The sequence below is a fragment of the Budorcas taxicolor genome, chromosome 14 (assembly GCF_023091745.1).
Source record: "Budorcas taxicolor isolate Tak-1 chromosome 14, Takin1.1, whole genome shotgun sequence".
In the NCBI taxonomy this organism is placed as follows: Eukaryota; Metazoa; Chordata; class Mammalia; order Artiodactyla; family Bovidae; genus Budorcas; species Budorcas taxicolor.
Genome location: NC_068923.1, coordinates 86,073,989 through 86,279,746, shown reverse-complemented (window position 1 = coordinate 86,279,746; position 205,758 = coordinate 86,073,989). Strand labels below are relative to the sequence as shown.

Genomic DNA, 205,758 nt, shown 5'->3' with positions numbered 1-205,758 from the left:
TGCAATGAACATAGGGGGCATATGTCTTTTCAAATCAATGTTTTTATATTCTTCAGATAAATATACAGAAGTAGAATAGCTGGATCATGTAATAGTTCTATTTTTAATTAAAACATTTTTTATTGAAGTATAATTGATTTCTAATATTGTTAATTTCAGTTCAGTTCAGTCACTCAGTCATGTCTGACTCTTTGTGACCCCATGGACTACAGCACGCCAGGCCTCCCTGTCCATCACCAACTCCTGGAGTTTACTCAAACTCATGTCCTTTGAGTTGGTGATGCTATCCAACCATCTCATCCTCTGTCATCCCCTTCTGCTCCTGCCTTTAATCTTTCCCAGCACCAGGGTCTTTTCAAATGAGTCAGTTCTTCACATCAGGTGGCCAAAATATGGGAATTTCAGCTTCAGCATCAGTCCTTCCAATGAATATTCAGGACTGATTTCCTTTAGGATGGGCTGGTTGGATCTCCTTGCAATCCGAGGGACTCTCAAGAGTGTTTGAGCATCTCCTGTGGAGGTATGGGTTGGCAGTGGACTGCCACAGGGACAGGGGCTCTGGTTGCAGCAGACTTAGCTGTGGCATAAGCCCTTTTGGAGGAGGTCGCCATTAACTCCACCATAGAGCTGCCAGAACTTACAGAGGAGGGAAATAGACTCTTGGAGGGTACAAACAGAACCTTGTGTGCACCAGGACCCGGAGAAAGGAGCAGTGACCCCACAAGAGACTGACCCAGACTTGCCTGGGAGTGTCCAGGAGACTCTGGTGGAGGCGTGGGTTGGAGGTGGCCTGCTGCAGGGTTGGGGGCACTGAGTGTAGCAGTGCATGCATGGGATCCTTTGAAGGAGGTCGCCATTATCTTCATCACCTCCATCATAGTTTGGCCCCAGGTAAATAACAGGGAGGGAACACAGCTCCACCCATCAACAGAAAATTAAAGATTTACTGAGCATGGCCCCACCGATCAGAACAAGACCCAGTTTCCACCACGGTCAGTCTCTCCCATCAGGAAGATTCCATAAGCCTCTTATCCTTATCCATCAGAGGGCAGACAGCCTGAAAAACACAATCTGATCACATGGATCACAGCCTTGAAATGAAACTATGAGGCATGCTGTGTAAGGCCACCCAAGATGGACAGGTCATGGTGGAGAGTTCTGACAAAATGCGGTCCACTGGAGAAGTGAATGGCAAACTACTTCAGTATTATTGCCTTGAGAACCCCATGAACAGTATGAAAAGCTAAAAAGATAGGACACTGAAAGATGAACTCCCCGGGTGAGTAGGTGCCCAATATGCTACTGGAGATCAATGGAGAAATAACTCCAGAAAGAATGAAGAGACGGAGCCAAAACAAAAACAACACCCAGCTGTGGATGTGACTGGTGATGGAAGTAAAGTCTGATGCTGTAAAGAGCAATATTACATAGGAACCTGGAATGTCAGGTCCATGAATCAAGGTAAATTGGAAGTGGTCAAACAGGAGATGGCAAGAGTGAATGTGAACATTTTAGGAATCAGCAAACTAAAATAGGCTGGAATGGGTGAATTTAACTAAGATGACCATTGTATCTACTACTGTGGTCAGAATCCCTTAGAAGAAATGGAGTAGCCATCATAGTCAGGAGTTGAAATGCAGTACTTGAATGCAATCTCAAAAACAACAGAATGATCTCTGTTCATTTCCAAGGCAAGCCATTCAGTATCATAGTCTATGCCCTGACCAGTAATGCTGAAAAAGCTGAAGTTGAACGGTTCTATGAAGACCTATAAGACCTTCTAGAACTAGCACCTAAAAAAAGGTGTCCTTTTCATTGTTAGTTTCAGGTGTACAGTAAAGTGAATCTATTATACAAATACATATATCTACTCTTTTTTAGGTTCTTTCCCCCTTAAGCCATTACAGAGTACTGAGTAGAGTTTCTTGTGTTATACAGTAGGCCCTTGTTAGTTATGTTTTATGCATATGCCATTCACAGCAACATGAATGGACCTAGAGAGTCTCATACTGAGTGAAGTAAGTCAGGCAGAGAAAGACAAATATCACATGATATCACTTATACGTGGAAACTAAAAAAAGGCTACATGTGAACTTTTAAACACATACATATTCTTAAAAACTAAAATAGACTTACAAATGTAGAAAATAAACTTATGATTATGGGGTGTAAAGGGTGGGGGGAGCAGATAAATTGGAAGATTGGATCAACACATACATATTTTTAATTTTTTGAGGAACCTCCATACTGTTTTCTGGAGAAGGAAATGGCAGCCCACTCCAGTATTCTTGCCTGGAAAATCCCATGGACAGAGGAGCCTGGTGGGCTACAGTCCATGGGGTTGCAAAGAGTCAGACACGACTGAGTGACTTCGCTTCACTTCATACTATTTTCCACAGAGGCTGCACCAATTTACTTACCCACCAACAGTGTGTGAGGGCTCCCTTTTCTCCACATCCTTACCAGTGATTATTGTTTTTGGCCTTTTTGGTAGTATCCATTCTAATGGGTAGGAGGTGATATCTCATGGTTTTGATTTCCCTAATAATTAGTGATGTCAGACATCTTTTCATATGCCTGTTGGTCTTCTGTATGTCTTCCTTGGAAAAATGTCTATTCAGATCCTCTGCCCATTTTTGAATCAGGCTTTTTGTTGTTGAGTTTTATGAGTTCTTTACATATTTTGGATGTAAATGCCTTATTTGATACTTGATTTGCAAATATCTTCTCCTGTTGGAGGTTGTCTTTTCTTGGTGTTGATGGTTTCCTTTGCCGTGCATAAACATTCTAGATTGATGTGGTGGTGGTGGTTTAGTTGCTAAGTCGTGTCCAACTCTTGCGACTTCATGGACTGTAACCTGCCAGGCTCCTCTGTCCAAGGGATTCTCCAGGCAAGAATACTGGAAATTTATTTTCGTTTTTGTTTCCTTTCCCTGAAGAGACGTATCTAGAAATATATTGCTAAGACCAGTGTCAGAGTGTAATGTCTGTGTTTTTTCGAGGAGTTTTATGGTTTTAGGTTTTACATTCAATTCTTTAAAGCTGAGTTTTGTGTATGATGTGGTTTATTTTCGTTCTTTTGTATGTGGCTGTTCAGTATTCCCAGTACCATTTATTGAAGAGACTATCCTTTCTCCATTGTATGTTTTTTGCTCCTTTGTTGTAAATTAACTGTCCATATATGTGTGGATTTATTTCTGAGCTCTCAATTCTGTTTCATTGATCTGTGTATATTTTTCTTTCAATACCATGATATTTTGATTACTTTAGCTTTGAAGTACAGTATGAAATCAGGAGAGTGATACCACCATCTTCTTTTTCTTAAGGATACTAAAGTCCTCTTGACTAAGGTAAAACCTTCATTCCACTTAAAAATGAGTAGAAGCTGAAAACCCAGTCTTGGTTACTCCTAACATCACTTTGTTCTTGCTTTTAAAGCTTATCAATTTTTTTTTTTCCACAAGAAAACCATGGGAAGTAGTGCTGGGATGAGAATTTGACTCCTTTTCTCTGTGGGACAACAGAAAAGTAGGGGGGAAAGTTATGAAAATGTGTAGTACAGTTTGCATAGATGAGTAGCTTTTGGAAGTGTGGTTCTGTCCAGCAGCATCCACATCACTTGAAAACTTGTTGGAAGTGCAAATTATCTGTCCTCACCCTGAACAGCTGAAACCAGGAGAGTATAGTATAACAGTCTGTGATTGAAAGCTCCTCCAGGTGATTTTGATGCACACGCTTATATGAGACCCCAGGGACAGACTAAGATAAATTTGCTGTGGGTTCAGAAAAGCAAGAAATTTAATTATAATTTATTTTTAAACACCACTATTCATGTGACTAATTGGTGGTGGTTCTTATGGAAAGCTGAGTGATTTTTCATCTTACGTATGTTTTATTACCGTGTTACCTTCCTAACTAGGCCTTTTTTAGTTCACTTCAGGACATGGTCCTTCATGCAGCAGGGTTGCCTCTGGCATACCTGAGAAGCTAAATAAATGGAGCTTAACTGAGAGGCTCTCAGTTCGGAAGAATGCAAGAGTCAAGCCCCACTGAGACAGAGTTGCGTCGAGGAAAATTTCTAAAGGCTCCATTAACCAAGAATGCATTTTAAACAAACAAACAAAAAAGGTACAAATGAAAGTCATAGGAGCTCACTTAAAAATGAGTCGCAGGAATAAAATGTGTATGTTTGCCGAGGGAAAACTACTGAGAAAATTGATTTTGATTAGGGAAATACCTTATGCAACCTATGTTATTGAAAAGCATGTTTGTTTACCATTTTAATCTCATGACTTCAGCTACAATTTATGTACCAACCTTGGTTTTGGAGAGAAAATTGTATTCACTCATTTATCTATGTGTTCACTTATGCAACAAGCATTTCAGGTATTCTTGAAGCTCAGGGGACATGGAGACTGTTGACTGTCTACCTCCACATTTTTTACCCCCCGCGCCCCCCTTCCCCACCCCCGCTTATCTCTCAAGTTACTGAGACTTGGTTTCTGCCATATTATTCCAAAAATGGCCTTTCAGAGGTCATCAGTGACTTCCTACCGATCCAGCCGCATCCTCAAACCTGCTGTTCTGTAGGTTTGGTCTTGACTGAGCATCTTCTGCCTCTTGGAACTTTATGCCTTAGGATCATTATTTTCCTGATGGCCTCTTGCCCATAGCTTTAACTGGATTGTCTTCTGTATCTTCACGCAAGACCAGCGGTTCTATGAGGAGATTTCTCTTAGTCCCATTTTATTGTTTCTTAGCACTTCTTCACCTGAAGGAACTCACCATTCCCACCAGTTTCATTTAGCTTCACTTACCGTAGCTAGGGGCGTAGCTGCTAAATCTCTTTCTTCATTTTTAACCCAGGTTTCCAAGCTCCACTATCTAAAATAGAAGTGATTCTATTCTTCACAAATTATCTATTCATGTATTAAGCAAATATTTATTGAGGGGCTCCTGTCTACCAGGCACTGTTTTCTGTCTACCAGGTACTGTTTTCTGTTCTAGGAATATAGCAGTGAGCAAAACTGGCAAGTCTCTGATTTTAGAAAGCTTATATTCTGATGGGGTTGGGGAGGCAAACAATAAAAGCCAGACAAATAATATGGTGATATGTACTTTGAAGAGAAATAAAATAGGATTCAAGAGATAGAGAAATCATGAGAATACTTTTTTTTTTTAAAACATTTGACTGCACTGGGTGTTCACCGTGGTGTGTGGACTGTTCCTTGCATCACTTGGCCTTTCTCTGGGGGCTACACATGGGCTTAGCTGCCCTGCCACATGTTGGATCTTAGTTCCCCTACCAGGGGTCAAACCTGCCTCCCCTACATTGGAGGGTAGATTCTTAACCACTGAACCACCTGGAAAGTCCCCAAGGATATATTTTATAGAGAGTAATCTGGGTCTGATAGGGTACTATTTGATCAAAAATCTGAAACGAGGGAATGAATTCTGTGGGTATAATGAATAGGAATCAGTTGAGTCTTTGAAAGGCAAAAAGTGCAGGAAGAATGCTAGAAAGCACCAAATAACTAAATGTGTACTAAAGAGAAAGCATGACTCTGAGCTCAGGAGACTTAGTTTTGCTGGATGCATGATCATGCATGATCACAGGAAGGATACATCTGAGGAAGGATGCATCTGCTTCTGCCCTGTGTTAGAACCATTCAATTGAACGAGAAATTTAATGTTACTCCACATATATATGGGTGTCCATTGGCATATGTATGCAATGCGGGAGACCTGGGTTCGATCCCTGGGTTGGGAAGATCCCCTGGAGAAGGGAAAGGCTACCCACTCCAGTATTCTGGCCTGGAGAATTCCATGGACTGTTAGTCCCTCAGGGTCACAAAGCGTCGGACACGACTGAGAGACTTTCACTTTCATTGGCATATGAGATTGTGGTCTCTTCTTGCCAATCTGTAATCCTTCTGAAATTCTAACATTATGTTAGAATCTGAAACACTGCAAAATATGTTCATTTTCTAACAATTACAACAAACTTTTATTTACTCAGAAGAAGTTGAAGCAACTGAAGCATTAACTTTTTGTGAGTTATTTGGAGTTAGTATTTCTCTGTCTCTTTTGTGGGTCCTCTCTGGAATTTTTTGGTTCACTCACACTTGCCTCAGAAAGACATAGCTGAGTAAAAAAGAGAAACTCAAGTCTCTTTTACTGTTATAAATTTGTTATTGTCTGTGTTGTGGGAAGGTAGATTCAAATAGAAAGATGTATATTTTAGGATCATTAATAAATTCTGTTTGTCACCAGTTACTAATTCCATGACACAATGAGCAGAGAGGAATTCCTTTAAAATTAAGTGGATCAGTCTCCCCACCTCAGTCTCTGCTTTCTCTCGTCCCCCGTCTGATGGCTCTTCTCTCAGATGTGCCTGCTCAGTCCCCTCAGCCTCTGGGAGGTGCCTCCCTGGCCACCATATTTCAGGTTGTGAGTTTCACCCCCAGCACCTACTCCACCCCTTCCCTCTGACTGCTTCTCCCATTCCTTCTATTTCACTCTGTAATCTGCCTACTAATTTTATTTATTGCCCATCTCCCTCTACTATAATGTAGGCTCCATGAGAGGAAACAAGGCTTTTTTCCCCCTAACGTTTTATTATAAAAATTCTTAAGCATATAGATAATTTGGAAGAATTTTACAGTGAATACCCATAAGTCCATCATCTAGAGTCTACAGTTAACATTTTACTCTATCTGCTTTATTACATCCCTCTAGTCGGCCACTGATCCAACTTATTTTTTAAATTTATTTTTGAAGTTGCAGACATCAGTGGTTTCCCTTCTAATATTTCAGTGTGCATGTCACTAATTAGAGTTCAATATTTGTTTCTCTCTTTCTTCTGAGGTAACTTTGATATTTACATTTTTTAAAACAAATTAATTAATTTATTTTAATTGGAGGATAATTACTTTACAATGGGCTTCCCTGGTGACAAGGCTGGTAAAGAATCCTCCTGCAGTGTGGGAGACCTGGGTTTGATCCCTGGGTTGGGAAAATTCCCTGGAGAAGGCATAGGCTACCCACTCCAGTATTCTGGCCTAGAGAATTCCATGGACTGTATAGTCCATGGTGTCGCAAAGAGTCAGACACAGCTGAGTGACTTTCACTTTACTTTACAATATCGTGATGGTTTTTACCATAAATCAACACGAATCGGCTACAGCTATACATGTGTCCCCTCCATCCTGAACCCCCCTCCCACATCCCTCCCACCCCATATCTCTGGGTTGTCCACCACTCTTTGGGTGCCCTGCTTCCTGCATTGAACTTGCACTGGTCATCCGTTTTACATATGGTGATATATATGTTTCAATGCTTTTCTCTTAAATTATCCCACCATCAGCTTTCCCCACTGAGTCCAAAGTCTGTTCTTTACATCTGTGCCTCCTTTGCTGCTGTGCTGGTAGGATCATTGGTACTGTCTTTCTTGATTCCATATATATATGCCTTGATACACAGGGTGTGTCTTTCTGACTTCCTTCACTCTGTATAATAGGATCCAGGTTCATCCATCTCATGAGAACTGACTCAAATGTGTTCCTTCTTATAGCTTAGTAATATTCCATTGTGTATATGTACCAGAACTTCCTTATTCATTCATCTGCTGATGGACATCTAAGTTGCTTCCATGTCCTAGCTATTGTAAATAGTGCTGCAGTGAGCATTGGAGTACATGTGTCTCTTTCAATTCTGGTTTCCTTGGGGTGTATTCCCAGCGATGAGATTGCTGGGTTTACATGCACAAATTTATATGACTTCAGCAAAGATAACATTTATAAGCCCTCATCAAGATAATGGAGCATTACCATCATTCCAGAAAATCTTCTCATGTCCCTTCCCTGTAGTTTTGCTAGATTTTACAGAACACCCAGTTAAATTTGAATTTCAGTGAAGCAATGGATAACTATTTAGTATAATAATGTCTCAAATGTTCCATAGGATATACTTATGCAAAAAAATTCTTTGCAGTTTATCTGAAATTCAAATTTAACTAGAAATCCTGTATTCTATCTGGCAGCTCTACTTTGTAGTAAATTCTTGCCTCATCTCCCAGAGGAAGTTACTATTCTGATGTTTTTCTACCATAGATTTTGCCCATTTCAGAACTTCATATAAAAGGAATTGCACTATATATATTCTTTTCTGTAAGGCATTTTTTCACTCAGCATAACAGTTTTGAGATTCATCCATAGTGTTTATGTGCATCATGAATTTGTTCCTTTTTATTATTGACTACTGTTCCATAATATAAATATACTACTTTTTATTAATTTATTCTTCACCTTGGATTTTTATCCAGTTTCTTTCTATCATGAATAAGCTGCTACGAGCCAACAATGGCTCCCAATTAAGTTCTTGACAAAGTCCCAACTCTTTGACATGGCTCATTCTGTGATTTTCTTACCTCCCCACTGATCTCACCACACACCTCTCTTTTCTTAAGCTCACCACTCTCCGATCATACTCCCTTCAGTGTCCTGACGCTTTTATGCTGCTTCTCCCTTTGGCCTTTACATGCAGTTCCTTCCATCTGCATCATGGACTCAATGGCTTTGAGTTTGAGCAAACTCTGGGAGATGGTGAAGGACAGGGATAGCTGTCTATGAGTTTGGCATGGTAGGATTGTACCTAAGCTGTCTCCCTCTGGTATCAGGTGGAGAAGGGACAACTGGAGGAGAAAGAAATCTTAAAAAGGACATATTTTTGCTCTTGTTTGGGACTGATTATAGGGGCTCTGACTTGTGCTTTCTAATAAATTATCCATGTGGCTATATTTTCACTCATTCTTATCAGGAGAAAAAGAGAGCATCATAATTCTCACCAGTCTAGGAACATTGTGAAATAATGTCAGTCATGAGATATTTATGAAAACTTTAGAATGGAGAAGAGTCTGGGGAAGAAAGAACTGTGAAAGGTCTGGGAGCCACAGAAATATTTTGATAACAGAGAGTCATTGGGGATTTAAAATACGTATGTAAAAAAGTTTGGTTCTTTAAAAGGAATAATTCCTGATGGACGTTTGAAATGTGTGTGTATGTATTTCTAAGACACTCAGGACGTATTTCTAGCAGTCACTGATTAATAACTCTTGAGTCATATCTGAGTCAATATATTACCAGTTTTAATGTCATTTTTACTTAATTTAATTATCTGTTGGCCACTAGGCCATGGAATTCTGGCTTGGGACGTCTATAATAGTCTCATATAAGAAACAGATTAAGTAGAATCAGAATAAAATCTCCCCCAAAGGCTATTTGGGATTCTTAATTTCTCTTGACATCTTTGGAAGTGAGCAAAAGCTGCATTATTCATTACTTCTTAAAAATTTTACTCACATAAATAACCTTAAGAACTATAAATCTCTTATCTCAAGAGGCTTTCAGGACAGAAGCTATAAAATATAACTGGAGTAGACACTGGTCCAGCTAATTCAGAAACAAAATTTGTAATTGAATATTTATATCTCAATTTGAATTCCAGGAAAATAAGATCTTTTCTTTTCCAAAAGAAAATCATAGATCCTCTTGACTGCATGAGAAAGAAAACAGAAACTTCTAACCTGAATAGAAGGAACATCATTTGAAGCTGGTAATTGAGTAAATCTCAAGATGCATATTTTCAGTTCTCCCCTCTCCCTCCTTCCCTTCTGCTGGGATTTTCCGGGAATAGTAGAGTTAGGAGAAGCTGTGAGAAGTTTGAAAACTATGAGTAATTTTATAATTAAAGCAGTTGCAATTTGTTTCTTTGACAGCATATGTTAGACCACCGGGTGCAGGTAGGTAAAAGCAGCAGATAGCCGAGACCCTTTCGGGAGTAGTGTGTGCATCATTTTAATGCAAAGTGAGACTAATTCGATATGCTATATTGTGGAAAATATTAAATACCATCAGAAGTCATCACTGACATAATGAAGTCTCTGTAGATACAAGCCCTGGCAACCTTTATCCAGGTGTTCTTAATTGTTTGTTACTGACTTGACAGAGGACAGAGGATGAGATGGTTGGATGGCATAACTGACTCAATGGACATGAGTTAGTGTAAACTCAGGGAGATAGTGAAGGACAGGAAAGCCTGGTGTGCTGCAAGTCACCGGGTCTCAAAGATTCAGACACGATTTAGCGACTGAACAGCTGACTTGACAACCACTAGGTGACACTGTTGCTTCACAAGTTAGTGCAGCAGGCTCCAGGAACTGCTCCAGAGGAAGTACTGCTGCTTATGTTAGCCTGAAAGTGAACTGATACCGACCATCAACATAATTACAAGCAGATCTGACAGTACCATCTATTACATGTAATGTACATGTGCTTATAATAAAACTACTGCTGCTGCTGCTGCTGCTAGTCACCACCAGACCAATGTCTAGTATATGTCAATTCTGTGATGACCTTTGTGCCTTGTAGTTTAACTTAATCCTTCTGTTAATCATGCTTGTGGGAGATTACAAATCTAAGAAGTGGCAGAATCAGGTACCCTGGCCCCTTTATTGACAGATGTGGCCACTAGTCACATAGCAAGCTAGGATGTGACATCTCCAATGGTATGTGTTCCCAATCAAGTTGCCTATATCAAAATAAGAGGGCCACCTGACCTGCCTCTTGAGAAATCTGTATGCAGGTCTGGAAGCAACAGTTAGAACTGGACATGGAACAACAGACTGGTTCCAAATAGGAAAAGGAGTACGTCAAGGCTGTATATTGTCACCCTGCTTATTTAACTTACATGCAGAGTACATCATGAGAAACGCTGGGCTTGAAGAAGCACAAGCTGGAATCAAGATTGCTGGGAGAAATATCAATAACCTCAGATATGCAGATGACACCACCCTTATGGCAGAAAGTGAAGAGGAACTCAAAAGCCTCTTGATGAGATTGAAAGAGGAGAGTGACAAAGTTGGCTCAAAGCTCAGCATTCAGAGAATGAAGATCATGGCATCTGGTCCCATCACTTCATGGCAAATAGATGGGGAAACAGTGTCAGACTTTATTTTTTGGGCTCCAAAATCACTGCAGATGGTGACTGCAGCCATGAAATTAAAAGACTCTTAATCCTTGGAAGAAAAGTTATGACCAACCTATATAGCATATTCAAAAGCAAAGACATTACTTTGCTGACTAAGGTCCATCTAGTCAAGGCTATGGTTTTTCCAGTGGTCATGTATGGATGTGAGAGTTGGACTGTGAAGAAAGCTGAGCACCAAAGAATTGATGTTTTTGAACTGTGGTGTTGGAGAAGACTCTTGAGAGTCCCTTGGACTGCAAGGAGATCCAACCAGTCCATTGTGAAGGAGATCAGCCCTGGGATTTCTTTGGAAGGAATAATGCTGAAGCTGAAACTCCAATACTTTGGCCACCTCATGCGAAGAGTTGACTCATTGGAAAAGACTTTGATGCTGGGAGGGACTGGGGGCAGGAGGAGAAGGGGACGACCGAGGATGAGATGGCTGGATGGCATCACTGACTCGATGGACGTGAGTCTGAGTGAACTCTGGGAGTTGGTGATGGACAGGGAGGCCTGGCGTGCTGCGATTCATGGGGTCGCAAAGAGTCGGACACGACTGAGCGACTGAACTGAACTGAAGGAAAAACAGTGAAGTGGGTTAACATAAACAATTTCCTTTCCACTACTTTTTAAAAGATATTCTTGGAAACTCATATTTGTGGAAAAATTCTATTTGATATACCTACTAATGTTTTCATTCACAGCGGATAACTTTAACTTAGGATTGCTAGATAAAACATGATTCCTATATAAATTTGTTTCAGATAAATATTAGTAACTTCTTAGCATAAGTATGACCCATGCAAAAATCTGTATCTCTGGTAAACAATAAATATATTTATTTTTTGTATAAGTATGTTCCAAATATTGAATGGGGAATATCTATATTAAATAAAAATTATTTCTTATTTATATGAAATGCTAATTTACCTAGGTCTCCTATATTTTAATGTGCTAAATCTGTCAACATTACCTTACTTTTCTTTCAGTTAATTTGGGACAGTTTAACAAAGCTCAGTCAATTTTCTGTCTCTGTCTTTTGGACTCTCTTTCTTCTCTATCTACCCCTGTGTTCCTGAGGAATGCATTTGTCCTTTTAAGGAACATCCTGTGATCTGACTCTTAAATGCTTCTGCTTTTTGCCAGACATGCTCGAAGAGAATGGAGGTTAGATTTGAAAGTGCCTATACAGAAAGTGCTGCATCAGGTACAGAAAGTGCTGCATCAGGTTCAGAAACTGCTTTGTTGCTTTCACTGTACTCACTATTTTTTGCATTATCTGCTTAAGTTCCTGATTAGAGTGTGGGAAAGAGCATACATAACCTGCCTTATTCCTAACCTCAGAGATCAATTCCAGAAGGAAGTTTAGACCTTGAATTTTTAAATCTATTGTTCTTAGTTTTACAATCATAATTACGTTAAGTCTCCTAAAGTGTCATGCTCCCTCATTCATGGGACCTCCCTGTGAGTGAGTAATCCGTGAGATGTATCAGAAAACATTCTGATCATATATGTAGTTTTTAAAGTAACCAATTTAAACAATGGCTTCAAATAATAAAGTCTGTTCACTGGACTGGAGACTTTGGGAGTATAAATTTAATTTAATTCCATGGAGTTTTTCTTTTAAGTACAGGTTAATAGGCTGCCCCCCAAAAGTAATCTTTCTGTACAGACAGGTAAAAGAATTGAGAAGTATAAAAACTATGTGCATATTCATCACTGCTTACTTCACACTAGTTTTAAGATTCTATGTATTTTTTATAGATTAACATGAGATCCCCAGTTTTTATAGATTAGAATGGTTTTATAGATTAGAATGAGACCCCCAGTCAATTTATTCAAAGCAATTTATAGATGAAAATATTTTTCCTGGTTGACATAAAGAATTGCCTTAGATTAAAGACAACCAGAGCAATAATGGCAAATTTACATTGCCACCAAGCCATGGTGATATTACTAAGAGATCTATGCAAACTTTCTTTCTGAGCATGGATGCACTGCTTCAGAATTATTCTTAACTCCTCATTTCAATAATGCAATTGAATTAATTCATCTTTATTGACCCAGAGTATGGATGACCTTTTAGTTAATCATCTTTAGAATGTAGAGGATATAAATACCAGAAGATTAAAAAAAAGGCAAGAGTTTAAGCATTTAGAACCAACTTGAGGACATGGCAATGTTTAGACTCTGAAAAGGAAAAGTGAAGTTGGCATTTTTGTTGCTTTTGTTCAGTCGCTAAATTGTCTCCAGCTCTTTGTGACCCCATTGACTGTAGCACACCAGGCTCCTCTGTGCTCCACTATCTCCTGGAGTTTGCTCAAATTCATTCCGTTGAGTCAGTGATGCCCTCCAACCATCTTATCCTCTGCTGCTGTCTTCTCCTTTTGCATTCAGTCTTTCATAGCATCAGGGTCTTGTCCAGTGAGTCGGCTCTTTGTATCAGGTGGCCAAAGTATTGGAGCTTCAGCTTCAGCATCAGTGCTTCTAATGAATATTCAGGGTTGATATCTTTTAGGATTGACTAGTTTGATCTCCTTGAAGTCCAAGGACTCTCAAGAATCTTCTCCAGCACCATGATTCAAAAGCATCAATTATAGTGTTCAGCTTTCTTTTCTTTCTTTCTCACATCTGAACATAACTACTGGAAAAACCATAACTTTGACTATATGAAGCCTTGTTGACAAAGTGATGTCTCTGCTTTTTAATACTCTCTTTAGGTTTGTCATAGCTTTCCTCCAAGGAGCAAGCATCTCTAAATTTCATGATTGCAGTCACCATCTACAGTGATTTTGGAGCCCAAGGAAGTGAAATCTGTCATTGCTTCCACTTTTCCCTCTTCTATTTGCCAGAGATTTGGCATGCAGATGTTCAAACTAAGCAGAGATATGTGACCATTTTTTTGAGGATAAATAATGTTGTCCAATTTAGAATTTTGAGTTCAAGCAAGGCAGATAGAAGTATTGGGTTGGCCAAAAGATTCTTTCATTTTTTTCCTGTAAGATGGCTCTAGTAGCATTTAGTTGTCTTTAACTTCATTTGAAACAATTTTGTTAGATTGTATTGTAACAGCTGTCATATCAGCATGTATTTTTTAAAAAACAACTAAAATAGGTGAATTTTTCTATAGCCATTTTAATATTGAAGATGGAAGAAAAAAGCAACATTTTAGCATATTATGCTTATCATTTCAAGAAAGGTAAATGTGCAACTGAAACACACACAAATTCTGTGCAGTGTATGGAGGTGTGACTGGTCAAACATGTCAAAAGAGGTTTGTGAAATTTCGTGCTGAAGGTACCTTGCTGGACGATGCTCCATGGTAGACAAGTTAGTTAGGTCAGGTTGACAGTGATCAAATGGAGACATTAATTGGAACAGTCAATGTTATACCTTGCAAGATATAGTCAGCACACTCAAATTATTCAAATCAAGTATTGAAAATCATTTGCACCAGCTTGGTTTTGTTAATCATTTTGATGTTTGGGTTCATCATAAATTAAGCAAAAAAAAAAAAAAAGATCATATTTCCACATGAGATTCTCTACTTAAACATAATGAAAACATTATGTTTTTAAGAACAAATTGTGACAGGTGATAGAAAGTGGATAATGTACAATAATGCAAGTGAGATAAGCCAACACCAGCCTCACCAAAGGCCAGTCTTCATCCAAAGATGGTATTGTGTATATGGTGGTATTGGAAAGGAGTCCCCTATTATAAATTCCTTCTGGAAAGCTGAATGATTAATTTCAACAAATACTGCTCGCAATTAGACCAACTGAAAGCAGTGCTTGATGAAAAGTGTCTGGAATCAGTCAACAGAAAACTCATAATCCTCCATCAGGATAATGCAAGACTGCATGTTTCTTTGATGACCAGGCAAAAACTGTTACAGCTTGTCTGGGAAGTTCTGATTCATCTGCTGTATTCACCAACCATTGCACCTTCAAATACTCATTTATTTTGGTCTTTACAAAATTCTTAACAGAAAAAATTTCAGTTCCCTGAAAGACTGGAGAAAGCACCTGAAACAGTTCTTTGCTCAAAAGAAAAAGTTTTGGAATGATGGAATTATGAAGTTGCCTGAAAAAACAGCAGAAGCTAGTGGAACAAATCAGTGAATATGGTGTCAATAAAGTTTTTGGTGAAAATAAATAATGTGTCATTTATTTTTACTTTAAATAAGTGAAAAAAAATTGGCCTTTTTGGCCAATCCAATAGATTTGGCTTGTTATTCAATTTGGAATCTAAGTAGGCTAATTTGCAAAAAATATAAACTGAGTAAAATTGTCCATTCCAGGAGAAGAAAGCATTCCATACTAACTGAGTAGTGATTGGAAGTAAGACACTATTGAAATACATTATTCAAGTACTCCCAGCAACTAATGAAAGAAATGTATAGGAATTAAAAACTAACATTTATCAGTGCCTCTCCTATATGCCAGATATTGTCCTTGGTACTCTACTTATCAAAATCCTCCCTTGAAAGACCTTGAAAAGTTGGCATCAAATTTTAGCTTTGCTTGCCAACATGCTGGTTGATTATCTGGTTTCACAATACAGTGTTTCAAATGTTTCTTCTTTTCATGTTCTCCTTTTGACATAAAAAATAATGTTCGTTGGGGCTTAATTTGTCTGCTCTAGTATGTGTGTGTGTGTGTGTGTGTGTGTGTGTGTGTGTGTGTGTGTATACATATATAACTGCCAAATATATAGTGATTATGTTACAAAATATCTTTGTAATCTATGTGCAATATAGATCATGCAACTTTTCACATAAATTTTAGTTACACCACTAGTTAATTGGGAGAATGAGAATTCTGGTACTATTCCCCATGTGCTACTTCTTGAAGTGAAAGTAATTCTTTATGGAAGGCCTAAAATGTACCTCAAGGTTTTGAATTTTCAATAAACTAAAATTATTTGAGTATTTGTCTACAGTTCAGTCACTCAGTCGTGTCCAACTCTTTGTGATCCCATGGACTGTAGCACTCCAGGCCTCCCTGTCCATCACCAACTCCTGGAGTTTACTCAAACTCATGTCCATTGAGTCAGTGATACCATCCAACCATCTCATCCTCTGTCGTCCCCTTCTCCTCCTGCCTTCAATCTTTCCCAGCATCAGGGTCTTTTCTAATGAGACAGCTCTTTGCATCAGGTGACCAAAGTATTGGAGTTTCAGCTTCAACATTTGTCTACATCTTCCATTAAATGAAAATTTTTTTTTTATTTGTTTGACTGTGATATCTGAGTTATACTTAACTACCCAATTTGACTTCCTAAGGACAAATAAGCTTGAGTATTGCGAATTTATGAATATTATGTGCATTATAGTAATAAGACATTAGTTGTAGCAGCCCATATTTGAATTATGTTGTCAAATATTGAATGTAAACAAGAAAAAAAAAAAAACTGACTCAAAAGAAAAATGTTTCATGGCTTCAATGTCCCAGGATATTCTAAGTGTAAGTGCTCTTAATTTCCATTGGGAAGTCAATTGGTCCAGAAAAGTGGGCATCATTTAAGTACTGTGGAAGTCAACATGTAACGTATTGAAGAACGTCCCAGTAAAACCACTCAAAAAATCAGTTTCTTGTACATCTGGACTAGCATGAGATGTTAGCCCAAAAAAGCCCCATTGAAGCATTATTAGTAAGATGTATGTCCCAATGTTATCTTAAGAAAAAAATCCACAAAACTGGAAGAACCAAAGTATCTACTCCTAGGAAAATGATTGTGTAAACCTTGGTACACCTTTATGAGGGAATATTGTGCAGTCATTAAAAACTTGTGTTCTCTAAGAGTTTTTCATGATATAGCAAAGGGTTATAATACTCAGTGAAATTTTTAAAAGTGTTATGTGTACAGCATTGTCTCAGCTATGTAAAGAAAAATGTTTCATAGGAAAAAAAATGGAACAAACTACAAGCAGAACTTTAATCAACAGTGTGATCGTGAAACTTTCTTTTTAACATCACCATTCTATACTTAACAAAACTTTCTATTTTATAATAGAAATTTGATTATGTAATTATCAGAAAAATTAAATCTATTGAAAAAAATTAATGGGTTCTTAATTCTTATCAAAGTACAAGTGTTCTGCTTTTACCCTATTGATCCTTGACACAAAAGTATACGAAACAATGGAATTTGACCATGGGAAATAGAAGCAATGGAATAAGCCGAGATCTGAGTTTTACTTTTTGGTATTTTAATACACATGTATATATGAGAGCATTTAAAAAATTTTTCAGTTGTGTAAGTTTACTCATATTTCATGTACACAGTAATTATCTTGGATAAAAAACACTTCTTGTTGCAAGTAATTGAGACGCTAAGATTAATTAATTATCAGTCCTAAACCTTAGACTAGGACTATTTCATGCATAAAAACCTGTGACTGTTTCTCAGGAATGCTATAAAAATGATTTCCACACAGTTTGAATCCTCTTCATTAGGAGTCACTCCTAGGTACTATGTCAACTTTAAGACTTAAGAGTTAATGAGGTAACACTAAAATATCCTCGCTAGCATTGAATTTCCACTAAAAGTGATTGCATAAATCACACACTGACAGTGTTGGGGAAACTTACTTTTTGGGGTGATCGCTTTGCAGCAATATAGACTATATGGAGTATTTTAGACATTTTTCTTCTGAGTAACACAACAAATCCAGAGTTTGTTTTTTCCCCTGTTATCATGGATGATACCTTCTAGATGAGGGCTCTGAACCCAGAGTAATGAAGTTATTCAGTTCAGTTCAGTCGTTCAGTCGTGTCTGACTCTTTGCGACCCCATGAATCACAGCACGCCAGGCCTCCCTGTCCATCACCAACTCCCGGAGTTCACTCAAACTCATGTCCATCGAGTCAGTGATGCCATCCAGCCATCTCATCCTCTGTTATCCCCTTCTCCTCCTGCCCCCAACCCCTCCCAGCATCAAAGTCTTTTCCAATGAGTCAACTCTTTGCATGAGGTGGCCAAAGTATTGGAGTTTCAGCTTTAGCATTAGTCCTTCCAATGAACACCCAGGACTGATCTCCTTTAGAACGGACTGGTTGGACCTCCTTGCAGTCCAAGGGACTCTCAAGAATCTTCTCCAACACCACAATTCAAAAGCATCCATTTGTTGGTGCTCAGCTTTCTTCACAGTCCAACTGTCACATCCATACATGACCACTGGAAAAACCATAGCCTTGACTAGACGGACCTTTGTTGGCAAAGTAATGTCTTTGCTATAATATGCTATCTGGTGCTACTAATTTGCTTCAGTCATGTCCAACTCTGTGCGACCCCATAGATGGCAGCCCACCAGGCTCCCCCGTCCCTGGGATTCTCCAGGCAAGAACACTGGAGTGGGTTGCCATTTCCTTCTCCATTGCATGAAAGTGAAAGTGAAAGTGAAGTCGTTCAGTCGTGCCCGACTCTTAGCAACACCATACACAGCAGCCCCCAGGCCCCTCCATCCATGGGATTTTCCAGGCAAGAGTACTGGAGTGGGTTGCCATTGCCTTCTCCAAATATGCTATCTAGGTTGGTCATAACTTCCCTTCCAAGGAGTAAGCATCTTTTAATTTCATGGCTGAAATCACCATCTGCAGTGATTTTGGAGCCCCCTGCCCCAAAATGAATTCTGACGCTGTTTCTACTCTTTCCCCATCTATTTCCCATGAAGTAATGGGACCAGATGCCATGATCTTCGTTTTCTGAATGTTGAGCTTTAAGCCAACTTTTTCGCTCTCCTCTTTCAATTTTATCCAGAGTCTTTTTAGTTCCTCTTCACTCTCTGCCAAAAGGGTGGTGTCATCTGCATATCTGAGGTTATTGATATTCACCCGGCAGTCTTGATTCCAGCTTGTGTTTCTTCCAGCCCAGGATTTCTCATGATGTACTCTGCATAGAAGTTAAATAAGCAGGGTAACAATGTACAGCCTTGGCGAACTCCTTTTCCTATTTGGAACCAGTCTGTTGTCCCATGTCTAGTTCTAACTGTTGCTTCCTGAACTGCATACTGGTTTCTGAAGAGGCAGGTCAGGTGGTCTGGTATTCCCATCTCTTTCAGAATTTTCCTCAGTTTATTGTGATCCACACAGTCAAAGGCTTTGGCATAGTCATTAAAGCAGAAATAGATGTTTTTCTGGAACTCTCTTGCTATTTCGACTATCCAGCGGATGTTGGCAATTTGATCTGTGGTTCCTCTGCCTTTTCTAAAACCAGCTTGAACATCTGGAGGTTCACAGTTCATGTATTGCTGAAGCCTGGCTTGGAGAATTTTGAGCATTACTTTACTAGCATGTGAGATGAGTGCAATTGTGCAGTAGTTTGATCATTCTTTGGCATTGCCTTTCTTTGGGATTGGAATGAAAACTGACCTTTTCTAGTCCTGTGGCCACTGCTAAGTTTTCCAAATTTTCTGGCATATTGAGTACAGCACTTTCACAGCACCATCTTTCAGGATTTGAAATAGCTCAACTGGAATTCCATCACCTCCACTAGCTTTGTTATGGTTATGCTTTCTAAGGCCCACTTGACTACACATTCCAGGATGTCTGGCTCTAGGTGAGTGATCACACAGTCATGATTATCTGGGTTGTGAAGATCTCTTTTATATAGTTCTTCTGTATATTCTTGCCACCTCTTCTGCTTCTGTTAGGTCCTTACCATTTCTGTCCTTTATTAAGCCCATCTTTGCATGAAACGTTCCCTTGGTATCTTGAATATTCAGTTCAGTTCAGTCACTCAGTCGTGTCCAACTCTTTGCAACCCCATGAATTGCAGCATGCCAGGCCTCCCTGTCCATCACCAACTCCTGGAGTTCATTCAAACTCATGTCCATCGAGTCAGTGATGCCATCCAGCCATCTCATCCTCTGTTGTCCCCTTCTCCTCCTGCTCCCAATCCCTCTCAGCATCAGAGTCTTTTCCAGTGAGTCAACTCTTCGCATGAGGTGGCCAAAGTACTGGAGTTTCAGCTTTAGCATCATTCCTTCCAAAGAAATCCCAGGACTGATCTCCTCTAGAATGGACTGGTTGGATCTTGAAGTCCAAGGGACTCTCAAGAGTCTTCTCCAACACCACAGTTCAAAAGCTTTGTTGGCACTCAACTTTCTTCACAGTCCAATTCTCACATCCATACATGACCACTGGAAAAACCATAGCCTTGACTAGACAGACCTTTGTTGGCAAATTAATGTCTCTACTTTTGAATATGCTATCTAGGTTGGTCATAACTTTCCTTCCAAGGAGTAAGCATCTTTTAATTTCATGGCTACATTCACCATCTGCAGTGATTTTGAGCCCCCCAAAATAAAGTCTGACTCTGTTTCCATTGTTTCTCCATCTATTTCCCTTGAAGTGATTGGACTAGATGCCTGGACTAGATGCCATGATCTTCGTTTTCTGAATGTTGAGCTTTAAGCCAACTTTTTCACTCTCACTTTAACTTTCATCAAGAGGCTTTTTAGTTCCTCTTTACTTTCTGCCATAAGGGTGGTGTCATCTGCATGTCTGAGGTTATTGATATTTGTCCTGGCAATCTTGATTCCAGCTTGTGCTTCTTCCAGCCCAGCGTTTCTCATGATATATTCTGCATAGAAGTTAAATAAGCAGAGTAACAATATATAGCCTTGACGTACTCCTTTTCCTATTTGGAAGCAGTCTGTTGTTCCACAGATGTACTTTTCATTATAGGGGACTGGAATACAAAAGTAGGAAGTCAAGAAACACCTGGCTGCTGCTGCTGCTGCTGAGTTGCTTCAGTCGTGTCCGACTCTGTGCGACTCCATAGACGGCAGCCCACCAGGCTCCCCTGTCCCTGGGATTCTCCAGGCAAGAACACTGGAGTGGGTTGTCATTTCCTTCTCAAGAGTAACAAGCAAATTTGGCCTTGGAATACAGAATGAAGCAGGGCAAAGGCTAATAGAGTTTTGCCAAGAGAACGTACTGGTCATAGCAAACACCCTCTTCCAACAACACAAGAGAAGACTACACATGGACATTACCAGATGGTCAACACGAAAATCAGATTATATTCTTTGCTGCCAAGATGGAGAAGCTCTATACAGTCAGCAAAAACAAGAGCAGGAGCTGACTGTGGCTCAGATCATGAACTCCTTATTGCCAAATTCACACTTAAATTGAAGAAAGTAGGGAAAACCGCTAGACCATTCTGGTATCTCGAATCTTAGGGGGATGCAGACATGCAGTCCAAACACCTTCTGTCCTGCCTCCCTCTCTTTGCTCCCTGACCATTCCATCCTTTTTCTTTGAAATGCCTTGGATCTTGTAAATATACATTTGAAAGTAGAAGTGATTTTTTCACTTCACTAGAACTATCTCCCTTTGACCCCTATTATGAGTCAAAATAAGTCACGGAATAATGGCAGAAGGAAAAACATGTTAAAGAAACATACTGGAAAGTGTTATTTAATTCAAAGACAACAAAGTAAGTTACATGAGCAATCAGCACTGAAAGAATAGAATTTTGTTCACTCTATTATACTGGTTGTCCTGTCATGAGTAAAACATGAAATGCACTGTTTAGGACTGTAATTGACATATTTGTGCAGCACATTTAAATGTCTCAGTATTTCTAAAACAGCACCATCAAAAATCAGAGCTTTTTAGGGATAGCACTAAATGAATTAGTCCTGAACAGCTGTGCATGTCACAGGAATTAGGATAGAGACTGAAGAGTGGACATTTTAAATGGCAGATGTTGGCTCAGTAATTAAGAATAATGTTCTAACAATTAGATTGTCTGAAAATCAGAATAAGTTATTTTTCTAAACTTGTCAGTTACAGTCATAAGAAGAAATAAAACATAGGTTGGATTCAGGGCTGTGTCAACCTGTAAGACATTTTGGGTAAGTTGGGAGAAAGGTACCCTATCGAGTTCATGACTTAGTATTTGCTCCCTTTGCACTGATGTATCCCCATGCCAGCTACAGGACAGCAGCACATGGGTTAGTTTCAGCTGCTACTTACCGACTCAGGTGGGAACCTTTTGCAATGTCCTCTTATTAGAAATGCTATAGATCAACTTTCTAAAGTAGACTTGAATTTGGAGTTAATGCCCTCTGAGATTTATGTCTGCATTTCTGGGTGTAACCTGAATATAAATCACTGCTTTAGGTGTCCTATTCTCCACATAGGCCACATTCAAAGAGCATAATGTTACAATCAAAAGTAATATGAGAAGAATTTCAGTTTAATAAAGTGAAAGTGAATTGGCTCAGTTGTATCTGACTCTTTGCAACACCATGGACTGTAGCCTACTAGGCTCCTACATCCATGGGATTTTCCAGGCAAGAAGACTGGAGTGGGTGGCCGTTTCCTTCTCCTCTGTTTAATAAGTGACTCTCAAAAACTATTAAATAAATATGATGCAGTTTATAGTGTACAATGTTTCTTGAAATGTTTTTCTTCAAAATTTTATTCCTTCATACTGGCTTTAGATCCCTTATTTTTCATAATTACTCTGGAAAGATAGAATTTTCCTTATAATTGTGAAAGAATAGGGAAAATTTGGGCAAGTAAAGACAAAATCTCTCCTTATTTTTCCCACTACTAACTCTCTCTTTCTGTCTGTACCTATTTTCTTGATTCCTTAATAGCACAACCTGGAAACTAGATTGAGATACATTAAATGATTCTTTGGTAATTTCGGGAGTAGGGACATGCATGTGTTAATAATTCCTGAGTAGATCCTATGTCTACAGAACCTTCCATTAGATCCTGAGAAAAGAGGCAAAGCAAGTTATGTGAATAATATCTACACTCAAGTAATTTACAATCTGATGAGCCAAACTGGATAAAATCACATACAATAAATTTCAAGCAAGAAAACAATGGACAGTGAAAATGACTACAGCTGTAGACCTATGAATAGCCCAAAAGTTACCTAGATCTTTGGTATATAGGAAGAAAGGAACTGTAGGGAAGCCAGGGAAATTTTCATTAAAAAGTTACATACTGAGTAAGTGTTCAGACAGGGAAAAAACTAGGAACATGGAACTAGGGAAATCTGAATAAAACCAAAGAGTTGGTGTGCAGCAGATAGCATACTAATCTGCTAGAATACAGGGAGGATGGAAGTGATTTTTCTCAGTGGGAATGCAACTCTCCATTCTGAGTTCCTGGAACACTTACTGTCTGACTTGATTGTTAATTTATTCTGTTCTGCCTTTTGCATTAAATAATCCTTAGAAAATAGACAATATCTTCCCCTCCCCCATCCTTCTATTGCATTTCGCACTATCTAGCAAAATGTGATTGATCAGTAAACACGTGCTAATTTAAATAGAGTCGACAAGTAGCTGGTAGAGGAGGGGTAGAGAGTGGAGAAAGGATCACATGTTTAGGCTAATGGGTTTGAGTGTAATATTAGAAATTACTGGAAGTTCAAACATGTCAGAGATGCGATCGAAATATTCTATGAAGGAGGGTTTTTTGTTGATTTACATGGAGATAATAAGTTCATCTTTTTGTTTGTAAAGCTGTTGCCTGAACATTGGGGAAAGAGATGTCTCATATGGATGATATGTAGTACTGAATTTTAAGCTAATTTTAGCCATTGAAATTTTTGAATAAATATGTTCAGTTTTGAATTCTATGGGCTAGGTAAAGTGCTCTGAGTGTCTCATGGGTGTGCATAAATTTCTTCAAAAAAGTTTTTTTTGAGTTGCTGATTATAGTCAATCCTACACTTGATAGCATTCTTTAGAGTGAGATTTTTGGCATGTTTTAAATAATGTCTAAGCACATGGAGTTGGAAGAAAACCTGGAGTTTAAAAAATATTTTTAGGAAAGATCTACTCTAACTTTAGGAGGTTTTTCATTTTTTTTTTTTTTTTAATTGAGAGACTTCAGAACTATTTTATCAAACATTATTTTCCCTTCTGGTCTTTAGAATGAAAGTGAAAGTGGTAGTCATTTAGTCATGTCCGACTTTATGCAGTCCCATGGATTGTCTCCTTTACTGATGGAGTTCTTCAGGCAAGAATACTGGAGTGGGTTGCCATTTCCTTCTCCAGAGGATCTGCCTGACCCAGGGATCAAACCCAGGTCTCCTGCATTACAGGCAGGTTCTTGACTGTCTGAGCCACCAGGGAAGCCTTCCTGGTCTTTGGATATTTTAGAGCAATTGTTGGCATTAATATGCTTAGATGTTTCTATATAGATTAATCTTCAGTTCCAAAAATTTTGTTCATACGAATTCTTTGTTACTAGCATTTAACACAAAGTTTTTTGTAACATGATTGAAATTGCACAAATCATAGGCGTTGACTGATTATTTCAGTATTTAAGCTTTCAATTACTTTTTTCATTTTCTTAACTTGGGTTTGAATTTTTGACCTAAATATATTTTGAGAAAAGAATCATTAGTATTAATTTTGATTATAAAAGTAGTAATACTCAGTTTATATATAGCTTCTGAATTTCTTCATTATGTAATGGGTGAAGTACATAAAACAAAGTTAGATTGCTGTTTGGGAAGAAAAAGCAACATAACATCTCTATTAAAGGTGAACTTATCTGATGAATCTACCTCTCACACTAAAAGAATAGGGCTAAAATACTATGAGTCTCTGGTGAGACTCTAAATCTAATGAAATGTTCATAAATGTAACATATGCAAACAGTTGGAAAAATACAAAGTAAATTCTATTCTGTATATATGAATAAACTGTACATATCTTGCTATATATTTAGGATTCATTGCATTTAAAAGAAAAGTATTTTTGCACAGATAGAAAGCCAGTGATGTCATTTGTGGAAGACGGAGAGAGAAAAGTAATGCTCAAAATTCTCCAAGCCAGGCTTCAGCAATACGTGAACCGTGAACTTTCAGATGTTCAAGCTTGTTTTAGAAAAAGCAGAGGAACCAGAGATCAAAATGCTAACATCTGCTGGATCATCAAAAAAGCAAGAGAGTTCCAGAAAAACATCTATTTCTGCTTTATTGACTATGCCAAAGCCTTTGACTGTGTGGACCACAAGAAACTGGAAAATTCTGAAAGAGATGGGAATACCAGACCACCTGACCTGCCTCTTGAGAAACCAGGCCAGGAAGCAACAGTTAGAACTGGACATGGAGCAACAGACTGGTTCAAATAGGAAAAGGAGTACGCCAAGACTGTATATTGTCAGCCTGCTTATTTAACTTCTATGCAGAGTATATCATGAGAAACTCTGGGCTGGAAGAAGCACAAGCTGGAATCAAGATTGCCGGGGGAAACATCAATAACCTCAGAAATGCAGATGACACCACGCTTATGGCAGAAAGTAAAAAAGAACTAAAGAGCCTCTTGATGAAAAGTGAGCTTAAAGCTCAACATTCAGAAAACGAAGATCATGGCATCCGGTCCCATCACTTCATGGAAAATAGATGGGGAAACAGTGGCTGACTTTATTTTGGGGGGCCTCCAAAATCACTGCAGATGGTGATTGTAGCCATGAAATTAAAAGATGCTTACTCCTTGGAAGGAAAGTTATGACCAACCTAGACAGCATCTTACAAAGCAGAGACATTACTTTGCCAACAAAGGTCTGTCTAGTCAAGGCTATGGTTTTTCCAGTGGTCATGTATGGATGTGAGAGTTGGACTGTGAAGAAAGCTGAGCACCTAAGAATTGATGCCTTTGAACTGTGGTCTTGGAGAAGACTCTTGAGAGTCCCTTGAACTGCAAGGAGATCCAACCAGTCCATTCTAAAGGAGATCAGTCCTGGGTGTTCATTGGTAGGACTGATGTTGAAGCTGAAACTCCAATACTTTAGCCACCTGATGCAAAGAGCTGACTCATTTGAAAAGACCCTGATGCTGGGAAAGATTGGACATGAGTTTGGGTAAACTCCGGGAGTTGGTGATGGACAGGGAGGCCTGGCGTGCTGTGGTCCCTGGGGTTGCATAGAGTCGGACACGACTGAGTGACTGAACTGAACTGAATTGAGAGAGTAGTTCTTCACCTTAACTTAAAAACAATGGGAAAAATTATAGCCAGAGACACTGGAAGAATCCAAGGTATCCAAGTAGCAATATATTGTTATTTTAAAGACTTCCAGACAGACAGATCTCTACTCTGGACAAATAGGCATTAAGAGGGCTGCAGCAAACTATGTACATGCTAATCTTGGCTTCACATTTTTTGTTAATGTATTAGCTTTCTGGTTTAATTCGAATGGCAGTCTTCATAAATGGAGGCCCTTTCTTCTTGGGGCTGGACCTTATAATTATAAAATAAAGGTCTTTGACAGCCTGACTCTTCCATTATAAAATATAACATCCTTTCTGAAACAGAGGAACCCCCCAAAAGTCATGTGAAAAGAGGACCGAATCAAAAAAATGTTGGAAACTCTTCAAACAATATTATGAACCATATGTTATTCCTTAGAAATTTCAGTTAGGATAGTGCTAAGTGTGAGAATTACATGACTTGGAAAAATAGAGAAAACTGAGTGAACAATTCAGAGACAAGGAAGAAATGTTTCCACAAATAATTGTTCAATGTAAGCTTATTTTCTTAGCCCATGAAATGAAATTTCTGTTTTTTTATGAGAACTGGCTATTTTGTTACCAGACTGGGCAGTGGCTGTCTGAATGTTTCTGTATGAATGAAAATCTCCTCTCCCAGGGGAAAAAAAAAAAAAAGATTAGAGCATTTAACAAAGCCTCTTAGGCTTCTGATTCAGAAATGGCAGTCATTTGATATACTGAAAATACCCACTTCCCAAAGAAGTAAATCTAGATTCTCTGACTACATCTTGCATAACAAAACCTCTCTGGTTTTATGATTTTGCATAGCTTGTCGGGAGAAGGCAGGAATAGCTGAATGCTTCCTGGTTTCTTTAGCATAACCCAGCCCACTTGCAACACATGCCCAGAACTACCTCATTAGCCACTGGGATATAAGCCAAAACATAAGACTACAGTCAGTATAAGGGGAATTACTGGCAAGAGAGCTCTACACCAACTTAATACTGAATCCACTACTTTTCCAAGATCAGAAAATAGTACACTAACAGGTACCACTTCTCATCTCATTCAGACAAAAATTCATGGTTTTAATCTGCATCTTTTGTCTAGAATAATTAGCTATACCATAATAAAACATGCAGCCTGGCTGCATATATATATATATATATATATATATATATATGTATATGTGTATATATATATATATGTATGTATGTATGCTCTTGTTAATCTCTCTTATTATTTCCTGGATAGCTTTGACATTGTAAACCACAGAAGATTTGGAGCCTAGCTTTGAAGGGAGGTGTTCTACAACAATTTTTTTCTTGTTTAAAGTTTAATCTACAAGAGGTAATCTGAAAATGACGGGGGCAAAGAGAAAAAAGAAAAGCATGCCCTGGAGCAAGATGCGTATGCCCCGTTGTGAAGACTTTAAACAGTGGTGCAGACGGCGGCTGCCTATTTTGGAGTGGGCGACACATTACAGTCTGAAAGAAAGCTTGCTTCCGGACACTGTTTCTGGGATGATGCTGGCAGTTCAACAGGTGGCACAAGGTAATGTCCTGCATTTGATTTTCATTTTATACAGAGTAGATATCACTTTGCTTTCTTGGAAGAGTATCGTGACCTAGGGTCTACTAACAAAATTGACTTTAATGAACTTTTGGAGAATAAACACATTGAATATCTGTGGAAACTTTTCTGTTTTCTTACTTGTCTTTTGCTTTCTTTTTGTTGTTTTTGAGAGAGATTAAGCATCAAACTAATTTTTAATGGCATTAAATATTTGCAATTAAAATTCATACTATAGGAGTAAAAGATCTGTAATTGTGGGACAATGAGTTTTTATAGTTTGACTTTATTGATATAGTTTTCTACTTAGGCTGAATCAAGCTAAAAAGTATCACCTGGCGTGAACATATCATTTGTAAACCTAATTAGCAGCATACAATGACCTGTTGTAACCTTGAGGGTTGCTATAAGCAAGGAATAGAGCTTTCTGTACATAAAGGAGGCTCTTGGCCAAGATCATTATTTGCAAAGAGAATCCTGTCCTTAGAGCTTACATTTTACTGTGCATGTCAATTTAATTCTGTATCACATTATGTACTGTTTATTTCTCAATTATAAATTTAAACTGATGAGAAGTCTGATTTTCACTGTCCCAAAGCTGTTTATAAATGATATTCTAGATTTAGGTAAATGTTTCTCTGGGTAAAAACTATTAGGTAATTGGTGTGCCTACGGTGTATGAGCCTGTGTGGTTGTATGTGTGTGTGTGTGTGTGTGTGTGTGTCTGTATGTTGTGTTTTCCTTAAAGATATATTCATTGTATTTTTAAAAACTAGTTCAGGTAATAGCTTCCTACCTGTTTTCCTTAAAAGATATATTCATTGTATTTTTAAAAACTAGTTCAGGTAATAGCTTTCTACCTTAAAGATATAGTCGTTGTATTTTTAAAAGCTAGTTCAGGTAATAGCTTCCTACCTGTAGCAAGAAAAATCTCAAGATTTTTCAGCCTTGAGAATTTGTAAAATGTTCCTTGGCACAGACTCTTTAGATTTATATATTTTTTGCAGTTTTACTACCTCCTGGCTTGAACTATTTTTCATACCGTTAAATTATATGCACTTTTCTAATTCTGTAGCTGGAACAAACTGGTTGGTCTGTTTGTGTTTTTACTATGATTAGGAACATCTGCTCTGGTGGCTTGAAGATCTATAGTACTATCATACTTCCTGGGGTTCCATTTCCCCGAATAGTCTCATATTTTTAATGACCAGTTTGCTAAAAGCAAAGCACAGTAGTCTTTCATAAAAATGCAAAGTAAATAACAGATTAGGCCATTTTTTAGGATTATTTTTGTTCAATTTTAAATTCAAAGTGAGACACTACCATAGACTTTGAAACTAAGATGATGAATTTACAAGAGCTTTTTCACCAGGTAGTTTCAGTATATTTTATGAATTTATTTTCTTTCATTTATTATAAAGTAAAAGAGAAATATATATTTTTAAAAAATTGGTGTTTTCATCTTTCTGAAATATGAGGTTAGAAAATTGGGGGATATGATAAAGATACCTGTGATATATTATTAGTATTATCATTTATCTGTTTTTGGTAGTTGACTGTATGACTTTTCTTTGGTATGGAAATTGAGGTGTTTTGTTTAATGAGTCATGTATTTTACTGGTTATGAAGAAATATGTTGGCCAGCCCCCAGGTGATGAGACGCACAAAGCTTACTCAGCTCTTGTGTCTTGGAAATTATGGATCTGGCTCTTGATTCTCCCAGAAGACTCCCAGTGATTGGGCAAGGAAGGCTACACTGCTAGAAAGAACTTAAAGGTTTTTGTTGGCGTATGGAAAGACTAATTCTGGACAGGGAGTTGGTGATGGACAGCGAGGCCTGGCGGGCTGCAGTCCGTGGGGTCACTAAGAGTCGACACGACTGAGCGACTGAACTGAACTGAATTCTTCCAAAAGTACTTATTCTTTAAAAACAATTCTCAAACTTTCTCATGATTACCCATGATGGGTAAATATCATAAGCTAGTATTTGTTGTAAGGGGCCTTGTGCTAAATCCCTTATGTGCAATATCTTCCCCTCTCCCAACAAAATCCTAAGTGACAGTGGTCCTCCATATCCCACTTGAGAATGTGGAAACTTAGACAAGTAAATAATTTTCTCTGGACCTTATACTTGATAAGTGGTAGAGTCAGGACTTGATTCCAATGGTAACACTCAACATTTTATGCTTTATACTCTACACTGCCAAAATAAGTAGACTTTTTCATAATTCCAGTCTTAGTAACAGAAGACATTTCTTGGGAAAGGTGCAAATGTCCTTCCCTGCAAATTACCTTTGTGTTTGGGCTTCCTAGGTGGCGCTAGTGGTAAAGGCCTAAGAGACGCAGTTTCGATCCTTGGGTTGGAAAGATCCCCTGGAGGAGGGCACAGCAAACCATTCCATTATTCTGGCCAAGAGAATCCCATGGATAGAGGAGCCTACTTGTTTTTTTTTTTTTAATTCTTTGTAATTCTTCTTTCTCAAGATATGCAATTAAAATTAAGATTAATGGAAACTAAAATTTGAGTCTTTTCTATATGTCAACTATCAAGGAGCCATTTTAAATTACTTTATTAAAGATTTCCCAACTGTTAAATATAGATGCTTGTTAGTCATCATAATAACTGATTCCTGTGTGGTATTTTCTGTGTTGACTATACTCTCTCTAAACTCATTTCTCCTCTTGGGCTTTAGACGTTGCTCTTCTGTTCACCTTCTGCTGCCTCTCTGGCCTTCTCTTGTTATGAGCTTTTGCAGATTTGGCCTTGTTGTTCAGTCACTCAGTCATGTCCGACTCTTTGTAACCCCAGGAACTGCAGCACGTCAGGCTTCCCCGTCCTTCACTGTCTCCCGGGGTTTGCTCAAACTCACGTCATTGTCAGTGATGCCATCCAACCATCTCATGTGTTGCCGTGTCTCGTCTTGCCCTCAGTCTTTCCCAGCACGGCTCCTACTCTATCTACCCATTCAGCACTAGTGTCCTGGAGATTCAAACCCTGGGCCTTCTCTGAAAATGCCTCAGGCTATCTCATCTGTGTAAGAGGCTCTAGCCATCATCACTGTACTTTCTTCTCAACCAGAGATCCATATATTCAACTAGACGAACCTAGAATTGCCTGAAAGCATTACAAATGCAACACTAGTCTGCTGGAAGAAACAAACTGAATGAAACCACCATCCTTACCAGAATTATAATAATAAATAATAATAGCTAATTTTTAGACACAAAAGAACACTTGACATATATACAAAACTGAGGCTCACAGAGGATAACTAAGTTGATTAAAGTTACACAGTAAGTGAGTTAGAAGTGACAGGACTTTAACCCAGGTAGGCTGGCTCCAGGGACTGTGTGCTCCCCTTTCCACCAGGCTTTGTGCTGGACTGCCTCTTATATAGTCTCAAGTCACTCTCAGCTCCTCCTCTTTCGCTACTAAACCCACCAGGGTGCAACCACCCATCAGGTCCTGGTGTTTCTGTTTCCTAAATATCTTTCCAACCAAGCAGTCTCACTTCATGTCCCTTGCTACTGCTCTGGACCCCTAAATGACTGAAATAATCATCTTGTGAGTCTTCATTGTCTGTCTCCTCATGTAGGCCATCCCATGCTATGTCTAACCATCTGTTCAGTTCTATGTTTAGAATTCTTCCATGGCCCTCTGTTTCCACTGGGATAAAGCCCAATTCTTTAGAATAATCTGTTAGATCATTAAGAATCTGGGCCCCTTAATACAAAGGTCTACTCAAAGAGATCTTTCCTCTGAGAATCCCTGCCAGTCTTCTGGAAAGATGTATCTCCTACTTCCTTTGTACTTTTTACATATCTCTATAACAGATTGTATTGTATTCTTTTGGTACAATTCTTTATGCACTGGTGGGTAAGCTTTGGAAGGAATGTTTTAATCTTTATACTCTCACTGGTTTATATATTACCTGGCGCATAGGCACAGGTAATATATAAATGTTTCTTGGAATCATGAAGCAGTTTGCCTCCTAGAGACTTTTATTGGGGTTTCTTGGAATCATGAAGCAGTTTGCCTCCTAGAGACTTTTATTATTTTATGGTATCTTGCTGCCACTCTGGGAAGGGAAATTTAAATTTATTTTTATATTTTAAAAATAAACGTAATAAAGATACTGATAGTAAAAGATACATTAAAATATGAATAATTAATTTCTTCCAATTCTCCTCACTTTCCTGAATTTATAAACTTGTAGCCCCCCAGACAAATATGATAAAAGGTTTACCTGCATTCCCTTTGTCCCCGTGTTTAATTTTTTCTCGAGCCAACATTAACCCATCTAGATGAAAATCTAGAAGTCCGGCTTCTCTTGCCAAAGGGAAATAGATGGCCACGAGGGTCTTATGTTTCCGTGTGGGGAACATCTTTTGGCTCCCTCTGTAGACAGGGCATGCACTTTATATTCTGCCACAGTCCCCATCATTCACACTTCCGCTGCCACCCTTTCTCCTGGTTTCCTGCTAAGTGTGAATTTGTTTCCTCTGACAAGGCACTTTCTAACATGTTTTGTTGAAATGCCCTGAACTCCCTCTTGAAGAAAATCTTTAAGAGGGGGCTTCCAAGTGGCAATGTTGGTGATGGACAGGGAGGCCTGGTGTGCTGCAGTCCATAGGATCGCAAAGAGTTGGACACGACTGAGCGACTGAAATGACTGACTCCAAGGTGGCGCTAGCAGCAAAGAACTGGCCTGCCAACGCAGGAGATGTAAGAGACGCAGGTTCAGTCCCTGGGTCGGGAAGATCCCCTCGAGGGGGGCAACATACTCCAGTATTCATGCCTGGAATACAGTCCATAGGGTCGCAAAGAGTTGGACATGACTGAAGCAACTTAGTGGCGTGCGCGCGCACGCACGCTTGTGCACACACACACAGACACACACACACACACACATACAAAAGATTAGGTCCTTGAATCAACAGGAACTTCAGGTCTCTGAACCTGCATCAATATATTTTAATATACTTTATTTCTTTATAATTCTATAATTTTCTATAATTCTGTTTTCTTTTACTTATTTTAAGAAAGTATTCTGGGAAGGAGTTTATAGACTATAGAAGATTGCTAAAGGGGTCCCCAAAATATTTCCTCCCCAAGGTAAAAACATAAATGTAGATGTGCTTATTTTAATGAAAAAAAGAAAAGGAACTTTAGGTCATTCTTTCACCATGTTCAAATATTTCTTAGAAATGATTTGTGTATTTTTTTAATGTTAAAAACATTTGGGAGCACTCATCACTAACATCAGGTGAAAACCATTATAGCTGGCATGTACCAAAATGTTCTTTAATTGACATCTCACTGCAGAATGTAGTTTGAGGATCAACAAACGAATGTCATTAATTTAAACATGTCACCGACATGGTTGGCAAGTTAAGCAGTATAAAACTCCTAAAGTGTAAATACTTGAGTTCACATTCTGCCCTGGATGACCACTTGAGGGAAGATTTTTTTTTTTCAATCTGAAAACTCAAGCATTGAGACAGGGTGGAGAGCTAAAATGCATGACTTACCATAAAAGTACCTAATACACTGAGGAGGAATATGAGAATGTTTTGACTTGCATTCCATGGGATCACCTAGAATTTTTGTTGCCAAATCATGAAAATTTTATGCTGCTATAGGGCTGTCTGATATTCAAACCACAGTGTTCCAGGCCACAGACAAAGGATGGACGTTCCTTATAATAATGTAGAACTTGCGGCATTACTGGTACCAAAATATGTGGAAGCTGATCTTCTTTGTACTCCTGAGGGCAGCTTAGCGACATGTGGATCAGTAAGTGGAATTCCTGGAAGCATTCGCTATGAAAATTAAAGGCTTGTCTGAGAATTTTCCCTGCATGGTTTCAGCCTTGAGGCTTAAGAGATGTAGCATTAGCTACATATCTCTAACCTAACCCTCTTAATCATTATAAACATGTGGATTATAATTTAGAGAAATTATAATGATTTGTTATATTTATTGAATGGTAGCTATTCTCTTCTCTAAGAACAATGGCAGCCAAATATTGCTAAATAAATCTAAAGTATACTTGCCCTGGGGCTTCCCTTGTGGCTCAGCTGGTAAGGAATCCGCCTGCAATGCAGGAGACCTGGGTTGGGAAGATTACCTGGAGAAGGGAAAGGCTACCCACTCCAGTATTCTGGCCTGGACAGTTCCATGAACTGTATAGTCTGTGGGGTTGCAAAGAGTTGGACATGACTGAGCGACTTTCACTCACTCACTCATACTTTCCCTGACCTCCATAAAAATGTACCCAGGAGCAAGGAACGCTGCTGGTTTTTCACTTCTCCATTTTCTCTCATCCCATGATGCATGCTCTCGCCCAAAGCTCTGGGCTTCATCCAGCATTTCTAATTTTCTTTCTTTCTTAAATGTAAATTAATGGTGATTTGTGTGTTAAAAGGTTACTTTTATATTTCTGCAGTTAGAATAATACTCCCTGTAATATTTAGACCAGTTCACATGGAAGAACCAAGACTTTCCATTTTAGAGTGTTGAAAACTTGGGAAGGTTTGCAACAAAATAGATTGGCAGTGGTTGTGAAGATAAGGTATGTGGCCTATATAATAGTACACTTCCATTTTTGCCAGCCAGGATCCATCCCTGCTTTTAGTAATTTTTGTAATTAATTACTTTTAGTAATAATACAAGAATTGCTGTTAGTAATTCTTGGATTTGTTTTAAGGAACAACCCCCGTGCCCCTTCCATTTTTGGTATACGTGGTTTAAGTGAGGTTCTAATTTTTGCTCTAGGCTGATAAGTGAAATAAGTATCCCTCGACCAGGATTCTCAGCTTTGGGGACCCCACTGGAGCCATCTTGGTGACTAAAAGAACACTGGTGCCTGAGTCTCATCTCAAACAATTAAATGAGATTTCCCAGGAGCAATTCCCACACATGGACAATGTGTGTTTCTTCTTTTTTCAATTGTCCCAGATTATAATGTGCAACAGTGTTGACAGCTGCATCCAGATAGTTATTAGTCCAGGTGAAGCCTTGGGGCTCATGTTGATAATGAGCACTATTCCGTACACCAGGTCAGTTACTGGTTCAGTCATGGCGTTTTCTCCTCTAGGCACAAGGAGGGTTTACTATACCACAAACCAGTCATTTCTTACTTTGAAATAGTGATGCGATCCCTGTTGCCTGAGAGTGGTCCAGTCATTCTGGATCTTGGGACATGTGCAGAACCTTTGAGGAAAAAAAGGAAAAGGCATCTTCCTTTGTGCTGGGACTACTAACAGTAAGGATGACATTCCTCTACATCTTCCCTCGGCTTCGAAAGCCTGGAAATGAAGCCGACACAGCAAGGGGGACAGTAGAGAGAAACCGAGTCCTGATGATAGCTAGTACACTTCTGGCTTTTCACTTGCGCATGCAAACACTTTTTTGTTGTAAATTAGGTTTAAGTTGGGTTACTTCCAGTCGCCTTAACTACGCATTTGAGTGTCATTCCGATTTAAATTTTACACAAATTGTCTCCAATTTTCTAAATCCATCAAGATATATATATATATATATATATATATATATATATATATACATACTTTATTTATTTATTTATTTTTACTTTATTTTACTTTACAATACTGTATTGGTTTTGCCATACACTGACATGAATCCACCACGGGTGTATACAAGCTCCCAATCCTGAATCCCCCTCCCACCTCCCACCCCATATCATCTCTCTGGATCATACTTTATATTCATATTCATTTTCATGAGAAGAGGAGATTGAGGTTCAGAACCTTGGGTACTCAGTACTGCTAAGAGAGACTGAAATATAAATCTACCAGGCTCCACCCCACATCCCTCGCTGTCTTCTGTTCTCCAGTTTGCCTTGAGTACAGCAGACATAACCTGAGCGGGACTAGGAATGACACTGAGAAACACACTGCACGTCAGCCCCTGAGGCTGCCCCATCTGTGATGACATGTCAGCTTCCTTGATAAAATAAAACCCTGAGATTCTGGTTGAGAGGGGAGAGGAGTGTGCCAGGGGGAAGAAGTACCTACACCAGAGCGCCTGTTCATTCCCTTGAGAGCCGCTCATGCCCCCGCTAGACTAGCTTAGGGTGAGGGACAGAGGAGAGACGTGCTTTAATACTGGCCTGTGAATTCAACAAACAATAAATAGCTTTTACCATGTGGCAGAGGTGGCTCACCCCTTCACAGATCACAGCCTTGTTGTAGTGAAGGGGCTTGCACAACTCAATGAAACCATGAGCTGTGCCAGGCAGGGCCACGCCAAATGGATGGGACACAGTGAAGAATTTTGACAAAACATGGTTCACTGGGGTGGAGAAGGAAATGGCCACCCACTCCAGCATTCTTGCCTGGAGAATCCCATGGATGGTATAAAAAGGCAAAAAGATGTGACGCTAGCTGAGTCCCCCACGTTGGAAGGTGTCCAGTATGCTGCTGGGGAAGAACAGAGGGCAATTACCAAGAGCTCTAGTAAGAATGAAGTGGCTGTCTCATTTTAAACTTGATTTTTTTCCCCCTTTATTTAAATCTAATTATCTAACAGCAGATATTCGTGAATGGAAATAACAGGCCAAAGTTGAGTGGTGCCTGCACCCTTTCTGTGGGCGTGGGCTTTGCAATTTGTCATAATCCCCAATATCCCTTATGCTTTTACATTAATTCTGCTTCACTGCTGTTATTCATCCTCTTCAGGTCTAGAGTAGGAAGTTCTCAAACTCAACTCAAAGACACTTTGATTGTCCAAACCCATCAAGGCATTCAGAAAAACAAGATATTTTATATAAAAGGCAAACTATAAATACCCAACTTTTCTTTTTTACACAGGCATGAACTTCTGAAAAGGTTTTTCAAGTTACCTGGATCTCACTCATATTGTTTTCATCCTATGTTCTGGCCGCACTGAATGGATCTTAGTGTTCTAAAGGGTCATGCTTGTTTTGCCTCAGGACATTTGCACGTACTGCTTCCTCCTAAATGGATAATTTTTCTCCCCCGACCCTGTTTATCTGAGTATATTTTCGCATACTTAAGCTGGGTTAGGTTAGTAGTTCTCAACCTTGCTTGCATATTTTAATCTCTTTTGGCACTTGAAAAAATACCCGTGCCTCAACCCTATTCCAGTTAAACAAAAATCTCTGAGAATTTAGGGCAAATCATTTAATTTGTACCTCAGCTTCCTCAAGTGATGATAAAAATAAAGTAAAATGAACAGCTAGGGTTGAGAACTATGGATTTTCAGAAAGTACTTGATAGATACCTCTATTTTGCTTTCCCACTTATCCAGTTCACTAACACTATCACATTTGTTTTTGATTTATATTTGACTTTTCTTCTAGGCTATTAGTTCTTTGAAGGTATAGACTGTTTATAGTCTAGGTTGACCAACCGTTCTGGTTTTAGAGATAAATGTCCTGAGTCCTAAGAAATCCTTTCAGTTCCTATCAATGTATTTGGCACATAGTAGGTACTCAAATGTTTCTTGATGGTAAAAAAATCATAACTCAAATGATAGGATACGGCTTACCTGTGCCCACTCTTTTGGGGGATACTCTTCTCCATAGACACTTTTAATCTCTTACAGTTTCTAATATTTAAGCTCATAGATCTACTGATCATGAAGCTTTTTGACCATGATAATTCTTTACTTTCACTCTTGTGAAATCTCATCTGTACAATATGTTACAGGATGAACCTATTGCCTTAACCTGTCTAGTGTTTAGAACCGATGATCTTTAACAGTACTTGTTTGTGAACCAAGAGAATGTATGTCTATAGGAATTTTGTTTTCATACAGCTATATTTCTTGGATAGATGCAAATTTACCCTGGGAGATCCACTCTTAATATCACTTAACCCTGAGCCTATTGATGCAGTGAACCAGACAGCTGATCACATTGTGGTTTATTAATAACTGTGCTAAGACCACCATAAACAGTTGCCAGAGGGAAATAACTTCTATCATTACCCACACAATTTGTGTTTGATTGTTTTATATGTAATTCTTGGGAGATCCTACTACTACCTAATTATTTTGTTTTTAAGAATACTAATGTGTCTTCTAGGGTTCTTTATTCATTTCTGTTTTTAAAAAGTACTTGAAAAAATACAGGCTTTTGCTATGTTTTTGGAAAGAGAGAACAAAAAGGCAACAACCTAGCCCACAAGGGCCTTATTTTTCCCTGTCTCAAATTTGTACAAAAATATATGAGAATATGATCTTGTTATTTCAACCTTGAGGATATTCTGGTGTGGGAATGTAAGGGTGGGAACATTTTCTTAATGAAAATTTGCAAAATATTCCTTTCAGCCACTTTCTGAGTAGCTTGTATAAATCCAGGGAGCTGCCAAATAATATTGTTTTTATTTGGAAAAATGAAGAATGTACAATCCTATCTAATAAGAATGACATGAAATTAATATCTGGTGATAAAAATTGGGTGAACATAGAGAAAAAAGTGACAGTCTTAAAAAAACACTGGCAAGACTTGAATAGCTAAAGATACCTGGTATTATAAGATTATAAGATACCACTTCAGCATTCTTGCCTTGAGAAGGCCATGAACTGTATGAAAAGACAAAAAGATATGTATGACACTGAAAGATGAACAACCACCTCCCACCCCCCAACTCCCACCAGCTTAGTAGGTGTCCAGTATACTACTGGAGAAGAGCAGAGAAATAGTTTCAGAAGTAATGAAGAGGCTGAGCCAAAGCAGAAATGACACCCAGTTGTGGATGTGTCTGGTGGTGAAAGCAAAGTCAGATGCTGCAAAGGACAATATTGCATAGGAAGTTGGAAACTTAGGTCCATGAATCAAGGTAAATTGGTAGTGGTCAAACAGGAGATGCCAAGAGAGAACATCAACATTTTAGGAATCAGTGAACTAAAATGAATGGGAATGGGTGAATTTAAATCAGATGACCATAAAAAATTAAAAAAAAAAATCAGATGACCATCATATCTACTACTATGGGCATGAATCTCTTAGAAGAAATGGAGTAGCTTTCATATTCGCAAAAGAGTCTGAAATTGAGTACTTTGGTGCAATCTCTAAAACAACAGATGATCTCGGTTCACTTCCAAGGCAAACCCCAATATCGTAGTAGCCAAGTCTATACCCCAACCACTAATGCCAAAGAACCTAATGTTGAGTGGTTTTATGATATGACATACAAGACCTTCAGGAACTAACACCAAAAAAAAAAAAAAAAAAGATGTAATTTTCATCATAGGGAACTGGAATACAAAAGTAGGAAGTCAAGAAATACCTGGAGTAACAGGCAAATTTGGCCTTCGAGTACAAAATGAAGCAGGGCAAAGGCTAACTGAATTTTGCCAAGAGAATGCACTGGTCATAGCAAATATTTCCCTCTTCCAGCAACCCAAGAGACGACTGCATACAAGAACATCACCAGACAGTCAATACAGAAAACAGATTAATTATATTCTTCGCAGCTGAAGATGGACACTCTATATAGTCAGCAAAAACAAGATTGAAAGCTAACTGTAGCTCACATCATGAACTCTGTGTTGCAAAATTCATACTTAAATTGAAGAAAGTAGGAAAAACTGACCTAAACAAAATTCCTTATAATTATATAGAGGAAGGGACAAATTGATGCAAGGGATTACATCTGACAGAGTGCCTGAAGAACTATGGATTGAGGTTTGTACAGGAGGCAGTGATCAAAACCATCCCCAAGAAAAAGAAATGCAAAAAGGCAAAATGGTTGTCTCAGGAGGCCTGAGAGTAGCTGAGAAGAGAATAAAAGTGAAAGGCAAAAGAGAAAAGGAAAGATATACCCAACTTAATGCACAGTTCCAGAGAATGGCCAGGAGACATAAGAAAGCCTTCCTCAGTGATCGATGCAAAGAAATAGAGTAAAACAATAGAATGGGAAAGACTAGAGATCTCAAGAAAATTAGAGATACCGAGGAAACACTTCATGCAAAGATGCACAAACAAGGACAGCAGCAGTGTGGACTTAACAGAAACAGAAGATATTAATAAGAGGTAGCAAGAATACACAGAAGAACTGAACAAAAAAAGGTCTTAAAGATCTGGATAACCATGATGGTGTGGTCACTCACCTAGAGCCAGACATCCTGGTGTGTGAAGTGTGGGCCTTAGGAAGCATTACTACAAATAAAGCTAGTGGAGGTGTTAGAATTGCAGCTGAGCTATTTCAGTTCCTAAAAGATGATGCTGTTAAAGTGCTGCACTCAATATGCCAGCAAATTTGGAAAACTCATTGGTGGCTATGGTACTAGAAAAGGTCAGTTTTCATTCCAATCCTGAAGAAAGGCAATGCTAAGAATGGTAAACTACTGTACTACTGTACTCAGTTCAGATGCCAGCAAAGTAATGCTCAAAATTCTTCAAGCTAGGCTTCAGCACTACGTGAACTGAGAAATTCCAGATGTACAAGCTGGATTTAGAAAAGGCAGAGGAACCAGAGATCAAATTGCCAACCTCTGTTGGATCATAGAAAAAGCAAGAGAGTTCCAGAAAAACATCATTTTCATTGACTACACTGATGTCTTTGTGTGGATCACAACAAACAGTGAAAAATTCGTAAAGAGATGGGAATACCAGACCACCTTACCTGTCTCCTGAGAAACCTGTATGCAGGTCAAAAAGCAGTCAGACACGGAACAATGAACTGATTCGAAACTGTGAAAGGAGTAGGTCAAAGGTTATTTAACTCATATGTCACCCTGCTTATTAAACTTGTATGCAGAATATACCATGAAAAATGCTGGGCTGGATGAAGCACAAGCTGGAATCAACATTGCCAGGAGAAATATAAACAACCTCAGATATGCAGATGACACCACCCCTATGGAGGAAAATGAAGAAGAGCTAAAGAGCCTCTTGAGGAAAGTGAAAGTGAAAAGGTTAGCTTAAAACTCAACATTTAGAAAACTAAGATATCGGTATCCAGTCCCATCACCTCATGGTAAATAGATGGAGAAACAATGCAAACAGTGATAGACTATTTTCTTGGCCTTCAAAATCACTGCAGATGGTGACTGCAGTCATGAAATTAAAAAGATGCTTGCTCCTTGGAAGTAAAGCTGTGATAAACTTATTAGCATATTAAAAAGCAGAGATATCACTTCGCTGACAAAAGTTGGTTTAATCAAAGCTATGGTTTTCCCGTAGTATGTACGGATGTGAGAGTTAGACTGTAAAGAAGGTTGAGCACTGAAGAATCAATTGTTTTGAACTGTGGTGCTGGAGAAGACTCTTGAGAGTCCTGTGGACTGCCAGGAGATCAAATGAATCAATCCTGAAGGAAGTCAATCCTGAATATTCATTGAAAGGACTGATGCTGAAGCTGACCTGATGTGCAGAGCCAACTCATTGGGAAAGATCCTGATTTGGGGAAAGATTGAGGGCAGTAGGAGAAAGAAGCAACCGAGGATGAGATGATTGGATGGCATCATTGACTCAATGGACATGAGTTTGAACAAACTCTGGGAGACAGTGAAGGATAGGGAAACCTTGCTTTCCTCTATGGCATTGCAAGGAGTCGGACACGTGAGTGACTGAACAGCAACATGCTATTATATGAAACAGAATTTTAAGAAATCAAATCCTACTAATCACTGTTTCTCTGGAGAGGATCTCAGGGGAGCTCTATACACAGGTTACATTTAGGGAATACATCTCACTTTATTAGCTGAATTATTGTTTAAAACATAGATCTAGTCAGGTTGGAGTGGGGCGCAACAATTTAGGCCTGAGATTGAAGAGCTATTAGTATTTCTTTTTTTCTCAGAAAGCTGAGATTTGAACGTGCTTATGGAAAGAAAGAGACATATCACAGTTAGTCTTGAGGCAGGTCCTGGTCTTTTATTATCATATCAGTAGCAAAATGGTTCAGTTCAGTTCAGTCACTCAGTCGTGTCCAGCTCCTTCTGACCCCATGGACTGCAGCATGCCAGGCTTCCTTGTCCATCACCAACTCCTAGAGCTTGCTCAAACTCATGTCCATCAAGCTAGTGATGCCATCCAACCATCTCATCCTCTGTCATCCCCTTCTCCTCCCATCTTTCCCAGCGCCACGGTCTTTTCCAGTGAGTCAGTTTTTCACATCAGGTGGGCAACGTATTAGGGTTTCAGCTTCAGCATCAGTTCTTCCAATGAATATTCAGGACTGATTTCCTTTAGGATGGACTTGTTGGATCTCCTTGCAGTCCAAGGGACTCACAAGAGTCTTCTCCAACACTGCAGTTCAAAAGCATCAATTCTTCAGCGCTCATTTTTCTTTATGGTCCAACTCTCACATCCTTATATGACTACTGGAAAAACCATAGCCTTGACTAGACGGATGTTTGTTGGCAAAGTAATGTCTCTGCTTTTGAATATGCTATCTAGGTTCGTCTCAGCTTTTCTTCCAAGGAGCAAAATAGTAGAAGAACAAAAATACACATATGGGTGGACATGGCCTTTCCCATCATGAAATGCATCTCGTTCGGAGTGTCCTACTTTGACCCTCCAATCTGCAGCCCTCCTCTTGGGTAGAGGAAGTGGGAGGTGGTGGAGAGGAATCTGAGGACCTGTGCTTTGCCACTTGATCTGAGGTGGTGGCATTGTCACTATCCTAGACAGAGGTGGATGGAATCCAGATATTTGAGAAGGTGGAATTGAGGTCAGATGCAGGGAGGTTAGCAGAAGCATACAAACTCACAAAGCCTGTGAGTATAAAGTTTAGTACGTGGGTGTCAACCAGTGGGGACCAGGACCCGAAAGGTCAAACTGGAGAAAGTGTCAGAAGCTCAGTCAAAGTGTAAGAACAACTCAGGATTAGTACCTGGTTCCAAGATTCTGGGTAAAAAAGATCTAGATTGCATAGTCTTTTCTAATTCCTACCAGCATATGCTGCTGCTGCTGCTGCTAAGTCGCTTCAGTCGTGTCTGACTCTGTGCAACCCCATAGACAGCAGCCCACCAGGCTCCACCATCCCTGGGATTCTCCAGGCAAGAACACTGGAGTGGGTTGCCACTTCCTTCTCCAATGCATGAAAGTGAAAAGTGAAAGGGAAGTCACTCAGTCGTGTCCGACTCCTAGCGACCCCATGGACTGCAGCCTACCAGGCTCCTCCATCCATGGGATTTTCCAGGCAAGAGTACTGGAGTGGGGTGCCATTGCCTTTTCAGACCAGCATATGAGCAGGCCTCAAATTTCAGTAGGTGGGACTGAGCCCACAGGAGTCAGTGAGAAGGTGCAGCTACCTATGAAGAGATATGAAAGGGCAGGAGACATTAGCTAGCAGTCAGTATAAAGTTGGAAGGAAAGTTCTTATCCTTTCCTGATCTCTGGCCTAATGAGTGGTTTAGAGGGGTGTTATAGAAACGTGGTCCTCAAAAAAAAAAAAAAAAAAAAAAAAACCACTAAAATATACCTTGAGGCCATTCCTGTTCAACTGTACTTGGATAGAGTATTCAAAGGGAAACGGTATCAGGACCTCTGAGAAGCCTTGATGTCCCCAGTCACACTCAGCCCTGTGATCAGTACCTCCTAAAAAATTAGCATTCAACACCTTTGAGCTGGTGCTGGTTTCTGCAATGAACTGCTCACTAACTTCATTTCCTGACCTCTTTGTTATCTTCTGAACCATTTAACCTTGCTTGTGCCTTCATTCACCTAATAATCAAGGCCTTTCTTTGCTTTGTTCCTTTGTTTTTCTTCTCATAGCCTTCATAGCTTTGGATAAGTGTATCATTTTATTCCTGGGCCTGTTCCTGTGTTTATCAGGACTCCGTGAAAGAGATCCTAGTACTTTGCTTGACACACTCAGTTCAGTTCAGTTCAGTCACTCAGTCGTGTCTGACTCTTTGCAAACCCATGAATCACAGCACGCCAGGCCTCCCTGTCCATCACCATCTCCCAGAGTTCACTCAAATTCATGTCCATCGAGTTGGTGATGCCATCCAGCCATCTCATCCTCTGTCATCCCCTTTTCCTCCTGCCCCCAATCCCTCCCAGCATCAGAGTCTTTTTCCAATGAGTCAACTCTTCGCATGAGATGACCAAAGTATTGGAGTTTCAGCTTTAGCATCATTCCTTCCAAAGTACACCCAGGGCTGGTCTCCTTTAGAATGGACTGGTTGGATCTCCTTGCAGTCCAAGGGACTCTCAAGAGTCTTCTCAAACACCACAGATCAAAAGCATCAATTCTTTAGCTCTCAGCTTTCTCCACAGTCCAACTCTCACATCCATACATGACCATGTTTGACACACTAGCTTATTTATAAATGGAATTGATTGTTATTCAGTTCAGTTCAGTTCAGTCGCTCAGTTGTGTCTGACTCTTTGGAACCCCATGAATTGCAGCACGCCAGGCCTCCCTGTTCATCACCAACTCCCGGAGTTCCCTCAAACTCACGTCCATCGAGTCAGTGATGCCATCCAGCCATCTCATCCTCTGTCATCCCCTTCTCCTCTGCCCCCAGTCCATCCCAGCATCAGAGTCTTTTCCAATGAGTCAACTATTCTTATTAGTTGCCTTAATAATATATCTCACAATATAATTGGAAATCTGGACAAAAAAGCAGGTTTTTAGAATAATTTTGATACGTCATATGAATGAAGAATGTACAAAGTACAGCAATAGCGCAGATAACATTATCATCTCTTCCTAGAGTGGCGATGAGATTCCAAGTCAAGAGGAAATTGTACTTTAACTGAATCTTGAAGGGTAATACGAGTTTTCCAGGTAGCTCACAGATGCAGGGCACTGTAGAAAGAAGAAAAATATGCAGTGATAAGAAGAATAAAAGAGTGTAGTTTGTTTAAATACTTGTCAATAATCCCACTTGGTAGGAGTTGTAGCTGGAGAGGTTAGCAGAGTCCAGATCATAAAAGTCTTATTGAATAACATGGAGAAGTGTTAAGGCTTATTTTCCATGAGGACATTAGTGGATCTTGAAGGATGACAGGGGGTGACAAAAGTTTGTATTATAAAAAAATTACTCTGGCATCAGCTTATATTATACACTTGACAGAGGCAAGAGACTAGTTAGGAAAGACTAAGTAGGAGAAATCTTGTTCTGTGGTTGGAACAGAGAAAGGCAGGAGTAGCAGCAGTGGGAGAGAAAGAATCCACCAGCTTTAAATGGAATAGCTAAGGTGATCAATGTACTCAGGGATGTGAGGGTGAAAAAGAAAAACCATGTTTTTGATAACTTCTACATTTCTGAATCGGGTGACTAGATGGGTGATAGCGTGATTTTCTGAGATAGGGGTTATGTAAACAGGGAATCAGCTACATTTTGTGTTTGTATTTAATGCATACTGTTTTGTTGTGGTGGTGGAATTTATGGTGGATGGGATCAAAATAAATAATTAATAAGCAATTTTCATTTTGGGATTGTTATGTGAGTGTCCGGGGGATCTCTAGTTGATATACCTCTGGATCTAGAGTTTAGGATAATATTATTAAGATATTTGAATTAACCATGATTATCCCATCCAATCCTACAACATCGATCTTGCGTGGATGGTCCTCTAGAATAAACAGAGGAATCAGAATGGAAGAAACTTTACGAAACAGTGATATTTAAGTGGATGAGAAGCTAGCAAAGGGGAATGTGGTCCATGAATATCATGGTGCTCTGGGAGTCAATGGGTAAGAGCTTTAAGAAAGATATAGTTGACAGGATAAATTATATCAATGAAACACAGAGCCTCCAGGACAAAAGGAATAATATTTAGAAGCCAAAAAAATGTGACAGTCAACAAAAGAGCCCTAGAAAATATTCTTAATGACAAAATCAATTTTATCAGAACAAAGTCCCTCACAGCTCTTTAGGAACATGGGCAACCTGTGGAAAAATCTTGTAAAAATTCTGTCCATGTTTTAACCCACATAAATTGTAATCCTCCAATAAAAGTTTCTATGATCATATCTCTCACAGTTTCTTTATTTTTAAAGTTTGACTACACTGATTGTTCTAGAAACTGAACATAAGTTGTTTAATGTTGGATAATGTTTGTTTCAGGCAAGGACCTTACAGTTCATATTTCATATTCCTTTAATTCTCTCATGGAATTTAATAAGTGGATTTGGTTTCATAGTAGAGCTTTATGAGGCTTCCCTGGCGGCTCAGGTGGTAAAGAATCTGTCTGCAATGCAGGAGACCTGGGTTCAGTCTCGGGTTTGGGAAGATCCCCTAGAGAAGGGAATGGCTACCCACTCAAATTTTCTTGCCTGGAGAATTCCATGGACAGAGGAGCCTGGTGAGCTACAGTCCATGGGATCACAAAGAGTCAGATACGACTGAATGACTAACAATTTCACTTTCCAGTATTCTTGCCTGGAAAATTCCATGGTCAGAGGAGCCTGCCAGGCTGCAGGCTATGGGTTGCAAAGTGTAGGATATGACTGAGCACACACACACACACACACACACTTCATGTATGAAGCACATCACACTGATTTTTACATGCTCAGTGTATATCTTGTTTAGTACTGCACCTCTATTTGCATGTGCCTCTTCCAAGACCAGCTGTCTTCACGTGATCATATATTTTTGTAAAATTTCCAAAGATATTTTAACAGAAATTAATTAGACCACTATCTTTTCCCAACTCACCTTCCCTTGAGTCATGGCTGCAGGTATGTATATTTTTAAATTACGAATGTATGATAACCCATTTACAGGATACCTGGAGAATACAGAACAAAGTTGCATATTGTTCATATATATACACATATATAAATGTGATTTCCCTGGTGGCTCAGGGAAAGAGCCACCATTCTTTCCTTGGTAAAGAATGTGTCTGCAATGCCAGAGACCCAGGCTTGATCCCTGAGGCGGGAAGATCCCCTGGAAAAGGGAATGGCAACCCACTCCAGTATTCTTGCCTGGGAAATCCCATGGACAGAGGAGACTGGCAGGCTACATACAGTCCATTAGGTTGACATAATTGGGCGACTGACACTCACTTCACTATATATTACAATTATTTTTTAAGTAGATAAGATTTTTAGTTGGCGTTTAAATATCAGACTCTCAAAAATTAACAGAATGAATAGATAGAAAAGTAGAAGGATATAGCAGACCTGAAAAGCACTATGGACCAATTCAACATAATTAAGATTTATACAGTTTTCACACAACAGCAGGATACAAGTTCCATTCAAGTTCCCATACACTATAAACAGGAGACAGTGGAACATATCCAGGGATGTAAAAATGTAAAACAACATGCAAAATTTCATGGCCTAAAGGTATTGAAATCATACAGAGTCTGTTCTCTTATCACTGTGGAATTATATTGGCAAACGATATCAAAAAAGATTTGAAATAAGAGACATATTTTCAAGTGCCATGTGATACTTACCAAGAGAGATCTTTGACATACTTATTGAAAGCCTCAATAAAGTTAAAAGATTGAAAAAGTACAGAAGGTGATTGCAGAGTAGAAAGCATTTAAATGAGAACTTAATATCAAAATGAGAAATTAACATAGCAGATACTTAAAATCCCCATATATTTGGAAATCAAGTGTCCACTTTTAAATGATGGATATATCTAAGAAGCCGTAACAAGGAAAATTAGAAAACATTTGTAATGGAATAAAAATGAAAAGAGAATTTATCAGAATTTATTGCATGCAGCTGAAGCTGCTCAATGCAAATAAATATAAGGTGGCATCTTGAATAAGGTATAAAAACATAATGGCTACTAGTATAAAATTTTGTGAAATTTGAAAAAAATCAGTACTTTAGTTAATAATATTGTATCATATATAAATTTTTTTTTTTACAGCATGGTATTCCTTCATATTCTCAGAATTGGGTTAGAAGTTTCAAGACTCATCAAATATTTTTTTTTCAAAAATTGCCAAAATAATAAGGTTTCTAGACTTCTAGCAGTCATACTAGATATCAGAATAAATGGAATTATATGAAAGTTTTGAGTGACCATAAATTAGAAATCTAGCATTGTATTCATACTTAGTCAAACAAGTAAAACCAAAATGTCATACATTTTTTAGCTAAGCAAAAATTCATGTTTTCTAAAATATATATATTATACATCTATATATATGCTGCTGCTGCTGCTGCTAAGTCGCTTCAGTCGTGTCCGACTCGGTGTGACCCCATAGACGGCAATCCACCAGGCTCCCCCGTCCCTGGGATTCTCCAGGCAAGAACACTGGAGTGTATATAAAAGCTTTTCTACTACACATGATAAAGGCTTTAGAAAGAACAACAACAGAAAAGAGAGAGACAGATTGGAAAACATAAACTGAATGAAATGCGAGCACTGAATATGAAACATAAAAGCGGGAACAAACTGGATAAAAGGAAACGGTCATCATCTAGCCCAGCTGTTTTTGAACTTGGCTGCTCATCGGAATCGTGTCAGCTGCAGATATTTTTGTGGTCTGGTCAAGAGTAAGTTGCCACAAAAAATTAACTTGATGAAGATCAAATAAAGTTCATTGTAAGGCTCTGTATAAAGGACATTGTCATGAAACTGGTTAATTCTCAATATTTAAGCTTTTGCATACAAAAACTTGAAATATTTTGCAATTTTATATGTATCAGCAATTCTAATAGAGCTTTTCTCAGTTTTTAACTTGTTATAAACCTAAAATACAACGTTATAATCTATTAATAGAGAAATAAATTTAAATATGCTTTAGTCTGACTCCTCAGAAATAGGAGCTTGAGACAGAGGGATTACGTGCTGCTTTATGGTTCGGGAGCGCACGCGCGGAGGGCAAGACGTCAGGTACCAGGAGCGGGGCAGGCTGGTTACATGTCTGGCGGCCCCTAAGAGGGGTAAATGGCTCTATGGTTGGAGCCTCCTCCTCATGACTGCTGTAATGCGCACAATGTTTTCACAGTTGCTTGCCCTACCAATGCCAGGAGGTGTTTGTTATTGGGATGGGGAAATATTTAGCCTTACAGTGCTAACCTGGCTTAGAGATATGAACCTTTGCACCCCCTTTCTCAACAACAAGATTGCTGCCTCTCGCCATACCTGTGTGAAATTCTAGAGCAGCGTCTGCTGCTGACTCTTCTATAACCACTTTTTTTTTGTTTTCACAAGACTTTTAGGAATACATTGTTAGCAAACAAGCGATGCAAGTAGGGTTTTTTGTTTTTTTGAGCTTTTATTTATTTTTTTAAATTTAAATTTATTCATTTTAATTGGAGGCTGATTACTTTACAATATTGTATTGGTTTTGCCATACATCAACATGAATCCAAAGAGACACAGATGTATAGAACAGTCTTTTGGACTCTGCAAGTAGGTTTCTAAAAATTAAGAAAGGACTAGTAATTGGTAGATTTTTCATACATTTTAATCATAACTGAACTATCCTGTACTGCTTGAAAAAAAATTTGATGTAGAGCTAGAGTTTATTTTAAGGAAATTAACTTTAAATTAGTAAAAGTTAGGCAGTAAAAAAAGTACTGATCTGGGAACCAGAGTACCAGGCTCCATAGTGTGAATAATTAACTGGCCTAACATTCAGGTAATCTAGATTATAATGCTACCTCCTTCCTCAAATCTTTTTGTAGCTTGTCAAGTCCACTATGTCCAATCAAATGGCTATCATTATATTGTACAAATTTGAATGGGTTATCAGAACCCAGCTGAACTAGCTGTTTAATGCCAAGGAACAGCCACAAACAAGATTGCTTTAATCAGTTTATACTTGCGCATACTTTGGTCACATTTAAATGGCTAGTGTTAATTTAGACATGTCTAGGAAAATTTTTTGTGTGCCTGTAACAATCAAACTAGGCAGGCAGTAGTATCTAAGGAGAATAAAAAGGAACAGTTTTGAATTACTCCTTACTTATTCTTTGAATACATAAAGTTGATTTTTTTTTCATTTTAAGAAATTATACCTGAATATATAGGCTGGGGTCCAGTAATGAGACATGCAAGGAGTCACACTCTGGTCGATACACAATCTTAGGCTAGTCAGCTAGTCAGTCAGCCAGGCAACTTTGAATGTGTGTGTCCCTTGTGACCCAGTATCAGTCACCTTTCATGTCTGGCTTCTTATCTGTCCACGGTATTGCTCCTGCTTCCGTGAGTCTCACAGATGGTACCGTGTGAATAGAATGAACATGTGAAAATGATCCTTTAAGTGTGTGTGGAGATGTTTTGCTGTGATGCTATCACTTTTACCAGGAAGACACTCTGAGCTAATGTCTTCTTGTAGACTTCTTGTAGCCAGGGTAAAATGTAGTAGGCCAAAAAGAATGGTTTTAGAATTGAAATGTAAACATGAGCTAATGAGTAAATTTTCTGATATTTGGACAATGTTGCTAGTCTCTCCCTGAACAAGTAGAATAAATAAATTGTGGTTCCTTTCATCATTAATAAACCAATATGCTTCTGCTTTGTAATGGACTGTATCTTGAGGTTAAAGATGGTCCTGTTTCCCCTACGTTTACAGGGCTGGCCTTTGCGGTTCTGTCATCCGTGCACCCGGTGTTTGGCTTGTATGGGTCTCTGTTTCCCGCCATCATTTACGCCATATTTGGAATGGGGCGTCATGTTGCCACAGGTAATAATTTCTGCCTATTCTTATGCTTCCCATGTTACTAATGAAAAGGACTCAGAGTGACCATTTGTTAATGATAACATTTCCAACACAATTCTCACTTTACTATTGAAAATATTAGGGCAAATATTATCAACAAATAATATCAGTAATGTGGATGTGAGAGCTGGACTATAAAGAAAGCTGAGCGCCGAAGAATTGATGCTTTTGAACTGTGGTGTTGGAGAAGACTCTTGAGAGTCCCTTGGACTGCAAGGAGATCCAACCAGTCCATCCTAAAGGAAATCAGTCCTGAATATTCATTAGAAGGACTGATGCTGAAGCTGAAACTGCAGTACTTTGGCCACCTGATGTGAAGAGCTGACTCATTAGAAAAGACCCTGATGTTGGGAAAGATTGAGGGCGGGAGCAGTGGACGACAGAGGATGAGATGGTTGGATGGCATCATGGACTCGATGGACATGAGTTTGAGTAAGCTCCGGCAGTTCGTGATGAACAGGGAGGCCTGGCGTGCTGCAGTCCATGGGGTTGCAAAGAGCTGGACATGCCTGAGCGACTGGACTGAACTGAATATCAGTAAATATTAGGATAAGATATTTAACTTTTTGTGTCCAATACATACTGTGACTTACTGCTATGTTCTTATGTAACCAAGGTTATTGCTAAAGATTCCATTCATTTTTAAGTTGTAAGAGAAGGGCAATGTTCTCAATTTACTGCTACTGCTACTGCTAAGTCACTTCAGTCGTGTCCGACTCTGTGTGACCCCGTAGAGGGCAGCCCACCAGGCTCCCCCGTCTCTGGGATTCTCCAGGCAAGAACACTGGAGTGGGTTGCCATTTCCTTCTCCAATGCATGAAAGTGAAAAGTGAAAGGGAGGTTGCTCAATCGTATCTGACTCTTAGCGACCCCATGGACTGCAGCCTACCAGGCTCCTTCGTCCATGGGATTTTCCAGGTAAGAGTACTGGAGTGGGGTGCCACAATGAAATGAAAATAAGCACACTGAGGAAAAGAAAAGACTGTATAAAACTTAGTCACTCAAATGTTAAAAATTATTTTCCACACATTTATATTGGAGTAGGGCTTCCCTGTTGGCACGGTGGATAAGAATCCACCTGCCAATGTAGAGGACATGGGTTCAATCCCTGTTCTGGGAAGATTCCACATGCACCGCGACCCCTGAGCCCGCACTCTAGAGCCGTGAGCCACAACTCCTGAAGTCTGCGAGCCTGCAGCCTCCCCAGCAAGAGAGAAGCCACTGCAGTGAGAAGCTCGCGCACGGCAATGAAGAGTAGCCCCCACTTGCCACAACTAGAGAGTTCCTGCACAAAGCAATGAAGACCCAGTGCAGCAAAAAAAAAAAAAAGGATTATACAATCTTTTAGGTTTCTTCTAAGCTAGACTCTACATGCACTCTCATTAGTATACCTCTCCTGCCTAACATTGCATTATCAAATAAAATGTGAATCACAAGTAATCTGATAATAGAGTAGGCTGGTTAAAAACAAAGATTTGGAAGTTAGACAGATCTGGGTGTGTGTCACATTTGTTCTTTGCTATCTGCATGACCTTGGGCAAAGTTTTAAAGATCTATTTACTGCTTTCTTGATAATAAAATGCCAAAAAAAAAAATCATGATTGTAGTGAGCATTAGATGAGATAATTGATGGGCAACTATCTAGTTTGTTACTTGCTACATAAAAATTAATAAAAGCTGTAATCATTACAGAAAAGTCGCTTAGTTGTGTCCGACTCTTTGCGACCCCATGGACAGTAGCTTACCAGGCTCCTTCATCCATGGTATTTTCCAGGCAAGAGTACTGGAGTGGGTTGCTGTTTCCTTCTCCAATGCATGAAAGTGAAAAGTGAAAGTGAAGTGGCTCAGTCCTGTCCACCTCTTTGCGACCCCATGGACTGTATCCATGTAATTCTCCAGGCCAGAATACTGGAGTGGGTAGCCTTTCCCTTCTCCAGGAGATCTTCCCAACTCAGGAATCAAACTGGGGTCCCCTGCACTGCAGGCAGATTCTTTACCAACTGAGCTATGAGGGAAGCCCAGATTATAAGTGAGATATGGCTAAATCTGAAGCCCAAGCTTTTCCTCTTTTCAACCAGCTGCTCAAGGATGCAGTTTCCTTTTGTGCTGATATAAAGGGGAAAAAGCACAATAATGATTTAGAAGTTCTTGAAGCCTATTGTATTCAAATTTTCCCGCTCTCTAATTTCCTAACAATTTTCATTCTTCAAAACAGTTAACTATGTCACTAGCACAAAAAAGTAGATTCTTATAGAGCTGACCTTGAAGCATTGCCTCTGTTAAACAAAGGATACATGAACATGGTAAAAAAAATTTCCCAATAGACCATAATTACTTTACGAAGTCTAAAATACTTAACTTGATATACGTAAGTATGAGTTTATATAAACCACTTTATTTCCTAAGGAATCATTATAGACATTTTACCGGTGGCATTGCTGTGAAACTGCCATTTATATAACATTTTGTATTTAACAGATATTGTTAACAGCTAACAGTTAACAAATATTATTAACAGGAATCTTGTAGTCTACTAGGTTAATAATATACATTTCAAAATACATATAATTTACAGACTTGCCTGTAGACACCATGCAACACAATAAATGCTTAAGGCATTTTATTTCTTCATCTGTATCAATACTTCTCCAAAGGACAGAGTCAGCTGGACCTTCTCATTTCTCTGTTTATCCTAAGAGATTTAGAATTCTTTCGAATAATATTAAAAGGTTAACACTGTGTATCTATTTATACTCAAGAAATATACTGATTACTTTTTCTTTCCTATGATCTTAAATTTAGGAACCAAGTGAATCTCACCTAAATTTCCTAAAAATATTTAGTATACAGAACATATTTTTCTTTTAAATAATTTTGTTGTACTTTAGTAAGGAAGTGTGTGAAGCTTCCTACTTCCATTCTACTATTAAAAGACTGATGTTGCTTTCATAAAGAACAATCACTTTATCTGGGATTTTAACTCCAATTCAGGTAGTCAGAATGCAATAATGAGTTAGGAAATTCAATAATAAATTATGCTTAAGGTATGTTTAAAAGCAAATAACTTAAAAGCCAGACTATAAAGATACCAAATGTACTTTTTTTTAATAATGTGATTTTTTTCTTATTTTAATTTAAAATACATATATATATATTTTCTTTTTTAATATAAATTTATTTATATTTTTTAAAGGTTAAATCATTGATTGCTTCTTGTGACTTGCAAAAAAAATGTCTTACAATAAAGAAGAAAAGAACAGAAACTTGGGTATCAATCCAGTGGAAGCAAAATTGTTCAAGATAACCCTTAAGTGACAATTTGTAAGATCTAATTATCTTCTAAAATTAGAGAAAAATATTTTTAAGAGAATAATCTGTTCAGCAACTTAGAGAAAAGATCAGGGAGATCGTCGAGGGTAGTCTTTAGAAGAAAAGTAAGCAAATATTTATTTACCAAATGGGGTAGGACTTGTGATAGATGATTTTTACATATGAACTCTCACTGAATCTCTACGCAAATTTTAACTAGATATTTATCATCATTTTACCACTAAGGAAGCTGAGTGAGGTTCGATAAGTTGACCAGGAATTTGAACTTAGGTTTGTCCAATCCTGAGGCCCTGCTACCCACGGTACTCTAAAATGACTAGCTGGGTTTAGTGGTTGTGGCTCAGGTGGTAAAGATTTTGCCTGCCATGTGGTAGACCTGGGTTGGATCCCTGGATTGGGAAGATGCCCACGAGAACGGAATGGCTACCCACTCCAGTATTCTTGCCTGGAGAGTTCCATGGACAGAGGAGCCTGGCAGGCTACAGTCCGTGGGATCACAGAGAGTTGGACATGATTGAACGAGTAACACTTTCACTCACTTTCAAAGTTACCACTTGTAGGCTTCAAGCCTAGACAGGGTGAAAAGTTGACAAAGTGAGGGAAGGAGCAGAGGAGAAGTGGGGAGGAGATCAAGACGAAGCCAGACCAATAAGAGAGAGAAGGTCAAATGTCATTCACAGCACCCTCATATAGTCACCACAGCCTCAACATCCTTGACTATCTGTCATCAGCTGTCTCAGAAACAGCAAAGCAACAGCCTTTGAAAAGAGGCAGTACTTCCATAACCATGTTGGCACAGTGTACCCCGTACCCTTTTCTGGGAATCTTTCTCTCTAGAGACACATCTTGGGATGTGACTTTTTAGATGGCCTTTTCCTCTTACCATTCAAGTCCTTCTTCTCTTCTTCCAGATCCTCGGAAAGGTAGGCCTAAACTTAAAAATTAACCCTAGATTGTCTTTGTTCTCAGTTCTCTAGTCGCTGTTCTAGTGGCCTTCATACAAATCATTTTACGCTATGTCCTAGCCTTAAATGCCAAAAGACACACTTCTTTACTCTCAGGACTATCAAACTTTGAGGAATTTTATTGTAACATATTTGGAAAAAATGTCTTATCAAGAACAGATTCTATGGCAGATATTCTTTATTTGGTATTGCCTATCCTTGATGACAGAACCTTGTCTCTAATCATTAGATATATTTGTTCTTTGATGTGTTCTTAATTTAATAATTTATGATGAGAACAGTGATCATGGAAGTTGATAGTTATTGATGATTTATTGAGAATGACTTAGCTTCCTGAGAGAACTATATTCAGTTTTCTTCCATTTTTATGTACCATCAACTCAATGGAGCAGTTAATATTGAATAATAGAGCATTTTGGTTTTAATCTCATTATGAATTATTTTTTAGGTGCCATATGTTGTGATATGTGGCATATATATAAATGTGTGTGTGTGTGTGTGTGTGTGTGTGTGTGTGTGTGTGTGTGTGTGTATAGTTTTTTAGTTCCTAAGTCATGTCCAACTCTTCTGACTCCATGGACTGTAGCCCACCAGGTTCCTCTGTCCATGGGATTTTTCAGGCAAGAGTACTGGAATGCACTGCCATTTCCTTCTCCAGGTGATTACATGATTTCTTTTAAGTCTCATGACAACCCCATTGTGTGAGGAATGCTTTCTATGTTTAGATAAAGAGACTGAGATTCAGTGTGCTGGGATTTAAGGTGAGGTGTATTGGAGGCTACCATCATCATACTATTCTGAATCACAGCACATACTGCCTTCTCCTGTGAAACCAAGGGATTGCTTGTGTTGGGTTTTTACTGAGACCTTGTCTCTGTTTGAATTGGCTCTCTTGCTCTATGAGGCTGCATGCCATTTGTTGAGATGTCTACACCTTATGATGTAGACTCTTTTCTACAAAGTGTCAGTTATGATCTGGGGCAAACTAAGGTCTTTAGGTAGTGAGCTGGAATGTTTGCACAATGCTGCAATTTGTTTCTTTAATCCCAAATTGCTGCACCCTCTCTGTGGGAACTGGCATCCGCCTGCTGGTGTGGCTGCATTCTCAGACATGCTGTGCCAAGATAAGAGCATCAGAGCTCTTGGCAGAAAGAGAGGAACACGGTGAAAATGACCCTGCATTTCTGTGAGGCCAGGACAATTCTTGGGAAATACCTTTGAATCATATCTAGGCGTGGTAGACAGGAATGGTATATTTAACCATTTCATGGGCCACAGCATGTTGTTGTTTCTGTGCCCTGAATAGAAAGATTCAGCCTGGCCTGGAAGGTTTGTGATGGAGCTATGTTGAATATGGGATTTGAGCCAAACAAGGAAAGACAAGAGTAGATTGTCTAAGTAGATTGGAGGAGCAAGCATTTCGGCAGTGAGTCTCAGATTCAGCAAAGGGTCCCGTTTTCCATATGAGCTTATTGAGGTGTTTATCATCTCTTTCATATTCTTCTCAAACACTAGACTATAGGCATTATTACCCTCATTAAAAAAAAAAAAAAGCAGAGACATTACTTTGCCAACAACGATCCATATAGTCAAAGCTATGGGTTTTCCAGTAGTCATGTGTGGATGTGAGAGTTGGACCACTGAGAAGGCTGAGTGCCGAAGAATAGATGCTTTTGAACTGTGGTGTTGGAGAAGAGTCTTGAGAGTCCTTTCTACTGTAAGGAGATCAAACCAGCCCATCCTAAAGGAAATCAACCCTGAAGTACTGATGCTGAAGCTGAAGCTCCACTGCTTTGGCCACCTGATGCAAAGAGCCAACTCATTAGAAAAGACCCTGATGCTGGGAAAGATTGAAGGCAGGAGCAGAAGGGGACGACAGAGGATGAGATGGTTGGATGGCATCACTGACTCAATGGACATGAGTTTGAGTAAACTCTGGGAGATGGTGAAGGACAGTGCAGCCTGGCGTGCTGCAGTCCATGGGGTCACAAAGAGTTGGACACGACTGAGCAACTGAACAAGAGCCACAGCAACACCCTCACTTTATGGATGAGGCGATTTAGACTCAGAGTAATGTACTTTGTGTTGCAATAGCGATAAATGGAGGAGCTGAATTCAAGTCCATACCAAGTCCATGAAAGTGAAAGTGAAGCCACTCAGTCGTGTCCACTCTTTGCGACCCCATGGACTGTAGCCTACCAGGCTCCTCCCTCCATGGGATTTTCCAGGCAAGTGTACTGGAGTGGGTTGCCATTTCCTTCTCCAGGGGATCTTCCCGACCCGGGGATCAAACCTGGGTCTCCCGCATTCCAGGCAGACGCTTTAACCTCTGAGCCACTAGTATCTTTATCCCTGTCCTGCATTCTCTATATAGATCTTCAGAGAGGCGGGAAAACATATGGCCTTAGGAGGGAATAGCAAGTAGATGGTGTGGCTGTATGTGCAAGAAATAAGTGTATATAAAGGTGAGTTTCTGTTTATTCCATAGAGTGAAGGGTAGAGTAGTGGGGATGTAGAGGAGGGTCCTTCTAATAGATCTGGTTTGGTTTTATAAGATAGATTCACCTTTAATGGTGGAATACAATAATGTTTATTCAGTCTGATACTAACAGAGGATTCCCTTCCCCATTTTAGGCACTTTTGCCTTGACATCCTTAATATCAGCTAATGCAGTGGAACGACTTGTCCCTCTGAGCAGTCAGAACCTCACCACACGCAGTAACACAAGTGTACTGGGATTATCTGACTTTGAGATGCAAAGGATCAGTGTTGCTGCAGCTGTTTCCTTTCTTGGCGGTGTGATTCAGGTAAGTATACCGAAATTTGTGAGTAAAGAAAGGGAGAGAGTGGCCAAGAAAAGGAAATTGGTGCTTTATTAAATTAAACTTTTCTTCTCAATTGAATTTTTCTGCCAGTTTTATTGAGATAATTGGCCACAACACTGTATAAACTTAAGGTGTACAGCATAATTATTTGATATACATACATCATGAAATTTAAGTTTAATGAACATCCATCTCCCTGGTAGCTCAGTTGGTAAAGAATTCACCTGCAATGTGGGAGACTTGGGTTCAATCCCTGGGTTGGGAAGATACCCTGGAGAAGGGAAAGGCTACCCACTCCAGTATTCTGGCCTGGATAATTCCATGGATTGTATAATCCCTGGGGTCGCAAAGAGTCAGACAAGACTGAATGACTTTCACCTTCACTTACAGCAATGATGTGTTAATTTCAAAGTAAGGTAGAACCATTTAAAATGTCAATATCAGTTAGTATTTTTGCTGGGGAAACAAGCACTCAGTAAAAATTATGGCAGTTTAAAAACCGAAACAATTTTTCTCTTTTCTCTGTAGCTTTTATTGTCCTCTATAATAGGCACTTTGCCTTTTTTCCTTTTTCCAAGAACTTAAAGTGGTCTGGGATTACCTTTGGAAAATTTCCCAAGCTTTACTTTTCTGAAGCAACCACTGAACAAGATTTCTGCCCCAGAGGACATGGGAATATACAGCTCCTTTGACAGTTACACAAGCATGGGATGACATGGCTGGGGGTATTTAGTGACATAGCCTTTTATTATTGTACTAGTACATTCTGGAAACACATAGTCTTAAGTCTTACAGGATGATAAGAACAACTGCAGACCCAAATAAGAGATTCTCCACTTACTTTTGATTTTGTACTAGACATTTTTTTGCGTCTTTTAAATAAAGGGATCATGAGTATAGAAAGGATTTAAGATGTTAACTAGTTTAACCTGCCTATTCAACAGATCATTCTTAACTCCTTCCAGAAAAATCAACTTTATTCTATTATAATGCTGGGGGAGGACAATCTTAAGTTCCTTTTAATGATGTTTCACTGTTTCATAACCATTACAGACAAGAAGCCATTACTGTATAAATCTTTCCAGCTATGCTTCCACCTAGTAAAGCAAAGATGCAATTCACTTAATAAAATTAAAATAAAAAAATAGAATTAAAATCCTTAAAATTATAAATTCAAAATTCCTCACATTAAAAATAGTAATTATATTTATTACCCTACTATGTGCTAAGCTCTGTTTTAAGCTTACTGCATGTATTCATGTATTCAACCTCTGTCAGTATTTTATGAAATAAATATTCTTCTTCCCATTTTACTGATGAAGATACTGAAAAGTAAAGCAACTTATTTAGAATCTCGTAATTAGGAATTGGTAGGGTAGGAGTTGAATTCAAAAATACAGTTTCTTAAGTGCTATGCTGCAGAGCTTTTTAAACTAATACAGTGAAAGGAAGCAAGGAAACTCAGCTCACCTTTTCAAGCCAAACACCACGCTAGTGTCTCCCACACTTTATCTCCTTGACAGTAGCAGCAGCCATGTTTTAGGCATGATTTGTCTGGTGGGGCAATGTCCTTGGTTATATAACTGTGTGTCTGCTGTTCTTGAGACCTCCGGGTCTTTCTCATACCGCTTATATGGCACCACTTGTACTGCTTTCAAGGCTCAGCTCAAAGATAATCATCTCAGAGAAATATTCATTGACATCTCTGGACTTCCTCTAAAAGACTTTGGATGTGACTTACATGTTAGGACTTCCAAATCTACCAGAAAATATTTTCCGGGTATTTGCCTCTCTATCTGGACTTAGTCTCTAGAACTGTTGAACTCCAAAAGAGCTCTATAAGAGCTGGTACAGAATAAATGTGAGTTGAATCACTTGGATAAGAATAAAGTCAACAAAATGTTTGTCGCATTATCGTGTCAAATAAGCAAAATTAAATTGAGATTTTATTTTTGTGTCTTCTAATTTATCACTTTCTCTCTCCACCTCCCCCACCAGAAGATAAGGAATGGGTATATATCTGTTTAAATTGTAACAGAATTCTTAATGAAAAAGGAGTAAAAAAAAATGTATTGTAATTTTTTAGTTTGGTTGTCGATTTTGTCGGATCCATCTAGCTAAAAAGTGAAGGCTTTTTCAGTGAAATCTCCCACCTCTTCTCACAACTATTCCCCAGCCAATGCCTGAAGAAAAATAAAAATACAGCCACTCCTACAACTCCCCCACTCCTCCGAGTCTTTTAATAATATCATGCTCCAGTCATCCCATTTTAAAACTTAGTTGTTTTCTTTAGCTAGGGCAGAATTCCATTCCTATAGAGTGCACACATAGTCACTAAGTTGTGTCTGGCTGTTTGGACTGTAGCCCGCCAGGCTCCTCTATCCGTGGGATATTTCAGGCAAGAACACTGGAATGGGTTGCCGCTTCCTACTCTAGCGACTATGCCCGATTCAAGGATGCAGCCTGCATCTCCTGCACTGCAGGCAGATTCTTTAACCGCTGAGCCATCGGGGAAGCCCAGTGGAAGGGCAGAATGGAAGGCCGAAGAGCCAAACTGTTGTGCATCCCTTGCAGTTCTGATCCTCACTGCCTCTTACGTTAGAGGCTATTTTCTTTTCTACAAAAGTCTAAGAACTGAAAAGATTATGGTGCTGTCTTCAACCATGCATTTCCAAATAAAAATAATTCTTAAGCACTGAATTTCTAATCTCAGTTCAGTTCAGTTGCTCAGTCATGTCCGACTCTTTGCAGCCCCATGAATTGCAGCACGCCAGGCCTCCCTGTCCATCACCATCTCCCGGAGTTCACTCAGACTCACGTCCGTCGAGTTGGTGATGCCTTCCAGCCATCTTATCCTCTGTCGTCCTCTTCTCCTCCTGCCCCCAATCCCTCCCAGCATCAGAGTCTTTTCCAATGAGTCAACTCTTCGCATGATGTGGCCAAAGTATTGGAGTTTCAGCTTCAGCATTATTCCTTCCAAAGAAATCCCAGGGCTGATCTCCTTAAGAATGGACTGGTTAGATCTCCTTGTAGTCCAAGGGACTCTCAAGAGTCTTCTCCAACACCACAGTTCAAAAGCATCAATTTTTGGTGCTCAGATTTCTTCACAGTCCAACTCTCACATCCATACATGACCACTGGAAAAACCACAGCCTTGACTAGATGGACCTTTGTGGGCAAAGTAATGTCTCTGCTTTTGAATATGCTATCTAGGTTGGTCATAACTTTTCTTCCAAGGAGTAAGCATCTTTTAGTTTCATGGCTGCAATCACCACCTGCAGTGATTTTGGAGCCCCAAAAAATAAAGTCTGAAACTGTTTCCACTGTTTCCCCATCTATTTCCCATGAAGTGAATTTCTAATCTATTCTGTAATAAAAAATAAAATATGAATTGTGCTGGTTTCCTAAACATAAGTTTACCTACTGAATGATCCACTATTTTTCTCAGATCTGTTATCCATTCCTGCTATGTCCAATGTAGGTGTTTTTGTCTCTTTTACTCTTGCTACTCCTCTCAGGAGGAGAAGGGGGTGACTGAGGACAGGATGGTTGGATGGCACCATTGACTCAGTGGCTATGAGTTTGGGCAAACTCCAGGAGATAGTGAAGGACAGCAAAGCCTGGCATGCTGCAGTCCATGAGGTCACAAAGAATCAGACATGACCAAGTGCCTAAACAAGAACAACAAAACTGCTCTTATACTAACCTTTTAAACAGCCAGTTGTTTCACATAATATCATCAGACTGACACTACCAAAGCACAGCTTGATTTCTGAGCCAGTGCACAAGGTTGTTGTCATTGCTCAGTTCTTCCAGTGAGTATTCAGGGATGATTTCCCTTAGGAAAGCGTGCAGCACACTTGTTTGCAAAATTAGGTGTTTAATAAAAATATGGAAGAGTGATGTCACTCACACTTGGAAAACTCTTATTTTCACTACATTTTGTTGTTATTGTTCAGTCACTCAGTCATGTCCGACTCGTTGCAACCCCATGGACTGCAGCATGCCACGCTTCCCTGTCCTTCATTACCTACCAGAGTTTGCTCAAACATATCTCCATTGAGTCAGTGATGCCGTCCAACCATCTCATCCTCTGTTTCCCCCTTCTCCTCCTGCCTTCAGTCTTTCCCAGCATCAGGGAAAGCATCACTGTTTTTAAAGTGCTTTATACTCTGACTTCAAAATGGCTTGCTTTAATGTTATTACCACCTTTCGGCTAGTTGTGCTTCTGCTCAACTAACAATGCTGTGTCTTCCATACATAATCTATGCTATCCTGCTTTATATGTGAATTCATCCCTCTTTCTGGAATGCTCTCTAATAGCCTCTTTCTTCTTGGATTCCTAAAAGGTCAAGATATAATTATATTCCTGTCTAGCAGTATTGCATTCTCCTTCTGAAAAACTAGGGGCACAGTTTCTATTCCTCTCTTTTATCTGTGTGCAGGTTTGTCTTGGTGTGGGTATCTGCACAGATCATGTCCCTGAAACCCAGCTGCCTGGAGCTTCTCCTAGAGTCCCTGTTTTCCCCTGTCCCTAAGTATGTGGAACTTGGGAACTCGTATTGAACAAGGCATGCATGTTGGAGAAATGCAGATTTACTTGAGGTTTCTGTGAGAGAGATAGAGGAGGTTTTTTCCTCTTTTTCTTTTTTTAACAAATTTCTTGAATTAGAATTTTTTTTAAGTTGCAAAGATAGTACACAGCTGCCACGTATCCTACCGACCCACAATTTCCCCTATTATTGATATCTACATTAGTCACAACTAATGTATCAGATTATATACACTGCTTTTAAGTTAAGTTCATATATTGTAATCAGATATCCTTAGATTTTACCTGATGTTGTTTTCCGTTCCAGAATCCCAGCTGGTATACCACTTTACATTTAGTTGTCTTGTCTCCTGGTAGGGTCCTCTTAGCTGTTAAAATGTCTGAGACTTTTCTTGTTTGTGATCATCTTGACAGTTTTGAGGACTATTGGTCAATAGTCTCTAGAATGTCCCTTAACTGGGACAATTTGTCTGATGTTTTTCTCATGATTAAATTGGGGTTGTAGGTTTTGGAGAGGAAGATGAGAAAGAGAGAGTGATATTCTCATCACATCTTATTAAGAGTACAGACTCAACTTAACTTACCACTCTTAATGTTAACCTGGATCACCAGGCTGGACTAGTGTTAGTTTGTCGGATTTCTTCAAATTACTCTATTTTCCACTTTTCCAAACTGCAGTTTTTGGAAAGAAGTCCATATGCACAGCTTACTCTTAAAATATGGGAGTTATGTTAAAGAAAAGTTAAGATAAAGAGTGGGGAATATCTACATAAATTACTAGAATTCTTCTGAACAGGAGTTTTCCAACTCTCTCATTTTAAAATGTAATCAATCATTTATACCAGTATGGACTCAGGGTTATTTATTTTATCCTTTGGGTTATAGTTCAATACTGCTTTATTTATGTTGTTATTCACATTGTGCTGGCTTTGAGCATTGGGAGCTTTTTTCAGTTGGCTTTTACATCCTTCCTTGATATGCTCTCATGTATTTATTTATTTGTTAGTTATTTTTGGAGCTCTTTTTTACTTTCTGACACTACAAGATGATCCATGCTCATAGTATATATTTCCTACCCTAGTCATAGAATCAGTCATTTTTCAAAGGAGATCTGATTTCTTTTATTGGAGAATGTTATTAGAAATTAAGATTTATGTGCTAGGTGTGCTCTTTGCCACAGAGGTGTTGTTACTTCTAAGCTGACACAAGCAAGGAAATACATATGTATCAGCCAATAGGCTTCCTTGGTGGCTCAGATGGCAAAGAATCTGCCTGTAATTCAGGAGACCTGGGCTCAATCCCTGGGTCAGAAAGATCCCCTGGAGAAGGGAATGGCTACCCACTGCTGTATTCTTGCCTGAAGAATTCCATGGATAGAGGAGCCTGGGGGGCTACAATCCATAGGGTTATAAAGACTCAGACATGACTGAATGACTAACACTTTCACTTCATGTCAACCTATGGATGTAAACATATCTCTCTAATTTCTAAATATATCCATCTATATCTGTGTTAAACATGATTTCCTACTGTCTGCAATTCTTATCCCTTCCATACTGATCATTCTAACCTTCTCCCCTTGCTTGCTCTAGATTTCTTCAATAGTGAGAAATCTTGCTCACACCATCTACTATCCATTTACTTCATTTTTCAGTCCCAGTGTATACTTATAGTGGTTTCAGAATTATTAACCTCTACACCTATCGGAATTAACTTTATCTACTCAAGGACAGCATCTTTATTACCTTTGGTTTTACATACTTTGGGCTTCCCTGGTGGCTCAGCTGGTGAAGAATCCGCCTGCAATGTGGGAGACCTGGCTTCGCTCCCTGGGTTGAGAATATCCCCTAGAGAAGGGAACAGCTACCCACTCCAGTATTCTGGCCTGGAGAATTCCAGGGACTGTATAGTCTATGGGGTCACTAAGAGTCAGACACAACTGAGTGAATTTTACTTTCACTTTACATATTTCATTCATTTTCAGAGTTATTCATGTGAGCACATTTTTTGCATCCCTTTCAGTGAGGATTTTTCATACCTTTCAGTTCAGTTCAGTTCAGTCTCTCAGTCATGTCTGACTCTTTGCAACCCCATGAATCGCAGCACGCCAGGCCTCCCTGTCCATTACCAACTCCTGGAGTCCACTCAGACTCATGTCCATCAAGTCAGTGATGCCATCCAGCCATCTCATCCTCGGTCGTCCCCTTCTCCTCCTGCCCACAATCCCTCCCAGCATCAGAGTCTTTTCCAATGAGTCAACTCTTCACATGAGGTGGCCAAGTACTGGAGCTTCAGCTTTAGCATCATTCCTTCCAAAGAAATCCCAGAGCTGATCTCCTTCAGAATGGACTGGTTGGATCTCCTTGCAGTTCAAGGGACTCTCAAGAGTCTTCTCCAACACAACAGTTCAAAGGCATCAATTCTTCGGCCCTCAGCCTTCTTCACAGTCCAAGTCTCACATCCATACATGACCACAGGAAAAACCATAGCCTTGACTAGATGGACCTTAGTTGGCAAAGTAATATCTCTGCTTTTTTTTTTTTTAGCCTCACAGGATTTTAATATTTATTTTCTTTTTAAAAAATTAATTGATTTTAATTGGAGGCTAATTACTTTACAATATTGTAGTGGTTTGTCCCATACATTGACATGAATCAGCCATGGGTGTACATGTGTTCCCCATCCTGAACCCCTCTCCCACCCCTCCCCATCCCATCCCTCTGGGTCATCCCAGTGCACCAGCCCCGAGCACCCTGTCTCATGCATCAAACCTGGACTGGCGATCCATTTCACATATGAGAATATGCATGTTTCATTTTCTGAATTATTTATTCTATAACCATTCTAGTCATTGCCCAAATGTTAAGTTCATATACTTTCAGGTTTCAATAAATAAACAAAATATCACAGAGGACATTTAAAATATTTTATGGTTTTATCATGGGAAGAATGTGGAGAGAAGGATTCCACAATGCCAACCAAACACTGTAGGATGTGAAATATTTTTAAAGCATATAGGATAGGAAATTATTAAAGAAAGAAAGTGAAGTCACTCAGTTGTGTCCAACTCCTTGCTACCCCATGAACTGCAGCCCACCAGGTTCCTCTGTCCATGGGATTCTCCAGGCAAGAATACTGGAGTGGGTTGCCATTTCCTTCTCCAGGAAATTAGTAAACAAGTATATAAAAATTTAGTAGAAAATAGAAAGGATTAAAGCTATTAATGTAAATTAATATGTGAAGGTCAAGTCAGGACCACCCCTGAATATCACTCACAGAAATTTCTGCATCCCTTATGCAACAGTTCCTGGTGGCACATAATTCCAAAGAAAGAAAAGATGAGAAAAGAAAGAAAAGAAAGAAAAAATTTACTTATTCAAAAAAAAAAAAAAAAGGAAATGTCTCTGCTTTTGAATATGCTGCCTAGGTTGGTCATAACTTTTCTTCCAAGGAGTAAGCGTCTTTTAATTTCATGGCTGCAGTCACCATCTGCAGTGATTTTGGAGACCAAAAAAATAAAGTCTGACACTGTTTCCACTGTTTCCCCATCTATTTCCTATGAAGTGATGGAACCGGATGCCATGATCTTCGTTTCTGTATGTTGAGCTTTAAGCCAACTTTTTCGCTCTCCTCTTTCACTTTCAAGAGCCTTTTTAGTTCCTCTTCACTTTCTGCCATAAGGGTGGTGTCATCTGCATATCTGAGGTTATTGATATTTCTCCCGGCAATCTTGATTCCAGCTTGTGTTTCTTCCAGTTCAGCGTTTCTCATGAGGTACTCTGCATATAAGTTAAATAAGCAGGGTGACAATATACAGTCTTGATGTACTCCTTTTCTTATTTGGAACCAGTCTGTTGTTCCATGTCCAGTTCTAACTGTTGCTTCATGACCTGCATACAGATTTCTCAAGAGGCAGGTCAGGTGGTCTGGTATTCCCATCTCTCTCAGAATTTTCCACAGTTGATTGTGATCCACACAGTCAAAGGCTTTGGCATAGTCAGTAAAGCAGAAATAGATGTTTTTCTGGAACTCTTTTGCTTTTTCCATGATCCAGCGGATGTTGGTAATTTGATCTCTGGTTCCTCTGCCTTGTCTAAAACCAGCTTGAACATCAGGGAGTTCATGGTTCACATATTGCTGAAGCCTGGCTTGGAGAATTTTGAGCATTACTTTACTAGCATGTGAGATGAATGCAATTGTGCGGTAGTTTGAGCATTCTTTGGCATTGCCTTTCTTTGGAATTGGAATGAAAAAAGTCTGTATATTGTATGAGTCCATTTAAATGCTACTTAGAAAAGGCAAACGTAAAAAGATAGTAAATGCAGCTTTGTTTGTCAGATTCTTTTTCACATTCTGCAATCTACCCTGGGACCTCCCAACCTCCAAAAATTTTCTAAAAATTTCATACACATTAAGATTCATGGATTTTGATAAATGCTTACTTTCATGTGGAACCTCCCCTGTTGGCTCAGAGGTTAAAGCATCTGCCTGCAATGCGGGAGACCTGGGTTCGATCCCTGGGTCGGGAAGATCCCCTGGAGTAGGAAATGGCAACCCACTCCAGTATTCTTGCCTGGAGAATCCCATGGGCGGAGAAGCCTGGTGGGCTACAGTTCAGGGAGTCGCAAAGAGTCGGACATGACTGAGCAACTTAACTAACTTAACTACTATCCTGTATCTACCATTACAGTACTGTACAGAGTAGTTTCACCATTCTAAAACATTCCCTGTGTTTCACCGAGGACATTCTCCAAGCCCCCGGAAACTACTGATCCGCTTACTGTCTCTTTAGTTTTGTCTTTTCTAGAATGTCGTATAATGGAATCATGCAATATGTAGCTTTTCTAGACCATCTTCGTTCACTTACAGTATTAAGATTCATTATTCATTCAAGTCATTGCATGACTTGATAGGCCATTTCTTTTTATTACTGAATAGTATGGAGGAGGGCTTTATCTTCTGAATTCCACAGCACATAAGTTCACACAACACAACTTCATAGTTATCCTTTTGACATTGTTTCTCTAGTTCTCTGGCCACACGGGTTTTTTTCCTGCCGTGTCCCTGTGGAGCACTCAGTTGTTCTCCTGTTGTTTCGTTGCTAAGTCACGTCGAACTCTTTTGTGGGCTCATGAACCGTAGCCCTCTCATTTCTTTCTGTCCATGGGATTTCCCAGGTGAGAATACTGGAGTGGGTTGCCATTTCCTTCTGCAGGGGATCTTCCTAACCCAGGGATTAAACCCATGTCTCCTGCAATGGATTCAGGAAGGTTCTTTACCACTGAACCACAGGGAAAGCCAACTGATGTATTATCAGGAGCAATTTAGCTCTCTTCCCCAAGTCTGCGTGCAATGCTCAGTAGAGAACAAAGGGCTTTTCGAGTTCTAGCTCCCACTCAGCTTCTTGGTCTCTACCTTCCTAGTGACAGCTACACTGCAGTTTTTACACTCCTGGTTAACAATACCTACTCCTAACATCAACACTTTGCCTCACTTTATAAGGTCTGTCAAAGTATGAACTGTATCTTTATCTCTGTATTCTGCAACAATATTGTGTCTTGCCCCAGTATAAATATGCATTGCACAAACAAATAAATGATTTGGTATAATATAATTTTACAGACTGCAAACCGATAAAACCTGAAATGCAGGCAGTATTCCATCCACTTGGTCAGTGTAGTTGTTTGCTATGCACTCTTTTCTTTTTTCACTACTTGAAGGCCTCTTGCAAAAAATGGTTTGAGATCTGAGATACATTCAATTTATATAGAACACATGGTGTTTATAAGAGCATTACCAAATAGTATCATTCTAGTGAATCTTGGTAATGTGTGTCAGAGGTTTTCACCATTAGCCCAGAATATCAACATTAGTACAAACAGCTGAAATATATTGTATGAAATTAATTTTCTCATAAACTGTTGTATGGGCAAATTTTGAGAGTTGGCTAGCCAGATTATAATTATTATCATCCCTATTATTAGTAAAAGGAGTTGATATGGCTGTTTATTGTCATTAACTTAGGTTAATTAACTTAGGTTAATGTTTTTTGACATTGGCATAAAATTTAAGTATTAGGCCTCCAAGCAATCCTCATTTTATATACTTAAGTTCCAGGATAATCTCGGAAACTACAGTTCCATCTGTGGATACCTCTTACAAAGCCTGTGTGTTATCGGTTCTTGCTGCTTCAACTTGTGTCCCTCAGCCTCTGTATACTAGAGCCCTAATTTAGATGTTAATACACTGTTGAAATATGGGTGGTGAGGAAAGAGATGTTCTTAAGTTTCTCCTTCTTCTTTTCCTTTTCCTATCCCTCTTTTTTCTTCTTAAAATGTCTGCCCTTGTGTTGGGTTACGGAGAATGTTGTCATCCAGAAGAAATTTAGTTACAGAATCCAGAATTCAGAATTTCTCTTTAGTTAAATCTCACATGTTTGCAATCATCCTTCACATACACAGTGTTTTGTATCAGAAAGGAGGTCTTAAGGGGCTTGGTGAACTTTTAAGAGCCAAGAAAACTCCATTTTAGGAATTTATCCTTTACTGGGAAGGTTTTTTCTAAAGCATAAACACGTGTACAAGAAGAGTATTACAAAAATACATGTGGTCTTTGGATAAGTTTTACAGGAGATTACTGCAAACTTTTTGGTTTATATTGTGAGGTAGGTGCATATATTTTCAAGATCTGAAATGGCTGAGCTCTTTATGTTTTCAACTTTTCCTAGATCTTTCTATTTGTAGCAATCTGGTTGTGGAAATGACAACGAAGTTTTTACTAGAAGATAGTGCTTAGCTGGAAGTGGTTGGTGTATCACTTCAGGTTAGGTGACCTTTGTTTCTCAGTCATGAGAAAATACTAACCCCTCTTAGTAGGTGCTGGGTAGGAAACAAATAAAAACCAGAATGTAAAATGGTGATGATATATACACGTCCTCTCAAAGGTGTTTGCTTCTCAAAACAAATGAAAATAAGGTTTCTTCGCATACAGATAAGAACTTTCTGACATTCCACATATGTGTAAAGGCAAGCAGGTTTCCAATTTCAAAGATTTGGATCACTTGTATGCTGCATTTCAGTGAAATGAAAACTCAACTCTCAATAATATTTTATTTTTTCTGAATTTTACCTCAATAATATTCTAGTTTCATCCTCATGGCCTGTAAGAATTAGTGTCATAATGTGCAGCTAACTAATAGAAAGATACATGGAAAAAACTGGTTCCATATTTCTCTTAACTGTGTTTGTAGGATCAAAATCAAAAGACTATGAATCAGTGTGTTCCACTTGTACCTACACCATTGATTGATTGGATATTTCCCTTGAGACATTTCTATTTGACAAACTGACACAATTTCTGGAAAAAAAAATGTTGGTAATAGAAGCTGTTGCTCTGGTTTCATTTTTTGGTGAAAGAATTGCCTGATTTCTATGTTGGCAACCTGTACTGTTTTCTTTATTACATAGTGAATAAAAGGGGGTTGCAAAAATGCAAGCAATTCAAATACATTTCTTTCTGCACTGATAAATTCTTTCATGCTCTCTCGAGTTGGAAAATACGGTGTGGCTTTTTTACATTTCCAAATTTAGTGGCTAGTTTTCCATGCTATGTAAATATATATGGCACCTTATGACATTCCAGGTACAATACACATGTTGCATATTTTATGGGTTTCAAAACTCTTTCATATGTTATTTTACATTCTCAACAATTCTGAAAAATCAATAGAGCAAACATCATTCTCATTTTTCATAGACGATGAAATGAAGCTTAGAAAATTTTAACAGATATTCTATAGGCAGAAAACTAGGATATGGTAAAGTTAGAAATCAAGTTTTCAGATTTGAGCCCAGAAAACTCCATCCTAAATACAAGTTTAGAGTATTATTGTTTTTGGTCAAGGGGCATTGTGATGTGAAGGAAATGATATATTTTGCAGTGTATGCTCTGGGAGTATTTAGCACTTTATACTTCTCATTTTTATTACTATGTCATCTTGATAGAAGGAAATTTCATTGCTATTCTTTTCCTTGATTTCTTTAATACTTAATCTTATTTTCCAACAAGAATTTTAAGACCTGACCTAAATATTATAGTTAACACATTAAGAAGATATATCAGCATAACCCACATTGTATTCCCTTTTTCAATGTGAATACTCATGAATATAATTTAATATTACTTTCAAAATGGCAAATTTCTATGACAGTTTACATGGATATAGTGGATGTAGTCAGAGAGTGGGCCATCTCCTCAGAGTTCTTTTTCTTCTCTGATCATTGCAGTGTTAACAGTGAGAAAAGAGATTTGATTTTTGCTGTCATCTTTTGCTCAGTAGAACTCAATGCACAGGCTTCTGCTTAGATGAGATGATTTTGTCTGGTCATGAAACAGTTTTGCAATGGAGCATAATGTTATGAGCAGAAAAGAAAAGTTTATCGAAAATCACTTTCCTATTGATTCCTGGGTTTCTTAAGGAATATGCCTTAAACCTATCTTTGTCTTTTCCTCTTCTTCATAAACACTGATGTCTTCTTATTAATATTGGCCCTTTATAGCTACTTAACAGAGTATCTCATCAAAACAGTATGTTTCCATTTCTTAGTACCTGGCAGAAACTCAAGAAATGGACTTTTCTCCTCAATGCTTTTGAAATTTTAAGCCTATTGGGTATAAAGTCATGAATTATGTCCTTTGGACTTAAAAAAAATTATAGATAATGCAAGTTTTATTTTTTGCCCACAGACTCCCATATATTAACTGATTTGAACATATTTCCTTTCTTGTAACATGCATTACAAGGAAAATAGGGAAAAAAAATCAATGTTTAAAAAATAACTGTGTTAACTTTAATCAAAAGACTTGTAATTGTACCCCAAAACATTTGGAAAGTCTTGGGACCTACTAATGTTCTAAAGAAAACCAATCTGTTGAATGAATGAAATTTAAAGAGCACATTTCACATCATTTCTCTGTGTCTGTGTGTTGAAAATGAAAATGTGTCAGATATGAAACCCTCTAGGAAGCCTGGGAAGTTTCACCTTTCTTTGTCCTCTTAGGTGGCCATGTTTGTGCTCCAACTGGGTAGTGCCACATTCCTGATTACAGAGCCTGTGGTCAGTGCAATGACAACTGGGGCTGCCACCCATGTCGTGACTTCACAAGCTAAGTATCTCTTGGGAATGAAAATGCCATATATATCTGGACCACTTGGATTCTTTTATGTGAGTTTTCCCATGTATCTTTGTTCATATGTATATTTGGGCATGTGTGTTTCACGTAGTAAAATTTGGTTAATTATGATGCTGAGATTTTTTTCAATTTTAAAGCAACTTGGGTTTAAATAAAATCTTTTAGGATATTTAAATGTGACCGAGGGCATAAAACCAGTTTATGAGTGAAACCTACTAATTAGGGAGCAATTCTTTGTAACACAATTAAACAGTACAATTTGGGAACATGGTCGAAAAAATATAGCTTGATTTTTTTTTGTTGCTAACTGTTAATGGAAGCCATGTATCAGGCTTGTGACCCAGTGTAACAACAGTACACCCTACCACATTCTTTCAGTATAGTGAACACAGGTATAGATCATATCAGTTCAGTTCAGTCACTCAGTCCTTTCCCCCTTTTTGCGATCCCATGGACTGCAGCATCCCAGGCCTCCCTGTCCATCACCAACTCCCAGAGCTTGATCAAACTCATGTCCATCCAGTCAGTGATGCCGTCCAGCCATCTCATCCCCTGGGATCCCCTTCTCCTCCCGCCCTCAATCTTTCCCAGCATCAGGGTCTTTTCTAATGAGTCAATTCTTCACATCAGGTGGCCAAAGTATTAGAGTTTCAGCTTCAGCATCAGTCCTTCCAATGAATATTCAAGACTGATTTTCTCCAGGATGGACTGGTTGGATCTCCGTGCAGTCCAAGAGACTCTCAAGGGTCTTCTTCAACACCACAGTTCAAAAGCATCAATTCTTTGGCACTCAGCTTTCTTTCTAGTCCAACTCTCACATCCATACATGACTACTGGAAAAACCATAGCTTTGACTAGAGGACCTTTGTTGGCAAAGTAATGTCTCTGCTTTTTAATATGCTGTCCAGGTTGGTCATAGCTTTCCTTCCAAGAGCAGCATCTTTTAATTTCATGGCTGCAGTCACCATCTGGAGTGATTCTAGAGCCCTCCAAAATAAAGTCTGTTACTGTTTCCATTGTTTCCCATCAATTTGCCAAGAAGTGATGGAACTGGTTACCATGATCTTAGTTTTTTGAATGTTGAATTTTCAGCCAACTTTTTCACTCTCTTCTTTCACTTTCATTAAGAGGCTTTTCAGTTCCTCTTCACTTTCTACCATAAGGGTAGTGTCATCTCCTTATCTGAGGTTACTGATATTTCTCCTGGCAATCTTGATTCCAACTTGTGCTCCATCCAGCCTGGCATTTTACATGATGTATTCTGCATAGAAGTTAAATAAGCAGGGTGACAATATGCAGCCTTGATGTACTCCTTTCCTGATTTGGAACCAGTCTGTTTTTCCATGTTCCATTCTAAATGTTGTTTCTTGACCTGCATGCAGATTTCTCAGGAGGCAGGTAAGTGGTCTGGTATTCCCACCTCTTTAAGAATTTTCCACGGTTTGTTGTTACCCTCACAGTCAAAGGCTTTAGTGTAGTCAATGAAGCAGAAGTAGATGTTTTTCTGGAATTCTCTTGCATTTTCTATGATCCAATGGATATTGGGAATTTGATCCCTGGCTCTTCTACTTTTTCTAAATCCAGCCTTGAACATCTGGAATTTCTCAGTTTACATACTGTTGAAGTCTTGCTTGGACAAAAGAGTCTGAAATGCAGTACTTGGGTGCAATCTTAAAAACGACTGATCTCTGTTCGTTCCCAAGGCAAACTATTCAATATCACAATAATCCAAGCCTATGCCCCAACCATTAATGCTGAAGAAGCTGAAGTTGAACGGTTCTATGAAAACCTACAAGACTTTCCAGAACTAACACCCAAAAAGCATGTCTTTTTCATTACAGGGGACTGGAATAGAAAATAGGAAGTCAAGGGATACCTGGAGTCACAGGCAAACTTGGCCTTCGAGTACAAAATGAAGCAAGGCAAAGGCTAACAGAGTTTTGCCAAGAGAACACATTGCTCATAGCAAATACCCTCTTCCAACAACACAAGAGAAGGCTCTACACATGGACATCACCGATGGTCAATACCGAAATCAGATTGATTATATTCTTTTGCAGCCAAAAATGGAGACGTTCTATACAGTCAGCAAAAACAAGACCGGGAGCTGACTATGGCTCAGATCATGAACTCCTTATTGCCAAATTCAGACTTGAGTTGAAGAAAGTAGGGGAAACCACTAGACCATTTTCAGGTATGACCTAAATAAAATCCCTTACGATTATACAGTGGAAGTGACAAATAGATTCAAGGGATTAGACCTGATAGATTGCTTGAAGAACTATGGATGAAGATTCGTAATGTACAGTAGGCGGTGATCAAAACCATCTCCAAGAAAAAGAAATGCAAAAAGGCAAAATGTTTGTCTGAGGAGGACTTAGAAATAGCTGAGAAAAGAAGACTATTGAAAGGCAAAGGAGAAAAGGAAAGATACATCCATCTGAATGCAGAGTACCAAACAATAGCAAGGAGGTATAAGAAAGCCTTCCTGGGTAATCAATGCAAAGAAATAGAAGGAAACAATACAATGGGAAAGACTAAAGATCTCTTCAAGAAAATTAGAACATTTCATGCAAAAAGGAGCACAATAAAAGACAGACATGGTATGGACCTAACAGAAGCAGAAGATATTAAGAAAAGGTGGCAAGAGTACACAGAAGAACTACATAAAAAAGATCTTAATGACCCAGATCAAATCAGAGGCCTGGTCAAAACCAGGGGTTGGAGCCTGAATAGCAGACAACCGGTTATTAAAAGTCACTTGAACTTGAGAGAGGAACATGTTTCCAGTTTCAACATATCATCCTAATAATTCTCCATTGTTTCTGGTCTCTTTCTAAAGCTATGCTAAAATCTGTGACTACTCAGGAAGTCATATCCTATTGGAATTTTACAAGGAAATCAGTGTCTTGTTAACGAAGTTGAGTGCAACCAGGCTTCATTTTATTTAATTTTGTATTGTAGAGAAAGAGAAGTATCTTTCCTTCTACCTTTGAGGAGCTGAGGCCCCTGTAGCAGAAGACAAATTAACAAAGAAAAACAAACAGATTTATTAGCATGTGTACTACCTTAGCATCTCAGTGTTAAAGAAGCCATCCGTCAATGCAGGAGATACGGGTTTGATCCCTGGGTGGGGAAGATCCTCTGGAGAAGGAAATGGCACCCCACTCCCAGTATTCTTGGCTGGAGAATCCCATGGACAGAAGAGCCTGGTAGGCCACGGTTCACGGGGTCGCAAGAGTCAGAATTGACTGAGCAGCTAAACACACAGACACACAAACACGTTTCATACGTACATGGGAGAAACTCTGGGATTAGTAACTTGTATTGCTTCCCATCCTGCTCATAGCGCCAACTGCCCTGCTGTTTACACTGTCCACACAGTTCCTGAACCCAGGGTGGGCAAGGTGCGCGCTAAGAAGCTGGCAGGAAATGCAAGGAGCCGCAGCAACTAGAGACAGGTTTATTCTCTTCTGGAGGGCATAGCACCCATTCTATTCAGTTCAGTGGCTCAGTTGTGTCCGACTCTTTGCCACCCCATGAATTGCAGCATGCCAGGCCTCCCTGTCCATCACCAACTCCTGGAGTTCACTCAGACTCATGTCCATCGAGTCCGTGATGCCATCCAGCCGTCTCATCCTTTGTCATCCGTCCCCTCTTCCTCCTGCCCCCAGTCCCTCCCAGCATCAGGGTCTTTTCCACTGAGTCAACTCTTCGCATGAGGTGGCCAAAGTATTGGAGTTTAAGCTTTAGCATCATTCCTTCCAAAGAACACCCAGGACTGATCTCTTGCAGCGGACGTAACACAAGATGACACCCACAACCTTTCTCCTGGCTGACGCAGCAGTCTAGCAGCATTCGCATGCATTCTCTCCTCTGATGCAGCGGACACAGCCGTGAGGCAGCCGCAGTCCCTGCCACTTCTGGGTGGGGCTTGTTGGTCCCTGCAGCAGGGCGGGAGAGCTGGTGACACATGTGCAGGGCTGTACCTTCTCAGCGGTACTTCAGTTCAGTTCAGTTCAGTTCAGTCGCTGAGTCGTGTCCGACTCTTTGTGACCCCATGAACTGCAGCACGCCAGGCTTCCCTGTCCATCACCAACTCCTGGAGTTCACTCAGACTCATGTCCATTGAGTCCGTGATGCCATCCAGCCATCTCATCCTCTGTCGTCCCCCTCTCCTCCTGCCTCTAATCCCTCCCAGCATCAGAGTCTTTTCCAATGAGTCAGCTCTTCCCATGAGGTGGCCAAGTACTGGAGCTTCAGCTTAGTATCATCCCTTCCAAGGAAATCCCAGGGCTGGTCTCCTTCAGAATGGACTGGTTGGATCTCCTTGCAGTCCAAGAGACTCTCAAGAGTCTTCTCCATCACCACAGTTCAAAAACATCAATTCTTCGGTGCTCAGCTTTCTTCACAGTCCAACTCTCACATCCATACATGACCACTGGAAAAACCATAGCCTTGGCTAGACAGACCTTAGTCTGCAAAGTAATGTCTCTGCTTTTGAATATGCTATCTCGGTTGGTCATAACTTTTCTTCCAAGGAGTAAGCGTCTTTTAATTTCATGGCTGCAATCACCATCTACAATGATTTTGGAGCCCCCCAAAATAAAGTCTGACACTGTTTCCACTGTTTCCCCATCTATTTCCCATGAAGTGATGGGACCAGATGCCATGATCTTCATTTTTTGAATGTTGAGCTTTAAGCCAACTTTTTCACTCTCCTCTTTCACTTTCATCAAGAGGCTTTTTAGTTCCTCTTCACTTTCTGCCATAAGAGTGGTGTCATCTGCATATCTGAGGTTATTGATATTTCTCCCAGCAATCTTGAGTCCAGCTTGTGCTGCTTCCAGTCCAGCATTTCTCATGATGTACTCTGCATAGAAGTTAAATAAGCAAGTCACCACCAAACGTGGGTTGAGAGAGCCTGACCGCCATCTTGGCTAATTTGCTCTTTCCCTACATAACTCATAAGAAGTGGCTAGGAGGTGGGCTTAAATGACGTAATTCCAAGCTCCAGATAAAACAAAAGCAGACCAAAGCAGCTGTGCATTATCGAGTGACTGGCTAAGCTACAACTTTTGGTGACAGCAGGTCTGTGCCAGCAGTAGCCCATCAGCACTAGATTTCCTTGACCTCCTGGCTGCGAACAGCATGCTTATCTGTGCATGAAGTACAGGTAAAGAAATACATGCTGGTTACAAACTGGTCACCTCAGTCATGACCACGTTGCACAAATAGTCATTCCTCTCTTCACTAGTTGTGTTGAAAGAATCTGGATAGCCTGATATGAGAACATTTGACCTTTCAGCTTGTTTCTCTGGTGGCAATGCATATAAAATGCTACCTTGAAGTGTTTTGTGTATGATTTTTTTTTTTTTTTTACTTCTTGGAAGGTAAACTGCCAACTACATTTTCGTTACTTAGTAGATCAGACGTTGTAATGTGACTTTTAGGGGTGGGGGTCTTTTGTAAGTTCTTATACTGAAATGGAATCAGATTTAGACACATTTTTAGATGGCTGACTAAATTTGCATCACTCAGTTGGAAGAAGTTGCTAAGCTTTGTGAAGATGGAAAACAGAAAAGTCGCTCTTGCTTTTCAAAGTCACATATCCCCATACTATTAAATATCTAGGTTGGAATGATGCTTTGGTTCTTTGCCAAGGTTTCAAAAGTAATGTTGATATTGCAATGTCAAAAATTATTGCAATCTGAGCATTACATTAAGAAATAAATTTTGTATCTTGTATAGGTTACACTGGGACATTTGGAAGGCTGAAAAAGAATCTGATGGTGATAATGTAAACATTACCTTGCCATAGATCATTTAGGTGGGATGTAAAAGAGGAGAGGTGACTGAACTCAGCCCACAGGTATAGAACAGAGGACAAAATAGAGACCTTGATCATCAGATAAGAGAACCTAGAGGAGAGTCATTTCACACATTTTTGGATTTTTCCTTCTAGGTTCTGATAACTGTTATATCATTTACTAAAATTACTCAGGCTGGCGAAGGATAAAGAATCTACTAATGATAGTCGTTGGAACACAAATTAATATCTAGAGTATTTGAGACTCTTAGACAATGAGCCAGTTACCACCCCTTAGTCTTAGCTGGAACACTCAGATTTCCTGAAGGAATTCAGACTTGGCCGATCAAAACGTGCATTGATTAATTCTAGGAAGGACAGTGCTTCTGGGCCATCTTTGGTCACTGCGTATCGGGTATCTTCCATCTGCCGCTGCAGTGGCGTCTATAGTGCTCTCCTCCTGGCGGCTGCCTGGTTACGCGCGGCTGTGCGCTGTGCGCTGTGCTCACCCACCCAGTCCTGTCTGACCCTTTGTGACGCCACCAGGCTCCTCTGTTTACGAGATTCTCCAGGCCAGAGTACTGGAAAGGGTTGCCCTGCCCTCCTGCAGGGGGTCTTCCTGACCCAGGGATCGGATCTGCATCTCTCAGGTCTCCTGCATTGGCAGGCAGATTCTTGACCACTAGCGCCCCCTGGGAAGCCCCTATGTCCTAATAATAGAATCTAATTCTCTAGTCTGAAAAGCGAAAATCTCTGTCTCTTTGGTTATATCCCTAGTGAGTAATCTGAGATCATATGTTAATGTTACGCGCTCGGTTCTGCCCTCTCAGATTATTGGACAAGCTTCCAATAATTTTTTGTTTTGAATTGTAGTTGATTTACAGTGTTTCCGGTGGGATTCCTTTTCAGATTCTTTTCCACTAAGGTTATACAAGGTATTAAATATAATTCCCTGTGCTATACAGTTGGGCTTCTCAGGTGGCTCAGCAGTAGAGAATCTGCCTGCCAATGCAGGAGACACCTGAGATGGGAGTCTGATCCTTGGGCTGGGAAGGTCCCCTAGAGAAGGAAATGGCAACCTTCTCCAGTATTCTTGCCCGGAAAGTCCCACGGACAGAGGAGCCTGGCAGGCCAGTCAATGGGGTTGCAAAGGGATGGACACAAATGAGCAACTGAGCCTACCATACAATAGGTCCTTGTTTGTATATTTTATTTGTAGCAGTTTGTGTCTGTTAATTCCAGATTCCTCATTTATCCCTTACCCTTACCCTCTTTCCATTTTGGAAGCCACAAGTTTGCTTTCTGTGTTGGTGAGTCTGGTTTCTGTTTTGAAATATGTTCATTTGTATTATTACTTTATTTGTGGATTCCACAAGTAAGTGATATCATATGATATTTGTCTTTTTCTTTTCGTCTTGAGGGTAGACATAGCCCGATATTTCGCCCTGTGCTACATCTGAAATGCAGGGCTCATGCTGCGAGCTCCAGTTAGGCTCAGGTGTTTAGGCAATTCTTTCTCTTCTAGCTGAAAACTGTTAACCAGCTTCCTCATGTGAGGGATTCTCCCAGAAGTGTTAAATCCTTTTAACATTTTCCACTGGTCCTTTGAGTAGCTCTCCCAGCATTTTTGGGGTCTGCATATTCAAAGGGAGGTTCTCGAATACTGTCATGACCTTATTTCTTTAAAAAAGTGAATAGAATTAGGTCTAAACCATCATTTATCCTAATTCCCTTTACATATAATATTTTATTTTCCATATGTTATTCAAATTTTACCTTTAAATTCATATACTTCTAATAAAACTTTCTTTTAATGTTATATCTGTTTCATAGTGATTTTAATATATTCCTCTTCAGTTATATGTTGGGTAAAACTTAGTTTTTTTCTCTAAGTGAACTTTTAGCCCTGATGATTTTATTAGGGCCCATGCAATCAGGTAGACATTAATTGATCTGTGTTTTTTCCTTTAGAAAGAGGCAATATAACTAGAACTTTAGAATCAGAGCAGCCCTAAGTCAGATCATGGCTCTACTCTTGACTAAATGACCTTGTAACTTTGACTTCCAGTTGTCTACTTTATGAGTTGGTGATAATAATATCAATTGGGATTCATTCCCAAAAGAAACTGCCTGAAATATGGTCAGTTCAGTTCAGTTCAGTCGCTCAGTCATGTCTGACTCTTTGCCACCACGTGAATCGCAGCACGCCAGACCTCCCTGTCCATCACCAACTCCCGGAGTTTACTCAGACTCATGTCCATCGAGTCCGTGATGCCATCCAGCCATCTCATCCTCTGTCGTCCCCTTCTCCTGCCCCCAATCCTTCCCAGCATCAAAGTCTTTTCCAGTGAGTCAGCTCTTCGCATGAGGTGGCCAAAGTACTGGAGTTTCAGCTTTAGCATCATTCCTCCCAAAGAAATCCCAGGGCTGATCTCCTTCAGAATGGACTGGTTGGATCTCCTTGCAGTCCAAGGGACTCTCAAGAGTCTTCTCCAACACCACAGTTCAAAAGCATCAATTCTTTGGCCCTCAGCCTTCTTCACAGTCCAACTCTCACATCCATACATGACCACTGGAAAAACCATAGCCTTGACTAGACGGACCTTAGTTGGCAAAGTAATGTCTCTGCTTTTGAATATGCTATCTAGGTTGGTCATAACTTTTCTTCCAAGGAGTAAGCATCTTTTAATTTCATGGCTGCAGTCACCATCTGCAGTGATTTTGGAGCCCCCAAAAATAAAGTCTGACACCATTTCCACTGTTTCCCCATCTATTTCCCAAGAAGTGATGGGACTGGATGCCATGATCTTCGTTTTCTGAATGTTGAGCTTTAAGCCAACTTTTTCACTCTCCTCTTTCACTTTCATCAAGAGGCTTTTTAGCTCCTCTTCACTTTCTGCCATAAGGGTGGTGTCATCTGCCTATCTGAGGTTATTGATATTTCTCCCGGCAATCTTGATTCCAGCTTTGTGTTTCTTCCAGTCCAGCGTTTCTCATGATGTACTCTGCATAGAAGTTAAATAAGCAGGGTGACAATATACAGCCTTGATGTACTCCTTTTCCTATTTGGAACCAGTCTGTTGTTCCATGTCCAGTTCTAACTGTTGCTTCCTGACCTGCATACAGATTTCTCAAGAGGCAGGTCAGGTGGTCTGGTATTCCCATCCCTTTCAGAATTTTCCACAGTTTATTGTGATCCACACAGTCAAAGGCTTTGGCATAGTCAATAAAGCAGAAATAGATGTTTTTCTGAACTCTCTTGCTTTTTCCATGATCCAGCAGATGTTGGCAATTTGATCTCTGGTTCCTCTGCCTTGTCTAAAACCAGCTTGAACATCAGGAAGTTCACAGTTCACATATTGCTGAAGCCTGGCTTGGAGAATTTTGAGCATTACTAGCATGTGAGATGAATGCAATTGTGCAGTCGTTTGAGCATTCTTTCGCATTGCTTTTCTTTGGAAGGTATACATTTAATGGAAGTGATTATCTTTTTACTGCTGCTGCTGCTGCTAAGTTGCTTCAGTCGTGTCCGACTCTGTGCAACCCCAGAGACGGCAGCCCACCAGGCTCCCCTGTCCCCGGGATTCTCCAGGCAAGAACACTGGAGTGTGTTGCCATTTCTAGTAGTAAATAGTTAAATATAACAAATTAGAGGGTTTTTAAAAGTGCTATGTAAATAATAGATACTAATCCTTTTCCTCTCTAGAAGACTGTTAATCAGATAAAACAAATCTAAACAATATAACAAAATTATGTATTTTTTGCAACTAACAAATAAAGATGATTCCAAAATTTATAAAACTCATAAAAGTACCTGCTATTAATGAGGCTAGTCAGCTGGAGTGGAGAAGGCAATGGCAACCCACTTCAGTACTCTTGCCTGGAAAATCCCATGGACGGAGGAGCCTGGTAGGCTGCAGTCCATGGGCTCTCTAAGAGTCGGGCATGACTGAGCAACTTCACTTTCACTTTTCACTTTCATGGATTGGAGAAGGAAATGGCAACCCACTCCAGTGTTCTTGCCTGGAGAATCCCAGCGATAGAGGAGCCTAGCGGGCTGCCGTCTATGGGGTCGCACAAAGTCGGACACGACTGAAGCGACCTTAGCAGCGGCAGCAGCAGCATTCAGCTGGAGTAAAGGAATGCTGTGTTTTTTAGTTTATTTTAAAATATTTCCATCTTTTCAGCTCAATTCCCCTGAGCAGTTATAAATCCCTTTAATAAATTATGAACAATTCTGCAGTATATTTAAAAATAATCAGAAGCAATATTATTGTAAGAGTCACTTCTGTCTTGGGACTGTGGCTCACCGGTTAAATTTATTCCTGTGTTCTCAAAAATGTTTTTCTCTATTTTGTTATATTTGTAATTTTACTTTTTAGACCTCACGTGTATATGAAATAATATATAATATAGTATTCCTCTTTGTCTGACTTACGTCACTTAACATAATACCCTCCAAATCCATCCATGTTGTTGCAAATAGCAACATTTCATTCTTTTTTATGGCCGAATAAGTATCCATATCTTGGCTATTGCAAATAATGTTGCTGTGAACGTTCTGGTACATGTGACTTCTGGAATTAGCATTTTCATTTTTGAGGGATTAATACCCAGGAGTGAACTTACTGGATCATATGATGGTTCTATTTTTAGTTTTTTTGAGAAGACATCATACTATTTTCCATAGGAGCTGTACCAATTTACATTTCCACTAACGGTGTACTAGGGTTACGTTTTGAGAGATTAAAAAATGAAACTTTGAAGTTTTATACTCATTAGAAGTCAAAATTCTCTAATTGATAAAACCAAAATCTAAAGAAAAAGTCTAACTATGTGACTTTTTGAAGCCCAAACACATCTGGAGAAGGCAATAAGAGAGGAAGAAGATTGGTCAAAGCCAAATAAAATTTTTTATCAAATTTAAAATTTCTGATTGATAGTTGGTCCCACAAGAGGGAAAAGTTTAATGATTCTTTTCAATTAAAATTGATTTTTATATTGAGAACTAATGTACCTTTTTATTAGAAGGTTGTTTTCCCCAAAAGGCACAATAAAAGTTACAAAAATTCTTAGCTCATATTAGCACTTGTGGATTTCTTTGAAGTGGTGCCAAGTGTCTCAGCCTGTAGCAGCCTATGATAAATTTGGCAAAGCTGTTTTCATTTGCGACTTTGTATGAGTATCCTTCAATATAATTATGTACAGTTCTGTTCATTAAACCCAAAGCACAAGTCAAGCTTGGCAGTATATTCAACTAACTTATGGGGAAATTTGTATTTCCTTTCTTAAAATTCAGGTTTTCAGAACCAGAAAGCAATTTCATTCCCATTCCCATCCATGAAGTGCAAGCAAAGCATTTTTCTAGTTTTGATATCCCTGAAGGCTATGAAGCAGGAACCAAGAATGTTAACAAAATAGGACAAAAACATCAGAAGGGAATCAGAACCAATGAAATATTTTCTTTTATAGAGAATGAAATCACAATCAAGTATGTACAAATAAGAGTCATATGTGGAAAACAAATCTACTTTGAAGACACAGGCCCCCTGAGATTTCTGAATCAAGAACACACTTTGGTGGTTTATGGAAACACACATTTTCTCCACAGTTATTGTGACATTTCTATTGTGACTTTTGAGAACATTCAGTTCACCCTGAAAAATGGACAGAATAAATTGAAGAGGAGAGAAAAGGAATATTCACCTGCAGCTTGAATTCAGTGACACAGGGGATAGAAAATGTTGCAGGTTTAATTTGGATATGAGACAATTATATGGAAATTAGTAACAAAGATTACCTTAAAATTCTAAATCTTATAAGGCAGGTATTTTAGCAACTCAATTATCTTGGACTAAGCTCTCCATCCTGCACAGTTCACTGAAGAAATACATCACCATAAAATGTAGTTGTTTAACTGGTTCAAATTAAACTTAGTTTTCTAAAGAAGGGATGGCTGGATGCCGCTTGGACCTTGGCGTGCTTGGCTGTGAGTTTGGGCCAAGTGAGTTTTGTGCTCCCGTGTTGTCTCTAGTTGATTAACATACCATACTTCCTCTACATCATATTTTGTTTGGAGATTTACTGTATCCCTTACAGCAGTAGTTTCCTGGGATAAATTCCCAATGTGAGATGCAGTTAGTGATCAGAAATTTGCATATAAAGTGATGTAAAGAATAATAGAATGTTGTAATTTTTTCTTCCTTTTGGAGTTATGTTTGTATTCATGAAAACACAGACTGGGGTTGAGCTTTAAACTTAATATCAGTCTTGTTTTCCTATTAATGTGTGCTACTTTGGGAAGTTGAGGGATTAGGGGAGCTTGATTTTAACAACAACTATTCTAAGTTATTTAATGATATAATGATATGTACACAAAGTTTATAGGTGACATTACATTCTTAAGAACAAAGAGAACTTGTACCAACATCAATTTTAGAATTATTATAGATGGCTTTAATGGTCCCTGAGTGGGAATCTAGATTTGTTTAGAGGTAGATTTAAAATATAATCAAGTTAGAAGCAAGTTGGGGTAGAGAGAGGGTATTCCTGGGAAATTGTGGCTCATGTTTAAAGACTCCAAGGATGTGAAAGCTACTTTAAAAAACAAAAACCAAGGCTGGCAGCAGACTTCAGTCTCCTCACCTGCAAAGTGGGAGAATCAGACCAAATATGAAGCTTCAAAACCAGAAATACTCAACAGAATAATCCACACATGGATGGGGATAGATTAGCATGCATCCTTGATTCAAGAATTGCTATAACAGATTTATTCAACAGATGTTGATTGACTACTTCATAGGCGATGAGGATGCAGCTGAGAAGTGACACCCCTTTTCCCACAGCTGCTGCTGCTGCTGCTAAGTCGCTTCAGTTGTGTCTGACTCTGTGCGACCCCATAGATGGCAGCCCGCTAGGCTCCTCTGTCCCTGGGATTCTCCAGGCAAGAGTCCCGAGGTGGGTTGCTATAGCCTTCTCCACCTTTCCCATGGAGTTTTATTGAAATGCTGAGAGGGAGGATGTGAAATAGGATAGGAGGAGACAAATTGTTGAACAAGATAATCTCAGATAGTGTTAATGAAGCAAACCAGGCAGTGTAATTGAAGCAGATAATGTGATAAAGAAGTAATTATGCTCACTTTGTATTAATTGGGAAAGTAAACGAATCACTACATGTAAGATGGCTAGTCTCGCACCTGGAAATGTTAGTTCTCCAACTCTTCTCGAAAGTGCTGAAATTTAAAGAATTTCACCCATTTTTTCCCACCCCAGTCTACCCTCAAACCATATGTTTGTGGTAAATGAAAGTAAAAGTCACTCAGTTATGTCCAACTCTTTACAACTCCATGGACTATACAGTCCATGAAATTCTCCAGGCCAGAAAACTGGAGTGGGTAGCCTTTCCCTTCTCCAGGGGATTTTCCTGACCCAGAAATTTAACTGGGATCTCCCGCATTGCAGGCGGATTCTTCACCTACTGAGCTATCAGGGAAACCCATGTTTGTCATAGGGTTAATATAAAAATGTCTTTCAGTTTGAGGTGGTGAAAAGGAATTAGAGTGATTGCACTGTATGGACACAAGTATACTTTCACCAAATGTGTATATGTTAAAAAAAAAAAAAGTCATGGTTCCCACTTCTCACAGTTTTTGCATTCAGGTAGGAAGGCTTTGTTTCTTTTCTTTGATGTGATCCTGCTGCTGAAGAGCTTGTTTGCTGAGAAGCAGCCAGGTGCCATTGAATACCACTAACCAGGATCAAAGATTCCACGTTCCATGATAGTCTCTCTTTCAAAATGTGGCATCTCCTTTCCACACATCCTATGGGGAAAAGGAAAGTATGGAAAAGTTGTTTCCTGAATTGAAAGAAGAGAGTAGTGTGTGAGGCATTGGTAAAATGGTCAATGTGTTGGTCAGGTGTTCAGAGAACCTGTGTTACGGTCTTGACTCTCACTCACAAGTCAACTCACCTGGGATAGGTAAGTTACAGATTGTTGCAACCTTGGCTTCTCCATCTGTAGAAATTCTTAAAGATGTGGGAATACCAGACCACCTTACCTGCCTCCTGAGAAACTGTATGCAGGTCAAGAAGCAACATTTAGAAGCAGACAGGAACAATGGGCTGGTACAAGATCAGGAAAGGAGTACATCTAAGCTATATATTCTTACCCTGCTTATTCAGCTTATATGCAGAGTATATCAGGCAAAATGCTGGGGTGTATGAAGCTCAAGCTGTAATCAAGATTGCTGGGAGAAATACCAATCACTTTAGATGTCTAGATGATACCACCCTAATGGCAGAAAGCAAAAAGGAACTAAAGAGCCTCCTGATGAAGGTGAAACAGGACAGCGAAAAAGCTGGCTCAAAACTCAACATTCCAAAAAATGAAGATCATGGCATCTGGTCCCATCATTTCATGGCAAATAGATAGGGAAACAGTGAAAACAGTGGCAGACTTTTTGTTCTTGGGCTACAAAATCACTGTGATGATGACTGCAGTCATAAAATTAAAAGATGCTTGCTCCTTGGAAGAAAAGCCTTGACCAATCTGGACAGCATATTCAAAAGCAGACACATCACTTTGCCAACAAAGGTCCATATAATGAAAGCAATGGTTTTTCCAGTAGTCATGTATGGATGTGAGAGTTGGACTATAAAGAGAGCTGAGTGCTGAAGAACTGATGCTTTTGAATTGTGGTGCTGGAGAAGACTCTTGAGATTCCCTTGGACAGCAAGGAGATCAAACCAGTCAATCCTAAAGGAAATCAACCCTGAATACTCATTGGAAGAACTGATGCTGAAGGTGAAGTTCCAATACTTTGGCCACCTGATGCGAAGAGCCTCTGTTTTGGAAAAGACCCCGATTCTGGGAAAGATTGAAGGCGGGAGGAGAAGGGGATGACAGAGGATGAGATGGTTGGATGGCATTACCGCTTCAATGGACATGAGCTTGTGCAAACTCCAGGAGACAGTGAGGGATGGGGAAACCTGGTGTGCTGCAGTCCATGGGGTTGCAAAGAGTTGGACACGACTGACCGACAGAACAACAAGAATGAGTTACACTCAACTGGTTGATTTCTAAGGTCCTTCTAGCTCTGGCAAATGTCTTCTAAATACTGCCTTTGTTAGGCACTATATAGCTGAAATCCTTACCAGAGCTCTTTGCCACACTTATTTGTCTGTGGTAGATATTTAGTCAGTTGTCTGTCTCTCTTAATGGTACAAAATTGTTGCTTAAAGAAATTACCGATTTACTCGTTTATGGCTGTGCTGGGTCTTCCTCGCTTTGCATGGGCTCTCTCTAGCTGCAAGCGGGGCTACTTCTCGATCTTGGAGTGCTCCGACTTCTCATTGCAGTGGCTTCTCTTGTTGCGGAGCACAGGCTCCAGGCATGGGGCCTCGGTAGTTCTGGCACATGGCCCCAGCTGCTCCACAGCCTGCGGAATCCTCCTGGACTAAGGATGAAATCTGTGTCCTCTGTACTGGCATGTGGATTCTTGTCCACGGCACCACCAGGGAAGTCCCTCTTAATGGTAGTCATTGTTTAGTCACTATTACTGAAAGCTTTCTGTTTCATTTCATTTTTTGTTTAAAATACTTTTATCTTGGTTAACTTGAAGAGAAAGGAATTTATTAGGGCATAGGGAAGTGAAAGTGAAAGTCGCTCAGTCGTATCCGACTCTTTGCGACCCCAGGGACTGTCCATGGAATTCTCCAGGGCAGCATACCGGAGTGAGTACGTAGCGTAGCCTTTCTCTTCTTCAGGGGATCTTCTTAACCCAGGGATAGAACCCAGGTCTCCTGCATTGCGGGTTTATTCTTTACCAGCTGAGCCACAAGGGAAGCCCAAGAATACTGGAGTGCATAGCCTATCCCTTCGCCAGCGAATCTTCCCGACCCAAGAATTGAAGCGGGGTCTCCCGCGTTGCAGGCGGATTCTTTACCTACTGAGCTATCAGGGAAGCCATAAAGGGAATTCCAAAGACAAATACTGTGAGTCCCTTTGTCTTCTGTATTGCTAGGGCTGCCGTGACAAACTGGGTGACTTAAAAAATAGAAATGTATGTTCTCCAATTCTGAAGGCTAGAAGTGAAAGGTCCGGGTGTCTTAGGACTAGTTTGCTCTGAGGCCTCTTTTTCACTTGTGTATAAGTATCCTCCTGCCTGTTCGCATGGAAGGACCTCTGTGCATGTGCACTCCTGGTGTCTCTCTCTCTGTCTTCATCTCTTCTTTTTATAAAGACACTGGTCAGATTGGATAGGGGCCCACCCTAAAGGGATCATTTTAACTTAATTACCTTTTTAAAGGCCCATCTGGTTGGATGGCATCACCAACCCAATGGGCATGACTTTGAGCAAGCTCCAAGAGATAGAGAAGAACAGGGAGGCCTGGCATATGCAGTCCATGGGGTCACGAAGAGTTGGACATGACTTAGGAAGTGAACAACAAGTGGTCATAGTGAGAAAAGAGGAATATGAGTTCTTTCTCTCCGTGTTATTATGCTTATTCAGGGTAAAAGCTATTCCTATTTACATTTGTTACTATTACCATATTAAGTGAAAGCTTTTATTAATTCAGAATATTTATAGAGTGCCTGATATCTGCCAGATACTATTTTAGGACCTGAGACTCCATCATTGAAAAAAAAAAGTATTAAGAATGGCAAAATCAGATAAAAACACATTATAAAGTAATGTATATGTATAAATGTGTTTGTGTGTGTAAATGTCTGTTAAGTGCTTCAGAAAAATCTTCTTGCTAAAGAAAATAATGAAAAGTAGTATATATATATATATATATATATATATATATATACGATTGATAGGCTATTTCATTCTTTGAAATATCTCAAAATTGATTTGTTTATGTGTACCAATGTATTTTTTATTTCATGCCAAATTATATTAAATGGACAATTTAAAGAATTACTAGTTTTATAGTCTCAAAGTGAGCTTAACTCATATTTTACAAAACAGATTGGCTTGGTTCTGATGAAATAGTTTACTTATTTATCCATACATACATGAACTATCTTTGCTTCTCTGAGGTCTCAGTTCAGTTCAGTTCAGTCGCTCAGTCGTGTCCGACTCTTTGTGACCCCATGAACCATAGCGTGCCAGGCCTCCCTGTTCAAAACCAACTCCCAGAGCCTACCCAAACCCATGTCCATTGAGTCAGTGATGCCATGCAACCATCTCATCCTCTGTTGTCCCCTTCTCCTCCTGCCCTCAATCTTTCCCAGCATCAGGGTCTTTTCAAATGAGTCAGCTCTTCGCATCAGGTGGCCAAGGTATTGGACTTTCAGCTTTGACCTCAGTCCTTCCAATGAACACCCAGGACTGATTTCCTTCAGGATGGACTGGTTAGATCTCCTTGCAGTCCAAGGGACTCTCAAAAGTCTTCTCCAACACCACAGTTCAAAAGCATCAATTCTTCAGTGTTCTGCTTTCTTTATAGTCCAGCTCTCACATCCATACATGACTACTGGAAAAACCATAGCTTTGACTAGACAGGCCTTTGTCAGCAAAGTAATGTCTCTGCTTTTTAATATGCTGTCTAGGTTGGTCATAGCTTTTCTTCCAAAGAGCGAGTGTCTCTAGGCAAGAATAAAGCAGATTCTTTACTGCTGAGCCACCAGGGAAGCCCTTAACAGAGCCTATAGTTATTTGAGAGCCCTTATTTGCTCTTAATAGTGAATCTGCATATAGCTAATGAGTTTTAGATCTCTGCCCATTAAAGTGACTGAGAAGGAGCTGGAAGTGTTGTTCTGTCCTTATGTAGGAAGGAATACTGAGTTTGGTGGACGAACCAAGGGAAAAGCAATTCTGTACATGCAAATGAATCATAGCCTTATCTGTATCAGCCCTGACTGATATACCCTTCTACGCCCCACTGTTTCACTCCTCTCCCTTTCAGCTATTTTTTTGCAAGACATCACAGAGTTCAGCTGGGGCCAGGTTTTAATTTTGGTATATTGTGAATGACCCTGAAATTTGTTTGTATTTTTCCTCATTACTGTAGATCTATGCATATATCTTTAAGAACATCAAGTCTGTGCGACTGGAAGCACTGCTCTTATCCTTGCTAAGCATTGTGGTACTTGTACTGGTTAAAGAGCTGAATGAACAGTTTAAGAGGAAAATTAAAATTATTCTTCCTGTTGACTTAGTTTTGGTAAGTACAAAATGAACGTTTAACTTTCTTCTCTGCAATGCTTGTGACTGCTGTGGATAATGTGCAAAGGCACACCTTATTGTCCATAGTAACCCACAATTAGTCCTGTCTCTCATTAAAACAGGACTAATTTGTCTACACATTCATGTAAAGACAGGAAATATTTTGAGTCAATAATTTAAAAGAGGCACACATGTTTCTAATGTTTGCAGAATTTCTCTATGCTTGTATATTTTCAGATAAATAAGAGAACATATAGCCTAAAATTTTAAATATAGAGACATTTTTAAGGATGGGACTCAAAAAATCTCTGGCATGATTCTCCATAAAGCAATAAAAAGTGAAACCACATCTTTTTGATATGGCATCTATATGCTGCATAAAATGTGATCAATCAACAAATGTCCATTAATGGTTGATAGATTTATTATATTTACTGACCTAGTTTTTCTTTGTTGAAAGGATATTCTCATAATTTTCAGTGGCCAAGGCTGATTCTCTAAGATATTTTTGTTGCTGTACTTGGCAAAGTAACAAATTGTACTTTACTCCTAAGGCTTATGAAATTAAAAAAAAAAATTTGAAACTTTAAGAGCCTCTAATGGGAACTCTTTTTAAAAAAATTATATTTATTTATTTTGCTTGATTGATGATTGCTGTACAATAAGGGTTTGACTTCTGCATACATCAACATGAATCAGCCATAGGTATACATATGTCCTCTCCCTCTTTAAACTCCCTCCCACCTCCCACTCTTTCCCACCCCTCTAGGTTGTTACAGAGGTCTGGTTTGACTTTCTGAGGGGAACTCTTAACTAAACAAAGCATTACATTGAAAATGAAATGTTAAGCAAACCAGTCTTCTAATTTACTTATTATTAATTGGCTTTAATTTCTTTTTATTGGTGATAAGTAGTGTCTAAATAATTTCACCCATTGAAATATCACTTCATACTATTGAAATAGTGTAGGCTTTATTTATATGTATATAAACCTGAGTTCAGTTGCTCAGTTGTGTCCAACTCAGCGACCCCATGGTCGCTGCGACCCCTGCAGCACACCAGGCCTCCCTGTCTATCACCAACTCCTGGTGTTTACTCAAACTCATGTCCATCAAGTTGGTGATGTCAACCAACCATCTCATCTTCTGTCGTCCCCTTCTCCTCCCACCTTCAATCTTTCCCAGCATCGGGGTCTTTTCTAATGAGTCAGTTCTTCGCATCAGGTAGCCAAAGTATTGGAGTTTTAGCTTCAACATCAGTCCTTCCAATGAATATTCAGGACTGATTTCCTTTAGGATGGACTGGTTGGATCTCCTTGCAGTCCAAGGGACTCTCAAGAGTCTTCTCCAACACCACAGTTCAAAACCATCAATTCTTCGGTGCTCAGCTTTCTTTATAGTCCAACTTTCACACCCTTACATGACTACTGGAAAAACCATAGCTTTGACTAGATGGACCTTTGTTGACAAAGTAGTGTCTTTGCTTTTTGATTTGCTCTCTAGGTTGGTCATAACTTTCCTTCCAAGGAGTAGTTCAGTTCAGTTCAGTTGCTCAGTCATGTCCAACTCTTTGCCACCACATGAATTGCAGCACTCCAGGCCTCCCTGTCCATCACCAACTCCCGGAGTTCACTCAAACTCACGTCCATCGAGTTGGTGATGCCATCCAACCATCTCGTCCTTGGTCGTCCCCTTCTCCTCCTGCCCCCAATCCCTCCCAGCATCAGAGTCTTTTCCAATAAGTCAACTCTTCGCATCAGGTGGCCAAACTATCGGAGTTTCAGCTTTAGCATCATTGCTTCCAAAGAACATCCAGGACTGACCTCCTTCAGAATGGACTGGTTCGATCTCCTTGCAGTCCAAGGGACTCTCAAGAGCCTTCTCCAGCAACACAGTTCAAAAGCATGAATTCTTCAGCACTCAGCTTTCTTCACAGTCCGACTCTCACATCCATACATGACTACTGGAAAAACCATAGCCTTGACTAGACTGACCTTTGTTGTCAAAGTAATGTCTCTGCTTTTGAATATGCTATCTAGGTTGGTCATAACTTTCCTTCCTAAGTGTCTTTTAATTTCATGGCTGCAGTCACCATCTGCAGTGATTTTGGAGCCCCCCAAAATAAAGACTGACACTGTTTCCACTGTTTCCCCATCTATTTCCCATGAAGTGATGGGACCGGATGCCATGATCTTCATTTTCTGAATGTTGAGCTTTAAGCCAACTTTTTCACTCTCCTCTTTCACTTTTATCAAGAGGCTCTTTAGTTCTTCTTCACTTTCTGCCATAAGGGTGGTGTCATCTGCATATATGAGGTTATTGATATTTCTCCCGGCAATCTTGATTCCAGCTTGTACTTCCTCCAGCCCAGCATTTCTCATGATGTACTCTGCATAGAAGTTAAATAGTCAGGGTGACAATATACAGCCTTACATACTCCTTTTCCTATTTGGAACCAGTCTGTTGTTCCATGTCCTGTTCTAACTGTTCCTTCCTGACCTGCATATAGTTTCTCAAGAGTCAAGTCAGTTGGTCTGGTGTTCCCATCTCTTTCAGAATTTTCCACAATTTGTTGTGATCCACACAGTCAAAGGCTTTGACATAGTCAATAAAGCAGAAGTAGATGTTTTTCTGGAACTCCCTTGCTTTTTGATGATCCAGTGTATGTTGGCAGTTTGATTTCTGGTTCCTCTGCCTTTTCTAAATCCAGCTTGAACATCTGGAAGTTCACAGTTCATGTATTGTTGAAGCCTGGCTTGAATAATTTTGAGCATTACTTTGCTAGCATGTGAGTGCAGCACTTTCACAGCATCATCTCACCTACAATGAGATTCATGAGTATACACATGGATACTTTTGCCCCAGCACCCAAACTCTGAACATATCTCCACTTTTCACCCACACAACTGTCCCTTGGCCTTTCCTTGGACCATGCTGAAAGGGGAGACCTGGAGAAGGTATCTGGAAGTCGACTTTGGCAGGAAATTATAGATTCCTGGGAATTCAGTGTATGATCCAGAAATATGAGCCTAGGTTTGAGTTAGGTACCTCCCCTTGTCCCCACAAAACTCCCATTTTACGAGAAGAGTTACAGTTGGAAGATTTCAGATTAGAACCTTCTAAAGCACTATCTGAAAGACAAAGTTAGTGACTTAAGTTACTTAATTTTAATATTGGCTATATGTATTGAACACCATGCATTCTTCCATTTTCAATAAGGATTCAGCATCTTGCGGCTACGGTATATTTTCTTTTATAGCTCACAGTATTTTCTGATGATATAAATATTTCATGAAAATTATTAGCAATTAAAATGTATTAAATGTAGAAATTTTTGAATACATTAATACTTCTGATTCCAACCTAATAGCCTGAATTTTTTACTACTATTGTATTTAGATAGTACAATTATGTCATAGTATTTATAAAGTTTGAAACTATTACCTGTTTGAGTTTTATTGCCTTTAAAAAAATTCTCAAGTCTCCTTTGTTTTTTAAGTCTATTTAATGTTTTAAGAAATATTATAAAGTCAGTTAAATATCATCATAGAGAAGAGAAATATATAGTAAATATCCCTACAAAGTAATATTATTGGACATTGTTAGATATTCCTTGTTTTGCTAGTGTGATTTTTTTATACCTTTTTTCTGACCATGTATATGGTAAATTTATACTTTTGGTAATTAGTGTGTTTCTTTTTAACAAAAAAGCATAGTATAGAAAAGATTAAACAGATATCAAACTGATAGATAACCCTGTGAAATAACCAGTACCTATTAAATAATCAAAAGAATGAAGAGAATGTGAAAATGGATGGAAAACATTAAGGTAATATGACTGGTGAAAACAAGTCCTGAACAGAATTCTGAACATACACTTTAAAGGGGACTGTGGATACTTGCAGAGAATACAAGGCCTTGCTTGCCGTATGTCATACAATAGAAGGTCAGGCTCCTGAAACTCCAGGGAGGTAATTCAAAAAATATTGGGTTCAACACATTATTAACTAGCATATTTTTCTTCAAGAAATAGCAAAAGCTCAAAATTAAAGATTATTCAAGGAGACTGTAAACCATCAATTACTAACCTACATTAGGAATATTGATGCAGCGTCTTAAACTCTTTTGTGACTACTCCAGTGAAAGGAAAATGTTCTGAGTTAAAACATTCTTTCGTATCATGAGAGACAAATATTTAGGTTGGATTGTGGTATCTGTGAGCATGCACACACACACACACACACACACACACACACACACACACACACACATTCGTATATTCTGTATTCTGCACCCCTTCAAAATCAGACATAATTGGGTTGCTATAACTGGAAAGGATATGATAAAAGTTGTATTATTGTAACGCCATTTAATTTTTGAGACTGCAGATTAAGTGCTCTTAAATCTCAGAGGGATTTTTTTAGTTACATATTTTCTTAGTTTTTAAAAATCTGTGCAAATACTATATTACTGTTGATAATCGTGAAGCACATGAGTGATGTTTGCTTTTGAAAATAGTTTTAAGATGTTTGTGAGACAGGAATAATTTTATTTTTCTCTTTTTCAAATGGAACCACGCAGATGATTGCTACATCTTTGACTTGCTATTGTACCAATATGGAAAACACATACGGATTGGAAGTAGTTGGTCATATTCCAAAAGGGTAATGTAGTCTTTTTTCTTTTTCTCTTTCCTTTTGTTTGTTTGTTGATGGAGGAAGCAAATGGGGAGTAGGTGGGTATGAATTTTATTTCTTTCAAAGGCTATATGTGGTACAAAATTCTAGTTAATTTCTATTTTACAGTGATAGAAGCAGTTCACAATAAAGAAAAATAGCTTCTTAAAGTATATATCTATTATTTGAGAAGTTGATAACTATTTTTTACAGTATTGCTTTAAGTAAAAGATTTGGAGATTATTAATACACATCATTTGAAAAAGAAAGCAGAACATTGAATTTCCAAATTAGAGTCATGCTCTAGTCTTCCCTCTTCTACTCACACATTCCTATGACTATTTTTATTTCACTTAAAATATAATAAAAATACATAAGCATCATCTTAACTAGCAAACATATAGACATGAATGGTATGCACTGGTGAAAGAGAGAGTGGAAATAGAAATGAGAGCATGTTTCCCACCTGTCTTAAAGCCTTCCTTTGGACACGAAGAGAAGATTAACAAAAGGAAGATGTGTTCACCCTGAAAGCACAAAATATTTTTCCAAATATATCCTGAAAGGAAGCAACATCATCTTAGGGGAGAAAGAGGATGTCTTATGAATTATTCTCTTTTAATGGGCTGTGCTATACACCAATATTTATAGATTTGGGGCAAAATTAGAGTTGTTGGCTTCTCTGTATTTTTATCTTCCAGACATAGGCCAATAGTGATTATTGGAATCATCTTGTGTTTTCTGAAGGGTTCTCTAGTTTACCTTCAAATTCAGTTTATTATTTTTTTATTCCTATAGGTTAATTTATCATTATTAATAATTAGGCAAGCTTGATTTTCATGAAACAAAATTTCTTATAGTTTGAAACACTTTTATGTATATGTCTTAGGGCTTGTAATGGTACGAATCAGTTTGACATAGGGTTAAACTTGAGGGAGTGGGCAAAAAATACCATGCCTCTCCTTCATCTAGTCTAGTTATCCTTTATTTTGAGGGACTTTTACAAACTCATCTTCTTAAAGAATCATAGAAAAAGCATGGCATTGATAAGAGATGGAGCTGTGGTGGAATCCCAGCTCTACCATCACTTTGTGATTAAGATACATTTTTTAGAATGTTTTCTTCTCTATACATTACACTCATGGTACTTGATCTGGGGATTGTGGGGAGAATTTAATAAAACTGCTACTGTGAAAGTGCTGAACATTCAGTTTACATGCTCAGTATTACATCAACGTAAATTATTTCCCCCTTTTCTTCTATTGTTGCCCCAGAGGGATTTTTCTTTAAAGACAGAAGGTAAGTGTCACATAGCATCATCAGGGATAAATAAACAATGATACTTTGGCTCAAGTGGTTTTCAAAAAAAAAAAAAAAGACAATGACTGGGTATTAGTTGGAAGAAATATTTTAAACAGTTGTTTAAAACTGAGAAATAGAAGTTGCACAAGCCTCTTAGCCTCATCCACAGGAGGGCAGACAGAAGAAGTAGGAAGAACTACAATCTCGCCAACTTCAAGAACAAAAACCACAACCACAGAAAGTTAATCAAAATGAAAAGCCAGAGGATTATGTTCCAGGTGAAGGAACAAGATAAAATCAAACTAAAAGAACAACTAAATGAAGTGGAGAGGGCAAGCTTCAGAAAAAAGAGCTCAGAATGATAGTGAAGATGATCCAAGGTCCTGGGAAAAGAATGGAGAAGATGCAAGAAATGTTTACCAAAGGCCTAGAGGAGCTAAAGGACAAAGAAATGGAGATGAACAATCCACTAGAAGGAATCAAGAGCAGGATAACTGAGGAAGAAGAATGGGTAACTGACCTGGAAGACAAAATGGTGGAAATCATTGCAGCAAAGCAGAATATAGAAGAAAAGAATGAAAAGAAATGAAGACAGCCTAAGAGACTTCTGAGACAACATTAAATGCACCAGCATTCACATTATAGGGGTGCCAGAAGATGAAGAGACTGAGAAAGCACCTGAGAAAATATTTGAAGAGATGAGAGTTGAAAACTTCCCTAACGTGGGAAAAGAAATAATCACCCAAACCCTTGAAGTGCAGAGAGTCCTAGTTAGGATAAACCCAAGGAAGAATACACTGAGACACATAGCAATCAAACTGACAACAATTTGAGATGAACAAAATGTTAAAAGCAACAAGGGAAGCATGACACATACCCTTGTATGTTTTATGTATTATCAGCTGATTCCTCAACCAAAATTCTACAAGTCAGAAAGGGATGGCACAATGTATTTAAGGTGATGAAAGGGAAAAACGTACAACCAAGAATACTCTAACCAGCATGACTTTGCTCAGATTTGATGGAGAAATCAAAAGTTTTACAGACAAACAAAAATTAAGAGAATTCACTAGCACCAAATAGGTGCCCAATATGCTACTGGAGATCAGTGGAGAAATAACTCCAGAAAGAATGAAGGGATGAAGCCAAAGCAAAAACAATACCCAGCTGTGGATGTGACTGGGGATGGAAACAAGGTCCGATGCTGTAAAGAGCAATATTGCATAGGAACCTGGAATGTCAGGTCCAGGAATCAGGGCAAATTGGAAGTGGTCAAACAAGAGATGGCAAGGGTGAACATCGACATTCTAGGAATCAGCGAACTAAAATGGACTTGAATGGGTGAATTTAACTCAGATGACCATTACGTCTACTACTGCAAGCAGGAATCCCTCAGAAGAAATGGAGTAGCCGTCATGGTCAACAAAAGAGGCTGAAACGCAGTACTTGGATGCAATCTCAAAAACAACAGAATGATCTCTGTTCATCTCCAAGGCAAACCATTCAATATCACAGTTATCCAAGTCTATGCCCCAAGAAGTAACACTGAAGAAACTGAAGTTGAACGGTTTTATGAAGACCTACAAGACCTTTTAGAACTAACACCCCCAAAAGATGTCCTTTTCATTATAGGGGACTGGACTGCAAAAGTAGGAAGTCAAGAAACACCTGGAGTAACAGGCAAATTAGGCCTTGGAATGCGGAATGAAACAGGGCAAACACTAATAGAGTTTTGCCGAGAAAATGCACTGGTCATAGCAAACACCTTCTTCCAACAACACAAGAGAAGACTCTACACATGGACATCACCAGATGGTCAACACCAATATCAGATTGATTATATTCTTTGCAGCCAAAGATGAGGAAGCTCTATACAGTCAACAAAAACCAGACCAGGAGCTGACTGTGGCTCAGATCATGAACTCCTTATTACCAAATTCAGACTCAAATTGAAGAAAGTAGGGAAAACCGCTAGACCATTCAGGTATGACCTAAATCAAATCCCTTATGATTATACAGTGGAAGTGAGAAATAGATTTAAGGGCCTAGATCTGATAGATAGAGTGCCTGATGAACTATGAAATGAGGTTCGTGATATTGTACAGGAGACAGGGATGAAGACCATCCCCATGGAAAAGAAATGCAAAAAAGCAAAATGGCTGTCTGGGGAGGCCTTACAAATAGCTGTGAAAAGAAGAGAGGTGAAAAGCAAAGGAGAAAAGGAAAGATATAAACATCTGAATGCAGAGTTCCAAAGAATAGCAAGAAGAGATAAGAAAGCCTTCTTCAGCAATCAATGCAAAGAAATAGAGGGAAAGAACAGAATGGGAAAGACTAGAGATCTTTTTAAGAAAATGAGAGATACCAAGGGAACATTTCATGCAAAGATGGGCTCGATAAAGGACAGAAATGGTCTGGAGCTAACAGAAGCAGAAGATAATAAGAAGAGGTGGCAAGAATACACGAAGAACTGTACAAAAAAGCTCTTCACTACCCAGATAATCATGATGGTGTAATCACTAATCTAGAGCCAGACATCCTGGAATGTGAAGTCAAGTGGGCCTTGGAAAGCATCATTATGAACAAAGCTAGTGGAGGTGATAGAATTCCAGTTGAGCTATTTCAAATCCTGAAAGATGATGCTGTGAAAGTGCTGCACTCAATATGCCAGCAAATTTGGAAAACTCAGCAGTGGCCACAGGACTGGAAAAGGTCCGTTTTCATTCCAATCCCAAAGAAAGGCAATGCCAAAGAATGCTTAAACTATCGCACTATTGCACTCATCTCACATGCTAGTAAAGTAATGCTCAAAATTCTCCAAGCCAGGCTTCAGCAATATGTGAACTGTGAACTTCCTGATGTTCAAGCTGGTTTTAGAAAAGGCAGAGGAACCAGAGATCAAATTGCCAACATCTGCTGAATCATGGAAAAAGCAAGAGAGTTCCAGAAAAGCATCTATTTCTGCTTTATTGACTATGCTAAAGCCTTTGACTGTGTGGATCACAATAAACTGTGGAAAATTCTGAGAGAGATGGGAATATCAGGCCACCTGACCTGCCTCTTGAGAAACCTGTATGCAGGTCAGGAAACAGCAGTTAGAACTGGAGATGGAACAGCAGACTGGTTCCAAATAGCAAAAGGAGAACGTCAAGACTGTATATTGTCACCCTGCTTATTTAACATATGCAGAGTACATCATGAGAAACACTGGGCTGGAAGAAACACAAGCTGGAATCAAGATTGCTGGGAGAAATATCAATAACCTCAGATATGCAGATGACACCACCCTTGTGGCAGAAAGTGAAGAGGAGCTAAAAAGCCTCTTAATGAAAGTGAAAGTGGAGAGTGAAAAAGTTGGCTTAAAGCTCAACATTCAGAAAATGAAGATCATGGCATCCGGTCCCATCACTTCATGGGAAATAGATGGGGAAACAGTGGAAACAGTGTCAGACTTTATTTTTTTGGTCTCCAAAATCACTGCAGATGGTGACTGCAGCCATGAAATTAAAAGATGCTTACTCCTTGGAAGAAAAGTTATGACCAACCTAGATAGTATATTCAAAAGTAGACATTACTTTGCTGACTGAGGTCCATCTAGTCAAGGCTATGGTTTTCCAGTGGTCATGTATGCATGTGAGAGTTCGACTGTGAATAAGGCTGAGCACCACAGAATTGGTGCTTTTGAACTGTGGTGTTGGAGAAGACTCTTGAGAGTCCCTTGGACTGCAAGGAGATCCAACCAGTCCATTGTGAAGGAGATCAGCCCTGGGATTTCTTTGGAAGGAATGATGCTAAAGCTGAAACTCTAGTACTTTGGCCACTTCATGCTAAGTGTTGACTCATTGGAAAAGACTCTGATGCTGGGAGGGATTGGGGGCAGGAAGAGAAGGGGACAACAGAGGATGATTTGCTGGATGGCATCATGGACTCGATGGATGTGAGTCTGAGTGAACTCCAGGAGATGGTGATGGACAGGGAGGCCTGGCGTGCTGCTATTCATGGGGTCACAAAGAGTCGGACATGACTGAGCGACTGAACTGAACTGAACTGAAAGGAACTTCTCTAGGCACAAACTTAAGAGAAGGAAAAGACCTTCAAATATAAACCCTAAACAATTAAGAAAATGGTAATAAGATCATACATATTGATACTTATCTTAAATGTAAATAGATGCACCAACCAAATACAGTGGATTTGCTGGGTGGATTAAAAAAAGACCCATAAGTATGCTGTTTATAGAAGACCCACTGCAGATCTAGGGACACTAACAGACTGAGAGTAAAGGAATGGGAGAATGTATTCTCTGCAAGTGGAAATCGTAGTAAAACTGAAACAGCAATACTCATATCAGAAAAAATAGGCTTCAAAGCAAAGGCTGTTGTAAGAGACGAGGAGGACACTACATCATGATCAATAATTCAGTCCAAGAAAAAGATAAAACAATTATCAATATATATGCACCCAACACAGGGGCACCTCAAAACAGAACCCATTTGCAGAGCAGCAGTGAAGATGCAGACATAGAGAAAAGATTTGTGGACTCAGTGGGGGAAGGAGAGGGTGGGACAAACAGAATAGTATGTAAATCTATACATTACCAATGTAAAATGGAGAGCAAGTGGGAATTTGCTGTGTGACAACGGGGAGCTCAACGAAGTGCTCTGTGACAAGCCAGAGGGGTGGGATGGGGTGGAAGATGGGACGGGGGGCTCAGGAGGGAGGGGACATGTGTATACCTGTGGCTGACTCATGTTGATGTACGGCAGAAACCAACACAGTATTGTAATGCAATTGTCCTCCAATTAAAAAAAAAATATTAAAAAAACCACAAACATGGCAGCTAAACAATATGCTACTAAGTAACCAATGGATCACTGAAGAAAACGGAAGTTAAACCTTCCAAAACCTATGGGATGCTGCAAAAGCAGTTCTAAGAAAGAAGTTTAGAGCAATATACTCCTACCACTTTTACCTCAAGAAACAAGGGAAAAAACCTAACCTTACACTTAAAACAACTAGAGAAAAAACAAATAAAACCTGAAGTTAAGTAGAAGGAAATAAATCATAAAGATCAGAGCAGAAATTAATGAAATAGAGACAGAGAAAATAATTGCAACGATTGATGAAGTTAAGAGATGGTTCTTTGAAAAGCAAAAGTAATAAACTTTTAGCCAGACTCATCCAGAAAAAAAAAAGAGAGAGAAGACTCAAATCAATAAAATTAGTAGTGAGAAAAGTTACAACTGACTCTACAGAAATACAAAGGATCATAAAAGACTACTATGAGCGATTGTATGCTAATAAAATGGATGACCTTGAAGAAATGGACATATTATTAGAAAGATACAGTCTCCCAAAACTGAATCAGGAAGAATCAGAAAATATGGCAGACCAATCACAAACGCTGAAATTGCAACTGTGAATAAAAAACTCCCACCAAACAAAAATCCAGGCCCTGATGGCATCACAGTCAAATTCTATCAAACATTTAGAGAAGAGCTAATACCTATCCTTCTGAAACTGTTTCAAAAAATTGCAGAGGAAGGAACATTTCCAAACTCATTTTATGAGGCCACCATCACCCTGATACCAAAACCAGAAAAAGATACCATGAAAAAAGAAAATTACAGGCCAATATCACTGATGACCATAGATACAAAAATTCTCAACAAAATACTAGCAATCTGAATCCCACAATACATTAAAAAGATCATACATATTGATCAAATGAGCTTCATACCAGGGATGCAAGTATTTTTCAAGATCTACATATCAGTCAATGTGATAAACCACATCAATAAATGAAGAATAAAAAACACATGATCATCTCAATTAATACATAAAAGGTTTTGATAAAATTCAGCACCCATTTTTGCTAAAATGTCTCCAGAAAGTGAGCACAGAGAGAATACACTTCAACATAATAAAAAGCCATAAGACAAGCCTACAGCTAACATCATAGTCAGCGTGAAAATCTGAAAGTATTTCCTCAAAGATCAGGAAGAAGACAAGAATTCCATTCTTATCACTTATCAAACACAGTTTGGAAGTCCAATCCACGGTAATCAGAGAAGAAAACGAATACAAGGAATCCAAATGGGGAAAGAAGTAAAACAGTCGTTGCTTGCAGATGACATGATGCTATACACAGAAGATCTTAAAGATGCTACCAGAGAGCTACTAGAAATCATCAATGAATTTGGTAGATTTGCAGGTTGCAAAGCTAATAGAGACATCACTTTGCCAACAAAAGTTCGTATAGTCAAAGCTATGGTTTTTCCAGTAGGCATGTACGGATGTGAGAGTTGGACCATAGAGAAGGCTGAGCACTGAAGAATAAATGCTTTTGAACCATGGTGTTGGAGAAGACTCTTGAGAGTCCTGTTAACTGCAAGGAGATCCAACCAGTCCATCCTAAAGGAAATCAGTCCTGAATATTCATTGGAAGGACTGATGTTGAAGCTGAAACTCCAATACTTTGGCCACCTGATGCGAAGAACTGACTCATTTGAAAAGACCCTGATGTTGGGAGAGATTGAAGGTGGGAGAGAAGGGGATGACAGAGGATGAGATGGTTGGATGGCATCACCAACTCAATGGACATGAATTTGAGCAAACTCTGGGGGATAGTGAGGGACAGGGAAGCCGGCTGCACTGCAGTCCATGGGGTCGTAAAGAGTCAGATATGACTGAGCAACTGAACAACAACAACAAAGATTTGCAAGTTACAAAATTAATACACAGAAATCACTTGCATTTCTGTACATTAACAATGAAATATTAGTAAGAGATATTCAAGAAACAATTCCATTTATTATCACACCAAAAAGAATAAAATACCTAGGAATAAGATTATTTGAAGAGACAAAAGACCTATACTCAGAAAACTACAAGATGTTGATGAAAGAAATCAAAGACACAAAGAGATGGAAAGATATAACATGTGTGTAGATTAGAAGAATCAATATTGGCAAAATTACCATACTACCCAAGGCAATCTACAGATTCAGTGCACTCCCTATCAAATCACCAGTGGCATTTTTCATAGAATTAGAACAAAAAATCTTAAAATTTGTATGGAGGCACAATAGACCCAGAATGGCCAAAGCAATCTTGAAAAAGAAAGAGCTCTAAGAACCATGTGCCCTGATTTCAGATTATACTACAAATCAAAACAGGATGGGACTAGAACAAAAATAGAAACATAGAATAATGGAACAGGATTGAAAGTGCAGAAATGAACTCACACACTTCTGGTTAATTAATCTATGACAAAGGAGGCAAGACAACATAATGTTGGAAAGATGGTCTCTTCAACAAAAGGTGCTGGGAAAATTGGACAGCGACATGTAAAAAATGAAATTTGTGTGCTGTGTGTTTAGTTGCTTAGTTATGTCCAAACCTTTGCTACCCCATGGACTGTATTCCGCCAGGCTCCTCTGTCCATGGGGATTCTCCAGGCAAGAATACTGGAGTGGGTTCACGTGCCCTTTTCCAGAGATCCAACCTAGAGATCTAACCCAGGTCTCCCACAGTGCAGGCAGATTCTTTACCATCAGAGCCACCAGGGAAGCTCAAGAATACTGGAGTCCTTCTCCGGGGGATCTTCTTGATCCAGGAATCAACCCAGGGTTTCTTGTTTGGCAGGTGGATTCTTTACTAGCTGAGCTATCAGGGAAGTCCTGGAGCGGGTTGCCATGCCCTCCTCCAGGGGATCTTCTCAACCCAGGGACTGAACCTAGGTCTCCCACATAGCAGGTGAATTCTTTACCTTCTGAGCCACCAGCAAAGCCCACATGTTAAAAAGTGAAATTAGATCATTCTTTGACATCATACAGAAAAATAAGCTCAAAATGGTTTAAAGATCTAAATATGACAATGAACACGATAACACTCCCAGAGGAAAACATAGGCAGAGCACTCTGATGTAAATCACAGCAATATCTTTCTTAATCTGTCTCCCAGAATATGAAAATGAAAACAAAAATATGCAAATAGAATGTACTTAAACTCAAAACTTTTGCATAGCAAAGGAAACAATAAAGAAAAGACATACTGGGGAAAAATATTTGCTAAGAATGTGACTGACAAGGAGTTAGTTTCCAAAACTTACCAACAGCTCATGATACTTAACAGCATTAAAATAAATAATCCAGTTTAAAAATGGGCAGAAGACCTAAATAGACATTTCTCAAAAGAAGATATACCGATGACCAAGAAGCACATAACAAGATGTTCAACATCACTAATTACTAGACAAAAGCAATTCAAAACCTCAGTGAGGTATCATCTCACACCAGCCAGAATTTGTTGTTCAGTCACTCTGTCACGTCTAACTCTTTGTGACCCCATGGACTGCAGCATGCCAGGCTTCCCCTGATCATTTTCCAGCCAGAATGGCTATCATCAAACCACAATGGTCATTCACAAACAGTAAGTGCTGGAGAGGGTGTGGAGAGAAGGGAGCCCTCCTACATTGTTGGTGTGAATGTAAAGTGGTACTGCTACTATATAGCACAGTATGGAGGGTTCTTAAAAACCTAAAAACAGAGCTAACATATGACCCTGCAGTCCCACTCGGGATATATCTGGAGCAAAATATAATCTGAAAGGGTACATGCACCCTGTGTTCATTGCACCACTGTATACACTAGCCAAGAAATGGAAGCAAACTAAATGTCTGTTGACAGTAATGGATAATTGTACGTGTAGACAATGAAATATTACTCAGCCATTGAAAGGAATGAAATAATGTCATGTGCAGCAACATGGATGGACCTAGAGATTGTCATAGTGAATAAAGTAAGTCAGATAGAGAAGGAGAAATATTGTATGATATCCTTTATATGTGGAACCTAAAAAAAAATGATGCAAATGTACTTACAGAGCAGAAAGAGACTCGCAAACTTAAAGAACAAACTTATGGTTGTTGGGGAAAAGGATTGGGGAAGGGGTAGTTAAGGAGTTTGGGATGGGCATGTACACCCTGCTATATTTAACGTGGGTAACCAGCGAAGACCTTCCATAGCACATGGAACTCTGCTCAATATTAGTGGCAGCCGGGATGGGAGGGGAGTTTGGGAAAGAGTGGATACATATGTATGCATGGCTGAGTCCTTTTGCTTCTCACCTGAAATTATCACAACTGTTGTTAGTCTGCTACACTGCAATAAAAAAATAACAAAAAGTAAAATTGAGAAACAATGTTAGCTCTTATGTTGTCCCATGTTTTGCAACAGAGGGTAGATGGAGCCCATATAGATATTTTTCATAACATATGGTACATAGAGTCACAAAATAAAATTCAACTAAGTACACTTAGAGGTCTATTGGGTTTCTTCAGTAATTCCTTAATTGAGCAGCAGCCCATCTACCAAATCAAAAGGCTCTCTGAAGAGCTAAACAAGATAAAAGGCGTTATAGTCAGGAGGACAGGAAAAGGGAGTTTTTAGCAGAGTGGATTGTTTCAGGTAAGTTCACCTTCCTGTGGGGTATGGAAGGGCACATTACCTCACTGGTGTTGACCAGGTAATTCCAGGCTGACTGACTCAGGTTATATTCCTGGAATAAGGTAAAACTTCACTTAAGTTAGGTATTAATTCTTGATTTGCTTACATAGGGCTTAGCACAAATGACTCCACAGTGGGCCTGTTGTCTCTTTTTTTAACAGTCATTAAGTGCACCATGAAAGAGTCAAGTTAAAAACATAATTAACTCAATGGCAAACTTAAGGATTAGCTCAAAGAATCATAACTCACAGTAAACCAGTGTTTGCATACAGTACTGTGGTATTCAAGGCAGGAAATACAGTTTCTAGTGCCAGCCACATAAATGTTTCAGAAGATTCAATAAAAGAATGTTCTGGGTTTGCTTTTGTTCTGATGCAGGAAATTTTTGTTGAGTCAAGGTTTCTGTGCTATAACTTAAATTTCCTGGAAGTAAATGAAAGTTAAATGTGTGGTGCTCTCTATGGTGTTCTTTGTGATTTTGCTTTTCTCCAAAAAATGTAGAGAATAAAAGGCTTCTAAGGGCAAGGCTGCTTGGTTTTCTCAGGGGTATTTCATGTATTTTGTGTCAACTTCAGAGTCATTACCATAGTTGAATTCGCTGCAAGTTGTTAAAGAAATTACATATAAGTTGATGAGTTCGATATGGTCTTTCTTTCACAGGATTCCTCCACCTCGAGCTCCCCCAATGAACATCCTCTCTGCGGTCATCACTGAAGCCTTTGGAGTGGCACTTGTCGGCTATGTGGCCTCACTGGCTCTTGCGCAAGGATCTGCCAAAAAATTCAGATATTCAGTTGATGACAATCAGGTGTAGTATGTCCCAGTCCCTCTCCACACCTCTCCATAGCTACTGTGTCATTTTGACGTGTACTCCCATATGCTGAAAATGTTGAACTTATGAAAAATACAGCTCTCCTAAGTGTATAACAAGAATGGATAGCACAAACCAAAACAAAAATCTGTAAATCATTGATAGAAAGGTGAAAATCTGAGCTTTGTGGGTTGGTTATAGTAAACTTTTGTTTTTAAATAGAGGGATATCTTGATGTTCCTTTTGTTTTTAGGAAAAAATCTAAATATATTTATGATTGCATGCCAACTTTTAAAAAAAATTCGGATTTCAAAGTACAAAGAACACTATTACTCTTCTTAGTGAAAAACTAAAGGATGAAAGGGTTTCTCAGCATACAAAGGATGCAGATTTTATTGAGAATGTTTCTGAATCTACTTCTGCTAGTGTTTTGTCCCAAAGCCCATGGCCCTACATTCCTACACAGGTCTGCAGACATAGCTGTGCAGGAGTGGTTAGAAGGGCAAAGTACCTCTGTCTAAATCTCACTCTGAAATGGTTGCTATGCCCCAGTTTTGTCATCTGTACAAAAAGCAGATTTATTCATTCAACAGATATGTATTGAACCCTACTATATGGCAGACACCAGTCTAGGAACAAGGGATAGAATGGTGCATAACACAGGCCGTCTCTTTCTTCATCTCAGAATCTCCCAGTGGCTTCCCATAGTACTTAGATTAAAAGCCTATTGCCAAGGCTTACAAGGCCCTACCTGACCTTGCTACCATCCCTTTTCCTCTATGATCTCATATTTTTTTTTGTAGCCTGTTCTAGCCTCACTTTCTTCCTTGTTTTTTTTCTTGAGTTTACTAGCTGTGTTGTTAGCTCAGGATGTCTGTACTTGCTGTTCCCTTTTCCAGAAATTCTATACCCTCAAGTAGCTGCATTCCTCCTTTATTTATATATTTCCTTCTTAGAGTGGCCTTGCTTGGTAAGCTAAATCCCAGTCTCCAGAACTTTCCACTCTTTGTTTTACTTTCTGTATTCATCTTGTTTATTGGTAGCATACCTCCACTAGAACACCAGTCTGTGAGGGCAGGGATTTTTATCTGTGTTCCTGGCAACAGCAGAAGCAGAAAAGTATTAGGAAGCTTCTGCAGGAATCCAGGTGACATCTGATAACTTGGCCCAGGATGTAGCAATGATGGAGCTGGGAAGTGGACAGATTGTGAATTGGATGTGGACACCATTTGGGCAAAGGGGAAGTCAAGACTCTGTCTGAAGCTTTTGGCCCAAACAAATAGAGCTTGAGGTGGGGAAGGGTGTGGGAGGACCAGAGAGGGAGTATGTAGAGCAATAGCCTGATTAATTAAGCTTGGGATACCTGTTAACCATTCAAATGAAAATGCTGAGTAATAGCTTGCCTATACCAGTCTGAAGTTTAAAAGAGTGGTCTAGGCTTGGAGATATAAATATGGCAGCTGTCAACATGTTTTGGGGTAGCTCAGAATAGAGAAAGAAGTGATCCGATATTTGTGATTGTTTGTATGAGAAGGGACCACAGAGGAGGCTGAGAAGCGGTGGGCAGGGAGGTCGGAGGAAACCGGGAGGGTGAGAGGCTCAGGAGGGACCAGGAAGTAGGCTTGAAGGCGGAGAATGTGAGCGATCGTGTCAAATGCCACCTTTACTGCCTGGGGAGGTAGGAATTAACCATCGAATTTTGCACTCTGGAGGTCATAGGTGGAGTGGTGGGAACAAAACCCTTTATTGTAGTAACTTGAAACCTGAGTAAGTGGCAGCAGATACAGTAAATACCTTGTGCTTCCCTATAAAGTTGTTATTGTTACAGGATTGAATGAATAAAGGGCTCAGAACAGTTTCTGGCTCATTGTAAGCACTCAGTAAATGTTAGCTATTTTTAGAATGATGGTTAAATTACAACTAGTGGAGAGAACAGAAATAGAGTACAAAAGATGTCTCATTCTATGGCAAGCTTTATCTGTGGCCTCTAAAATTTGGGCTTCTCAGGTGGCACAGTGGTAAGAATCCACCTGTCAATGCAGGAGACGCTAGCGATGCAGGTTCCATCCCTGGATCAGGAAGATCGCATCGAGTAGGAAACGGCAACCCACTCCAGTATTCTTGCCTCAATAAACAGACTCCTCCATGGACAGAGGAGTCTGGCCGGCTATAGTCCATGGTGTCGCAAAGAGTTGGGCATGACTGAGCACATCTCACACACACATACACACCCACACCCACACCCACACACACGCTTTAAGTGGATTGTGATTAGGAAATGATACATTTCCCTGCTATCATTCCTGTAGGAATTCCTGGCTCATGGCCTCAGCAACGTGATCGCTTCGTTCTTCTTCTGTATTCCAAGTGCGGCTGCCATGGGAAGAACTGCTGGCCTCTACAGCACAGGAGCAAAGACACAGGTAACTTTATTCTTCAGCAGGCGCAGGACTGAGAGAGGGCAATGAGCGTCTCTCTACATTCCCGAGACTATTGCTATTTCTTGTCTCTTAAAACTAGCATCAAGGCAGTTTATCTGTTCCCTTTCTTAGGAACGATCCTTGAGAAGCTGAAGGATTCAATGAGCAGACAAAAGGAAAAAAGTCCTGTACTAGGGGCAGTTTTCTTGTTGTCAATCGTTGAGCGAAAGCTCCCTCTAGTGGTGCCTCTGATTTTACTTTTTGCTAATCTAACCCGTCAGTTTGAAATGTTAAAATGTTAGTTCGTTTCCTTTAAATAGAATGAAAGCCATTGTATGCAACATCAGTCCCTGATACTGAAATTCCCGTCTATAGAGATGTACAAGTATGTGAATAAATAATACAATGTCTATCCACATTTTGGCTTAATGAAACAATTGTGTGTTTTAGGAACTCAAATCAGTTTGACATTTTAGAGCCTCCTGTACACTAGTTAGTATGCTCGATACTAGTAAGATATCAACGGTGGTAATTAAGATGATACTGTGATGGTGAGGATGGTGGTGGTGTTGGTGGAAGCATATATTGAGTTATATACCAAGCATTGCATGTCATGCTTTTTTTTTTTTTTAATAAATGAACTCATTTAATATTTTAGGAAACTCTATGAAGGAGGCATAATTATTATCCTAGATTTCCACACGAAAACATTGAGGAAAAGAGGGTTAAACTAACTTACCCAGGTCACGGAGCTAGGAAGTGGCAGAGCTGAGATTTGAATCCAGATAGATTTACTCCAAATCTTGTATTTTTAACCACTGTTCTATACAAGGAAATTCATGTGTGTGTTTGTTTAATACATTAACATGAACAGCTAACCATTGTTAAAACAGTTCGTGCATATTTTATTTTATTTTTAGGACTTCTAAATTTTATTATTTGGTTGTGATGGGTCTTTGTTGCTGCACATAGGCTTTCTCTAGTTGCAGTCGGTGGGGGGCGCTCTTTTTCGCCCTGCATGAGCTCCGCACTGCAGCGGCTTCTCTTGTTGCAGAGCGCACGCTATAGACATGCGCTTCAGGAGTTGCAGCACGTGGGCTCAGTATGGCACACGGCTTTGTTACTCTGCGGCATGTAGGATCTTCTTGGACCAGAGATCCAACTGGTGTCTCTTGCACTGCAAGTGAACCTTTACCTACTGAGCAACAAATCCATTATTTAGTAGCCTACTTTATATTAAGTCCTTTTGGGGGTGTTGTAGAAGAGTAAATTTGAAAAGTGTATAGTTCTTGACCTTGGGAGAAAGTGGCAAGAGGAAGACGGGTAAATGAACATTAAAATGTAGTATACAAGTAATAAAATTATTGATGAATGTACCATGGTGCAGGGGGGAAGCAGTAACAAATTCTGAATCTATAATAGTGTGACATATTATTGCCACAACTCATCAGCAAGGATGTGTAATTCTCATTCACCATTGTTTTACATGACAATTTGATTTTTAGGCAGCTCGTGATTTAAAGCATAAGTTCATAAGGTGCATTGGCACAAACATTTTTGCAAACTCTCAAATATTTGTAATCTAAATTTGAATGTTTAATATATAGTGTACTCACATATCAATCCTTACTCTGAAGACTTACATCTATAAAATTCTAAGATTCTATAGTGATTTCCACCTCGTTTCTTACAAGGATGAATGTGTGAGATTTCCTTTCATCAGTTCTGCATGATATTCTCTTTGTTAGACTTCAGAAGAAATAAAAGGCGCCCAAAATACTAATTCAGAGAAGCAAAGCTCAGCAGCACTGTATTTTTGTGCTGTTTTGCTTGTTGAGATTGTCCCTAATCTGCTCAACTAGTCCCATTAAACTGCACAAGGAAGTAATCTGATTTAATGTGCATACCCCAATTGAGGATGTTTTCCCATGGTAGTCATTTTGGCATTACAACTATTAAGTTTACGTGGGGATAACAGACATGATTTGAAGAAGGCACTGGGACAGCCAAGTCTTAAAAGTTTTGTTTTAAATAGGCTATTTGTGAAACCAGCTTTCCATGTGACAAGACTTCATAAAGTGAGCCCTTAAAAATATCTCTCTTTCTCTTGTACATACTAGACTTATACCCAGTAAGTTAATCTAGAAGAATGAAAATCTTTCAACTTTCAGGCTAATAATAGCCAATCATTTTACCAATCGACTCTTTCTCATTCAGAAACACTATGAGTATTTCTGTAGAAAGATAGCTTTTATTTTTTTTTTTTAATTCTCATCCTCATCTGTACAATTAGAGACATTTTATTACATTCTAAAATAAATCATATATCACAGCTTATCCACAACAAACAACTCACCAGCCATCTGCATCCAGTTCCCACTACCCACCTGCTCTACTAGGTGTTTCCATTTTAGTCGGTTTATCTGTCTCTTTTCTTTCCCTCTGCTCTCCTGCTGTTCCTGTTTCTTCCCTGACACCTGTCCTGCCCACTCTGTAAACTGTTCCCCTCGAGATGCTTGGTCTCTGCACCCTCTCTGACGGTCCTCCATCTGTGCTTCTGCTTCTTTCTTGCCCCTCGCTGCTCCCTCTCTGCCCTCCAGTTACACCCCTTCTCTCCCTCTTCCACTCCCCTTCTCCCCCCACCCCCCTGCTCTGACACCCCAGGTGGTGATGCAACCTTCCTGCTCTTGCTTCTTCTTGTGGTCACACTTGATCCTCCTTCTCTCCCAGCGCCATGGTGCTCTGCAGCCCAAGTATCCAGCTCTTTCATCCTCTCACCCCACTCTGTGTGAAGTGCCTCTCCTTTGGTGCCCCTGCCCCACCGCTGATCCAAGGCCCCTCTATGTTACTCTCTGTCAGCTACAAACTGGCACTTGCCATCTACCTACATGCTAGTAGTCATGTTTGAATGTGAGAGCTGGACCATTAAGAAGATTGAGCACCGAAGAATTGATGCTTTTGTACTGTGGTCCTGGAGAAGGCTCTTGAGAGTCCCTTGGACTGCAAGGAGATCACACCAGTCAATCCTAAAGGAAGTCAACCAAGAATATTCACTGGAAGGACAGATGCTGAAGATGAAGTTCCAATACTTTGGCCACCTGATGGCAAGAGCCAACTCAGCAAAGACTCTGATGCAGCAGAAAATGAGAATGTTGCATACCATCACCGACTCAATGAGTATGAGTTTGAGCAAACTTCGGGAGACAGTGGAGGACAGAAGAGCCTAGTATGCTGCCACATATGATCAAACAGGACTTAGCAACTAAACAATAATAATCTACCTGTCTACCTCTATAAGGGTTAATTCATACGCTGCTGCAGCTGCTGACCTTCAATACCTCCTGAAAGGAGTTCACAGTGGAGAGCAGAAATGAGGCATCTGTGATTGGGGGAGAAACTGACAGATGAGGTCTTCAGATAGGTATTTTCAGGAGCCAATGTTATAAGCCCAATTCTTGTATTTCCCCATATCTAGAAAAGCACTAAAGTCCTCCATGGTGATGACTGTTCCTTGTGATTAGCAAAGCATCACAAAAGTAGTAGAAAACTTCTGGAAAAAAATACGTGCTTGATTGCATGTAATCCCCCTTCACCAAACTCTGTATACTGACCTTTCCCCTTGCCTCTTTGCAGCAGCTTCTCAGAGCGATGTGAAGTGCTGTTTCCTGGACTGCAGTCCTCATTTTGCCCCAAACAAAACTTTACCTGCAAACCTCACATTGTGCATTTTTTTTTAAACTTGACATCTCCCATCCCTGGAGATCCAACTTTAAAAAAAATCTACATCTTTATTCACCTGCTATTTTCAATGCTTAATCTTTCATTTCACTCTGTATACAAGTCCCTCAGCCACAGTCTCTATCCCCATGGATTCTCCCTCATCCTCTCCTCATTCTCAGTTTTTCTCTCAGTTGCTCATCATCTGCTTCTCCTGAGCCCTCTGATCCACGTATTTACAGTGCTGAGTAAGACATCTGCCTGGGGGTGGAAGGGCCAAGTGCTGAGATGTCAGGTATCTAGTCACTCCAAAGCTCCCGAGGTTTGAGTGACGGAGGAGGCGCAGCAGGAATTTACACGGAAAGCTGACGCTTAACCCGCGGCGGTTCAACGTTCACTCCGCGCTCCGCGCTTCCATTTCCGTAACCCAGAAAGATAGCTTTTAAAATGCAGATATGGCCTTGTTCCTTCCTCCCAGAGCCCATAAGAGGTATTAGTTTTCTGACCTTTCAGCTACCCAAACTGTGTACTTCCCCCCGCAGCCTCATCCTGGACTGTTCGCCTCGCTCTCAGCTCTCTAGTCACCGCACCTCCTTCTTCGTGACTCTGGTGTCTTCCTTTTATCCCTTTTATCTCTGTGGCTGCTTCCTCTTCCCTTCTAAGTTAACTCCTCCCATTCATCAGATTGCACCAAGACTTCTGGGCCAGCTGTGTTCTTTTCTTCAGAGACCTTGGCTCTATTGGACTTTCCATGTTTATCAGTGTAATTATGCGATTGAACTCTGCCTTCTGCTCTTAACTTCAGCTCCTAGAGAGTCCCTGTCTGCTTTTGTTCTCCATATCGTCAGTGTCCAGCCCAAGACTTAGCACACAGTAGGTGTTCACTAAGTGTGGAAAGAATGAATGAAAAATGGAAGTATTGGATGATTATAAAACTAGTCAATTTTGCTGATTTAAGAAGGGACAGATCAAGTCAGGCAAGAGCTTTTATTCTCACTTAATATTTGAAGTACAATTGAAATCAGGAAAAATGCTTTCATTTGAAATCAGGCTTAGGATCATAGACTTTGGAGAAGCACTATTGAATAGTGTCAACTTCAAAACATGAACAACAGGAGAGAGCTGTGAGTTCAGTTTTATTTGGGGAAAAATGAGGACTGCAGCCCAAAAGCCAGCACCTCAGACAGCTCTTGAGAAACTACTCCGAAGAGGCAGAGGGAAGGTCAGTGTACACCTGATTTTGGTGAAGGGGGGAATACATGCCATCAAGCATCTATTTTTTCCAGATGGTTTCTGCTAGTCTCATGAGGCTTTCTGCTATGCACAAGAAAGTCACCACCATGAAGGATTTTAGTGCTTTTCTAGTTGTGAGAAGATATAAGAATTGGGCTCATAAAATCAGCTCCTGAAAATATCTAACTATCCGAAGACCGTCCTGCCAATTTTTTAGCACAGAGAGCCTCATTTCTGCTCTCCACCCTGAACTGTCTTCAGGGAATGTTCTAAATCAGCAGCTGCCATAACTCATGATTTCCTCCCTGTAGAGGCAGATGGCAAGTGCCAATTTGCAGTGGACCATAGAAACACAATAGCTATATAGGTAATTGAAATTTTCAGGTAGTTCTGTTTTAAAAAGTAGAAGGAAACTGGTAAAATTAGTTTTAATACTATATTTTAATTTACTTAATGAAGTAAAAGTATTATTTCAACAAATAACTTATGTGAAAACTATTAATGATGTATTTTATATTCTTTTTTTAAAATTAAGATTTCAAAATCTGGTGTGTATCTTACATTTACAGCATCTCCTATACCCACCAGCTACATTTCAAATGCTCATGGGTCACACGTGGCTATATGAGACAGCACATTTGGAACCATTTTATATACAAATGAGTTGATTATCAAGCCTTTCAATACTTTAGAAAATCAAATAAAAACGTTTGAATTGAAACAACAAAAGATACTAATACTAATCGTTGAATACCAAGTGCCATAGTCAAAGGCCCAAAGACATTTCTGTCCTCCACATGTCAGAACGTTTTTATTGTGATTTCCTTTAGATGTGGCATGCAGAACATGGCTATTTAAGAATAAGAAAGTCTTGGTGCTGCCTAGATATATAGCACAAATAAGTGTGGTGGGTCTCTCTTCTTTCCTTGCCTTTAAAGAATGTTAATTAGGGGAGAAAGCACTGTAGCCCTCCCCACCCTTATTGCCCTGTATTATTATTATTATTATTTTTTTGCTTCCAACAAAGCAGACACAGTGTTCTTCGGGCAGTTTGAGAGGCACAGTCAAGCCATGAAGGGTGAGAGGCAGCGCCTGTTGCAGGCAGAGCTCAGCCACAGCTGAAAATGAGGGCTGGCATGGTTTCTGTGGCACTGAGATTGCCCCTGGGTCCTAATTTGCCAAACTATATTCCTTTATTCTTTCAGAATTTGTCTTATTGCTTCCAACTTCGTTTAAATCCTACTTAATCTAGCCTCAGTTACCAGGTGTCCTTTTTCTGTTTCACCACTTTCTGAACTCTTATTGCCATTCCGCCGCTTTCCAGAAAGCTGTGCAGACTGTGAGTGCTAGACATTCTTTGCATTCTTTGAAAACTACTTAGGAAGGAAATGACTAGCATGTTCTTCTCCCTCCAGCCGTGTCTACAGGTATAGGTAGGTTGTGGACTTAAAAAATATTCACAACCTAAAAGTTTAGAATTATGTTTTATCCAGTGGGAATTCTTAAGACTTCAGGCATCTCAAGTAACCCTGATACAACTGCTCTGAGGAGGCAAGGGGAGGAGCCAGGTTAAAGGGGAGGCAGTCTGAACGTCAAAAGATTGTTGTTAATTAAAGGAAGACAGATATCTCAAGGTAAGGAATTCGGCTGTTTTCTATGTAAGGGAAGATGCTAGAGTCCTGGCTCATTGAAATCATTCTTTTCACGTGCGTCTCCGCTCTCTGGGGCCGGCGGCCCGGGTTTCTCACAGCCCGGGCTTCCTTGAGGCTCACCATTAGGGTGTGATTGCGGTCTGCTGGCTGCCAGGTTGCAGTAGTTCTCTTTCCTAAGTGCCCTTAGGGCCGGAAGCTCACAGGGGAGGACTGCAATCACCGATGACTGTGACAATCCTTGTGCACTGATATGGCAAGAAATACTCCATTTTTCAGTCCCTCCCCTTGGTCAGGAATTTGACCAATATTTGGGAGATATTTCATGACCAATTTTTGTTCCACAGTGCTGGGAAGCTGATCCCAGATTAGGTGAAAATTCTTGATATACAACTCAAGGTATTAACTTCTGGATTAAGCCTACTGATAGATAATAATAAAAGACTCTCTGTATGGTCTATCTTCTAACCTATTATGATCCAGGAGATATTTCCCTTGTTGCCTTTTCCATAGCTAGAATCACACTATTACAGTTATTGATTGCATACAGAACTATATGTCTGATCAATTGTTTCAAGTTGCCCAGTCACCTACATTTGTTGGAGGCTTGGTTACACACTGTAAGAGACAACAGTCTTATAAAATAGACAGATATAAGTAATGTAGCTAATAACACTGACAAAGGCATAGTGTAGCAGAGACACAATGCACAAAAAATTTGGAAATAAGCAGCAAGTTAAAACAATGATTAGTATAACTAGTTGCAGTCTAGTTCCAGTAAACCATCAACTCTGAAGGAGAACCAGCTACAGAAGCCAAATTCTGACAGGATAATGTAGAGAGTAAAAGATAAATGTTTTATCTTTGCTTACAAAGACATATTTTATCAGCTTGTTTTAGATCATGACATAAGAGAAAAAGGTTTACCAGAAAACAGATTCGAGGAAGTATGTTTTAAAATCAAAGTTATAGATCATATTTATCAATTTATTTAGTCCCATGTAATTGATTCCTCCTGTGCTTGTGCAGCCACCACTCCTCGGGTTGCTCCTCCCGCCACCGGACCTGGCCTCGGGCGTGGGTGGCTCCTCCCAGCTGCCGCCCCTGGCCTCGGGGTGACTCCTCAGGGTCACCGCCCCTGGCCTCGGACGTGGGGTGTCTCCTCCCAGCCGCCACTGACCCGGACATGGGGTAGCTCCTCCCAGCCGCCGCCGCTGACCTCGGACACAGAGTAGCTCCTCTTGGCCTTTCCTGCACCTTCGCAGCCTGGCACTCTAGGCTGCTGCCCCTGACCTCGGACACGGGGTAGCTCCTCCTGGCCGCCACTGACCTTGGACACGGGGTAGCTATCCCACGTTGAAGGTCAGGAACAGCGGCGGTAAGGAGATACCCCTCGTCCAAGGTAAGGAGCAGCAGCTGTGCTTTGCTGGAGCAGCCGTGAAGAGATACCCCACGCCCAAGGTAAGAGATACCCAAGTAAGTTGGTAGGTGTTGCAAGAGAGCACCAGAGGGCAGACACACTGAAACCATAATCACAGAAAACTAGTCAATCTAATCACACTAGGACCACAACCTTGTCTAACTCAATGAAGCCAAGCCATGCCTGCAGGGCAACCCAAGATGGGCAGGTCATGGTGGAGAGGTCTGACAGAATGTGGTCCGCTGGAGAAGGGAATGGCAAGCCACTTCAGAATTCTTGCCTTGAGAACCCCATGAACAGTAGGAAAAGGCAAAATGATAGGATACCAAAAGAGGAACTCCCCAGGTCATTAGGTGCTCAATATGCTACTGGAGATCAGTGGAGAAATAACTCCAGAAAGAATGAAGGATGGAGCCAAAGCAAAAACAATACCCAGTTGTGGATGTGACTGGAAATAGAAGCAAGATCCGATGCTGTAAATAGCAATATTGCATAGGAACCTGGAATGTCAGGTCCATGACTCAAGGCAAATTGGAAGTGGTCAAACAAGAGATGGCAAGGGTGAACATCGACATTCTAGGAATCAGCGAACTAAAATGGACTGGAATGGGTGAATTTAACTCGGATGACCATTATATCTACTACTGCGGGCAGGAATCCCTCAGAAGAAATGAAGTAGCCATCATGGTCAACAAAAGAGTCCAAAATGCAGTACTTGGATGCAATCTCAAAAACGACAGAAAGATCTCTGCTCGTCTCCAAGGCGAACCACTCAGTATCACAGTTATCCAAGTCTATTCCCCAACCAGTATCGCTGAAGAAACTGAACGGTTTTATGAAGACCTTTTAGAACTAACACCCAAAAAAGATGTCCTTTTCATTATAGGGGACTGGAATGAAAAAGTAGGAAGTCAAGAAACACCTGGAGTAACAGGCAAATTTGGCCTTGGAATGCGGAATGAAGCAGGGCAAAGACTAATAGAGTTTTGCCAAGAAAATGCACTGGTCATAGCAAACACGCTCTTCCAACAACACAAGACAAGACTCTACACATGGACATCACCAGACGGTCAACACCGAAGCCAGATTGATTATATTCTTTACAGCCAAAGATGGAGAAGCGCTATACAGTCAACAAAAACAAGACCAGGAGCTGACTGTGGCTCAGATCATGAACTCCTTATTACCAAATTCAGACTCAAATTGAAGAAAGTAGGGAAAACCGCTAGACCATTCAGGTATGACCTAAATCAAATCCCTTATGATTATACAGTGGAAGTGAGAAATAGATGTAAGGGCCTAGATCTGATAGATAGAGTGCCTGATGAACTATGGACTGAGGTTCATGACGTTATACAGGAGACAGGGATGAAGACCATCCCCATGGAAAAGAAATGCAAAAAAGCAAAATGGCTGTCTGGGGAGGCCTTACAAATAGCTGTGAAAAGAAGAGAGGCAAAAAGCAAAGGAGAAAAGCAAAGATAAGCATCTGAATGAAGAGCAAGAAGAGATAAGAAAGCCTTCTTCAGCAATCAATGCAAAGAAATAGAGGAAAACAACAGAATGGGAAAGACTAGAGATCTCTTCAAGAAAATTAGAGACACTAAGGGAACATTTCATGCAAAGATGGGCTCGATAAAGGGCAGAAATGGTCTGGACCTAACAGAAGCAGAAGATATTAAGAAGAGGTGGCAAGAATACACGAAGAACTGTACAAAAAAGATCTTCACGGCCCAGATAATCAAGATGATGTGATCACTCATCTAGAGCCAGACATCTTGGAATGTGAAGTCAAGTGGGCCTTAGAAAGCATCACTACGAACAAAGCTAGTGGAAGTGATGGGATTCCAGTGGAGCTATTTCAAATCCTGAAAGATGATGCTGTGAAAGTGCTGCACTCAATATGCCAGCAAATTTGGAAAACTCCGCAGTGGCAACAGGACTGGAAAAGGTCCGTTTTCATTCCAATTCCAAAGAAAGGCAATGTAAAAGAATGCTCAAACTACCGCACAATTGCACTCATCTCACACACTAGTCAAGTAATGCTCAAAATTCTCCAAGCCAGGCTTCAGCAATACGTGAACCGTGAACTCCCTGATGTTCAAGCTGGTTTTAGAAAAGGCAGAGGAACCAGAGATCAAATTGCCAACATCCGCTGGATTATGGAAAAAGCAAGAGAGTTCCAGAAAAACATCTATTTCTGCTTTATTGACTATGCCAAAGCCTTTGACTGTGTGGATCACAATCAACTGTGGAAAATTCTGAGAGAGATGGGAATACCAGACCACCTGACCTGCCTCTTGAGAAACCTATATGCAGGTCAGGAAGCAACAGTTAGAACTGGACATGGAACAACAGACTGGTTCCAAATAGGAAAAGGAGTACGTCAAGGCTGTATATTGTCACCCTGCTTATTTAACTACTATGCAGAGTACATCATGAGAAACACTGGACTGGAGGAAACACAAGCTGGAATCAAGATTCCCGGGAGAAATATCAATAACCTCAGATAGGCAGATGACACCACCCTTATGGCAGAAAGTGAAGAGGAGCTAAAAAGCCTCGTGATGAAAGTGAAAGAGGAGAGCGAAAAAGTTGGCTTAAAGCTCAACATTCAGAAAACGAAGATCATGGCATCCGATCCCCTCACTTCATGGGAAATAGATGGGGAAACAGTGGAAACAGTGTCAGACTTTATTTATGGGGGCTCCAAAATCACTGCAGATGGTGACTACAGCTATGAAATTAAAAGATGCTTACTCCTTGGAAGAAAAGTTATGACCAACCTAGATAGTATATTCAAAAGCAGGAACATTACTGTGCCGACTAAGGTCTATCTAGTCAAGGCTATGGTTTTTCCTGTGGTCATGTATGGATGTGAGAGTTGGACTGTGAAGAAGGCTGAGCGCCGAAGAACTGATGCTTTTGAACTGTGGTGTTGGAGAAGACTCTTGAGAGTCCCTTGGACTGCAAGGAGATCCAACCAGTCCATTCTGAAGGAGATCAGCTCTGGGATCTTTGGAAGGAATGATGCTGAAGCTGATACTGCAATACTTTGGCCACCTCATGAGAAGAGTTGACTCATTGGAAAAGAGTCTGATGCTGGGAGGGATTGAGGGCAGGAGGAGAAGGGGATGACAGAGGATGAGATGGCTGGATGGCATCACCAACTCGATTGATGTGAGTCTGAGTGAACTCCGGGAGTTGGTGATGGACAGGGAGACCTGGCATGCTGCGATTCATGGGGTCGCAAAGAGTCGGACACGGCTGAGCGGCTGAACTGAACCGAACCGAATTTATTCCTGTTGGTCTGCATGAAGTAATCAGGTCTTCCATTAGAGTTCATCATTTGTTACCCAGTTCAGTGTCATTGTCTAAAGGCTATCAGAAACTTACATTTGTTTAAAAGGTTCTTTTTATGAGTCTTCTTGAAAAATGTTTATTTTGTAAAAGCAGTGTAAACTTATGATTGTCTATCAAGGATATAACTTAAAACATCATGGGTAAAGACTTGAGTACAGTGTAATTAGCAGGAAACTTGAATATTTCTGTAACACATAACATTTTAGGATAATAATTAGAATTATCAGTGATAACATTTTATCAGAACATATTGGCTGTTAGGGTGTCTGTATAAGTTCTGATTCCCTGGTGGCTCAGACAGTAAAGAGTCTACCTGCAACATGGAAGACCTGAGTTCGACCTTGGGTTGGGAAGATCCCCTGGAAAAGCAAATGGCAATCCACTCCAGTATTCTTCCCTGGAAAAATCCCATGGACAGAGAAGCCTGGTGGACTACAGTTCATAGTGTTGCAAACAGTCAGACACGATTGAGTGACTTCACTTTCTATAAATTCTAGAATATCTATATTAATGGTATTTATTCTTGCAATATAGCCTCAAGTTTATTTTCAATTATTTGACTGTATATCTGAATTAAAAATGCCAAATAAACTTAGTTTAACATTCCTCTCTGAGATATCTCATAGATGTTTCTTCAGAGTGTCCCAGAGTTATCTGGAGATTAAAAGTGCTTTAGTTGGATTTTGATATTTGGGAAGTGTGTTAGAAATACCAAAATTATTTAAAAACACAGCAGGATCATAGGTCACTGAAACAATAACTATTTATTTAACCAAAGTCACAAAAATAATTAAAAGAAAATAAATATAGATCACTTAAGGGTACAGAAACTGATAGAATCTGTTATCCCAAAGGAGCACTTTTAATAGAAAGAGAAATCAACTTCCAGTATGCATTGGCTTACTTAACAAACCCACTTAGTTAACTTCAATCTAAATTTAGTTAATCCTGACTATGTCTAAAACTTCTTCCTTCTCAGGCTTCCTTTCCACACTCTGTGATCATTTTCTGCATCCAGCCTGTCTCTCACTTTCTATCCAAATAAAATCAGCTAGCTCTTTATCTTTCTTTTTCGTCAATAAAATGTCCGATGCTGTAGAGAGCAATATTGCATAGGAACCTAGAATGTCAGGTCCGTGAATCAAGGCAAATTGGAAGTGGTCAAACAGGAGATGGCAAGAGTGAACGTCGACATTCTAGGAATCAGCAAACTAAAATGGACTGGAATGGGTGAATTTAACTCAGATGACCATTATATCTGCTACTGTGGGCAGGAATCCCTCAGAAGAAATGGAGTAGCCATCATGGTCAACAAAAGAGTCCGAAATGCAATACTTGGATGCAGTCTCAAAAATGACAGAATGATCTCTGTTCGTTTCCAAGACAAACTATTCAATATCACGGTAATCCAAGCCTATGCCCCAACCGGTAATGCTGAAGAAACTGAAGTTGAACGGTTCTATGAAGACCTACAAGACCTTCTAGAACTAACACCCAGAAAAGATGTCCTTTTCATTATAGGGGACTGGAATGCAAAAGTAGGAAGTCAAGAAACACCTGGAGTAACAGACGAATTTGTCCTCGGAGTACAGAATGAAACAGGGCAAAGGCTCATAGAATTTTGCCAAGAGAACGCACTGGTCATAGCAAACACCCTCTTCCAACAACACAAGAGAAGACTCGACACATGGACATCACCAGACGGTCAACACCGAAATCAGATTGATTATATTCTTCGCAGCCAAAGATGGAGAAGCTGTATACAGTCAGCAAAAACAAGACTTGGAGCTGACTGTGGCTCAGATTATGAAGTCCTTACTGCCAAATTCAGACTTAAAGAAAGTAGGGGAAACCACTAGATCATTCAGGTATGACCTGAATGAAATCACTTACAATAATAGAATGGAAGTGAGAAATAAAGTTAAGGGATTAGGTCTGATAGACAGAATGCCTGAAGAACTATGATTAGAGATTTGTGATGTTGTACAGGAGGCCGTGATCAAGACCATCCCCAGGAAAAGAAATGCAAAAAGGCGAAATGGATGTCTGAGGAGGCCTTACAAATAGCTGAGAAAAGAAGAGAAGTGAAAAGCAAAGGAGAAAAGGAAAGATATATACGTTGAAGGCAGAATTCCAAAGAATAGCAAGGAGAGATAAGAAGGCCTTCCTCAGTGATCAACGCAAAGAAATAGAGGAAAACAATAGAATGGGAAAGACTAGAGGTCTCTTCAAGAAAATTAGAGATACCAAGGGAACATTTCATGCAAAAATGAGCTCAATAAAGGACAGAAATGGTATGGACCTAACAGGAGCAGAAGATATTAAGAAAATGTGGCAGGGATACACAGAAACACTCTACAAAAAAGATCTTCATGACCCAGATAATCATGATGGTGTGACCACTCACCTAGAGCCAGACATCCTGGAGTGCAAAGTCAAGTGGGCCTTAGGAAGCATCACTACGAACAAAGCTAGTGCAGGTGATGGAATTCCAGTTGAGCTATTTCAAAGCATAAAGATGATGCTATGAATATGCACTCAATATGCCAGCAAATTTGGAAAACTCAGCAGTGGCCACAGGGCTAGAAAAGGTCCGTTTTCATTCCAATTCCAAAGAAAGGCAATGCCAAAGAATGCTCAAACTACCGCACAATTGCACTTACGTCACATGGTAGTCAAGTAATGCTCAAAATTCTCCAAGCCAGGCTTCAATAGTTCGTTAACCATGAACTTAAAGAAGTTCAAACTGGATTTAGAAAAGGCAGAGGAACCAGAAATCAAATTGCCGTCATCTGCTGGATCATCGAAAAAGCAAGAGTTCTAGAAAAACATCTACTTCTTTTTTGACTACGCCTAAGCCTTTGACTGTGTTGATCACAACTAACTGTGAAAAATTCTGACAGAGATGGGAATACCAGACCACCTGACCTGCCTCCTGAGAAATCTGTTTTCAGATCAGGAAGTAACAGTTAGACTTGGACATGGAACAACAGACTGGTTCCAAATCGGGAAAGGAGTATATCAAGGCTGCATATTGTCAACCTCCTTGCTTAACTTATATACAGAGTACATCATGAGAAACGCTGGGCTGGATTAAGCAGAAGCTGGAATCAAGATTGCCGGGAGAAATATCAATAACCTCAGATAGGCAGATGACACCACCCTTATGGCAGAAAGTGAAGAACTAAAGAGCCTCTTGATGAAAGTGAAAGAGGAGAGTGAAGAAGTTGGCTTAAAGCTCAACATTCAGAAAATGAAGATCATGGCATCTGGTCCCATCACTTCATGGTAAATAGATGGGGAAACAATGTAAACAGTGAGACTTTAGTGTTTGGGGTTCCAGAATCACTGCAGATGGTGACTGCAGCCATGAAATTAAAAGACACTTACTCCTTGGAACAAAAGCTATGACCAACCTAGATAGTATATTCAAAAGCAGAGACATTACTTTGACGACTAAGGTCCATAGTCAAGGCTATGGTTTTTCCAGTAGTCACGTATGGATATGAGAGTTGGGCTATAAAGAAAGCTGAGTGCCGAAGAACTGATGCTTTTGAACTGTGGTGCTGGAAAAGACTCTTGAGAGTCCTTTGGACTGCATGGAGATCCAACCAGTCCATCCTAAAGGAAATCAGTCCTGAATATTCACTGGATTTGATGCTGAAGCTGAAACTCCAATACTTTGGCCACCTGATGTGAAGAGCTGACTCATTTCAAAAGACCCTGATGCTGGGAAAGATTGAGGACAGGAGGAGAAGGGGACGACAGAAGATGAGATGGTTGGATGGCATCACTGACCCAGTGGACATGAGTTTGGGTAAACTCCGGGAGTTGGTGATGGACAGGAAAGCCTGGTGTGCTGCGGTTCATGGGGTTGCAAAGAATCAGACCCGACTGAGCAACTGAACTGAACTGAACTGAACTGAATGCTGTAGAGGAGTTCCACTAAATATGGAAGGAGCTTGTATCAGTTTTTTTCTGTTAGTTTTATGATTTTGTTTCATCCATGCTCTTACATGTGTCAATACTCTATTCTCTTTATTATTGAAAGTGAAAAGTGAAAGTGAATTCGCTTAGTCGTGTCCGACTCTTTTCGACCCGGTGGACTGTAGCCCATCAGGTTCCTCCATCCATGGGATTTTCCAGGCAAGAATACTGGAGTGGGTTGCCATTTCCTTCTCTAGGGGAATCTTCCTGACCCCGGGATCAAACCCAGGTCTCCTGCATTGTGGGCAGACGCTTTAACCTCTGAGCCACCAGGGAAGCCCCTTTATTACTGAGTAGTATTCTATTGTAGTGATGTACCAGAATTTATCTATTCACCAATTGGTAAACAATTTAATTCTTATAGTTTTGGTGTTTATGAATAAAGCTGCTATAAATATTTACATGTACTTTGATAGGCATATGTTTTCATTTCTCTTAGGTAGTTTTAGGTCAGACATTACTTCATGAGAAACTGCCAAACGTTTTTTGGAAGTGGCTGCACCATATCTTAAGTCCCACTAGCAGTGTCTGAGAACTCAAGTTGCTCTGAGACCTTACTATTGATTATTTGTCTATATATTTATTTTAACCACTCCAATATGCTTTTATTTCCTTTGATTCCTCCATAATTATATTTCAGGTATCTTTTTGGTCCTGTGAAAGCCTCTTTTCTCTTGGTAGGCTGACAGTTTGGCTAAATGTTTCTATTAAGACATGAACATTTGTTTATGTGAAACTGGTTCTCCATCAAGTGGAGCTTAGTTAGAAGTGAGCTGTTTTGAATTGCCTTTTGTCAACATACTGAGTTGGTTAAAACACAATACTAATGATTTTTTAAGATTAATAAAATTGTTTATTTCACTGTAGAGACTGCTTCCATAATCCCATATAACTTTTTCACAGTAATGAAGGACTCCTAAGAAGAGCACAAAGGCTTCTGTGGAAACTTGTCATCAGCCCAGAAAACTTCTAAAGCTGTGTGTATTCAGTTATTACCCACATAAGTAAGAAATGAGAAGGGAGGTCAGGCTGAACAACAGTAGTCTTAAGTACAATTGAAGTGTCATTTTCACCATTAAACAAACAACAAAAATTGTGGTGTGTGATAATAGTTGATGGTGTCCTATTTCTTTGTGTAGAATTGCTTTTCTCTCATTGCTGACTTCATTTGATTGTAATGGTTTGTCAGCTGTCACATTTGGGTTCCTTCAACTACAAAATATAGGTAACAACAGTCTATATAATTTAACGATCACGTGCCAGCATTTTGTTTCTTCTTATCAGGAAGAACTAAGAATGATCTTTTCCCCCCTATAACTTTGGAATAACAAAAAAATTCAAGGATTTCTTTTTCTGCCTGTCTTGTATTTTACAGGTGGCTTGTCTAATATCTTGCCTTTTTGTCCTGATAGTCATCTATACAATAGGGCCTTTGCTTTACTGGCTGCCCATGGTAAGTAATACTTTTAATTGTTTAATTTTAAAATTTAACATTAATGAGAATCATTCCATTTTAAACATTTCTTTGAAGAACAACCTCAATAATCCTAAATATGAAAAGTTATGTGACATAAGTAATGGTTGTATAGAGGAGAGGTAGAAAGAACCCAACTGATGGGTAAAGTATGGGAGGGTACTATGGCTGTTTTCATTTAATTAGATTTATTCTGTATTCAGTTGGAAGGTAGAACTAAGCAATCTCTGTTATAAGAAATAGACTTTGGAAGAATTTTATAAAATTTAGACTCTGAGAAAATGCGTGCTGGGCAAGAGAGTAGGGAACAAAATATTTCTTGCCACCCTTGATACATCTTTATACAAAGTGACTCAGAACATTAGTACGGGTATCTGCCTTGCTTTTCACAAACCTGGGACACTACAGCAAGATACTGGTCTTCAGGGATCCAGAGACAGTTCTTGTTCTAATTCTTCATTCATGTACTAAGAATAAATCATTTTCATGAGAGGATCTTCCAATAATCAAGTTTATTTCTCAAGAGACTTATAAATGTATTCTGATGCAACCAGATAATTTATACTGATGATTAAAGAAATACATGGTATACTGAATGTTTGCAATAAATTGCAAACAAATGGCAATGAATAATTATTATAAAGTTAAGAGAACATTCAGTCTTATCACATTCACCCTTATAATTCACTACTTTTCTTTTTATTTCTTCCTTTTTTTTAAGAATGGAATAAAATTTACCCTGTGACTTTTCTAGAATTGATATTATGCTCTTAAAGTACAATAATAGGTTAGTTCTAAACAAAATGAATATTACTTTAGTCTTCTAAATGATAACTTTTCTCTAGTAAGTATTTAAAAATCAAAGACATAAAATACCTTGATTCTTTTAAATTTAGATTAAAATGTTTATCTTACATCTTCATCAGCTTATTTTTTATTTGTAGTGTGTTCTTGCAAGTATTATTGTTGTGGGACTGAAGGGAATGCTAATACAGTTTCGAGATTTAAAAAGATATTGGAATGTGGATAAAATTGACTGGGTAAGTAGAAGTTTGACCTAAAATTACTCTCTTGGCTTAAACACATGTTACAAAATAAGCTTTAATAGTTTCATTTGCAGAAGATAGTTTTAGCCATTTGAGGCTTACATTTTACAAATAGTTTTTACTTATTTACAAACTATAATTTTTTTCAAATTCTTAAGACATGAAAATTTAAAATGTCCTCATAAGAACAGAAATGGAATTGTATCAAGTTTTGATTGATGTGCTATTTAAGAACTTTAAAAAAAATATTATCACTTGAATGGTTTGTGAATTCCCAATTTCCATTATGAATTGATTATAGAAGTTAAGATCATCAAGAAACAGCTTATAGAAATATGACTATATATAACATATATGAGAAGCCAGCATTAATTTCTAAGAAACAGATGCTTCATTGACATAGGATAAACATATTAATAGTGACCATGTGCTCAGTCTCTTAGTCATGTCCAAGTCTTTACAGTCCCATGGACTGTAGCTCCCTAGGCGCTTCTGTTCATGGGATTTCCCAGACAAGAATACTAGAGTGGGTTGCCATTTCCTTCTCCAAATGGTGACCATATTCATTCTAAATACTTTGTTTGAAAAAATGATTTGTTTTTTAAATGAGTTACATTGAGAATAATAATATTATGTTAATAGTATATTACTAGGAACAGACTTCTCTCACAGCTCAGGTGGTAAAGAAGCTGCCTGTGATGTGAGAGACCAGAATTTGATCCCTGGGTTAGGAAGATCCCCTAGAGAAGGGAATGGCAACCCACTCCAGTATTCTGGCCTGGAGAATTCCATGGACAGAGGAATCTGGTGGGCTACAGTCCATGGGGCTGCAAAGAGTCAGACACGACTGAGTGGCTAACAACATAATAGAAAGGAACAGATTAAATTATACTATAAAATATGGATTCTACTAGCATCAGTTTTTATTATGCTTGTTCTAGAGAAATGCGTCTATGTGAGAACATTCGGTATTTTCTCCCTCCCACAAATGGGTGAGCTATTTCATGAGTAGACTCTGCTTAGCTCTATCACGGCATTTATCATATTGAAATGCAACTGTCTGTGTACTCCTCCTTCAAGTTCTTTACTCGGAGAGACGTTGGAGGATTATTTATGCTGGTGCCTAATTTAATAATGCTCCTCTTAAATCTCAATATTACTGAGCTTCTACCAAGGTACAATACTAGGTGTTATGTGGAAGTGCAGAGATGAATAAAGAAGTACTTATCCTCTTCAGACACTAATATCTGTGCAGCATGCAGACACAGACACAGTAACTGTCATGTGAGGCACGATACAACATAACAGAAGCAAAAGTCAGAACTTGGTACTGGAGAGAAGTAGAAGCTAAAAGGTTAATTTGGACTGGGTTAATACAGAAGAGTTACAGCACAGCTGAAATGGGAACTGAGACTTGAAGCAATAGTATTTTTTAGGCCGTCCAAGAGGCCAAAATTAACCAGGCTGGTGAAGGAACATGACTTCTTTAAGGTGATCACGTGGAAATAGAAAAACTGAGAAGATGCAAAGTTATGTAACAAGTTATTGATAATCCCATGATAAAGGTATTTATAAGAAACTCATTAATCACATAAAGGGGAGGACATTATCATCATGGAAGGGGAGAGATGTCAAGGAAGTGTCAGAGGATGAGATGGCATCACTAACTCAAACTAACATGAGTTTGAGTAAACTCAGGGAGATATTGAAGGACAGGGAAACTTGGCGTACTGCCATCCATGGGGTTGCAGAGTTGGACATGACTTAGCAAATGAAAAACTATATATATGTATACATATATATATGTATATATGCAATGTAATATCATTCAGCTATAAAAAGGAACAAAACTGAGTCATTTGTAGAGATATGGATTGACCTAGAAACTGTCATAAGAAGTGAAATATGTAGAAAGAGAAAACCAAATATCTTAGAATAATGTATGTATGTGGAATGTAGGAAAATGGTGCCGATCAACCTACCTTCAGGGCAGGAACAGAGATGCAGATGCGGAGACTGGACATGTGGACACAGTGGGGCAGACGGTGGGGTAGGTTGGGTCATGAGACTGACATAGATGCCCTACTGTGTGTAAGGTAGAAGGCCGATGGGAACCTGCTGTGCAGTGCAGGGTGCCCAGCTCAGGGCACTGTGGTGATCTGGATGGGTGAGATCCAAGAGGGTGGGGATATATGTAAAAGTTCAGTTCAGTTCAATTTAGTTGCTCAGTTGTGTCTGACTCTTCGTGATCTCATGGACAGCAGCATGCCAGGCCTCCCTCCATCACCAACTCGCAGAGCTTAGTCAAACTGATATCCATTGAGTCAGTGACGCCATCCAACCATCTCATCCTCTGTCGTCCCCTTCTCCTCCTGCCTTCAATCTTTCCCAGCATCAGGGTCTTTTCCAGTGAGTCAGTTCTTCCTATCAGGTGGCCAAAGTATTGGAGTTTCAGCTTCAGCATCAGTCCTTCCAATGCATATTCAGGACAGATTTCCTTTAGGATGGGCTGGTTGGATTTCCTTGCAGTCCAAGGGACTTTCAAGAGTCTTGTCCAACACCATAGTTCAAAAGCATCAATTCTTCAGCACTCAGCTTTCTTTATAGTCCAACTCTCACATCCATATGTGAGAAAAAACCAAAGCTTTGACTAGACATGTATTGGCAAAATAATGTATACTTACAGGCTGATTCACTTTGTGGTACAGCAGAAACTAACACAACGTTGTAAACGAACTATACCCTAATAAATAAAAAAGAGAGCCTTAGGCATCATTAGTAGTAAGCTACCGTAATTCTTTTTATAGCAATCCTAGAAAAGAGAATGCTATTGAAAATGACCAAAAATATTCACAGTTTTATTTGTAATATTATTATATTAAATGAGAAAATAATGGAAAATTATGGCATGCTTTTGAACCAAACACATAAACCAACAATTTACAGATTTTAACTAGATTTAAATAGAGGATTGACTTAGCGGTGGGCAGCATCTCTGTATAAAGACTGCACTTTTTCACTTTGCCTTTCCATTAACCTCTGCCTCAGGGAGTCTGGTGGAGTGTGGCTTTGTTTCTGTGTTTCTGGACTTTGTGTGTATGTGTGAACATATATTTTTATTTCTCTCAGGTAATAACCCAGTAGTGAAATGGGTCAGTTATATGGTGTGTGTATATATGTATGTGTGTGTGTGTGTGTGTGTGTGTATATATATATATGTATGTATATATGTGTATATATATATGTATATATGTATGTATATATATGTGTGTATATATGTATATATATATATATATATATACAGGGAGATATATATCTCCCTGTAGCTCAAATGGTAAAGAATCTGCCTACAATGCAGGAGACCGGGGTTTGATCCCTGGGTCTGGAAGATCTGCTGGAGAAGGGAATGGCGATCCCCTCCAGTATTCTTGCCTGGAGAATCCCATGGACATAGAAGCCTGGCGGCCTATAGTCCATGGAGTTGCAAAGAGCTGGACATGACTGAGTGACTAACACACACACACACATATATAATTTAATTTATAAAAATATATAAAATTTATTTTTCATTGTAGAATAATTGCTTTAGAATGCTGTTTCTTTCTGCCATACAACAATGTGTATCAGCTATAAGGATGCGTATGTCCCCTCTTTCTTGAACCTTCTTCCCACTTTCCAACCCATGCCACCACCCCTGGTTGTCACAGGGCACAAGTATGAGCTTCCTGTGTTATACAGCAACTTCCCACTAGGTATCTATTTTGCATATATTAATGTATATTAATGTTTCAATGCTACTCTCTCAGTTCATCCCATCCTCTCCTTCACCCTCTTTGTCCACAAGTCTCTTCTCTTTGTCAGCATCTGTATTCATGCCCTGCAAATAAGTTAATAATTTATAGTTTTCTCAGATCCCATGTATATGCATTAACATATGATATTTGTTTCTTTCTTTCTGACTTACTTCACTCTGTTTAATATGCTGTAGGTTCATCCACCTCACTAGAGCTGACTCAGAATTGCTCCTTTTTATGGTTAAGTAATATTCCATTGTCTGCAACTTCTTTATCTGTTTATCTGTTGATGGACAGGTTGTTTCCATGTCCTTGCTGTTGTAAATTCCACTGCAATATCTACTGGGGTACATGAGCCATTTTGAATTATGGTTTTCTCAGGGCATATGCCCAGTAGTGGAATATCTGGGTCTTATAGTATTTTTATTCCTAGTTTGTAAAGAAATCTTCATAATGTTCTCCATAGTGGCCGTACCAATTTACTTTCCCACTAACAATGAAAGAAGTTTGCCTTTTTTCCACATCCTCTCCAACATTTATTTTTTGTGGATTTTTTTATGATGGCATTTCTGACTAGTGTAAGGTAATACCTCATTATACTTTTGATTTGCATTTCTCTAATAATGAGTGATGTTAAGCATTTTTTTTCCTGTGTTTGCTGGCTAGCTGTATGTGTTTTTCAGAGAAATGTCTGTTTAGGTCTTCTGCCCATTTTTAGATTGGGTTGTTTGTTTTTCTGATATTGAGCTTGCTTCATGAGCTGCTTATATGTTTTGGAGATTAATCCTTTGTCAGCTATTTCATTTCCAACTATTTTCTCCCATTCTGAGGATTGTCTTTTCATCTTGTTTATGATTTCCTTTGCTGTGCAAAGCCTTTTTTTTTTTAAGTTAAATTAGTCCTATTTGTTTATGTTTCATTTTTGTTTTCATTACTTTAGGAAGTGGTTCAAAGAGGATCTTGCTGTGATTTATGTTGAAGAGTGTTCTGCCTATGTTTCCTCTAAGAGTTGTATAGATTTTTGGTCTTACAGTTAGGTCTTTAATGCATTTTGAGTTTATTTTTGTGTATGGTATTAGGAAGTATTCCAATTTCATTTTTTTTACATGTACTTACACTTGTCCAGTATTCCCAGCATGGCTTCTGGAAGAGGCTATCATTTCTCCATTGGTCTATATTTCTGTTTTTGTGTCAATATCATGCTCTTTTATCTATTTATTTTTTATGACAATGCAGGGGACTTTATTAGGAAGGGATGCCTGAGTGGAGAGCAGTAGGGTAAAGGAATCCAGGAGAACTGCTCTGCCACGTGGCTCACAGTCTTAGGTTTTATGGTGACAGTATTACTTTCCAGGTTGTCTTTGGCCAATCATTCTGACTCCTTCCTGGTGTTTCCTGGTGGCACACGCATTGCTCAGCCAAGATGTATGCCAGCAAGAAGGATTCTGAGAGGTAGTCGGACATGTGAGTACCATATTGTCTTGATCACTACAGCTGTAGCGTATAGTCTAATGTCAGTAAAATTGATTCCTCCAGCTCCATTGTTCTTCCTCAAGATTGCTTTGGCTATTTGGAGTCTTTCTATGTTTCCATCAGTTCAGTTCAGTTCATTTCAGTCGCTCAGTCGTGTCCGACTTTGCGACCCCATGAATCACAGCATGCCAGGCCTCCCTGTCTATTACCAACTCCTGGAGTTCACTTAAACTCACGTCCATCGAGTCAGTGATGCCACCAGCCATCTCATCCTCTGTCGTCCCCTTCTCCTCCTGCCCCCAATCCCTCCCAGCATCAGAGTCTTTTCCAATGAGTCAACTTTTCATATGAGATGGCCAAAGTACTGGAGTTTCAGCTTTAGCATCATTCCTTCCAAAGAACACCCAAGAGTGATCTCCTTCAGAATGGACTGGTTGGATCTCCTTGCAGTCCAAGGGACTCTCAAGATTCTTCTCCAACACCACAGTTCAAAAGCATCAATTCTTCAGTGCTCAGCTTTCTTAAATTGTAAATTTTATTGTTCTAGTGCTGTGGAAAATGTCAGTGTTAATTTGATAGAGTTTGCTTTGAATCTAAATTACTTTGGTTAGTATAGTCATTTTCACAATATTCATTCTCCCAGTCTAAGAATATCTCTCCATCTGTTTGTGTCATCTCTGATTTTTTTCACCAGTGTCTTCATTTTCTGCATACGGGTCTTTTGTCTCATTTGATAGGTATATTCCTGGGTCTTTTATTTTATTTTATGTGTTGCAATAGAGAATGGAATTTGATTCCTTAATTTTTCTTTCTGATTTATCATTGTTCATATATAGGGATGCAAGGGATTTCTGTGTATTGATTTTGTATCCTGTGACTTTATTAAATTCATTGATAACTTCTAGTAATTTTCTGATAGTGTCTTTAGGGTTTACTGTGTATAGTACCATGTCATCTGTAAACAGTGAGAGTTTTACTTCTTTTTTCATCTAGATTCCTTTTATTTCTTTTTCTTCTCTGATTGCCATGGCTAGGACTTCCAAAGCTATATTGAAAAATAATGGTAACAATGGGCACTCTTGACTTGTTCCTGATCTTAGAGAAAATGCTTTCAGCTTTTCACCATTGAGAATAATATTTGCTGTGGGTTTCTCATATATGGCCTTTATTAGGTTGACATAGGTTCCATCTCTGCCCATTTTCTGAAAAATTGTTATCACAAATGGGTGCTGAATATTGTAAAAAGCTTCTTCTGCATCTATCAAGAATATCATATGATTCTTATCTTTCAATTTGTTAATATGGTGTGTAACATTGATTAATTTGCATATATTGAAGTATCCATAGGATTAAACCCAAATTAATCATGGTGCATGATGTTTTTAATGTGTTGTTAGATTCTGTTTGCTGGAATTTTGTTCAGAAATTTTTAATCTGTGTTCACCTTTGATATTGACCTGTAATTTTCCTTTTTTGTGATGTCTTTTCCAGTTTTGGCATCAGGGTAATGGTGGCTTTCTAGAATGAGTTCATTAGTGTTCCTTCCTCTGCAATTTTATGGGAAGAATTTAAGAAGGAACAGCATTAACTCTTCTCTAAACGTTTGATAGAATTCACCTGTGAAGCCATGTAGCCCTGGGTTTTGTATTTTGGGAGATGTCTTTTTTTTATCACAATTTCGATTTCCATGCTTGAGATTGATCTGTTCATATTTCTGTTTATTCCTTGTTCAGTCTTAGAGGTTGTGATTTTCCAAGAATTTGTCCATATTTTTCCAGGTTGTCCATTTTATTGGCATAGAGTTACTTGTAGTAGTCTCTTATGATCCTTTGTATTTCTGCATTAGTTTGTTTCAATCTCTCATTTTTCATTTCTAATTTTGTTCATTTGAGTCTTCCTTCTTTTTATCTTGATGAGTCTGTCTAATGGGTTATGGATTTTGTTTTTCTTCTCAAAGAACCAGTTTTCAGTTTTATTGATCTTTGGCATTTTTTCTTTCATTTCTTTTTTATTTATTTCTGTTCTCATCTCTATGATTTATTTACTTCTACTTACTTTCTATGTGTTTTTTTGTTTGTTTTTTGTTGTTTTCCCAGTTGCATTAGTTTGTCTATTTGATATTTTTTCCTATTCTTGAGATAGGATTGCATCGCTATATACTTCCCTCTTAGAACTTCCCAATAGGTTTTGGGTCATCGTGTTTTCAGTGTCATTTGTCTATAGGTATTTAAGAAATCTTTTTAGTAACCTTTTGGCTATTAAGAAGTGTATTGTTTAAATCTCCATGTGTTTGTATTTTTTTACAGTTTTTTTCCTATTATTAATAGCAACTGTTATAGCATTTTGGTCAGAGAAGATACCTGTTACAATTTCAATTTTCTTAAATTTAGTAAAGTTTGATATGTGACCCAAGATGTGACCTATCCTGAGAGTGTTCCATGTGCAGTTGAGAGGAAAGTGTATTCTGCTTTGGATGGAATGCTCTGAAGATATCCATTAGGTTCATCTGATCTAATGTGTAATTTGCAGCTTGTGTTTCCTTATTAACTTTCTGCCCGGATGATCTGTCAGTTCAGTTCAGTTCAGTTGAGTTGCTTAGTCGTGTCCGGCTCTTTGCAACCCCATGAATCACAGCATGCCAGGCCTCCCTGTCCATCACCATCTTCCGGAGTTCACTCAGACTCACGTCCATTGAGTCAGTGATGCCATCCAGCCATCTAATCCTCTGTCGTCACCTTCTTCTCCTGCCCCCAATCCCTCCCAGCATCAGAGTCTTTTCCAATGAGTCAACTCTTTGCATGAGGTGGCCAAAGTACTGGAGCTTCAGCTTTAGCATCATTCCTTCCAAAGAAATCCCAGGGTTGATCTCCATTGGTGGAAAAGTCCCCTATTATTATTGTTACTATTGATTTCCCTTTTATGTCTGTTAATGTTTGCCTATGTATTGAGGTGCTCCTATGTTGGGTGTGTGAATATTTACAATTGTTCTATTTTCTTCTTGGATTGATAGCTTGATTATTATGTATCGTCCTTCCTTACCTCTTGTAATGTTTTTTATTTTAAGGTCTATTTGTCTGATATGCAAATTGCTACTCTGGCTTTCTTTTGATTTCCATTTGCCTGGAATACCATTTTCTATGCTCTCACTTTCAATCTGTTTGTGCCCCTAGGTCTGAAGTGTCTCTTGTAGACAGCATCTGTAGGGGGCTTGTTTCTGTATCCATTCAGCCAGTCTGTGTCTTTTGGTTGAGGCATTTAATCCATTTACATTTAAAGTAATTATTGGTATATATGTTTCTTTGGGGATTTTCTTAATTGTTTTGAGTTTATTTTTGTAGGTCTTTTCCTTCTCTTGTGTTTCCTGCTTTTAGAAGTCCCTCTAGCATCTGTTGTATAGCTGATTTGGTGGTGTTGAATTCTCTTGACTTTTGCTTGTCTGTAAAATTTTAGGTTTTTGCCTCAAATCTGAATGTGATCCTTGCTAGGTAGAGTAATCTTGATGGTAAGTTTTTTCCTTTCATAATTTTAGATCTAATCCTGCCACTCCCTTCTGGCCTGCAGAGTTTCTGCTGAGAGATCAGCTATTAACCTTATACGGGTTCTCTTTATTTTACCTGTTGCTTTTCCCCTTGATGCTTTTAGTATTTTTTTCTCTGGGTGTAATTTTTGTTAGTTTGATTATAAGTGTCTCGATGTGTTTCCCCTTGAGTTTATCTTATGTGAAACTCTGTGCTTCTTAAACTTGTTTGGCCATTTCCTTTCCCATGTTAGAGAAGCTTTCAACTGTAATTGCTACAGCATTTTTTCTCAGGCCCTTTCTTTCTCACTTCTTCTTCCATTGTCAGTGTTCAGTCACTAAGTTGTATCCAGCTCTTTGTGACCCCATGGACTTCCACACACCAGGATTCCCTGTCCTCCAGTTTTGTGTGGATCTGTATATTCCTTTCCTGGTCCTGGTCAGGGACTCCTGCCAGTACTCAGCTGGTGTTCTGCGAGATCTTCTACATCTGAAGATGTATTCCTGATGCATTTCTGGAGAGAGATATACTCCACATCCACCTAGTCCTCTATTCTTGCAGAGAGATTTCATCACAGGAATGTTGTAGAACAAGACTGCGAGGAACTTAGCAATTGGGAGAAAGAGGAGCATACCAAAGGACCCATATATTCTGTCTCCTGTTCTCTTTCAGGGCATATGGGTCAGTACATACATATTTACAATATGTTTTGCTGCCAATGTTGGGCTGCTGTTTGGTGTTGTGTGTACCACAGCTATCGTGATTGGTCGCTTCCCAAGGTAAGATATTATTTATATGCTGTTTATTCTGACACAGCAGCAACATATATGGTGTTGTCATATACTTTTATTTCTGTGGAATAGACAGTATTATAATCTCATGTTTTTAGATTTAGAGCTAGAAAGAGAATTTTTTAATCTACGTGTGATATATAACAATGTTGGTCTTAATGGAGAAGAAATGGTCTTAGTGGAGGAGAAGTATTTTGTTATAGCTATAAAATAGAATATATAAAATCTATTAAAGTGAATAAATTAGCATCATAGCCATATACTGCATTAGAGTTACTTTTTTCTGATTAAGGGAATGTTTATAGTATCTAATGAGACATAAACCATACAGCAATGTAATCATTTCAAAAGTTAAATAACCTCAAATTTAACTTTTCCAAAGTTGTATTAATTTACCTACTTTTTCTACATAGCTTATTAAAAAGTACATTCTTTTTGTTTTTTACTAACCATCTGTAAGGCCCTTCCATATTTTGATTATTTTTCTGTTTGCTTTGCTCAATGTTCACCATTTGATAAAGCTTCTACTAACATCTCATCCTTCTTTTGAAATTCTTTGTGAAATAATATATTCTTAAAAATTAAAGTTTTATCTCTATAGAGTCTATCAGTTCAGTTCAGTTCAGTCACTCAGTGACATCTGACTCTTTGTGGCCCTATGGAATCCAGCATGCCAGGCCTCCCTGTCCATCACCATGTCCCGGAGTTTACTCAAACTCATGTCCATTGAGTCAGTGATGCTATCCAAACATCTCATCCTCTGTCGTCCCCTTCTCCTCTTCCTTCAGTCTTTCCCAGTGTCAAGGTCTTTTCAAATGAGTCAGTTCTTTGCATCAGGTGGCCAAAGTATTGGAGTTTCAGCTTCAGCATCAGTCCTTCCAATGAATATTCAGGACTGATTTCCTTTAGGATGGACTGGTTGGATCTCTCTGCAGTCCAAGGGACTCTCAAGAGTCTTCTCCAATACCACAGTTCAAAAGCATCAATTCTTCAGCACTCAGCTTTCTTTATGGTCCAACTCTGACATCTACACATGACTACTGGAAAAACCATAGCTTTGACTAGATGGACCTTTCCTGGCAAAGTAATGTCTCTGCTTTTTAATATGCTGTCTAAGTTGGTCATAACTTTTCTTCCAAGGAGTAAGCATCTTTTAATTTCATGGCTGCAGTCACCATCTGCAGTGGTTTTGGAGCCCAAGAAAAGAAAGTCTGTCATGATTTCCATTGTTTCCCCATCTATTTGCCATGAAGTGATGGGACCAGGTGCCATGATCTTAGTTGTTTGAATGTTGAGTTTTAAGTCAACTTTTTCACTCTCCTCTTTCACTTTCACCAAGAGGCTCTTTAGTTTTTCTTCAGTTTATGCCATAAGGGTGGTGTCATCTGCATATTTGAGGTTATTGATATTTCTCCTGGCAATCTTGATTCTAGCTTTTGCTTCATCCAGCCCCACATTTCACATGACATACGCTGCATATAAGTTAAATAAGCAGGATAACAATATGCAGCCTTGGTGTACTCCTTTCCCAATTTGGAGCCAGTCCTTTGTTCCACATCCAGTTCTAACCATTGCTTCTTGACCTGCATACAAGACGGATGAGTCATAGTGGAGCATTCTGACAAAACGTGGTCCACTGGAGAAGAGAATGGCAAACCACTTCTATATTCTTGCCTTGAGAACCCCATGAACAGTATGAAAACGCAAAAAGATATGACAGTGAAAAATGAACTCCCCAGGTCAGTAGATGCCTAATATGCTACTGGAAAAGAGTGGAGAAATAACTCCAAAAAGAATGAAGAGACGAAGCCAAAGTGAAAACAATGCCCAGTTGTGGATGTGACTGGTGATGGAAGTAAAGTCCGATGCTGTAATGAGCAGTATTGCATAGGAACCTGGAATGTTAGGTCCATGAATCAAGGCAAATTGGAAGTGGTCAAACAAGAGATGGCAAGAGAACATTGACATTTTAGGAATCTGTGAACTAAAAAGAACTGGAATGGGTGATTTTACTTCAGATGACCATTATATCTACTACTGCAGGCAAGAATACCTTAGAAGAAATGGAATAGCCCTCATAGTCAACAAAAGAGTCTGAAATGCAGTACTTGGGTGCAATCTCAAAACTTACAGAATGATCTCTATCCGTTTCCAAGGCAAACCATTCGATATCATAGTAATCCAAGTCTATGCCCCAACCGCCAATGCTGAAGAAGCTGAAGTTGAACAGTTCTATGAAGATGTACAAGACCTAACACCAAAAGAGATGTCCTTTTCATCATAGGGGACTGGAATGCAAAAGTAGGAAGTCAAGAAACACCTGGAGTAACAGGTAAGTTTGGCTTTGGAGTACAAAATGAAGCAGGGCAAAGGCTAACAGAGTTTTGCCAAGAGAATGCATTGGTCATAGCAAACACCCTCTTCTAACAACACAAGAGATGATTCTACACATGGATATCACCGGATGGGCAATACCAAAATCAGATTGATTATATTCTTTGCAGCTGAAGATGGAGAAGTTCTATACTGTCAGCAAAAACAAGACTGGGAGCTGACTGTGGCTCAGATCATGAACTCCTTATAGAGTCTCTCTTGCTCTCTCTCTCTCTCTCTCTCTCTCTCTCTCTCTCTTTATATATATATATATATATATATATATATATATATATATATATGCACAGTGTTATCTGATCCTATCTTGTTATTGATTCTCTCTTTACTTCCTGTATTTTACACAAGATTTCTGAAAAACCGTATACTTTCTAGCCTTTTCCCTTATTGCTCACTCTTTTTTGTCAATTTACCTCCTATGCCTTAAAGATATGATAGCTGGGAGTCCAGGTGAGATAAATTACATTTTAAAAATCTCTGTTTAGATGTCTGTGCTGTTACTTTTGGAGAAGGCAATGGCAACCCACTCCAGTACCCATGCCTGGAAAATCCCATGGGCAGAGGAGCCTGGTAGGCTGCAGTCCACAGACACGACTGAGCAACTTCACTTTCACTTTTCACTTTCATGCATTGGAGAAGGAAATGGCAACCCACTCCAGTACTCTTGCCTGGAGAATCCCAGGGACGGGGGAGCCTGATGGGCTGCTGTCTATGGGGTTGTACAGAGTCAAACACGACTGAAGCGACTTAGCAGCAGCAGCAGCTGTTACTTTATTTCTGAGGATCCCAGAGAGATACACATTTACCAGTGTCTTATGAACAGCTGGGATGTAGCATGGAAACCACTCTGGATACTTTCTAATTGTTATAATAAAGTGACTCATCCTTTTTACTTTGTCGTGATTAATGTAATAACTTGGAAATTATGTATTTCATATATGCTTTCATTCTAGAGCAAATACTCTGAGTACAAAAAATATGAAAGAGATGGAATTTAAAGTGAAGACAGAAATGGATGATGTAAGTTTAGTTCCCTTTTCCTTTGTGTAATTAATAATTTTTGTAGGTCAGATAGTTTCAAGGTATAAGAAGCAGATAAATTACTAATTTTACAATGATAATTCTATTTTTGATTAGTTTGAACTTTTAAAAGTATATCTGACCACTACATATATGGCAGTCAACATACAACAAGTCAATAGAACAACAACAGAAATCTTGTATCAGCATTCAAATAAGAGAATAAAATGGCACATAAAAATACAGTAGAATCATGGTCCAGATTAGTTCAGTTATTTGGAAACCTCTTTTCCGTTTGACGTGTCTGTTAGTTTATGTGTGTGTCACTTAGTTGTGTCTGACTCTTTGCGACCTCATGGACTGTAGCCCACCAGACTCCTCTGTCCATGGAATTCTCTGAGAATACTGGAGTGGTTTGCAATTTCCTTCCCCAGGTGATTTTCCTGACCCAGGGGTCTCCTGCATTGCAGGCAGATTCTTTACCATCTGAGCTATAGGGAAGTCCCGACTATTAGTTTAGTTTAACATATGACAGTCAAACTTAACTAGTAGTCCGGAGAAGGCAGTGGCACCCCACTCCAGTACTCTTGCCTGGAAAATCCCATGGGCGGAGGAGCCTGGTGGGCTATAGCCCATGGGGTCGCGAAGAGTCAGACATGACTGAGCAACTTCACTTTGACTTTTCACTTTCATGCATTGGAGAAGGAAATGGCGACCCACTCCAGTGTTCTTGCCTGGAGAATCCCAGGGACGGGGGAGCCTGGTGGGCTGCTGTCTCTGGGGTTGCACAGAGTCGGACACGACTGAAGCAACTTAGCAGCTGCAGCAAACTAGTAGTCTATTCCAAATTGAATGATGGTGGAAGATGGGGAACGGGGAAGGGAATAAAGAAAAGTGGGATCATTGTATTTTGTTAAAACAGTCAATGAATCTTACTATCAGCAGAGTGTAATTAATGACTCTAGGCTTGGTTTCTTGCACAGTGGGCACCTTTTTAAGGAAATAACTTATACAAATGATCTCACCCTCAGGTAGCGCTAGTGGTAAAGAACTCGCCTGCCCAGGCAGGAGACATAAAAGATGCAGGTTTGATCCCTGGGTCTGAGATTCCCTGGAGGAAGGCATGGCAACCCAATCCAGTATTCTTCCCTGAGGGATCCCATGGACAGAGGAGCCTGGCTGGCTACAGTCCATAGGGTTGCACTGAGTCAGATACAACTGAAGTGACTTAGCAGGCACGCGTGCAATCAATGTTTAGGCAGGCCAATTGTGTTTGAATTCTAGCTTCTTGTTCTGAAGGACGACACAAGTTTAAGGTGAAGAAAGAAAATGTTGACTGAAATTCTTGTCAGTTAAAAAAAATTGGCCTTACTTTGAAACTGCTTTGTGATGTTTGACTAACCTTTTTTATCTTTATTTTTCATTTTTACTTGTTTTAATACCTCATGATTGTCCTCAGAACAGACAGAACTAAACTCCTACCAGAAGGATCAGTGTCAGGGTATTTCTAAGTAGACTGGAAGTACAAAGTAAGCAACAGGAGTCCTTCTCTGACCCCCAGGGAAATGGCTTGTGTTTTTAACAAGTATGGAAAGATTTGCATCATAGAAAGCTATCAGAGTTCAAAGACTTTGAAGGTGTCCCAGACTCAAGTTTTCCACCAATGTTTCCTTTCTTTCTTTCCTGTCCCTTTCTTTTCTTCCTTTAAAATTTTCAGGTGCCAAGTCCTAGACTGACTCAGGCCTCTGTGTATCCACCCCACACATGCAGCTGTGTACCATAGCCTTGACATTCTTAGCTTTGAAGCAAAATTCAAGTTTGACTGTTTTTCAGTTTAAAGATCTCTCATTAATAAATTGTACCTAATGCATACCTTCTCCTCAAGCTAAATGTGTGAGGAAATGAATAAGGGGATTTGCAGGGAGATGAAAGTGCCGCAGATTCTCCATGTCTTACACTTGATTTATTCCAGTCTAGTTACCTACCTGAATAGTGATCATGTCACAGGAAGTCTTAATTTTATTGGAACATTGCACCTCACTGGTCATTTAAAACTAAGAGGGAAAACACTAAGAGAAAGACTTGAATATGAACTGTTAGGTGGAGTTTTTAGCTAACGTCAAGTGTAGCGGTGATGTGTCTCTCCCCTCTCCCTCTTCTTCTTCAGGTGAAACAATTTGGAAGGTCTCTTTCCACTCAGGGACTTCAGCTCTATTGAGGATTTCTTTTCTGGTGCAACTCCATTCTTTAATAAATGCCTATCTTTAAAAAGCATACTAACTCAAAACATACTGGCGCAATCATCTGGTGAGATTAATGAGGCAATCTAAGATGTGGGGGCTTTGTCATAACTAAACACGACAGGCCCAATGTTTGATTTTGTCTTGTAAGAGATTTCCTCTTTATTAAAAGTTCCTTGGGTAACATAAAGGTTTTTATTTTCCTGAATTGTTTAGTTGTGGCAAATCTCCTCACTTTATAGAGCTTAAACAGTTGTGCAGCTATAGAAACTTTTTGAGATTATCCGGTTTAAAAATGTACCTGCTTTAGCTCTCACGGTTCCAGTAGGGGAAGGAGGAGGAGGCAATGAGCAGTCATTGGGAGTGACGGGGCGGTTGAGGGGGTGGTGCGGCTGTGGTTTCTGCAGTGCTGCAGCAGCGCCTCTGCGCTGCTGGGATGGGAAAGAAAGTGAGGATCCGGGTGGAGCCAGCGGCAGTGCTGCTGCGGGAGGGTGGGCGTCGGAAGGCGATGGAGGATATCTAGAGGAACAGCACTGACAGCATCCAATGGTTGCTGCAGGAGAGGGTCCAAGCCTGGCACAACGTCCAGCTACAGGGGCATGAAATCAGAGGACTGTGGTTGTTAAAGTCCTGAGAGAGCTTTCTCAGTCAGCCTGCTGTCCCACTAGGACTGAAAGCACCGTTCAAAATATAAGGTGATATCCATGCGCAATCCTATGTGATTTGCTGTGACTTTCTGAGTACAGTGGTTTCCCTCCAAAAGTAATTACTTGTTTCTTGGGGGCTATGTGAACAAGGGAAAGCAGTCATTGGACACTCTCTGCCTCTTACTGGCTTCCAAAATCAAATATCTCTAGATTGTTTTCTTCTCAGAGGAAACCACGAATGTGACAATATCAGTAGAATTTAGGGATTTTATGATGAATTAAAAGAAGATATAACATTAAAGTATGGAAAACTTTCGCAGGCTACTTTAACTGTTTATGGATAGCAGTCATCCTGGATGAGAAAATATTCTGCTGTCATGGAGGTTTATCACCAGCTCTCCAATCTGTGGAGTGGTTTTGGTGAATTATGCAGCCAATCGATGACTTAGATCAAGATTGTCTTTGTGGCCTTTTGTGGTCTGAACCTGATAAGGATGTTTTTGGCTGGTGTTTGAAAATGACAGAGGGTCGTGCTTTGCCCTTGGTGCAGAAGTGGTTGCGAATTTCTCCATAAAAGTGATTTGGATCTTGTATGTAGAGCCCATCGGGAGGTTGATGGTGGATAGATGTTTTTTGCAAAGAGACAGTTGGTCACTCTGTTCTCTGCATCCAGTTATTGTGGAGAGCGTGACAAAGCAGGTGCCACGATGAGTGTGGGTGAGACACTGATGTGTTCTCTTCAGATTTTACAGCCTGCAGAGAAAAAGAAGTCAAGTGCCCCGAGACCTGAAATAGCTTCAAGGGCTATGATCACAAAGCAAGCAAAGAAATAAATGTCATTTTGATACTGCCTGGTCGGGGCTTGTAACATATATAGCTTTTATTTTTAAAGCTGTAATGTGTATTGGTCAACTTACTTAAATAATGTTTGTGGGCCCCTATTCCAGTTTTTACTTTATCATTAGTATTTGTTGATTTTAACAGCAAATAAAAGATTCCCCACTCTCAAGGAAAGATGTTTTATTTTGTTTAGTTCTCTGTTCCTTTTGCAAACAATTTTAATGATAGTGCCAAAGCTGTACACCCCAGGACAGTTTATCCTGACTAAGGGGTGAGTATACTACTGATCTTTCTTTAAATTTGGTATAGCTCATGAATAATGTAAATACCCATTTTCTTTAGGATATAAAGAGAGATCTAGGGTGCTCAGCGTGTACATGCTATTGTCATAAAATGCATACTGTTGGATGCAAAACACTGTGAACCTTTTTGTTTGCTTGCTTCAAAGAAATGGCTCTTTTTCTTGTCTTGTCATGTACAAACTAGTTTTTAGAGTTATCAAAATTAAGAATAACTTTCAACCTTGCCAGTATCACTTGTATGTATATTTAATTAAAGTACACTTTCCCCTGTGATACACTTAAATGATAATTAAAGCCATTATTTTAAATGTTTGTGATTCTTTCCTAAAACCAAAGTTTCTATTGAAATATATATGGGCACTCTCCTAAGTACAAGGTGACATGATTGTGTATCCCTGCCGCCTTCTTGGGGATTCAAAAATATGTTTTTAAGTTTGAATAGCAATTAATAACAGGGCTGTTTACACACTACTAATGATTAAAGTTAATAACACTTTGTAGTATTTTCAGTCTATTCATTAAGTAATCTTTTTACAGTTACATCAGGACTGAACCTGTCCATTCAGAAAGCTTCAAATTATAAAAACAATACTGTTCTGTATGTGTGACTACTTATGCTTTCTTTGGCCTACATTCTTTATTCTGTGAAGAAGTTGAAGCTTGTAAGTCAAAACAAAGAAACTAACTTACTATCCACCAGTTTATACAGAACTCACAGTATCTATGACTTTTTAAAGCTAATCTCTGTTTTAAAAAAAGGAAAGCAGTTTCAACAGATGACCATGTACAATACCATGTGGGAAAAATGAATTCAGACTTATTTAATGATGAACTTGTTAAAAAAAAATGACCTACTTTAAAAAACAAGGAAGCTAAGAGAGGTTAAATGAATTATCCAAATTCACATTATCTATTATTTTCCAGTCTTTCTCTCTCTGTCTGTATGTGTCTGAAGGCGTACTGCTTTATTTAGTAGGTAAGGAATTATCATTTCATAGAGCTTCCATTTCTCTCAGTTTCTAAGATAGACCCCTGCTCCAAAGGTCCTGGTGCTGTGCTGTGTTTAGTCACCCAGTTGTGTCCGACTCTTTGTGACCCCATGGACAGTAGCCCATGAGGTTCCTCTGTCCCTGAGGATTCTCCAGGCAAGAATACTGGAGTGGTTTGCCATGCCCTCCTCCAAGGGATCTTCCCAACCCAGGGACTGAAGCCAGGTCACCTGCATTGTAAGTGGATTCTTTACCATCTGAGACACCAGGGAAGCCCACACGTCATGGCAAAGATGGTATTGCCAGGAAGACCTGGGCAAATGGCTGCAGCAGACAAATTTTGTATTGAAATTTTTCCTTCTCCATTTCTTCATGTCTTGTCTACCTCCTGGCAATCGGATATAATCTAGGCCTGCCCAAAGTGAAATTACCTTCCTGGTAATACCTCTTGGTTTCTTTCTCCCAGTTAGAACTGTCAGTCACTTGTAAGGTGACTTCCAGGCAAAGGAAGGCTACATCATTATGAGGTAAAATGATTGACAGTTGACCTTTCAGGCCGTATTTTCATTTTAAAAGATACGGGATGGCTAGGTAAAGGAATTTTAAATTTCTGGATTGAGTAGAAGAGGTACTGTTAGGAGGATAAGTCTTTCTGATACTCTTTGGATAGTCTTTTGCTTCTCCAAAACTCAGTAGGAATAAGGGGTATTTTCTGAAAGGCTACAGACTTATCTAACGGTTGCTAATGTTTCTTAGTAAAGAAGTACATATTTTCCTTCAGACGTATGGTAGTATATTTAATCCTCCAAAAATTTTCAATAATGAAAACATAAGCAAAGAAATTGTCAATCATGATTGAGTGCCATTTGTACTTACAGGGTTTCAATTCATTGTAGGATTTATTTCATTCAGAACTCTGAATCTATTCATTTGTTTCCTCTAAAAGGAAACCCTGCAGCGGGTGAAAATTATCTCAATAAACAACCCACTTGTTTTTCTGAACGCAAAGAAGTTCCATAATGATATAATGAACATAATCCAAAAAGAAAATACTGGAAACCAACCACTTGATGAAATCAGAAAGGTAAGGTCAACTCTTTTGATTATATCATGCTACAGGTAATCCTATATCTTGATACCCCAGAAAGGAATCATGTAACTATAATACATTATAGAAATGTTGAGAGGCCTCTTCCCTCAGTAAAATCTTATATGATGTTATAATTTTTATTTGGTTTGTAGTTAGCCTTTAGGTGATCACTCTTGTTCATTCACGTGTTCATTCACTCCTCAAGTCAGCAAATATCTGAAGGACGTGTGTGTTGTGCTGCTCTGTGCTTAGTCACTTAGTTGTGTCTGACTCTTTGCGACCCCAGGCTCCTCTGTCCGTGGACTTCTCTAGGCAAGAAGACTGGCGTGGGTTGCCATGCCCTCCTCCAGGGGACCTTCCCAACCCAGGGATCGAACCCAGGTCTCCCACATTTCAGGCAGATTCTTGACCAGCTGGGCTATCAGGGAAGCCTGTGTACTAGGTGCTATAACCCTGGGAGAAATAAAAAAGACAATTCACTTAAATTAAGAATATTTTTACCAAGAGAAAGAAGAGTTAGGTCTACCTCTAAAAGAGAATACAGTAGATGACTCAAAGAGGTATAAACTGTTGGCCTCATTATGATAACATTGTCTTAAATTGCCATCATTTTTTATCTCCACAAATTATCTCAGTTAAGAGAGATAGCAAATAAAATGTGCATGAGAAAGAGGTATGCATAATCATTTGAATCTTCAAGCCCTCTGCAATGTTAAGAGCATGGACTTAGGAGCTGAGCTGCCTGGGTAAGCTACTTAGAAGCTATTAGACCTTCAGTTCAGTTCAGCTCAGTTGCTCAGTCATGTCCGACTCTTTGCGACCCCATGGACTGCAGCACACCAGGCTTCCCTGTCCCTCACTAACTCCCGGAGTTTACTCAAACTCATCCCCATTAAATCGGTGATGCCATCCAGCCATCTCATCCTCTGTCGTCCACTTCTCCTCCTGCCTTCACTCTTTCCCAGCATCAGGGTCTTCTCAAATGAGTCAGTTCTTCGCATCAGGTGGCCAAAGTATTAGACCTTGAGCTCTTTTAGATGTCACTTTCATCAGAATATTAGGAGCCACCACCTGTGATTTTGGGTTGAAAAGAACTTGCTCTTATGCTAAGGGGGAGATATATATCTAATTGTTCAAGTTGTATTAATATATTAGGCCTGTTTTTCATCACAAAACCATTCTATACCTGTATATGAGACAGGTATGTTCTTGTGGCTGACTTTATAACCACCATGTATAACAGCATTATGGGAAAATCTGTCTAGAGCTTCATGTAACCTAATTAACCTACAAGAAGTTTGTGGTCTTGTTTTTCCAAAATGTAAACTTACTTCTTGAAATAATATACTAAATTGTGGGCTTTATCATTTCTAGTAGAGTACCTGACATGGCAATTCTTATTACTAATTATTTATCAATAGTTGATAGTGTTTTCCTTATTTTCCTGAAAGATTAAGGTTGCTCCAACCTGTTTTCAGAAATTGCAAAATGACATGTGTTTACCTCTAGTGTATCTTAGAAACAAATCTCATTAACACGGTCTTTTGTGAGTAGTTTCCACATATATTTTACCCACTTGGGATTTCAGAAAATTGAGTCTAAAAATCAAACAAGGTTCATTGAATTTAGGTTATTAGTAGATGAAGACACTCAAAAGGATTCTTCAACTCAGAACGTTATGATGGTGAGGAAGAATTTGTTGAAACTGAGTTCCACTATAATGATAATGATGCAAATATTGTATGTATATTTGTATGTTGTGAGTTTTAAAGGAATACCAAGGATTTGGATGGCAATCTGGAAGCCCTGCTCTCAGAGGAACCTGGGATAAACCTTTATTTGGAATGGTTAAAAGGATAGTCTTGAGCTTGAGTGCTGTTTGGAGCACTTTGTATTATTCTTGTCAGACACTGTCAAGGATATCTACTTGTCTTGAGGACTAGGCACTTACTCCAGGTTCAGTTTTAGAGTAAGACGTCTGCAGCAGTTAATCGCTACTGCAACTTTGCCCCCCTTTATCAGGCTGCACAGAACAGTCCGCAGTTGTGCCTTCAACTGGAGTGCTCTGCCAGGGCCTTGATTTTCTCTTCTCTGAGAGCTGTGTTTTCAACAGATGGTGGTGATGGACATTTAAAACACTCCGGAGCAGGAAGATTCACATCCCATTCAAAACACGAATAGAAAAAGGATCTTCTGTTAGATTATATAATGATATACTTTTATATTCTATATGCTCAGTTGTGTCCAACTCTTTGAGACCCCATGGACTTTAGCCTACCAGGCTCCTCTGTCCACAGGTTTTCCCAGGCAATAATGCTGGAGCAGGATGCCATTTCCTACTCCAGGGGTTCTTTTCTTTTTTTTTTTTTTGCCTGGTGTGCTGCGATTCATGGGGTCGCAAAGAGTCGGACACGACTGAGCGATTGAACTTAACTGAACACTAAATGCCCGGCACACTGTCCAGGGGTTCTTTTCAACCCAGAATTGAATCCGTGTGTCTTGTGTCTCTAGAACTGGCAGGTGGATTCTTTACCACTGAGCCTCTATATCATCATTAAATATCTCCCTGAATACAGAGGCTTAGAAGGATCTCAGGCTGCTAGTGTTTGATGGATTTGTGCTTATTATTATATAGAGCTACAGGTATTCACTGTTCATTACCATTTCGTGCTCACCTTGCGAGAGAAGTTTCAATCTACCATTTATCTAAAATTTTCTTTTGCTCAAGCAAGATGTTTTTCAAAACTAGACTTTGTTTTTGAAACAATGTTTTAGATTTACAGAAAAACTGAGTAGTTGGTATAGAGAGTTCCTATATATAGAGAGAGTTCCTATATATAGAGAGAGTTCCTATATATACCCCACATTACACAGTTTCCTCTATTATTAACATCTTGCATTAGTGTGATATATTTATTATAATCCATCAGCCAATATGGATATGTGATCATTAAGTAAAGTCCGTGCTTTATCTGGGCTTCTCAGGTGGTGCTAGTGGTAAAGAATGCATCTGCCAGTGCAGGAGACTTAAGAGATGTGGGTTCGACCTTTGGGTCAGGAAGATCCCCTGGAGGAGGGCATGACAACCCGCTCCAGTATTCTTGCCTGGAGAATCCCATGGACAGAGAAGCCTGGCGAGCTATAGTCCATAGGGTGGCATAGAGTTGGACAGGACTGAAGCGATTTAGCACACATGCTTTATTTAGATTTACTTAGTTCTACCTGATATCCTTTCTCTGTTCTAGAATTCCATCCAGTATATCACGTTACATTTAGTTGTCCTGTCTCCTTAGTTTCCTCTTGACTGTGACAGTTTCTTAGGCTTTCCCTTTATTGAATGGTCTTGACAATTTTGAGTAGTACTGGTCAGATGTTTTGTAGAATGCCCCTCTATTGGAATTCTCTCTTATTTTTTCTTGTGATAGCACTGGGAATATGGGGTTTTTTTAGGAAGAAAACTATAGAGGTGAAGTGCCATTTTCATCACATTTGTATCAAGGGTACATAACATCAACATGATTTCTCACTGTAGATATTAATCTTGATCTCTTGGATGAAGTAGTATTTGTCAGGTTTCTCCCCTATAAAATTACTTTATTTCCCCTTTTGCATGCTATACTCTTTGAAAGTGAGTCACTGTGTGCAGCTTATATTTAGGGAATGTGAAGTCATGCTCCACCTTCTTCAGGGTGGAGTATTTATATAAATAATTTGAAATTCTTCTGCAGAAGAGGTTTCAGACAAGGTATTTTTAAGAGGAGAGAAAGGAAGCTCATGTTCATTGGCTGTGTTTCAAGGGCTCATCTCTTTACCTGGGTTATCTAACGTACTTGTCGTCAGCCCCATGATGTAACTGACTATTTGAATGTTACAAAAAAAAAAATATTGAGACTTAGAAATATAAAATAACCTGGGGAAAATTATTTGATAACTGTCAGAATCAGACTTAAAGTATATAAGCTGTGCCAGTGGGTGCAGTACCAGTGGCTTCCCAGGTAGCACTAGTAGTAAAGAACACGCCTGCCAGTGCAGGAAACTTAAGACACACGGGTTCAATCCCTGGATAGGGTTTAATCCCTGGGTTGAAAGATCCCTTGGAGAAGGGCATTGCAAAAAGTATTGTTGCCTGGAGAACCCCATGGACAGAGGAGCCTGGTGGGCTACAGTCCATAGGATCACAAAGAGCTGGATATGACTGAGTGACTAACACACACACACAGTGGGTATTAAGGGAAATTGATATTCTATGGTCACCCTCCAAGATGAAAACTGATTTAATGGGAAAGTAGTATAATGTAGCAGTTTGGAGCAAGAGGTACAGAGTTGAAAGACATGGACTTAGGTTTTAACTTAATTCTTGCTAGCTTTATGACTTTGGTCAAACTATTTAACCATTTCAATCATTAGAAGTCTTCCAAATTTAAAAATTTTCTGACTTTCATGTGGAAAATGATGTCAGTAACTTCATAGGATTATTCTGAGAATTAAATGATTAATGTAAAGTTCTTAGTATACACTAAGTACTCAAGTAATAACAATTGCTATCATCATGAACAGTAATAACAATGACATTGTTGAGAAATATATAGCATGTTTTAATTTTAAAGGCATCAATTATTTTTAATTTCAAAAAAATTTAATTGTAGGATATAAAGTCATTTTCATTCTCCAGCATTTCCATAAATTGGAATTTTTTTTTCCTGGACATTTTCATGAAGCTTCAGATGAACAGCTAATTTTTTAAAAAATTATTTATTTTTATTAAAGTATAGTTTATTTACAGTGGTTTGTTAGTTTCAAGTGTACAGCATAGTGATTCAGTGACATATATATCTTTTTTTTCCTGATTCTTTTCCCTTATAGGTTATTGCAAAACACTGAGTATAGTTCCCTGTGCTCTACTGTATGTCCTTGTCTCTTACCTATTTTATATATACTAGTGTGTGTTTGTTAATCGCAGACTCCTAATTTATCCCTCCCCCACCCTTTTCCCATTGGTAACTATAAATTTGTTTTCTAGTCTGTGAGTCTGTTTCTGTTTTGTATGTAAGTTCGTTTGTATCATTTTTTTTTGATTGGATTCCCTGTGTAAGTGATATTATATGATATTTATCTTTCTGTGTATGGCTTACTTCATATTACTCAGCCATAAAAAATACAATAATGCCATTTATGGCAACATGCATGGACCTCATCCTAAATGAATAACTGACTTCTGTATAATATGAAATACATATTTGGTGGCTCTCTCTTTGAGTGCTGTGTTAATGAGGTTAATTTCTGATTGGATACATACATGAAAAACACATGTAAATGTTCACTTCCTGATGAAAAGAAGTCAAAACAATCTTGCAGAAAAAGTTCTAATAAAGAGAGTCTGACTTGATAAATTATCAACTGAGCTAACATAAACTTAGAGCTAACTTATTATTTCCGTTTGTTGTATTTATCATTCTGAAAGAAAAGCTAGAGAAAATAATTATTGGAGACTATTTTTTGTTGTTGTTATTGTGGTCAAAAGAATGATGTTCTTTTTTAGGGACAGAAATGAGTTTTTATAATGTTATTCATCTTTTTATGTGTTTTTATTTCAGTATGAACAAAGCACATTGGTCAGTTCTCTGAGTGGCATTTGCAACGGTGAGTTAGCCTAAAGGAAATCTAAGTGTTCTGACTTGACTACAGAACAGAAGATGAAACCCTTGCCTTCTCCTCGCGGCCTCCTGCCTCTGCTCCCCTTCCTCTTGCCTCCGTGTCTGCCTCCGCGCTCCTCCCTGCTTCTCGCCTGTTCTGCCCACCTGGCTGTTTCTCTCCCTTCCTCCTCCTCTCCTCTGCTCCTACTCTGTCCTCCCCATTCCTCCGTCTTCTCTTCTTTGTCTTCCTCCTCACACTCCTAACTTATTTTAGAGATTAAGTTCAGACGTGTCAGCCTACACAGGATGAAGGTATAAAAATTCATTGTGAGGCATTACGAATACCTGAAACACTTAAATTAATGGTATCTTTTAAAATGGAAGGAAATACAATGTCCATCGATCAGAATACACAACGTTGAAAAGATGTCAATTCTCAAATTTTGTTATAGATATAAACTGAGTCACAATTAAAATTCTGATAGGATGTTTTAATGGCAGTTGATAAACTCATTCTAAATTTTCTACAAAACTCAAATGGCCAAGAATAGGCACAGCTGTTGAACTATATGAACAAGAGGGAGAGCTTGTTTTCTTATGTATGTATTATAAAGCCCTTATAAATGTATTATAAAGCCCTAATAATCAGTGCAGTGTGCTACTGGTTCAGAGATAAATGAACAGGTCAACAGGACAGAGCAGAGAACACAAAAGTGAGGAAAAGCTCACTTATATTGGTGTCTTACTTGTGACAAATGTGGCACTGCAGAGCAGTGAGCAAAAGACTGTCATTAATATACAATGATGAGACAGTCACACACCCATGATGAATGGAATTAGACCTGCATCCTATCCCATCCCATCATCCCCCAAATCATCCCAGCTCAAAGTCCTAAAGTAGCAGACAAACTATAAATTTAAAAGAAAATATAGGAGAATATGTACAAGAAATGTTAAACATTATCATTAAACTTCACTGGAGTTTTGTTTACCAAATGTCATCATATGAAGCATGTAAAGATAGTTCAGTTCAGTTCAGTTGCTCAGTCGTGTCCGACTCTTTGCGACCCCATGAATCTCAGCACACCAGGCCTCCCTGTCCATCACCATCTCCCGGAGTTCACTCAGACTCACGTCCATCGAGTCAGTGATGCCATCCAGCCATCTCATCCTTGGTCGTCCCCTTCTCCTCCTGCCCCCAATCCCTCCCAGCATCAGAGTCTTTTCCAATGAGTCAACTCTTTGCATGAAGTGGCCAAAGTACTGGAGTTTCAGCTTTAGCATCAGTCCTTCCAAAGAAATCCCAGGGTTGATCTCCTTCAGAAAGGACTGGTTGGATCTCCTTGCAGTCCAAGGGACCCTCAAGAGTCTTCTCCAACACCACAGTTCAAAAGCATCAATTCTTCAGAGCTCAGCCTTCTTCATAGTCCAACTCTCACATCCATACATGACCACTGGAAAAACCATAGCCTTGACTAGATGGACCTTAGTTGGCAAAGTAATATCTCTGCTTTTGAATATGCTGTCTAGGTTGGTCATAACTTTTCTTCCAAGGAGTAAGCGTCTTTTAATTTCATGGCTGCAGTCACCATCTGCAGTGATTTTGGAGCCCCCAAAAATAAAGTCTGACACTGTTTCCACTGTTTCCCCATCTATTTCCCATGAAGTGATGGTACCAGATGCCATGATCTTCGTTTTCTGAATGTAAAGATAAGCCAGAGTAAAAGAAGATAGACGTAATTTATGAAATGGAGAAGGAGTAAAAATGGCAGATGACCTGTTAGAAAAATGCACAAGAGACATGGACAGGCATCCCACAAAAAGAGACATTTTCAAATTTAGTAATGAGCATATGCAGAGATGCTTACTTAAACTCAGTGATGTTATTCATAATACTTGAGGAAATATAGATTAACTTTGCAATAAATAACACAATATATACAATGGATAGTTTTTAAAATCTGACAGTACCAAGTATTGGTGAGGATATAAAGCAACAAAAAGTCTCTTGCAATGCTAGTGGGAGTGTAAACTGTAGCAACTACCTTGGAAAACAGTTTGGTAATATCATATAAAGTTGAAGATACATGAGATACACAAAGCAGCAATTCCACCCCCAGTTTACATTCTAACAAGTTACATAAACAAGAATGTTCAAACAGTATTGTTTTTAACTATCCACACCTGGAAACAGTTCGTATTTCCAAAAAAAAAAAATAGCTGGTATGTATAAGTATGGAATATTTATACATTTGAATTTTTAGTGGATATATTTATTATATGGTACACGTATACAATAATGAAAACTAGATGAGTCTTATAAACGTAACTGGGCCAAAATGAAAAGGCAAAGGAAAACAAAATTCAAATTCTACTATATAAGCTTAAAAAAAAAAGCAGGAAAAGCTGACGTACTGATTTTGGCTCTTCTAAAGATGGTAATAAAGGAGCCTCTTAATATCTGCACCTGGAAACATATACAAGATTGTTCATAGTAACTCTGTTTATAATCCTCCCAAATGCAGAAAAATTAATACTTTTTAGAAGTACAGTGGATAAAAGAACATGTGGAATGTTTATATATAAATATATATTATAGTATCTGTCACATTACTTTAAAGTACTCCAAATGTATAAAATATAGAATAGAATAAAATAAATACCATATAAATATACAAATTAATCCCATGGCCGTATGAACAGGATAGCAGTCAGATGCTAGCTTCTCTGTTCTTTTCTGATTTCTCATGACAAATTCACTTTCTTCTGCTTTGTGCTCTGAAAGGATGCTTATATCATCCTGGTATTGCACTTATTTAATGGTTGTTTCTTACAAGTCTTTCTCTTCTGCTAGCCTGAAACTTTACAAGGGCATTCTCACCTCTGCATCCCTAGATCAGGCCCACTTTGCAGAGAGCAATAGCTGATCGACATGGTCATTCTTGCTGTGCTGCTGGGAAACCTTTTGTACCCAGTTACCCTTTTATAGTAGTTAGGACTGGTTGACTAGAATGTTTTCCTGGTATCCTCCTTCTCTCTCTTCTGACACTCCAGAGTATCCTGAGTTCCCCTACCTCTCTCTCTTTTACAGGAACAGCATCCACCTGTCACGGTGCTTCCCTGTGCTTTAAATGCTCAGGTTTCTCTTATTGCTCATGTTCTTGATTTCCTCTCAAAGTTTAAATAGTAAAACCTATAACTCTTGGTTTTGTTGTGTTTACATTTTCACTTCTGTTACTCTGATTCTGTCCTTAACTGTATTCAAGATGGATTAGTATGACTTTCCTATTTTTTTTCTGCTATGAGACAGTCTTGGTCTTACTCCATGAATAGAGAACACCCAGTTTCCTGTGATTACAGAAGATAAAATTAATTGATCAAGGCGCTTCCTCCTATGAGCCAAAGTAACCTGAGAATCTTCTAAACAGGGACCTATAATAAGCTATTACAAATGGTTGGTGTTGACCGGGAGTTGGTGATGAACAGGGAAGCCTGGCATGCTGCAGTCTATGGGGTTGCAAAGAGCCTGACATGGCTGAGCGACTGAACTGAACTGAACTGACACACAAGCTGAGATGCAGTTGCCATCCTAGCTTTATTCCATTCTGTGATGACAGACTCATCCTAAAAGAAAACAAAAAACTTCTTATCCATTAGCGATCTCTTCAGAGGATCAAGTGCCCAGTCCTCAGTCTGACACCTAAAACCCTTCCGTATCTTCTTAAACTGATTTACTACACATTGCACAAGTTCTCTATACCAGTCAGATGAATCAGTTTTCTTGGCTCCTACATCTAATTTAATCATTCCTGGATCTAACTCTTAAAAAAAATTTATTTATTTTAATTGGAGGTTAATTACTTGTGGTGGTTTTTGCCATACACTTACATGAATCAGCCATGGGTGTACATGTGTACCCCCATCCCGAACTCCCCTCTCACCTCTTTCCCCATCCCATCCCTCTGGGTTGTCCCAGTGCACCTGGATTTAATTCTTTATTCATATTCTCCCTTCTAGAACCATCTACTTGTTTGCCAATCCAAATATTATACTTTCTTCAAGGTTTAATAGAGAAGAAAAGTAAGTCAAAGGGACATATTCTTTGGCAAACTTATTAGGTAGAAAAAGAAGTCAACCAGATCCGTAGAGGCAAGTATGCAATGAAGTGCCACTTAGAATTCAGTTCCTTCAGCTGTAAAATGGAAATTTAGTAACATGGAGAGACTACCACGGGCACTCAGTCACGTATCACTTTATATAGTCATAAAGTTGTTTTAGTCACGCACATTTCCCTCCTAAGTATATTTTTAAGGGAAGAGATGCATTTTTAATGTCCATTGCATTATCCTTCATTGTCCAGTGAACACTTGGTCAGTGAATGAAAATTAACACTGCTAATATTTTATAGCACGTCCAAGTTTTCAAAGGATATTCTTCTAAACAGATGAAATAGATAATGGTAGTTATCATTTTCAAATAGGTAATAGGATACGCTTAGTTTTACTGATAAGAAGTTGAGGCCCACTCTTGCTTTCTGAGGGGGTCTGTATGCTGCCTATTGAATATGTATCTCTCTAAATAACCTTACTTTCACTTAAAAAAAAATAGATAACTAAATTTCTCAGGATCGTGCAGTTGCTTAGGGGCAGAGGAGGACCTCAAGGCCCCATTGAAGGCCAATGTGTATAGGAAAGTGTGCTTAAAGCTGGGATTTGAGAGTTTGGAGCCAGATACAGTCTGCAGAAACACAGCCAGGAAGGGTGGGTTGGTGCTAATCCAGAAAAAAGGAGGTGACAAAGAGTGGCACTTTTCTCTGCTTTGGTTGCAAGCTTGTGGAAATGAAGATGAAGATGGACTTAAGAGAGATTTCAATATGTAATTAACATAACCAGCACTGTTTGGGTATTGAGGGAAGGAGGAGGGCAATACAAGTGATGATTCAAAACTCTGAAACTCTCAGACTGGAAATCCAGGAGGGTAGCTAAAAGGAAAGGATACTGGAAAACCTTCCAGGATACGCTATTGGAAAACCTTCCAGGAGATATCCTTGGGTTTTGGGAACCACTGAATAGATCTGGAAATAACTAAAGCAAAGAGAAATGGCTGGGTGAGGGAGTAGGAAAGAAAAAAGAGAATAAATAATACCCCCTCCTATAAACAATCTTTACAGAAGAGGAAGAATTGATTGAATAAACTAAATGAACTTACAAACCATGTAAATAATGAGATGGAAGTCCTCATATTTTTCTGAGTGAAAACAGAAATTGCTCAAATGTGAAGAAATTTCCCATTACCATCTTCGGTAAATTGTGTTCCAAAACACTGTAGTCACACTGTACTGTTGCCAAGAGGCACCCTGTCAGCATCTTTCTCAGTGTCATGATTTTTAGGGCTCACCTCCACCACCTTCTTACCTTCAAATTATCCTCCAAGTCTCAGCTTCCTTGTCCCATTCTTCCTTTCATTCCTGTGTTGATTAATGAATGTCTTTGTTCACTTAGCAAATCTTTCTTGTATTTAGTAAGTCCTAGGCACATCGGTGGGTGCTATATGTTCAAGGATGAGAAAGCAGGCGTGATTTCTGTCATCACAGGTCCTGAAGCCTAAGCTGCTTCCCCTCCCTCAATTTCCCCCATCCCCATCTAGTACCCTAGATGAGCTGTACTTTGTTTGGAGGCTCCGGGGAGAATCTGCTTACTTCCTTACCCTTTTCAGCTTCTAGAGGCCATCCACATTCCTCAGGTCATATCCTTTCGTCTGTCTTCAAACCAGCAGTGTTGACATCTTCAAATTTCTCTCTGACCTCTTCTTCCATCATCACATCTCCGTCTTTGCCTCTGACCCTCCTGCTTCCCTGTGATAAGAACCCTAGGAACATTGGACTCCTGGCACCCCCCCCACCCGCCCCCCGCCAACCCCAGGGTAATTCAGGATAATCTCATCTCAGTTCAGTTCAGTTGCTCAGTTGTGTCCAACTCTTTGCGACCCCATGAATCGCAGCACAGCAGGCCTCCCTGTCCATCACCAACTCCCGGAGTTCACTCAAACTCATCCATCGAATCTGTGATGCCATCCAGCCATCTCATCCTCTGTCGTCCCCTTCTCCTCCTGCCCCCAATCCCTCCCAGCATCAGAGTCTTTTCCAGTGAGTCAACTCTTCACATGAGGAGGCAGGATTCTTAATTTAATCAAGTCTGCAACATCTCTTTGACCATGTAAGGTAACATATTCCACAGGTTCTAGGGATTAAGCTGTGGGCATCACTGGGGGCCATTTTTCTGTCTACAATTTCAGGTCTATCCTGTACGTCCTGAGTGCTTTCTGCATAACTTTCCAGCCTTGGTAACACTTTAGATTACTAGTTCAACTGACTCGTTTCTCAGTTTACTTGTGAGTCTACTGAGAGTAAGTACCATTATCTCTCTTGTCCATCATTCTACTTGTAGTTCTTAGAATGGTCCTTAGAGTAAGCACACGCCACATCTATATTAACCAATTGCTTGAATGAATGAATGAATAAAAGAGAGAATGTACGCAATAATATGTACACATGTTTTCCAAAGATAGTGTTTTGGTTTGTCCTAAATATTTCTGATTCCTTATTTTCTTGAGCAGTTAGAGATATAAATCTGTTCCTCAATAATTACTTGATATCAACAGAAAACGCCTTCTTTTAAAAAATTTTGAGTGATTCACAAACTGCCAGAAACCTTTTGAAGTATAAAAAAGCACTCCTAAATTATGCATCTCTGAATACTTTTTAATTAAACAAGTTAATGACTATTCCACAGGAGAGAGCTGGCTTTCACAGTCTGGAGTTAATCACCCACCCACACCTGATGGTTAATTTCTTTCTTTATTTTTTTTTGATTTTTGTAGATAAAGCTCGTCATTTACCACATCCCCCATGAGTATATATTAGTTATCTCCTTTGCACATGCTCCAAGCTTACCTCATTTTGCTTAAGGCATATTAGCTGTTCATTCAGTTTTCAACAACAATGTGAATTTTATTGCACTGATTGATTTACTTAGAAGCTTAAAACACAAGTATATATTAATAGTCATAGAATCAGCACAATGACAGAACTGAAGGGATACTATATAAAAGAAAACTTCACTTATTTTTGGAAAGATTTCAAGAATGTCCATTGTATCTAAATTTTCATTTGAGGAGATTGGTAACTTTGCCATTAACAATGTCTTTTTTATTTACACACACAAAAAAAGAACTGCTTCTCTTTAAAAAAAAAGTTTATTTAAATTATTATCCACAACTACATGGCACAATTCTTTGTTTTATTTCTTTTGGACAGTCTGAAAATGTGCATCCATTTCGATTAAAGGAACACAAAAGAGGAAGCTCAGATGTAAAAATGAAGGACAAAGCAAGCACATTCTGAAACAAAAGAAAAATTTATTTCACTATTGATTAAACCCAAACATTTTTAGTTAGCAATCTATCATCGCTTAAATTATGAAATAATTACAAGAAAATATAGGGAACAGCAAGTATAAATTATAAGTGAAATAAATAGGATAGAAAAGAAAAAAAACACCTTATTTCTTAAATAATTTTCTGTATTCTTTTACCACCATTTCTTAGTCATTTAGATTAGTATTCAATCTCTCTAAATGATATGCATAGTTTTTTCACTGGATTATTAAGTTCAGATTGACAAGTAAAATTGCCTATGAACTAATAGTGACTTTCTGAAGCACTAAATTGATAGAAATTCTAGGGTCTTCTTTGAACTGACTGAGAAAAAGTACCATGATTGATTAGCCATGTTTGGCTTGTTAAAGAATAGAGATGATAGAATGCATGTCATAAATTTAGTTGTAGATAATAATTTATGTACCTCCTTCATAAAAAGCAATTATAAATAAAATAGCTGTTAATTTTTTCTGGGTTATATTAAGTATATATATTGAATTATATTCAATTTTACCAATGACAATTATGTTTTCTAGTAAATGAAGAATAAGGCTTAAAGATCTCAAAGAATTCATAATTTAATTTGGGTGGATTAGATATTAATGATAACTTTTTCTACATAAATTTTTGGACTAAGAATTTTAGATTTAGCTCTTTTGTATGTACTGTACTATAAAAGACTATAAAGAGATGGAAAAACAGACTTTGTTAATTTTGTTATCAAATTGCATCATCACTGTCATTTTAAGATCTATTGCTAAATATGTCAGAGGTTTAAGTCATTTATTTAATCCAAGATATTGAATTTTTAAAAAATTACTGATTATTTTCCTTGTGTTTAGTAAGAGTAACCAGATTTACATAATGATGTGTTGGTAAATCCAAAAAACTTGGAGTGGAGAATATGGCATGGGGTGGTGGAGAAGTGTGATTTGTTGCACTTGCCAATTTCCATGGTGTAAATATTTTCAAGCTACCACCATGCTGTCATTAAATGTGGAGCATGTAAAGATATGTACACAGTTGACATGCTGAAAAGATATCAAAATAGCTGGACTGAGTTATCTTCTAAAAAATCATATACATTTTATTTTCTAAAACATATATTCAGAAGTATTGCATAGAAAGCCTTCAAATTTTGAACTCCATGGTACATTGCAAATGATTAGTCTTACTAAAGCTTTTTATATCTAACTTTGTAAGGATACATCTAATCCATTACGTATATTTTATGCATGTATGACATGTGGATTATTGAACTTTTGTAGGGAAGCTTATCTGATAGTCAATTGTTTAAGATTCTTATACTCTGAAAATTCAACAAAATGTTTCCAAATTGGATAAAACGTTTATGAATCATAAAAAATTTGCAAGGAAGTACATATCACAGACAAATAATGAGCCAAGTGTCTCAGCAAATCTTTTAATATTCCTTTAGTAATTCTTCTTCTGTAGCTCTAAATAAAATGGAATAAAAGTATTTCTAAACTAATTAATGTAGTGCCAATCTATGTATATGTGTTTGTGTGTGTCTGTTTGTGAGACTAGGAAATAAAAGGAATAAATACTAATCAATGTTCCACTGTTTGTCCTTGCCTAGGATTCATATTTTTATTTTTCCTGTGATCTTAAATCCACTCTCCAATCTCTGATAATAGCAGTGACATATTATATCTTCTGTAGTAAGGCTAGGTCCTATTTTTAGGCAAATATTGAATGATAATGATTACTACTGAGTGGCCAGTGGATGAGCTAAGTTGTGGTCACTTTTCATTTTGCTTGAAGTTCTAATTTACCATTTTGAGCCAATGGTAGCATAGCCTGCATCTATACTTACGTTCAAAGCTCCTTCTCACGGGAGAAAAAGGGAAACAGAGGGCACTACTGGAGTACCTGGCATGTGGTACTAAATTTATAAAAACAGCAAATTTTAAAAAATACACTTTTTAATTTATTTGGCTGTGCTGTGTCTTAGTTGCAGCACGCGGAATCTTAGATCTTTGCTGCAGCGTGTGGGATCTTTAGTTGTGGCGGGTGAACTTCTGGTAGCAGCATGTGAACCCTGAGTTGCGGCATGTGGGACTAGCGCCCTGGCCAGAGATCAAGCCTGGACCCCTGCATTGGGAGCGTGGTGTCCTAGCCACTGGACCACCAGGGTAGTCCCCCCAATAAATATTGATTGAATGGGACAGGAAAATTTTGAGATCTTAAACTATCATCAGTGTTTAATTACAGTTGTTCATATGATTGGGATGCTTACCTTTCTGTATTACTTCTACTTTTGGAATTAAATATAGGCTATTAAATTCAAGGCTGCTTTTGCATGAAGCCTTCCCTGGTTGCTCCAGAGGGACGTCTTCTTATTGTAAATTTCCATTCACTTTCATTTTTAATCATATGCTATTTACCAATATTATCCTTGGCAATCAAGTTATGTGGTAATAATTACCTGAGATAATATTGGAATAATCAAAAATTGGAGTTCAAAAATAATTAGTAGCCAACTGAAAATGTAGAATTAAGTGTTTGGAATTGATTTTGTTAAACATTCCCTGAGCCATCCAGGGATTCCCTGGTGGCTCAGATGGTAAAGTGTCTATCTGCAACACGGGAGACCCCAGTTTGATCCCTGGGTTGGGAAGATCCCCTGGAGAAGGAAATGGCAGCCCACTCCAGTACTCTTGCCTAGAAAATTCCATGGATGGAGGAGCCTGGTGGGCTACAGTCCATGGCGTCGCAAAGAGTCCGACATGACAGTGATTTCACTTTGTTAAAACATTAGGCCACTGTTGATTTTCCCAATATTCCACAAAAAGTCAATAGTGAAAATCTCTAAGAATTCTCTCTGATTCAGCTCTGTTCCTCTTACAGAAGAAGCTACCCAGCCCTGCCTGAATCCGAAGTGTTCTTTAATCCTGGATTGCAGTGGATTGACCTTTTCTGACTATACTGGCGTCTCCATGCTTATTGAGGTATTTGTGCAGCTTGTGTTTGGACTGATTCTTTCCCTTCTCTTTAGGAACGGTGTTTTCATGGACTCTTTCTCACTTCTGAGGTCGTGACCCTACTCATCTCACGCATTCTCCCCAAAGGACACAGACTTTGTGCCTCCTGCTACAGTAGATTTCTTTTCAGGAGATTTCATGAAGTTTCTAGCTGTGCGTGTATCAGGAGGGTATAAGGGGAGTAGAGTAGGTGTTCACGTGGGGCATGAGTTTTTACATTTTCAGTTAACTACTAATTATTTTTGAACTCTGACTTTTGATTATCCCAATATTATCTGAGAATATGTATTTGAGATGTAGTGGGCATAGTACATGCTGGGCAGTCAGCTCCTAGGCTTCTAGAAAGAACGAGAAAAGCTTCCTCCATGAGTATGTGCGCCGAAGTTGGCAGGATATGGTGTTTCACATGGATGGGTACAGTCTGACCTGAAACCATTCCTGGCCTGAATCACTGAGAACCTACCTCACAGGCAGGGACAGGTGGAGCTTTGGAAGCTCAGAGGAGAGCACAGCAACAGGTGTGTGTAAGGCAAAGTAGAGAGATTTCAGCACAAAAATCAGCACTGACCAGCATTTCCCAGCCTGAGATGCTTGACTGCAGGGCCGCCCACCATGGCGAGGGGGGCTGGGTGCTGAGGCGCAAGGAGGGGCTGGGATTGACTGCCATGAAGACACTCAGAGGGGGCTCCTACGACACAGCTGGGGGAAAAGCCTGGGACTGCCAGAGGGGCGATAGGTCATTGCCTCCACCTCTGCATGCTTACAGATGTTAGGACACGTGAGTGTCCTTCGTGAGTGCCCACAGTGGGACTGGCTGCAGCTGTGGTCTGCAACCCCAGAGGGATTTTGGCTGGCTGCTACCAAGGCCGATGTGAGTGCCAGAGGCAGGACAAGTCACTGCTCTGGTCTGCAGCCTCAGAGGTGGACACACTGGCCAGCCACTGGAAAGGTTGGCATGAGTGCCAGAGGCAGAACTAGTCATGGCTCTGGTCTGCAGTCTCAGAGGCAGGCACATCAGCCAGCTGCCGTCAAGGCCAGTGGGAGTGCCACAGGCAGGGGATGAGTAGCACCGCAGGCCCAACCCCAGGGGTCCAGGTGCAGGCAGCTACGAGCAGACATCAGTCACAGCCCTCACCTTCCTGGAGCTCAGGCACCTTGGCGTTGCCTAGGTTTCCACGACCTGGGGCCAGTTCCCCTGGGAGAGTGCTTGACCTGCCTCAGGCTGCAGCAACACTCCGAAGGCTTTTACCACCCCAGGCCCTCCTCACACGTTGCACTTGTGCCTGCCATATCCCTCCATCTTCCCGGCCCAGCTGAGTAAGTGAGGCCCGATATGCCTCTGCTTCTGCCCCATCTTGTCTGAGTGGGAAACAGACACCAGAGCGCAGCCTACAGAGGCAGGTGAAAACCAACGTGAGCCGCAGAGGCTGTGTGACCAGTGGAGGTGAGCTTCCTCCTGCAGCCACAGGGGCAGTAGCTTAAGCCCCACAGCTGGCTTGAGGGTGTGGCGTTTGGGAGCAGTTGTGGGCTTTGAAGCAAGTACAAGTTGGAGTGTGGACAGGTTTGAGCCTGAGCTGACCCCACAGTTGCCCAGAGCAGGTCTGGAGACCTTCCTAGAAATACTGGAGGTCTTTCTGATGAGGCACATTAGCTGGAACTCACTGTGTAGCAGGAAAACTGAGAACTGAGGCCACACGAAAATAGTCTTCTTACCACCTCTCTTTCTCTCTCTTTTCATTTTGTTCTGTTGTTCTTTTTTTATTAGTACTTTAATACTTATTTTTTACTTAATATTTCCTTTTTTAAAGCTTGTATTTTTAAGTAAGTTTATTTGATTTTTTCCTATTTCTACCCTAGTATTTTGTTCTGTTGTACTGCTTTCATGTTTTTGGTTCTGAATTTTTTCTAGCCTAGTTTATTGTGTGTGTTATTTATGGGTTTGCTTATTGGTTTGGTTGCTCTCTTCCTTTGTGGTTCCACTTTTTAAGATTTTATTTTAGTTTTTTGTCTTTTTCCTTTTTTTGAGTATGAATGTATGAGTCTCAATGTGTTTGTCTGTTCAGTGTTACTTTTATCATTTGTCTTGGGGATTTGTCTGTCCACTCATTTTTTGTTTGCATGTTTGTTTGATTTTTTTTTTTCTATTTATTTCCTTTTCTCTTCTGTGCTATGTGGCTTGTGGAGTCTTGTTGCTCCAGCCAGGTGTTGATTTTGAACCTCTGAGGTAGAAGGTCTAAGTTCAGGATGTTGGATCTTCAGAGATCTCCTGACGCTGTAAAATATTAATTGGCAAGAACTCTCCCAAAGGCCTCCATCTCATTGCTAAGACCTGGCTCCACGTAAAGGCCAAGCAAACTCAAGTACTGGACACCTCATGCCAAATAATTAGCAAAACAGTAACACAAACCTACCCATTAATAGACAGGCTGCCCAAAGCCATACCAAGCTCACAAACACCCAAACACACCATTGGATATGACAGTGCCTTTTGGAGGAACAAGGTCCAGCTCTGCTCACCAGAACACAGGCCTCTGGCCTCTTACCAGGAAACCTTCACAAGGGACTGGTCAAAACCCACCCAAGGGGGCAGACTTCAAAATTAAGAGGACCTAAGGCCTTACAGCCTTCAGAAAAGAGACCCCAAACACAATAAGTAAAATGGAAAAAAACAAAATAAAAACAGAGAAACATGTGTCAGATGAAGGAACATGGTAAAAACCCACAACACCAAACACATGAAGATAAAATAGGGTGTCTACTAGAAAAAGAATTCAGAGGAATGATAGTAAAGATGAACCAAAATCTTGGCAATAAAATGGAGGCATAGATAAGTAGAATGGAGGCATGGATTGAGAAGATACCTGAAGAGTTTAACAAGAACATGGAAGAAATAAAAAATACACTATCAGCAATGAACAATACAATAAAAGAAATAAAAATACACTAAAGGGAACCAATGGCATAGTAACTGAGGCAGAAGAATGTTTAAATGAACTGGAAGAAAGCAGCTAGAAGCAGAGCAGGGCAAATAACCGAAGCAGAGCAGTATAAAGGAAAGAAATGAAAGAAATGAAGACAGTCTCAGAGACATCTGGGACAATATTAAGCACACCAACATTCAAATCAGAGGGATTCCAGAAGAGAAAAAGAAAGTGTATGAGAAAATACGGAAGGAGAGTATAGTCAAAACTTTCTCTAACATTAGAAAGGAAATAGCCACATGAGTCCAGGAAGCACAGAGAGTCCTACATAGGATAAACACAAAGAGAAACATGCCAAGACACATATTAATCAAACTAACAAAAATTAAACACAAAGCAAAAAATGTTATAAGAAGCGAAGGAAAAGCAACAAAGAACATACATGGGAATTCCCATAAGATTAACAGCTGACCTTTCAGCTGCATTCCTATGCAATAATAATTAAAAATCAAAAAGAGAAATTAAGGAATCAATCCCATTCACCATTGCAACAGAAAGAATAAAATACCTAGGAATAAACCTGCCTAAGGAGACAAAACACCTGTATTCAGAAAACTATAAGATACTCATGAAAGAAATCAAAGATGATAAAAACAGATGGAGAGATAATCATGTTCTAGGATTGGAAGAATCAATATTGTGAAAATGACCATACTACCCAAGGCAGTCTACAGAGTCAAAGCAATCCCCATCACATTCAGTTCAGTTCAGCTGCTCTAGTCATGTCTGACTCTTGGCAACCCCATGGACTGCAGCACACCAGGCATCCCTGTCCATCACCAACACACGGAGCTTACTCAAACTCATGTCCATCCACTTGGTGATGCCATCCAACCATCTCATCCTCTGTTGTTTTCTTCTCCTCCCACCTTCAATCTTTCCCAGCATCAGGGTCTTTTCAAATGAGTCAGTTCTTCGCATCAGGTGGCCAAAGTATTGGAGTTTCAGCTTCAGCATCAGTTGTTCTAATGAATATTCAGCACTGATTTAATGGCATTTTTCACAAAACTAGAGCAAATAGTTTTACTGTTTTTATGGAAACATGAAGACCCCAAATAGCCAAAGCAATCTTGAGAAAGAAAAATGGAGTTGGAGGAATCAGTCTTCCTGATGTTTGACTATACTACAAAGCTATGGTAATCAAGGCAGTACAGTACTGGCACAAACACAAAAATGTGTCAGAGGAACAAGAAAGAAAGTCCTGAGATAAACCTACATGCCTATGGACACCTTCTCTTTGACAAGGAGGCAAAAATATACAATGGATAAATGATAATTTTGTCAGTAAGTGGTGCTGGGAAAACTGGACAGTTACATGCAAAAGAATGAAATTTGAACACTTCCTAACACTATGAAAATAAACTAAAAATGTATTAAAAACCTAAATATAAGGCTAGAAACTATAAAACTCAGAGGAAAACATAGATACAACACTCCGATACAAATTGCAGCAAGATCCTCTTCTACCCACTTCCTAGAGTAATGGAAATAGAAATAAAAGTAAACAATGGGACCTAATTAAACTTATAAGCTTTTGCACAGCAAAGGAAACTATAAAGAAGATGAAAAGACAACCTTTAGAATGGGAAAAAGTAATAGCAAATGAAGCAACTGATAAAGGATTAATTTCCAAAATGTAGCATCAGCTCATGGAACTCAGTATCAGGAAAACAAAAAACCAATCAAACAAACAAACAACAACAACAACAACAACAAAACGGGCAGAAGACCTAAAGAGCAATCTCTCCAAAGAAGACCTACAGATGGCCAACAGACAAGGAAAAGATGCTTGCTGTCCTTCACCATTAAAGAAATGCTCATCACAACTACATTGAGATGCCACCGAGACTGGTCAGAGTGACCATCCTCAGAAATCTTCAAGCGATAAGTGCTGGCAAGGATGTGGAGAAAAGGAAGCCCTCCTGCACTGTTGATGGAAATGTAATTTGATAGAACCACTCTAGAGAATAGTATGGAGATTCCTTAAAAAAAACACAAAAGACTAGAAGTAAAACTAGGAGATGACCCAGCACTCCCACTACTGGGCATACGCCCTGAGAAAATCATAATTCAAAAAGATACACATTTACCCCAGTGTTCATTTCAGCACTATTTACAATAGCCAGGACATGGAAGCAACCTAGATGTCCATCAACAGATGAGTGGGTAAAGAAATTGTGGCACACATGTTCAACAGAATATTACTCAGCCATGAAAAGGAACAAATTTGAGTCAGTTGAACTGAGGTGGATGAACCTAGAGCCATTATACAGAGTGAAATAAGTCAAAAAGGGGAAAACAAATACATATTAATGCAAATATATGGAATCTAGACAATGGTACTGATGAACCTATTTGCAAGACAGCAGTGAGACATAGATATAGAGAATGGATTTGTGGATATAGCAGGGGAAGGAGAAGTTGGGATGAACTGAGAAAGTAACTTTTAAATATTTACTCTACTGGTTGTAAAATAGGTAACTAGCGGGAAGTTGTTATATAATACTGGGAGCTCAACCTGGTACTCTTGGATGACCTAGATTGGATGAGATGGGAATGGGAGGGAGGCTTAGGAGGGAGGGAATATATGAATACTTATAGCTGATACATGATGTTGCACAACAGGAATAAACATGACTCAATTTAAAGCAGTTATTCTCCAATTAAAAAAATAATAAAAGGAAAGAAGGAGAAAAGTCCCTTCCCTGGGCAAATAGCAGGATGTGGTCTCTCATAACATGGATGAGTACAATCTGACCTGAAACCCTTCCTGGTCTCTGAAATAATGCCCAGTGCAGTGAGGCACTTTGCTCCATTCTGCATTGGGTCCCTACAATCCTGGTTGCAAAAAATAAAACAGTTTTATCTCTTTAAAACCAAAGTCTTCATTTTTCAGATGGAATACTTAATTTTGCCAATTCAAGGGAAACTCAGAAACTTCTGGGCTTCCCTGGTGGCTCAGATGGTAAAGAATCAGCCTGCAATGTGGGAGACCCTGGTTTGAGTCCTGTGTTGGGAAGATCCCCTGGAGGAGGGCATGGCAACCCACTCCGGTATTCTTTCCTGGAGAATCTCCATGGACAGAGGAGCCTGGCAGGCTACCATCCATGAAGTCGCAGAGTCAGACATGACTGAGCAACTAAGGACATACACACACAGACACTTTCTTAATTGTTTCCTGTTTTTTTTTTTTTAATTCAAAGTCAACAAGGAATGTACTCCCTTTCTTATTTCCACTTATTCTCTCCCCCAATACCCTAAATATGTGGGAGGATCTTGAGGATTAGCCCATGTCTGTTTCTCAGCTTCCCTCAGTGGCCCGTTAGCTTCTGCTGTGTGGAACTGGATTCTCCTCTCCTTGGCTGTTTCCTCCCCAGGGGTACTCTTACTCTGGCCTCAAACAGTCTTCTCCTGTGTGAGACTTTATATTCTGTCAAAAACTTAATCATAGTCTTTGATAATTTCTGGGGCTCTTTCCCTACATATTTCCCTCCTTTCCATTATTCTTGCTCATAAATGTACCCACTTGATCCTTCCTGAATGCCAGTTCTGTTTTCCCAGCTCCGTGAAGTGGCTGCATTTTGCATGGGTCCCCCTATCATGTAGTGGCCCACAAACCACTTTGCAGCAGAAAGCTGAGATGATCTGAGAGCTGGCCTCATTTGTTTTCTTTCTCTCAGAGAACTCTGTGGTCCAACTCTCACATCTGTACTTGACTACTGGAAAAACCATAGCTTTGGCTATCCGGACCTTTGCTGGCAAAGTGATGTCTCTGCTTTGAATACCTCATCTAGGTTTGTCATAACTTTCCTTCCAAGGAGCAAGTGTCTTTTAATTTCATGGCTACAGTCACCATCTACAGGGATTTTGGAGTCCAAGAAAAAATGCTATTGCTTCTATTTTTTTCCCTTCTATTTGCCATGAAGTGATCAGACCATACGTCATGATCTTAGTTTTTTAAATGCTGAATTTCAAGCCATGTACATCTGTGCATGACTATTGGAAAGACCATAGCTTTGACTATATGGACCTCTAGTCTTTCCCTTTCTGTTGTTTTTCTCTTTCCATTGTTCATTGAAAAAAGCCTTCTTCTCTTCTCCTTGGTATTCTCTGAAACAGCATTCAGTTGGTTATATCTTTCCCTTTCTCCCTTGCTTTTTGCTTCTTTTTCCTCAGCTATTTGTAAAGCCTCCTCAGACACCCACTTTGCTTTCTTGCAATTCTTTTTCTTTGGGATGGTTTTGGTCATTACCTCCTGTACAATGTTATGGACCTCTGTCCATATTTCTTCAGGTACTCTGTCTATCATATCTAATCCCTTGAATGTATTCATTACCTCCACTGTATAATAGTAAGGGATTTGATTTAGATCATTCCTGAATGGCCTGTAGGTTTTCTCCACTTTCTTTAGTTTAAGCCTGAATTTTGCTATAAGGAGCTGATGACCTGAGCCACAGTCTTGTTTTTTCTGACTCTATAGTTTCTTCATCTTCAGCTTCAAAGAATGTAATCAATCTGATTTTGGTATTGACCATTTGGTGATGTCCACATGTAGAGTTATCTATGATCTATGTGTTCTGTCGGCAAAACTCTGTTAGCCTTTGCCCTGCTTCAATTTGTAGTCCAAGGCCAAACTTGCCAGTTAGTCCAGGTATCTCTTGACAGCCTACTTTTGCATTTCAATCCCCTATGATGAAAAGGATATCTTTTTTTGGTGTTAGTTCTGGAAGATCTTGTAGGTCTTCATAGAACCAGTCAACTCCGGCTTCTTTGGCATTGGTGGTTGGGCATAGACTTGGATTATTGTGATGTTGAATGGTTTGCTTTGGAAACACTGAGATCATTCTGTCATTTTTGAGATTGCACCCAAGTACTGCATTTCAAACTCTTTTATTGATTATGAGGGGTACTTCATTTCTTCTATGGGAATCTTGCCAACAGTAGTAGATATATTGGTCATCTGAATTAAATTCACCCATTCCAATCCATTTTAGTTCACTGATTCCTAAGATGTCAGTGTTCATTCTTGTTATTTCCTGCTTGACCATGTCCAATTTACCTTGATTCATGGACCTAACATTCCAGTTTCCTATGGAGTAGAGTTCTTTGTAGCATTGGATTTTGCTTTCACTACCAGGCACATCCACTGCTGAGTGTCATTTCTGCTTTTGCTCTTCTTGTATTTCTTTCTCTTTGGGATTGTTTTGGTCATGCCTCCTGCACAATGTAACGAGCTTCCATCCATAGTTCTTCAGGCATTCCATCTACCAGATCTTATCCCTTGAATCTATTAGTCATCTCCTCTACATAACAATAAGGAATTTGACTTAGGTCATTCCTGAATGGCCTAGCGATTTTCCCTACTTTCTTCAATTTAAGCCTGAATTTTGCAATAAGGAGCTCATGATCTGAGCCACAGTCGCCTCAACTGCAGGTCTTGTTTTTGCTTACTATACAGAGCTTCTCCAACTTTGGCTGCAAAGAACATAATCAATCTTATTTCAGTATCGACCATCTGGTGATGTCCATATGTAGAATTGTTTCTTCAGTTTTTGGAAAAGGGTGTTTGCTATGACCAGAGTGTTCTCTTAATAAAACTCTATTAGCCTTTGCCCTACTTCATTTTGTACTCCAAGGCCAAACTTGCCTGTTATTCCAAGTATATCTTGACTTTCTACTTTTGCATTCCAATCCCCTGTGGTGAAAAGGATATCTTTGTGTGTGTGTTTGTGTGTGTGTTAGTCTTGACGGTATTGTAGGTCTTCATAGAACCAGCCAACTTCAGCTTCTTTAGCATCAGTGGTTGGAATATAGACTTAGATTACTGTGATGTTGCATGGTTTGCCTTGGAAATGAATTGAGATCATTCTGTCATTCTTGAGGTTCACTCAGATGCTGCATTCTTCTTTACTATAAGAGTTACTCCTAAGGAATTCTTGTCCACAGTAGTGGATTTAATGGTCATTTGAATTAAATTGTCCCATTCCCATCCATTTTAGTTTACTGATTCCTAAAATGTCGATGTTTACTCTTGCCATCTCCTTGACCACATCCAATTTACCTTTGTCCACTAAAAAATTAGTCACAACCTGAAAGTAAAGAGTTATTTGGTGGGAGTGTAGCCCAGGAGCCATCAGCTCTGTAGCCTTGAGAAAACTGCTCCAGAGAGATGGGAGGGGGAGTCAGGCTATATACTAGTTTGCAACAAGGGGGGCAGGCAGTCTGAGCATCAGAGATTATTGTGATGCAAGGAAAATTAGATAGCAAGTAAAGGAATGTAGCATTCTTCTGTGTTTGGGAAGATGCAAGCCTCTGGGCTCACTGAATTTATTCCTTTCATATATACTTCCGCTATCTGGGGCCAAGTCCCGTTCCCTGGCTGTTTACATCCTTAATTCCCTGTTCACCATATGGGGTGGCAGACATGGTGGATGGCTGCTTCCTGTATTCCCCCAGGCTCTTCAGCAGTCAGCATGGAGGGTGGTGGCATCTGCGGGATCACAGGCACAGTGTTCCCTTTTGGGAGCCCTCATCCTCATTAGGAGACTGGAAATTGCTGGTGGCTGTGACATTTCTTGCCCACCAATATGGCAGGAAATATTTCACACGTTGATTCATGGACCTAATATTTCAGGTTCCTATGCAATATTGTTCTTTATAGCATTTACTTTCACTGCCAAACTCATCCACAACTGAGTGTCATTTCTGCTTTGGCCCAATGGCTTCCTTATTTCTGGAGCTATTCATAATTTCCCTCCACCCTTCTCCGGTAGCATGTTGGATACCTTCTGACTCTGGCAGCTCATCTTCCAGCATCATATCTTTTTGCCTTTTCATACTGTTCATGGAGTACTTGTGGCGAGAATACTGGAATGGGATGCCATTTCCTCCTCCAGGGAGGCATTTTGTTAGAACTCTTCACTATGACCCATTCATCTTGCGTCATCCTGCACAGCATGGCTCACAGCTTCATTGAGCTACACAAGCCCCTTCACCACAACAAGGCTGTGATCCAGCATGGGGCTGAAATGTTTAGAAATATTGAAACACTATGTTGTGTAACAGGAACTAACATAGTATTGTAAGCCAGTTATACTCCAAAAACAAAGAAATAAAAGCTCATAGAAAAAGAGATCAGATTTGTGGTTATCACAGGCAAGGGCTGAGGAGAGGGAGGAATTGGATGAATGCAGTTAAAAGTACAAGCTTCTGGTTATAAGATAAATAAGTACTTGGGATGTAGGTATAAATACAATTAACATGGTTTTATGCTGCATATGAAAGTTGTCGAGAGAATAAATTCTGAGAGTTCTCATGACAAAGAAAAATATCTTTTTTCTATTTCTTTAATTTTGCATCTATATGAGATGATCAATGTTCACTAAACTTATCGTGGTTACCATTTCAGGTTGTATGCAAGTCAAATCCTTATGCTGCACACCTTAAACTTACACAGTGCTGTGCCAGTTATAACTCAAGAAAAATGGAAGGAAAAAAAAAATACAGACTTCTGAATCCTAGTCCTGTCCCAGTAATCTTCATTTTAAACAGCATAGGTTGTTTATGGACAATAAACCACATAGGTTGTTTATTGTCCAAGGTTTGTGTTTTGAGAAACACTAGTTTAGCATTGTACTTTTACTGGGAAAAGCCACTATGTATATTTGTTATCCAATTGTATTTAAACTTTGTTTTTGAATATACCCCCATGTTTATTAGCTACCTTTTCTAGATACTGCAAATCAAGACTTACAGTTAGTAAATATGAGGCAGTGGTTAACTGTTCCCACTGAGTTTAAGATCTAAAGTTGAAAGTTCAGAGGAATTCAAATAATGTAAGTACTGGAAATGCTAAGAAAGAAAATTTTTTTAATTTGTCTTATTTAAAAATGCTACACAATAGAATGGAGGGATAAATCAACTGATGCATAAATTTGAAGAAAATGACATTTGTGCTTCTGTATACACACAACCAGCTGTTTTTTATTAGTTTGCTACTTTTAGTTTCCTTATCACTGTTCATTTCATTATGATTACAGTAAATTATGATATGTGTTAAGAACATAGACTTTAAAGATAGACACATTCTGGGTCCACATCTTAGCTGGATAACTAGTTCTAGGATCTGGATTTTAAGTATTTGTTTGCTCAAGTTGCTACTACTTGAGAATTTCTAGGACTTAAAGAAGGCAGGACCCTGCAGTATGCCAGGAAAATTAGTTAGGATCTCTCATCTTGATGGACCATAAAAATAGAAGGTGGGCATCAAATTTGACTTTTATTGTAGTGAGGTTTTCAATTTACCATCCGTGGATGGAGTTTAGGGACCCCATGAATATATATAAATAGCAAAACATTAAAGTAAGCAGATTTCATCATTTTCACAAATGGGTCCTTGACTTCCAATAAGACAGTTGAAAACAATTTTATATTATTCTTACAGGGAGAGAAAGGTGGGGTGTTTATTTTTATTAAATAAACTGGAGAATGTAAGGAGCAAAACTGAGTTATATAAAAGGCAAATGTTTGCTGGCATCCATCTTCCTTCGTGAAGACCGTCTCTTTTAGAAGTGAGAGTATGACTTATTGCGTTACAGTGCCACCCCCTGGTGGCACAACATCATTTTTTAAAAAAAAACCTATAAATTCTCCCTTCTGAGCTTCTTATTTCTTCCTGTCAGCTACCCTGAATTAATCATGGGTGTATTATTTTAATTCTTCCAGGTTTACATGGACTGTAAGAACAAGAGTGTGGATGTGTCTTTGGTCCATTGCACAGGTGAGGGAGTGTCCTTAACTAACACTGGACCTGGTCCTTCTGCTGCTCCATGAATCCTTATATCACTGTGCTTTCTTATAGCTTCCTTGATAAAAGCAATGAAATACTGTGGAAACCTAGATTCAGAGAAGCCAATTTTTTTTGAATCAGTATCTGCTGCGATAAGTAACATGCATTTAAATAAGGTGAGTTGAACAAGTTGGTGTGCCAGAATCATAAGAAAATTGGAATGTAGAATCAAGGGTTTTGTGATGTTTATATTAGACTATGATCCCATTTACATCTGAAAACCTATTAAAATGTGTCCCCTCCTCAGAGTCCTCTGCTCCAAGCAAATAAATTTTTTCATTCCCTTTTTGGACAACGTATGAACATTGTTTAAGAATTTGGAGTTTCCAGCAATATCACTGTTTAAAGGATCTGGTGGTCACCTATTAAGTGCAAACTGCTTGATTATAAAATAAATACGTCTTCCAGGATCCACTATCCTGGAAGTTGGAATCTACCTCTGTCAAATACAAAAACTCGAAACGTAACCAAATAGCTCTTAACTGCTCTGATAACCTTTACTCTAAGCTCATATTGCCATTTTTGGAAATACTATTTGCAGGAGCCAGCACTCAAATGATCTGAAGTGTCAAAGTTATCTTCTAATACTGGGCTGTATGGTTAATTTTAGAACTATCCCTAGAAATTTGATTTCCCACAATTTCTTTTTTATCTTGAATTGTTTTGCCTTTCCTTATTCCTGGAACAGCATTTATTGTCTCCCTGGGTCATCCTCATTACATGCAACCAGAACAGTATACATTTACAAAGTAATAAAAATTTAAAAATAATAATGCTATTATTATTATTTCCACTGCTACTACTATTAAATAGTATATATTATGAACATTCATTGAGTGCTCATTATGTTGCAAGACTATGCTAAGAGCTTTACCTATATTTCTTCACTAAACGCACCACAAGCTTATGAAGTAGATACTATTATTTAACCTATTGTTAGAAATGAGGAAACTGAGGTTCAGGGAAGTTATACCATTTGTAAGTGGTAGAGCCAGTTTCAGAGTCAGCAGTCTGACCTGGCACTTGGAGCTATAAACTTCTATGGTCTGACGCCTCAGAGAATATCCATTTTCTTAGCTTGACGAGACAGCTGGCTTCAGTTTCTAATGTTCTTTTACCTACTGCTATCAACTTAAAGTCAAGTGGCAAGTGGGGCTTCCCAGGTGGCTCAGTGGTAAACAATCTGCCTGCCAATGCAAGAGCCCCAGGAGACGCAGGTTCGATCCATGGGTCAGGAAGAGCCCATGGCGGAGGAAATGGCAACCCACTCCAATATTCTTGCCTGGAGAACTCCATGGACAGAGGAGCCTGGCAGGTTACACTCTGCGGTCGCTAAGAGTCAGACGTGACTGAGCGCGCGCGCGCGTGCACACACACACACACACACACACACACACACACACACACACCCCAAACCCAGTATTCTCGCCTAGAAAATTCCATAGACAGTGGAGCCTGGCCGGCTGCAGTCCATGGGGTCGTGTCCATGGGGTCACAAAAGAGTGGAACAGGCACTTAGAAACAAAACAAGAAAACAACAAGTAGCAAGTGCTAATTTCTTTCTCTTCAATTTCAGAATTTGAGCATACTCAGTGACCACAGTGAAATCTGAGACTCTTTTGCTGCAGTACCATTTTTCTTTAACAACTTCCTTGAAAAGGCCATACCCAAGTGTTTTGCACAAACTTTCTTGTTGTGTAGAGCCTACAAATGACCTTTATGACGAGTGTGTGACTTTTTAACTGCATAACCACTGCTCAAAGTTTGCCAACAATTTTATTTAATCTTTGTCAGTAAGTAATTTCACTTTGTAGGTTGCTGTATAGTTATTTTATAAAAATCAGTATACATTTAGTTTTAGTGTACTGAAAGATAAACATGAATTTATTTCCTTCTTTTATACCATAATATTTTGTGTTAATTTAGTTTTGTTATAAGTTGATTTGTAAAAGTGAGAAGTACTTTGTCCTATTATAGGAGATTTAGAACATTTGCAAGTCATTTGTAAAAATGCAGGATTATATGTAACTAATACAAAGAAACAACTTATCAAGTGTGCCATTTTACCCTACCAAAAAAACCATTAAATATCAACAAGCCATGAAATATTCACGTAATATGATACGAAATTCACAGAAAGTAAGTCAAGTAAAAACAAATGACAAATTGGTAACCATTCTTCTTCATATCTTTCCATGCATGGAAGTCTTCAGGAATGTTTTTACATCACTTGTATCCTGGTGAAATCAGGTTCTTGACTTTGGTTTTGTTGTGACTATTAAAAATGTTTAAGATCTTCAGACCTTAGCCCTAGTTTGTACATCCCCACCCATGAAAGTCTCTATTTTCAGCTTAAGTTTTGTTGGAACTAGAAAATGTGGAAGTTGCACATTTTATGTTTTTTCACAAATATGATTTATAGATGAGAAAGTATCAATAGCAGAATAACTTTGTGCTATTCCAATATAGGATTAGCTATAGTAGTTTGAGACGTTCCTATTTCAGAGAGATAGTCAATATGCTATAATACATTTATCTGTCTAAGAGAGATAGATCTCCATAGAATGCTTTATTTTTTTCTTTTGTTAGAGAAGAGCTTAGATAAATGCTTATCTGTAAACCCACTAAATCAACAGAGTAATTGACAAGTAAAACCAGAGGCTAGGCCTCCTTGAATAAGTTACTGTTTTCATGTTTCTACATATATTTTAAATCACATATAGTTTTATATGTTTATCTCACAATTTGATTTACCTATGAAGAAATATCACTTTCAAAAATAGATATAGACACATGCATTAATCTTAAATCATTTTAGCTGTTCTAGAAATTACCAGTTAACAAAAAGCCAAGTACTTTGAAGTGAATTTGAGAAAGAGTTTGCAAACAAAATTAAAAGGCTTTAATTTTAGGTCATTTAGGTGTTTTTCTAGACATCTGTAAGAGAAAATTCTAATATCTGCCAAGTGATTTAATGGTCCCTAGCAAATGTATAACAAACATTTATACGGCCCTTGCTTTTACCATTAAATCCTAAGCAGGCAGTGTAAAAGAGGAATAATAAACATTAAAAATTTTTATAACTTATTTAGCTATGTTAATTTTGATTGACATGAAATACAAAAATAGTTTTTGTCCCACAGGAAGCCTCAATCCCTTCATCACTAATTTGGAATGAAATGAATGAAGTCAATTTTCCTTCCCATCAAATATTGTTCCAAGCAAAGGTGGAAGTAATAGTTGAAAGTAAACTTTCCTTAAAAAGAGGAATTTCATTCTACTTTGTCTGATTAAATTATTCCAGTTGTGGATAGTGGCAACAGTCGGTATCTTAATCCGTTGGTCACGGGCACATAAATTGATGTATTTCTATGCAAATTTGGCCTATTATTAAATTTATACACTATAGACATTTTCTAATTTGTTAGAGATTATAGACTGTAGATGGAATTAAAATCATTACAGTTAATTGACAGATAGTCTCTTCTATTTTTTTTATTGAAGCTAGCACACAATTGCTTGAGAAGATATATTTGAATGCATTTCAGGGTTTATAGTAGATATTTAATGGATAAAACTTAAAAGTCATAACTTTCATCAAATATTACTGTTTTCAAAGTGAAAGAAGATCAAAACAAAGGTACCATGCTCTAAGGCTTATTCCGCATGCTAAGGTCACAGTGACTGTAGACCTGGAGGAACTCACTAGAATAAAGTTTTGAGAGCCCAGTGACTCAGTGTGAGTTTCACACACACAAGATGCTGAAATATAAATGTTTATTTCAAAACAGATATTAACAATAGAAAAACTACAATAAGGTCCTGATGCTAGAATGTTCCTAATCATGTTGAACTATTTTTATGAGATTACTTATTTTTGTATATGATAAACTACTTACATATTACTTATTATGGTAAAACAAAATAGGGAAAAATTAAAACTGATCTCTAAGAGTGTTAAGGACTTAACAGAGTGACATACAATATACAAATTAACCATAAAGCAAGTAACCAGGAAAAGACTGTTAATATTATATTTATACAGATTAAATGTCCTTAATTTACCATTTTATTTTAAAGATTATCTGCCCCCAATTGTATGATTCTGGTGTTAAAAGTCTAACTTGAATTACTTTGCAGTATTTATTTGACAGATCTCTATTGTGTAAATGTGTAATGTAATGAGAAAATAGATCTCTCTTTTTTAATGAAAATGTTAATGTGTTAATACCCTGTATGGATGATGTTTGACATTTAGTGTTTGCCCAAATATGTTTTTGAATAGGCATATGACTGGAGGTGGATGTTCTGCATTCTGCAGTAGGGATGATCATCTAATTCAACATAGACTGTCCTTTTGGTGTTGATTTTGTTGCCAGTTTTTCAATAGGGAGTTCAGTGAGGCTTGCACAATCTAGAGATTTTTAGTTAAAAGACATGTCATCTAATATGTCACACTTATATTTTTATGTTTTTCAATATGTTTAATTACTTTTAAAATAATCCTTTGTACTGACTCAGCATTATAATAACCGATTTACATGGAAAATAAACTGAAATATGATTACTGTGTTAAATGGATTTCTATTATTTCAAAGTACTTACTGAAGAGCAAATAGTACATTTTCCTTTATGTGTTGAAAATTACTGGATTCAATATTCTTTGTAATTTATTCCTACAAAATTTCAGCCTAAAATTGTGAAGTGTTGTATGTCAATTTACAGAAGTGTAATAAAGCTGCTTTTTGCTGCAACACTACTTTTATGCAGTCCCTTAAATACCAAGTTTAAATCCTTTCTTGTTCTAATTTTAATTAATATGTAATTTAATTTGTTAATTTGTTTGGTTCTTTGTTTATATACTGTTGTTTGTCTTTTCTGAGTTTCTAGGCTGAGTTCAATATTCTCCAGCATTTTAAAGGTTATTGTTCAAAGAACAAGAAGATAAGTCTCTCTTCCAGGTGTTGGAGATATGGCAGTGAATTAAGCAGAAAAAAAAAAATCCCTGCCCTATGGAGCTTACATCCTTACTGGGGAAGACAAAATAAAAGGAATAAAGTTTAAATACCTTTAATTTAAGTTAAATGAAAATATGTGCTAAGAATAGGAATAAATTGAGGAAAGAGGATAAAATGTATGGCAGAAGGTGGGTGTTGTGTCCCGAGATAAACTGGTAGGCATGGTGACTAATGAGAATGTCTTAGGAAGCTCAGGCTACTGTAATCAAATAGCACAGACTGGAGAACTAAACAATAGACATTTATCTGTCAAAATTCAGTAGGCTGGGAAGTCAGAGATCAAAGTAGCACCTGACTCAGCTTCTGGTGAGAGCTTGTTTTGTGTCTTGTAGGCAGCTACCTTCTTGCTGTCCTCACATGCCCTCACATGTTGGAAGGAGAGTGGTCTCTTGTTTCTCTTCTAACGATCCTATAACTGTAAGTTTAGGACTTCACCCTTATGACCTTATTTAACCTTTATTACTTCCCTATATGCTCAACCTCCACATACAGTTACACTGGGGGTTAGGGAAACACAAGTCCATAGCAGTTCAGTTCAGTTCAGTTGCTCAGTCGTGTCTGACTCTTTGAGACCCCATGAATCACAGCACGCCAGGCCTCCCTGTCCATCACCATCTCCCGGAGTTCAATCAGACTCATGTCCATCGAGTCCGTGATGCCATTCAGCCATCTCATCCTCTGTTGCCCCCTTCTCCTCCTGCCCCCAATCCCTCCCAGCATCAGAGTCTTTTCCAATGAGTCAACAATTCGCATGAGGTGGCCAAAGTACTGGAGCTTCAGCCTTAGAATCATTCTTTCCAAAGAAATCCCAGGGTTGATCTCCTTCAGAAAGGACTGGTTGGATCTCCTTGCAGTCCAAGGGACTCTCAAGAGTCTTCTCCAACACCACATTTCAAAAGCATCAATTCTTCGGGTGCTCAGCCTTCTTCACAGTCCAACTCTCACATCCATACATGACCACTGGAAAAACCATAGCCTTGACTAGACGGACCTTAGTAGGCAAAGTAATGTCTCTGCTTTTGAATATAATATCTAGGTTGGTCATAACTTTTCTTCCAAGGAGTAAGCGTCTTTTAATTTCATGGCTGAAGTCACCATCTGCAGTGATTCTGGAGCCCCAAAAAATAAAGTCTGACACTGTTTCCCCATCTATTTCCCATGAAGTGATGGGACCAGATGCCATGATCTTTGTTTTCTGAATGTTGAGCTTTAAGCCAACTTTTTCACTCTCCACTTTCACTTTCATCAAGAGGCATTTTAGTTCCTCTTCACTTTCTGCCATAAGGGTGGTGTCATCTGCATATCTGAGGGTATTGATATTTCTCCCAGCAATCTTGATTCCAGCTTGTGTTTCTTCCAGTCCAGTGTTTCTCATGATGTACTCTGCATATAAGTTAAATAAGCAGGGTGACAATATACAGCCTTGACGTACTCCTTTTCCTATTTGGAACCAGTCTGTTGTTCCATGTCCAGTTCTAACTGTTGCTTCCTGACCTGCATACAGGTATCTCAAGAGGCAGGTCAGGTGGTCTGGTATTCCCATCTCTTTCAGAATTTTCCACAGTTTATTGTGATCCACACAGTCAAAGGCTTTGGCATAGTCAATAAAGCAGAAATGGATGTTTTTCTGTAACTCTCTTGCTTCTTCCATGATCCAGGGGATGTTGGCAATTCGATCTCTGGTTCCTCTGCCTTGTCTAAAACCAGCTTGAACATCAGGGAGTTCATGGTTCACATATTGCTGAAGCCTGGCTTGGAGAATTTTGGGCATTACTTTACTAGCATGTGAGATGAGTGCAATTGTGCAGTAGTTTGAGCATTCTTTTACATTGCCTTTCTTTGGAATTGGAATGAAAACAGACCTTTTCCAGTCCTGTGGCCACTGCTGTTTTCCAAATTTGCTGGCATGTTGAGTGCAGCACTTTCACAGCATCATCTTTCAGGATTTGAAACAGCTCAACTGGAATTCCATCACCTCCACGAGCTTTGTTCATAGTGATGCTTTCTAAGGCCCACTTGACTTCACATTCCAAGATGTCTGGCTCTAGATTAGTGATCACACCATCATGATTATCTGGGTCGTGAAGATCTTTTTTGTACAGTTCTTCCGTGTATTCTTGCCACCTCTTCTTAATATCTTCTGCTTCTGTTAGGTCCAGACCATTTCTGTCCTTTATGGAGCCCATCTTTGCATGAAATGTTCCCTTGGTATCTCTAATTTTCTTGAAGAGACCTCTAGTCTTTCCCATTGTGTTGTTTTCCTCTATTTCTTTGCATTGATCGCTGAAGAAGGCTTTCTTATCTCTTCTTGCTATTCTTTGGAACTCTGCATTCAGATGCTTATATTTTTCCTTTTCTCCTTTGCTTTTCGCCTCTCTTCTTTTCACAGCTATTTGTAAGGCCTCCCCATACAGTCATTTTGCTTTTTTGCATTTCTTTTCCAAGGGAGTTATAAATATCTTCTATATTAAGACATTCCTTTTTATGTCTGAAAATTAGGCTTGTTAGAATTTTATAAATTAGGTTGGCTAAAACGTTCATTTGGATTTTTCTGTAAGATGTTACAAAAAACCCATGTGAACTTTTTGGCTGACCCAATACTTAACATAATTCTTTTGCATCAAAAACATGATAAATAATTGTGAACTGTCTGGCTAAAGTATTTTAATGCTAGAGACTGTAGGTTAGCATAGATATTACCAGCCTTATCTGGCTACTGAGATGAGATTCTGGCTATGAAACATAGTGAAGTGGTCAGGAACGGGTTTGCAATATACCAATGGCTATTTGAAAGCTGAGACATTATATTCTGGTGATGATTTCTAAGGATTAGCCATCTTGTTACAAAGATAAAACTGAATTAGTTAGCTTTCCTTTAACTATCATATTGTTTTAAAGAAAATAACAACAGAAACGTGCTTAATTTTACCAGCTGTCACAGAGACAGATGCAGAAGAGTCCTGATGCTAACCGCAGTGAGAGCTTTCCACGTTTTTGTTTGTTTTTTGTTTACTAAGAAGAAAAGAATAGTAGGTTACTGCACAAATGAGCTAAGTGCTGTGAAATGATGGCTTTCAGGGTGCTCATTATGTAAAAATCCTCACTCATTTTCTACTGATTCCACACTAGGAAGGTCGTTTTGGTCAAACTTATTTCCTTTCTGTCCTTAATAATAAAGACCATTTTCTCCACTAAGTATAGAAAGCTTTTTAGTACTTTTTTTTTTTTCCTACTTGGTACCTTGTGTTTTTACGGCCACATTTAGAAATTGGCTAATAAATAAGTCTAGTGAGAATTTATACTTAACAAGAACAACTGTTGCATTAAAAAATAAAATGATTGAATTTTAAAAGCTGGAATTGTGTCTTTCTCTCCTTTGCTACTAGAGCTGCCTTTTCCCCCTTGGTTTTGAAGCAGTTTATGGCCTTGTGAGGGCAGAAAAGTAAGGAAAGGCAGATTCTTTTAGACTAGAGTATGTTTGCCTCAACTTCCATATTTAACACCCCTATTTCCACACTTCCTTTCACCTTGATTTATATCCTACAGAGTTCTCAGGCTTACCTGCTCCGTATTTTCTTACATTTGTATTAATAGTAAGAGATCTACTGCTTAAATAAAGGTGCCTTTCCTCAGGCTAATGAAGCCTGAGAGTGTGAGGAAGGGAGGGCAGTGAACGCAATGCCTGGCCACTGGATGGCTTTGGGGGAGGAGGAAAACTCAGGGTAAAGGCAGGTAGTGAGTAGATGAGGAGAAATTTGGGTAGCAAGACTAACCCTATGATTTTAGGAATTTCTAGCTATCTTCTGAGTCCAAATATATGCTTCATTATTCTTTTTTTTTAATTAATGTATTTGTTTTAATTGGAGGCTAATTATTTTACAATATTCTTTCACGAGGCCTGAGATTCTCAGCATTAACCACCTTGTTGTTGTTCAGTCGCTCAGTCATGTCTGACTCTGTGGCCCCATGGACTGCAGCACTTATTTAGGGTGGAGTACATACTGTAAGAAAGGAAGAATACATGTCAGCCCTGCAAGGCATTGTGTTAGTTAGTCTTGGAAAAAGCTAATTCATTCAATAAGCTTATGACATTGTTGGGCTTCTCTGGTGGCTCAGACGGTAAAGAATCTGTCTGCAGTGCAGGAGACCTGTGCTCAATCCCTGGGTCTGGAGATCCCCTGGAGAAGGGAATGGCAGCTCACTCCAGTGTTTTTGCCTGGAGAAGTCCCTGGACAGAGGAGATTGGCAGGCTACAGTCCGTGGGGCCACAAAGAGTCAGACACGATTGAGCGACTGACATGTGCACACGACATTGTCATCGAGGGCCGGAGAAAACAGCACAGAATAAATCTTGGTGAAGATTGGTTGCTAGCACCACCTGGAAGATTGGTTAGAACTCTCTTTTGGAATTCAGGGTCCTGCTGAGGGCAGGGATGAGAATGGTGATGTGGTTTGAGGATACAGGCTGAGCAATGTGCCTTAAGCATGCATGGGTGACCAGGGCCCTCCCCTCATCACCCACTCCAAAGACACAGACATGGTGGAACTAACTGGTGTCCATGAAGTCAAACACAATTCTTCCCCATATATCAGCTTTTCTTGGCGCTTGGACCCATGCCTTTCACTTTGGCTCTGGAATTAAAATTTAACAGTAGCAGTGTAACTACCAAAAACAGAATTGGCATACAACTTTTATCTTGTGTGAACCTAGTTTTTCAATCTCTCCTTTCCACTCTGCCAATGAAAAGATTAAAGTAGTGTGAGTCTCACCAGAGTAGAGGTTTAATCAGTTAAAACCAAGCAAATGATGGTGCCAGGTCTCTCCTAAATCTTGGTTGAAATGTGATCCTTATAATATCTGCACAAGAATCACTATCGTTATTTTCTACATACATAGATTTAAGCACTCTATCCCAAACCTAGAGGATCAGAATCTCTTTGGGGTGAACTTAGAATAAGAATTTTAAAACAATCATTCACTTTCATTTTATATACTACCTTTTGGAATCACAGTCACAAAGGTTTTCTTTAGTATTTGAAAAAAGCCCTGTACTCTGAGCCCTTGGCACATATATGTTCATCATTTGCTTTTTTGGGCTTGTGCAGTGGTCACAGGTGTATACTGGATCTACAGCACTATTCTTCAGGAGCCGGAACCGAGTGTAACATGGCAAAGCACCATGTCAAATTCACCATAAATTTTGATCAACATGGGTTTGTCAGAGTCAGAAAGTATCTGAAACATACTATCCCTATTCATTTACTTTTGGGTGGATTTCCTAAGACTGGAAACTTAGTCTCTTTCATCATGGAAAATTTCAGTCTCCTCCTTGTTTCACAAATGTATACTGTTTCTGAAAGATATTCACGTAGTCATAGAAGCAAACAGTCTCATCCTCCAAGTTGCTCCTCACACATTTCCTTTAGAAACACTTCATAAAGAGAGATTTCTCTTCAAGCCTAAGGCTCCTTGGGTAATTATTTTCTTTCAGCCCCTTCATTGAAATTTCCTGTGAAATGCTACCAGAGTGAACTGTAGTTAAAATCTTTCATTCTGCACATACAGAGCTGGGATAAAGTGATGGTGGCAGTAGTTATATGACTCAGCTATTTTTAGTTTGGGAATGGAGCTGATATAAACCATCATAACTACAGAGAAAATGATATTCAATTATGAATCACTACCAGATGTGTGAATTTATATCTTCATGTTTAATTTTTCTAGACTATTCTTACTGCAGTATATTCTTTATCCACTTTTTAAGTTGATTTTCTTTTTGTTGCATTAAATGTTCAGAAGATCCAAAAATTAATAAAATATGTATTTGTACTCACAAATTTCACAATCCTTTTTTAATTTTTTTTTTTTAAAGAAATCATGTGTTCAAAAAGTATTTGAATATGTATTGTATTCCATGTACCATGCTGGTACATGATATGGATACAAGAATGAGTAATTTTTTACCTTTAAGGTATTAAAAAAGCTTGCCAGGTGGCGCTAGTGGTAAAGACCCGCCTATCAATGCAGGAGACATAAGAGGCATGGGTTTGATCCTGGGTCAGGAAGATCCACTGAAAGCCATGGCAACCCACTTCAGTATTCTTGCCTGGAGAATCCCATGGACAGAAGAGCCTGGCGGGCTACAGCCCATAGGATCATGAGTCCAACATGACTGAAGTGACTTAGTGCACACACGCACACACACACACACACACACACACACACACACATGATATTAGATATCTCTGGGCAAGACATAAACAGGTAAAAGAAAGAATTATAACCCCGCATGCTAAGTACACACAGTTTAAAATGCCATTCAAATATCACCCAGGCTATCTTTTATGATCACCTGTTTGTGGTCACAAGATAGCTACACTTACTCAAAATTTGGTTTGAGACTGATGGTGGGACATAGGCAGCAGGACATTTTGAAAATGCTTGTTGGTTACATAATCAGCTTTCTGTGGGTAGCAGGGCAAGCCTCTTACTCTGGTTAAAAAACAAAAAACGACTTGAGAGGTCAAGGGAAGGAAGTGAGTTTGAGATTTTTAGGGAATTTAGGGAGGTGTGGTCAGGGTGGTGCTAGTGGTAAAGAACTTGCCTGCCAATGCAGGAGACATAAGTGATGCAGGTTCCATCCCTGGGTTGGGAAGATCCCCTGGAGAAGGAAATGGCAACCCACTCCAGTATTCTTGCCTGGAGACATCTATGGGATCTTAAAGAGTAGGATGTGACTGAGCAACTTTCACTTTCACTTTTTCAGGGAAAATGTTCTCGAACTATCCATAACAAAGGACGAAGCACTCAAGCCTCCTTAGAAGTTTGCCCAGATGTGGGGCAAAAGGTGAAATGAGAGGTGTTTGGCTTAAAAACTGTTAGCAGTAGGCACATAATGGAGTCTTAACTCTTAAGTCTTTTTTACAAGTCACCCAGTTTACATTAGATGACTGCCCATTCCTTCCTCTATGGTTACACTGACAGTATTTCATCATAATTGTTATTCATATGCTTTTAAGGTAAGGCATCAGCTGTATAGTAATCATTGTGTTCCTGGTTCATTGAATGTTATGTTTAATATGTGTTTGTTGAAGGGATGAATGAAGTGATGTCAATCAAAATTAACACTATATAAAGATATTAAAAACCTAGGAATCAACTAAGGAAAAGAAGTCCCTTCAAGGGACTCAGAAGGCCAGTGTGTTTAGGAAAGAATAAAAATGTCAGTGATTTGAAGTAATTCTGGGGAGATAAATAGAAATTTCTTCATGAAAAAGTTACTGTCTCTATTGAAAAATGTAAGCCCGCCAGTTTCCAGTAACAATTACACTGCAGTGTACTAACCTTGACTCCAGAGAACTAATCTCTAGTTTCAGGTGGAGTAAGCAGGTATCTGTAAGATGCCATCTGAGGGGGAATCAGAGGTTTCAATTCTCCAAATACTTTGCCAATTTGTGACAGAAAATTTTCTCAAAATGTTTACTGATAAAACTCTCTTTTCCAGTAATGCATTAATTCCATATGTCGTCAATAAAATACTATCATATGAAAGGAGAAAATTAAGATATTAACTTTCTATTACAATTTACTATGTTTTATTGCCTACCAAAACCTGGGGCTAGGGTAAGTGGAACTTACAGGTAGGACATACTGGATCAGTAGAAATCTCTTTTTGGCAGTCGTTTGTACTGTTAATTACCCATTTCTTCCTAACTAACTCCAAAACATAGTGATTTATCATTTCTTGTGATTCTGTTTGTCGGCTGGACTCTGTTGGGCTCCCCTGGGTTCACTTATGTTGTTGTGTTCAGTTGGTGAGTTAGCTGAGGGCTGGACTTCTTCACAAACCTTGAAGTCTTAAGATCCGAGAGAATGAAGGCAGCAGTTGCAAGGTCTCTTAAGGCTCATGATCAGGAACTTAAAAATGTCACTGCCTCCACATTGTTTCCACCCCAGGCCAGCTCAGTTTTAAGAGAAGGGAGAAACAGGCTCCATCTCTGAATGGGACGAGCTGCAGAGCCGCTTTGCAAAGGAATGTGCACAACGTTTTAGCCATCAAACCATGTATCAGAATCCACTTCTGATTACACAAATTATTCCTTAACATGCAAAACGTGCTTACTCACAACCAAGGATTCCAGCTTTTCACCCCTATTATAGCATTAGTCCAGGATCTCATAACTAGTGTCTGGTTCGGTTTGGGTGAGTTTCTCAGGTCAGCTCCTTTTGATAAGAGCTGGGAACCAGAAACAAGGTTGTCTTCCAGTCTCTCATTCATTATACAGTGGTAAGAGAGGGGCAGAATAACCATAATAGACACTCCAGTTCAAAAATTAAGAATGGAGCCATAGGCATATTCAACACCTAGATCTTGCTTTCTAATTCCATTAAGCAGCAGAAGCAACCAGAGCTCCTTGGAAACTGACTGGTTCTAAGCCATTAAAAAAACAAAGAAACTTTAATTTGAGGGTCAAAGTGCCCTAGTTTGTCTTCAATATACCTGGCCAGTACACCTCAAAACTGTCAAGGCTGTCAAATAAAAGACTAAGACACCTTCATACCAGAGGAAACTGAAGAGTTGTAATGACTGGATGCACTGTGATTATCTTGCAACATATCCTGAAACAGAACATTAGGACGGTGGGGGAAGTACAAAAATCAAAATACACTGTAGAGTTTCATTATTAGTAATGTAACTACTATATTGAAAGTGAAAAAGTGGAGAAAGTGAAAGTCGCTCAGTCATGTCCAGCTGTTTGCGACCCCATGGACTGTACATTCCATGGGATTCTCCAGGCCAGAGTACTGGAGTGGGTAGCCTTTCCCTTCTCCAGGGGATCTTCCCAACCCAGGGATGGAACCCAGGTCTCCTGCATTGCAGGCAGATTCTTTACCAGCTGAGCCACCAGAAAGTCCAGCTACTATATTACTATATTGTAAATGCAATATTCTTTCCTTAGTTCAAATGCTTCATGGTTATGTGACAAATGCTTCATGGTTATACAAACCATTAATGGTTTGGGAGAGTGGATGAGGTGTATATGAGGATTCTCTGTATTATTCTTCCAGCTTTCCAATAAATATATAAAAGTACTCTAAAATTTAAAAAACTATATATTTAAGAAAAAGAGTCTGAGTGGGACACATATATCAGTTATGATTTTCTAGTAATTTTGAAAGACAATTGGGTGCATATCACCAGCTTTCCCTTCTCTGGGGCCAAAGCAGATTCCCTAATTAGGTTCAAGTTCTGCAGCCTGGGTTGTTGTTCAGTTGCCCAGTCTGTCTGACTCTTTGTGACCAATGGACTGCAGCACACCAGGCCTCCCTGTCCTTCACAATCTCCCAGAGTTTGCTCAAACTCATGTCCATTGAATCAGTGATGCCATCCAACCATCTCATCCTCTGTTGAGATGAGATGCCATCCAATCATCTCATCCCCTTCTCCTCCTGCTTTCTATTTTTCCCAGCATCAGGGTCTTTTCAAAGGAGTCAACTCTTTGCATCAAGTGGCCAAAGTATTGGAGCCTAGGAGTAATTCTCAAATACTTTGTTCTTGGATCTTGACTTTGCTTTTGCTCTCTAAGAAGTCTTCTGTTTTTATAGCAGTAACTGGTTTTCAGCTGACCCGCTGCCTCAGCCTGCTCTCCATTTCATAGAAAGTTAAAGTCCTTTTGGTCCAAGGAGTAGTGTTTGCATCATATCATTCTCTTCAAATTATTATGAATCTCATTGGGGTTGATGCCATGCCCCAAAAGTAATATACGTAATTCTTTTCAGAACAGATCTCTATCTACTTTGACACATACAACTGTTGTTGGAAGACACTTAATTTTTAAAAACCTTTTTGACTGATTAGGGATGTTGACTAAAAAATATAGTCGCAACCTGGAAGTACAGAGTGTTTTATTTGGTGGAAATGTTTAGGACTTTGCCGGGGTCCAGCCCCGGTGGATCCAGGGTAATTTGAAGGTGGGGACGGAATCGGCGTCCTGGAAAAAGCTTATTTAATTACAGATATAGAGGGAGATTAGAAACAGATAGTGTAGTAGGAGAATTAGTGGAGAAAAGAGGCTGAATAACTGGTTTACATGGAATACCAATCACCACCTACGTAGGCCACAGGCATCTTTCCATTCTCCCAAAGGAGAGGAGGCACTGAGGCCTCCCGGTCTGATCTCAGAAGCCCAGGCAGAATTAGCAGGCTTGGTGAGTACCCACATTTCAGATGGGAATTCAGCCAGGAAAACAGAGAGCGAGAAAGAAACGACACAGGGGAATCAGTCTTTCCAGAAACTGATCCGATTTCTTCATTTTTCAGGTTTGTTTATATACCTCTTTGTTATACATAGGGATGAATACAGAGTCACGCGGGGGTCAGCAGACCTGACCCTTGTCACAATCAGGTGCTTCATATAAAATTATACAAAGGTCTTATGAGTTTCATCATCTTCTGGCCATGAGGTCTGCTGACATTTTATGGCCCTTTCTGATACTGGTCAGTTAACCAGAAAACTTATTTTTCCAGGGGTGATTTTTTCTTAAATCAGGCGCCACCCTCCAAATAAAGTTGCATTCCTATAGGGTGAGGGTGTAGTGAGTTACAATCAAGAAAGGAATTTACTTAACCTAAGGTTTAACATGATTTATCTTAAAGGTTAATACTTATTTCTCCTATATGCTAGTTATATTCATTATAAGGGGAGGAATATGGAGATTTAGCAGCAAATATTGGCTCAACAATTGTAAACCCTTCACCAATGTTCCCCTTAAGATCTATTTTGTCTTAAGATAGTGATAAAGTTACATTTTTACATAGCATAGTGATTTATAGTGATTTATAACAAAGTACAGTGATCTATAACAAAAGAGGATTCATTAAGTCAAAAGTCTAGTATTGCTAACATCAAAAACTACTATATTTCCTTTTCTATATTCCAAATACATTGATTAATATATTCCCAGGTGCCTAAAGATATGGAGGCCTGATGGCAATTATTGAGTCATCAATGAGAAAACCCTATGCTAATCCTTCAAACTCTCTGTGCTGTTTATGGTTGAGAGGTTGTCACACAAGCTAGTCTGTCAGCAGAGAGGTTTGACCTGAGACATCCTTGTCACACCCAGGGCAGGGAATTAGCAGTAATTATTGGCAGGACAAATGAAAAAACCCTTCACCAATATAATTCCTAATCAACCTACTAATGTTATACTGATAATCTTCTAACTTCTCAAAAGAGTCTGTATTTAGAAAGTTTTAAAACATCCTGTGCCTCTCACAGTTGGGAGGCTGTAAACAATCACATGCGGCCAGACGAGCCTGATCAGGCAGGCCAGAGAACCTCCAGAGTTCATAAGTTGAAACGCTCTTACACGCCCAGGAATTTTTATTAACTGGAGCTGCAAGTTAACTCCTTCTCTGAGAGAAATGGTTATGGGGGAGAGCTCCTCATAAAGTACTCTGGTTTGGGGGTAGATGCTCGGGAACAGGGGGTTTCCTGAAGCTTGATCACGCCTTTGCGTATGCCAAGCTTCCTTCCTCATGACCTTTGCCATGGGCAGAGTTCCTCACGCTGGCTCCCAACAGGACTTCAGTCCTGGGAGGCAGCATCTCAAGTAGCTCTGAGAAAGTACTCCAAGGAGGCAGGGCAAGGAGTCAGGACAGACAGAAGTTTGTAACAAAAGGGGAAGCAGGCAGTCTGAGCATCAAAGATTATGTTAATGAAGGAAAACCAGATATATCATGGAATTTAGTGGCTCCTCTATGTATGGGAAGATGCAGGCATCTGGGCTCACTGAAATCATTTCTTTTATAAGCATCTCGGCTCTCTGGGGCCGGCATCTTGTTTTTTCATGTCTCACGTGCCCTGGAGCTCCTCAGCACTCACTGTGGTGGGGGAGGGGTGAGGTATCAGACAGTTGCTGAATGGCAGGCATTGTTTTCCCTTTGGGGGCCCTTCACACTCAGAAATTTACATTTGGAGGCCCAAAATTGAAATGGCTGATGGCTGTGACATTCTTGTTTACTGACATGACAGGAGATATTCCACTTTCACAGGGGTCAACTAGCCACCATCTTAAGTCTTTCTGAAATCTTAACAAAGGATTTTATAACACATATTTAAATAGATAATTGTCTTAAGATCATTTCTTACCTTGAGAATCTTCTACAGCATGGCAGTGGGAATCAGTTTCATATTTCAACCAAGAAATTCTTTCCTATATTTCCTTTACATTCTGTTTTCAAATTGAAACTGTCGCTAAGCTCAACTCTCTCTTTCCTTAAGAGAAAGACACCACTGAAGGGTCACTGGGATAATTTTATAGTTAAGCTAGGGTGTGGGTGTAGGTGCTTCAAAACAGAATGTGCATCCCTATGTCAAGGTTTCTGAATGGATAACTAGTCTTGGTGCACTGGGAATGCATCAGCAAAGTTTTATCACTGTTTGGGGACTAATAGAACATAGAGGCTACTTGACCCCAATGATTAATAAACAATATATATTAACTGCAAAGCCCTTGATGACAGAGAGTGATTTACTCATACTACGGTCCTGGGTAGAGTCAGTGAAAAGGCAGGAGAAGCTGTAAGGACCCAAGATGGCATCATTTATGCTAACAGCCATACATGGCCTGTTTCATGAACTTATTAGCAAAATTCTTTGGTTAGGATATTCATATTGCATCTTCTTTCTTTCCATGAGTAGGGATGGAAAGTCAAATTAAGGAGAAGCAAATTGAAAAAAAAAGAAAGAACTTATTCAAGCCACTGTTTTAAAAACAATATAACATGTCCCGAGGTTATTCTCTTCTTCATCTCGAAAATATTGAAGGTAAAGAAGAGCCAAAATCAATATTTAAAGTGATAAAGTGATAAACTGAGGATGTAAAGAACTAAATATATTTCTAGGTTATAAGGTACACCGGATTGATTCATCTCATAGGAGTGTTGGCAGGTGATGATATTGAAAAATACCCTCTGAACTGAGAAGAAAATTTGAGGCCAAAAAAACAAATCAGGCAGCTCTATAAAATGCAATTATAAAGATTATTGTGGGCAATTTAAATGTGGGCAGGATTGGGTTGATGATGGTCCATAGGCGCTTGCAGCTGTACTCTGTGCTGAAAGGGGTGCAGGAGGATTTAAAGGGGTCCTGACTATTAGGGACAAACACATCTGTACCTGCCAGGGATCTCATGGCCTCTGTCTGCATCAGCAAAAGGCATTCTTCCAGTTTTCATATCAGATGAAGGCAGAGGAAATGTTGAAGGAAACATAGGTCTTGGACACATTTCTTATGAGACTGAGGCTCAGTCACCTAGAAAGTGGTGGGGCCTAAGATGGAGCTGACAAAGTGGAGACAGTGAGGGTAAGCCATATAGAAAAGTGTCTAACATGTTTAGGGGTAAAATATAAATGATCAGTTTTTGTTTGCCTCCTTCAAAGTATTATAGTAGTTTAAAGCCTAAAGCAACTCGATGATATAGAAGGTTTTCCTCAAAGTTCTTCTTCTTAAACTCTGGTTAAGATAACCAAGGATATGAGCATTCTTCTTTGAAAATTCCAGGAAATCCACATTTTCTTCTCTGTATTTATCTTTATGTGTATCTATTTATTCTAAGGGAAAATAGGTGGATTCATACACAATTTTGCTTTAATTTGTGCCTTTTCCCCTTTAGTGTAGTTAGTTTATGCTTGGGGATACTTTCTTAAAGTTAAGAAGTCACAGAGCTTAAAATCATTAGTTTTCAAACCACAATGACATTCAGAGATAAAAGTTTTAGACTATCATAGAAGATATGATATATTTAAGAATCTCTTCTCATTTTTCATATAGATATAAATAAAGATGAGATTGTAAGAAAAATATGACATAACATTACAAAGCTTCCTTCGTAGCTCAGTCGGTAAAGAAATCTGCCTGCAGTGCAGGAGACCAGGGTTCTATTGATGGGTTGGGAAGATCCCCTGGAGAAGGGAATGACAACCCACTCCAGTATTTTTGACTGGAAAATCCCATGGACAGAGGAGCCTGGCAGGCAACAGTCCACGGAGTCACAAGAGTCAGTTCAGTTAGTTCAGTCGCTCAGTCCTGTCTGACTCTTTGCGACCCCATGAATCGCAGCACTCCAGGCCTGCCTGTCCATCACCATCTCCCGGAGTTCACTCAGACTCGCGTCTGTCAAGTCCGTGATACCATCTACCCATGTCATCCTCTGTTGTTCCCTTCTCCTCCTGCCCTCAGTCCTCCTAGCATCAGACTCTTTTCCAATGAGTCAACTCTTCGCATGAGGTGCCCAAAGTACTGGAGCTTCAGCTTTAGCATCATTCCTTCCAAAGAAATCCTAGGGCTGCTCTCCTTCAAAATGGATTGGTTGGACCTCCCTGCAGTCCAAGGGACCCTCAAGAGTCTTCTCAAACACCACAGTACAAAAGCATCAATTCTTCAGTGCTCAGCCCTTCTTCACAGTCCAAATTTCACATCCATACATGACCACTGGAAAAACCATAGCCTTGACTAGACGGACCTTAGTCGGCAAAGTAATGTCTCTGCTTTTGAATACGCTATCTAGGTTGGTCATAACTTTTCTTCCAAGGAGTAAGCGTCTTTTAATTTCATGGCTGCAGTCACCATCTGCAGTGATTTTGGAGCCCCCAAAAATAAAGTCTGACACTGTTTCCACTGTTTCCCCATCTATTTCCCATGAAGTGATGGGACCGGATGCCATGATCTTCATTTCCTGAATGTTGAGCTTTAGGCCAACTTTTTCACTCTCTACTTTCATTTTCATCAAGAGGCTTTATAGCTCCTCTTCACTTTCTGCCATAAGGGTGGTGTCATCTGCATATCTGAGGTTATTGATATTTCTCCCAGCAATCTTGATTCCAGCTTGTGTTTCTTCCAGCCCAGCGTTTCTCATGTGTACTCTGCATATAAGTTAAATAAGCAGGGTGACAATATACTGCCTTGACGTACTCCTTTTCCTATTTGGAACCAGTCTGTTGTTCCATGTCCAGTTCTAACTGTTGCTTCCTGACCTGCATACAGATTTCTCAAGAGGCAGGTCAGGCGGCCTGGTATTCCCATGTCTCTCAGAATTTTCCACAGTTTTTTGTGATCCACACAGTCAAAGGCTTTGGCATAGTCAATAAAGCAGAAATGGATGTTTTTCTGGAGCTCTCTTGCTTTTTCCATGATTCAACGGATGTTGCCAATTTCATCTCTGGTTCTTCTGCCTTGTCTAAAACCAGCTTGAACATCAGGGAGTTCATGGTTCACGTATTGCTGAAGCCTGCCTTGGGAATTTTGAGCATTACTTTACTAGCATGTGAGATGAATGCAATTGTGCGGTAGTTTGAGCATTCTTTGGCATTGCCTTTCTTTGGGATTGGAATGAAAACTGACCTTTTCCAGTCCTGCGGCCACTGCTGAGTTTTCCAAATTTGCTGGCATGTTAAGTGCAACACTTTCACAGCATCACCTTTCAGGATTTGAAATAGCTCAACTGGAATTCCATCACCTCCACTAGCTTTGTTCATAGCGATGCTTTCTAAGGCCCACTTGACTTCACATTCCAAGATGTCTGGCTCTAGATGAGTGATCACACCATCATGATAATCTGGGTCGTGAAGATCTTTTTTGTACAGTTCTTCAGTGTATTCTTGCCACCTCTTCTTAATATCTTCTGCTCCTCTTAGGTCCATACCATTTCTGTCCTTTATTGAGCCCATCTTTGCATGAAATGTTCCCTTGGTATCTCTAATTTTCTTGAAGAGATCTCTAGACTTTCCCATTCTATTTTTTTCCTCTATTTCTTTGCACTGATCGCTGAAGAAGGCTTTCTTATCTCTTCTTGCTATTCTTTGGAATTCTGCATTCAGATGCTTATATCTTTCCTTTTCTCCTTTGCTTTTCACTTCTCTTCTTTTCACAGCTATTTGTAAGGCCTCCCCAGACAGCCATTTTGCTTTTTTGCATTTCTTTTCCATGGGGATGGTCTTCATCCCTGTCTCCTGTACAATGTCACGAACCTCGGTCCATAGTTCATCAGGCACTCTATCTATCAGATCTAGGCCCTTAAATCTATTTCTCACTTCCACCGTATAATCATAAGGGATTTGATTTAGGTCGTACTTGAATGGTCTAGCAGTTTCCCCTACTTTCTTCAATTTGAGTCTGAATTTGGTAATAAGGAGTTCATGATCTGAGCCACAGTCAGCTCCTGGTCTGGTTTTTGTTGACTGTATAGAGCTTCTCCATCTTTGGCTGCAAAGAATATAATCAATCGGATTTCAGTGTTGACCATCTGGTGATGTCCATGTGTAGAGTCTTCTCTTGTGTTGTTGGAAGAGGGTTTTTGCTATGACCAGTGCATTTTCTTGGCAAAACTCTATTAGTCTTTGCCCTGCTTCATTCCGCATTCCAAGGCCAAATTTGCCTGTTACTCCAGGTGTTTCTTGCCTTCCTACTTTTGCATTCCAGTCCCCTATAATGAAAAGGACATCTTTTTTGGGTGTTACTTCTAAAAGGTCTTGTAGGTCTTCATAGAACCATTCGACTTCAGCTTCTTCAGCATTACTGGTTGGGGCATAGACTTGGATAACCGTGATATTGAATGGTTTGCCTTGGAGACAAACAGAGATCATTCTGTCGTTTTTGAGACTGCATCCAAGTACTGCATTTTGGACTCTTTTGTTGACCATGATGGCTACTTCATTTCTTCTGAGGGATTCCTGCTCACAGTCGTAGATATAATGGTCATCTGAGTTAAATTCACCCATTCCAGTCCATTTTAGTTTGCTGATTCCTAGAATGTCGACGTTCACTCTTGCCATCTCCTGTTTGACCACTTCCACTTTGCCTTGATTCATGGACCTGACATTCCAGGTTCCTATGCAATATTGTTCTTTAGAGCATTGGACCTTACTTCTATCACCAGTCACATCCACAACTGGGTATTGTTTTCGCTTTGGCTTCATCCCTTCATTCTTTCTGGAGTTATTTCTCCACTGATTTCCAGTAGCATATTGGGCACCTACTGACCTGGGGAGTTCCTCTTTCAGTATCCTATCATTTTGCCTTTTCATACTATTCATGTGGTTCTCTAGGCAAGAATACTGAAGTGGTATGCCATTCCCTTCTGCAGTGGACCACATTCTGTCAGACCTCTCCACCATGACCCGCCCATCTTGGGTTTTCCTGCGGGCATGGCTTAGTTTCATTGAGTTAGACAAAGCTGTGGCCCTAGTGTGATTAGATTGACTAGTTTTCTGTGAGTGTGGTTTCAGTGTGTCTGCCCTCTGTCACAAGAGTCAGACATGACTTAATGACTAAACCACCAACCACCAAAGGTTTTGTGAAAACTTTTTATATAATGTTTCCCTATCATATAAATGCTCAGATCCAGTAATATGGAAAATGCTATGTCACCTAATATTTAGAAGCCAATATGCAAGTGGTCTCTATTTTTTAAAATTTCCCAAATATTCCAAAGGTCAACAACTATTCAAGATCACTGCAGATGGTGACTGCAGCCATGAAATTAAAAGATGTTCGCTCCTTGGAAGAAAAGCTATGACAAACCTAGACAGCATATTAAAAAGCAGAGATATTGTTTTGCCAGCAAAAGTCCATCTAGTCAAAGCTCTGGTTTTTCCAGTAGTCATGTATGAATGTGAGAGTTGGACCATAAAGAAAACTGAGTGCTGAAGAACTGATGCTCTTGAACTGTGGTGTTGGTGAAGATTCTTGAATGTCCCTTGGGCTGCAAGGAAATCAAACCAGTCAATCTTAAAGGAAATCAGTTCTGAATATTCATTAGAAGGACTAATGCTGAAGTTGAAGCTCCAATACTTTGGCCATCTGATGCGAAGAACTGACTCAGTGGAAAAGACCATGATGCTGGGAAAAATTGAAGGCAGGAGGAGAAGGGGACGACAGAGGATGAGTAGGTAAGATGGCATCACTGACTTGATGGACATGAGTTTGAGCAAACTCCTGGAGTTGGTGATGGACAGGGAAGCCTTCTGTCCATGGGGTCATAAAGAGTTAGACACGACTGAACGACTGAACCAAACTGAATGACAATGAGAAGATAGCAACATAAGGACATGACCTAAAATCACAGAGATGATGTATGAGAAGCAATAGTAGTACTCACACTGTATAGGGTTTTGCTTTTGGCAGAGAAAACTGTCCCAGTCAACTTGGGCTACCATAAATAAAACACCAGAGTTGGGGTAGCTTAAACAATAGGCATTTGTTTCTCAGAGTTGTGGAGACTAGTTTGAAGTCAAAGTGACAGAGGATCAGTATCAGGTGAGAGCTCTCTCCTTGGATATGTTAAAAAAAAAAAAAAAAAGAGCTCAGTGTGAGAGTTTTGAGTAGTTTTATTTGGGGCAAAACCAGGGATGTAGCCTGGGAAACAGCAACTTAAATAGCTCTCAGAGACTGCTCCAAGGAGATGAAGAGAGGAGCTAGGACACATGGGAATTTTGTAACAAAGGGAGGTAGTCAGGAATGTCATAAGATTATTGTTAAAGAAAACCAGATATCTCAAGTTAAGAAATTTAGTGCTTTTCTATACATGGGAAGATGCAAGAGTCTGGGCCCACTGAGATCTTTTTTTATATATTCATCTCAGCTATCTGGGGCCAGTATCTTTATTATCACATCCTGAGTTTCCTCAGGATTCACAGTAGGGGGTGACATCAGATATTCTTTTTCTCCCTGCCTTCCTCAGAGTTCACCAGCTCACGTAGGAGGGCTGCAAACTTTGATGACTGTGGCATCCTTTGTCTACTGTTAATGGCAGGAAATGTTCTATTTTTCAGGTTTTTGGTATCTGCCTTCTTGCTGTGTCCCCACATGGACTTTCCTTGGTGCCTTCCATTGGAGAGAGAGAGGAAGCAAGCCCTGTGAGGTCTCTTTTTATAAAGGCACAAATTCCATCCTGAGGTCTCCACTCTAATGAGGGATCCACATCTAAACTTAATTTGAGGGCAAGAGAAGGGGGAGACATAGGATGAGACGGTTGGATGGCATCATTGAGTTTGAGCAAACTCCAGAAGATAGTGAAGGATAGAGAAGCCTGGCGCGCTGCAGTCCGTAGGGTTGCAGAGAGTCAAACACAACAGAGGGACTGAACAATAAAAAAACCAAGGCTTAATTAACTCCTAAACACCTTACTGTCAAATATCATCATATTGGAAGTTAGAGCTTCAATATATGAATCAAAAGGAAGGGGGGCCCCAATTCAACCCATAGCAGAAATTTCATTGCTTTCTGTTTTAAAAACAATCCATATATCTTTATTAGCTTAAGTTAGAAGCCTCAGTAAAATACAGCAATTATTCCTTTCAAATTTTAACGAAAGCTCCATCTAAAAAACTGCTGTCATTCATGCAGCTTTAACTCATACTGAGGTGTTAAAACAGAGTGAGAGTTTTATTCCCTGGGCTTGAATATAGCAGGAGCTATATATATGGGGGAAGCATGTGTCTTGCCTTTTCCTTTCTTGATCTACTTTACTCCAAGTTGCTGAAAAGCTACTAAGCTGAATATAGATGATGAACACTTGAGAGGAGCAGTGCTAAAGAGACACTGAAAAGGATTGTGTATTGGTCAAAATTGTGAAAGATCCTTTTAAAAAACACAAACAATTCTAAATATCTATACCAAACTGATGTTATGAATCTGTGTTTGTCAAATGAGTATATAATGGATAAGACCATGATCTGAAGTCCTACATAATTGGTTGGCTTTGAATTTTACTATAGGCATTCATTAGCTGTGTGACCCAGAGCACATTGTCCTCAGTAAGCTCACAGGAAGATCATTCATTAAATGAGAGAATTAATGCAAGGCATTTAGAACATTGTTTCATCTAATGAATGGTTATTAAGCATACCAGTCATGGGCCAGGTTCCTTGTTATGTGTTGTGTATTGACTGGGGACTGAAAAGGAGCTGGAACTTGACCTTTATTACAGTAAAGAAGAGACAAAAATAAGCAAACACTTGAAAGTGCCTTGAGGAGCTGAACAAGTTACCACCAAGGTAGAGAAGAACACAGCTTGGAAGGAGGAGGAGAGAGGAGCAATTGACTGAGACAGTTGCGAACCTAACACTTCTCAGAAGGGATGATTTTTAAGTGAAAATTTATGGAGAAACAGGAGATACCAAAAAGAAAAAAAAGGTCTAGAGGGGGAAGCTGACACAAGATGACTCTAAAACAGGAAAACCCAGCAGCATGAAAGAGCACAAGTGTTAAAATGCTGAAAGGACAATAACATGGCTTGAGGGCGATAGTGTGGGGGTGAGAACAGAACCTGGCATGAAGAAAGTATTTTCAAATGCTTTTAGCTTTTATTCTTGACATTTTAATGAGAAAGAAACAAGATAATGCATGAAAACCATCTAGTATAGTGCTTGAAACATAACGGGTGCTCAATCAACAGAATTAATTGTAGCTGTTATTTTTAGCAGTCCTAGTAGCTTTGCTATTTTCTGAAAACAGTTTTTCTTGATTTTGGTCATAGGGAGAAGTGAGCTGTGGCTAGAGGCAAGGTCTTAGTTCCCAGACTGGAAGTCCTAACAACTGGCCCACAGAGACCAGCTGTGAGGGCCTGAGCCCCTCATTTATGCCTGCTTTGTCAAGAAGGAATTCAGGTGAGGAGGTAGAAGGTAAAGAGAAAGGTAAAGATTATTGGAAAAGAAAAGTACATGCAGAAAGATGCATGGAACTCAGAGAGAGAAGGGCACCTTTGGGAAGTTTAAATCCTTTAGAAGTGTTAGGTAGCTAGAATAGGAAAAAGGGGTCCAGAGTGGCTAGCCCAAATTACAGAGGGCAGACCCAGGGGGAGGAGGAAAAACATATAAAAAGAAGAGCCAAAATTGGGCCAGGGGCCATTCTTCTCTTTGGGTCTTTTGGGTCAGCATGCCCTCATGCCTCAAGGGTGTATTTTCCTTTACTTTCTAAGTAAAACTGAGCTCTAACACGGAGCTGTAACACTGGTCCCCCGAGGGCTGTACCACTGGTCCAGCCGTGGCTTCAAATTTTTGTCGCCATGAGAGAGAACCGAGGAAACTATACACTCCCCCGACAAAAAAGAGCAGTCTTCCAGGTTATTGTCTTCTTTCTGACCAATCATTTTGTTTTGACTCCTATGGCTAATTTGCCTCTGGACCCTCCCCAGGTTGTGCTGCACCCCTCAGTTAAGATGAATCCCACTGTGGAGACTTACGGCTGTGGCTGCCGCCAAGTCGCTTCAGTCGTGTCTGACTCTGTGTGTCCCCATAGACCGCAGCCCACCAGGCTCCCCCGCCCCTGAGATTCGCCAGGCAAGAACACTGGAGTGTGTTGCCATTTCCTTCTCCAATGCATGAAAGTGAAAAGTGAAAGGGAAGTCATTCAGTCGTGTTCAACTCTTAGCGACCCCATGGACTGCAGCCTACCAGGCTCCTCCATCCATGGGATTTTCCAGGCAAGAGTGCTGGAGAAGGGTGCCATTGCTTTCTCCCAAAGACTTATGGCAGGGGATAGCAAAAACTTATATGTCTGGCATCCCCTGTCTTTTTGACCCCAGGAAGGATTTTGTGCATGCATAGTGTCCCCTTTTTTAGAAAAGGCAGAGGAACCAGAGATCAAATTGCCAACATCCGCTGGATCATGGAAAAAAGCAAGAGAGCTCCAGAAAAACATCTATTTCTGCTTTCTTGACTATGCCAAAGCCTTTAACTGTGTGGATCACAACAATTGTGGAAAATTCTCCAAGAGATGGGAATACCAGACCACCTGACCTGCCTCTTGAGAAACTTATATGCAGGTCAGGAAGCAGCAGTTAGAACGGGACGTGGAACAACAGACTGGTTCCAAATAGGAAAAGGAGTATGTCAAGGCTGTATATTGTCACCCTGCTTATTTAACTTCTATGCAGAGTACATCATGAGAAACGCTGGGCTGGAAGAAGCACAAGCTGGAATCAAGAGTGCTGGGAGAAATATCAATAACCTCAGATACGCAGATGACACCACCCTTATGGCAGAAAGTGAAGAGGAACTCAAAAGCCTGTTGATGAAAGTGAAAGAGGAGAGCGAAAAAGTTGGCTTAAAGCTCAACATTCAGAAAACGAAGATCATGGCATCTAGCCCCATCGCTTCATGGGAAATAGATGGGGAAACAGTGGAAACAGTGTCAGACTTTATTTTGGGGGGCTCCAAAATCACTGCAGATGGTGATTGCAGCCATGAAATTAAAAGACGCTTACTCCTTGGAAGGACAGTTATGACCAACCTAGATAGCATATTAAAAAGCAGAGACATTACTTTGCCATCAAAGGTCCATCTGGTCAAGGCTATGGTTTTTCCAGTGGTCATGTATGGATGTGAGAGTTGGACTGTGGAGAAAGCTGAGTGCTGAAGAATTGATGCTTTTGAACTGTGGTGTTGGAGAAGACTCTTGAGAGTCCCCTGGACTGCAAGGATATCCAACCAGTCCATTCTGGGGGAGATCAGTCCTGGGTGTTCTTTGGAAGGACTGATGCTAAAGCTGAAACTCCAGAACTTTGGCCACCTCACGTGAAGAGTTGACTCATTGGAAAAGACTCTGATGCTGGGAGGTATTGGGAGCAGGAGGAGAAGGGGTTGACAAAGGATGAGATGGCTGAATGGCATCACCGACTCAATGGACATGAGTTTGAGTAAACTCCGGGAGTTGGTGATGGACAGGGAGGCCCAGTGTACTGTGATTCATGGGGTTGCAAAGAGTCAGACACAGTGACTGAACTAAACTGAACTGAAATGTCCCCTTTGCTCTAAAGATGGGGTGTGTGTGACTTCTTGATCTTTCAGCAGGGTTTAGTCCCACTCTGTCCTTGCCATAAAAGTACCCAATGTCTGGTTATTTACCCCATTACTATTGCTGGTTTTTGTATCGGAGTGGATTTGCTTGGAGAATCTCCATGGACAGAGGAACATGGCGGGCTACAGTCCATGAGGTCTCAAAGAACTGGACATGACTGAGCGACTAAGCACAAGCATAGATCTCAAAATATAGGCAGGAGTTCAGTGCTAAATATGAAGTCCTGGAGTCCTTTGTCTCCTGCCTCAGGAAATGCAAACAGAGGGTAGGTGATAAACATCCTGCCTGGTGCTCATCTTCTCACCCCAGGAGACTTGAACAGGAGGCCAGTTGTAAGTACCTAGCCTGGAGCCCGTCTATCTCCTGCCTCAATCTCACTTTGAATGTCTCCTTTTGATAATGCTCTTATCTGTCTGTCTTTCTGTCAGTCTCCATGACTGTCCCTCTTGCTTTTTGTGCTTACCTTCAGAGTATCTATATTAAGCTATCATACCCTCCAGATATTCTACAAATAGCTGGTAGTCTCTTTGGAATATTTGTTTCTCAAAAACATTTACACTTTTACTTTAACCAAAGAGTTTTGCTTTATTTATTTATTAAAACCTAGTTTTAAAGAGAAAGGACTAGACGAAAATTTTAAAATCGAGTTAGTTTGATAAGATACCCTATATTTGGTACTGAGAGGAATGATCACAACTCTGATTATCTGACAAAATCAGGAGCCTTGGTCTTGTGAGTGGGATTTGGGAACGCCCCCAAATTTGTCCCTCTTCAAGCTCAGGGAGGAGGCCTGCTCCTCTCTGCAAACTGTCATGAATGACTGATGTGAGATTCTGGATACTTCAGAGCTTCTTCCAAATGAACAAAAGACAGTGATGCTTGAAGTCTTGATGGCATTTAGTCAGCCCTTTAATGTGATTCTAATGGTTTGTGTGTGTGTGTGAAAATTAACAGTAAATTCATTATGAAAACCCATTTGCCACAGGGTTGACACCAGTAAAAGCCTGAGGCAGCTCAGGGAATTCTGGGACATGCCATCTGTTTCACTGAACATGTCAGACCGTCCGCATCCATGCTCACTCATTGGGGTTTAATAGCTTCTTGCATAGCTCCTTCTCTCCTTGGGATATACACATTCAGACACAGAAAACCATAAAGGCCAACTGTCTTCTTTAACCCTCTGAGGCTTAGTTAGATAAAGGGGAACTGTCATGAGCCATAGCAACTAGCTATGTGAAAATAAAACAATAGGAAAAAGAAGAAAGAAAGAAAAGAAGTCAATTTGATGATTTAATTCAAGATCCTGTTTTTCCCTGTATTGATGTTTTTGCATCAAATTTTTATGTATATTTAAAATAGAAGGTATAATTCGATTATACCTACTCTGTTATTTTTTACTGTTAATAAGTTCGTTGAAGTGTAAATGGCCTCATATACTAATTGGGTGTTCTTCCTGTGACATATGCAAACTGACTTAGAAGCTAACATATGCTGTTATTACTCATAATACATCAGCTTTGTCTGAAATATTTGTACCCAAAATTACCATTTGGCATGCCTCCAAATTCAAATCCACCTTCTGCCCTGAGATGAAATTCAAGGATTTGTTTTCTGTTTTATATATTTTGGAGAGGCTGCTTTCACTGCTATAATAAGGCGTGTTCAGTGTTTACATTATAATGACTATTTATGGAGGTTTAATATGTTGCTTGTTGCAAATCACATCCGACGGAAGTTTGGCAAAGCAGCGCAGAGATGTGGGACCACATTCAACTATATTTAACATCATATCATGCAGTTGATCTTTTGAAAATCTATGGTGCTAAATGATATTTATCATAATCTTACTCTTTCATATTTTGCTTTGTAGAAGTTAAAAATGGTTCTGAGTCTTATGGTATCTTTGCCAACAATTTACTAAGGTGAAAAGACAATGAGAGAATCTAAAATCAACGGCTTGATTTTTTCCATTTTTTATTGGAATATAAGTGCTTCACAGTTTTATAATGTAATTTGTTTCTGCTATACAATGGAGTGAATCAGCTATGTAAATATACATATATTCCCCTCTTCTTGGACCTCCCTCCCACTCCTACCCTCATCTCAGCCAGCTAGGTCATCACAGAGAACAGAGCTGAACTTTCTGTGCTTTATAGCTGGTTTCCACTAGTTATTTGACATGTTGTAGTGTATATATGTCAATCCTATTCTCCCAGTCTGTCCCCCCTTCTCCTTTTCAATCCTAATCTAATTTGGCCTCCCCAATTTGAGCCGTGTGTCCACATGCCTCTTCTCTAAATTTGCCTCTTTATTTCTGCCCTGGACATAGATTCATCTGTACCATTTTCTGGATTCCACATATATAGATTCATATATGATATTTGTTTTCCTCTTTCTGACTTACTTCACTTGATATGACAGACACTACGTCCACACATGTCTACAAATGACCCTACTTGGTTCCTTTTAGTGACTAACATTCCATTGTATATATGCACCACAGCTTCTTTATCCTCTTACCTGTCAGTGGACATTTGGGTCATTTCCCTGTCCCGATTATTGTAAATATGCTATAATGAACACTGGGATATTGTTGGGGAAATAGAAGTAGTCTTGTTGAGGCTTCAGAAGCAAAGGAGCAGAGCGGGCCTCTGATTTTGCTTCTGACCTACCTGGACACTGCCCTGACTACTGCTGTGTATGTGTCAGCCACACCTGCTGTGAGTTTTGGAAGAGAAACACAATAGATAGATAGGAAGCACAATAGATAGGAAGTGGATCTTGGAATTTGTTACATCCCTAGAGGAGGTTTTCCCTTGTGGCTCAGCTGGTAAAGAAACCACCTGCAATGCGGGAGACCTGGCTTTGATCCCTGGGTTGGGAAAATCCCCTGGAGTAGGGAAAGGCTACTCAGTCCAGTATTCTGGCCTGGAGGATATAGTTCAAGGGGTCACAAAGAGTCAGACATGACTGAGCTGCTATCACTCACTGGAGGAGGTCTGGCCAACCACTCCCTGGACTTAGCAATATTCCAAGATCTGCAGAACAAAGCAAACAGCATTATAAAAGTTAACATGATACCAGAGCTGTAGTTTTGCTTGCAAACTAATAATGATATTGGTTTGTGGCCTGGGGATTATAAGCAGGGGCTCAAGAGACAGCAGTCCCATCTCACCCATGGAGCAGACACACTGCCTGGGACGTTCTCCCAATTGGAACTCCGGGCTGCTGTCACATTTGACTTCCCAGCATTGTTTATGTCTGGGTGTCGGCAAATCCAATTTGGTGATGTGTGTATCATTGCTCTCTTCTGCTATTTCTATTTCTTGTTTTCTTTTAATGTTAGTACATTGAAGGTAGACTAGATAGTTCTCTAGTAAATATTTGCATGATTTATTTGCATATAGCAAGTGGCTTATCTTGTTAACAAATCCTTTCAACCTGAGACCGAAGTAAACACTTTTGGCAAAAGAAATACATGTATCCTTTTGAATTATTGTTTTCTCGGGGTATATGCAGAATAGTGAGATTGCTCAGTCATGGTAATTATATTTTTAGTTTTCTAAGGAACCTCCATGCTCTTCTCCACAGTGGCTGTATCAATTTGCATTACCACCAACAGTACAAGTGGGTTCCCTTTTCTCCACATCCTCTCCAGCATTTGTTTGTAGACTTTTTGGTGATGGTCATTCTCACTGGGGAGAAGGCAATGGCACCCCACTCCAGTACTCTTGCTTGGAAAACCCCGTGGATGGAGGAGCCTGGTAGGCTGCAGTCCATGGGGTCGAGAAGAGTCGGACATGACTGAACGACTTCACTTTCACTTTTCACTTTCATGCATTGGAGAAGGAAATGGCAACCCACTCCAGTGTTCTTGCCTGGAGAATCCCAGGGACGGGGGAGCCTGGTGGGCTGCTGTCTATGGGGTTGCACAGAGTCGGACACGACTGAAGTGACTTAGCAGCAGCAGCAGCATTCTCATTGGTGTGAGGTGGTACCTCATTGCAGTTTTGATTTGCATTTCTCTAATAATTAGTGATGTTGAGCATGTTTTCATGTGTTTGTTGGCCTTCTGTGTGTCTTTTTTGGAGAGATGCCTTTTTAGGTTTTCTGCCCTTTTTTCTTTGATTGGGTTGTTTCTTTATGTGATACTGAGCTGTATGAGTTTCTTATTTATTTTGGAGATTAACCCTTTGTCAGTTGCCTCATTTGCAGTTATTTTCTCCCATTCTGAGTGTTCTCCTTTCATCTGGTTTATAGTTTTCTTTGCTGTACTTCCCTGGTGGCTCAGATGGCAAAGCATCTGGCTACAATGTGGGAAACCCAGGTTCAATCCCTGGGTCGGGAAGATCCCCTGGAAAAGGAAATGGCAATCCACTCCAGTACTCTTGCCTGGAAAATCCCATGGACAGAGGAGCCTGGTAGACTACAGTCCATGGGGTCACAAAGAGTCGGACATGACTGAGCGACTTCACTTTCACTTTCACTTTGCTGTGCAAAAGCTTTAAAATTTAATTAGGTCTCATTTGTTTACTTTTGTTTTTATTTTCATTACTCTAGGAGGTGGGTCAGAAAAGATTTTGCTGTGGTTTATGTCAAAGAATGACCTTCCTATGTTTTTCTCTAAGAGTTTTACCGTGTCATCATACATATAGATCTTTAATACATTTTGAATGTATTTTATGTATGATGTTAGGGAGTGTCCTAATTTCATTCTTTCACATATACCTGTACAGTTTTCCCAGCACCACTTATTGAAGGGGCTCTATTTTTTCCTTTGTGTATCTTTTCCTGCTTTGTCATAGGTGCCCACAGGTGCCCAGGCTTATCTCTGGACTTTCTATCTTGTTCCATTGGTCTATATTTCTGTTTTTTGTGCCAATGCCATACAGTCTTAATTACTGTAGTTTGTAGTATTCTCTGAAGTCAGAGAGCCTGATTGCTCCAACCACGTATTTCTTTTTCAAGATTGCATCGGCTATTTGGGGCTGTTGTATTTTCATACAAATTGTAAAATTTTCTTGTTCTAATTCTGTGAAAAATGCCATTGGTAATTTGATAGCAATTGCATTGAATCTGTAGATTGCTTTTGGTAGTATAGTCATTTTCAAAATATTGAACCTTCCAATCCAAGAGCATGATATATCTCTCCATCTGTTTGGTCATATTTGATTTCTTTCATCAATGTCTTATAGTTTTACAAGAACAGATCTTTTGCCCCATTAGGTAGGTTTATCCTATGTATTTTA

General features: G+C 39.4%; 1 protein-coding gene and 1 pseudogene across 1 annotated transcript; both read left to right on the top strand.

Annotated features, from left to right (window-relative positions):
• The first annotated feature begins 27,362 nt into the window (after positions 1 to 27,362).
• SLC26A7 (solute carrier family 26 member 7) lies at positions 27,363 to 174,240 on the top strand. The gene is made up of 18 exons (XM_052651652.1): positions 27,363 to 27,555; positions 50,028 to 50,138; positions 57,104 to 57,276; positions 70,906 to 71,070; positions 88,869 to 89,021; positions 93,604 to 93,686; positions 105,170 to 105,317; positions 107,630 to 107,743; positions 124,485 to 124,562; positions 125,528 to 125,623; positions 135,087 to 135,193; positions 138,550 to 138,616; positions 144,581 to 144,718; positions 150,319 to 150,364; positions 160,666 to 160,766; positions 172,505 to 172,559; positions 172,641 to 172,744; positions 174,205 to 174,240. The coding sequence occupies exons 1-18, from the start codon at positions 27,363 to 27,365 to the stop codon at positions 174,238 to 174,240; spliced, it is 1,968 nt and encodes a 655-aa protein (XP_052507612.1).
• LOC128059258 (serine/threonine-protein phosphatase PP1-gamma catalytic subunit-like) lies at positions 141,365 to 142,336 on the top strand (annotated as a pseudogene).
• Positions 174,241 to 205,758: the final 31,518 nt, after the last annotated feature.

Coding starts and splice junctions, on each gene's coding strand:
- SLC26A7 (XM_052651652.1), top strand. CDS start 27,363: ATGACGGGGGCAAAGAGAAAAAAGAAAAGCATGCCCTGGAGCAAGATG. Junction 71,071..88,868: donor GACCACTTGGATTCTTTTAT/GTGAGTTTTCCC, acceptor TCATTACTGTAG/ATCTATGCATATATCTTTAA. Junction 125,624..135,086: donor ATGTGGATAAAATTGACTGG/GTAAGTAGAAGT, acceptor GTTCTCTTTCAG/GGCATATGGGTCAGTACATA.